Source organism: Anguilla rostrata, chromosome 4, assembly GCF_018555375.3.
Source record: "Anguilla rostrata isolate EN2019 chromosome 4, ASM1855537v3, whole genome shotgun sequence".
In the NCBI taxonomy this organism is placed as follows: Eukaryota; Metazoa; Chordata; class Actinopteri; order Anguilliformes; family Anguillidae; genus Anguilla; species Anguilla rostrata.
In genome coordinates, this window is record NC_057936.1 from 56686552 (window position 1) to 56974909 (window position 288358).

Sequence of the window (288358 nt, forward strand, 5' to 3'; positions counted from 1 at the left end):
CATTTTAATTTCCATTTGCCATACTCACAGGTAACTTGAGTTATACCTTGAGTTCCTTCAAAATGTTGTAAAATGGAGGGAAGAGTACAACCATGGGGACATACTTTCTGTGGCATAATGTGAGGAGCGATTCTGTTTGACAGTAATTCATCAATGACTAAGAAACGAAGAATCATCGAACTACAAAAAAAAAAAAACAACATGAAATGATGTGGGAGATCTATACATGGTACTTACAGTACAGGAAGCTATAAACAGTCAAACTGTTTCTTTGACATTAAAAAAAGGTTATGTACCAAGACATTAATGGTTTCCATTAAGTCACCCTAAATGTCACAATTTCAGTTTTGAAGGTCATATGATTTCTGAAGTATGTGAAATAAATTATATTCAAAATCTATTCCATTCGCCAAGATGAGTACATGCCTAACTATGACACACCTCACATTTTTATGTATATAATGCTATGTGCACAAAAGCACACAGATTTTATTTTTTAAAATGTTGCAGTCTGAAGATTCAAATGCCTCTTATCCATCTAGCACAATCTGATATCCAAAACTGTACATTTACCATTGTCCATAGACAGGTATTTTTAACATCAGCTCTTAACCCGTGATCTGTGGTCTCATCAAAAACCATTAAAAAATGGTCAAACTAGAATAAATATATGTTACTGATTAAGGGGGGTATTCTTGATTTGAATTATGTGTTTTTGTCTTCAGAATCAAACATATCTATTTATTTTGTTTAGAGAACATCACTTATTATTAATTAAATATTAAGATACTGCTGCTTTACAGGAATGAATTCACACATTTAGTCCCCAGCTCTGACATGAATGGTGGATCCTATATTTTTATTTTAGAATGTATTAAAATTTTGACGTGGCCATGAACATCACGGTCCCACATGTTGACCCCGACCCTGGTAGTGATCTGTCTGGAGCTTAGCAGGGAGAGATTACCATAATATCAGCTTCTGTTTATTGACCACTATATACCACATCTTTTACTACTCCACTTGTGAGAATAGTAAAATATGAAATGCAGCATCTATCATAAGAAGACATAACCAAAAATAGCCAAAAGGGAATGATGTTATACATTTGATTAAGCGGTTGACTGATTGGTATAAAACCTTATCTGTACTGGATGGAGGTTTGGAGATGAAAAAGCATTTTCTGACCATTATCACCTGTGACTGAGTGATCAATGAAAGATATAAGGCGGTAAGCTCTTTGATTAGGCTGCTTTGTTTTCACTGCCCTTCTTCCTATAAAAAAGAAAACTTGGACAAGATTCTGTCACAAGCATTACTTATTTATTAGTTTCACATTTATCTCCAAAGAGACTGATGCTTCAGCTCTGCATATGACATTTTCAAAGTGCTCCTTCATTCTGACAGTTCCTTTAGTATCACTCAAGTGATCTGGTTTTCAGTCTCTCCATATTGTCGTCCATTTTAAACTTTTATAACGCCGCGAGTGAAACTGAATTCCCTTATTTGGCAAGGTGGGGATAAGAGAGTGCACTCAAAGCAGAAACGGTATTGTAGTAACAGGAAAACCTGGGGATATAATTTGTATGGGGGAGTTTCTACCAGGCCACAGAATCTCTCCCAGCACAGGAAGAAGGAAATAGCGTGAGCAGCACCCTTATTAATCTTGCCGTACAGTTATTTACGTACGTAGTTCAGATCAAGGATTTTTATAAATCCTTTATTGTAGCAAAGAAGATACTCTCTCAAAGCTAACCACGAATGCAAAGTAATCTTGCTGGGTCATGAGGCACAGCATCAGTGAGGGAACATTGAAAGGTGAGCAGCCTGCAGACACAGTGGCCCCTGACTGCCTGGCTTCAACTTAAACTGCTAGCAAAGAGAATGTGTGAATTGTGTAATACAAAAACTTGAAAAGGCCCAATTGCTTTTGCTGCATCTGGGTTCAGTCCTTGTTAGGTTGATTGGTCCGTCCCCATCTCTGAGTACTTACATGTGAACGTGGTAATTATAATTTAGCAAACTAAACATTTGCTCATTATGAAGCTCAGAAGAAAATATCCACCAAGTCAAGCAAACCCCACCGCCCACACAACGCAATTAATTCCAGTCATAAAGTATGCTGATGGGGGATAATGACCACAAGTTACTGCACAACAGGTCTTCACATGAGTGTGCAGGTGGAGGGATGAATTTCAGGCAATAAAACCATAATTATGATATATACTATTTAAGAAATCATGGTTTATAGAGCATTTTTGAAGAGCATACCACAAAATGTTTGATTTATATACTTATTAAAATATATTGCATCCCATAAAATGAATGACATGCAACTAATCTACATATTTTCATATTGTGAAAACATGTATTGAACAAAATAATATTAAAAAACACTCGAGGACATTTGGGATCAAATCAATGGAAACAGATCACAGCAGGAAAAAGAGTAGTTAATTTTTATGAATCTGGGTAAAATGTGCTTTAATATGTTGCTCAAAGATTTGAAACTGCATTAGAGGACACTGGGGAGGTGAAAAAGATAATAATCAATTGTGCAAAACAATAGTTATGGGAAGGGTTCCGTCAAGCCTTTTCTCAGATGAGATCCTGTTGTGACATGTGAACTGAAGCTGAATAATCCGATGACACTGAACCGAATGGTGGTGTACTGCAGTTTCCATTGCAATGCATATGACATGGACATATTTCAGATGTCTTCAGGATCTATGGATGACTTGACCCTTGTATCTGCCTTTTGAAATGTCCCGTCCAAGACTCTGTACCTGGTGTACCCACTGCCTTTTCAATCTACCTAAATCTACCTATCTAGGCCCCTTTCCTGCCGGTGCAAGGCTGTGATCTCATAAACACTCCTTTTCCCTTATTTTTTGCAGCCTGCTCCAGGAACATCACTGGGTCACTTTGTTTTCTTTTGTTCTTATTCATTGTTTTGCTCTCGGTAAACAGGGAGCAGACATCTTCTTCCAGGTAACAGCTAATGATTAAGCCTGTTTTTTTAAAAATTTATTTTCTAGAGTATCAGATTTTTTTGTTATAGTTTATCATAAGATTTGTTTTCCTGCTCTTTTATAATTTTCAGTATTTTTGACAATTTGATTGTTAAATATTTAAATTTATTTGCACATAACTCAGTAGTTCTGGTGCCATTCTCATTTTGTTTGGTTATTTGTATGTCTCTTGAGTGTTTAGTGCAGTCCAAGAGATTTTGGTAGCTGGACTTCTTTTCCTGATTTGGATGCTTGTTTTACTTCAAAGTTAAACCCCATATTACACACCTTGCCCCACTACAGACTGTCGTCCTTTTGTAAATTCAAGTTGGGCCCACATACAGTACACTATATGACCGAAAGTATCTGGACACCCCTTAGTCTCAGGCTAGTTTTGGCTAGGCCCCTTTGCTCCAGTCTTAATGCGATGACATTTTAGACGATTCTGGACCCCAAGCTTTGGCAATAGTTTGGAGAAGGCCCTTTCCTGTTTCAGTATGACAATGCTCAGAGGCACATAGCGACATCCATATAGAATTGGTATTGTCGAGACTGGTGTGAAAGAACTTGACTGGCCAGCATAGAGTCCTGACCTCAACCTCATCCAACACCATTGGGATCAATTGGAAAGCCAAAGAAGTTGTTATAGCAGCAAAGGGTGGACCAACTCCATATTAATGCTCATCATTTTGGATGAGATGTTGGAGGTCAGGTGTTCATATACTTATGACCATGTAGTGTAAGTGCCTGATAAAAAATTTGGACTTTTCAGCTTTTAGCTGTACTAAAAAAATAAATTGACCTCGAAGTAATAAAAATCATGTGAGGCACTCAGGAACACGAAAGATGAGCTGTGTTGGATGAGACGTTTTGGAGAGCACCATACGAATGTGAAAGCCAATTTGCATTAAGTGTTGAGGGGAAGCCTCAATCCACGCTTGACTGGTGAAAGGGAAGAGGCCCAGGCTGCATGAAACGGAGCCACTTCTTTGCCCAGCAAACTGCACTCGGGCTTTGCTTTAGGGGAGAGAGCGCCATACTGATATGCCACATTAAACGAGGGATTTCCAGAACCGGATGGAAATGACCTTCCTTCAACCTAGAACCAAAACGAAATCCTCCACTGTAAAGACTTAAAAAAAAAAAAGATGAAAGGTACAGTGGAGCTATCAGACTCTACCTTTTGGAAATCCAAAATGAGTTTTCCTTTCTTTTTTAGATAAGGGTATAAAAAAGGAGTAATTCTCACTGCTCTGTAAAATGGCAACTTTTGATTGCCTCACTATTGCTTGCCTCCCAGTCATAGTGTAAATGATTCCACACACGACATTCTACAGTTCAATCATCAACTGCCATTTATTAGTATCAAACCACTGCTACAAAATTACATCAAACAGGATGAAAATGTACTTGCATACGTGCTATACACAATGTAAGCTTTAAAGTAATTCAAATACATGAATTTCAATTTCTTTTTTCAACAAATATCAATATATATATCAATGCCACTTAAAGCCATATATGTCATTCCAGTGATCTAGAGCCTATAAATATACAACTATATCCCTGGTGGCTAAAGGACCTCCATACACATTTGAGTAAAGATAACCATTTCAAATTTCTCATCACAAATTTGTCTGAATAATGCTTTGAATAACCAAATGATAAAACTTCCCATAAATATGACTTAGGTTAGGTGTACCATCCATTCCACATCATCACTAACTTATAAAAGGTTAAAAAATGATATACTATTAGCATATATACAGAAAAAAAAAAAAAAACAGAAGATGAAATACAGTACTCGATTCTTTTGAAATATTCTGTGGAATTTGATGATAACAAGAGCATGTATCACTGTAACATGTTCATCCTGCACTGTCCTGGGTTTCCTTGAAAATGTAATTTGTTTGCACAAAATTAAAATGCTTGCTTTTTGATTATAAAGTAATATTTCAATGCTTGGTTTTACAGCGAGTCAAAACTGTCATGTAATTCAATGTGTAAACCATCAAAACATAACTAGAAAGAGTGGTGGTATCTACTTTAAACAGTTGATCTTTGTAACGGTCCTTTATATGTTAATTTTAAAAGAGTTTGTTTTAAAAAACTAACCCCTGCTCACAAGACACTCAAACATTTCTTGCATTGTAACTCAGTCATCAGCTTCTCAGAGAGTCGGGGATTAGATACCTCAGTTAAAATGTTGAATTATCTAGAACTCTGCATCATTGCCTAGCAAACTTATTTTCCAGCTCACTGAAAATAATGGGAAACAGGTTGACAAATACTTCATGGAAAGCTTTTTAAGCCACACATTCTTATTTTCCGGCAGCTATTGTATTATCGAGAGGGGTATTACCTTTATAACATAATCAACGACTGAATAAATTTTGTCAAGAAACTCATGAAACACAACTTCAGTATTTTGGAAACTGAGGACACATGATGCGGACCAGAGAGTGGCTTAGACTGATGCATACAGTGTTGGATGAGAGAAAAAAAAGTTAATACAGTATACCACTTCTGTACTCTGTATTAATGTACATACAGATGTTGGGGACTGTAGTGGCAAGGCTTAAAAGGAAAAGTTTTATCATAGGTTGCAAATGTAAAGAGGTTGAATGCAGGTGCTCCCCAATTATTTGTAATGGTGAGTTAAGTGTGTTGCGTTTAGACTAGGAAAGGAAAAAGGCTGGCAGCACCTGACCAAATCCTGCACTAAAATCTGACAAAAAGGCACAGAAAGGATTTCATTAACTGCAGGGTCAGAAAAGTCATCTCACCCCAGAACCCTCCTTTTGACTCTTTGAGAAATACTTCTTTAAGGGCCCAGGAAAGGAAGTGAAACACAAGCCTGACAGTACTTTAATCATCGTGACACACTCTGACGTGCCTCCTCCCCCCATTCTGTCCTGAAAGGCGACGCATCTCACCCACAGTAACAAAGCTGTGCTCGGTGTGTTCAGCTCTACGAAACCACCAGGCAGCCATGACACAAATGTCTGTTTTTATATGCCAATTAATTTATACCAGATGCTTAAAATGAAGTGCCTGCTTCCTGAAAATAACGAAGCCAAAAAGACATGGCAGCACACCAAGTAATTTTATATTACAGACAGTGCACATACTAAACAATGCGCTGTTTGTGCAAAGTACACCTAAACCTCTTTTGTTCTTTGTTCTTCTTTCTTTTTTTTTACCAGCACATTGCCATTATAGGTCATGTCATGTGGTTATACATGGTTATCTTAAGTGAAATTGTAATGTACTTTTATCGTTTTGTGCCACCTAAGAGGTATATGAAGAGCTATATTACACAATAGCCATGCACTGTACTGCTCTACTTCTGTGATTAGTCTGATTTTAATATTTGTCTTAGGTCTGAGATATTTATGTGATGTAACTGAATGCACATATAGATTAAATAAGACCATGATGCAATAATATATAACACAACAAAATGACAATCGTATATGTGATACTGGAAGAAAGGTAATGGTTTATATCTTGACCTCAAATATCCACAGTGGTAGTGTTGACTAACTAAAGGTATTATTTTATTTTTATTGAGTGATGTATATCTCACACAAATGTGATAATTTCTGGGAAAATATTAAAAGATGTGATAAAAGACATTCACACTGGTTAAAAAAAAAAAAACAACTTCAAACAAACCAAGTGAAGTTTTATATGTTGGATAGCTTTACATGCTGTGCATTGTTGTAAAACATTATTAAACATTTTAAGATCTGGATTTATTATTTTAGTATCTACAACATTTGTGATATGCAAGGAACTGGCAAAAGAGGTGCTTTTGGACATTTATAACCCTTATATAAATTACCCTTAAGTGTAGTAATGGCCTTATCTATAGCTGGAATAATTGTTTTTTTGTTTTTTAATGAGGCTTGGATATGGTATTTAACTTCTTAATTAAATACACTAAAGGCACATTAAATACAGTACTTGTTCCCCATATGGACTGATTGACTGCTCTTTATTAATTATTCAAAACAATGCTTTATATTTATTATAGAAAACACGCAACTTTGAAAGTGAGTAATCATTGTGACTCCAGGTGGGTGCTTTGATGCTACTTCCTGTATTACAATAGAAGAAGAAAAAAAAGGACAGGAAATGTCAGGTCTTTGCCTGTCCACAAATAAACAAATATTTAAACATCCTATTATCTAAAATTTGAAGGTTATAAACTTGACATTCAGCAAGCACAGAGACACGTGACACTATTTCCTTGGGGGATAACCACTGCATAAATGTGAAAAGGCCCATTTCTGACAAAAAGAAGAGAAAGAAAAAAAAATGAATATGACTTCCATTCGCTTCAAGAAAGGCCACAACCCACTCACATCTTCAAAAGCGCATATCAAAATCTCATGGTTTAAATCCTATCTTTTAGGGCATGTGCTCTCCTCCACTCAATTTTCTCTTTTTGCGTTTGTTCCCTCAATCCAACAGTGCTGAACAAGACAGGCTGCCAATCCACGGCTTTCCAGATTGTTTCACAATTATACTATTACTACAACTTATTCATTTCTATTACTTTTATCATACACCTCTCACTTGGCCTTGTCCATTTTTTATTTATTTATTTCAAACCTTCTTAAAATGGTGCTTGCTTCTCAGCTACTTGCATATAGGAATGCAATGTGTTTGGCAGCACACTGGTGTCCGAAGTGCACATTGTCTTAGAGCTCAGGACCTATTAGGACAGATCAACTGGCATGCTAATGGTTGGTGGGGGGGGTGAGGGGGGGTCATTGAAACGTACCTTTTTTTAAAACCAGATGTCACTGCTTTGTGAATATATTGATTATAGGGCAATAGAAAGTATTGAAACAATTAAATGGCAGACGAAGAGCCAGAGAGAGTGTAAAAGGTAACCACAGATAGCAACATAGCTTAATAAGTAACAATGAGGTATTTATGTTGAGTACTATGTGCAACTAATTGGCTGTTTCCTCGCATAAATAATAAAAGAAAGCGTTTTTCAGTAAAGGAGTGGGGAGAGAAAAAAATATTTTTGTAGTGAGAAAAAGGTACTGGTGTAGATTTTATAAACACACACTTCAAAATTTATTTCAAATAAATATATGTAAACACTCCAACAAACTGAGCAGTGGATATTTGATTACACTCACCTCAGATATAAGGTTCAGCAAAGTATTTTATCCATAGTTTTTATAATTAACTTGAGTAAGAACATTTTAGCACATAAACTGTGAGGAGTGGAGCAACTCCTGGTATTCTAGCTTTGCCTTTCATTAATTACGGTATCGTAATATAACGGGGTGGTTTAAATGAGTCAGTTATCCAATTTTCACAGCTGCTGCTGTGCCACATTATTAGTTACTTTTTACACAGTCTACAGCCTTCTTTACTTTCGATAGCTGCTAAATACAAAATTGTGTGAATTCAGGAATACCAACTAATGTTCTTTTAAGATCTTACCCTAGACATTATTTACTTTCCTACCGCTTCAGCATATATCCGTCCTGTTCAGTTAAAACAAATAGAACGATAGATATGCAAACCACTGTGAACCAATGTGCCACATTCTGCCACCAGTGTACCCCAATTGCTGTTCCCTAAAATCAGTGTAAGATTAAATATACTGTATAATAGAGTCAAACACATTTGTGAAAATTAGAAACTATGCAAGGAGGGTTTTTAGTAAAGTGTTCACATTAATATACAGGTTAATTCAGCATGCACTACGTTCATGAATTCCAGCACATGGTAGTACACAATGGGTGTACTAAGGCAGAATAAATACTGAATTTACCCATATACAGTAAGATTTGTACCCTATAATGGGTACAAATAAAATAACTCCCCAAATACTCACTCTCATCACTGATTTATATATTAGTATAATAACATTATTCACCCTTGGGAAAATCAGGAAAATCTTTAGATTGGAAACTTTCTTTTAATCTTAACCTTTGACAAGGATAAACAACACTTAAGAGTACCTAAGGAACTAGCAAGATTGTAAACAATAGTATTTCTTTCAAGTTGTTGTAATGACACATATTTGGATCCATGTTCAAAATGTTTCATCAAAACCAAAGATACCAAAGATATAACTTTTTTTCTGCCCCATCTTTGAAGTAAAATAATGACACCAATTTTATGGTGCTGAACTTTATAATCCATCAGACAAATTGATATTAACAAGTCACATACAAAAATCCATTATATTTTTCTTGCACCATAGCAAATTCACATGAAACACAAATTGAACCAACACTACAATAATGACAAATACTTGTGCTTTCAGTCTAAGGATAGGTTTGCTGCCACTGTTTTAATTCAATAACATGAGTGTTCTGGGGTTGGCAAACATAATCCCTTGGTTCTTTTGTTGGGCACTAGGAGATTCACAGAAGCCAAATGAATAAATGGAACACATTAAAGTCTCTTTTTCCCTAAACCAGCCATGTAAAATGTCAATTTTACAATTAAAATATAATTTTTGTTTATTTTTACTCTGAGTTTTTCATTGACTGGAATTGACTTGGAAAATTTTGGATGGAATACCTAATTTCACTTTCCATAACAGTAGCAAGGATTTTTAAAATAATACTTATAACGAGACAGCTGGTGGAAATATCTCACTTGTGTAAGAGAAATAAAACATTGGAAATTAGATATAAATGTTAGTACAATATTCCAAATGTAAAACATAAAGTCCAAAACAACATATATTGAACAGACAGCAAAACATATAAACTGTGTTAGCATGTAATTAAACAACTGTAAATCCTTACAAATATTTAAGTCCTGTGGACCATATTTGCATTGGTGTTTCATAGTTTTAGGAACTGAAGTTGTACTAAATAAACAGAGATTATGGTCGGTGCCTCCATCAAAATCCATGCAAGCTTGTAAGATAAAATAAAAAAAATGTAAAGAAACAACCATGTAACATATGGTACTGTATATCCTGTATTCTATAATGTGCGTCTCCCGCTGTTCCCTCCCAGTTTCTTTTCCACCTCATGATTATTTTCCTTTCCTGAAATCACCATAATTCCCTTTTAAAAATAGTTAAACTGGTTTCCGTTGGGTTACACAAATAAAACGGACATTGAATATGCACAAAGGTATTTCCCACACCCTGATTAGCCATAATCTGTGAGTCAAAATTCACCCGTTTGGCCAATGATCTTATTGATACTTAGCTTCAAATGGATTACGAGCCTTTCAGCAAAGATTTCCCTGCTACACAATGGCTTCATTCACTCTGAGGAACCATGGAGAAGTTGCAGTGAAGGATGTCATATGCACACTTGAGCAAAATTCTTAGAGAAAATTCTTCATGGCTTTACATCAGGGGTGTTCAATCTAATCAGAAAAGGGCCGATGCAGGTGCAGGTTTTTGTTTTAGCCCAGCGTTACGACACCTGACTCAACTAATTAACTAATCATGGTCTTCAATCAAGACCTTGATAAGTAGAATCAGGTGTGTCAGTGCTGGGCTATAAGAAAAGCCTACACCCACTCTGGCCCTATTCGGATAAGATTGGACACCCCTGCTTTACATAATTATTTTTAAAACCGTAAAGAAAAGGTAAAAGGGATTTCCAGCAGTTTACATGATTTTGGGCACTTTTGGAGAAAAGTACAACGGTGTTGAACAAGAGGTTAAATAATAAATAAAAAAAAAGTTCTGTTAATGTATGTTAATGCCTAACCGAATTACAGTGGTTTTGAAGTGATGGAGGCACTAATTTGGTTAATTGAGTCCATAAAAGTTTGCTTATATTTATAACCACACTTTATATTTCTCAAACATCATAGTTGGAAATGCAAAAGAATTTCAGAGCATTTGATATGACAGTGCATTTGCAATAAAATTTCAGCTTTATAAATCCGCAGGTGTTTCCAAATTAGTATCATTTTACATCTGTACTGGCTATATTAATTCTGAAATGACGTATGACCAGTGGAAAATGTAAAAAATGACTTTAAAAAATGCATAGCACTAAATCCTGACTTTGATTAAGCAAATTGATTATTCCATCCTTAACTCCAACAGCAAGGAGTCAACACTGTAGTAATTATCTGGAATAATAGCACATTCCAACATATACCTCAAAGGTCAAAAGGCAGGCAGTAATTACACCTTTAAAAATAATGCCCTCGAGCTGGGCTTAAATATAAGAGAAAGGAGTATCTCATTATGAATGGCATGATGTTAAACGTGATGATCTTTCAAAATGCAAAAGTCTTATTGTTAAAAAAAATATCAGAATGACTTGATCTTTAACAGAGATAAGGGCTTATCGGGTCTGGGAAATATCTGTTTTACTTTGCAGTGTCTCTCAGACTATATTGTTTTATTATCTGCCTTCATTTATATTGTCAATCATTTTGTTTCCTTCACAGATTTTCAACCATCTCACTGAGCTGTTCCATTGCTGAAGGTTATTCAGTAGGATCGAAACGAATATTATTTTTGCTTCAAGGACTTTTAACACTGACTACAACATTCTTATGCAAATTATGTACTTGTATAATGCGAGATTTCACATACCTTGGGCATTACTTTTTATGCCATCTATGCAAACAAAAATCAAAATGCCAATGAATGCATCCTAAACCCCAGGAAATAATTTTGGAGCATTTGTGTGCGTTTAAAAGCGCACAATGTGTACTAATTTTCCAAGTGGATAATAAAACAAACAAACAAACAAATGAAACTAAATACAAAACAAATTAAATTAAATTAAATTTCAAGTATTTACATAATGAGAAATCCCACAAAAAAATAACCATCCCCGCATAAGTAATGCTGATTATATCCCACGCTGTTTTTAACAAACTGTACCAGATTGTATCCAGAAGTCAAAATGTCAAAGGACCGATAAATGCTTTTAAGGGTTTTTTACAGTCATTGTGTATGGCCATCCTCAGCTAGTATACACTGATGAAGGAGAGAAGCAGGACCAGGTACTGGCAGGATGACAGGACATCTGCATTTCCTGTACTTCCATATGGTGCTGTGTTGGGAGCTGCAAGAAACAAGAAAAGCACTTATTAATCTTAAAATGATGAAACATTCATGCATTACCTCAATATCCGCCATTTATTCGGGGATGCGGTTCATCAAAATCTTCACACAATTTAGTGTTTTTGCCCGGAAGGAAAAAAAAGTTAATACAAAAACATACACAGCCAGATTAAACAGCAAAAAGTTCATTCAGTTTCATTATATACTTTTCTCTACATATGTATTTGTAATTGAAGTGGATACATGTCACAGTTTAAATTTCAAGGACCCAACTCCCCCCACTTTAAAACGTACATACTGGTCATCGGAAACCCAGCTGCCTCAGCCATGCAAAAAACGTCCCAGTATACACTGGCCTTGTTACCGAACACCACCAACTAGAGTTCAATCAGATCCGAACAGAACCTGAACCCAACACTGTGGTGAAGGGCTCCAATGCAGGTGCGTGCAGAAACATTACATTACGTTTATTTAAACATAAACATTCATCCTGAGAAAGAAATGAATGCCACAATGTACGCCAGACTCAGCTGCAACGGGGGGGAATCATGCATTAATAAAAAGCCTCTCATCCGGCTTGCTACAGTGCTCCTGCTAAAAAGTAGTAAATAATAAACTCAAAACCAAATTACATAGTCTTCAGCATGGATTTATAAATCTATATATATATATATATATATATATATATATATATGCACACACACAAACCAATAGAATAACTGGAAAGGAAAATAACAGCTAATTTCAATCAGCTGTAAAACAGACAGAAGATAGATCACCAGTTTAAATCCAGGGCAACGACGGACAACAGGGGCACTGTATATTATTTTTCCTTCTTATGTTTTGTTCTAACATGTATTTAATATATACAAGCACATCCTCAGGAGACTTGCACTTGGGTCACCAAAATGGGGATGATGACCCTCAGGGTAGTTCCAGAGGTTCTAATTAGACCTTCAAGGTGTACTTTATTATATGGTTTTCATGTAAAATAGCACAATTTAACACATTTACCTTTAATTTTCAACCCTCTTCCCTTGGATGCTCCCTTTTACCTGAACAGATGGTACGCCTGAATAACTCTTTTGTAAAGTATGCAGAAATTTCTGGGACTGATAAATCTTGTATATCTTGTCTATATAAATGTATTGTTAAATATTAATTTGGCATGTCAAATGGGTCTATTCAGACGGCTTTTTCTTTGGTTTTGACACAGAAACACCACAGACAACATGTTAGAAATATAATAAATGATATATGTGACTAAATAGCTAGATAAAAAATAGACTGAACAGATTTAGAGAAATTATACTATATTATATATATTTTGCAGAATACTTTTTTTTAAATTATTATTTGGAATATGCTTCTTTGCATGCATTAATTATTTTTATGTGTGTTTTGACACTGAAACATCATGCATGAATAAAACGCTTATTGTAGTATGTGTCCCAAGCCCTTTTTTCATTATATTGGTTGTACTCTTAATAACAGCTGCACAACTGATGACACGTGTACTTTTCCAAAAGCTCCATCACAAAAAACACAAGCAAATTTGTTGTTGCTCTCTACATTTAAGGGCTATTTTGCCTGTGATTTATTATGACTCCCATCTTTGCTGTGAACAATAACATAAATGCTCCCTCTGGAAAGTTGAAAATGGTGAAAAAGTAAGCTTTGACAGTGTTTTTTGACTCGTCAGTTGGAAATCAAATGGAAGGGAAAAAAGAAAAGTGGAGAAAAGAAAGGAGATATTTCATAGCGTGATGGTGTATGAAAATGCAGGGGCAGGATCTGAGAGAGAACAGAGAGCCGCAGACCACATCCTCCCTCATTTTGCTTCCATCCAGAGCAGCGGATAATGACACAGTGCTGCTGTTCTGGGGGAGTGGAGATGGTAACCATGGAGACAGTTCAAATCCTGTACGGTCCTTTTGCTAGAATCTGAGGACATACTGTGTAATAACTGCAACAAAATAATCCAGGCTATAAGATGCCTCGGTATTATGTGCCAAATAATTCCTCTTTCTTTAACTGAAAGATAAAAATGACTGAAAGTTAAGGGAAAGGGAACATTCTCCTCCCCTGTTGAGTAGTATGAAATCAGCAGTATAAATACCAGATCTACATCTTGAAAAATCAGCTGTTTGTTCTAAGTGTACCAACAAGATGATTTCAGCCTATACTAGAGGTAATTAAGAAATGAGCTTATATTGCCTAGTTCTTTATAGCACTTCATTTTGAGCTGGTTTAATGTCCCACTGCGTCTTTTCCAAATTAGCCTGTGTACTTGTGACTGTGTAGGCTGTAACTTGCCATTTTAATTAACTCCAGCAGCAGAAATTGACTGAGACATGATTGCTTAGGTTTTAACATGACAGAAAACTGGGAGCAGGGATATTACCGTAGTATAAGATGCAAATTTAGGTCCTAATATGGTTGTTCATTACATCACAAACCTTAATAATTTCTATACAAACTGATTTTAAATATATTATTAATAAATAACTACAGCACATTGTGTTTTAGTTCAGCATATACTGTCGGTAAAAGTAATGATAAAACATTTTAAAACACTACAAAATAATGATAACCAGTGCAATCTCATAATTTCAGTCTCTCTCTCTCTCTCTCTCTCCCTCCCTCCCTCCCTCACCACAACCTCTTTTCTTGTAAAGTTCTCTAGATCAGTGGTGTCCAACCTTATCTGAAAATGGGTGGTGTTGTAATGTTGTGATAAATCAAAAAACCTGCACCCACACCAGCCCTTCTTGGATGAGACCAGACTCCCCTGCTCTAGATATATACCACTGCTGACGATAGTGAGGCACTCAAAGGCAAAGCCCATGTGTCTGTTGTGACTGTGAAATTAAAGTCAATTGCCAAGTTTGAAAAGAATAAATTCACACTTATGGCAGGCAGCATAGTTAATGTCTTAATCAAGGGACCAGCACAGTGACTATGACTCTCTCCCTTTGACCAAATACTCTGTGCCTGGCCATAATTTAAAATTAATTTTCTGCAAAAAAACAAAAACAAAAGAAAAACATGCAATTATCTTTCCAACAGCCTTGATATATTGCATTAAGTACTCCATATGCATTTATCTGAACACTCACATATGTATGTCTAAACGAAATACATATGCATGAAGGCTCATCTGCAAAACCAGCAGCTCCAAATGTTCTCACCTCTCATGTGCGAAAAATGCAAGTGCAAAAGTTTAGAAAATTCTCATTTTTTACATTTTCAGACACTTAAGTACACATGGAGATGCATTGTCAGTCACCATATGTTCAATGTGGGGATAGTGAGGATTGAACAAAATTTCTTTATGTTCTGAATACAGCAACATCAGCTAACATCCTTGTGTAACTTTTGGCACTCTGAATACCGAACAGAAGTATATCAACAGTTAAAACTTCTCGCTTATCCAACATATAAAATAGATTTATTTAAATTAATCTGGTAAGATATTAATCATCAGTTAAATTGCTGAGTTTGTTGACAGTGCAGAGCAACTTATTGGATCAACCTTTATCAAAATGTACAAATCACAACCAGATTTAAAAGATATAATTTAATAAGTCACAACAAATTATTCAACATCTAGTCTAACAATGAAGGTCATCTACCTTAAAACAGACATAACCTGTCAGTCATGACCCAAGTTTGGATTGTGGGAGATGAAGTCATTATGAGTTGCCGTGGATTTACATTATACACAGCATTCCGGCAGTGCTCTCGCTGGAAGAATTTCATTTCCAAAGGAGAGAGAGAGAGGGGACCCACGTATTTCCTATTGCACTCTGCCAAAGTGCTTATAATAATTGCCCTTGACGCTCTTGTTTAGGGCAGCAGTGCACAAACTATGGGTCACCCAGCCAACCTTAGGCCATGGGGGATAAGCTATTTATTAAGTCACGGTATCATGTAATTTACAGCAATGTTACAATAGAATCACACCTGAATGAAAACGATGTTAGTAGCCTATTTGTTATCGTTATTTGGTGTTTGTACAAATAAATGCTAAATAGGAAAAATAAAGCTAGGTAAACATATTTTTATTGTTTCTACTTGACAGTGTATTTCATACGATAACGTAAATGTTGTTGGAAGCCGGGCTGAGCACTATGATATTATCATTAAAATGTGCATGGTTTTAGCCTCTATATAAAGACACCAAACGTGAACATGTTAAGATGTAATCCTTCTTGAACATGGTAATTCAGCTCTACAAACATGGAAATGTACTTGCACTTCTAACAAAATAGGTGATTTATTAATACAAATAATTGTTAAATCCAGCTAGTCGTAATCTGTGTATCAAAGGTGATAATCTAAAAACTAGATATCCAACAACAATGGCCACCAATGACTGTATTTTATGGAACAGAAAGAAAAAAAAAAAACATTTCCTTGATGAACTAACTGACCATTTTGTCAAAAAAAGTCTCCACATTCAAATGTATCACATTTATTGTGAGAGCCATTAGCCTGAATATTTATGAATATTCCTGATGAGAATTCAAGATATTCTCAAATTCAGCAGTCTGCTTTCTTTACACTTTGCTTTATATCCTCCTCAGGTGTTTTGGCATTGATTGCACATGCTATTGATGTTATTTCTTTCGGAAAACTTTCAAAGTTGCCAAGAAACAAACTTATTATAAAACTAACAGATAATATAGCAATGCATTCCCGTGTCCTCGTTAAAAAGCTACTTCTAAACACAATGACTCATACTTTTTAATCTACACAGAACGTAACAAAACTGGAGACCAATACAGATAAAACTGGATTAAGCACACAAAACACTGGAATTGTTCCTATGGTTTTCCCAGTGTTCAGACCTGTTGCTCCAGATAGGTATTGGAGGGTTTTTGAGAGCTGTTTTTGTTCCAGATTTTGTGTCCGGAACATACAATCCGCTGTCAGTATGGCTTCCCCTAACCCACAGGGGACGTTCCTCGCTTGCCTTGAGCGACGAGTTCAACGTCCTTGACCATCAATCAGTGGCCTCCTGTTCCCTAGCTGCCTGCAGAGACGTCGAGACGTAATACACATCTCCGAGCAAAAGCAACATCTTAGCATGCTGGCTTGATCCCAGCAAGCCTGTGGAACCACTCAGTGCTAAATCATTCCAATCAAATATAAAGCTCTCCATGGGTAATACAAGGCCTGCTAAATCTCACATCAGTTACTCCCCCCCCCCCCCCCCACACCTCCTTGTTACCACATAAAAGAGACTACTCTTGAACTGAATGAATGGTGTGATTTGTTACAATTGTATGTTAAACTAAGGACCTTAAAACCTGCATTAAGGCATTTGGTTACTCTCTTTATATTTGATAGGAAAACTACAGGCAGAAGTAATGCACAATTGTGGCCTGCTGCCTTGAGTGAAAATATACGGTACACGTTCCGCATGCACATGGTAGAAATTTGTTAGAAGAAGGGTTCGGTTCAACAGCCTGTAACATTCATCCCTGGCAGGCTGAAATCAGTTATGGCTGTATTGCTCACTTACTGTGGACAAGTAAAGCCTGTCCCAGTGTGCATTGAGTGAGAGGCAGGGATACGCTCTGGACAGGTCAACAGTCTATCACAGGGCACACACACCTTTCACTCACACACTCGTACCTATGGGCAATATAGAGACTCAAATTAGCCTACCTGCATGTTTTTAGACTGTGGGCAGAAACTAGAGTACCGGGAGTTGTTTATGTTCTTCCACAAAAAAGTTATTAATAGAACTTTAAATCTTTAAATCAGTACCAAATCAAAAGCAGATTAAGTGCTTGTTTTGTCTCATTGGTTTAACATAGAAAAACTTACAAGGATGTTATCAATGCACCAGCTCCACTGTTATAATCGAGCCAGGATGTTTTAAAATCATCAGAACACCAGTGCAGTTCATAACCTTTGCAAAAGTTTTAGCTTACAAACGAGTTCGGTAGCTACCGACGTAAATGTCGAATGTACAGGCTTAATTGGACCAGTGTATTCATAACTAAATTGGTTCTGAACAGAATCCAATTCGGAATAAATTAATTGAAATCTTGAATTCAATTGGAATGAGAGAGAGCAACAGTGTGCAGTGGTGTATCTACATTTCTTTTGATTGGTGGGCGAACATGAATAGTATATTTTCTCGGCTATTATTAAAAGTTTAGGCAGTACAGCCACATTGGGCTGAATGAAATTTTGCATTTTTGTTATGGGCTGGGAAGATGGGGTGGGAACTGGGGTGCATTTTATTACCTTTGCTCTTACATTTATCCAGTGGTGGTTGTTGTGCTGAAAATTGGTGTGGCCAAAAACTTTCCTTTAAACTGATTATTAGTTTCAACCTGTTCTCATTAATTTTCCTTAATGAACAAGCATGCTAGTGATCTGACTAATCAATTGGCAAGTAATGCACAGCTTCTTCACATCGTGTTTGGGAGATTAAATTATAAATTCAATCTAGAAAAATCAATTTTAATGACTATAGCCCTATTCGCACGGGACTAGTATTACCTGGGGACCTCATGTGATTTAGAAATGACCCCCCCATGTCTGTGTTTCGTGCGGTGCATTCGCACGAGATAAGCAAAGTCTGTATTTTACTTGAATTTACTGACATTATCCCCCCGGATATGACTGAAAATGTCAAGGCTCTGCTCTGCGTAACAGTAAAATACAACCCCAAATCACCGAGATGCTGATTCGCACGGGACTAATATTATCACATGACCTCTGTGTTTGGAGAAATATGGTAGGTAATTTGCGGTGGAATTTTTACTTTACAAATTACGGACTTGGCAGATTCGCACGGGATTAAGATCACAGATGACCTCCGTGATTATTACACGTTACTAGAGGTCCCCAGGTAATACTAGTCCCGTGCGAATAGGGCTTAAGTACACTTAATGAAAAAAGATGCATCTCTCTGTTTACTACCACATTAGCTTTCAGTATAACCAGCAATATCAAAAACCTGCACTTCAAGATTGTTTAGAAATCTGAAAATTGCAGATCTTTAACATGAATATTCTATGAGTGTGAGTGCGCAGAAGGAAGGCGTTTACATGCATCCACAAATAGTGTTTATAAAATCTGCACAGTTTTGCAATAGAAATAAAAATAATTATATTGCTCACTAAATGGCCTAACTGAGGAGAGCTGGCTATAGCTGATGATATTTTTTGTTAATTGCTGCATTGATAATCAAGGAAAATGACAGTAATTGGTTTAAGGGGAAGTTTTTGCCTCTACCAATTTTAAATACCGCTGCTGCATATATTCCAAATATGGTTGTAATCAAAATTAGTTAAATTTTTGCTGAATAAAACATTTGAAAAAAAAATGTAATCAGCTTTTTTTAAGTGCATAAGAACTATAAAACTATAAAATGGTACCCCTTTTTTAACTAATTAAAAGAGGGAGGCAAATAACATACAGGAAACACAGAAAGTCTTTCTAGCCTGGCACAGTTCTGGAGAGTTCCAATGACAATGTAAACCAGGACCACAATTTTAAAATACACAGGTCCTTCTTAGTTATATACTCAAAGTTAAAAACACAAAAACTGTAACCATTAGGCTGAAAGTCCATTTGGTGTGGCAAAAATGCACATTTCATACTAGATCTAGAAAAGGAGAGGACCTAGCTCTACTTGATGAGACATAGTTGCATTTCCACAGCTGTGGCAATGCTGGGCAAGCTGGCCATTGCTGGTGGTTCTTGCTTCACGGCGCCTCAATCCCATGCTTTTTGCCTTTCTAATTCCCTCAGTGCTTATCACTCATCTTTCACTTGTAGTATGATAATAACACCAAGAGGAGATTTTTTATTGGAGGGACTAAGAGTAAAGTTGGCATCTCCAAGGCTTAACAGTGGACATGAAAATGAACCAGCAAGTTCTTTGGTGTGAAACTTTAGGCACAAACTTGCTCAAGCTTTGGTTTGACCTGGCTGGTCTGATTGAAAATGCGGCCACTTATGGTTACATGTCAATAAACCCAAATGCCATGTCACAAGTGTAATCTTGTCTTGATCCACTGATTTTCTAGCCGGCATCACTTGCTGGCTCTAGAGGGTTCAGGCTTGGTCTCTCCTACTGTTCCTTTTCCCATTTAAAGCATCATTGTAATTGCATCATACTAAAAATGTTTTATTAAAAAGCATCAAAGAAATAAATGGAATTGAATTGAACTGAAATGAAATAAAACTGCCAATGATACACTATAGTTGACTGTAGTTAATGTCTGTATGAAATAAGATTTCCATAGATTTCTTATAATGCTAAACCTGCCCTGTGCCAAAACCCCCATACCTCCAGGTATGATGGACTTCTGCCATTTTCTTCACAGCCTACCTCAAACTAAAGTTGAACACTCCCCTTTGAAGCCATTAAAAAAAACAAAAAAAACAATGGATTCTAAGAGAATATACAATTCTTATTTAGTTATAACACCAGAGCGTCCTCCCTGCCACTTGGGAAGAACTGTGGTATAGGAAGAAGGGAAAAAACTGTTTGTATGGTAACAGTGCTTTCTTTTTTCTTCTTTTGTTGCTAAAAGAGAAACTTTGAAATGAATTGCATTTCCATAACAAGGCAACCTCATCACCACCTTTTATTTTGAACTGTATCAAAACAACTTTCTGCCTTTCAAAGTGTTCTTGATTGTAAATTGCATTTTGAGGGATACTTATGGTAGTCCAAAAGTGCAAAATGAAATAACAAACCATTAAAAAAAAAAACAACAAACCAGAAATAAAAATCAAAACAACACAGAAAACAAAATGCAACACGCCCAGAAATCAAAGCATCAAAGATTTAAAACCCAACTGTTATTGGAAAAGGTAGTTATATAATTTTTACAATGATTCATCATTATCATGATTGCATTGCTGATTGGATGCATATTTTGTCAATCTAGGTGTTAAGGAAGTAGTTATCAAGCATGTAAAACTAAATGTGCTTTAAAGGTCCAGGAAGCTGAAATTGGTGAATTCTTTGCTGATGTGTTTTTTTTTTCCTTCGCAAAAAAGTGGCCCAGAAATATTTTTAAATGACAAAAAAATAATAAAATAAAATAAAATAAAATAAAACAAAATAAAATAAAATAAAATAAACATAGAAAAACCTGTGCAGAATTGAACAAGTTTATTACAATTTAATGGTTATAACTGGGGTAAAAACTCAAAAGAAAACAATCAATTGTCACTAGGGAATATAACCATAATTTGAATCAATTTTCCTGGACCTTTAAAGAATGAAGACAAATAAGCTAAAAGATAAAGTATTGTCCATATTGTGGAAACATTTCCATGCCTTGCTGGACATTTGCGGTTCATGCGGCACATGCTCAATTTTTTAAAAGACTCCAAGCAGAAGAATAATGAAGTAAAAAAAAAAAAAACCATCCAACTGTCAGAATGCAGCTATCTTGAAGCTAAGTTTACATTGCTAAAGATAACATTTGTATCTTAATTATGAATTTTTCTTCTTCTTTCTTTCCCAAAGTAGACTGAACTCAAAGGTACAGAAACAAAAGAAAAGTCAGGTAAGCTGGTTTAGGTTTTCACATGTGTCAGTGCCTAACGTCTATCTGAATGTCTGTTGAAGTTGCAAAATTCATTGATTAGTGTAGTTTTCAGGCACCTACAGAATGGTAGTTTAAAACAACGATGAGGGCAAACCCTTCCTTGGGCCACAGACCCTCAAACCACATCTACTGACTTAAAAAAAAAAAATGACAGACTTCAACAAAGACCTGGATGACAGACCCTGTGTGCTCCTATATCCCAATGGCTCAGAAGTTACCTGTGCCCCTGGGACAGAAGCCTTTCATACTGCAAGACTACAAAGGAACAATAGGAGCAAAAGCCAAATGCCAGAATTACATTTTTCTGCAGTAAGAAGGACTTTGAAGAAGGTTGGTCTGACATTATTACGGCACCTTCTAATAGTTATTATTAACCCTCCTGTTCTGTTCATTTTTTAGGTACAGCAAAAATGTTCCCAGGTCAATCCCCATACAGGGGGGGGGTTGCAAATACATGAAATGAACCATTTTCATTTAAAATGTTGATTACACTAATTAAGGCCAGTAGAAGAAGTGTCATACTGAAAAAATAATTTTAAGTATTTTTCCTAGATTTTCAAACTTTAAAAAGGGTCAATTTGACCCGCAACATAACAGGAGGGTTAAGAAATGCTCAGAAACATCTAAGTATGTCTGGTTTTGTGCTTAGCACATCAAGATCTTGGTTCAGAATCTGACACCAGAGTCTGTGATTGTGTATATACAGTTGCATTCAATCACACTGACAGATTTGTGAGTGTACAATCTTGTAAAATATATATGTAATGTTTGGAATATATGTGGGTTTTCAGAAATACAGCCAGTAAAGAGGTATATACACATATCAACCTCATATCAATATTAAAATAGAGTTTAAGGAAGATGTGATTTATACTGTTGTGTTACTACTTTCAGCCATTTAGGCCTCAGCATGAAAGTACACTGATACAAAGAGGGAGAAAAAATGTAAGTAACCATGTTTTTTCCCTTATATATCCGTTGTTTTGGAACCGACAAATCCGGATATACCACATTTAGCTCACACAAGTCAGTCACCCAGAGTGCTTTCTGTCCATCCAGATAGTTTTCTAGATGTCCACTGCAGTTCACCCTCATACAATGGACCTCAACAGGACCAATGTTAGTGGTGCTTGAAGTGTCAAACACTTACATTTAAAAAACACAACGGCAGCGTATCTTTCTAAATACACTACATGGCCAAAAGCATGTGTACACCTAACATCCAACATTTCGACCAAAATTATGTTCATTAATATGGAGTTGGTCCACCGTTTGCAGCTATAACAACATACACTCTTCTGGGAAGGCTTTATACTTGATGTTGGAGCATTTCTGAAGGGATTTGCTTCCATTCAGCCAGAAAAGCTTTAGTGAGGTCAGGCACTGATTGGGTGATTGTGCCAGGCTTGCAGTTTTCTTTCCAATTGATCCCATAGGTGTTGGATGGGGATGAGGTCAGGGCTCTGTGCAGGCCAGTCAAGTTCTTCCTCACCGATCTCGACAAAACCATTTCTATATGGACCTCACAATGTGCCTGGGGGCATTGTCATGCTGAACAGGGAAGGGCCTTCCCTAAACCGTTGCCACAAAGTTGGAAGCAAATAATTGTTTAGAATGTCAATGCATTAAAATTTGCCTTCACTGGAACTAAGGGGCCTAGACTAAACCATGAAAAACAGCCCCCGACCAATGGGAGTCCAGATACTTCTGGTTATATAGTTTATACTTTACTCACAGACTCAGCAGAACTTGTTGTGCACGGTTTCATCAAAAACTACTTTCTACTAAAGTATGCCAACTGCGTATATCCATGCAAAGTCTCAAGCAAAGCATGCCAGTATTCTGGGCGCAGTGTCAACATTGTTTTAAAACATTATTTCAACATTGTTTTAACAGTGTTGACACTGTGCCCCAGAATACTGGCATGCTCTGGTTTAGACTTGCGGATGCGCGGATATACACAGTTGGCATACTTCGATGAAACCATCTGTGGATTTTCACGAGTGACATTATATCTGGAAAGATACGTTGCTGCTGAGTTTTTCAAATATAAATTTGTGCCGTTTTGAATGGAACAAATGTTGGACCTGTTGAGGTCTGTTGTACCAGGGTGAGCTGCAGTGGATATCTAGAAAACTTATCAAATCTCAGAGATAGTCTCTGGATGGGTAGAAAGCACTCCGGGTAACTGGAAATACATTTTTTATGTATAAAACTTTATGTTATTTTAGGCTGAACTGCCCCCAAGATTTCTTGAGCCTACTTTCTGGAACGGACCCCTGGGGCCATGTATCATGAAGCAGTATTACTGGGTTAGCTGGATAACTGCACTGAAGTAATTTCTTTTTGTACTTCAGTCCATGTTCCTGATTTGGGAGGGTTCCGGGTTTTACTCAGTACAGTTATCCATCATCATTCCTTATTTATACAGGGGATACACTTGAGACCGCAGTGTATCTAGCTAACTCAGTAATCCTGCTTCTTGATACAGGCCTCTGGTCCATGCAGCTCTGTCATTATAATGTTTCTAGCATCAGCCATTGAGGAATATGTTTCTCTCCTGAACAACCCTTCTTCCTTCAAGTGCGATTTTAGGGTACACATGCTTATTTTAATATCTTACAAAGCTGACAGCATATCTAGGATCACTTCATATGAATGTCCCTGATTGAAATAAACACAAATTTATGCAATTAGTGGGTTTGTTTAAATGTTCAGGCTCATTTCCCTTTCTTAACGAAATGTGAAAAGAAGGTAAACACATGTCACTCAACCAGATTGACACAATGTGTGTCCAATTGGTGATGATGAATCATTGTTAATAAATGAACAACAAAATGGCACCAAAAATGACTAAATAGGAACATCTCTCAAAAAAAACTCATAAAAAGGCATTTCATAAAAAGATGTCAGCTCTTAGAACACTACATTTTGTTAACCCACTTTTGCAATCCAATGGGGAGTTATGATTGTATATAATCCGTAGTGAGGGACCCTTAATTATACTAAATATTTTTATTTAAATTACAAACACGCAAAATGGCAAAAAGAAATTAGGACAATTTTACAAGTCTCTGAGGACTGAAACCCCTAATTAATAGTTCCTTCCATTGGATTCTGTCACAAATATTTGTTTTCCACCACACATACTCAACAAGATTTTATACTTAAAAGTCCTTATCACCCCCATTGGCCATCATTATACAGTGGATTAGACACCGATATCTAAAAATAACAATTCTAACAGACCAAGGGGGAAATGGGGGTTAATTAAATTTATTATCAAAAAACATCTCCTCATTTTTATTGATGTTCATTGGAATGTACTACAAGCTTAACAGCTGCTTTTCAACATAAAATATGCTATTGATAAAAAAATAGGAGGTCAAACCAGAGTTCATGGTCCCCCCTTCTTCCTTTAATAAGCAAGGCATCAACAATTCAACAGTTGAATTTGCACTGACTGCACTCCATCAGAAATACCAGCGAAGACATGCAAATTAAAGGATGGCAATACAAATGCGATGCAATCTAAGTGCAAGTGCCAGTCCCAGAGTAAATTTAAAGTTTATAGGATATTTCTTTTTTCTTGATATAAACTAATACTCTAAAGTGCCCTAAGCAATCCCAGGGTCACGGTCATTCAGAACATTCTGAATACCAGAAACAGACATTTGCGAGGCAGTGTGTCTATAATTAAAGTACATTTTACATTCAGTTGCACTCTGCTCATTTCTCTTGATTGTCCAGTGCAGACAGTTTTTTTTTCTTTTACAAAAATAACTACCCCTAAAAGTCATATAAGATTTGGATGAACACTTATTATAACTCTAATGTTTCCTTTGAAGTTTGCCTTTTAATACATTGCTTCTCAGGCTTGTTTTTGTGCCGCATGGTACTATTTTGCATGACTGGCATCAGGTTAGATGCTGCTAGTGATTTATAGGTTGTGTTTGGTGCATTCATCTCATCAGTTAGCAAAGGTGGTGTGATGCACAAATAAAATTGGACATTTTGTTAGTTATCATGGAAAAATGAATGACAGTTGCCATTTCAATTGTCTAATTCCTATGGTCATAAGCATGTTCAGCTAATTCAATGTCTCATAAATGTTTGCCCTGCAATTCAGCTGTAAAGCGCATGATTACAATATATTCAATATGGGTACACACCATACATGTTTACATTGATTATGGCAGCCGTACTCTGGTTCTGGTTGTTACCCCTGCAGGGTGTCAACACTGCACATGAAATATTCCTTATTTTACAGAGAAAACACCTATTATTTAATAATAATCAATTCACTGCTGTCGTGCTTTATAATGACTTGGGTGCCTCAACATGTTTATGTGTTTTAAGAGGAGAAGACAAACAGTGTGTTATGTGCCAGACACAATAACAGCTACATATTTTTAGCATGCAGTGTTGGCAACGTGTTGTTGTAGGACTGGGAATTGAAAATGTTTACCTCTGACCCCATTTCTTCGGTTGTTAAGAAACCATATGGACTCATGCAATTTTTTTAGCAAGTTCTGTGTAATACAATGCTGACATATTAATTAAAACATATTTTACTCAACAGAATTCTAGTAGTTACACAACTCTGACAGGAGTTACGTGCTTGTTGAATAAACATACTCCAGACATCACAGTTGTCCTGAATTATTAGTTTGTCCCTGAAGTCCATATTCCGTCCAAAACTCTGAAATTGCAACATCTAAACAGCTCTCTTACTTCCTTGGCTTAGGGTTCCCCAAGACGGTGGCTTTTAACCATCCAGCAGGGTTCTATATTTGTCCTCCTCCCCTTTACATGCAAACTCCCAGGTCAGTCATCTCCCATGGTTTGTCGTACCATTTCTATGCTGATGACACTTTGCTTTTCCTTTCTTTCCCGACATTTGATACTCAAACCTCACTCACTGGCCCCGCCTGAATGACATCTCAAGGCGGATGGCAGACTGTCATGTTTAGCTCAATCTGGCTGAAAGTGAGGTGCTCTCCATTCCCACCAAGTCCTCATTACAGCAAGACCTTTCTCTCTGTCTATGCCTGGGATACTCAAATCCGGTCCTGGAGGCCAGTAGTACTGCTGGTTTTTCTTTTCTACCTGATCATTAATTGATTGATGAATGCCGCTGATTAGCCAGTGATTTAACTCACTTGGTGTCCCAGGTTTAAATCAGTCCTGATTATAGGGGAAGAATGAGAACCAGCAGTACTACTGGCCTCGAGGGCCAGTTTTGAGTATCCCTGTTCTATATGCTACAGGAGAGCTCACACAGAGCTCTTCTACTGCAAGAAGCCAAGAGGTAATCCTACTCTTTCCATGTAGCGACAGTGACCGGAGTGTGCAGATTCTATGCAACATTCAAAGGACACACCCCTTCCTCACTGCCTACACTGCACAGCTCCTACTCCATTCCCTGGTGCTCTTATATCTGGACTATTACAATTCTCTTCTCACCCATCTTCCTGCCTGTACTTCTACAGTTTTTCTAAACTGCTTCTAAACTCCTGCAGTTAATACAGAATGCAGCCACACATCTGCGATCTTCCCAAGCATGCTTGTGTCATACCCCTCCTCCTCTCACTTCACTGACCACTTTTTACAGCTCACATAGAAAGTTTAAAATCTTGATACTAGCCTAAGGAACAACAATGGGAACAAAAGGATACAGCACAAGGCCACTGGCCACCCCACCCTGCGTGCTCACTTCTCTCAATCACAATGGCCATTTGTACTGTCCCCCCAAGTGATGGAATTAACTTCCCATTGTGGTCAGGACAATAGAATCTCTGGCAATTTTTCATTGCAGGCTGAAGATGAACTTCTTCCGACTGCATTTTTGTTCCCCTCCCATCCGCACCCCATTGCGCTCACAACTAAAAAAAAAAAAACAACAACTATTACTTAGGTTATGGTATTATAATGGTTTTGTTTTCAACTTGCTATGTATGTATTCTGCATGTAGGTATCATACACTAGTACTGTAGTCATGTTGTATCTTCACTCACTGATCTGGGAATGTTGTTATCTGGCTCCAGCACTATTGGTCAAATTAATCAGGCAAATGCGTTTATACTTCTCTGATATGGTAAATTACTCACTAAGTGTAACTATATGTGAGTCTGCTAGATTCATTTCATGTAATGTAATATAAGGCACCACCATTTAAAAAAGGTTGTTACTGGCCAGGATTACTGTCTGAAATTTGACTTCAAAATCCACTCAATTCAAATATAGGATCACTGACTTGTAATGCAGAGGACCAAGCATGTTACAGTATCACAAACCACCACCATGCTATATTTGTCAGCACAGTATCTCAGTACATCAGAATCAGTACCTTCTTGTAGATGTGATGTGAATTATACCATGCAGCTTCAAGAGATGGGTCTCACATTGGATAAGGATTTTGAGCACAGATGTTTTTTTTTCTTTCTTTCTCTCGCAAAAAACTGGCATTGCAACAATATTTCAGGAAGCATGATTCAAAGCCCTATTTTAAGTGATAATGTAAAGAGGGCTGAAAAGAGTCAGTATGCACAGAGAAAAAAAAAGCCTTTGAATGCTATCACCTCCAAATCCACTCTGTCCTTTGTGAGGCTTATCCCTTCAGACACACTGACACTATCTGTGTGTGACTTACACTGCTGCATAAATACCACATCCCTGCCGGTGACACATGCACTTTACCTTGATATCAGTGTTGTCAAGCCTCGTGGCTGCAGGGCAGGAAGTGCTTTAGACGCTCAGCTTTCTTTTTTTTCCCAGGGTTTGAAAGTTTTGGGGTCAGAATGACTCTATTTGTGCTGGAAAATGGAGCTGTCGAAACAGAGGATGTTCACAGATGGCAGCCCGTGAGCTTGTTCCCCTGAAGCTCTTCAGTAGCTGACATCGGTTTATTCATAGACACTCAATCCCTTGCTTAATAAATGAGGTTCAGCAAATTCAAAGTAAAAGTCCATTAGGTTCCAAGAACCAGCTAATTCATTTAGTTATTTTCCCTCACGTTTTTAATAGGAAAGATTGTGGAGCTGATTTCCATGTGTGACCACAATGATAGTATAGATAAAGGCAAGAGAGACATAATCTTGTTACCAGCACAACACCATTGCTCTAATTTCTTTGCTTTCACGGTAAATTTGCAAAGAATGCAATCATAATAAACACAATAAAGAGGCTACACTGTATTTCCATATGTATAAAGTAACATTAGAAAGGGTTTGTGAAGCTTTTGTTTAACAACTGCAAGTTTAATGATGCTGAGGTAAATTACCTAAGATACAAAGTTCTATTTAGCTATTCTATTTAGAAGTTCTATTGAATGCAATTCTGGTTGACCGCAAATGACATTAGCCTCAATGCCATTAGATAAGTCTTTTTCAGTGTATGAGGCCACATCTTAATATTGTCAACTATACATCTGTAGCAGGTTATATATATCAGAACTGATGTTTCTGAAATTCAGCTGTGCATTTATATTCTCCCTCAAAAATCTATCTTCCTTCCTCTAAAAATGGCCACCCAGCAAGTGGCTAATGATAAAAGCTTCCATAGGCAGTTTCAGTCTTTCCTGTTTAAGGTTCAATATTATAACAGAAACCAATTATAGTTAGTTCTTCTGTTCACATGAATGTATACTTAAGACTTAGAGACAGCGGGAAAGCCTTTAATGTTGTGAGAATAAAGTAAGCTGTAATCTGATTTTTTTCACTTTGCTTTGCACAATTACGGCTATAAATGATCTTCCTCTGTACAGTTACCTTTGTCTGCCACAAAATAAACCCAGTATACTTATGGCTGTCAATGTTTGGAATTCAAAGTTGGATGGGAAATAAATTTTAAAAAAAGTATTAATGAACACTATTTTCACTGTCAAAAATAAAAGGGATAACTGCAGGAAAAAAATATGAATTAAAAAATTAATGTTTCCATATTATATATTTTCAACAAAAATATTATGTTATAATCATCAGCAATAAGAGTAAATTAAACTGTTGTACACATCAACACACATTCCATGTGCATTCAAACTGAAGTGATAACAAAAATACAAATATTTAACACCGGAGGTCCTTTTCAATTGGCACAGCCATGATTACAAGCTTTTGTGACAAAGGTGGGAAGAGTTCTCTGAGGTCTTCATGGGCAATAAAAAACTTGCTCCTCTCAATGATTTTGCCATTGGCAACTTAGTCTCACAAGTATTTCCAGATCTTCAGAGTTGATTGACTATTCATGATTTTGGAGGGAGTTCAAAAATGTCTTGATGAAAATTGCTTTCCCTTTTCAATTTGATTGAAATCTCTCTCTCTCTCTTTTGCTCCTTCCCTCTCTCTCTCTCTCTCTCTCACACACACACACACACTCATAACCCCATTTTCTTTCTTGTATGCAGAAATTAAATTTATACATGCTATAACAAAGACTGGCTGAGAAGATAGACTTATCAGCAAGTACTGTAGCTCATAGCTATTGATTTGTCCAAGCATACCACGTTCCTTCTCTAAAACTGATTCATGATCACCACCTAAATTTCGGTCAGACAGTATTTAGCTACTTGTACTTTTTAATTAAACAATTTGTCATTTTGAAGTCCAAATTTGTCAGTTTGCAGCTAAGTGGCATGTCTTTATCAGAAAATGACTAAAGTAAAAAATAATTTATCTTTCCTGTCATTTCACACCCCTGTCAGGATAATTTGATGCCATTGTCGAAGTTATGTCTGCAAAAACAGACTCTTACTCTCCTATATGTTTTTTTGCTTGAAACTTAAATACAAAAATCAAATCAATTTAATTGATCATTCAATTGTCCAACCTAGTTTATATTTTGCATTTTCATATTGACAGGTTCATCCTGAGAAAATGTTCACTTCATGGCAGCAAATACACCTCTGTTTGGAAAAGGTAATAATTTTGTGATTCAGTTGACAATATGTTCAGTGAATTCAGAGATGTCTTCACCAAACAAAGGCCATTTTTTCATCCCCGTAGACTGTAAGGTCAGACAAGCTTCAAGCATATTGAATGTCAATAAATGTTATAGGAATTATATAAATGCTATATAATACAAAGAAATCGCATAATCTTGAAAGCTCACCCAAATTACCTGCATGCAATTGCACACATTATGAACAGATGACAAAATAACATCAATTCATGGCCCTACATAAAAAAATCAAGAACATGAACCATCCCTTTAATGCTACTGTTGAAATAATAATGGAAATCCAAATAGAAAAACAATCAGACTTTTATACATACAATAATCACAGAGGACACCTAACAATAATATACGCTTTAGACGTTTTTTTGTATGAAGTCTGTATGTATGATTTGCTCCTTTAAATCAAATGATGGTTCATTGTGACTTTATAGCAGATTGTGGCAGGAGTAGCTGATTTTCCTTTATTTTTCCCACTCATAAAAAGAGTTTTGCCTCAGCAGTCCTTAAGCTCAGCTATTCTTCTCTGAATCCACATCAATCACTGAAATGTCAAGAAACAAAGCAAAGGACAGACTATCAAAATCTAATCTCAAGGCAGACATGTACAACCCATAAAAATAAACCACCTTCGTTTCAAATATAGTTCAGAATTTCCTCCAAAACTCCAGTTTCATGCTGACAGCCTGATTTCTTTATTAATATTCTTCCATTTCATTTAAGATAGAAAGCAGCACAGGTTTGGAAGCATATATGTAGAGGGGTTTACCATCCATTAATTATATCAAAAACTCCATAAGATGCCCTTTTTCATTAACTGGTAGTTTTAAGACAGTAACTACAACAACAACAATAACAATCAACATCATCATCATCAACAAACAGAGAATCATAAATATGCATTTATGATTTAAAAATTCCACAGAAATGTACATTTATGGTTTTAAAAGCCCACAGGACCTTGGGGCATATGCTTTAGGATCTTTATGAGCTCTTGCCAAAGACATTGCTCTTCAGCTTGACCTCCTTGATCACTACCACACATTGAGAAAGCACATAAAAGCCACCACAGGTTCCATAGGAAACCTTACATGCCTGGGCATCGTCACTGAAATATCAAAAGGGCTAATGATTGCATGTGTCTCCCAGGGCTCTTCTTTAAATGCAGCTTAAGTGAAAAGCAAGAATGAATCGAGTAACATAAAGTGGAAGGTACATAAAACAATTATGCCAGAGACATGCTGTATAGGGTCTGCAGATTCAATAATATTTGCATGTGTGCATGTTATGTGTATGCATGTGATGGAGAAACATAATGAACTTTCATAACAAAATGAGACTGAGATAGCAGATGTAGTTGTTTGAGTGAAGGTTCATTGAACAGATTGGAATTCACAAGAAGCATTTAAACACATGAGATTTTGTGGCAGGGGTTGATTTGGAGGAGGGTTTGGCCAGAACAGCGATGGATACAGAGTGGGATAAGGATTCAGGCTTCTCTGAAAAATTATGCCTTTAATGCCGAGAACTCTCTGGCCAGTTTGAATGCCTTAGTTTTTTTTCACTAAATTGAAAACACAATTTTTTTATGGAATATCTCGGCTGATGTATTTTTAGCCTTCAATTACAGGTCTTCAAACAAAAAGTCAGGTAATGGTTATACTTGAGACTGATGTGGATAAAGTGCATTGGGAACAGCTGAGGGATTAAGGGTATATATTGTATTGGAGGGACCAGAGCTTTGGATAATTGGGGTGCTAGAAAACAAAAACTGTCAAGCTTTATGACATTGCCCTCAGAGTACAGAGTATAGAATTCTGTTGATGGACAGTGAAAACCAAAGGCCTCCAGCTTGACAATGCCGGAAAAAAAAGCACCACATCATCAAGCAACAGGGAACAAAAAATTCTGGTAACATATAAATAGAAAACTTTCCAATACCATAAAATCAAAATAAATATGTAAACATAAACATTGACCACATGATATATTCTGCCATATATGTATATATGTTTATGCATACATGCATCCATCACAATTCAAGTGATCTGCAAAATGACATCACTGAGACATGCAGTATTTCAACAAATAAGGATGGATAATATGTTTAAACTGAAAAAGCTTCTATTCCATTGTATTGTTTGGTCTGATTCATAGACAGACTAGACCTTCAATTCAAGGTCTTTTCATTGAGAATCCAGTCACCTGAAAGCCGATCACACGTATAATGCCTCATAGGATGAACAAGATTAATAGTTGAACAAGATGTGATGAAGAGTCTAGATATTACAGGATTTATAGTGAAAGGGGAAGATCATTATTATAAAATGGGATCATAATTATAATAATTGACACCTAATAATAAAATCAGCATATTATTTTTTAACTAAATACATGTATATTAAGAGCACTAGTTCTGCAAAGGTTGAAAAATCGAATAAAATTTGAAATTTGTGTTGGGTCACCACGAGCCACCAGAACGGCTTCAATGCACCTTGGCATAAATTCGACAAGTCTCTGGAACTCTACTGGAGGGATGGAACACCATTCTTACAAAATATATTCTCTCATTTGGTGTTTTAATGATGGTGGTGGAGAGTGCTGTCTAACATGTCAGTCCGAAATCCCAAAATAGGTGTTCAATTGGGTTGAGATCTGGTGAATGCAAAGTCTATAGCATATGATTCACATCATTTTCTTACTCATCAAACCATTCAGTAACCCCTTGTGCCCTGTGGATGGGGGCACTGTCGTCCTGGAAGAGACGACTCCCATCAGTATAGAACTATTTCATCATAGGATAAAGGCGATCACTCAGAATAACTTTGATTTTATTTGCAGTGACCCTTCCCTCTAAGGAAAGTGGACCCAAACCATGCCAGGAAAAGGCCCCCCACAGCCTAACACAACAAAGCATAACAGGTCAAGCACTGAGGCCTGTACCGTGTGCCAGTGCCTATGGTATTCTCCACCACTGAACTCTCAAATGTGCGTTCGTCTTTGTAATGAGGGATTTATGCACTGCAACCCTACTGCCCCTCTTTATGTAGTTGTCAACCGACTACTGTTCTTGCTGACACAGTCTGATCACATCCTGCATTCTCAGTCACCTGAGGAAGAGTAGCTCTTCTGTTTTTCATTAAATATCACACTAATGCACAAGCATCACGGTCATTGAATGTGCGTTTTCGACCACAATTTCCGACCCTATTTACTGATGTCTTTCCCATGCATCAAAATGCAGATGTCACTGTTCCTATTGAAACACTAGCCAGTTGAGCAGTGTTTGTAACTGAAGCTCCTCCCATCCGTGCTCCAATAACGAAGCCTCTTTCAAAGTCACTTGGATTGTTTCTTCTTGCCATCTTGATCCAAAATCAAGGTCAACTGGGCTCAGTATTTTTATACATCCCACAGAACATGATAAGATATTAATTGTTCGACTGTATCATGCAGTACACCTGTATGGAAGCATCTGCCTTTGTTATGTCCACTCATTTATTCTGTTTTTTCCTTTAATTTATCTCCCATCAGTATGTATGTGTGTATATTTGTGTCCATCCATCCATAACAATCCTATGACAGATTTAGAGTTTAGGAGCTGACCATGCGAATGTGAGATTGCTCCTCAGTGTACATCTCATGCCTGGTGCATGGGAATTGACAGCTTTGCAATTATTTATGCTTGGATTCAGTTGTTTTACTGAAAATGGATAGACCAGACATACACTACATGGCCAAAAGTATGTGGACACCCGACATACAACATCTCATCCAAAATTATGGGCATTAATATGGAGGTGGTACCCCCTTTGCTGCTATAACAACCTCCACTTTTCTGGGAAGTCTACATGCTTGATTTTGGAGCATTGCTGCAGGGATTTGCTTCCATTCAGCCAGAAAAGCATTAGTGAGGTTGGGCACTGATTAGGTGATTAGGCCTGGCACACAGCTGGCTTTCCAACTGATCCCAAAGGTGTTAGATGGGGTTGAAGTCAGGGCTCTGTGCAGGCCAGTCAAGGTCTTCCACACTGTTCTCAACAAAACCATTTCTGTATGGACCTCTCAGTGTGCCCAGGGGCACTGTCAGGCTGAAACCGGAAAGGGTACTAAGATTTTCCTTCATTGGAACTAAGGGTCCTAGCCCAAACCATGCAAAACAGCACCAGGGTGTCCTGACACTTTTGGTCATAACTTGACTTTACCAAGGACAACAGGCTGCAGTGGACCAAGTCATATAGTGTGTGGATATATACGGTCAGTTCCATAATGTTTGAGATGTGAAGTGTGAATGTCTGTGTCTGGCCCTCTGATAGACTGGCAACCTGTCCAGGGTGTATTCCTGCTGCCCAATGCACGTTGGGATAGGCTCCAGCACCCCCCCCCCCCCCCCAGGATAAGCGAGTATAGATAATTAAAATTTGACATTCAAGTGAAGTGATGTGCCATGTCCCAGCTGTAAGGATGTTTTTGATTATAAATTACCCCAACTCTAATCTTAATGATGTACTACTACTTTGCAAAAGCATTTTTTTCTTAGGCCTACCACGGGTGCTGACAAAATGATAAAAAATAATAATAATAAAATGAAAGTTTATGAAATGAAATGTACTATTATTGACAGGAGTCTCAGATATCAGGCTGAAAAGCAGCACAGGGATGATGGTGAATTAAAAAGAAACCCATCTGAAACAGGACAGAATGACAATGAACTGCTATTCGCATGATTGTAAAAATAGCAGAGATTCACATCTTGCAATATTATTGTATTTTCTTCTTTTCTCTCAGCATGTCAGCAACTGTGTATTTTATTTTATTTTTTAAAGGGGAAGGAACTTTTAAGGCATCATGAATTTTTTGTTTGTTTGAGCCATTTTGATCATGTCTTAGATGATGAGTCCAGGGACCTGAAAAGACCAGACAAGCAGAATAAGGAAAGTACTGTTTGAGATGGCATAAGTGGTACAAACACGATAAAAGCATTAACAGGATCAAGTACACAATGAGAGGTAGTGAGGGATAGATAGACGGTGAGTGTACTCTTTGCATAAGATGAGAGGAATGGGGGAGAGGACCCTGCCCACATTAATTAGACTCACTTTAACTCAGGAATAACCACAGTGATGGATCTGAGGGGGAGGCACGGACGCATTCATTTGAACCTTTTTTTTTTTTTTGGTTTTTTGATGGTTTGCTAAGCATTTGCCTTGGTTTAGGGAGCTCGGGAATAGGTGGGTGGGGGTGCACTAGCTTATATTTAATGGCCACCGCACAAGAGGAGGGCCAGAGTGGGAGAGATAATCAGACTGAGTGTGCATGTGGGAGAGCACAGATAATAGATGGAGTGGGAGAGCCAAAGAATGGGTCTGCACAGAATGATGATCCCGTGGCAAGCCCATTTGTACCAGTGGCTGACATTTCAGCAAGTGGAGAAAGTCTCCAGGCAGAAAATGAATCTTCACAGGGATCATGAATAAGAGATTTCGGCGCATGAAATATGTATTAGCATATGTACATCTAATGTAGGCAACTGGTTGGTGTTTTGGGCAGGCGTCAGTTTCTATTCATTCTTTGGATATAATTTTTTTTTAAATTCAGCATTGTTTTGATTTTTTTCTTTTTCTGTTTCCAGGTCCATCTAGTTCAACGGTTATTGTCCCAGTAACAGGATTTTACATTTTACAAAACCTGTTACAGGGAAAACATTTTATATTTTATTATTTAACTATTCTAAAACATTGTCTTTTGCAATCTCAGTAGTACGGCATACCTTATCGTTATTGAGTCATATATACAGCACCTACATGAAAGGACATGGGATTGGTTTTTAACAATTATGGGGTCATATTTTAACATCGTTGTGCAGGCTACCAATACCTCTGGCACCAACAAAATGAGCGCCAATACTCACGCACAAACACACACACACACACACACACACACACACGCACACACGCACACACACACACACACAGAGCCATCATGCATAAAGTACATGCCTGAGCTGCCTAACAGTAAAATCAACTAAATTGGTACGGGCTGTATTTGACTATGCTAACTTCAGTTAAATATAAGTAGTATAGTTGTATAGTATCTGAAATGGTCCAGATGCAGTGAAGCAAAAAGACAATCCGACAGGGCTTATTCAAGAACCTGGCCATTGCTTTTCCTCTGAAATTATTGGCAACAACTTTATTTAATATACATGGCAAGGTAGCTTGCTAAACTCTTTGATATCATACGAGCAATTTCACCAGCTATTGGAAAGGTGGGGTTATAATGTAAACTAGATTGTAAATTGATTACATATTGTCTGAAACAATACATGTTAAGAGAACTTGGTAAGCAATATTTAATTTGGTTTGTAAAAAAAAACAAAAAACAAAAAAAAACACTAGTGTTATTATTATGAAAAAAACCATTGCATATTTAGCTTGCATTAGCTGTGATATTACCTGTGTGAACGGCACATTAGCTAAGATATTAATCTGGGTGAATGGCACATTTAAAAACACTACTGTAGTGAAATATATCTACAATATAATTTAATTGGCTAACAACAATAATTTCATAGGCTACGCCAAGAGAGGTGGCTGCGCAGCACCACAATATACTGCAGGCATGCCTGAGCTAATGCTACTTAAGAAGCTCTGCTATCCTGTCAAAAGGCTAATCAGTGCTTCACGCAGTTGGGAACTCCTGCCTACTTATCTAATCAAGGGCGAACAAACTGGAGGTCATCCAGAAATTATTTGTAATCTTGGCCAGTCACATTTTTATTTAATTATTTATTTTTCCATACTGTGTTCATACAAGATAATTTACTGGTGATCTCCTAGGTTTGATGCATCACAGTTTTGTAGGCCAGGACAGAAGAATGTCCCTGGTGTCTGGACTACCAATACACACACATATATATAAATATATATACCCCTGTGACTACAGGGCTCAATTTAAAGAACACTGAAGTAAACTGTCACATAGTTGGTCATTGTCAATTACAGACTTTACATTTGGCTAATTGATATTAGCTAAGATTCAAAGTCTGCAATTAACCAGTTTTTTTTAATGGTTTGACAGCTCTAATGATTTTGTTAAACTCAAATTTTGTACTGTTGATGTCAGTAGAGCAGTAGCTCGTTCATCTTAGATTGCTAGGGGAATTCCATGACTCTTGGCATCACACCAGCTCCTTCCACCACTTAACCATAAGTATCCCAACTGAATTTCCCACTCCCATTGGCATGAATAACATGAAAGCCAGCAGCAGAAGTTATATTATACTCTCACTACCCCTTCTAATCAGTGAACTGTTTTGAATTATTATGCAATTTTAAATATTTTCATGTATTGCAATATTCTTAAAATAAGTCTTCAGTACCATTATTTTAATTCATTGCATCATCCATCATAATGCACTATATAATCATAATTAAATAACTGTTCTGCGCCTGTAACAAGGCGTTGCTATCATTTTGCTGCCAATTTATACAGTATTGAGTATATATCCTGTCCATAGACTCAACAACTGCCTTTTTGCCACATTCTCTCAATTCTAATGATTCATAAAAACATACTGTACACCATGGAGATGGGATATTGACTCCTGAAATATTTCAGCGTATATATTCAGTTTCAGTTATATATTCAAAGGACTAGAGTCAAGAAATGCTTTTTAAATTAGTGATAAATACATACGCATTATTCACAATAACAACATGCAAAACTGAATCAATTTATTCACTCATACACACTTGACCATTAACCACAGAAGTACACCATAAACCATTCCTCTAGTGTGTTGCAGACAATAGTAGTTCACTGGGGCAAATGCAAGCAACAGTGGCCTATTTATGCCTGCAAAAGGATCTGGAGGTCAAGTATGATATATGGTATGCCATCTGCTTATCAGACTCTGTCAGAGGATTCTTTGCCTTTAATGTAGAGCAAAATGAAGGTCAGGCTGTATCACATACCTCTGCTTACAGAAGCCCCCCTAACTCTTGATCTCGCCATTGAAATGGTGAGCAAGCCTTTAATGCTGCCTAAAAGTATTATACTCAAGATAGGCCATTAAGCTCCATTCAGTACATGATGGCAAAATAGATGTGGTTTGGGTTCAAGTAGGTTTGTGATTACTAAAAAAAAACAAAAAAACATTGATATAAATATACCCAAAAGGCTGACATCCATTTTTATGGGTTCATTTTTGGGTTCATGCTGTTCATGCCCTGTCAATATCTGGGTTGGGATACAGTTTGTATTTGGACAGTGGATTTTAAATGAAATCATGAATATGGGGTAATTTTTAATTTGTGGGTGTTTACATCCATATCATGTGAACCATGTAAAAATTAGAAATTACAGCCCTTTTTATCCACAGTCCCCCCACCCCCCTTTAGCAAAAGGATAATGGGCTGCTCAGCTGTTTCTTGGTCATCTATGAGTCATTATATCATATTGCATGAAATATGATTCTAGGTTTTGCATTTGCACTTGTCTCTTAACAGGTGGATCAAAGAATACCAGTAAAGCTGGCCATCATTAGGCTGAAAAATCAAAATAAAGTTGATCAAAGACATAGAGACATTTGCTACATTGGTAAGAAGCAAGGATGCACTTCAGCGCTCAGCAATAGCAAACAACCTGGTAGGCCATGGAAGACCACTATAGTGGATGACCCAAGAACGCTTTGAACTGTAAAGAAAAGCCTCTTTTCAACTCTCAAATAGATGCAGAACTCTCTCCAGGAAGTAGTCATAGATGGATCACCAGCATAACTGCAGAGGGTTCATCACATGATGCAAACTACAGGTACGCCTGAAGAACAGAATGACTAGGTGATAGTCTTATTGACAGATGAGATTAGTATTAACCAGTAAGAAAGTGATGCAAAGAGGAAAGTGTGGAGAATAAAAGTAACTGTTCATGACCCACAGCATACCACCTCACCCATCAAACATAGTGAGGTAGTGTTATGGATTGAGCATGAATGGCTGCCACTGGAACTGGCTCATTTGTCTTTACTGATTCTAGCAGCAAGTGTACAGAAACATCTTATCTGCTCAGATCCAACCACACGCCTCCAAATTCATTGGATGGCGCTTCATCTTGCAGCAGGACAAACATTCTGCTAAAGCAAGGAGTTTTCAGGGCCAAAATAGTACACTGTTCTTGATCTTGACTGGCCTAGTCAATCGCCTATCCTGAATCCAACTGAACATCCATTTCAGTTTCTGAAGACAAGACTGAAGGCAAAAAGCCCCCGAAACAACCAAAAACTTAAGATGGCTACAGCACAGGCTGGGCAGAGCATCACCTAGGAAGATACTCAGTTTCTGGAGATATCTACAGGTTTCAGACTTCAGGCAGTCATCGCATGCAGAGAATTTTTGAAACCAAGTAATAAATAGGATCACTTAAATGATAATTTGCACAAATACTCTTTGTCACCTAAAATGAGGAACTATGTATAAAAGGGCTGTAATTCCAACATAGATCACCTGATATGGATGTAAATACCCTCAATAGTCTGTACTTCACAGTCTGTACTTTAACATTATATTCATTGTTTATTTTCAAATCCAATGTGCAGGAGCATAGATACAAAACAACAAAAAATGTGTCTGTCCAAATAATTTCCTTTATTTACTTAATTTTCTTTATTTCTTTGTTATGTATCTTAAGACGTAAATATGTCCGGGCTATTCCAGTAAGCCAGGATCATAATCTCATTACGGTATGTACGTATTGAGAACCAAAGGGGGACAAATGAATTAGCCCTTGACATTTACAGGTGTCATCATCACCTTACATCTTTGGACAAGCTGTCAAAAATGCTGAGCAGCAGAAATGTTAATTTCATGTATCTAGGTTACAACTTTTGACATACATAAAATAATCATTATATGACCATACACACAGAAGAACATGCAATACAAGCATTAGCAGCTGCAGCAGAATGTTTTTTTAAATTACAATTTAATGATACAATATTTTACTTACTATACATAGTTTTACAAATTTTGTGAATGCATGCCTCTTCATATGTCTGACTAAGTTTGAAAGCATACAGGTTGCATACAAATGGTATTTAGTGAACGGAGGCATATATTTTCTGTTGCTAAAACTGGTGTAAAAATATAACTTTTGTGAAATCCACTTAAAGGTTTATTGTCACTAAAATATTGTTGTACATCTTTTTCATGTATCATAACTCAAGTGTTCTCCTTAAATTAAATTCTATATATGAATCAAATAGTAAATAGCTTAGCCTTTAAATGATACTAGCTCATGCAAGCTGGCTTCAGTTTTCTGCCAATGTTCTTCTGGACCTTATGCAATCATTTGCATTGTCATTTATCATGTTCAAAGAAGCAGACAGACAGAAATATTGTTTATGGTGTCAGATGTGCAAATCTAATGATGGTGATACTACTACTACTACTACTACTATTACTACTGCTACAACTACTACTGCTGCTGCTACTACTACTACTACTAATAATAATAATTTTGTGTATGTGTGTGTGTGTGCATACGTGAATGTGTGCATGCGCGTGTGTGTACATGCAAGAAAGTGTGTATACAAGGTTAAATTGCTTTTTAAAAACAAGGTCCAATTTGCCTGAATATTCAAACTGATCATGTGCTTCTGAAGTTGAGCAGAAATGTTTAAAAACAATAAAAAAGTATATCTTCATATTATTGTTGTTTCAAACCCAAATCAAGCATGTTGTTTTGTTGTGATCTCAATATTGAATTTTACCACAGGGGGAAAATAAAGCACTGCTTAAAAATAATGAATGCAGAAAACAAATAAAACTTTAAGTTTTAAGATATAAGATTATTATGTTGAAAGGGAATCCATTAGGCACTTTCTAGTCATTCAAAACAGATTTAATCATAAAATAAATGGCATTAAGTGCTCTTACAATAAAACTGGCATAAAACTGCATAAAGCTTTCTAACTGAATATGTTATGACTAACAAATAAAGGAAGAAAATATTTTAGTGGAAATATTGCATCATCTACAAGAGGATATTTGGCTAAAATGGCATATATATATCATATAAGTTGGTGATCATAAACCGCTAGCCTACAGTGCTATATATATTGAATTGAAAGTTTTTTTTTTTTTTAATGACTAAGCAAACTCCATTATCATCAACATCCTCACCTAGAGCAGTAATTATCTTAATTCCATCCACAAATTAAGCCAACAGGCAAAGTGGTTGCCTGAGCTTCACTGTCATTCCATTAAAATTTCTGATCTTTGAGTCAACCTGCCATGGTTTCCACAGCATAACTAATGGGTGCACCAAAGTGGTTTTGCAAAGCATATTTCACTTGAGTGCTCCATTCTAATTAGCAAAAAATGTGTATTGATCGTTCAAATGTGGCACTGATTTAGAGTCAGCAATAGCTATCTTTTTGAAGGGTTTCTAATTCATGGAGCCCTCCTCCACACGCACGAATGCACGCACACACACGCATGCACACACACACACACAGGCCAATGACTAATAGGATTTTTTGAGGGACAAGTAAAAAGTAAAAACAGACATTTTAAAACAAATTTAGGTTCACTTTTATGCATTCATATATATTCATTCATGATTTATTCATATTTTATTTCTTCAGCAAGATTTGGTGAACATTCATTTTGGTTTCAAGCCACATTTTGAGAAGTGCTAACAATAGTGATTGATGTTAATAGCATGCAATTATGTATGCTATGTCTGATTTCATACTTGTCCTGCTGACTGCTCAGTCTGTAACTCTGAAGTTGGTATCACTGATGTTCTGCTGCATATACATGGTTGGATATACAGTATAATGTTTTGGTTAAATGAGAGAAAACAGGAGTCAGAATATTCAACATCAAGACATGGGCTCAGGACCCGCAAAATTACAGAACAGTCTAATCTTAAATGGAATCTTGAATGGAAATATCCATTTCCTGAGGAGGGAATATTCAATATAGGGGCTGCTCGGTGGTTAAGGTACCATGCTGTGGTGCAAGGATGGGTCCCATGGTCTCAGATCCAGACCTTGCTAGTGCTGATTGTGGCAGATAGCTCCACGGGACGATGCAAAATTGGCAAGGGCATCGCCCGGGGTATAGGATGGTTCAATCGGTTAGGGATTCCATTGCTTTTCTAATGACTCCCACTGGTCGATCAATTGCCCACAGACAGAATGTCAAAGCTGCATATGAAAGGTCTTCCTCTGACTCCACCTTATGTTAGCTCTGCTGAGTGAGAGAAAGTGAGACGTAGTGAGAAGAAACTGACACCATGTGTTTCAGAGGAGGACAAGTGATTGTGTACGTTCTCCCGTGTTCTCCCAGCAGGGGTGAGGAGTGCTGAGGGGTTAATGTGGCTGTGGGTGCAGATTGCTGGACATTCCAAATTAGGGTGGATATTGGACAAAAGAAGAAATAAAAGAAGAAAAATATCCAATATTATAAATATCATAAACTAATATGAATGAAAAACTTGATGATCATGGACTGAATTTATTTATATTTTCATTAAAAAAATTAATTTTCTAATTTCCTGTGACTATCTTATGTCTGATTAGGGCTCAAGGACAATTGAGTCTGGCCCTTCATATCTCTCCTGTCATATCCCCTGTCATATATTTCATGTCTTTGGGGTGGCATGGCATTGTTTAATTAGTAGTATAGTTTAATTAGTAAAGTATAATAAAATAAGTCTACATTCTATAATTCTTGAACAAAACCAAAATACACTGAAACATATAGTACCTTCCTACTGCAAGAAAAAGGACAATTTCATTATCTTGAATAAATATTGGAAGCTGAGCTAGTCAATGTCACTAGTCATTTCATCATTTGTCAAATAAAAAAATAACCTCTTTCTAAAGAACTCACTTGCTATATAGCACAATATGCGTAGTCATATGCTTGTGACCAATATGCTTGGTAGTATGAATTTGAAAGCACAAAAGACTTGTACTTCACTCAAACTAGTCAAAAAACCGGCACTTGCTGCACTTTTATTAATTCTGAACAAGGGAGTTCAAAAACCCAATGCAATATTTCAGAAATACCACTGACCAAAATGACCTGTTCCAAATCAATTTAATATACCGAGTCAGAAAAAAAGTTTTTTTTCAATTTAATGTTGGCTTTGTAATTATTGGCCAAGAACATGTTCAGCTCATAAATCAGCGGCCCTTCATTTATTTTGAAAGTCCTATAGAATGATTCGGAACATTTTGAGATCTTTATATTTGGAAGTAAAAACATGTACCCAGCTGTTTTCCATGTCATACCTGTGCACAGTGTATCACTTTTAATAATACAGATTGTATTACCCACCCCCAATCTGGGAAGAAATTTGAAGTTAAACAATACAAAACATGCAATACTGACAATGCACTTTCCTTTCTACTTTGTCCCTGTGAACACGGCTATGTGAGGTCTCTAAAGACACACATAAACACAAAAGTTAGAAGGGAAGGTTTGAATTTGAGCACAGGCAATGGAATCACTAAAAGGTTAATAAAAGCATCCTTCACCATGTTTTTACCAAACAGATGAACACACATGCACATCTAAAGCAGTCTAAAAGCCTGGGTTCTTGATTCCAACAGTGGAAGTACTGTTTTCCAGGCATGGTTTAGACTACACTCAGAAGGCACAGTCAGTCCTAATCACTACTTAATGATTCTGTGGCCTCATTCCAATCGCTTATTTTGCTCCTTGCATCCTTTACTCACTTCCTTAACTCCACCCAATGAAGGATGCAAAGAAAGGATATGAAGATGGAGGAAACAAGGAAATATGTATTAGGCAAATGGAATGTCCTTTCTCTTTCAAGCATCAGTTTGAAGCCACGTGAATTACAGACGGGATCGATCATTCCAAAAATATACTTCTTGAAAGGATGTACTCGTGTACCCTTGCTCAAGCACCCTCTGGAAGACTCGTAGCTCCTTGTTCCCAGCTCCTTCAAGGAACATTTAATGGGTTTGCATGGTCTTAAAGATGGCGGACCTCGATTGATTTACAGGTCAGGCAAGGACCGAGGATACAAGGATGGATAAAAAGTAACTGGAACGAGGCCTGAGTGATTCATTGCATGCTGCACCATATCTTTCCTGATGGGAGAAGCATCTTCCAGTATGTCAGTGACCCTATCCGCAGAGCATGTGAGGTCACCCAATGGTTTGACAAGCATGACAACAATGTTCTCCATAGGCCACGGCCATGGCAGTCACCACATCTGGATCCAATCAAGCACTTGATTTTCATCTCCATCAACAAGACATTCATTGATTGGCTTTATTGTGGACTGCTGGTGCATCCCTTCTGCAGAATTTACTACAATTTTAAGTTAGATGCTACTATGGGTGCTAGAGAGGGATAGTGATTATAGCATTGCACATTATGTGAACATAATTAAAGCATTTACTGAACTAATGCTTGTTTGAAATGGTCTTCTTCATCTCAATTTGCCTTTCAATTAGATCATTATATATTCTCTGGCAACCTAATTATTAAGTCTCCCCATTGGCCCTTCCTGCCTAGATAACCAAAATGTATGTACTTCAGCCAAAAACTAAACAACAATTTTCACTGGAACAATTGGGAATGCAAATCAGATATCTGATGCAACACAGCCATTGGGACTGAATAAAGGTTGTCAGACCAGCTTTGATTTTGAACCTTGAAAGAAATACTGTACTGTACCACAAAAGTGCTGTTATCTTAATAACCAGTTTTTTGGTGCCTTTCTTTCAATAATTTCCCAAAGCTTAACATTCAACAGATGAAATCATGTCACCAACTCCGCCTAATTAACTTGCTGATTAATTAGGTTATGCAGTGTTCATGCCATAGTAAAATTGCTCAAGCATATCATGGTCAGTCAGGAATGATCAATTAAGCACACTAATGAAAAATAAAACATATCAATAAAAAAAATAACAACATGAATATTTGACTTTATCTTAACAACACATACATGCATTATAAGAGTTCTCAGTCTTTTAACAAATGATCTATTTAAGAGCGCTGACTGTATGTACTGGGAATTCCAGTTATCAGGAATCATTAAAAATTCCATAGCAAGGAGCTGTACTCTCGGCATTGTAAAATTAACCATAACGACAAATTTGAACATTACAAAACAAAAAAAGTGGGATGTCGAGTTAGTGTATCTTATTGATTGATACTGCACCGTTGCCCTCGACCGTGAAATTGTCATTTGTTCTGCAAGCATTTTACCAAATAAAATAAAGGGTTGCACACTGTTAGGGAGCTGATTTCTACTTGCACTTTGATGGAACCCCCACTGCTAATTGTATTCATTTGAAATAAACAGGTAAGGGATGCAGGAGAGGACATGCTCATACAGAGCCATGTATTGATGTAATGGAACACTGGACAGATTGAAAATCCTATGAAGCAGGATGGAGTTTTTTTTTTTTTTTTTTTTTCGCTCAGTCTCAGTCTCCACGTTTCCTTGTGTGTGTGTGAAAGCTTAAGCAGAACAATGTAACCAGTCGGGCAGTTACATTTCCTGATTTGTAGATTTGTACAGTACAGCTGAGATGCAGCATAACAGTGAAAGAAAGAAAAAAAAATGAGCAAAACTATTTATTGGCGACGGAGGCTGCTTCCCTGAGAAGAGAAATTGCAAGGGAGCCACTGAACAGAGCAAACAGAATTACAATAGCCGCGTATCAATATTCCGCCCTTCATGCAGATTGCACTTAGCATAGACGGAATGACAGAGCCAGAGAGAAGCTGTCAGCGTTTAGAAAGCACTGGTCTCAGAGCCACAAATGACAGTCACGCCAATGACATAACACTGCTCTGTGGGAGGGTGCTGGTGGTGATGCGCGTGATGAAACGGCTGCCAACATTGAATAAAACTCAAAAAGAAGAGGTAAACAAACAAAAACGACACAGAAAGCTGTACACCAGCAGGCATCCCAGCCAGTCAAGAGGAAAGAATTGGAATGGTAGAGAGATTTTCAGGTTAGTGTACAGAGGACCCCAAGATGCTGGTTTGCGTACAGCACAATACCATATACTGACCTGGGCTTGAAACAGGACTAGTTGTGGTAGGTTCAATAATTGCTACAGGGGAAAAAAGGGGAAGGAAAAAGAAGAGGACATTCATGTATTATTAACATAATGGAGACGCAAAAGAAAATTTAACATGCAAAGACAGAAGACGGGGAATGAGAACATAAATACAGTATTGTGTCTGGCGGCTATCCTGTTATATCTTGGGGGAAAAAAAATGTTTTGCTTTATTTGCTTTCATTATATGTATCTTTTTTATGGTTTTGTTTTGTGCTATGACTCTAAAAAGAGTAAAGGAAAACCGTCTAGGATGCACTGTAGAATTTAGTTCAGATGTTCTGAAACTCCTGAGGACCCAATCTATTATAAAATTAAGGCTATGGAAAATATGTGTCGCAGGTCTTCAATTTTTTCTCTTAAGTTATTTTAATACATTGCAGGTTTGTCTCATTGAGAATGATGGTTTGCACACCTGGCTGTAGACCACGGGTGCTGAGGACGCACTAATGCCAAAATAAAAAAAATAAAAAAAAATAAATAAATAAAAAAAATAAATAAAAATAAAATAAATAAATAAATAAATAAATAAATAAAAACTCCACAACACTGTGCTTGCAACTTATTGACTGAAGTGACTTACATTTTGAACATTTTTGCCCATCGTCATTTTACTCAATAAGTTGCAAGCTCATCAAGTGCCTTGTCTTTGAACTTTTAATTTCTCACAAACAATATAGTTTCAGCAACTCGGTGTATGCAATTTTTCTGCCCTGATTTATATCTTTATTTCTAGGGAAATATTTCTATTTATTCAGTATGTCTCAAATAAATCCACCAGTCATTTAAAATATTCTAAAATGTAACCTTTTTCTGCAGGAATAACTTGCCATGTAGCGCATTCTTAAAATGAATGCATCAGTTGGTCTTACTGATTCAAATCCTCTGATGTCCAGATAGAACATTTATTTTTCATGGTATCCAATAAACAGCATATGCAGTGTGTCTCCAGGACTTGGTTTGAGAACTCTTGACTTAAGGCTTCATATAAAAAAATAATAAATATAAATTATATATTTTCAAAAGCTTGATGTTTTGCATATGTTGTAGTAACATATCACCAAGCTTCATTTATCAACACATGCTGTGAAACCTTTCTTTCAAAATTCTTTTCAGTACTTATAATGATTATTTTTAGGCTCCCTTTGGCATTGTGATTTACTTCTTAATTTATTTATTAGCTATTTTGTACATTACATTGATTGGTAGTAGTCATACTGCATGTACTTCATTTAAACTATTTTTGGTTCACTTTACTGTGCTTTAGACTCTCCCACTCATTGTACACAAATCATTACAAGTGCTGATAATTCTCCACAGGAGTTGTTTTTTGTTGTTAGTCCAGTGTTCCTTTTCAAGATACCGAATTGCAATTCATTATGTATTGACAGTGGGCCACATTGCACATTGATTAATCATACGGTACTGCTCCATTGCATAGCTTTACTTTCATCTGATTGAGTTAGGATCTAAGTGTTCATTTTGCTGTTTGTACTGTTTGTACCTGCAAGTTCATGTGACACTGCACAGCAGGTAAGCCACTGAAAGATATGCCCAAATAATCACCTGACTTCAACATATTAATGACCTGACATAAGACAGGGCTTAATGGCTTTTACCCAGTTATCTTCTGGTTTTCACCCGGCTCAATTTCATGCAAATCACAAGTTTTCAATAATCAGGATTAGAGATGACCAGAATTCTCTCTGTTCTATAGTGAAAAAATGAAGCTCTCCTCAATTAGCACACATGGCTACGTTTTAACCCCCACAGGCTGCCCGTTAATCAAATTAAAATAATTTAAGTTGAATTGTAGATATCATGCAAATTTTTTAATTTCCTTATGCCTTTTTAGGGTCAGGCCTACAAAGGGAAATGTTTTAAGAAATCAAAATGATAGATCCAGAAGCCTCATGACTTTTATCCTTCCGATGGAAAAGTATATATCTCACTGATGCTATACCCTATGAATTATTTTCAAACTAAAATAAGCCTACAGAAGTATTTTGAAATGGAAAATTTCAGCACATGAATTTTGCAAATCATTGAGGTTTCCATCAAGCGATCCATCTTCCCCCACAAGAACAAGAGCAAAATCTCTTCTGAAACAGGAATATGTCTATTTAAAGGGCAAGTTTGGTCAAATTCTATAATTAGACATGTTTTGTACAATAGCCTACATAATAGCATGACTGAGAGAACAGCTATACAGCATTTTATGTAACTCAATGAAAGCTGCTAATTATGTTTGTTTGGAAACTCCTTAGGTGATTTTCAAAGGCACAAGAAGTCCATTTGGAAATGTACTTCATACAGGTAAATACAGTATATGTGTTATTTTCCATGACAAAATAATGTTAAGAAATATTGCTCCATTAACTTTTGTAAATGCGTCAGACTTATGACTGCTGGACTTAAGCCCTCCAATACCAGTCTCTTATCTGTGAATAAAAATATGTACAAATACATTTAATACATTTAAATGTATTTGTACATATTCTCTTATCTGTGAATAAAAATATGTACAAATACATTTAGTAAATTTCACAACGCATACAAATTCTACATTTTGACCACATTTCTCATTCGCGGGATGTTGTTCTATGGAGTAAATCTAAAATATTAACTTGGAGTTGGAGACCACAAGCCAGATATACCTCTTAGCAACTACATGCTATTAATATCAGAGCAGTGAATAAAAGCCAATAGACCAAACACATTTCACTGGGTTAGTAGTTGAAACAAGAAAATAAACACAATTATAAACATGAAATATCTAATTAAACACACAAAAAATCCCTTTGACCCTGTTTGTATATTTTTACTGCAAACTTTGTAAACTCCACATTCTCCAAAAATATGCACTGAAACCAGAGAAAAAGTAGCAAATAAAAAATGTGATGTGAACGGAATACCAAATGGTAGAAATGATATTTTCTGTAGAAATTAATGTAATTAAACACCTTTAAAATTATAAGCGTGCCGATATGAATATTAATGGATCACGAAGAACCCTATTATTGCTAATGGTCCTTCAGTTTTCTTCCCGTAAAAGAGAGCCTGAAGTTATTTTTTCCCCCCCTGCGAATCAGTACTACCTGCTTTAAAATGCCACTTTGAGGAATGCTATATTTCTAACTAACTTTGAATCTCACATGCCCATGCTCACGCACCTCCCCTCTTTTGGTTTAGGGCATACAGCAAAATCTGAGTCATATTGTATTTTATAATTTTATAATTGTCCTCTGCCCCTACTTGTGAAACAGAGTGCATTATGTACTCAGAAATGTAATTTTGTATTGTAATATCATGTCATTTTTCCTCTTCATATAGAAAAGACCACACAAAATGATTGACTTCAAAATGTATATTTGCATTCATTCAACTTGATCAAAATAACCAATGCATGTGCAGTTAACAAGCTACTGTCTGTGAAAATGAGCTTTATTATGTTGCATGAGTGACAATGCTAGATGAACTATTGGCATACATCAATACTGGAATAAAAATGTTAATTTGCACTACATTGAATATAGAATGTCTTTCACAGAATGGATGTCAAAATGAGAAATTTTTGGTCATGTAACAGAATGGGTTTTAATTGACTTGACTAGTAATGCAATATGAGGTTGGGATACAGAGATTATCTTACCACTCTCTCTCTCTCTCTCTCTCTCTCTCACACACACACACACACACGTATATAATGTGTGCGTGTGTGTGTGTGTGTGTACATGTGGCTGACATAATTTGTTATTCTCCTCTGTTGCATTGCATGCTTTTCTTTCCCTTCCCATTATCCCCTAGGCTTCCATAAAGCTGATTCATCCAAAAGTCTTCATTTGCATTTCAGCAACACTTCCTACAACAAATGCAGCTCGACGGGGAGCATGCTGTCAACGGATCGCTTCACAGCTCTCGCAATCAAAAATCCAAAGGACAAAAAGCAAAAAAAAACAAAAAAAAAAACACATATCCACATCCAAGACAGTCCTTGCTGGAAGTTATAAATAGCACACGTATGTTCATCTGGTCGTGAACATCTAAAAGATTGTATTATGCTCAGAAGCAGGGTGAAGCAGAAGCCTTTCTAATTTCTCTCATCAGAAATGCAAAGAAATACAAAAATAATAAGAAACAGAGCCCTCAGAGGGTTCACTACATGCCTGGTCAAACTAGAAAGTGTGTCATGTTATCGCAATGTTATATCGTTGGAGGTTGTTTTTACTATATGTGACGAAACAATTACATATTCTGAGCCTGGGTAAATGCTTTTTGAAAAATGCTCCTTGGTTTTGTCAGTAACAGATTAACATCATAATCGTTGGTGACAGTATCACTGGTAGCATATCCTGCATGGTGAGAACAATGCAATAAACCCATTTTTTAAATTCAGGAATGTATACTGTTTGTCTTCAAATGTCATGTGAATACTGTTTTACAGCTGGTACTCTTAGTATCTTTAGTTGTTCATAGATCTACGCACCAAGACACAGGGACGGTCACAGAGAGGCAGCCGAGACACAGTGTCAGATGGCGAGACATGAGGAGATGACATGTACAACACAGCTGTTTGATAAGCATGACAAACGAACAAATCACTCATTAGCCATCGACCAGCGAAGCTTTAGCTGTTGAGGATGCATCCGCACAGAGCAAAGAAACGGCTACTCTCAGCTGTCAGCATGTCTCCTTTCATTTCATTTCGGTGTAGTGCAAAGATGTGCACTGAGGTATGGTCAACATAACAATGAGACAGAAAAGTGTGGCTGTCTTCGGTTGGAAGGGAAATTCAGAGGTGCTGGGATGAAACTGTATGGCTTTGTCACACAGTTAGTTCAAAGTTAATCTATGTTTGTGAGCTCTGACTTCAGATTTTCAAACAAGTCATTGGACAGACACAGAACGGACCACAACATGCGAGACAACCCAAAATAGTCATTTTGCATTGAGTATCTGAGAACAAGATACAACACAAGTGCTTGTCATGCCAAAGTTTTATATTGCCTGAGAGAACAGTAAACAGGTCCAGTTAAATGTAGTTCATGATGCTGCAGAGCTTTTTCTTAAACAAACAATAATTTATCAACCGCTAGTCATCTGTCATATAATGACTCAGCATTTACAATGGTGCACAGACATTTAATGAACTTCAGCTGAGAAGAACCACTGGAAAAACACACAGGCACACACATGCATACACACACACACACACACACACATACACACACAAAATGATTTCCCTAGTATTTCACAGAATAGCGCAGTAAATTCTAAGGAGCTGAAATGCAGCTAATCCTCATAAGACGAGTTTAAGTAAACAGTGCCCTTGGAAAAAACAAGACTGTTTTTCACTTCAAGAGATGATAAACACAGGCTTATTTTCCATCCTAAAACCAATTATTATAAACTCTGACTCAAGCATACAGATCGTAGTGATATTATGTAGTATTTTATTCATTTCTAGAGGTGAAGCAAAGTAAACAATTCATAATACACATCACACAACAGCATTTACTTACATAAGTAATATGTAAAATTCCTCATATGGAGTTGTAATGAGTACATTTGACAACTATAACAAATATAACACATCAACATATCAGTAAAACCAATTTCTGGTGACACATAGTTGCTTGCATATATATATATATATATATATATATATATATCATGTGCATTGACTGGTATTAAAATAACAATTCCAACTCATCCACAATAATTGTTGTTTCTGTCATTTGTTATTTGTGCAAGTTCTTGAGTGTCTGTTCTGCAGAAATTGCTTGCCATTTGTCATTTAAGAACACCATAATTTATTCAATTTTCACTAGCATTCTTCTCAAAATAAGAGTCCACATCTCTTTTGGATCAGAGCATCTTCTAATAGGTATTAAAATGAATTGGGGGTATTGTAGTCACACAATAATTCAAGTGCATTAAAACCCTGCTTTTGAAAATTCTTTGATGTTGTTCTTTGTGCGTTTAATAGCAGGGGAGTCCAGCTGTCCCTGCATGTTGTATGTTATTAAGTAGTACAGCGTTAAGACACTATTACTACACAATTTTCTATTATCAAGTCCTTAAAAACATCTCATAAATGTGTCAAAATATCCAGTATGTTGGGGTATGTAGCTAATATGAACTGAAGTTCAATCATATATAAAACAATTTGCATTATTCTATTAATGGAAACTAAGATTCTATAGACACTGCTGCTGGAACACACCACTAATCCACTGAGAAAAAATAAATAAATCACTGACTCACATTGAAGCAGGAAGAGACACACACACAGACACACACACACGTGTGCACGTATACACACGCACACACACACACACACACATACACACACCATACCACCAATGTAGTTCTTTCATTCTTTAAATGCAGCTAGCATTAGCATTTGTTCCTAGACCTGAAGATTCAGGTGGTCCTATGTGTTTTACCTGTCCATCTCAGTGAAAGATGAAGACCAGAAACTTGTGGATAACCACAGCACTCTCCTGCTCCAAAGTTTATACATGCCTTTTAAGAATCCAAAGGACCATCAATCCATCAAAATGACCTCCATGTAATGTATACTTATAATAAATGCACAACAAAATACAACTATGGTGACAACGCATACTCACTTGGTCACAAATAACTGACAAGTCAAACCATTACCATTCCATAAAAAGCTGCATTGCTTAAAAATAAATACACTATCACCATGGAGACGAGTCAGCATTGAATTAATATCCTTGTTACTTACGGATCAGTGGCAGACTAGCGTTGGCCTTTCCTAATTCGTTGGCTGCCACGCATGTGTAGTTACCATAGCCGTCCTCTGTCATGTTGGTCATGGAGAGAACTGATCTGGAACTGAGGTTCTTGATATCAATTCCTTGACCCTTAGTAAGCCTGAAGTGAAACAAAAATAAAGCATGCTGTTTTTAGAATTTTGGTATTTTTTTCCATATGTGTGCCAGTCACCAATTTTCTGTATGTATGTATGCACACAGAAAATTAGGTCAACTGTTGACTTTATGTATGTGCAGAGCATGTGTGAGGGTGTGTATATGTACGTGCGTCTGTGCATGCAAGTGCGTTTGGCCATGTGCACCACGTATGTGCACAAGTGTGCAAGGGATACATAATACACAAAAGCACCTCTCACTTTAACACGATGCAGTTATCCATTTAAATAGTGGATAACATTTGTAATACCTTTCAATTAACGGATGGATACAGCGCACATAGTACACCAATCTATAGAATGAATTCAAAATACAGGGGCCTCACATTTAAAGAACGGATGCCTCGCAGCGAAACCTTACTTAAACAAAGCATATAATACATGTACACGACCCTGAAAAGTCAAATGGAGACAAAAGGGAAGGTACTTCTACCTGCTACATAGTAGGATTAAACTTTTATTTGAAGCCCAAGAACATGATGTAAATTTTGGTTTTGGGATGACCAAAACAAATTTCATACTGCTTTGTTGGAGTTAAATATTTATTTAAACAGGTTTTTGAACAATATTCATCGTCTGGAACAACAACATCCATCACATTTCTGCATTCCGCTGATAAAGCCTGTCTATAGGACAACATTCGCAATAAGCAGATTAAACAAAATCTGTCATTTTGTCTGCAAAGGAATGGCTATTTTTTTGTAAGACAATTTTACATACTGTATAGGGAGACCCACTATAAGTTCCTGATCAGTAATGTGAATTATTTCTATAGTTTGCATATTCTGTTTATGGTGAGTTATAAAACTGCAAATGGTTTCTCTCACCCCATGAAAAGAGGCTCTAAATTTATGTCTACAGCTTGACATCAGTCTAAAAAACCCTCTTTATGTAGCTGTCTTGGTCCATGAAGTTGCAAGTTGGTGGCCAAAAAAAATCCAGTATACTCCAAAACACAGGGAATAAGGCAATTCAGACAATATGAAATTACATACCTTTCCAATAAAGTTAGAATTTTATAAAGTGATTTCTGCTGTGATGCAGAAATGCGAACTTTGTAAAATGTCAGAGGCTGACATTAGTTTGAAGTCACGGTGTGCCCGACCACCATTAAACATACATTTTCCTTTTTCCACTAAAACAATAAGTCAGCAGCCATGGATGCTTTCTAAAGATGTTGAGTGAGTTCTCCCTCTATGTGACTAAGTGAGGTATTCTTTGTTGATATCGTGATATCAGTGATTCTCCACACACTGTGACTTAAACTGAAAGACAGTGACTCCCTTCTGTGATAGATTTGTAGGGTGGCTGGATAAATGAAGAATGTAGATAACCCATGTTGTGGGAGATATTTCACTGTGAATTTTCTTCTATATTTTACTGTAATTCTGTATACAGTAGAATCTCAGTGATATGAACTCTTCAGGAATGCTTGTGCTTTGAGAATGTTCGTGAACTTTTAACTCTGAAAATTAAAAGGCTCTAATAATTTTAATAATTTGTTTATTTATCCATCCATCCATCCATTATCTATACCCGCTTATCCTGGTCAGGGTCGCAGGGGGTGCTGGAGCCTATCCCAGTGTGCATTGGGCAAGAGGCAGGAATACACCCGGGACAGGCCACCAATCTATCGCAGGGCACACACACCATTCACTCACACACTCATACCTATGGGCAATTTAGAGTCTCCAATTAGCCTACCTGCATGTCTTTGGACTGTGGGAGGAAACCGGAGTACCCGGAGGAAACCCACGCAAACACGGGGAACACATGCACACTCCACACAGTTTGTCTGCCCATCAGTAGAACATGTTTTTCATTCTACCAGAAAATTCTCAGCTCACTTCTCAGCTTTTTTGGGTATAAGCACACACCCAGAAATACTGGATATTTCTGGCATTTTGTGTATACCTGAGACCTGTGACAACAAATCTGAACTTGACCTGGACCTGAATAGCAATTTAAAATTCTGCACCTGAGCCCGCTCAGGTATTTGGAATCCAGATTCTGGTAGCCTGATGAAGATGTCTAGCGCACACACTTTCATGCAGACAGGGATGCTTTTTAAGATCATAATACCTACGTTTACTGAGTATGAGTCATCACCCAATGGTTTTGGGAGTAATAATATATAACATATAGCATGGCCTTCTCAGTGTGAGTCAGGTTAATATCTGAACTCAACTCTGTATTCGTGAAATATTCCGGAATGACAACTGAGATGCCTGAGACAGCATTTTCCACATCCATCTACTAAGTTAGAGTTGATTTTATCATGGAGCAGTGATGTTGTAATCTTTCTGCAGAATTGCAGATGTTGGTAGAAAGATTACATGTTCATGCTGTACAGGCGGTAATGGCCAGATGTGGTGGCCCAACACTATCTATATGTATTTTATGCCAACAGCACAGGTCAAGCAAACTATCACTAAGATATTTTGATGACGAAAATTAATGTATTCATATATTCTTTCATTAATTGTTTTGCACTCACCTAGGAGTATTTCAACGGTGGTTGGCTGTGTACTAATTTTCCATTCAAAACATTTTTATTTCTAATACACAGTACCAGGGTGTACTCTCTCATGTGCACATGTTTTTATGTTTTTCAGGAAAGGAGTAGGACTGAAGATAATACAGCCATTGTAGCTCACAGCATGTCCCAAAAAACATGAAAGGTTGACAGTGGCAAAAGTGTGGAGGGAAGAGACATAGAAAATGTCAATGCTATTTCACTGGGAAGACTGGGAGACCCAGTAATTGAAGCTAAATGTCATATAACAACTCTAAGTCAAAGAAAGGTAACATATATTTCAAAAAACATTATTCACTGGAAGAGAAGAAGAAACAATTGCACAACTCAAAGCCTTTGATGCTTGAATATTATAGCAAATAAGAAAAAACTATTTGCATTTGTGTATGTCTGCCTACTGTTAGGTATGAAAACAGTTTTTCCTTATCTGCTTGAATATTATAGCAGACATCACATACTGTAATAGTTATTATTCCACCTGAAATAAACACCGCTAATTAAGGGAAGTCAGACTGACACATCACATTGTAAAATTCGATTATATTCTACACATTTAAATGAGTAAATGATGCAGATAGGGCTTACTAACAAAGCAGTGATAACAATGAATTGTTTCCCCCCGGTGACACCAGCAAAGCATGCAAACCCAGCTCTTCATGGGTAGCCTCTACACTGCCAGTTATCACAATTGCCTTTTAAACAATAAAATAACGAGACATAGAACAATGATGCTAGTAGGAATAGGATCAAATGTTTATGTAATACCTGGCTGTATAAATGGCATGTTCTAAATCACTGCAATTTACAGTACACAGTAAGTTGTACTGTAAGTTGTAAAACAGTATACAGTGAGTAAGTAAGTTAGGCCACCAGTTTGTCTCCCCTAGTTTTCTTGAATGGTACTTCAGTCTTCCACTAGCTAGTGGTTACAACAGCCTCTTCGTCAAGACCCTTCTCAAACAATTATCCCATTTGCATCACCTCAGTAATTTAAGTTGATAAAGTAATTGGCACTAATTAAGCACAGACGATGATTGACAGTGATGTTTATAAGGGACTCTCATATGTTAAATTCAGTCTGATTACTTACCACCGTGGACATGCTGTGGTATTTTTAAATGTTGTACAGGGGCATGCAGGGGCATGGGAAAATGCCAAATTAAAAATGACAGCAGTTATATAGCATTTAACTTGCTCAAAAACATTAAATAAAATAAAAAATCATGATTAAGCTAATTTACATGGTCTTTAATCAAGACCTGAAGTAGAATCAGGTGTCTCAGGCTAAAATAAAATAAAAAAATAAAAAAACATGCTTTATATGGATTCATTTTTCTTTTTACTGCAGTGACAGTCAGTCTTGGTCCCAGGAAGTCACAGATTCTGTTGGTTTTTGTTTTAAAAAAAAATTAAGATCAGTAGCTGATTCAGACCCAAGAAACAAGGTGACCTGATTTAACTGTGTAATCAACAGCTTTAACTAATCAATTGCTGTGCTACTGAAGTAACAATGGAAGCCAGCAGACCCTGCAGATCTCCAGGACCAGTGAGGAGTGAGGATCACTAGGTCAAAGACATGCTTTTCACAGGATTTACACTTCCTCCATGTGTTTCTTTCTGACTTTCCCCATAACAGATAAACAAATTCTGTTTTTTAAACATAAAACTCAATTGTACGATTATTCACTTGACTGTGCCATTAGAGTGTCTATGGGGCCCCCTGGAGGACAACCATTGAAATTCAAGTTTTAATCCCTACTGGTCACATGGTAAACTGGTGGCCCTACTTATAAGGCAATACAACTCAGTAATATTAATTCAATAAAAATGTGAAAGTTTTCCATATTTTTATATTTTTATTCTTACCTTGCATTTTAATTAAATGTTTGTGTAACTCCTTCAACCTGGTAAGAACATTCTTAGAATGTAAGGCAATCAGTGTAGATTCAAGTGCTGGTCCTTGAATTTAAATACCAAATTACTGCCATTAACCATAATTTACCCACTCCTAAAGAGCGCAATTTGAATCATCAGTTCATATAGCGCTAATTGTAATTATAGGGTGCATTCGTTTTTTTTCTTTTTTTATTGTTAAGGTGGCACATCACTATGTTTCTAGTGTGTTTACTTGAATTCACGACCTGGCTCAAGTGAGTGTACATATAAAAAGTTTGCTTTCCATTTTACTTTAAGAAATTAGAAAATGTATGACACCTGTGTAACATATTATTTGTACACCTTTATGTGTATTTTGTATGGAAAATGTCTTTCCCAAGGCAATAAAAAAAAAAAAAATCTTTTTAAGCACAATGTATGATGCTTAAAATAATTTGTCTATATGCTTTACGCAAGTGTAGACTACTGTACAGTAAATGATTATTATGAGGACTTCAAAACGGTCTCTTTATGACCACAGCTTTATAACTATTATCACATTCAAACTGTGCAAGATACAGTGGCTGTCACATTTAACATCACATTAAATCTATACATGCTTGAAGACAGGTAAAGTTACACCCAAACAAAGTTATTTAGAACGAACAGAATGTCTAATATTGGTCTACTTGATATGCTATTGCCTCCAAGGCATCTCTTTGAAGTGCCATGCTATTTTCCTTTCAAGACTGGCTTGAAAGTGATAAACTTTAAATTTAGAAATGAATAATGTAATTAGAAATCATTCAGAACACTATTGTTGCAAACCTTAAGGGTATCGTTTGATGGCACCATGGAATTAAAGCTGTGCCAGCATTTTTTACTGGGGAAAACTGCCAGATGTTTTGATGTATTTTGGACAGTACTATTATTTATTTAATCACTCAGAAAAATGTCCTGGGATCAACTCCCCAAAATCATTCTCATTGTAATGAGAATGATTTTGAACACGGTGGGATTAGTTCATGTTAAAACATGGGCAAAGGTCATCAGACAAAACCAGGTAAACTTGCACATTTGCTTGCATTAAAGTACACTTTCAAGAATTACAACATTCATTAACATTTAACTTACTGTAATCACTGTATATAAAAAGCATATAATTCTTGATCAAGCTTGGCTCTCTTTGCCCTACTGGAGAGTATAACAGAAGAACCTTCCAGATCTTTATTTTCTGATTATTTCTGGGAATTATCCAACATATGAACAAAACAAAAAAATTCTGTGTGTGTTCATAGGAGGTCTTGGTTTTGCTTTTCAAACATGGACATTTCTAACTGGCAAATGATGCTGAAAATGTCAGTGTCACACTCCTCAAACCAATGAGCACTAGCTTGTACTCCGCGGACAAGAAATTGGCACATTAACACCCTCTCTGCAGGTAAGAAACACTTTATCATGTGGGGAAGATTATTGCCTTGTTAAAGTACCTTTAATAAATGCCTTTTAACAGTGCAAGCGAAGGGAAATACACCCCCCGCAGTTAAGAGAACCACCTGAGCCCTTCACCATTAAAACACTGTTGTACGTCCAGTCGTTTTATTCACTACCTGCGTGTTCCATAAGAAATCTGACCTGCATATGTAGCAAAGGCATATATTATTCATGAACTCCCACAAATTTTTGGAGCCGAAGAGGGGTAACGTGGTGCGGTCTGTAGGGCAGCTAACACTCGCCAGTGCGCACATGTGCCCACATGAGCAGCGGTTTGATTCCCACCCTGGCACCTTCTCAGCGATGGTTCATCCATCACCCAAGTTGAAGCCCAAACGTGATGCCATGGGCTATAATTAACCAACTAATACCCTGCAACACATACTGTATCTGTAACAAGGGAGATGGGGTGGAGACTATGTGCTACCATTATAATATGTGGCCAAATTTAGTTTTCTCAGAATAAATGAGTTGCAGACCCTTTTTTCTTCACTGTCCTCCATAAATTTATGCAGATCGAGTGCTTTGAATGACTTCCTTGTGTAGCTGATGGGTCTGAGTCTGCTATACATAGTATATTTATTACAAGGACGGATTGCATCATACATTATTACTAATAATAAAACTGTAACCCATGTTAAATTGCATGGTCTCTATGTATAGACAAGCCTCTGGGAAGAAGCAAAAACATTTGTGTTCTTACAGTGTCATCTAAAATTATTTATGCACTTGATTAACAAAAAAGGCTATAAATACTAATACTAGTATTATTGTACTTATAAATTCTACTTCAATAACGATTTGATGGAATCAACCAAAACAACAATTTTTCAAATGACAAATTCATTTCCAACATAAATCTGTGTCTTGCATACTCACACCACTGTTTTAGAGCAATTGTTTTAGTATAAAAGAACATCATTTCATTTTTTTGAGTGCTCATTGCCTGTATTGCTTATTTTACATAGCCTTCCTCACACACCTGGAAGGTACTGTATATTAAGAGGGCCCATGACATTGCTTGTATAAAGCACATGCCATGCTTTACACCACATATCACAGCTTACTAGCACAAGTAAATATTAAAACACATTTTTCAAAAGAGAAGTGAGTTCCCAGTTGAGTTCTTCCTGACACATGCTACAAGATGGGGCTGTGATATCTCAGACAACCAGGTAATCCTAATACCGCAGCTTTTAATGCATACGCATTTATATGTTTTTCAACTGTTTTAGCCACTTCTTATCTCACAATTTGGAACACCCAGCTGTATTTGTAGGCATATTGCTGCAAATGTCACCACAGACCTCAGTTTGAGTGCACAAACAGGCATGGGTCTCCAGCTTCTACTGACTACCCAGCCCATTGGCTGAGCTGCACTGAATGAGTGCAATTCATGTTTAGACTCCCCAGTAGACAGGATGGAGCTTTTCTGTGGCACTACTGAAGAGTCAGACTCAGCATCATGGATTAAAGCAAATTTATAGTAAGGCAATGCATGATCATTGGCACTGGCGATTATCACATTTGATGGTCGGTTACCGCTTTTAGTTTATACAATAGTAGAGCGACAGATGATTTGTAGTCATCACTATCATCATTATGCCCATGGCTGAGACTTAAATTGCATTGAACTTTGACTCTATTGCTGGCTCAGTTGGTGTGACAATATTATAAGTGAACGTTCATATCTCCTGTAATTATCTTTAGCGAAGCATGACATCATCAACTAGCCTAACCTTTCAATAAATAAAATGGAAGATCACACATTTGTTGAGAGTTTAATAAACAAACTTACAATGTTTCGTGCCTGTATGCTGCCAACAAGAAAGATGTCAATAATGACTCCACTTTGGCGATGAGTTCTTAACGGTTACATGTTTATACATTTTATGAGCGACAACATTCGATATCAGAGTCAAGCGATAATGGAACACTGGTAACAATGCTGCAATATCCATCGGCCAAATATACGGTGCCTAACCGGCCTTTATACAGTGAGGCTGCACTGAGAGCCGGTGCTTTATAGGGAAAATAATGCTTAAAATTTTGACCAGTCCAAAGCAATGACAGTTCCCTGTTTGCATTTTTGTAGATTTCTAACTGTTCAAAACCAAATAAACCTACCATTTTACATCTTGAAACTGAGCTGCAGTATTCTGATAGATCTGTTAGACTGGGTTCATGATGGTACTCAGATTGATACAAAATTAAGAAGGGCACAGCAATCAGAAATACACCTCCACACACTTCAAGTTTCAAATGCCAGATTCATGATTTAATGACTTTCCCCAGTCTGCTTCTTGCTGATTTGTACACAGTTGTTTTACAGACTCAAACTTTGCTGCAACGTCATTGCGTCTGCGAAAACACAGTAAACAGTAAATCAAAAAGGACTTACTTTTTATCGCCTTTGTACCACTCGAATACCGGTGTGGGTACAGCTGCTGCCTCGCATCTCAGCAGAGCGGTCCGGCCCCGGCCCACTCCAGCAGACTTTATTTCACGTATTTCTGGCGCAACTGTCACGGCACAAAAAGTAACAAGAACATTTTTAAGCACATGAAATACGAATGCAATTCTGCAAGTAAAACTATTATACTGGCCAGGAGAAATCCGCTTCACGGTTTTCATTCATAACACACATTGCTGGGCACAGATTGCGACTTTTGTGCAAATCTCATGCCATTCCACAGTGTGCGGTTGGAGAGCTATCCCAATGTTTAGAAAAAAAGGAAATGAAGCACAGTCATAAATTGCTTAACGGAAGTTCAAAGACTAAATGGCGCGGGCAGCTTCTGAACATTTTCAATGAGAAGCAAAGCCTTTCAAGCTCTGAAGCAGTGTGTGAATCTCTTTCCCATTTATAAAGGAAGTTATAAAGCCCAGGCCATTTCTGTGTCAGTGGGGGTCTTTTGTATATACACTGTTTACAGTTTGAAAGGAAATAAATAACATGACAAAAATAGCCTATCAACACAGAACTAAACAGGACATTAGAATATTAAATATGCTATATGAACTCAATATGGTTTGTGTTAATGCCATGAAGTCATTTTGTGAAATGGTCGAAATTAATAGCTGTGTGAAATGGAGATTGATCTGGATTTCAACTTTTAAACATTTTGCAATTATGAATTCATTTCACATGAAGCAGACAATCCAAGTAGATGCTTTTATAATTTTGAATTTACCAAACACACATGCCATGTTTGTGTATAATTTCAAATTGGTACATGCCTCATTTTTATACAATAATCTGCTCATACAGTATTTGAAATGTTTTTGTCCCATTGTAATTTATCAATGTAATGTAATTTAATATTCAAGATGTACATGCATGCATGTATTGAATCGCAAACACGTACAGACGGGTGACAAATTAAAGGAAAAAAACAAAGTGTCTTAGTAAGGTGTTGGGCATCCACGAGCTGCCAGAACAGCTTCAGTATGCCTTGACATTCTACAAGTCTCTGGAAGTGTACTGGAGGGATGCAAAACCATTCTTCCAAAAGATATTCCCTCATTAGGTGTTTTGATGATGGTGGTGGAAAGTGCTGTCAAACATGTCGGACCAAAATCCCAAAATAAGTGTTCAGTTGGGTTGAGGTCTGGTGAGTGGAAAGGCCATAGCATATGATTCACATCACTTTCATACTCATCAAACCATTCAGTGACCCCTCGTGCCCTGTGAATGGGGGCATTGTCATCCTTGAAGAAACGACTCCCATCAGGATAGCTAGGAAATTGGGGTGAGTCCACCAGCTAGCAAAATCCCATATGTATTTTTGTCTGCAATTCAACTTGTACAGACAAATATCTGGGGTAAATTCATATTTTAGGTAAATGTGCGGTCATGTGCCTTTGTTGCTGTGAGGTTTGACTGTTGGCCACAGCCTGGAGGTCTTCCGACTACTTCCTTGCAGCCTCCCATCTAGCTACATGGTGGGAGAGACATTTTCTGCAATTGATACACTACATGACCAAAAGTATAAGAGTATATGGGTTTGATTAGTGGGTCCGGCTACTTCAGCCACACCTATTGCTAACACATACATAAAATCAAGCAAACAGCCATGCAGTCTCCATTGACAAACATTACCAGAAGAATTGGCCATACTGATGATCTCAGTGACTTTCAATGTGGTACTGTCATAGGATACCAACTTTCCAACAAGTCACATTTCTACCCTTCTAGCACCGGTCAACCGTAAGTGCCATTATTGCGAAGTGGAAAACATGTAGAAGCAACAGCAGCTCAACTGTGAAGTGGTAGGCCACACAAGCTCACAGAACGAGACCCCATGGATTTTGAACGAGATGTTCAACAAGCACGTATGGGTGTGATGTTCGGGTATCCACATACTTTCGGCCATGTAGTGTACACAAAGCTAGACTATGTAAAGATGCAAAGAAATAAAATAAAATAAATAAATCAATAAAAATAAAAGTGACAATGAATTCATGTGTTTATGAAAATGCATGCTCATGTTGCAGACTTTCGCCATGCTTCCAGGCAGGCTAGAGCAGATTGATACCCACTGGTGTTGTGCTACCATTGGCTAGCGTAGGTCTGTTCCATCACCATTAAGCTAAAGCAAGCTACCTTGTAACATTGCTGCATATGACAGTGAAATGGGAGTTTTTGATATTGGCTACATCAGTCGAGGATTTTGCCATACTTGTGACTGCCTGACTGGTATGAATGCAGCTATTGCTGTATTTATGAAAGAGACATGATTTCAGCAGTCTGCAATATTAGGTTACAAAGCTCCCAACATAGCTCTGTAACAGAGCAAAATATCTAGCTGTTTTGCTGGTGCATGAGCTTCATCATCTTGGGGGTGTGGGAAGGGTTGAGAATGGAGGAGGAGACATTTTTTATTATAAACACAGGAGCGAAGCACAGAAAGAAATCCTCCATAGAATGCCTTTAATCTCAAGTGGCCAAACACAGGAAGAGAACCATCAACTATTTACAGTTAATTATTTTACTACTACTCCTGCTGCTGCTGCTGCTACTACTGAAATATGTTTCATATATGGTGCTGCAATACATATTCTCCCGAGACCTGAACATTCATTTTTGTCCCTTGTAAGAAACATGTCTCTGGTCTTAACCTCAATAATTATGCATTCTACTATACTGAAACCTACACTACAAAGGACATTCAATAAAAATAACATCATATTTTGGAAAATATTTTCACTGCGACATGATTTTGTCATCCAAGACCCTTGTGAAAATACTTTAACTTATTTTATTTTCTGGCAGGTCCCAGGAGGATATACATGTTAACAAGAATAGCCAATAAATAATTAAACATTTTTACACTGACATGAAACCGATTAACATTCATAGACAAGTCCGTGTGACTTAAAAATAATGTTTATGGGAACATTTCCAGGGAACCAAGAATTTACTGGGTAGCGACATCAAAACAAAAAGGGGCTGGGGAAATCGTGGGTGAGAATATGAAAGAAGAATATATAGAAAGTATAGGAAAGAGTATAGGAAAATAATCACCCACTTCAGTTAAAAGTAAAGCCAATGTTCTAATACTGCACTGGAGTGATATGGAGATACATATAAATATAGCAATGCAATTTCACATTTGCAGAACAGAATGTTTCAGTTCTGTTTTTTTTAACAATAACAGCTGACATATTTACTTTAGCCAACATTCAATCAAGATTTGCACGTTTTTTCTTCATTAACAGTCAGTTAACAGGGAAAGACAGACTGACAGAGACTAACATGCAGAGCAGTGATCACTGACATTACCTGTCTTTGTGAATAATAAGAGAGAAAAGAAAAAAGATAAAAATGAACAGTGTTTTGAACAAGCATTTATTTGCAAACCAAAATTAATACAAAATGTCTCCGGGCCCAAATTTTCTGTCCTTAACGAAACTTATTACGAAACTTACGAAACAATTTCCAACTGATAAAAAATTACAATTAAAGTACAATTAAAGTAATAATAGCCACCAAAACCATACAACTATGAATTGATTGATTTATAATGTTACCTGAAGGTTACTTTCCATCCTATGTACAATATTTAGGTCCCTATCCATATCACATATTATATGCCCACAGCATGAGGAACACTTTGGAAGGTCATGTACTGTGGAGATATGGGAAAGGAAGAAATGTAGCAAACTCAACTACATGTGTGGCAAGGCCATTCTCTGGCCATTCATCACTTGGATATGTGCTGTCTTGTATAGTATTGGCAGAGCTTGGCAGGCAGCCTGCTTGGGTCTGAAGCTGACTGTGATGGATTTCCACAGCGCTAACTCCCTATGTCCATCACAGTTATATCTGGAGCCCTTTAACTGGTGCCTTTAATTACCATCGGTATGAATAAGAACCACGATAAAAAAAATGTAAAAAAAAAATGTAAAAAAACCCCCCCTAGTTTGTAGATATTGTGGTTATGTAAAGTACTGGAAAGAAAAGAAAATGCACAGAATTTTCAGCATATTTACATTACATTTATTAAACACTTATCCAGAACTTTACTTTATTCAGTTTATTTTTACAGGGACAGTGAACATTAATAAACATTTCTGTAAATGTGCCAGTTTAGCCAGCATGGCTCATTTTCAAATGTACATTAAAAACAACAAATACAAAATACAAATTCAGACATAATACAACACACAGACATAGAACAACTTACAATGTAAAAGAAACATACAGTAAGTTCATTCACCAGAACAATTTTAGCAATTAGTGCTGGACATAGCAAATAATATTCCAGACTAGTGAGTACAGATTGCAAACAGGTAGGATCTAGCCACAATTTAGAGTGACTAGACTTACTGTTATGCAAGTTCAACCAAACCCTATACTAGATTTAATACTAAATATATTTATTTAATATACAGATATGGCCTTTAGAAACATAAGGAGAGACCAGCCATGCTGTGCCAGGTAATTACCATTCCAACTTCAATGCAACAAGAACAAAGAAAATAAAATAATGTAAAAAGGAACAGTGGGGAAAAAACACATCTAATGAGCCACCACAACACAAAACAAAAAAATTATATTGCTTTCTCTGCTCAAAATGTAACTTGAAATTAAAACTCTAAACTAAAAAAAGAAATGTCACACAAACCTCAGCCAGTGGGGATGGAAGATGGTGACCCAAAATGGATTATGTCAAATTAAAGCACGCGTTGGGGGGTGGCGGGGATGGGGGATGTCAGGTTAATTTAGCCACGGAAGGGTTTATCTAAGATTATACTTTGTAAAAAGTAACTCTAGGTTGCCAAAAGCGAAACTAAGTACCACTGTATTATTATTGTTGTTTTAGCTTGTTTAAGGAGACCAAACATGAATAGTTCAGGAGAGGCTTCAGATTAGATATTGAATACTGCTTCAAAAATGACACATTTCCTGCTTTTGATAATATAGATGAGTATTATGTGTTTTTGTTAGTAATAATTAAGTCCCCCTAGCTCAAAACTCCATTCTTAGCCACAAAATATCCTACCATGTGATTACGGCAGCCGTTCAATGCAAAGTACAATCCTTAAAATATATTTCAAATAACTGCAATGCATGATATTTTTCTTCTATTTTAATAATTTAGACATTTTTTTCTGTGATTTGATACTTCACTATAACACCAATGCACTATTCTTTCTTTATAAATCCATCATTCATCATTTTCAGGCAAAACACATCTTTAGAGATTTGGCTCCATTGTAACCTTCTGAGAACAATGCATGTTGCTTCTCCTCCTGTTGCTTCTACCCTTCAAGGCAAAACAAATAAATGAAATAAATGAATAAAATCCTTGTTGTGCCCCTGTCAGGTGAGGTGTCGGGGACCCAGGCTGAGGTGATTACTGCTCACACTCATGTCAGGGAATTCAGCAATCACGGTTGCACGCGTCCTTCTGCGCATTTGATCCTGCTGTTTACCGCAGTAAATAGATTAGGATGCCAGAGTGGTGCGTATTTGATCATTTACCCAACATAAACAGGAAAGGTTTTCCCTCCCTGTGAATAGCCCAGGCATGTGCATAAATAAGCTGCTTTACTGCAATGCAAAACCCTAGGAAGCACAGCTGTACATTCACCTTATTGGGCCATTTCTGCGTTTGCCTGTGAAAGGTGTTTAGAGAGTTAGTGTGTCAGCTTGGCACAATCTTTTATCCCTTGGAATTTCACTTACAGTGGAGTATTTTAAGTATATGTTTAGAGAGCCTGGAGGTAAGCTGAAAACTTTCACTGTTCAAGCACCAGCGTAGCTCATTGGACTAGCTACGGTAAATACAGGGAACATGTGATATTGTGGGTAGTAAGCATGTACCAAAGACTCTTAATGATTGGGCGTTAGGTTGGATTAATATATAACCCACTGTGGTTTTCAAGTGAAAAAGCAAAACACCACAATAAGACCAATAAATAAAATCTATTGCAGTGATTTAAATTAGAAATAAATGCGATACTGTCACTTGCTACAGTGACAATTTTCATAGAACAGGGCGTGACCCTGAGAAAAATGTCCATGATTTATATCAACCTTCTAAAGAAGACTATGCTTTTGCAATATACTGCTACACTAAGAAAAATGTAGCATTCAATGCTGTGTGTTTGCCTACGTTCATCAACAAGCTGAAGTGTACTATATGTCTTTGAAAATGAGAATCTGGAGCTCCTGTTTAACTGTACAGATGATCAGGCCAGAGATATAAGGGAAAGTTTTTAGAAAGTTTTTGATGGAGAATACAAGAGCATATGCAGGGTACGATGAAACTGCAATAAGTCGTTATTAAAGATATACATTTTTAGAATTTCATCAGAAAATTAGTTTTCTCAGAATGTCCCTATAATGTTATGCATGCATACAGGTGCCAACATTTCCATTGCAGTGAGGTTTTGGTCAGGTTTATTCAGAACAAATTAAGTTCAACAACCCATTAATATTCTGTACTTCTGTAGAGCCCAACTTAGTGAAATACTATAGACACAACAATGGTTTGAAATATTGATATATATATTACTGGTTATGACAATTAATAAATGAATAGGCTAATTGAAAACAATAATCTACATAATATGAGAAATGCTATTTTAAGACCCTTAATCAGAGGAAATGATCATTCTGTAATGGCTAAATATACACTTACCGGCCACCTCATTAGGTACACCTGTTCAACCGCAAACTGCAACCGTTAACGCAAATACCTAATCAGCCAATCACGTGGCAGCAACTCAATGCATTTAGGCACGTAGACATGGTCAAGACGATCTGCCGAACTTCAAACCAAGCATCAGAATGGGGAAGAAAGGTGATTTAAGTGACTTTGAACGTGGCATGGTTGTTGGTGCCAGATGGGCTGGTTTGACTATTTCAGAAACTGCTGATCTACTGGGATTTTGACGCACAACCATCTCTAGGTTTTACAGAGAATCGTCCGAAAAAGAGGAAAATATCCAGTGAGCGGCAGTTCTCTGAGCGAAAATGCTTTGTTGATGGCAGAGGTCAGAGGAGAATGGCCAGTAACTCAAATAACCACTCGTTACAACCGAGGTATGCAGAAGAGCATCTCTGAATGCACACCACATCAAACCTTGAAGCAGATGGGCTGCAGCAGCAGAAGACCACACCGGGTGCCACTCCTGTCACCTAATGAAGTGGCCGGTGAGTGTAGAAGTTAACAGTGCTAACATTTAACAAAGGTTAATTCAAGTTATCGGGTAATGACAAGCTACCCTATATTATGTGGTTAGTTTGGTTCATCAACCTCATAAAATAAAATTTTTTAGAGTAAAACAACAAGGATCAGGGAATTTGCTATTCCAGACCAACACATGCATAGCCAAAACAAGATGAAACAACAGACAGCTATTACAAGTTTTACGCTAGTCTATTGAGTGATGCGCAAAGCAGGCAGTCAACCAATGACTATTTCACCCAGCAATCACAAGCTTGCTGATACTAACATTTGTTTCCTCATATTACTTCTGGCAGACTAGGGCAAAAAAAAAAAAAATCCTGTAACAAAAGCAAACAGAAGGGTTTATACAAGCTAGAATTATCATCAAATACTTACCACGTTAACGAATCGGCACATTAACATGAAAAAAACTATTGTGCTGTATCCTTTTAAAGCACAAGGACAATTCAGCATGCAACAGGGCTAAAAAAAAAAAATCCAATGGGTATTGGTCTTAAAAATACCAAAACACTCCATCTCTGGTTTTGACTGAATCTAGGGAGTATGCTCTGGTTTCTCTGCAGTATCTCTGGAGTGGTAAGTACTCACTCTATCTTTGCTGAAGTGGAGATACGATCAATGGAATCTCAAAAGCTCAAGGATGCATAAAACTAATTGGTGTCTTTGATTCCTCAAGAGCAGTCCAAACTTTTATATTCCCCAAATAGTCAAGCATAGTGGCTGAAGTATTTTAATTAAAGCAAAACAAAAATCCGATCCCACATCACACATTTGAGACTTGTTTACACTGAAAATTGTAAAAAAAACTCTTACCTGCAGAACAAAGTTCTGAATGGGTTGGCACGTATCTGAAAGAGCTCATTATTCAATATAATCCTGTTGGTCCCTTATGGTTTCAGGCTGCTGGCCACCTTGTCCTCCCATAAATTTTATGTTAAAATGCGAGGTATGGCTTTCGGTTACAGGAGCCCTAAATCGTCAAACAACTTCATCATTTGACATCACCATTTATCCAAATCAGTCTCATTATTCAAATCCAGACTAATAAGAAGCCTTTTTTGCTGTTCATAACCCCTCTTCTCCATAGGGTATACCGTACTATAGCCACTTACACGTGGGGCTGAAATATAAAATTGGATTCCTAGCACAAAAGTCTTTATTTTTAGACACTTACAGCTTGGGGGAAATGAGCCCCTTTCTCATTTCTTTTTCAGATGTCTCTCACTGTCCCATACCATCAATATCCACCATCTCAACTTCAAAAAGCAGTCACCACAAAGGATCTGTTTAACTCTGAATCTGCACAAGACAACACTCAGCTGACCTCTCATGAAGGACAGACCGAGACTGGATCAGCTCCTGGCCTTAGTGGATGTGTATCCCAAGTGAATTTGATTCCCCCTGAGGCTCTCTCTCTTTCTCCTCTAAAGGGAATGTTTCTCTCACTGTGGCATATGGCTTCCTCGCCAGGGATGGGTACTTTAGAGGAAGTCTTCTATAGACTAGACTTGGAAATACATGAGGCATTTCACATAAAATTGTATGTTTAGATTTTTTTCTTTACTCTTCTTTGCTGCATTCTTCAAAGTATCACGTGACTGTATTTGCCTCCCTGAACTGCACTAATTTCAGCTGCTAATCGCTTCGCTAATTACAGCATATACAGGTGCAGGCCACGCAGTCCAATATCAATTCCAGATACATAAATTAAAATATGTGAACATTCTAACAATACTCACAATGCTTTGGTGTGTGCTGAATTCAAACTATATTATTGAATAAAAGAAGTACAAGCAATTGTGAGTCAAATTGTCGGACACATTTTGATTGTAACCAGTTTTTGGCAAGTCAGTCCCACCGTCTCTGTTGCTGTTGTTTGTCCTTTCTATTGGGAGGTATATGATCATGTAATCATCATAACAGACTCATGTGTGTTGCACTTCCTAAATTGTCTTTGATGTCTTAGATTTAAACAAACGTTGATTCAACCAAAATTCGTTTTTTTTTCCTAAAACATTTATTTTGGAAGCCTGATATGAAATGATCTGTGGGCTTCATCACTATAATTTATGCCCTGAAATTTCTACATAAATTACCTGGTTCATCCACAAACGTAAACTTACATTACAGACATTTAGCAGATGCTCTTATCTACAGTGACTTTTTATATAGCATTTATATTTTATCCATTTATACAGCTGGATATATACTGAAGCAATGCAGGCTAAGTTCCTTCCTCGAGGGTACAATGGCAGTATACTACCAGGGAATCAAACCTGCAACCTTTAGGTTACAACATCAGCTCCTTACCCATCATACTACACTGCCGCCCTGACAACATGAATTTGTTGTTTGGAATATGGGTAAGCAGTATTTAAAAAAAATAAAGACAAAATCCCTGTCAAGCTAATTTATTATGATTAGAAGCGTACTGTTTTTGGCACTCAAAACATATTCTCTTGATATTCTCTGAAACGAAATATTTGCTGTCACAAAACCTATTTCTTGTAATTTAGGTCTGTCAGGGCTTGTGCAACATTATGTCAACACAGTGAGTCATGCATAGTCCACAAAAAAGATGAGGAAATACAATGATCCTTGTAATTTTCTGGCTGTATAATGATATATTACAATTGTAAATCACTCCCAGAAGATAAAGTTCTAAATGAGCCCTCTATTTTTCCCCATCAAATGTGCACCCTTGAATACATAGCATCAAACTAATTGAATAGGGATGATTGTCAAGTAAATTTCAGGTAGAACAGATTTTCCATGTAAGTAATAATATAATTAAGACATTAATAAAGCCCTTTCTACATTTTATTATTTCATAGCAAAATTCATAGATTCAGTAGTATAAATTTAGTATAAATTGTATTATACATTATTATCATATACATATATGTGTCGTTATTAAATGGTGGATATCACGTTTTGGAAACTCCTCAGTGGTTATAAATCGCTATATATATATATATATATATATATATATATATATATATATACATACATACATACATACAACAATTTATAACCACTGCTATTTGAAAAGGTGGCATGCTTTTTAATTAAAAGATTGATTAATAATCTACCTCTTCAGTCACATTTTAAAATGAGTTTTCTTGGCAATTAAGAACTAGACTCATCAGTCCATGACTTATCAGTTTATAAACAGAATGGCAGTTCAAAATGTTTGCTGTGGTTGTCCTTTCTGTCATCCAGCATCAGGTTTGCAGCCAGGATTTATTAATTCACTAAATTTCTGTTTTAAATTTAAAGCTGTTTGGGACTGAATAAAGCCATATTTCCCAGTAAAGAGATGCAGATTTCTCTAAGAATATAAACCATTTCTCAGCACCCAGGCTCAAGGATAGATGACCAAGGCATTTATTTATCAAACGGACCATGCAATGCCAGTACAGTAATTAAATAGCATTTGAACCACACTCACACCTGTACAATATACCTTTATGATTGCCTGGAGGAAATTCTGAGAATATTAGGAGCTTGGCTTTGTACTCCCCTTGCTATTATGCTAAGTCTGCCTGCAGTTAAATAATAAAAGTCGGATTTTCGGCATTATATCAGTATTAATAGGCACAGTCTTTAATACAATGTTAAAACACGAATGCAGTCTCCAGAAAATGGGTCACAGAAAATGATAACTAATTTCTGAAAGGGACCAAACGATTATTATTTGGCTTGAGCCAGAGACTTAGTTTAATTGGCAATTCAAGGCGACATGACGGTAAATGTAGATTCACTCAATTTGTGTTGCAACATAGTTTCGGGGAGCAATTGTTTAAGCCACCAACCAATATTAGTTTTTGGGATTTACTCTGTTTGGTTTGATATCCATACCCATTAACTGGAGAGTTGATTTTAACTTTGATCTTTCTGAATATAAAGAGGATGGTTAGGAGGATTATACAATTGATAAAATGTGTGTATTTCGATACAATATGAAAGAAACTTTCCCTGAGCACCTCCTTATGACAGGCTAAGCAAAGTCCACTCCATCAATGAAATTAAATATGATGTTCTTAAATCGGGTCATTCTTAATGTCAACTTTACCATCATTAATTCTTCATAAAAAACAAATAATGGATTCATGACCATGCCTTATATCATGTATGCAACATTATGAAGGCTGCCATAGAATATTACATCAATATTTTTGAACACTATATGGCCAAAAGTATGTGGCCACCTGACATCCAACATCTCATCCAAAATTAGGGGCATTAATACGAGTTGCTCCAACCTTTGCTGCTATAACAACCTACACTCTTCTGGGAAGGCTTTATACAAGATTTTGGGAGCATTGCTGCAGGGATTTGCTTCCATTCAGCCAGAAGACCATTAGTGAGGTCAGGCACTGATTGGGCAATTAGGCCTGGCTTGCGGTTGGCTTTCCAATTAATCCAAAAGGTGTTGGATGGGGTTGAGGTTAAGGCTTTGTGTAGGCCAGTCAAGTTCTTCCACACCAATCTCAACAAAACCATTTCCCGAAGGCACTGTCATATTGAAACAGTAAAGGGCCTTGCCAAAACTTTTGCCACAATTTTGGAAGCACAGAATTGCCTAGAATGTCATGGCATTAAGATTTGCCTTCACTGGAACTAAGGAAACTAGCCCAAACCACAAAAAACAGCCCCGGATCAAGGAGTATCAGCATACTTTTGGTCATATAGTGTATGCCATTGCAAGTATGAGTTTTTAGTGCATGCTAAATAAACTGTAGTCACATCTGACATACCAAGTAATGTTAATTGACATAATTTCACCACTTCCAAAGCTCCTGCACTCACAAAGTCATGATGAATGTCATAATTAGACATTCCTAGATGATCTGACACAGACTGATGCAGGCTGCTATAGTGTCATGCACCATTATGCTGAATAATACCTAATGTGGCAGTGTAAATTGTATACATTAATAATACGTTTTTTCTTTTCAAAAACACAATAATTTATAAGTGTAATTTAAGTGAGTCAATAAGCAATACAGTAATCAGAAAATGAATAATGTTATTTGATGCTATGGTCAACACTTGGCACAATACATCAAAAGTAAGAAGCACATGATCAGACATGAATGACTGTCATATCTAAAATTGAGTTTGACAGTTAAATTCAAATGATTTCTGCCAAATATACTTTCCTTGTATTTTCCACTTATTTTGCCAGTTCTCATGCTATTTCCTCTGCAATATTTTCTTATCATCCTTGTTTAAAAGGAATGTTTAATAATGGTTTATAAGGTTAACTTCCAAAACTTTATATACAATTATATTCCATTAATTAGTGCAGAAATATCAATGAATGAATTGGTGTTAACATGACTACAAGTTTTATTTATTTTATTGTTTCATTATTTAAAAATGTTTTCTGCAGTGTCATTACCAAAGTTATATCAATGACAGTAATACATGACAGTAACTCGGGAAAGGTTCATTTCTGAGTTTCTTGGATAAAAAAACACGTTCAGGAGGAAAATATTTCATTTTAAGAGAGAAAATGTCACACAGGTCAGGGCAACCATTTTCACTTTCAATATTTAATTAGTCAAGGGAGTTTAAAGCATATCAGTACTATGGGTCTGATTGCTTCTCACTATTACAAAATACTTTTCTTTTTAAATTATTCATTTAAAATGATTAAAGAGCTTTGATGGTCAATTAATTGTATGCATAAAATTGAGATATTTTTTCCTGAACTTTGCTTGATTTGAACTGCAAACACAAATATGCACATTCTGACCGGAGGAGACTATGAAGTCAGACTAAAAAACGAATTACATGGTGGAATTACATGGTGATCATGCTTTTGTCAGAGCTGGCCCTACGCTGAATTCTGTTTCTTCCCCTGAAATGTTAAAATCTTGTCTCACAACCTCAGGGTATAATAATGGTATTTGTATATACCATGACATTACTGTTCCTCTAATTTATGTATTGCTTGTCTCTCCCTTTAATAGTTCATATGTGCCATATTACACAAATTGCTTGCTGGCAATATATATAACATTTATGATCATGATGATTACTACAACCACCATTAATAGTTCTACAACATTGCATGACACTTTCCCACTTTTCAAGACAATTCGCACCCGGAGTTTTCATATAGAGGACAAACACAGAAATAAAAAAAGTAGTCTTAAATGCAATCTTCATTGAAAAAAATATACATTTAGCTTTATTTTTATAAATTGTGGGGCAAATCATACCGACAGAAATATCGGTACCCTTGAAAAGATGAGCAAAAATCTTGTAAGAATAAAAGGACATCATCACTATGGGGAAACATGGTGGTTTTGGCATCATGCCAAAGAACTTCCTGCAGTGAAATATGGCGGTGGATCTTTGATGTTATGGGGTTGTTTTGCATCAATGAGTCTTGCGATGAGTCACTGTTAAGGTCAAATAAATCATGAAGTCTAGAAAGTACTGAGACATTTTGGCCAAAAGCCTAGTATCCCCCCCACCACAATGCACAATACAGCATGACGCACATCCACTTTAGGAACTTGCTCCCTCAGAAATTCATGTAATTGCTTTGGTCGTATGTACAAAATTAACTTTTTTGGCCAACATTTACCGCGAAAATTGCAAGACATGAAACTGCCAATAAAAAAGAGAGACAAAAGCATGGAATCAGTAACACCCATGACTTCTGTGACAAACACCCAACCATAAATTACTATTCTGGGAGAAATAAAAGATGACCTAGAACCTCCCACACAATGTTCCCATTCCATCCTACCAACAGTCAAGATTTATATCATTACACTATCATGCATCTGGATCATTTCAATCGACAATTGCAGCCACAGATGGAATATGACAGTCAACATTTTGTCATGTGCTGACCATAGTGCTGGATATCATTTTTTGTTGCACCAGAAGATACATCAATTTCCCCATATCTAATGAATTATTTTAAATGCCGCTTCAGACACAAAATGCGATTAGTAGGCACTCCTATTCACTGTTTGCATAATTAGCTGAGCCTTAGTAAATAAGATGGTAATTTAAAGCAGACTGCATGCGCGGCAACATACCCTCGTCAGGCCGCATTTTGTGCTGCGAGTTTTATGTATGTAAATTTGGACCTAACATTTTATAAAATAATGTTATTATGTGTTAAAAACAAGCTGTGTGAGTATGAAGGATAGATTTTTCTCATGTTTTCTCCCTTTCAATGGAGCAGGACTGCCAGAGGCTCTGAAATTACACCTGATTGTGTTTTATGTAGGAGTCATGATATTTGATGGTCATCACAGATCACAGCAGCAATACATAAAGCCCCTGGTATTCCCACCGGTGGTATTGTTAATACGTGAGAATAGATAAAGCTCCCCTAGTTAATGGCGGGCTGTTATTCCTTTAGGAGGCCATGTGTTTTCTTGTCCTATCATCTGGCCGTAAAGGGAGTTCTCAGTTCTGGGAGATGGATCTCAGAGTGGAAATATGGGAAGGCGCTCTGGAGAAGAGGGATAGTACATGATTCCTGACATTGCAGGCTATTACTGTATGCTTCACAGCCCCACTTTCCCCCACCGTATACCTCTCACAGATGTCACAGAGACTCCCTGAGGTGTCAGTGCAAAACTGATGCTTAAAAGGAAGATAGAGAACAAACATATCAGGAGATTGCTACTTACAACTTTAAATAATTTAGGCAGACACCATTTAATATTTAGAAATACACATGAAAAAACCTATTTCAAAACATGGGACTACAAATATTTATTCACACCTTTTTCAGTTCCAAAATATTCTTATTATTCATACCGCATATTTCTTTTCAAGATCACACCGCATACAAAACCAGTGTTGACTTAGCAATTTCAGTTGCATGAAAACTACTCTGAGAGTTTTGAACCACTGTCCTAATAAATCAAAAGGTGAATAGTCATCTGGTTAGGCACCGCGCTGTGGTGCATGGATGGGCCTCACGGTCATGGGTTGAATCCTGACCATGCCAGGAACAACGGTGGCTGGTAGCTCCACAGGGCAATGCACAATTGGCGCCTGGGTTGCCCAGGGTATGGGAGGTTTCAGTGGGATTAAAATCCACATTTCATCACTCTTAGGTGACCCCCACTGGCTGATAAGTACACTCATATGACTGTATGTTAAATTTGCATATTAAAGGTCTTCCTCTGATACCACTCTGATGTGCAAGCTGCGATTTGTAACACGAGAAGAAGCAGCTGTTGGACAAGAAGTGTTTTGGAGGAGAAATGCTGATGTCCCAGCAGGCAGGGTGGTTCACGCATGGAAAGTGGCTGCAGTTGCAGACAACGGGACATTTCAGTTTGGGGTGAGAATATACAGCCCAGAGTTAGGCAGCAAAAAAAAATAAAAATAAAATAAAATAAATGAAATGTGAAGAACTGTTTGCTAACTGTTTGCCCTTGTTTTCATTGCCTGTCAGTTATTACTGTCCCAAAATGATATTCTTTCTTTCCTAGTATTTTCATCCTTCAGAAGGATGACAGATCTTCCCATTCAGTTCTGAGTGCAGCACAAAGGTCATCACAGCCAGAGCACTGGGGCACTGTCAGAGTTGTCTATAGTAAAGTAATCTAGGCAGTCAGATCTTTGGTGTATCTGTTAATTTCCTGATTTTGCATATTTTCTGCATTTACACTCACTTATGAATAGCAATATGGCATAATAAAATAAAACTAGATTCAGCATTAATCTACTCCCAGTGAATACTAAAAGGAAGCTCCTAACCATAATCTCATTACCCACGGCCCTGCAAAGAGATACATAAAAATACCATAAGGACCCAGACAGCTATCTAAGCTTAATTGACTGTGCAAGTATGTATTTCTCTCTCTCACACTCTCTCTCATGCTGTGTGTGTGTGTGTGTGACAACACTGTCACCTAGGCACCCCATGCTCAAAGTGTGTCTACGCTCTGGGGCAACACTGAGGCTCACACAAAGAGGGGCTGATCTTTAGCTTCGACCAAGCGCATTTGCAAAAATGTAAATGATATAAATAAAGCATAACGTGCGCACTGGTGGGCTGGAATAGCCTCAGGCCCCTTAGCAGTTTAAAGCAGAGCTACCAGGGGATGCCACGCAGTATGCACTCTGAATGCTCCAGAGAAAGACGGCTCAATTTGGCAAGGCTTGCATGCCGGCATTGGCAAGTCGCATCACAGTCCTCCATGTTCTAAATGTCCTTAAAGGACAAAGGCCATTCGTACAAGCCACATATTTAATGAATATCGTAGAGATTTCAGGGGGGTGGGTAGTGGGTTAAAACCTGAACCCCTCCTCCTCCCCACACATGCCAGACACATAGCATCTCATTTTGCTGGTAAAATGCATTGCCTTGTGTAATTTGTAATCACAAATATATAGCAATTAAAAAGCTAACTGAAGTTTTTTTTGACACAATATGTATAAGTCATTGTTGAATTTTTAAACAAATAGACACAATACATTTAATCCGTAGAAATTTTGTTTTTCCAGTGGTTTCTTCAAGCCATTTCAATTTAAACTATTGCTGCTTAAACAGCTTAAATGCTTGCTTAGTTCAGATATATACTTCTCAACTGTAGAGGTCATTTGTTAGTAATCTACAGCAATGGTAACCAATCCTGTCCCTGTCATGTACGTTTTCACTCTAACCCTAACAAAGCACACCTCATTCAACAGCTAGAGATCTCATTGAGCCAATAATTACTAGTCAGGTGTGCCAAATAAGGGTTGAAATGAAAACCTACACGATGGTAGATCTTCAGGAACAGGGTTGGTTACCACTTACCATCTACAGTATAAATGGTAATAGACAGATTAAATCCAGGATTTACACTGAGCCAATCAAAATCAGTTTTTTCACTTTCCAGCTTTGTGTGTGTGTGTGTGTATGAACTAGCAGTAACCTTGTCTATATCTGTTCTTCACCAGAACAGACTCGACCCTGGGAAATGCCAGGCCTTGCCCTTGTGATGAACCTTGCAACATAAGAGTCTTAATCCAGTGGAATGGCACTCACCTTTGCAACAAGGCACGCTTCCCTTCACTCCATTACTCACGATGGGAAATTTCAAATAAGGTCAATACATCGTTTGCGGTCAAGACACTGGTTTTACTGAAAAATTTAAAACAGACAGCGTTCACCAGGAAAAAAGGACCAGAGTTTCCTCAGTGTCGGCTCACAGCTGAAAAAAAAAAAAACATAACCGAGGCAAGTGGCCTGGCCAGCATAAAGGACTAAGGATGCTGCACCTGTGGTGAACCAGAGGGACCAATCAGCCTTGAGGGACTATAGGAAGCAACCTCAAGAAAGACTTGTAGACTGTAGGATAATCACTTTCTCAGAGCATAACACAATGGGACTAATTCACAAAATTATTTTTAAATTCTTCTTACTTCTGTTCTTAATAAAATCTCTTTTGAAAAACTAATATGGGATTCAAGAAGCATGCGTAGAACGTCATTCTGAGTTCAGGCATTTCAGAGGATGAATGCCAGTTGTTCATGAATTGGTTGCACGTGCCTGTTCATGTTTATTTGCATTAGGAGACACCCTAATCCCTTCATGGCATGCCAATTTCAGGGTCATGTGCAAGCATCAACAAATCATCACTCTCCACTCTCTGCCCAGTACCTAAAGACGCACTCTCTCCCCAAGGCACAATTGGCCAAGTAATTCAAAACAGCAAATATGCCATTGCTAAGTGTTGGGTTGAGTTGTGCACTTGCGGGTCTTTATATCCGATTGTCAATCATTATCATTAATGAGGAAATAAATTAAATGTCTTTCCAACAATATTATCATAAACCAAAGCTAAGATGAAAACCAGGTTTAAAAAAAACATTATTGTGGACTGGGGTGGCATTAGCTCAGGGTAGCATGGTCGTCTGGTGATTGGAGAGTTGCTGGTTTGATCCCTGGCCTTTGTAGGTGTATCGAAGTGTTCTTGAGCGAGACACCTACTGTAACCCCAATTGCACCTTACTGGTAGGCACATTGCATGGCTGCCGTTCGCCATTGGCGGGTGCGTGAATGGGTGAATGAGAGGCATTCACTGTAATGCGCTCAGTGAAGTAGTTGCTGGGAAATGTGCTGTATAAAATACAAACCAACAGAAATAACATAAGCAGCCTAAATTATAAATTGTGGGTTAGAATCATAAACATCTGGGTTAGATAACACAGAAGGGTAGTGCAATATTTAATAGTCAACAACACTACAATGCCAAGCCTTTTGAGACTGAAATAAATCAATTTGCACTGAACTTAGATGTCACTGCCTGAAAGGCATCCAAAAATCATAAAAAATCAAAGACCCACCAACATATTGCATTGTAGGTTTGATATGCTTTAAGCATCCTTCTTCCAACAACAAGTCCACTGTCAGTGAGCGTTACCAAGAAGTTCGATTTTAGTGTCTGATCTGACCATAAACCCAGTTCCAATCTAAGTTCCACGCAGTTCCACTTAGAAAACTCCAGATATTTTTGTTATTTATTAATTCAATAGAGGCCTTTTTTCTGGGAAATCTTCCAAAAAGCCTCTTGGCATAGAGGTGTCATTTGATGGTGAGTTTGGAAAATTGTTTCCTGAAAATGGAACAAATTAAAAAAATATTTTGCAATAAAGTATTATCAATAATTGTGGCCCTCTGATTTTTCTTTGCCTCCAAACGAAACTCTTCTTTGTTACCATCTCCTGACTTGTGAGCGTCAACAACCCTTTATCTTGTCATGTTTCCACTGTGAGTTCTTTGTCTTTGAGAAGCTATGCTAGCTGGGCTCTACAGTGCTCCCATTTTATGTGCGCTTACTGGAAAAATTATTTGGGATCACAGCTACTAATTTGTATGCATTTGTGTACTCCTAGCTTTTCCAGCTTAGGAGCAAATGTGCTCCTTGGAAAAAAATGTAAGCATAGAGCCCTGATTAGTATAGAAATATTCCTCCCCATTTTTCAGCAGACAACATACAGTACATGCTTTACTCATTTCATACAGACATCTTGGCTCATCTTTATAAATAGTGTGAATAATTCAGTAGTTCAATATGAATGAAATCTGTGTACTGTACCTTATGTAGCCTTATTATATTTTTTTAAATAAAAATAAGAAATAGAGCAAGCAACATGTGAAGCAAGTGTGAAACGTGCATGCCTTTCAATCCAAGCTGTACTAACTTTAACTCTGCTCTCTTTTCCAGCAGTGGTACTTCCCAACCAGCTGTGGAGCTTGTGACAATTAAACAGGGCTGTGATTGAATCTTTGCCTTCCGGGGAGCATATCCTGTCAGGTTTTAAAATGTGATGGGTCTCCGGTTAGCCAGAAAATGGAGCCAGTGTGAAGGCACACAGTGCCCCCTTTCACAACCACTCCTCCTCCATATATTAAATTGAACTTATAATTAATTCAATGGAAGATTAGGATTTTTTTTTTTTAATCCTAGCAGTTTGATCCTGCTGATTCATGGAGCAAGAATACCACTGAAAAGGGCAATTGGAGACAGCAGCTGCTCTCTCATATCTGGCTTCAGTTTCCTCATGTCTTTCTGTTTTTAACTATTTCCTTTATGGCAATAGTTTATTCATCTTTGTCCCAAATCTTGATTGTCTGCATCTTTAGTGGTTTTGACCAGGAGGTCATTTCATACTGCTGTGTTATTTAGTATGAGAAGCATATACTGGGGAATAAACCTGCAAATAAATTCACATTCCAGCTTAAGAGAACCCCATACCACTGTTTTTAATACTGCTAACACAGCAGTGACATGTACATTTCACATTACAATATTCCTGTTTAGATTCCTGTTGAGATGTTCGTACATTTCATGCCATAACAGTCTGCAGTGAAGCATACGGGTGGAATTGTGCAGGGAAAATATAACACCACAAGACCTCTAATGACACATTTGCCTTCTCACGTAAAATAAATTAATAAGTAGGCTTTATTTCTCCCACAGCATTTAAGCTTTGTGGTTGACCTTTTGACGATAGAAGATACACAACGAATGCTAATTATGCTGATCTCACTGGCAAATGTAATTCAGTATAAGGAAAATGTACAGCTCTGTCAGTTTTACCACAAAAACAAATACAATTTTCAAGACATGAGAAAACTCCTTCAGCAAATCTTGATCAACAACAGTATCCACAACTCTTCTTTACATATTTATTTTCAATGGTTTTGACATATGCTAACATGTTCATATAACTAAAACTAAACAATAACAAAGTTGTAACTTCATGCAGAGCTACATGTATTGCTCATATACTGCACACCGAAACATTGACATAACGTGTTAAATTGGATATTTGTATTTACCCCAATTGTGTCAAAGTACATGTATGAGCATACCACCAACATTTCAATAAAGGGGAGTGTGACAGGGGTGGGAAAGCATTTTAACTTATATATAGTTCATTTCATTATAAAAAAAAGCTTGAAATATATATTTTATCTTCTTGTCTTCAAACACAGCAGAACTACTCCTAGGATACTGTCACACGCACCTCTTTCCTGTGACAGTTTGCACTCATGGTTCATTCTGCTTGCATTGCATATACAGTAAGCAGTGATGAAGACCCATAATAACTAGATCAAACAACTAAATATGCTGATGCTTCTTTGAACATTTCAGCAGCGTTTGATATGCAAATAAACAATGTTTATAAATAGTATGGCCTGGGATTTTGTAAAAATAAGTCTGAGTAAAAACTGAAATCTTAACAGAATCTATTTACTTGATGTTCCTGCATGAAACTTTAGCTTGTCTGTGCTTTTACCTCATTCCCATTTCTTCCCCATTGCTAATGCTTATTACACATTTAAAAATCAGGCATTTTTTATAGGAATGGTAATTTACTGAAGGTGGAAGGTCATACTAATAATTCTGCCATCATCCAATGTGAAGGCAAAACCCTATCACCTGAATTGATATCACTGTATCCGTATCCCTATCACACTAAAGTCAAAGTAACTATTACAAAGATGACTCTAAACACATGGTTAATTACACACTTAGACCTTGAATCACAATGGTGGTCCCAGACTATTTTATTTCATGCTTATTCGGATTTTAGACATATTGCATGCGTGTGTGTGTATGTACAAGTTGCACCTTATTTTGGTCATTTCAGCCACAAAGAACGGGTACCCCTTTGCATTAATATCTTGCATACTTTGTAAGTAAGAGTCACTCCTTCCTTGAATAGGAAATCCAGACTGCTTCATGTTTTAATATCTGTGTGGGCATGTGTCCAGCTAGTTAATTATATACAGAGCAACCCAGGATAGAGCACCCATTTCAGATCTGTAGGTCAAATGCTTATGTATCTCATGTGCTTAAGTCCTACATACCGATGATTTAAAAAGCACTTAAGTTCCTCAGGCCATAATCAAGCCATATGTCTTTATACTCCCCCTCAGTGTTTTCAGCTCAATAGGGTACCACTTGACATTATTTCTGAGGGATCACGGTTTTGGGATATTTTGTGAAAAGCGCTCTTTTACAGTATAGAACAAAGGTATACCATAAAAAAATGGTTTATCTGCCTGTGGCTTGAGGGAATGCATGTAATATAGTTAACATATAGTTTGCAAGTTCTTCGATACTATAATTGGGATGCTATGCAATAAGGAAAAGGATATATTCAGTTGAGTTTCCATTGTGCCAGAATGTCCCATCCAAAAAATCTTTCAAACTGGCGCTCTCCGGAACAACATGAGGATAATTGTCTTTGAGTCAAGATGCATACAATACGATGACCTATGACAGATGCTTTTTAACATGAGTGAAAATACACTATACTGAACAAATAAATTCAAAATATAACTTAAAAAACTAGTTTCACTACTACAGATGATGAACTTCAATCAGGGTTTGAGCTCATGCAAATATTACTCAATCCTGCAGCTTTCAGACTTCAGTTGGATTTACAACACACATGTGCACGCAGACATCAATTAATGTGCACTCTCTCTCTCTCTCTCTCTCACACACACACACACACACACACAAACACACAAAATGATCGCTGGTAAAACATTTGGTTTTCTGAGGATTTAAAGCGAAAGCAGTTATAATGATTCTGGTCACAAGACTAAGAATACATTTTGCAGAGTATTCTGTTGACCAGGCAAATCTTTGATACTAATGAAGAATGTAAAACTAAATTGCATCCAAAACTATTTAAAAATCAAAACATGCATAAGCTTAATTTTGTTTTCATTACTTTCTATTGCTTATTTTAATTTGCATTCCTAATCTGCAATTACCCTGTAGGTCAACTGTGCCCTTACCTAAAAGCTGTAATTATTTTTTTTTACAGGGGAAGAAGATTATTTTGGGGTCCTTTAATTGCTCTGTTTACCCATGAAATTGAAGTGTCAGTTGTTTTATCTGTGGTCTTCATGAAGGTCAAAGTAAGAGAGAAAAGTATATACTGAGGATATTACACAGTTAAATGCAAAAGTATTGAGACACTAACACCATTGTTATTTTGGCTCTGTACTCCAGCACATTGGATTTGAAATGAAACAATGAATATGAGTAAACAATGAGCCAATAAAAATGAATTTAAATCTACATCCATATTGGGTGATCCATGTAGGAACTAGCCCTTTTTGTACACAGATCCCCCATTTTAAGGGAGGAAACATAATCTGACAATTGGCTGCTCGGCTGTTTCTTGGCCAGCTGTGTGTCTTTGCACCCTGAGTTAATACATATACAAAAAGTCTAGAGGTCTAAAAGGTCTAAGCATGGAATTTGCATTTGGAGACTGTTGCTGCTGTTTTTCAACATGAGGACCAAATAAGCGTTGGTGCCAGTAGAGCAGGCCATCATTCCAGAAACAGCAAATGGGTTTTGGAAGAATACTTAGGTTTACAGTGCAACTCAATGTTGCATACACACACACACACACACACACACGCAGAGCTGGTTCTTGCAACTTTGCATCAGCATCGATGTTCTTGCAACTTTATGACAGCACTGATGTTCGTGCCAGCATCTCATTTATGTGTACCATAAAGCAAGTTGTCCATCGCTCCGTTGTGTTGACCACTTGGCACAGATGAGTTTTGGTCGCGAACAACACCGCAAAGAACTCCCATAATGCTCCCTGAAACAACTAACAAATGACCGAAGATGTTACATATTACAAGTTGACTTAAAATCTAAAGTAAATGCACACAATTATTTAGGCAAGTTTCATGGCTCAATGTGAACAATATGGCAAAAGATTAATGTTCTGCTGAAAGCAGTGTTGTGGGAAAAACAATATTTTGCAAGATAATATACACCACAGCTTTACCCGTTTGTTTCAACATAGTTATTCTGAGCCAATGGACCAATTTGCCTCTAAGCATTGCTTTTAAAAAAAAAATCGGAAGCAGAAATTCAGCAGTGACACTGTGCCTCTGTAGGGGAAATATTGAACAATATCATAACGTGTCAAAACAATATTGATCATGATAAACTCTCGTTTTAGCGGCTAGACAAATCAATGAACAGAATGCCACTTGAAAATACATAATTTTGCACCCACAGATTACATGAGATGGTTGGCAAGGTGATGGCACTGTCGCCTCAGAGCAAGAAGGTCCTGTGAGTGAATGGTGAGCGAATGGTGTGCGTGTCCTGGAATAGACTGGCAGCCTGTCCAGGGTGTACTCCTGCCTCTCGCCACCTGAATGTCACGCATGTTAACGCAACATAAGCATGAACTGCAGTATCAAGTGTTGCAGCAGTTGCAGTTGCGTCTTTCAGTCTTTCACAACTGTCCCGGATCGCTTCCTTAAGGTGTTCGTTAACTCCACAGGGAACGCGTGTTGAGTATGTACAACAAAACGTCCGTTTTCAGTGCATCGGCTCTTAGTGCAACCTCGTTAGCGTTAGCGTACGTACATAGGGTATGTTTCCGGCCTAAGTCAGCATAAGCACACACTGAGACAGCATTAAAACAGATAAATATGGGCAGATTCTGTACCATATACTACTAAAATCTACCACCGATTCCATAAAGCACCCTGGATTTCAATAATCAGTGGCTTCTTTGGCGAGAACAACCTTAACACACAAGAACAATTAAAAGTCTTAGTTGACATGAACTCATAAAAACATTTAATTGCTGCAGGCGGGATAGAGTACATAAATTGTGCCGTGAAACATTAGGGTATTATAAAATGTCCAGTGTGAATACTGTTTCCGTGTCAGTATTCAATGGAGAGGATGCAGCTTGTTCTGCATAATGGTACGTTCTCATTCCCATACACCGTTCGACATTTTTCCCAAGAGAGTCTAGGTTCCCCACCTACTGTGGAGTCAGCATTCTTAATTAATTTGTTGATTTTGTTAATGTCTCCCTTTATGACATTTTCTCCCCAAACACAAAACTAACCACAACCTACTGGTAGACACATCATAAAATGTAATGAAACTTTAATTTTACAGATGTTTTCTGACGAAAAAGTCTATTCTGTGAGGCACATGGACATCTATGCACATTACAATCACAGTGGATTTACAACACACACACACACACACCCACACACGCACACAAATGCACACACACACACACTATAGTTGTAAATGAAGTATTAAAATAAAATTTGAATTATAGGAAATTATTTGAATTTAACTCATTTTTTTCCGATAAGTGTATTGGTTCTGGTATCAATGAAGGTGTCATAAATTCACCTTTTCCAGAAATCGTTCAAGTAAAACTGAAGAAAATAAGACACAGCCTGTACCAACAATTCACTCCACATCCTGGGTGACAACCATTCACAGAACTTGCAAAGAACAACTAAAAAGTATCTACCAATATTTGTGCTACTATCACTTTTGCAGTCTGTGGTAAAATGCAAAAAACAAAACAAAACAAAAAAAAATAAATCATGCGGAACAACTGTATTTCATGATTGTGATGCTATCATGTGTCACAGAATGGATTCCAGAGAGTCCAGAGAGCCACAGAAGAGTTATAAGATGACCAATGAACCACACATTGACTGACTTGCTGAAGCTTAACTGTGTATGCATATCCAATTCACTAATGTTATGTTAAACACCAAAACAATCAATAATTTTTTTTTAGTGCAGGCCACAATAACTGAACAGGCTACTTTGTAAAAGCGTGTCTCAATCAGAGCATCATCTTTCCCACAGTCCTATGCCCGACAGAAACTAACTGACTAAGACAATTCGAAATGAAGACAGTGCACACGAGAGAATACTAAACTTCAGCAAATAAGCATTAAACATATATATTGAATTTATCGCCTAATCTAGAAATAGAAATAATTTTGGAATGACATGACACCATATAGACAAATTGACTCTATATTGTAGACCAGTCAATGCCATGCAAACATGGAATGGTATCTCCTAAGGAGAGACCACACTGAGAGCAGTGGATGGCAAAGAATGGGGGGGGGAGGGGGTCCAGAAATGTTTACTAATCACCTCATCAGTCAGTTTCAAGTGAAGCTATAGTCTTTCTTGCCTTGATTTGCTGATAATGATTTTGTTTTGCCGAAATTATAGCTGCCAATAGTGAAACTAATTTCATTGCATTTTTTTGCTTTGCTTTGCAGCTCTGTGAAATTAGCACAGACAATTGTGAATTTATCTGAATACCCAAAGAAACCCACTTTCATAATCTCCTTGTTTTCTACAAACATCCCAGAATTCACTCACATATAGAAATGTACAAATGCACATTTGCTGGAAAAAAGGTGAATCCTAGTAAGTTGAATTCCAATTAACAGCATGTGTGAGCTATAAAAAAGGGCAGACAATCAGTACTTAGATATGTAAATTACCAAAGCAACAGTGGTTGCAAGTCAAAGCATATCAATAGTGAGAGATGGACCATTAACAGGGTAGCTGTTAAACACCTCAAAACTATGGCCCTAAAAATAACCACAAAATGTAATCAGTGACCCAGTCTCAACAAATATTGTACATTGTGTGCTTCACAAAGCTGGTTTTTATGGCAGGGCCACCATTCAGAAACCATTTGTATCCAAGGCTAACACACAAACACTCATAACCTGGTGCAGAGCACAAAACATGGACCTCAGAACAATGGTAAAACACAATAGGGTACAAAGATTTATTTACTATTATTTTTATTTTTTTACCCTTTCCTAAATGTGGATGGCTTCATGTTTGGAGAAAGCCAAAGGAAGCTTAAAAATTTAATTGAAGAAATAAACCACAAATAATTACTACTACCTAATTCAGTCCAAACTCTCTTCTTCTTAGGCTGTAAATGGCTGATATTTCTCTGTATCCCCCTGAGGACTCTAATGTGGCTAAGTGATGCGGATGTTTTCTGCCAGCAAAGAAATTACTGGAGGAAAACATCTACATCCAAAATTGCTGACAAACACTTTTAAATATGCACATTTTCATTGGTATAGCAAGTTTTCCTTTCAGTTTACTTTATTTTTTCACACTTTGCTACCAAATTTTAGCATCACTTCTCTTCAGAATGCATTGGAGATAAAGCCAGTTCGATGAACAGTGACGTGGAGTGTTCGCCAAACAACAAATAGCAACCATGAATCCAGAGGATTGGAGAAGCATTCGGGTATACCTAGTGACCAACCCTCTCATAATTAATTACTGTGGATTTGTCTGTGGTGTTTCCTGTGAAAGTGACACGTGAATATGATATGTTGGAGGTTGGCGCTCAAGGGCTTATCGTTGGTGACGAATCTGGCAGACTGTCCCTGAAGTTTTTTCAGAAGGAACACAGGTGGATACATAAACCCTAAACAATTCACGCACGCACTCTCTCTCTCTCTCTCTCTCTCACACGCACCCCACTAACACTCAGGACATCTAGCACTGATGTATAACTTGATTCTTTTGCCAATCAGCTGGCTAAGCCTACTGTTCTCAGTGTGTGGGGCTCCATCTCTGACTAAACTCATCTACACTCACCCAGGCTGGCTGTCAGAAAGACTGCCACAAGTGTCTAGCTGTCTGTCTAGGAGTGATGAGAGCATGGAACCCTGGGGCAGCATGTGCTCACAGTCAGCACCATGCCCAGGCCTGACACATTCAAAGTATTCCTCTTTTACTCCTGTCCTGGGATTAGGGTTATTTTGTTCAAACTATCTTTATGGCAGCACAGCACAGAATGGGGCCGGTGAGAAAGGACAGCGTTCAATCCTTGACTGAATTTAGGCTGACACAAAAAGGCATTGAGTAATGGGATTGCAAATCCTCACCCTTGACAAGGAAGTAAAATTGACATATCCATTCTGTCTGTCCGGGTGTGACAAGCCTTTCTGAGATTCCCCTCTCTGCTATTCTCTGGATTTGGTTTTTAAGTTGGATTCATTGGCTCACATAATGTGTGTCCCTTAGTGGCTGTAAGAACATACAAACGATGAAAGTGTGTTCAGGCCTTGTGGTTGCTCATTTTGAAAGACGCACTACAGTACAGTTCATCTTTTTGACTCCAGTGAGCTGCATGTCTGGCACGATTCACAGGGGAAATCGAGATTTAGAACTTTTCAAACATTTTTACGATTCCTTCGATAACACAGCTTAAGTGAAAGGGATAAATTGTTTTCGCCAAAGCTCATCGCTGCCCTAGGATTTACACTTCATTTAGACACAGCACGCTCATCCATCCCGCTTGAACTAATTATAGTCGACGGAATTTGTATGTCGGAAAGTACATGTCAACATGAAATAGCCTAGGTGAGCCAGAGCATTATCAGAGTGATGATGCTGACTCGAACCTCGTCAATAATGTATATGACAGGATAGCGAAAACAAATTAACACCACTTAATTCAGACAGATTTCCACACTGAAAGTCTGACCTAATAGCACAATTTTACCATAACATGGACAGTTTTGAGAGAGCTTATAGAGGTTATGTTGTTTCTATTCTTTATAACCTATGGCAACATATGATCCCCTTCTTCAATCTGCACTTTTTATACGTAAAAAAGGAAGCATTTCAGAGTAACATTTCACTTGAACTATACGATATAAGGCATACATTACTTTGTCAAACACATTGAATAAAATCTGCTATAACCAATCATGACAGTATATTAAAGCTTGTGAAAATTGTCACAACACTGCCTTAATGTATGCAGTGATCATTTTCTAACTGTTAATTTGTATAATTTATTGCATAAATTATGGCAGTGCTATAATTGTAATAAGCTGTAGTACTCTGTCATGGCTGATTATGGCAGATGTTATATCATGATTAAAGGAACATTATGGAGGCTTTATGGCTTATAATTCAAATAAAGAATTCACAAATTCACAACTTCACAAATGACCAGTGTGATTAACTGTGAGGAGCATTATTGTTTGCCTCCCAGTGTCTATGAAAAAATGTGATTTTTTCCATTTGCACTAGGAGCCACTAATTACAAAACATCACTATGAGGAACATAAAATGACCTGTAATGTAAATCATAGATTTCGACATGAACTATATATATGCTTTAGGTTTTTTAGGTATTTTTGGTTTGATTATTAAGGAAACACACCAATGAATTAATGCACCCACATTTAAAACTATTGATACCAGTTTTTTTCCATATTCTACTTGTGTGTGAAATAAATGTAAAAAAAGTATCCGTGAACAGCCTCAGTATACATGTTACAGTTCTAATGCTCACAAGCTAAAAGACCTGAATGATGGGCATTTGCAGAGATAGGGTTTAGCATATTAAAGGTATCAAAAAGAAAAACAAATGATATACTTGTCAAAGATGAAATAAATGGTATGCGTTGCACATGCTGTGTAGCAAGTGGGGAAGAAAAAAAACTGCCAAGTACTCATCCTCATCATTCCCAAAAAGGTAGCTTTTCTTGTGACCATGGTGAGCAAAGCCAGTATAATTCATTAATGCTTTGAGTGCTCATTACTGCCTTTTCACAGTTTTGAAAGACTCATTACCTGCATAATGGAAGACTCCGTATAACACTGAAAACTTTTCCTCACCGAAAATTAATCATCTCTGCGCAGACAAAAAAGGGAATTCTCCCGTAAAATATTCAGAAACTTCAATCAAGAAGTTATATTAAAAAACTTCTGTCCTGTGGGCAAGGTGCTCGTGGATTAAGCCAGGTTACTAATGAGATGGAAGTGACAAAGTCCTTGTTGGAGGTTCTGCTGTTCTGAAGCCCTGTCAGCATAAAGAAAAGGAAGAGCATTGTACTTACAGTTGACTGTTACTTTGACCGTCTTCGTATCGGGGTAGGAGATGTCATTTTGAGCACTGCATTCGTAGTCCCCAGCTTGATCCCTGTTGATTCCATTGATCATTAAATACTCTCCACTTTCGTACTTCTTGGCTACAAGTAAGGAGAAAAAAAAATAAAAAATCACTGCGGTGGATTTCACAGCTCTCTTTCATCAGTAAATCTCATCTTCTTACCTGTGAGGAAAGTCAAGGGAAGGCAGAATATTTATAGACTTTAATAGCTTTTTTTTTCCGAAGGTACCCAACTGCAGATTTAATTAATGTAAAAAATAAATGAATAAATAAATGTTGCAAGTCAAGAAAAGCGATCATGTTAAAACACATTTTGAAATGCCACCTTCTTCCAAAGGCCTTTTTGCAAGATAAACTCATAATGATATGTTCTTAATGAATAAGATATTGAAAAGGCAGAGTTTAAAATAGTAATATAAAATGTTACATAAGTAATATATAATTCAATAAGCTGATTATATTTCAGACAAGTGAGTAGGATGTTTCATTTGAAGGATATATTTGAGGGCAAATGAAACTCACACCTTTTCTCCCTTCGGATCACAGATCTCTTCAAGAACATAAATGTCCAACAGATTATCACTCAAAAATAAAATGGAACCATCCTATTTAGACATGCTTGAGCTATTCAACAGCCCAAGACATCATCTCACAACACTGTGATTCTGACACATCTTCATGCACAAGATGAGAAGAACGTGCTAATTTGTCACCACACACTGAACACGGCTCAGTCCTTCCTAGTCCACAGCAAATCCCCACCATCTGGCCTACCTGCCAATTCCATCTGACCGCTTGAATTCATCCAAAAAATGTGCAGCTTGACTCATCTTCCCTCCCCATCTCTACTCCGCTAATTAATCTTGACATGCTACGAAACTACAGACAGTATCTATCTACCAGTAAAAAGTAAACCTGCACTTCTGTGCTGTTGGACATGTGTCTGTCCCTCCTCTAAATGGTTCCCTAAATGAGTGCCATGCCTTCTTCAGCCTTGGTCTGACCTTTTCTGACCTGGGCTGCGCACTCATTAATTCCGTCGAGAAGCCTTCCGAAAACTCCCTGTTCCAGACCGCACCTGGTTCGTCTTTTCTGGATCTGCCCAAAGCTGCCAGCTCTACAGAGAGCTGAGTGAACAGCTGTTTTTTATTTGTTTCCTTTTTCTTTTTTCTTTAGCTTGATTGATAGTGGATACTTATTTAGCAGTTCTTATTAAAAAAAAGAAGGATACATAGATCTGGCAGAAGCCAGGACAATGTGTTCTTGTTTTGAGATGATTAATGGTTTACAATAGTAAATGTATAATGTATTGTTTGAACTTGTAAATACATAAGCCATGTCAGACAAGTGCTTACAACTGAATAAACATACAAATATCTGCAGAGAATTGCTTATGTTTCAGTACTAATATAAAGAATGGTTTGAATGTTTAATTATTGCATTACATCAAACTCCAATGGTGCACCTTGATGTCATATACCATTATCATATACCACATACCAAATATTTATAATGATCAAATATTGGTGATAATACACAATCTTGATTCCACTTGAAATAATTATTTATATAACATCAAAATTATTTACATTTCACAATCCCACATATTTTTTTTTGTCCTATTAAAAAGAAAGGATCCTGTCAAATAATTAATATGCTTCATTAACAATGTGGGGTTGCTTGACACTGGACTGACAATTAACATTAATATGACGTGAATAATAATATAAGCAATGCATAAGCCTGTCTTCTTTTCATCTTACTCAGAAAGGAAATGGAAAGCATATAAAAGTAGAAAATCATCCATTCTTAATAAGCAAGAAACTGATTTCAAAGAACTTCATTTTCAATAAAAAAAAAAAAATCATCTCAATGGGATATAATATATTCTAACCCTGTCAACACAACACCAATAATGAATGACTCGTTGCTTAATTTAAACACTTTTTATAAGGAACTCATGCAACAGTGACTGTAAAAGCATTTCACAGATACTGAGTCATACATATTGATTCAACAATCATCTACTCAAATCTTGTCATTATTTAAATGAGGACAATAGTCTATGTTGGTACATATTTTTAAAAACAATCTGAACACCAAAATAAGTACAATGCTTTGAAAGCCATAATTCAGGAAAATCAGGAGCAAAAGTTCACCCCATGCAATGTCTATTTAGTTTTTCATTTCAAAGTTGCCTCACTGTGGAAGGATATTTTCGACTTGCATCTGTTCAATATCACTTTCTTTTCAAAACATTATTAGTAGAACATTAGAAAGGAACATTATTGTAGCTATCGGTTTCTAAATTAGTGTGGCCAGTGGAGCAACATTTATTTGGCTATTAAAAATCATTAATGCCATTGATCATTATCATTAATGTTTACCGCAAATATGCCAAATATCAAAAATGAAATAAATAAAAAAGGCCTCACATAGTAAACAGCGGTATTGCACATCAGCCTTCAGATGCAGAGAAATGAATGCAACACCACCCAGTCTCCAGATCCAAATTAATCTTCAACAATATTGCACTTTGTGGCAGGTATTTATATAAAGCTCCAAAGAAGTACCATGCCACAGCAAATACAGCGTCTGTTCAGGTACACAAAGAATATGCCCATCTATATTTTTGAGTCAGCTAAAATGCTGTCATAAATAATGAGAGCAGTATGCACATGACGTTCCTGATGTGATATATGGTGCACAGGAAGGCCCAGTAGGAAGGTAAAGAGACACAATTTGAACATTTTGCGTTTATTTATTCATTTCTTTTTTTTTTGCTTCCCTCTGAGGAAATGCCAGCTTGCCTCCTCAATCTCTTAAAAGTGTCAAACTTTCCAAAACAGCATTTAACTTTGAGAAACCATTATGCTTTCTGATGGCATCTTCAGTACAGATATATAACAGCAGTGACACTGAATTATGGCAAGGTGGTGGGAGGGTTTTTTTTTAAATAAAAGTACAAAAATATACATTCTCCCAGTAATATAGTTCATCATATCTTGATAATGTGTATTGCTTCAGTTGTGTTTAAAATGTTTTTAATTTCTTTAAAATGATGACAGGCTTGTGACTATGAATTCCAGTGAATTTCACACAAATTGCAAATGAACTATGTAACTGTATCTGTGGTGCCCCTCATGTTAAAGCTGTCACAGATGTGGTGTAATCTCTACCAAGATGCCCAATCTGTCAGCATCAATCACATTTTTCCAGGTATGCTGCAGTGTGTCCTTGTATTATTTGATTAAGTCAGTGGTAACCAACCCTGTTCCTGGGGAGCTATCATCCTGTAGGTTTTCATTACTACCCTAATTCACCACACCTGATTTAACTAATTAGCAGCTGAACAAGATCCCTTGCTGTTGAATGAGGTGAGCTTTGTTAGGCTACAGTGAAAGCCTACAGGTCGGTAGATCTTCAGGAACAGGGTTGGTTACCACTGCTTTGTGGTGTGACACTAGATTAATACTTATATACCTGCAATGATAATCTTTTAAATGGATTCTTACAATGCACAGGTAACAATGAAGCAGGAACAATAACAATAAAAGGCAAAGGGGGGTACTAAAGGAGAGCTTAGTAGGTGCATCCATTGGAAAAGGTGCATTGTTACACCCCCTAGCAGCATTAGCACAGAATGTCTCTGAAATTGACACTCTTCACCCACTAAGGAGGGGATGAAATAGGCCATTAAATTTATGAAGTAAACAAGCCTCTGGCAAAGATTCTAGTCATGCACAGATGCTTAATGTTGATGTAAAATAAAGAAACTGTTTGCATTGACCTTTCCAGGACTACTCAGACTACTGGCAAACACTGAATCATAGTCATTTATAAGTTACCAAGTAAATGCATTTTCCAAAGTTACCATAACTGACGTGCAATTAATATGTTCTTTATATCAAGAAGTGTTCTGCCAGGTGATGGCAAAGCTGTGGAAGGTGCTTTAGAAGCAGCACCCTCAGCCGTCAAGGTAATATCTCATACGTATTAAAGGTACTGCATCAATGATGGACTTTGACTGGATTCCTCCTTTTAAAGTCTCAGGTCTCTGGCTATCATGACACAAAATGTTAATGTTCTGGCCATTTTCAGGAAGAATACATTTTATATGACTTGATTCTGCCAACTTCCAACTTCAGCAATGTAATTAACCCTTTAGCTCCTCATTTTAAATAAAAAGGCAATACGGTCTGGTTTGCATTGCTCTTAAAAAAAAAAAAAAGCTTTATGCCTTTGTGGTAACACACACCAGACAAAAGAGTAAAAGAAATTCTAATAAAAAATTGCTGCAACCAAAATGGCACTTTTTCTGTAGTAGAGCAGTGGGCATATGTGCCAGCCTATGTTGGTGTCTATCTGTCCACATGCCTGCTGTACATGCAATGGAATATCACTACTGCAGTGTGCTACTGTTTGCATTGGAATATCATACAGTAGCAGGGAACAGTGGGTGCTGGCATTATACTATCCTACAGTAAATACTACTGGGGCAGTTCAATACTGAGGAAATCTCATTTCTCATTGAAAGATTATATATTTTAATATAAAATGCGTCAGTTCTGCTTTTGTGAGCCCAGTTTAATAAAGTTCCTGAAAACGTCATATTAAAAACATAAAACAACTTAATGGAAAGAAGTACACAATTAAAGTTTAGAGGTTGATGTGTCAGTGTATTTTATGGTATTGACTTACATTTAATTTGAAAATCTGCTTCAGCTCAAACAGCTACGGAAGTTTTACATTGAGGGAAGATGCAGCAATGTCAAAACATCTCATTCATGGATTTTTGTGCTATTTCTTCAGCTCATTATTTTAATTTAATGCCGGCGTTGAAATGAAATGCCCACCTACATTAGAACAGTGTGGACTGCCATTGTTTGTTACTTCCTAAAGAGCCACTTATTTAAACCCTGCTAATGCTTTCCCCTGCTGTCTCCTTCCTCAATACCTAATTTAAATGCCATACATTTACATTCACTCTATCTGCTAAAGCAAAAATGGTCCAAGTATTGACCAATGATATGCTCTCAAATCAAATTATCAAATAATCATAATCTTCTTCTTCTTCTTCTTCTTCTTCTTCTTCTTCTGCAATGGTGAATATGCTGTGTCCTGCAATAGATTGGTGACCCTGTCCCGGGTGTATTCCTCCCCTAATTCATGCTAGGATAGGCTCCAGCACCCACCATGACCCTGACCTTATTACTTATTATTATTGCAACAACAAGTTAAATAAAAGCCAGGGCTCTGCACTTTGAAGAGACAAGTCTTTCCATACATATATATATATATATAGAAGGACATCACAACAAGGTTCATTTAGTATTCTGTTAGCCTTAGTTTCTGCTAAGTGAAGTCACAGTAAGCAATTTCCCATACTGTTAAGAACAAAATAATATTCCTTCAGGGCTGCCATGCAGAGATAGGATGAGCCTTATTGAAGACTCTTTTAGAGTGGAGTGTGAGCCAGGTTTTCACCAAGTTATTATTTTTTTTGCTCCATAGTCATGCTTGGTGAGTATGTGTGAAACACATTTGTCAAAGTTTTGCAGTAAATGAATGTCATTTTGATATCAATGACTGGGTGTGCAGACAGATTTTTGGAAGTGTGCTTTTACAGATAAAGCAAAGCTCTATATCGACTATGTGAGTAACTATTTAAAATTGTAAACCTTATTTAGCAGATTTGTTCATGTGCATTGATTTTTACAATTCACTATAATGTGTAACATTAATGTGCTCATACTGTGATCTAATTTTATTGTACAAAATTTTGCTTATTTAACATACTGATACAATCCTAAGTAGACATGTGACATATTGTCAATATGTTAATGGATAACATTTAAATGTGAGATCAAATATGAAAAAGGAAGGCCTTCATGGATTATAAGATGACAGAGCTATCATCCTGTTATACCAATGACATTCTTTACCTTTTGAAAACTCAAATTTTGAGATTTATTTCTTCTCCTTTACACAAGGAATTGAAGTAAAACATCTAGAACATCATTGCCATTCTGACTTTAAAAAAAGCACCTGTCTTCACTTATCTTTCTATTTGACTTTCAAAACTGATCAAACTGAATACTTCACCTGAATTGTACACCTACATTCAGCAAAGACCTTTACCAAATGGTCCACTTTGAAAATGTATTGTAATTACAGCAGATGTCAATAGACTTCACAGTCCTAAAAATACCTTGTTGAAATGTGTGCTCTATACCCTTTAATTCTACCAGCTGAACATATAATTACACTCTGAATGAGCTCAATGAGGCTTCTTTGAAAAGAAAGCCAAAGGTTCCAGCTCACTTCCATTAATATACAAAATGTAACAATCAAATATGTGGTATTTTATTCAGGTATTTCAAAGGCAGATTTTATATCTGGAAGCTTCTACCCACAGAGGAAAAAAGCTTTTTAAAACATTTTCTGCTCAGCTGGGACTATGTCCTCATTGGCTGCCATTGGCAAGCAAGTGCATGTGTCTCTGTATTCAAATGTTTTAATGTTACTTTACTGATTTATGTACAACACAAAAGACTCAAAGCCAAAGATGACCTAGCTGTATCTGCACAAAATTTAATGTTTTTCATGCGGCTGTGTTCAAAGAAATTTGTATACGTATGTTTTGTTTTGAATTTGCCAGTCTAATTTAAAGGGCCAATACATCAGTATAAATCCTAACAATCATTTGATGCATTTGATTTGAGAAAAGAACACAATCAGATTTCAGAGTTTATTTCACATTCAGAAACTAATGAACAATTAAACAACCTCAATGTCTCAAGAATTGTAGTGGAGTAGAAATTATAGTTCTGAAAGCAGAAATAATATTTGAGGACATATAATCCAGTCGTATTTGGAAAACTGTGTACATGCTCAGATTTTCCTTCTCTGGTTTATAACTGATCACACATTTAAATTATCTTTAAACTCACACAGTTCTTGTTGACTGCTTTTGCTCAGTTTTGTTCCTTGCTCATATTTTAAAAAAGATTTTAAATTAGGGTAGATGCAATTATTCTCATTACACAGTGTAACACACAGCAGCATTTTTAATATTAACATAATCTATCACTTGGCCTTACTTAACAGCAATCTTGCTGTGTCCCTGGGACATTCTTAGTATGCCCATCAGTATCGAGGCACAAGCACATACTGTGTAGTTCAAATTTTCTTTAATTCTACATACATAATAGGTTTAAAGAGAACTCCATGGGTCTAAAAATGTAATCAACACACTGGGTTTTTACACAACCTTTATATATTTTATAGTTTGTCTCAGGTAAGGCTTTGAATACAATTAGAAGAATACCTCTGTAACAGCTAATTTGATGACGAATGTGTTGGAATGTGTTAGAAAACTGAATATATGACACTTTTTCAGACAGCTGTTGCCTGGACTCGAACAAAGCATCTGACTTGCCAATTAGTAGCATTGACTTTCTTACAATTAAGCAGATATGCTCCAATTTCCAGTTCAATAGCCCTACTGAATAGAATAAATAGAGCACATACAGCCTGTACATTAACATAAACACGATTTTCTGACATGGTATATGCAATGGCTTTGATGTGATACAATGAAGACTGCTTCATCATATTATGTTGATGACATAAAAGTATGGATACTCCTAAGTCCTCTGATTATTTTGTCCAATGAGTTAAAAACACCACAGCAGAGGATGTACAATAAGACATTCAGCCATTTCGATTGTTTTCAGATCCAATGCAGTGCAAGTGCAATGCAGTTTCTGTTTTGCTATCCTTCATTAATATTAATAAAACCCTTGAGAGGTCAAGGTCATTTCAATTGAAACTGTAAAGGTGCAATGGCATGATAAGCACATGCAATGCAGACAAGTGCACACTACAGAAAATACGATGCGTGTACATCACGCTCATCACAACTGTGACAGGGCATGTCTGGGTGGCTTAAGGTGAACGTCATACTCACCTAGTGGGGTTATATGCCTCCAGGAGATTGTGGGGTCTGGCTTCCCGCTGGCCATGCAGATCAGAGAGATATTGCTGCCTTCGTTTACAGTGGTGTCAGACGAAATGTCGTATATCTTAGGAGGAACTGTGGGGAGAAATGCGAGATTTGGGTTATGCTATTTTCCAAACATCGCCGTTTTTTCAGCCACAGTTCAGAAATGCTCTCCACATGAGAGAATCCTCATTCTTGTAAATGGCAAATGGACTGCATTTATATAGCGCTTTTTATCCAAAGCACTTTACAATTGATGTCTCTCATCACCCATTCACACACCAACGGTGAAAGGCTGCCATGCAAGGTACCAATCAGCTCATTGGGAGCAATTAGGGGTTAGGTGTCTTGCTCAGGGACACGTCGACACACCCAGGGCGGGGGATCGAACCGGCAACCCTCCGACTGCCAGACAACCACTCTTACCTCCTGAGCTATGTTGCCCCTGTACTTGAACAAAGATGACTGAATATGTAATTGTTTATAAAATTCATAACATGAATTCAAATAAATAAATAACTAAATGCTTACTTAATAATTTCTCTTTTTCTGTAAGATGTGTGATCCAAACCACCTGTGTATTAGGGGTTACATTTTTAGAAATCTCTGATTTTAGAAATTTGCAGGTCACAACAAATTAATATAACTCTTATTTTGTATACAGTTTGAAAATTAAAGTGTTTGGGAAGTTAATCTTGTTTTTGTTGCACTTGCTAGAAAAAAAAATGTTTAAATTCATTTTAGGTCAAAGTACAGTGCAAATATCGATGTAATTCAGGCCACATAATCATTATCTGTCTTTTAATCCTCTAACTAGTCACAGGGGAACTAGCTGACTTCAACTTTTTCATTTAACCATTATGCCAACACATATGTCTGGTGTGCAGCCAGAAAAACCAATATAAAAAAAAAAGATTTGGATAAAGCTCAGGCCCCAATAATATAGCATACATTTGCTGTAAGGATAAAAAGGCCATTATATAAGCCACTGGCTTTGTCATATGGCAGCTATATTGCATATTGTAACTTTTTCAATCTGTCCTGATCTGAAACTCGTATTACTCAAATCATATTTCAAACAGGTTGAGTATGTCACACTCAATCCTTACTTTCCAAAGCAACAAAGAAATGAAGCAATTACATGCCACATGCAGAATATTTTCTATGTGCCCTGTTGCTGCTGATTCTAAAGCTATGCAACATAAAAAGTGACACCCCAGACAAATAATTGAATTGAAAAAAAAGATTAGCCTCTCTAAAACTATGTCTTTTCAGATATATTTCCCTAATACTCATACCCACAAACAAACAAACAAACAAACAGAAACAAAAGATAAATGTTTTAACAAAACTGCCATGCAGTCCTTCTTTTCACTTTAGTACCTCTACTATTTTTCTTAATGTTTTGAAAAGAGAATAGTGCGTTATTAACACAGGAACATGTATAATGTTTATAGCATGGTTTCAGATATTTCATCCACATAATGCCTTTTGATTCTCAAGGTTTTCATAGCATCAAACCATTTGTATATCCCAATAGTGAAAACCCTCAAGATGATGTTATATGTCAGACAGTAGAATTTTCGACAAAAAAGATTTTCTTTCTTATGGACTGTAATTTGCACATGGTTTGCAAAGCTCCATTTTTATCTAAATAGTGTGTTACTGGGCGAATCAAAATTCTTTCACTTTTAACGTCTTGTATTGTATGAAGTTATATAACACAAACACATGTAAACAAAGATTATGTATTCCACAGCACACTCAAATTCCAAATATCCATTTGCATACATGAAAATGGTAACTATGCAATGAGTAATTAAGCATCAACTGGCAAATTATTCCAGTCTTATTGCAGAAACACAAGACAAGTACAGAGTAAAAAGTGTCCATGTGACAAAATTAAAAGGAAAAAAAAATGTTAAAACTAGTTCAATCATTTGAATGGACTCTAAGAAAAGGATTCCATAACTTATGCATAAATTTGTCCACAGCACATTGTTCCCCTTAATGATGCAAAACACATGAGCAAGTGTTAATTGTGTCCCCTATGGGTATGAGAGAGCTATGCAAGTAATCATAGCACAGCCTGAAAGAGCATAAAACTTGATAATTCACTTATTGTGTGTGAAATCCACATAAAGTTTAAAAATATCGTTTTGCCAGTAAACTGACAGATAATGTCATATATAACATTCAACTAAATATTTGACAAGTCCTATAATGACTTAGTTTACTAATGTTACCCATTACAGTGTATTTTAAAAATTAATGCACATGAACGAATCTGCTAAATAACGTTTACAATTTTCAATAAGCATGCTGCGAAAACGCTTGCTGAAAAATGTGTTTGATTGATCTATTCTTTTTATGGCCAACTACCTGGTGAGAAAACCCAGTGCAAACAACTAGGACAGAGAACATGGGGCAGAGATTATGAGACACTGGCATATCACATATTCAAAAAAATATGTTGAAGAGAGAACATATGTCAAAGAGAATTGTATGCATAAAGATAGATAAATGAAGTCACCTCCATCCAATAGCATGCAAAGGAAAGGTTTAACAGGCAGTGGCATTACAGTGAAATTACAGTGAACCTCGATGTAGGCGACTTCACAATATTTAAAATAATATCTTTACTTCAGATTAAAATAAACTATATATTTAAAAATGTTAACATTCAAAGAAGAACTTCTGAGGCTGTATGAGAAGATTAGTGTATATCTCAGAATTTCCTTTTCTGTGACACTGTATTCAAATGTCCCCACACAGTGATAACTACAATTTCCAGGACTCTTAAACCCTAATTCAACATTGAGGCAAAGCTTGCAGTCATCAGATCATGACTGTCAACCCCAGGGGCTTTTTAAAAGCTGCACCCTTAGACAATGAGGGAGGAAGGAATTTGAGGAGTAGGAGATAAGTGTTGTTTATGTTAGGAATTCACTTTGTTTTGATCACTGTGGGAGGCACAGAACTGGATTCCACCAAAGCTCTTGGATTGTGTTCCTACAGATAATTAAAGGGGCTGAGCCTTCCTAATATTGTTGGGAAAGCATCGTTCTTCTCGGATTCATTGTTGAACTTCTTCTTAAATGTCCTAGTTTTAAGTCTGATGGGATATATTGAGTTGGAGGTGCCAAACTGTAGCAGACATCAACCTTATGGTGCTTGCTGGAATGTAGCAGTCACCAATCCTATGGTGCTTCCTTTTGCACAGTTTTTGTTTTCACACAGTTAGATTATTTCTCCTTGATTTTGTAAACTTGACCTCGTAACTCCCTCTCGTAGTTCAAGATTCCGTCGACTCAGCACTTGATTATAGGGCTATGTGGATCAGCTGTTGATCAGTGTCTAGGAGGCTGGCGGTTAACTGGTCATTGCGAGCTGCTGTCGTGCATTATCTCTCGTCCAATAAGGGAGAGGTGAAACCCTCTCTGCTCCATTAAAAAAGGTAGGAAACGGCATAGCCACGCTGATTTCAGATCCTGCCCTCGTGTCAGCTGCTTTATTTTAGCTGTACCCTCGGATGGGTGACAGACCTACAGAGGATAAGTGATAAAAAAAGTTGGGGAAGCCCAGCTATTTTTAAGGCGTACTATTTTAAAATAAAAATACACATATTCTAGGTCACCTGCAGTTGGGTGACTAGCAGAACTAGCCATGGTTAATCATCGTCTAAGTCTATTACTTGCCTGAATGATTGCCTAGTGCTACAGGGTTTGTTTTATTTCATGAAAGTTGAGTTTTGAAAAACCTCCTCCGATCCACATAACTCATTTTGTTATTTGCTGTTCAACAGAAACGAAAAGAATGTAAATTATAAAGGAAAGGGAGAGAAAGCCAACTCCTAATCGGTTTTCTTGGGAACTGAAGAGGGATTTATGTGGATGAAAGTAGTACAGACTTATTCCTGATCAGCTAGTTTGGGGATAACTGTACTGCCACAAAACAAAGGTGCATGTTTATAGGTATACATTTCACTGCATAGGATTCAAGAACATTTGAGAGACTGCATGCATATGACTGTTCACCTATTAAAACAATCATATTCCACATTTTTACTTTTTACTATATATGGGCATTGTAAAGTTTAGTGGGCTCACTACCTGTTTCTGAAAAAAAAAATAATAATAAAAAATCGGACAACTGGTCCCCTAGTGCTCCAGGCAAGAATGCGAACCTTTCTCCACAAACAAGTTAAGCACTAGACAGTGACACAAAATTGGATTTTAGATTTTGAAGTCTAGATTTTGAATTCTACTTACTAGGACAATGTGTACCCTTTCAAAGCAAGAAAATGGTATTCTCTTCCGATGGAGCACAGCTCAACAGCAGGCTTTACAGTAACAATATTGTACAGGCAAGATGGATAGATGCCAGGCAGACCACTTTTAAAATGTAATTCAAATTACTTTACTACCTTTTGGCTGATTTTCATTCAAAGAATGTGAAATACCAAAGCAATAATGGAACCTTCATTTTAAGCTTTGCAGTGGGACTGGTAGCCAGGGGGTCCCAAAGGATCCAACTCAATTGTTGCAACTGTGAGATAGATTTACCAAGCTCTGGGTATGACCAGGGAGAAGGTGAAGAAAATAATATGGGGTTTGTGCTGAACATTTTACTTGTAGCATTACGTTTGAAAGAGTTGTAATATTGCGTTATTTTTATGTGTTTTGGACAATTGAGCGGAAGGAAATTATTTGACAAGGGAGCACTACCTGACCTACATACAGCCCCAGTAATCTACCCACAGACCCCTTTAAGTCAAAACAGTGGGGGCAGCACAGCATAATTACACATCTGGAATGTAAACAAGGAGGAACATTTCTAAGTGGAGCCCAATGACTTGTTGTAGTGAGGCTACCTTTGAAAGAATGCTGCGTTCATAGCTAAGTTTAACACTCTTACCAACTGGTGGGTTGTATGTATGAAATGATAAATGTGAAGGTCCTCCAATTCAAAAGAGTTGTATAGAAACACTCACGTATTTTTGACATGGGTAAAAACCTTAACATAGCAGATATGTCTGCTATCTTTAATTTTTACTGACATATTCAAATCCAGTCTTATTGACAACCTTGATCCCTGATAAAAAAAGTTGAATAAAATAAACACAAGTAACAAGCTATATTACATGCTGAAAATGGAGACATTACTTTCTGTAATATTTATGCACAATCAGAGCTTTTAACAAGGAACAATTTTATATCCCAAAAAAGACAAGTGGACATGATATACTGGACCTAACTGTATACTGGTAACACTTAAACATTTTTGGATATTTAAGCTTTAAGCCTGCTTTTGTACACAGAAAAAAACATTAAAATGTTGGCCTACTTCTTACTTTGCTTTAATCTCTCTCACTCTGGCTGTTCTATGAAATGGCTTTTTTATTTCAGTAAGTCAAACAGATTGTGATCTTAATGGAAATAAAGTAAGTGTCCCCGTCTTTCATTAGCCTCGCAAGCCATGCTGAATTCTCCTTGCTTGTCTGCCTTTCATTGTTTACTTGTACTTGCTCTCGCTGCTGGCAAATAGCCTCAGTGACTGATAGCAACAAATGGAAAATGCTGAACTTCTCTGCTGACGATGCTCACATTAAAAATAAAACATAACCTGTTAAGCAGCGCAGAACGTCTCAATACGAACACTGTTGCTGGTCACTGAAGATCACAGAGCCATTATATTTTACACAATGATGTGCTAGCACTGGTAAAATAAATCAGTCAAACATAATAATTAGGTTATAAACTAACTGGAGTTTATACAATATAAAAATACAACCGTTTCCAGATCATATATGAAAGAAACAAAATGCCCAGACCAGAAAAAGGAGCTACTGTATGTACAGATGGGTAAAATATATTTAAACTTAGTCCTTTAAACTGTATAGCTGAAGTGCTATATGACAGAATATTGAATATTCATGAGATTCTGCAATGCTTACAGTTGTGAATACATTATTCAGGAATGCTTGAGTAATGTGCAAATTGTATATAAACAACATGAGCGATGAATGCATGCAAGTATGTCATATAGCCATTTTGGATGACAGCACATGGACACTTAACATGATGACAGGGTTTCCATAATTTAGTCAAAAATGTATCATCTACTGCCACAGAATTTGGCCTTATCCAGAATTTTCCCATTGAAATATCCATTTTAGAGCAGTATTTCTACTGTGCCAGCAGACACCAAATATATTAACATACCAGTGATTGTTCAAAAATACAATTACTCCATTAGCACGTTATGCCTTATATGTTTAACTATGGAAAACTGTGACCCAATATTTTCAATTGGCAGTTCCTCAACAGTTTGGCAGCCAGCCCGGGGCCCACGCCAAACACAATCTCACAATGGTGAGCTTATAAGCTATTTATGAATGGAAATAAGCGCAGCTCTATTCATTTCCTTAGGTGTGACTCAAGCAGGGAAACAATGGGTCTGGCTGGACACAGATAGTGACATAATAAATCCATCCACCGTCCACTTGAAAGCACTGAAACAGGAAGTAACAGAGGAATGAAACTTCGACACATGTGAATGGTCCTTTTTTGATAAATGTTTCAGACTCATATTGACTATAACACCGTTTGGAAGAAATGTGCTTATTAGCAAAGTCAGAATTCACCATTTACTATCATTCCTCATGTGCTAAATACACACAATACTTATCAAATTATCCATTAACTCTTAAGATACTACACTAATTAAATGAATATTGAAAGATAATTGGATTTGCAATTGAAATGTTTGGCACAAGAAAACTATAATTATGATCGATTGATGGGGGTGTGCGTCCTCCCCCCCATCAATCGATGGATGCATTATCACAGATCGGTCATGGCCTTATTACATCAAAGTCCAGTCCAGTACCTCTTTTGTCATTTCTCCCATTTAAGTATGCCAATCGATATTTTGAGATGCTTTGATGTATTTAGAAAGCATGCGAACAGGACTTTGTGATTTGCCAATTTTGACTAAATATATAAAGTACCCAGTCTGACAAAACCCCAAACCCTATACCAAGACAGCAAAAAAATAAAAAATAAAAATACATTCACAAACTCAGCCCTTGCCCTATGGTACACACTGATAGCACTCTCGGGAGCACCACAGTCACAGCACATAAGAGTTAAGATTCCATTGTTTGCAAGACAATGGGCAGCCTTGTGCACCTACTAAACCAGATAACAGAGAGGAGAGGGCCTCGTGATGGAACTTTGAAACAGGCCCCCATGGGCCATGGAATGCCTGTGTATCATCTGGAATGTTCTTGTGGATTGACATATCTATTGTTTTCATAAATAAAATAAAATAAAAAACTGTTGTTTTAGAAAACAGATTTAGTTTTTTCAAAAGCAAAATAAGAACAATCATAATATTTGTTCAACTATTAACTAGTTAACTGTTAAAATGTATGTCAACCTTGACACTCCAGGAATGGCAACATCTTTCCTTTTTGAGCTCATCAAACACTTCTCTTTACCATACTTGCTGACTTAAAATTGAAGGTGGTCAAAATGTAGAATCATCATGGACAGTTTTGAGGAGTTTTGAGTATATATTTCATTTATTTCACCATTGCCAAGCACTCAGTATAATACAAACACCTACTGGACTTGAAGTAAAAGTTTTGTTTTCAGTTGAATTCAGCTTCATCCTTGTGGATCCATCGACATGCTGCTAGAATTCAAATCCCCTGCATGCAACTTCAGTGTTAATGTGTCAAACGTGCGCAATGTGAAATTTGAAACAGAAAACGTGCCATTTTAGCTCCAGGACACAAACAGATAACACACAGGATTCAATGCACATGAGAGAGAAATGTGCAAGGCGTGAAAGTAAAGCTGTTCAGAATAGCATTAACACTGTACGCAAGTTTCTGTTCACCTGCCAAGGGACTACAGTTGAAAACAAGCTGCCAATGCTGGCACACTGATGCAGCTGCTTTCATATTTACTTGTGTACATTGTCTCTTCGAACTTCTAACTAAATTAAACACATAAAATATATTGAATAAAATAATGAGTACATGAAACATGAGTTGGCATGATTATACAATTATAACATCATTCTTTAACAGAGATTCTCACGTTTTCCTTAATCCAAAGAAAAAAGTTCATCGAGTCCATTGAGCCTCAGGCATGTCGCCAACCCATATCTTTCAGTACTGACTGCATACAAGAGGCCTTGTAGTTATGATGCCTCAGTCTGCAACACTAATTTTGAATTCACGGGACAGACTACGCTGTAGGATTTGTTGATATTGATAGTTTTCTTCAATAGCAATTTAGAATAGCACAAACCAAATCGCAGCTAAAGCACTGATATATATTTTTTTAGAAGACTGTTTATATTGAATACTTCATTTCTGAACGCTCCGAATGAAAGCACCCAATTTCAGGTATCAATATTCTTCTGTTACCTAGGACAAACAAAACAGGAGAAAATTTGTTGAGTGACAAAATGTGTCAAGCATGAACGATGTGAAATTTGATGCAGGAAACTAAACCTTTTTAGTTCCAGGATACAAACAGACCACATACAGAACTCAATGCGCCTGGCTAAAATGTGTAAGGGATGAAAGTAAAGCCTTCCAGACAAGCATGGGGATTAAATTAACTGGATACAGCCCATGATAAGAGCACATGATGCTTTTCCTTTCAATAACAAAATTGAACTTTCTGGGATTTTTAAACTGCATTTATCTTTCAAATTAATTGCATTGTTTCACTAGACACAGCATCTGACATCCATTGATTGATTTGTTTTGGTATATAAAATTCTTCAAAGTTTAAAACAAACACATGCTAATTAATGCTGCCCTTCATGGGACCAAATAGCGGATGCATCAATATCTAAGCAACACTGCATTCATTTATTGACAATAAAAGCTCTTTTCAAAAGTATGAAATATAAAAACACAACAGAAACACAACAGAAAATAATAACAACAGCAATAACAACCAGCAATGAGCCGGTTTCAATTCTTAAAGCAGGAGGACACTTCATGGATTTTAACGCAGACAAGGTGACAAAAAAGATCACACTTTAAATGAGTGTTTCTCATAAAGGCTTTATAAAGCAAATATAATGCCTTTCTAAGCATGACACAATGGCTTCATAAATCATACATATTGACATGCTATGCTAAGCTCTGATAAACAATGTCACCGGGCTAATGGCCAAACATTATAAGGGTGGCTTATTGTGTAGGACTTATTTAAAGGTCAAACATTTAGTTTTTTTTAATTTTTTTTTTTAAATGTGGTTTTTTAATTATGGTGCCAAAGAGGCTGATTGGGTTTATATTTGCTTAGGCATGTAGCCTCCAAGGAACCTGACCAGACTACCAAAACTCTCCCCAGTTACCATTGAGCTTGAAATCCTGAGAATAATAACAACAAACTGAATGCTGGAGAAATGAAAAAAGAAATATATCTGCATCGCTGCATACAATGTGTCAAACAATAATAATAAAAAAAAAGAACTACTGTAAAAAAGAAAAGAAAAAAAAAAGAACCGGAAATGTCTATTACACATGTTTAAGGCACATGGTAAATGTAAACTCAAGCTTGTTAGTCAAGCTTCTGAACCATGACAATTAGGGCATTACATAAAAACACAGTCATGTGACAGTGATTTCATTCATTTCCTATGCGAGGAATAAACTTTACATAGAGTTGGGAGACAGAGCCAGTTCCTCTTATAACATGGCCACTGGCATATACCTTTTCCCATTATAGTCAGTTGTAAATAGAATGCTCAGAATGTTGAATTGTTTGCGTATTAATTTGGAATGGTGATAAGGCCACCCTGGAACTACTTCATAGCCATGAATTATACCGCAAGTTCTCTCAAGTCAGGGTTTCCCTGCACAGGCGGCCACATCGATCACTTTTTGTGCCGCCTCTACAAAATTCTGGCCAGTGCCGGCATGGAAAAAAAATAAAATAAATTATAAATACAAGTGTTGCGCTCGGTGGATTTCTATCACTTGTAACTGCAATGGCAGCATTACTCCGATGTGGCGCTGTGTCGTAATCAGCACAGTGCACCAGGAAAGGCTCTACTGAGGAAGAACGCCAAGCCACAGCAGCTGAATGCAGCACAGTGTGCATTTTCAGATGTCACTCTGAGCCCGCTGCATTCGGATAGGTAAATCTTGTTTTCTTTTGCACTCATGCACATCCAATATTTTCTAAAAAAGTTTCCTAAATTACATCCTATCTGTTTATTATTTTCAATCTTGCACATACGGCCCGTAGAAACACCAGAAAGAGAGTTCCTGTGGAGGAGTAGATGAAATGACAGAACAGTCATCATCTGATCATTACTGGCTGTTAAAGTATAATTCACCTGCTGTTGACGTCCAAAAGAGTCAAACACAGATGTTCAGCCGAAAGCCAAAAATGTCCAACCGGGAACTTTCCCAAAGCAATAAAACATTGACACTCAAAAAACTTTCTAAAATTGTCTAAAACATATAATTCGCAATACAGTACTAACAAGATGTGGAAAATTTGATCATGTGACCATGCGATCACGATTAATACCTTTGCCTCACTTTGAGCCAGGAAAAACCCTGAGAGTCTTACTGGGGGTTTTCTGCCATGGAATTTATCATAATATCTAGGGCCATATCACCCTAATAAGTAGATCTAAATAATATGCATTTTAAAAGCACACTTCTATACAAAGCCATCAATAGTCATTTTGATTTTCCTCATGCCAAGGAAGAAATCTTCTATATGGGAATGCGATTGCTAAAAAAGTAGTAAATGGCTCATTACACTCTGCCTTTTTAATAATACATCCCAGATACCATGACATCTACCATTCAACACAACGGTATACTATTAATGGCCTATTTATTTAAGCACATGGACTGTCTGTGTTAAGAAAAAAAATATTTAAAAATGCAGTATGTGACAACTGCTGAACTGATATATGTCAAACACAACAGAACAGGAAACTATAAAAATGCACCACTGGTGACAGAAATATATAAAATAATACAACCCACACTATTTTAATATGATTGTACATTTTAAAATGTATAATTTCATATAAAGCTTTAATGAGCTCTTCATTGGAACATCTGCCATGATAACACATAATCTACACATTTCAGTGACGACATTGGTGTAAATGAGAAGTTCCCAACCATATGGCGGTTAATGAGAAAGCACTAAAGCAAATATAATCCGAACATCATATGCATAGAGCCTTGAAAAAAACTGAGCATGCACAATGAAAGGCAGTGATCAGCCATCTTCAGCAACTATTTCTGCCAGTGTAATGATTCTGCAGATTACATCACTTTTTGACAGGTCCAAAAATAGATTAAAGTTTTCCATAATATGCTGTTTGCATTATTCGGAAATAATATGCCACTACAAAGTGCTGCAAATGCATTTTTCGTTCCCTCGGCGTGGTGTGTAAAATGTGCAAGGGAAGGGGCTAGCAGACAGCCGTTCTTCAAAAAAATGAAGCAGGGCCTGTGTTTTCAAGGGGGAATGAGGGTACTGTTGCTCGAGGGGCTACTGTGCCTCGGCTCGACTCAACAGACATTCGCGAACAGCAGGAAAGGTCAACACTAGTGCAGAGCCCACCGCTTTACCTTCTATTGAGCATGCACTGATAGCGCATGCTATTTAATCTCTAATCCTGAAGATCTGCCATTATCCTCTCACTTGGTTGCTACGAGAATTATTTTGAATTTCTCCAAATCCCACTGTAAGCCAGCAATGTAGCAACACAAATGAAGGCAAAATATATTTTGTTAATAAAGCGTACCTTGATTTATTCACATACATAAAACAGGTGCCATTTTAAAATATTATCGCTTGTATTTTTTCCAGGTTTATGCAGTTTCGACCCTTTTATTCAGTGTTCAGTTGTACATTAACAGGAAATATTAATGACACGACAACAGCAGTACTAAGTCAGCATTGTGACCCTGTTTTCCAGCCTCCTTCGAGGCTGCTAGTGTTTTCTTCACGTGCTGATTCGTTAACTGCGGTATGATTGTCATGTTTACCCATTTTACACTAATTTCCCTTCCCTCACACTGCAGGAGCCAGTCAGATGGAGGCACCACAGCTGATCTGGGAGGCATTATCCTCTTCCCAGTCCCAGAATGCATAAATAAACCTCTAATGACGCCACCTTGAATTACAGAAACGCTTACAGCTGCACTATTAAAATGCAGGGGGTCTCCGCATACAGTGTAATACATGGCTTGCCTTTATATAAATTCTGACAGGTTCTCTGGGGCTGACTGCTGCCACCAAATTGCAGGACCCTATTACTTTACACCTACTGCCAGCCCACATTCCAATTACAGACCGGGAGGAATGCGATTTCCTGTCATAATCCAGACAGCCCTGGGCAGAGGGCTCGGGAAGGCAAGGAACAAATTCTTTACAATTCTTTTCTCATTTATCTATAATACAAAATGCAGATGGGCATTGCTGAAGCACATACATGCTTACAGCATCTTAACGGGCTTAGGTAGTTTGCATTATAATAAATACACAAATAAATAAATAAATAAATAAATAAAACAAACAAACAAACAAGTAACTAAATAAATAAATAAATACATAATGGAAAAATAAATAGCATTTGAAAATGGATTTGAGGCTGAAAGGTATCATTTAAGAGGTGGATGTTTTTTTCCTCCAAAGCCCTGTATTATCCAATTAACCATGTCTATTATTTAGCTGCCCTGCCTTTTCACAAATGTGAGGAAGCAATTAAAACTCCATTACAGAAAGACCCTGAAAGCTCCAGACATAACAAGTATTTTTGAAGGAATTTATTGAAGTGACCAGTTGTATATACTTCATTCAGATAACATACACTTCCCATATTTCAATTCAACAGTTACAATCTTGAACTGGCAGACAATTTTGGAAACAAACACATGATTATGGCAACAAATGAATACATTTTTAAATAACATCACCTGTACTCATCCATCAGTGGTGAGGTCAACAATACTGGTGAAGCAGGGATTACATATGGTAAGCACAATGTCATCAGTCTGAATTAATTGTGATCCAATACATTAACTAGAAACCCCTGCAGTATCTCTTTTCACAATATTAACAAAGAAAGTGAATGATGTTTGTGAACTGTTACTGAAGTAATTTAACAAATCAGGTTAAATTACAGAATTTATTGCCCATTTGATTCATCAGGATTCTTTAATGGTGAAAGTTACAGGGGAAACTTTTTACAGGGGTCTTTTATGTGAACTAACCTTTGGTGAAAAGCCAATCACCTTTTTACATACATATACAAAATATACAACCTAAAATTTGATCTTCATCAGCAGATCCCTGATTTATTCACATTTTCTTCAAATTATTTAGATGTTAAATTGGTCTGCATATTTGAACACATAAATTAGCACTGTGCTCATATGACTGAAGCCTGCCATCATTTTACTCTTGGGGATGAAGGACTTGTCAAATACATAGTAATTGCCATTCTATAGTAGAACCATAATGAAAGCAGCAATTAATCATTTTATCTTGTAATACCACCGGCGAGGAGATAAACATTTCAAAATAAAAGTCAACTTGCTTGCAAATTAGGAGGGATTCTTATAACATACAACACGCATATACTTTTCCAATTTAGATTGCGGTTAATTACCTTCTGAAAGCAAGCTTATTCTTCACTTGCGAGTGTACACTGCAGGTATGATAAATGAACGCTGTATAATCTGGTCTGCAGCAAATGGATAAGCTGTTTACCAAGCAGCCATTTGTTTTAGCGAGTATAGGCCGTATGATGTTAGGGTCACGCCACAATATGGATTTTTCTTACAAGCTCTTATAGTAAATTGGAGAGACATGAAAGACAGGGCCACACAGTTACAAGGCAACATCATCAACCTTTCCGAAACAAGCTTTGCAACACATTGCGTCAGACAGTTCCATCAGTTCAAATCACTTTCAGGGATATCCCCACCTCCAAGGGGACCAAAGGAACCACATCAGAGGCAGAGCATAACACAGCGTTACAAAACAGCTTCCGCAGTTGACATTTAATGCACAACCGCTGTATACATATTTTCATGCAACCTTGGCATACAGCCCATTTACGTCTCAGAGATAATGTCAGTCTGCTTCAGAAAGCGGGCAATGCGTGCTATATCTATATAATATATGAGTATTTGTATTATAACCTGTTTCCATACCCTATTTTGTATGACAATATTTCCAGTATTGCGTTGTTTACCAAAACTGGGCAATTTGATAATTTTTTTTCCACAGCAGGCTTGTGTAAACTGTTGGATTTAACTGTGATTATATTTTGTGGGCAACTTACACAAATAATTTAAAATGAGTCAGAACACACATCAATACAAATATCAGCTATTAGCCAGAGAACAGTCTTTGCATATTTATATTCCTTGCTCCACTTTAGATTCGAGAGAGAATGAATATGAGAGCCAGCAGTTCCAGTTGTAATGCTAAGAAACCACAAGAGCAATGATTGCTATTGCATCAGGGTAAATTGCTTATATAATAATATCTGTCAATCTAGCTAACACATATTCACTCCATTGAGACAAAGCTCACTCCTTCAGTAAATATACTCATCACTTTATCTTCTCAGATGTGGGTTTTCTCCTATTTCTCCTCTGATCTACATGAATCAGATGAATCTACAATAGCGGTCTTTTACCTAATCATCCCTAATTATTATCATGTTCATTCAGTCTGATCATTAGGCCTTGTGGATTTAAATTTCCAACCAAAAGAAACATTCCTTTTGCCAATTCACCATTCATTTTCTGTAACCATATTTTTCACTATCAGGTAATGGGCTCCCATAATCAGCTCTCATCGTTAATCTCTGGCGAGTACTGTGCCACACTTTTGTCTCTGAGGAAGGCCCTTCAACAATATGCATGTGCCAGTTCCTTCTGTTTTGACCCACTTCTGCTGGCCGAATGGGAATTTACTGTCTTCTATTTCAGATGGGTTTCTATTTAGATATCAATCATACTCATGATGGATACTTATAACTGGATATGGTATTGGTAATAACTCTCAAACCATATTTCCATGGTCACATTATATCATACAGCGCAAACTGTATCAACATGACCTCCCTGCTGACCATCCACTGTCCAAAACATAAAGCACTTCACTGCATTCATTCCATTGTTCTGTATTTTTTGAATGAAACCCTTTGAATCAAGTGGTCAAAAATACTGGCTTGCTGCTATACTTGCTCTCATTTTAAAGTGACAAAGGTGATAGTCAAGTACTCTGAATTAATCTAATACACGTTGAAAGGTGTGACATTTTCAAACCAAAGAACATGTCCTTCACAAGTGGCCAGGTTGAGTCAAAGCTTCACTGCACTAAGACTGGTACATTCTGCATTTTATCACCCTTTGCAGTTGCAAATGGTTTAAAAGAATGTGCATATGGTATAAAATGATATGCTTTTTCACCACTGTAATTCATATATCCCTTAGCAGAAAAAGCAGCCCACTGCCAGCAGGCTTCCATTTGACTTTATGTTAGTGAATTAGCACTCCAAGAGCCTTTATTTCCATCATTTACAAACAAATTGCCATCCCTCAAAATTCACCCGCTATCTTAGGATATATAGAACAGTGTGGATAACACAACCAACTCGAAGCCAGTCAAGAACAGCAAAATTAATGAATCAGAACATTCAGACCCCCTCAACGTTTTCACTTTCTGCCTGCTCTGCCACTTTGGTAACAGGCTTATATTTTGCCAGTAGTTTCACAGGAGGTGACCATGGAAACACACCAATGTGAGCCAATTAGAGCCAATGTAGTCTGCCACTGAGTTTCACCCAAGTGAAAAAGTAATTGCACCCTTAAACTTAATGACTGGTTGCACCAACTTTCGCAGCGATAACTGCGACCAAATGCTTCCTATAATTTTACAGCAGTCTGTCACATAACTGGGTAGACATTCTGGTTCACTCTTATTTGCAGAACTGTTTTAATGCTAACAAATTGGTAGGTTTTTGAGCATTAACTGCTTTTTTCAGGTTCTGCCACTGCATCTCTATCGGGTTCAAGTCAGGACTTTGACTAAGCCACTCCAAAACTTTAATTTTGTTTCTTATCAGCCATTCAAATGTGGACTTTTGTGTTTTGGATCATTGTCCTGTAGGAAAACCCAATTATGCTTCAGCTTCAGCTCACAGACAGATGACAAATCCTTAAGACTTTTCTGGTACAGAGCAGAATTCTTGGTTCCTTTAGAAATGGCAAATCCTCCAGCTTCTGAGGCAGCAAAGCAACACCACACCATCACACTACCAACATCATGTTTGATTGTTGGTATGATGTTGTTACTGTGAAATGCAGTGTTTGCTTTATGCCAGACATAATAGGACATGTGTTCTCCAAAAAGTTCCACTTTTGACTCATCTGTCCACAGAACATTATCCCAAAAGGCTTTGGGATCCTCCAGGTGCTTTTGCAAATGGAAGACGAACACTGATGTTTCTGTCTTGCTACTCTCCCATGAATCCCATTTTTTCCCAGTCTCATTCTTATGTGGAGTGGAGTCATGCACATTGACCTTAGCTGAGGATAGAGAGGCCTGCAGTTCTTGGGATGTTTATCTGGGACCTTTTGTAATTTCCTGGATGGGTTTTCGTTGCATCCATGGACACATTTTGGCAGGCTAGCCACTCTTGGAAAGATTCACCACTGTTCTGAGTGTTCTCTGGAGATAATGGCTCTCTCTGTGGTGTGGATTGGCGGAGTGCAAAAGCCTTAGAAATGGTGTTGTAACGTTTTCCAGACTGATATATCTCGTCTCTTCTGGAATTTCCTTTGACCATGGCATAGTGCACTTGTAGAAGCTATGTGTTTCCCTCTATCTAATATTCCATTTTGTCTAAAGAACTGAAGCCATTCAGTGTGACAAATATACAATAATGGATGGAATGGAATGGAAATTTGTGAGGGGGCAAATAAGTGCATCCATGTAGTCATAGGGGTTGAGAAGAGGTCAGTGGTGTCAACTGAACTGAACTTTTCTGTTACTCTCCATGTGAATAGTTTCCACAGCAAGTCTTCAAGCCGAAAGACTGGGGAGTTGGAGTTATTGTATAGTCTAGAGCAGGGGATGTCAAACTTTAGAATAGGGAGCCTCTCTCCCATGATCTTAGGAGAACCTTTTCCCTCCCCAACAAATGACAAGGCATGACACAAATAGGAGCCCTTCAGCAAGGAACCAATGATTCTGCATGACTTTCACAGGCAGAGGAAGCAGGAGGTCGAAACACTGGAGATGTCTTGTATGTAGAAATATGAACCATTATGCAGTTTTTAAAAACAAAGTTATAATATAAAACCCCACAAAATAAAACAAGGAAAGTAATGAACTCAAGGCAAGAATTTGACACAGCAAATCAGTGACACACATGTGCAATGATGGAAAATGAATTTGGCCTACATACTGATTTGGGCTTACGACCAAAGGCAATGAAAAATGCTGTACACAACTTGACTCTATGCACAAGGCTAAATGTGAAATTAGGTCAGGCTCTGAACTGATATGCAAAAGTCCTGTTTTGTGAGCATATTATCCAAGTTTGGGCATGACTGGAGGGTTTAACACTGCAGCTGACAGACCAAACTGATTCTTCAATAGTATTACGATACCCTTATTTGAAAAATTAGAAAATACATATATTTTTTTAGTACAGGTTCTTTTTTCAAAGGTGTATCACATCATTTTCTTTTCTGTGCTGTGTACAGCTTCACACATCATTTGCCTATATATTCACAAGAGACAGCATGGTGTTACATTTGATTTTATATTGAATTATTAACTTAAAAAGCATAGTTATTTTTAGAATTTGATTCTAATTCTGAAATGCATATATCTCATTTAGATGTGCCTTTTCTGGCCAGAAAGCGTTGAGATAATGTGGTAGGCTATTGACACTTTATTATGGCTAAAAAGCACATTTGTGATGTCAGTACTTTCATTCACAAAACAATCATTTTGAATGCATGAGTAACTGAGTAATCTTCAAGCTGGTCATCAAAAATGTAGTGTCAGTTTATTTCATGACACGCACATTGATAATAACAAGCATTGATGCACACAGCCTTGAATAATTGCATTGTTTCAGTGTAAAACAATACATTACTGTATGAACACTTTTAAATCAAGGCTCAATGGAGCATTACAAAAGATTTGTGGTGATACCAGGAATGGCAAGCAGAGCATTACAGCAGTAACAATAAAAGATAGGGATGTTTCATGCAATGCGATGGAGTGTGAAAATGCCAAAATTGGCTATAAGTGATGTAACTAGAACAACAACGCAGCTCACTGGGCTGCTGGAGTCGCTGCCAGAGTACAGAAATACAGAAATGTTTCTTCTTGTTTTATGCTCTTCTACAGCGGAAATACAAACCATTACCACAGGACAACACCTACAGCAACACAATTTCTTTCTTTATTTGCTATTTTTCACAGTGTTATTTCAAATGACCAATTATCTAGAAAGGGCACTGTTTCCATAATATTTGAAAATCTGTCAGCATCTGTGAGTCACACACACACACACACACACACACACACACATATAGACGGGTGACAAAGTAAAGGAAAAACCAACATAACGTGTCTTAGTAAGGTGTTGGGCCACCACCATGACCCACCAGAACAGCTTCAATGCACCTTGGCATAGACCAGTGCCTATGGTTTTTGCATCACTAAACCATTGTATTCTACATTATTCTGTGCTTCCCCAACAGTTTGGAGAAGGCCCTTTCCGTTTCAGCATGACAATGCCCATAGACACATAGTGAGGTCCATATAGAAACACTTTCTTTGAGAACGGTGTGGAAGAACTTCACTGGACTGCACAGAGCCCTGACCTCAACCCCATCCAACACCTTTGGGATCAATTCGGAAGCCAACTGCAAGCCAGGCCTAATGACCCAGTCAGTGCCCAACCTCACTAATGATCTTCTGGATGAATGGAAGCAAATCCCTGCAGCAGTGCTCCAACATCTAGTTTAAAGCCTTCCCAGAAGAGTGGAGGTTGTTATAGAAGCAAAGGGGGGACCAACTCCATATTAATGCCCATAATTTTGGAAGAGATGTTGGATGTGCAGCGTCAACATACTTTTGACCATGCAGTCACATACTTTTGGCCATGCAGTGTATATATACATACACACACACACACACACACACACAGAACATTGTTTTCTTGGTGTTGCTGTCTTTGATGGGAACAGCTAAGAAAGAAGGAAATCTTCTAGTACACAGTTAAAATGCTAAAAATGGTATCTGAATGTCCATTGGGTTTAGTGTCACATTAAATTTTTATGCTTACACCCCATTAAGTAGTTTTATTACCCCCTTTACGTAAGGGATCATTACCAAGGCATTTAAAATTATTATTAGGAGATTACTGCAAATAAAACATCAGAATGCAAGCTATTTCAAAGTATTCCTTGTCTAATTAATTGTTTCCAAAGGAAAGTATGCTTAAGTCATGTTTTTCTGCATACCAAAGCACAAACATAGACACACGATTCAGAAACACGTGTGCTTGATGTTTCTGTCAGTGATATTGTCTTCCTTGTCCTTGTCTTCCAATTTTTCAGTGTTTTGACCTCCACTTCATTGTTCCATTCGGAAAATATGTCATGTTATGGCTACTTACTTGAGGCCACAAAGTCTTCAAATCCTGTTGTGCCCCACTTGAAAGTAGAAAAATGCCTGGAGTTTCAAGATTGAAAAATATTACACATCATATGAGAGATGAACCTTCACTTTTCATATGAGGGATGAACACAGTTTACAAATGGATTTTCTTTCGAGTTTGTTTTTCCACAGTATCAGAATATAGTCACCCACTCTGTAGTTTACAATAAACATATCCTGATTATATGTATATATATTTTTAAATCCTTACAGAAAGATCATAATAGCATCAAACAAACTATTGGCAGTTAAAGTCCAGCCTTCTCCATTAGGCCTCCAATTTGTCAATATGTGTATACTGTATATTTTTTTCATGGTCAGAATTCCAACTTGTACAGGAAAATGATGCTGGGTTTCAAAGATAACCATAGGGGCAAGAGAAAGCCTTTCTATTATAGTGCACCAAATCTACAACATGTTATCCATTAGGGCACTAGCACCCATTTTCAGTAAACTTGCTTGATGAAGCTGAAAGTGTGTTAAAGAAAAATCCTTTGAAAGCCTTTAAAGCTCTGTATAGATCTTCCTATTTTTTGCGGTCTGACATTATCTTCTCTAAAATACAGAAAACCAAAACCCAGAAGCTGCATTGATTTCCATTATTGAAAATGGAAGACAGAGGGGCACTAAACATGGGAAATATTCTTCTTTCATGCTAGTTTCCTCATTCCATTAATTTCTAGAATTAAATATAAAACATATTTTTCAGAATTCCTTAATGCTCAATAGCCAAGGATAGCTATAACATGTGCATCTTCTAATATTTTCCTGAATGTCACTGGCTAAAGAACCAATAATAACTGAACAAAACCAAAATGTATGCATTTAAAAAGGCATTATTATTTGCGTGCATGTGTAAGCACAATGCATTATACTTTCCAAGCACTCCACATTCAAATCTGAAAAGTGCATTGAACAATTCAATTTGGCTCTGATTGGGTCCAGAATTCAGGAGGTGTCTTCATTTGAATGTCAGACTGGACAGAATTCAGGAGGTGTCTGCATTTGAATGCCAGATTGGAAAGAATCCAGGAGGTGTCTGCATTTGAATGTCAGATAGGATTCTGCTAAATGAGCAATACTTCACCTTATGCCCAAGGGCTATCTCTGAAATGCCTCATGTCTGAGATCATTTTGTTTCAGGCAAGAATGATTTGGCGAATATGTCTCATATCAGTGAAAGGGTTATATACAGTATATATACTGAAGACTGCTCTACCCTGTGCAAATCATAAAGCAATTAAAGCAATGGACAAAAAAACAATGTTGGAGTGGCTTATCTCTGCCTTTTATAATCAACAAGTAAAAATCTGGTTAGGAAAATCCTTAATAATAGAATTCGAGATTTTGGGACTTCTGTGAGACATTCTGAATGGTGTTTGATATTCTTGATATTCATTTGATATTCTTGACCAATCAGAGTGAAGCTGCGGACTATTTCTAGAGAGATAATTATGAATGCTATTCAAGGAGTTAAAATACTTGTTAAAGAAAAAGAGCAGTGATCTGAAGTCATCATGAATAATCTGAACAATCTGCAGTTTGTTTATTCGATATACATCTGTAATTACTTTTGTAATTTGCTCCAGATAAGAGCCTCTAATAACAAAAGAGTACTTACTAATATTAATTTAATAATAATTATGAATGATGCACTGCTGCCTTTTTCTTTTTTTGCAAATGTAGTCTTATGTAATCATATGCACTAACATTGTAACAGTGTTGAAAAAAAAAAAACTGTATTTATTAAGAAGTCAAAAGTAATGAGAAAATGAAAATTGAATCCCCACTGCTTTAAATATGATTAGCTGCTATGGCTTAGTTTTGTAGTGAGACCCAATCATGATCCTGGAATATATGCAGCGAACACAAACAGTCTTATGAAATGTGAAAAACATCAGTATGAGTAATGTCAACAAGCTTTAAGAACAACAAGAATTTAAAAACCAAATTGCACAATATTTGAATATATATATAAATCTATGCTCATTGCTGAAATCTCCACGAGCAAACAAGCACCCTCCTCTGAAGCACGCGATGCCAATCGATGCTTCTTTTAACACCACGGTTCGCAAGTCAAGCTCATGCAATTCACACACGATGATACTTAGGACTCTGTTTTCCTGAATCAATGCCACACGGTGCATGGGCGCAGTCAATGGCGCGGTGCGAGGTGCACCGGGTGTTGCTTGTGATTGTCGGTATTTTAAGGACCAGAGGCGAGCAGTGCACTGCGGAAAGCACAGTGGCGCATCTGAAGACTGGTTTGGATTGTACTGAAAATATTATCAGTGGGTGTGGTGCAGCTACATTTGTTAATAGCCAATCAAATGACCTCTTTTCGTTTCCCTTTTAAGAGCCATGCATGTTACACGGGGCATGCAGAAAATGTCCGTAGCCTACCGCGGCGATGGAAGATGAGGATAAAGATACACTAATCGAATGTTTCTCACAGGACGTTCGTTTGCGGGAGGTGGGCTGTCAATTTTTTTTCAAAAATTGGGTGCAAACGAATCTCATAAATAAGAGATACTTGTTCGAATTTTCTGCCTAAATATTTATTATCAGTCAGTTTTAATTTCCCATTAAACCTGCAGCTAAATAGCTTAAATGGTCTGTAACCATGAAATAATGAAAACAGCATCTCAAAGTTTTATTAAACAAAGTAAAAATATTTTGGAAATTACCTAACCGCTCGGGTGCGTCAAAATATACAGTATGGCGAAACTGCCATTTTGGTGGGTGCGACAACTCGCAAAACGGCATGCACTGGCCAGAAAACAGAGCCCTCAATTTGCGGCTACTGGACAACTGGTCAACCAGCAGGGGTCACTGGTGTGCAGGGAGACTCTGTCGTCAACCCTGTCATCGACTAAAATCCTCCCTTCTCTGGGTGCCAATACACTGCGTGTTGCCCCGCGAGGCAGCCGGCCACAGTCACTGGCACACTTCAGACAAAATACCCAACTGTGAGGCCCATCCATACACTAGAACAGTGTCTTTCTTATCAAGGCACATGCGTGTTGTGAGGATAATAAGCATTTAGCTGCCAAGCGCAAATGATGTTAATCCCAGAGTCTTAGTTGCTCTCCAGAATTTGACACAATTCCTTGTACATCTCAGCGCATGTGTGCTGAAATTATACCACGGTTTACCATCTTAATTTGGGCAGTGTGCCAAGCCTTATGAGTGGGGCCACCAGTTATGTTCACTCTATCGTGTGAGCCGCATGGTTTCAAATATATTTCTGCTGTTATCCTCTAGGTTCTGTAGTCACTCAAACTGTTCAGACAAGTGACTCATTATACAACTCTGCTAATTGTGATATTTTTGTAAAACAATTATTTGACCTAACATGGGGAGAGAGAATGGAAGCAAAGTGAGCGTGGATGGAGCATCAAATGTACACACTGCAAAAACCATGTCTTTGAGGGAGAATGTTTCCAACTGGTGCAATGCACTCAAACAGATTAAAATTATTTTGCACAACTTGCAATCTGACAATAAATCACACAACAGACAGACAATTAAACAGCAAACAAACATCAATTCAAGGTCTGATAAACACTGAGGGGCAATCGTCTGTCAGGAGGGGAAAGGACTGCCTTCAGAAACAGCTGGATGTCATTCAAGATTTAGCAAATGCATTCTAATGTGCAAATGAAACATTTTTAAAGTGGATAATCCTAAAGTTGCTTGCATTTTAAACAAGCATGCCATAAATGGCAGGGGATTTCCGTCAGCTAGATAACGTCAACAGAAGTATGTGCCGCAAACCACTGCTTGGCATCAAATGCAAAGAACTGGTCAAATACATCTGTGGTCTCACACAAAACAACAAATGCGGATGGCAATTATGTTTTACATATTTTATGTGTTCATCAGGGAAAATCGATCACAACTGATTTAAAAGTTTTCCTTGCTGATACACTGTGCCTTACTGCTGTGAAATGCCTTAACGCATTACAACCCTGATCATGTCAAAAAATGTCATATTTCCATAAACCAGCTCAATTTCTCCAGGCTGTCAAGATTTTGATTGTAAACAAGTGTGAAGACTCAATGTGAAAACCCTACCACAGAATTCCAAGTTTGGACAAGAAGTATAGATTCAAGTTGGACAAATTATACCTAAAATGCTCAAGAACATAGCACCCAAATGTCACTGGGTGAATTCTGGGATACAGCAAAGGACATATTTCCAAATCTTACTCAAAGGCCAAACAATACTTGTCTGTTGTAACCATGCATCACTTTTTTGATGTCTCTTCATATGGACATTTTCACGAAGCATCAACACTCATTGATGACCATGAACAAATTTAATAACAGTTTAGAACCTTGAATTTATATTTTAATTGTGTATAATACGACATTCTTTGTTATTAATACTTTACATTTAACCATTTCTATACACATTAAATGTTTTAACTGCTTTAAACAAAAAACTATCAGTCCATGTACTGCATTTCAGAAAAACTGCCACATGTCCACAGTCCTAGGTAATCAGACTAAATTTAACAAGGGAGTGTCAATAATCATCTGAGCTTAATTAGTGGTAATTACTTTATCAAGGTAGATGATTGAGGTGGTGCAATCAGGATAATTTTTTGGCGCATGGCCTGACAAAAAATTCAATTGAACCCTTGTTAGCAGAGTGCTGAATTACATGTGAGGAAACAACTGAAGACAAGTTGGTGACACAGATAATTGTTCCAGCAAGCAACATTTGTGATCATTAAACAGTTTTCAGATTATCACCACTGAGTATTGTATTTTAGGTAGGGAATAAACTAGAAACTTTCAATGAAAAACAATCCTCTAGTGCACAGATTTTAGACTCTTGGAGTGCTGCGATGTCTGCTAATTTTCAGGGTGGTTCAAAACCAGTGATTGATATTAATTGTTGATTGACTTAATAATCCACACACTTTCCACTCAAGCCCAAGTCTCAAATATCTTCACTGACAAAGTTGGTGCCGATAAATGGTTACTGCTTTAACAAAGTTGTATATTTTTTTAAGTTAAGTCAGTCCTCCATATAATCATTACACAGATTTTACTCCAACTGTTACTGAATCCTGGCAGCTGCTCAGATCAAAACAACTGCCTGTACGTCACCTGCAGCCCAAGGCAAAATATTTCCTGAAACAACAGTCTCCACCCATATCTTATTTTCCTTATTTTATTAATATTTTTATCAATAACCTCTTCTCGATTATAATCATGGTGGCAGCAAACATCCCCTAAGTGTTAGTGCTGACAAGGGCAACGGAGCTTCTTTCACAGATGAAAAAGTAGTTGAACAGGTCAAACACAGCTAGCACCACTGATGGTCGCAGGCTAAGCCAAAGGCAGATTCCTGTCATACAGTTTAACAAAACATGTTTAATATGGAAAATGAGAAACAGTAAATGGTAGCAAAAATAATTACATTTTAAACTAGGTTCTCCCACTATACCCAGGGAAGTAGAATGGGGGAACCTAAAGTCTACAGACCATGTGGATGAGCAAGATCAGTTCATCGTATGACTTTTGCCTTTGGAGCTAAGAAACACTGTTGATCGGTCAGCTCATCTCAATAGCGACCCCTCTGGTCAATCAGGCACATAACAGAGGCAGCTGCGGAATGTGTAGTTCTGCAGCATAATGCTCTTCAGCTGGTGGACCACAGGGTGAAGTGGTACCTGACTGTACTTGATTATGAAAGTTAAGCTGTGAAGGGTGCGTAGTTAAATTAAGCCTGATTAACTGCAAATATGGTGGGCATATCAGATTCTATCCCTAGTTACTCATGTATGCCAAGAACAAACGATTTTGCAGGCGCATATTATAATTTTCACACAATATGACTTATGATATGTGTATCTGTGTAATTCTTCACCAAGATTAATATACTGCAACTACCAACATTTTGAAAGCCACATGCGCAGAGTTATGCGCTAACAAAAGAATGATGATATTACTCAGTTGTGCAGAAATACCAGTAATACTAGCAATAGTATTAGTGCTAAGCAGAAGAGATGCAAAATACAGAACACAGCACTTTATTTCGGTACTGATTTTACTTTTACAAGGAAAGGGATTTAGATTTAGAAAGCCCCGGTGGAAAACCTGGGAGAAACAGTGACTAGCTCTGGCTCTGAACCCTTGGAACATGTCCATGTAGAGGGATTCAGCTTTACATCGTGTCACCATCTGTCGCATCGCCTTATGACACAGCTGAGTGGAGCATCAGAGGTCAATACAGCATGATTATGTTTAATGGGACACACTGTTGGAGGCAGATGTTAACTACGTTGTACCACTTGAGGCCGACCTGATGTTTGGTTCATACGCATTGTTTTCTCTTGTATGCAATCACTTTGAAGAAATATTTTTTGTTATTGATAAGGATTTTTCACAAAATGTAAATGACAGACCTTGAGGGGCAATGAAAAGGACTTATTACACATTCAATGTGTAAGCGCACAATAACTGAGTGACCGTTAAAATTATGATCTGGAAAACAACCAATTTCATCTGATCTTGCTTCAAAAACCTTTGACACTTAATTTTGCATGAAGCTGATAATGTTGTAAGTTATAATTTCTTTAATCTTTGTCCATTATCATTATTTCTCAGTTTCACATGCAAACTTAGAAGTGACAAAACCCTATATAGTATAATGTATGTACTAAATAGTGCTGATTTTAACAGCTTGTTCTGAAACAATGTGAGATATATTGTACTGCATTGTACTGTGTACCATAATGCATTCAGAAATAATGAGAACAAGATAAACAAGGGTAAATTATTTTATATTGCAAGGGGGGTTATTGATATGCAATTAAACAGCAACTTTTAAAAATAAAGATATCACCTTTCATTTTTGGTGACAAACTGTTTTGGAAAGGTGGGTTCATTATTAACGGCATGACTCACAGTCCAACGTAGGCTTCTCTAGAGAATGAGCCAAGTTCTGTTCTTCAGTCTGTTCCCTTCTCTGGTGATTCACCCACAACAATGATAACTGGTACTGTCCTCCAAACAAAGAGGGATTTCAGAGGTTGGATGGGTGATTATTCTCAGAAAAAAAAGAATGTGTGTGGGCTGGCCTGAACAGATCGCAGCAAAGCGAGCTCACTCATTCTCTGATAATCCCCAGCATTGATTAGATGCCAGATAAGGACTGACCCAAGGAGCCAAATGTTGGACAGGCAATATAGCATCATACATTATAAACCTATTGTGTGCTTCTTAGAAAAGTGTAATGAAAACAAGCAACATTGGCAACCATTGGGGCGGGCAGGTTCTACCTGTGCATGTGCCAACTGGCCTGGGCTCCCCTACAGCAGGGCTGCCCAGTCTAAGATGGTAGATCTCCAGGAACAAGATTGGGCAGCCCTGTCCTACAGTACCTTCAAGGACTCCCAGTGGTGAATAGGCATAAAAATAAACTCCAGTAAAACTATATACTATAACTATAAACTATATAAACTCTCACTTCCCTTTTCTATATTTTGCACTGTAAAAGAGGGGTGCAGTAATTCTTTTATAAAATAACTACACATCATGTGATTTGTTCAAACAATGTACACGATAATTGCAAAGCGCATCAATTTGCAACCAATGTCCAACTTAAAAGCTTTTTAAATGTGTCTTATTTCCTAGACCTGTACTTTCCCTGTCGGGGAGGCAATAAAAACCCTTAAACTAAAAAAACCATAGCTGAGTAATTGAATGTGATGCATCTGACGATTACGGGTGGAAAACTCTTAACGAGTCGGAAATAGTTCTGCGTGTTGCGTCCTTTCATTTATTTTCTGAACCGTGCAGGAGAATTTCACAGAGGAGGTTTCTGGGCGCCGTCCTGCTGCTCCTGCCTGTCTGCATTAAGTGTGATATATGGGACCGTGGGGCAGGCGGAGGCTCCTGTGATATTCTTCTATGCCTAATTAGGAATGATGGGTCTTTGAGATGGGTAGCCATCTTACAAAAGAGTGATAATTTTGTAACATATTTTTTTGCTGCCCAGGCTCGCCATCGCTCACAGTGCTACATATTTAATGCGCGGACGGACATGCGGGTCTCTGAGAGCGTGGCCTGAAAAACCCGGCAGAAGATACTGTGAATCTGTGCTGTGGAGCTATCCAAGCTAAACAGTATTGGAGGGGAAGAAAATGAGGCCTGCAACGTACGTGCTGCAGAGCTGCTTGAAGGCATAATATACTGTGAATTATGAAAATTGTTCTGACTAATTGGGCAACACCTACATTTCTGCTAATATCTCCTTCAGTGTTTGCATCTAGCTCGAGGATAGTCCAGATCCTATGTAGTTCAGTCATAAATTAACACAAGTTAAGCATAGTTTTGCAAAAACATACCTACATTGTCTGTGTCCTCCAAATAGCCACCAAGCAACAACAGTAAAAAATTGCATATAGCACTTAAAGGCAATACAGACAAAAATTGAAATGATTCTGAGTATATATTCAGAGCAGAGCATTAATAAATTCTGTACATTATTCAGATTGTATTTTTACACTCACTAGGTCAGGAGCTTCTTGCTCAAGAGCAATCTAGCCAAAATAGGATTAACAAATTAAAGTACAGCCTTTTTCATATACAGTATTTGCAGCAGTACAGAACAGACCTTAAGCCTCAGCCGGACCTTCCCAAAGTGTTATATCAGTGTTGTAGCCACATAATTCTGAACCATATTCAAAAATGTTTAGAGTAGACAGAATTCAAACTGCTGGTAAAGCATTATGGCTTTATCAAACCCACAATAGCAATTGCATGCTTTTAACAACAAAAATGCCCCTAACAAACAAGCTTTATTCAAAATGTTGACATATTTTCACTGGATGGTAAAAACATGCCTTGAACTACCTTGATACATTGCAAGAGGTAGTTCCTATGCACTTTGCACTCAAATGTTTTGCACACTAATAATGGAACAAGGGTTGGTCCTGTGTCCCAACAGATTCATTAACTGGATGCTCATCATACTGACATTTAGAATGGTATTAAAATATTACAACAAGAACATATTCAAATGTAATTCCATTATATGGCCACTGGTGAACACAATTTTTAAATTGGCCCCTTCGCTCTCAGTAGAGGCTGGGGGGGGGGGGGGAAGAATTATGCAAACTATTTGTTCATTCATATGAGCCACACAGCTTGTTAGGTAATACAAAAACATAATTTTTCTTTCCTTGGTGAGTGGACAAACCTTTTTTGTCTGCTATTATTGACTATCTAGCTTTGTAGTAGGAAAAAATAAATCTTAGCCAGGGTCATCAAAAAAACCAAATGCATTGACTCAGCTTGTTCCTACTCATATGTCAAGTGCACATGATGCATTTCAATCAGCTAAGCAATACACTGCAAAGTGTTTTGTATAAAAAAATAACTTTCTATCATTACCCATAAACACAGTCAATTTGCATAAGTCAATTTGCCAGTATAACCTGTATACAAAGAGATAGGCAACTTATGAGCACTCTTGCTTTCTACGGTACCAGGATGGACGACCATATATTTTTACGATTCAAAGGCTGTTAACCCAAAACTCATTTTATTTTCCAGAACTTATCAATGTTTGTGGTGGAACAGATTAGTTTACAAAAGATAAGTCTATCCAATACAGCTGTTAGGTTTTGCCCTTTGCATTGTGCCATTTCAAGATCAGGCTAAGCATTACAATCTAGTTTGCAATGTCTTCAAAACAAAGCTATTCGGAGGTTGTACTGTTAGAGATATTTACAATGGTGACTGGAATTTACAAGTTGTTTATTCCCTGATTTGGTAAATGATGCAAAAAAAAGTGCACAAGACTGACATTCTTTACTTCAACCAAGGAACACTACTCTATTTATAAAGAGAAATGTAAAGCCTCTGAAGTGCAGTATCAAGTATAAACATGGAACTGCTGAAATTATAAAGCTGCACCCTTATACATAGCTAAACTTCGAAATCAAAGCAAATGTTATCTCTTTTTTAAAAAATTGCAAAAAACTTACACTCAAACTTGCCTCTGCATTTAGAGCCATTTCATGGCAAAGTATATAAACAAATGATTCCCCTGAGCCTATACAAGGAAATGATGAAATATGTGCTTTGATTTTAGCAACAGTGCATATTTTATTTTGTCCACTTTGCATGTCTAAATATAAAGATTCTGTTTTTGACCCCAATTTGAAAGTATTTATTGTATTTAATATACAATCCACTCAATTAAGATTTGACATTGAAAATTAAATAATTACTTAGATTGTATTTATGACATGAGGTGAAATGGGAACAGTACTGCTCTCAACCACTTGGCAATAGCCGCCAGAATTATGACACCACTAAAAGTATAATCATATTGTTAATTTTGGCCAGCAACTCAACAGCACTTAAGAGAAAACAGACACCAATTAAATTGGGAAAACAGTTGAAAAGTCCCAATTTGGAATTATATTTTGCCAAATGATGCTGTCACAATCTAACTGGCTAATTAAAATTCTTAATTTCCCCATGAAAATAAGTATAATGAAGCATTTGGTGTGGAAAGTTTATCACCAAACTGGGGGCTAGGCAGTATAAAAAGTACAGGTACATATTAAAGTGGAGTATAAAAGTATCCTTATTCAACAACAAGGATGCATGTACAACTGCAAATGTTAACAAGACCATATGATTCTCAAATCTTCATTTTTGGTATTTTTAGTTCTTCTATTTACAATTAGAACTTTTGTTTATTAATGGAAAATGTTAAGAGAAAAATCTGGGCAATGGTAGCAATCAAGCCCAAAATTTTTTTTAATTTTTTTTTTAAGTTTGAGACACAACATACCATACCTCACCTGAAAACTGCTCACAAAATATGATGGAGAACTTGCTGTAATGGATCACTTTCTCTGACAGTCATGAGACTATGGAAAATGAGGCAGTCAGATGTGCCCTTTAAGCCAAGGCGGCCCTCTGAGCTGCAATGCATGAGTGGTAAAGCTTCTCAAATTAAATAATTTTCGCAGTCTCACGGGTACCACTTCATGGTAATAAACCTTAAGGAGAAAAGCGCAGATGCAAAACTATAATTTGTTGAGGTGGCATAGGGTGCCTAAGGAAGATAAATGTCACACTGGGATTAAAGGATTTTGAAAGGGCAAGGAGACCTTATAGGCATTTCCGTGTGTGTGTGTGTGTGTGTGTGTGTGTTATAATGCACCTCCACTTGTATTATATTAATATAAACGGAATAATCTACTAAACATATTACTGCAATTATATTAGGCTGTAATGTTGGTGGTCTATGTAAAAAAATAAATATGAGAGCAATCAATGTAAATGGTGTTCATTTATCTGCATAAACCAGAGAGTGATAACAAAACAAATTAACTGCTGAAATATCTCCGGTGATAACATTTCATCCATTCACAGTTCAATTTGCAGGCTGAAAATGTATCTCAGTGATAGAGCAAAGTAGAAAAATACAATACTTGCATTTCACTGGATGTCATTATTTATTAGTTGATGTATGCAAATTATTGTTCTCTGTATTTGAGATGTACCAAAGGTCATGCCATCATATATCAATTGTGGATGTCATGAGAATAGGTTGGGATTTGTTTGATTTGCATTGATGATATCACACAACAAGGTGCATTTTCTACTGCCCAAGATGATGTGATTTTAGTTCCTTACATTCCCCCAAGAACCCACATCACTGACACCTAAACTGAATTAAAATGATTATTTGAGACTTCTTCCTCTTATTTTGATGCAGATGTCTGATCAGAGATAAGCTTAACCTTTTTTTAGACTGACCAAAAGCAGAACAACTTCATATACTGTACTAGTTGCAAGTTGTAAATATTTGTAGTTATTTGTTTTATTACTTTATTATATTATTACACAGTTATATATTACCTATATATCAATATGTATGGATTGTATTTTATTTATTATACTTTATTGTACTTTATTATATTTAGTTGTAAACCTCAATACTATTTTAATACTTTAAGTACAGATATTGGAAGCACGCACACACACACACACACACACACACACAGTACCAATGGCATGCACTATGCAATTGCAATGATGGACACTCAACTATGTCTAAAAAGTCAACTGAGCAAATTTAACAACACCTGATCCTTAGAGTCAGATCCATACTATATATCATATATGATGGGAACAATAATTTTCAAATGAGTTATGAGTTCATTTAGGTCAGAATAGCACACACCGCATCCATATTGCATGCTTCATAATAAAAGCTGCTAAATATTTGTTTTCTATAATACAGGTCTCCTTACAAGCTGGTGATATGAATAAAACTGAAAGTAAAAAAAAATAAAAAATGACAGAAAGAAATATTTCACAAAATTCAAAGAGAGTGAAAAAAAACATTGCTTGCAAAGTCAAAGTCGCATTCACAGAGCAATGGATCATGGCAAGCAATAATTCATAATGAAATTGTTTGACAAAGCCTTCCAGCAAAACAAAAATAAATAAATAAATAAATAAATAAATAAATAAATAAATAAATAAATAAAACCGTTGGCATAAAGCTGAGTAGGTGGCAAAGCATGTTTTGTAGACCCACTTACAGAAAGACATGAACAAGTGGCTGCCATTGTAATGCACAATTTTCTTCACCACCCTGAACAGCTTGTCACCGATTTGACCATAGACATTTATCAAGTGAAATGAATCTTCTCCAGATCATAAGTCATCTTATGATGCGTCTGGAACCCTCTCCACTCACACACCAGTCTGGATGTATCCTTGTATGAGTCAGAATATTGAAACTTTGAATATGTATGCTTTTGTTGCAACCTTTTTTTACCCTACATGCTACATTCCACAAATGCCAAGACAAAACAGAGGCAAGGTAAAAGGCAAAACTGTAGCAACAAGAAATGTCATTTTCAACTTTTTTATTTTGCTTAAAATATTGGCTCATCGCATTCAGCAATGATGTGAAGATAAATTCCCTTCCCTAAATTTTGATACCATATATGGACATGTGCAATGAGTTCCAATGGCAAATTACAATATTAACAGGTAAAGTATCTTTTCCAGACAGCTTATGTATTCAAAAAATATTACAGGTAAAATAATAGGAGAGAGAGAGAGAGAGAGAGAGAGAATGGTATTTGCACGATGCATTTGCATGAAGGTCACTACCTAGAATTGAAGCACAATATGAGGAGGTATTCATGCATTTAGCAACATTCTTTTTCAGCCACTGGCCAATTACCTTCACAACAAACAATGATAATGTGGTCTACCTTGCCAATTAGTGCTGGCAATGCCTGTCAAAGCAACTTTTTCAGTTTCCAACAGGATGATACCAAGAAAATATAGTTATTGAGATTGCTTATACAAATATGAGTTGAGATTCAATCTGAAATACTGTGTCTTCTGAGGGCCTCTAAGCATTGCAACACTGATAGATATTGCTGGTGTTAGTGCTGTTTTCACCCATTAGCTTTGGTTATCTCACATGTAGCTGGTGCAAGCAGCCCAAGGCGTACAACAGAGAAAGGAGAAAAGCATTGGATATTACTTGAGCCCAGACTGAAGGTGTGGGATGTAAATAATGTACATATAATACATCTACATATTACGTCAAAATGTTATGTGCTAGTAGACCTTAGCATTTTGCGAGCAGAGCAACAGACATTAGAGTGCCACCTTACTACATGTTGAAATCTTGCTATGCTGACATAGTAGTAGTAGGCTGGTGTTTATGTAGGTCAGCTTCTGTCTCTGTGTGCTGGGGGAGAGGTGGGGGGGGGGGTGTATTCCTGTATTGAACACTGCCATTGAGGCAATGGCTATGAATACAGTTTCACACTAGTAAATCTGAACTGCAGTTTTTAGTATTACAATGTGCATATAAATAAAACCCCCAGTCAAACTAGTTCTGTATAGTAGTATTACATTAGTCCATTTCATATTTTTGTATTCTGAGAAACATTTGTTTCTTTTGTTAGTATTCTGCCAAACTTCTGACTTAGAGAGAAGGTACAGAATGATTTTGGATTGTCAATGATACAGCTGTTTCTGGGGTTTTTTCAGGTAATATCTAGCATCCTGCATGTCTCCAATGTGCTTTTTTATTCTTGAATGCAAAAAAAGGTAGAACTGCATGGTCTTCTTGGAAGTCTATGCAACACAAAACTATGTCCTTGTAAAAAAAAGCACTTCAACAAAGTTAGTGTTTTATACCACAACATTTGATTGAATGTGTAAAGAGTATCAACCATCAAACGGGGGGACAAAAAAAAAAACTATTAACAGAGGGCTCAAATGCATGATTAATCTGACAAATTACCATGGTTAATACACTGATGTTTACTATTTAGAGTGTTATTACACTGAGGATGTTGTGCCTGAAACAAACAAAAACAAACAAACAAATTAAAGAATACATAAAACTGAGAACATGCACTTGTGATAAGGCTTTATCTTTAAGAATTTTTCAAACTTCTCCCTGTGCTGGGCCAGCACATATTCAAATTCATTAAGACATCTCTGTAAACAGGATGTGAGTCTTTGAAGGTTTTATTAGGCCAAAACCAACCCCGGATCATCTATATATAAAAAAATAAAAAAATAAAAAACATACCTCAAACCTCTATTTAGTATGAAAAATACTAGAGTTTTTAAACAACTCAGTGCCTTAATTCAACCGACATCCTTAAAAAGTTCCATTAAGGATTTTTATCAAACCATAATCCTGAATCTCAATTTTTCTAATACTGTCAACAGACTGCAGCTCCGTACTGCATCAACAGTATACAAGTGCCTCTTGAAGCTGACAATGAGATTCTACTGGACAGACTCCAGGGCCATATTGGACTTCCTTGAACGGCACGCATCTTTTCAAAAATCATATTTACGCAGTAAGTCAAAGCTTGTCAAACTAAATTAAGAATTTTCTGATTTGTTTTTCCACAGGTATCATATAAAAAGGAAATGTAGGTTCTATATACCCCACCCTCCAAAAAAACAAAAAAAGAGAATTTGTCTGATGTTTCTTTGAATCTTCTTTAATTTGTGTCAAATGCGCCTGTGAAAGACCTTGGTGTTTTCTTTGGCCCTGGCTCACTGTTGATTGCCATATGAAGAACATTAAGCATTTTTTTTCTTTGCGGAATATTTGCAGAATATATGTCAAGGCTATATTACTGCAATGCACTGCTATCTGGCCGCTCTAATACTTCATGAAAGAACCTTTAACTGGTTCAAAATTCAGCTGCTTGTTTACTAGAACAAAGAAAATATTACCCCAGTGGTAGCATCATTGCACTGGCTACCAATTAAGTATAGTGTTGACGCTATAAGGTTCTGTTTAAAATGTGACATGGACTAGCTTATTTGTCAGAAATGCTTCAACCTTACAAGCCAACATGGTCGCTTTGTTCTCTAGATTATCTAGTTGTCCCAAGATTTTCAAAGAATTTTACAGGTAGTACAGATTTTTCTTATCGAGAACTGGAAGAACCTTCCAAAGCATGCAAGGGAATCAGACAGTCTCAAAATTTAGGTCTAGATTAAAAACATACTTCTACTGTGAAACATCAGTTATAATCTAGACACAGCGCTGGAGAAGCGACCAGGCAGTCTATCATGGAGTGACAAACATTACTTACAGTCAGCTCTCAACAGCTGTGACCCCATTTGCACAGGTAGGCTCTTGGGGATGGGTAGGTTTCTTGCCTTTCTCATTCCTGCGTGGGTTCTCTGTCTCTGTCCTAGTAGTTACGCTGGCAAAGGAAACTCCTGATGGGGATTTAGACTGCCCAGTCTCCTCACTTTATCTTTGTCTTATAGCCCTTCCCTATCTCCTTATTCTATGTTCCCCACTCCCACCAATGGACCAGAGCCCCATTTCCACAGCCACTCCTCAGTGTGCTATCTGCCCACCACCTGTCCACCTCAATGGCAGGGCTTTACTCAATGACTAAATGCAATGTCCTGTTGACAGCACTATGCTATTTGAAAGTTATTGCAAGTTGTTTAACTTATTGACCCAGCTGGGCGAATATGCTTTTTCTTCATGTCTCACCGTGTATAATGTGCAATATAACTTGTTTAGCTTAGTAATGGCTCATAGCAAAATATCTGTCTCACGAGTGCAGCTACCGCACCACAGGGAAATATACATATTCCTGCCTGCACATCAGAATTACCTGAGGGGAATAACAACAGCAGGATCCCATGCACGGCTCAGTGTTAGGAGACATGATGAGAGCTTTGGACATAACAAATGGGTCAAATATATTCATCGGATTGAGCTTCAGCACCTGGAACGTTGTTTAAAATACTTTACATCAAATCATGATCGCTGTGGGCCGGGCCGCAATTTCAGCTCTAATTGGCCAAACAGTATTAACCTTTATCCTGCACAGTAAGTGCTTGGTAAATCAATTTACCCTGAATGAAAGACCTTGCCCTACAACATGTCCTGAAAGCTAAAGAAAACAATGCCTGACAATGAGCACTGATAAGCTCACACTCAGTGAGACAAGCTGAAATATATTTAGTTTCTTCTCATTTTATCCGCATTTGGCTAAACTATGTATAATTGCAGATACTTTCTGGCAGGGCCGCAGATTGTAATAATTAGACACCAGTAATCACAGACAATTGCAATTCACTAAGTCAAAATTAGGAACTTATAAAAAGAACATTTTGGGCCAATGAGCGCAAAGCCTTTGACATAATGTTTGGTTAAACATGCTTGAAATGTTTAGTCTTAAATTGGTCTTCAAAGTATGAAAATACTATGGAAGATCACTAGGGATGTTGGTGGCTCACCCTAGTCTGTTCAATTTTCTGATGGGTCCCCAGGACTGATATCAAATCAGGACCATGCCAGTGCCGTATGTGAACGACAGCCCCATGGGGCAATGCACAATTGGTTTTAAGATCACCTAGGGAGGGTTTCAGTGTCTCATGCCTCACTAGCAACTCCAGTTGGTTGATTGGGCCCCCACAGGTCAGCACATTTGAAAACACTGCAGATGAAATAGCTGTGCAAGTCTAACTTGAAAACTGCTGCATCACAATAAGCAGTGCCAACTACGTGCTTTGGAAGACAGCACATGCTTATCTGCACTCTCTCTAAGCAGTACTAAGCAGCTTATTACTCTGTAGGTTGGAGTAACTGTGCACTGATATATACAGTTAGATGCAAAAAGCATTGGGGCATTGACACACTTTTAGTTGTTTTTGCTCTGTAATGCTTTTGAAATTAAATAACGAATATGATATTACATTGTAATTAAATAGAGGTTAAACTGTCAACTTTCATTTTTGGATATTTGCATCCATATCAGGTGATTTAAGAAATGCATCCTTTTTTTAAATATAGCAAACAGAAGGCCTACAGTTGATTATAGGCATGGGATTTTCCTTTGGAATCTGTTGCTGTTTGGAATCTGTCTCTCAACATGAAGACCAAAGAAGTGAAAACACCAGTACATCAGGCCATCGCCGGGTGGAAAAATCCGAATAAACTGATCAGAGGCATAGCCAAAACATTTGAAACATTGTTAAGAAGCAAGGATGCCCTGGTGTGCCCCGCAATAGCAAAAAAATTCAAAAATAAAAATTAATGAACATGATATATCTATATTATGAAATCAAAATAAACAACTTTATAAATACGTATTAATGTAGCAACTGCTCATTTTTCCCCCATGAACTGAATGGTTACAAGCTACTGAAGCAGGTAACTAACAGCCTACAAAAGTGACATGAATCCCAATGTTAATAACACAGTTTGAGAATAACTTTAGGTTAATAGTAAATATACTGTGAATTAGCAACTGATAATATGGGTATAATGATTTCTATGTGTAAAAATATACTGTAATTTCTTCTGAGATAATTGAATATTGTATGGAAATGGTATAGTCCGAATAATGTGAAGTATATAAGCAGGTCATTTGCTGTCAGTAGAGTGTCTGGCAGTAGGTGGGTGTAATTGCATGGTTACAATTGATGTGTGAAGTCTTTTGTTTTGTATATGTATACGTATACAAATGTCTGTATAATAGCTGGGGGCACTTTTGTAAATAAAACACCCCGCTTGGGTTCTACAAGTTTGAGTCTCATTGCCAAAGTTCACTGTAAAATCCACCAACCGATCATCCTTGTAACAGTTGTGTAACATTATGGATTCTTTGCATGTCAAATGTGATATATAGACTTCTGCAGATTTAAAGTGTTTAATGCTTTAATATCCTTTATACCTTAATATATGTACCTTATGCTTGTCTTACTGTATGTACTCCATTTGTTTCTTTACATGTGCCTGCTTTTGTGGAGCTTATGCCTGCTTACAAGCTCTGTGTGCCAGTTTTTTAATGCGATTTAATGTTATATTGTGGCTTCCTGTCTGGTCTGTGCTGTTGTCAAAGTGTTAACATCAAGCTACCCAGGGACAGCAGATGGAAATTAGCCATTTGGCTAAATGTGGCCCATTCACATCAGTGAACAGTAACACTGATCAGTGTGCATTGTCCCTGCCAAATAAATAAAATGAAAAAAAAAAAAATAAAATACATTCTCACTGACCTTCTAAAATTGTAATAGCACTGAATTGAATACACAAAAGCTCTGTGACCATACCACATGTTCCACAGAAGGTGCACATACCTTTTACTGTTAAGTGAATTTGCTTGGACCGTGGATTGCGTTCACTTTGTACAGAACAGGTGTATTGGCCATCGTCAGTAACATCCACCTTCTGTATTTGCAGGCTGTACTCGTGTTTGTCTCCGACTCCTGACACAATGGACACTCGAGGGTCCACCGACCACTTATCATCCCCGGCAAAAATGATGCTTGAACGGTTCAACCACGCTCCTTTCGAGAAACCATCCAACAGATAACACCTGGAAGAAGAAAGAATAGAATTTCATGTTACATTACATTACATTACATTACAGGCATTTGGTAGACGCTCTTATCCAGAGCGACGTACAACAAAGTGTATAACCATAACCAGGAACAAGTATGACGAAAACCCTAGAGAGAAGTACCGGTCCAAGTGCAGTGAACAACCGCATATTTCAACTTGGACCCTGAAGGTTAAACTGATTAACACTAACACAAACGAGAACAGCAACAATGCAGTTTATGCAAAAATACAAGCAGTAGTTAAGACAGGTGCATTAACTAAGTCACCTACGAAACAGCTACCTAGTTACAACCCTAAGCTTACAGTCATTTAACAGATTACAGGGAGGTAGGGAGGGATGGGGAGAGGTGCAGCCTGAACAGGTGAGTCTTCAGTCGTCGCTTGAAGTGGGTCAGTGTCTCAGCTGTTCTGACCTCCACGGGGAGGTCATTCCACCATTGTGGGGCCAGAACAGACAGGAGGCGTGTTCGGGAAGCACAGGTGCGAAGAGGGGGAGGTGCCAGGCGTCCTGAGGTAGCAGAACGGAGGGATCTGGCTGGCATGTAGGGTTTGAATATCTTGTGGAGGTGTGTAATACTTGCACTTAAAAAAAAAAAAAAAAAACATTATTGGATGAATTTCATAACATCCATTAAAGAAGTCTTGATTTTATTAAAATGATTTTAAAATTTGGCTTTGGAAATATAGTACCTAAAACTGCAACTGTTGCCAGGCAATGCTATAAATAAACACAATGACTGACTATAAATCTTTTCATGTCTTGACAATTTAGAGATAACATTAACAACAGACTCAGAAACAAAAGGCATAGAAGGAATAGAAATATTATTCTATTGTGATCGGGTGGAAGATATCCAATGAGATGTTATCAAATGTATCCATTGCTTTTCTAATTCGGGTGACGTGTCAATCTAACATACACAATGCGGATCGATATGTGCCTCAGCCAAGCACAATCCACGGTTGGAAGTAACTGTGGTATAAATATACAGTATGTAATCCATAATCTATTGCTTGATACATTCCTTTCCAGCAGTAATGTGCCACCACAAACTTATTGGTTTTTATCAAGCTTTTTTATACATTATAGAAGATGAAGTGCCCTGAAACACATAACTTAACATAAGAAATCTGACTAAACTATATTGTAAAAAAAAATATATATATATATATATGTGTGTGTGTGTAAGTACATTGGGGAACTTATTTATTCATAAGCTTCACTTCAGATCCCTGTGCAGATCCCTGAAGCATTTTATACAGCCACTAAATAAAATAAAGAAAACAATGCAGTGACACCTATGCAATGGTACAACCCGGAAGTTTGAGACCACCCAAACTTGGTAAGATCAAGCCAAGTCCTGCTGCTGGGGCCTCTCATTCACTGGCACAAATGCCTCTTTGAAACAATGCATTGATTCTAAACATTCATACTATTGCTAGAACTGCCGTTGTGCTTATAAAATATGGACAGGTTCAGAACAATCATTATCTTAAACACGAGAGAATCCTTCTATAATCCCCTTGCTACCATTGTTAATATCTGCAGGTATCTGTCGGTAGAAGCCAAAGAGTGTTTAACAGCTTTTCCAACCCAAGCTGGATTGTTTCCATCTGTAAAACTCAAGAATTCTAGAACAGAAAAAGCTGCAAGTAATAACAAAGCAAGACCACCCCCCACCCCCCAAAAAAAAAGTAAATAATGAGAAGGGAAAAACTGCAGTCCAGTCATTGTCTAATAATCGTGACTACATTCTTCATGGTGCCAGCTCAAGCAATGCTGCCACATAGGAAATCAGTTCGGCAGCATCTGCCAAGCACTGTTCTCTTGGGCCAACAAAATTGCTATCAGACATACAGAGTACAAAGGCCTAGGTAATGTTCATTGTTTCAGTGGACACACTTGGCTTTAGGCACAATATGAGCTCCCTTATCAATCAAGAAAATGGACAATTACTGGGTGCTTACAGAGTGAAGTACCAGTTATACAAACCGCAACATAGTGGAAGAATCCTACAGTATTACAACAGTGTTTCACATAACTCCACAGAGGATGGGAGAGTATATTGTATACATAACATTTGTAGTGATAGTTACTGCAGGAACTCTTTCCTCCAAAAAAGCAGGAAAATAAAAGTAGCTTTATTTTGTACACTGAGATTGAAATAACTACTCGAAATTGCCATGAGGTTAGGGTCAGTGTTCAGTTATAAGTATAAGTTACTGTAAAGATTTAAAATCTGTATCCATAGCTAATGAAGATGTCTTCTCTGCTTTGCTTCAATTTATAAACATTGAGAAGGGCTTGCATGTCAGTGGAAAAGAGGAAGTTCATCTTTGTAGTGCTGATCCTTTCTAGAGAGCTCCCCAGTACGTCCATCCAAAAATAATCACTATGTTGAGTTTTTCTTTTGAATCCGTACAGCAAAGTGTCCAATGTTAACTCTGGAATGTGGGGCCAAATGGTTTCTGTTAAGACTTGAATGAATACTGTTAGTGTTGAATGAACACTGGATATTTTACTGTGTGGTCTTCTTAATAGACACACATGGAATATGATGCTTCTTTTTGTACCACTGGGAATAGAATTAATTATTTTACTCCCTGCAATACTTGTAATCCATTTCTAAATTTGCATGTGATGTATTAATTTTACATTCATATTTATTTTTTTTCTATTTTTTTCATTCACATATTTTTCATTTTTCAAAATGTCTTCTAACTTGTAATATATATATATATATATATATATATATATATATATACAAAGATATAATATATTTTTTATATTGTCTCACATGATTCACTTATTTTATTCAATTCAGATATAATGTGTAAGTCTTAAACAAAAAAAGTGTGAGCTTGTTGAGCACCTTATTATGAATCAAAAATGATTAAATGCCACCGTTAATTACAGTATGACAGTCATTAAGCAAAGCAGGCTCTAATCCTTTTATCCAAACTCATTTAGGCACTACATGAGTGAACCATAATTATAGCGGGAGCATGGGTTTGACCCAGATTTGTATTTTCTTTTGAAATTGTCTATTCAGTTGAATGGCTCATACAAAGCAAATATGTTTCCAGGCATGGGTATTTGAAATATTTTATCCCACAAACATGGTTTAGAGTTACTCTCACTCATCCACTATAAGCTGATTTTAACATTTGGCTAAGACAATATGCACACTTTTGAAAGGTTCCCTCTTGAGACAAAGATTAATATATTAGGCAATGGCTTGAACTTGTACCAGAAATTCCAGCTAATGGGCTTAAAGTATTCCACCATCAAAAGGGACACTTTACCTCAGCAGCATTGCTGTTAGACATTTGCCTAAGACAGAACTTCAGAGTAACAGAGCTAATTTCATGATAGAATATGGAATTATAAATCAAATATGTCATTATTCATAATATGTAGATCAAGTATAATTAATTTGAGCTGTTTATAATGAGGAAATTTAATTATATTTTTTAAACACCGTATCATTACAAGGCCAAAGTTGTATTGTTTTGATGAGTCTGCGGCTCGGTTATGCACAATGTGTGTTTTACATCTTTCATTGGATCTACTCGACGTTAATTGAGTGCGTCTACTGCATCAGAGAGTCAACATAATTTGAAGGTCAAATGATGAGTCAATTGCGGGATTTCGCAGTGTAGAAGAGCAGCAGCCCGCTCGGAGTGAAGACGGAACGAAGAACAGATGCATTCAGATTATAAATTGAACGTGTATTAAAATTCAGATTGAGAAGAAATCCTATACTGTAGGAGATTAAGGGCAAATGAGATTTGCATATACTTGACACTACATTAAGACCCTTGATAAATTAAAACCCTCAGTAGAGGATACATACATTTTTAATATATGTAAAATCTTTTGAAATGTGTGACGTTATTTCACAGAAACAAACCGAGAAACTACATAGTAAAATATTCAGTGTTAAATCAACTCTTACAGAGCTTAAATAAGTCCATTATGACCAAAGTAGACTCATGTAAACTCTGTCAGAGTTGAATTAGCACTGGACATTTTACTGTGTATATATCATCATAGATATTTTGAGAGCAAACTGTCCTGAAATATAAAATAATTATGCTCCGTAACACGTTCCCTAGTAAAACTGAACAGTGCTCGTATACTTTTAAAATACAGTGCAGAACATGACCGGCACTACACAGCACAATGTCGCTGAACATTTGAATAACTGAGTAACACTAAAAAATGGACTGTACTACATGGAATACACACTGTACATAAATACATTTTCACAAAAAAATATTAATACCAAAAAATGTATGTATGGGATTTTAATTACTCCAAATAATTATATTACAATGTTGCTGATACTTAACACTACATCCAGACTCATCATCCGGCTTTACTTATGTTTTTGTAATGAACTGAAGCATGACACTCTTGACTTACATATTCCTTTTCATTATCTCTGAGATTGCAAATGAAGTGATGATGTGAAGTACTTAAAGAGCACAAAATGAAATTAAATGTGTTCCACAAAATAAAAATGCAAAACACCACAGTGGTGAGTGGATACCTCTGTACCCATGAGCCTGTCATCCTGTGTTCAAAAATAACCTTTGAATTCATTAATTTGTTTTTTAAAAAACCCCCATGGCTACATTAAAGTTTTTTAATCTAACACTTTCTTCATTGAACTATTTGCCCAATATGCAATGTCTAGAAATTCTAGGAAGTTTGTAATGATGCAATCCTCCGTAAACCTGGTAATGCCAGTATCAATCGGCAGCTAGAAAATGGAATTGAGCATGCTCCTGATGGACTAGAACAGCAGTGCTTGCCATTGAATTGAGAGTACAGGACACTATAATCACTGTTACAGTATTTAACGCCATTTTCCTTCAGTGTTATTTAACTGCAAAATCTAGAATCAGCGACAAATGCCTCATGATTTATATGCCCCAGATTGTTCTTTATTCTTTAAGACCATTTGAGTCCAAGTGCCATCATGAGCCTTTTTTATCTGAAAACAAAAGTGCAAACCTGCCTGAATGTAAGTGGATTTTCTGTTTTTGTCTTCAAATGGAATATTTTTCACTTCTGCCCACTTTGATAGTTTTTTGCATTTTAAATCATCCAGACCACCTTTCAAATGTAGACTCTTTTTTTTTTAGTGAGTAAGGAGGCTTGAGACTGTGCCTGGTGGCCTTCGAAACACAATGCAGACACAGCCAGAATGCTGGACAAATCCTGGTTCAAATAACAATACCACCAAAAATGAGCATTCTGCATTGTTTTTCTAAGCTAAGCCTGGGCAGGTTTCCAAAAAATCCATTTGGAGACTCCAAAAGGACACCTGGTAACCTAATGCTATTATGGGTTATTAGCGGTGTAAAATTCCATATACTTTATACTATATGCTAAGGGAAGAAGTAGCGGTTTCCCCCTCCCCGTCCCTGTGATTTTCACTGTCCTCCTCAGAAATATTCACTCAGATGAATGATTTCTTCCAAGACCGTCAAATGCCAAGTATTCTGTTTAGACTTTAGACATTGCAAAATACATTTTTGTTGTAAAACAACCTTTGTAGGTATAAAGTCTCAAGAACATTCAGACTCATGGCTAATGTTTTCAGCTGAAAAAGATGTGGTTTCTTCATGTAGAAACAATGCGTGTCCTTACATGCAAGCCAAACTACCGATACACTGTAATTTCATTAGAAATGTAATTTCATTATCTAAAATGCTTATCAGTCGTCACTATAATAACATTCCACTGGCTGGCAGTGTACTGGGTGGAAGTTATGAGCCTTTGTGGGTCCAATTGGCTATATTTGCGGACTGCTTGGCCGGTACTGGTCAGAGAGGCTAATACGTGGGCTTGTTTTGTTCCAGAGAATCTATACTGATTCAGCTGAAATCAATAATTCAATGTAAATATTTTATTTCAACAAATGCCTTTCAAACATAATTCCATCTAAAAGGGTACCCAACCATGATTACATAGTGATGCACAGAATGTCCACAACAGACAATACACACATAAATAAATAAACAAATAAATAAATAATACCCTGCTGCTTATAAGCACATAAAACAGACTACTGGCAATGTGTTTCAACACTAGGTTCTGTGTAATTAGTTATTTTATTTTTGAGTTGCATATCATATATTGGAGTGCGTAGGTGGATGTGCTGTTTTTTGTTTTATTTTATTTTTTGCAATGAAACAGAGCACTCAAATATTTTTCTTCCTGCATGTTTTTTTTTTATTTCTTATTTTTTTGAGTGAATCTTGCATTTCACTACAATACACTATTTCAGACATTTTATGAAACACTTATCCTGAGCAGGGTCGCGGGTGGTGCTGGATCCTATACCAGCGTGCATTGGGTGAAAGGCAGGAATACACCCTGGACATGCTGCCAATCTATCGCAGGGCACACGCACCATTCACTCACTATTCACACACACTCGTACCTATGAGCAATTTAGAGTCTTCAATTAGCCTACCTGCAAGTCTTTGGACTGTGGGAGGAAACCGGAATATCAGGAGGAAACCCACACGAACACGAGGAGAACATGCGAACTCCACACAGAAAGGCCCCGAGCCCAGATTCAAACCCACAACCTTCTTGCTGTGAGGCAACAGCGCTTCCAATGCCTAATATAGGCTAATACCTCAAAAAGTAACACAGTCTATAAACAAGTTGTGTCACTACAAACTATGGTTAAAAAGGGGGGAAAATGCAGTTATATTTCCTATAGTTTGTTGGCTGTCTTGGCAACATCATTTGCCAGAAGAGGCTTTTATGAGGTTCCATAAATGGATGGCTCTTTTTCTTCCAGACAGACATGTTAGCATCTCAAAATTATCAGTTTCCTATGGCCTTCATGCTCTGGCATTAATGGGAAAGAAAGTGGCTGTTCTGATTTGGCATAATAAAACTAAACCCCCTGTTTCAATTATTTATTTAAATGATTAAACTGTCCTCTTTATTAATTGCACCGCAGGTACACTACTCTGTGTAGTCAGAAACTTAATTCACAACTGCAGCGAGTTAGAAACAGAGTTTTCCATTTGCATCTTCACTGCATAAATTGGGCCCTGAGTTTCCATATTTCACAAAAAAAGCCAATATGGCTGCAAAAACCTACTGGTATATGCTATTTTTCAATAAATACTTAATTGAACCTACAATGAGAATCTGTTCTTTTGCTAGGTTTAGAACAACAATCATTTTTTTTATGCCATCATTCTGCTATGTACTGTATTTTGCACAGCTACATATGCTCTTGATTGCTCTTGATAGTTCATACCCTACAGGAAAGAATATATGTACATTTGCTGATGAAGCTGTAGAGCAGGGTTTCCACGTGCAAAAATGTTCACCCTTCAAATCGACAGTGAGTCCTAACCTTCACTGTCAATTTTGTTCAGTCAATGTGTATTTTTTTGCTATAGTGTTTATATTCACAGTCAGAAATGATTTGTAAATTAAAGGTACTGTACAAACATATGGAATAGCTCACTGTGTGTGTGTGTGTATAGATATATATATATATATATATATATATAGATATACAATTATCATTATTATTTTTTGTGTACATTTTATTTGTGTTCTGCTTTACAATTCCAATAATGTCCTGGATATATCTGACCCAAGCAAACAGTTTCACAGCAGACAGAGCATAACGGTCAAAAGGTCAATTATCATTTTTGCTGCTTTTTTAATTAAACTATTCTCATATTTTTCATTGTCACTAGTTTAAATAGGACAGTTCAATAACAAGCTGCCTCATGAAAATATTTTGCACATTACACTTTTTGCATGCTGCACCAAAATTTATGCTAAACTCCCCAGCGTCCACAGATAAGCCACATGTAAATATTTGATAACACTACACAAAAAAGTTGGACCCACATAGTCTATTGCTACATTTTTTTTGTTTTGTTTTGTGAAATTTCTTGTTTCCCTTTAGCACCCAAAATGGAACCAATTCAACACCCATTACTGGCCTACCAAAATACTGTTCGTGTTTGTTTGTTATTGTGTGTGTGTGTGTGTGTGTGTGTGTGTGTGTTTCTTCAACAACAGAAAACAGAAACAGTAAGGTGGAGGACATGACGCCTAACAGTGGAGGTGTGGAACACAAGGAACATAATCTCCCGGTAATCCTGTCTGCTGAGGCATGCGGGCGATATCAGCAGCCTCACAGCCATAATCCACACAGTAAACAGAACAAACTGGAATCAAACCTGCAATCTTTGTTGGGGGTGGGGGGGGGGGGATTTTTTTTTAACCTTATGAGTATCCTATAGCTCCATTGGTACTGATGAGCCATGAAGAAACCAATAAAAGATTATTAAAAATAAGGGGGGAAAAACTGCAAAATTATTTTGCTTGATTGTTGTTCTGAGTCTTCCTCTGAAATATGACCAGCAGAAACGTTTCTGTTAGTGCATTTCTAAATCATAAACAAAGCTGGGGAATAGTCACGTGGGGTTCAAATCACATTGCCAACGACCTCTTAGCTTCCATTTCCTATCCTCTTGAGTAACAGTTTATGGTAAGAAACAATTGTATTGAAAAAGTTCCCCTTGCTGTTTGTTTCAGATGAATGGTAGTTACCTAGAGAAATGTCTTAAAATGGCAAGTCATTCAAGAAAACATTTTGAATCATATCCACTCTATGAGACCACAGAGCACACTGCAGATTTCACAGCTGTAACATACAAATACCCCTGAGAAGGTATTTCAGTTGGGTTCAGACTTATTGGAGTACAATGACTGGACTTTTGTGTTGTAAAGCAACGCGATTTACGCCAATCAATTTTGAATTGCTGTTAGTGACCTCATTTAAGCCCTTTGCGCAAGCCCCCTAGTGGCCAGGATGCCAGCGTCCTGAGATTGCTCAACTTAGACATTCAGTGCTCCTGCAACCAACCATGAATGGAAAAAACATCAGCACATTTGTATTTGGGGTGTGGCTGATAGCTGTAAATGTATGGGCATTGTTAGTGTACCCTGGGCAGTGTTAGTGCAGTCAGGGCTTAATTATTATTTTTTCTCCATTTTTGATTTGAGGGAGATTATGCACAACATTTTGGGGGATTTCAAAGGTTTTGGTGGGGGGTGGTTGAGTGAGGGATGGGTGGTGGCAGAAGAATTATTGCCATTTTAATTTATGCTGAAATCTGAAAGTAAACAAATAGCCAAACCCTTTCCTTTTCTTCATGAGTTGCTTCAGGAAAACTAGTCCAAAATAACTAAACTAATTTTGCTGAACAAAAAAACAAAACATCAATACAAGTATCGAACATTTGAGCATTCGATTGAACAAATAACATTCCAGATTAATTTTACGGGTTAGTGCTATTGGCTTGTGCTAGCTACATCTCACAGAATTGCGATCAAAGGCTAACAACAAACTAGCATTTGCTTTGTGTAAATTTGATTACAATGAATTTAAAACAGTGAACAAACTATAATTTACGATGTGATGTGAAACTATGATGTGAGAAATGTATTGTCACGCCTAGATACACATACTGCTGTCTGTTTTCTAAAGATCCATTTTGCTGTCCCTTACCAAAGTATGTAACCTGCGGTGGCTGTTGGGTGACTGGCTTTGGTGTTTGTGAAAATAACATAGAATGTTTCTCGCATTTTACAAAAGCAGCTGGCACACTTACACACAAACTAATTTACTTGGAAATGACCTGTGCAGCCTAAAGAAAAGCGTGCAATTGTATATTCAATTGTACAATTAGGCTATCATTGATTGTACAATTAGGCTATTATTGAAAACCAAATTTCATACAAAATATATACACATGTATACGGGTTTCATAAAATATATGCAGAATTCACGCAACCCTTTGCTGAGTTTTTAGCCCCTGTAGTGGCCTGTTTTGTTGATATTCATACCACTTACAATAAAATTGAGTGTCCTTCAAGAAGTTGCACTCTTTTTTAATGTGGACATTTCACATACTGTAATGTAAGCTTTCATAAGTGGCTCAGTCATGTGTTATGTTTGATGTACCGTGAAGCTAGAACATTGGCAACATTTTTCTGATGGTGGAATATTATTTTATTGTAATCTTATTGTTCATAATGTAGGCTCTTAATATCTCCCTGGGCTTTACTTGTCACTTATGGCATGGGAAAATAGCCATTCAAATTAATGTGCTCGGTGAACGTAAAATTTCTCTAGAGTGATCATAAATAGCAACATTTGTGCAATGTTGTCCCATCCAGATGTAACAAAATATTACATAGTGCAGAGTACAGAAAAACATACAAGAGTGAATAATTACATATTTAGGCATGTGTACTACAGAGTGTCACAATGTTTTTCCATTATTTTTAAGTGTGATATCGATGTTTCATCTTAAACCACTATACGGGGCTAATTTATATGCTTTATAATAGACAAAAACATTTTTTTTCTGTATTTTTTCCAAGCTAATTATATCTGCGGTACTTTATTACTACCAAAATTATGAATATAAATCAATATAAGTTGTGTGTCAGTGTCTTGCTTTGTTTAAGCCATTTTTCAAGTCTCTGTGATGCTCACATCTGGAGTTATAAAGCCTTAATCTATGCGAAGGGGTTAAGCATAGATCAAATCACACATGAAAGTTTCTTTCATCAAGTGAGTTGAAATGGCTTCAAAGAAAGTTGAAGAACTTCAAAGCTGGAGCTAGGTGGCAATATTTTTTTACTGTATTATACAGTTCTATTTATTATGCACACAGAGATCCCTTTCATAAATCAGAAGACTATTGCCATAACAACCAACGGACCCCTCATCTCCTCTTAGCTTATGTCAACTCTGCTGAGATTCACTGTGTAAATGTCACAAATAAAAGCAGCCACTAGATCCATAATACTGTATCAAGTGCAGCATACCATTATCTGTAAAGGACACTCCTTGGAAATGCAGATACAACACCATGCTAGCAGCAATAGCACCCTGTTAACACACGTCTTTCAAAATGGCTGAAACCAAGGAGCAGTGGTACCATATCCAGTCAAACTGAGGCACGGGCCCTCTCAGATTTTTGAGCTCTCTCACATATACAAGCTTATTTTTTTGGATTCGTCATTTGTAATATTCATGATGACATGATGAAAAATGTGGCAAAAAAAAAACACTTTCAATCTATATAGCATACAGATACACATTGTAACATGAGAAATTTAGGGTGCTGTGCAGGGTAGGATAAATGGGCTCACTGAAGGGGTGGACACTAGTACACAGAAAACAATGTGCTCAGTTATTTAAAAAAAAAACAAAAAAAAAAACTATGCAGCCTGACAAATTAGTACAAAACAACAACAATGTCACTTAATTTCATCTGCGATAATAAAAGCTTCATTTGAATACTAGTTTCCAAAACCAGATGCTTGAAAAGCAGAAGAGGCAGCAAAAAGAAAAGCAATGAGAATCCCTGAAGCAATGCAATGGGTTTCAATGTTTTGTAGCCTAATTCCAAAAATGCATTCATGCAGCCATGCATAATCAAAACCGTCATAGTCTCAACTGTAGATAGTTCAAGGTTGGATGGACTTTAAAGTGCTCCACATCACAAGTGCCTCCCTAAAATTATTTGGGTAAGTTTAATTGAAAGTGGGGTTTTAAAATCTCCCAGCCCGACCTAATGTGGTCCAAATGGTTGTGTATACTGAGTATCCAAAGCGCTTTTCTCTGCACTACTGACTCGGCAAGATACTCTGATCTTGCCATATTGTACCTAGAGTTGTATCATTCAGTATTCCAGCTTGTGTTAATTTTATGTGATTGCAATGAATATTTGTATCATGCATGGGTGGCTTCTTGCTGAACGATTGCCTTTTTTCCAGTTTGGTGTGTGAATATTCATTGTGAAAATGCAATTGAATTGCCCAGTTCCTGCCAGTGGATAGTGCTATGGTCTGTAACTTCAAATGGCAGGAGTGGAGTGCTCATTAAGATTTTTAAATGCATAGGAGACAGTCTGAAATTTACACATGAAAAGGGAACATTTGTATAACAATGTTTTATATTTGGAAATCCGCTGATATTGTTTTCATAGTTTTTTGTGAGTATCCAAGTTCATTTTCCCTGGGTGTTCAATGTGCTCAAAGGTCTGCAAATTCTTATTTCTCAACATTGTTATTCCCTGGATGCTTTGGGCCTTCCTCCATATTTAAGAAGTAGTAGCCAATACCCAAGTCCAGTCTCAGAGATAGTATGCAGTGGGGGATGCAGTCTCCCTGATGTGACCTTAAACCCGGGCCCAGATTGCGATAAGGTCAGCGAATATCAGATCAAATGATCTGTCACAAAGAGTAAACGTGCAGAGTAACTGTTTCAGTGTCATGGCCAAATTTCCAATCAGATTCTATCAATCTGGTGATCTTCTCATTCCATGCCCTAATTGGCTTATACAAATCTTTGAGTCTATACATCGCGGCACCGATTGGTAAGAGTTTCGGCACAAAAATGGCTGACAAGGACCATCCACCCGAAAGCTAAGCATTTAAACTTGCAGTACAGTCGATATCCTTGTTTGGTCCCCATAGTCACTGGATTAGCACAATCACCTGGCTAATCATACAAATAATGGTTAACTGTGATTTTTAAGTAAGTGATATAACAACATTTGTATATGTACATGCTACTTTCCACAGGTTAAAAAAGACAACAAACACTAAAAATATGCTAGTGCGACAAATCTGTATCTCTAATAACCACACTTGGATGCAATAAGTGACTATGGGAGAAACATTTCTGTCGAACATCATGAATTGCCAATTGACTTATGACAATACAAACATCAACACAGATAACTGTCTAACCCCGATCAAAGAATACTGACCTTGGGCTGATGGACAACTAAAATACAAGTGAGAAAATTATTTTAAAATGGCTGGTAACCCTACTTATAACCCATAAGCTAAACTAGACAGTAAGCTTTTAATAAACTGGTAAAAGACAGAAGAATGTAGCTCTGACCTTTTCTCTGCATTTTTAATAATCTTATAACCTCATGCTGCCATTGGAACACAGTCCCCACTTAACCGGCCTATTAGCAAGGTCTGTATACACTATTAAGATGTGGCCCCAGTTGCTATCAAAGACATATTTAAACTGGAAAAAAAACAGATGTAAGCTCCTTCTAGATGTAAGCCCCTTGTCCCTGACTGATGGTTTAAAATGAGTCTAATTGGATGTGTTCACACATTAAAAGGGATAGGAGTCAAGAGCAGAGGATTGAATGATTAATCTACCTGTTGTGTGAAAGTGAGGCTGCGATATGGCTGTTTCCAGTTCCACATGGATGCGTGTCTCCGGACCTTTCCGTGAAAGGGAGTGTGGAGGAAATGGCCTGAGATGATTGCAGTTTAGCCCCTTGCAGCGGCCCAGGGAGGGTAGGCAGATAGTGGGACCGGCCTGTCTTTGGTGTTGATAGACTCCAGACAGCGGCTGGGCACAGTAGTGCATCATAAGACCCGGGAGGCCATTATTTAAGCTTCGTTTGAGTTCACCTGGGCTGCAATTTGCAAATAGAAATACTGAAATATTTCATTATTTGCTTTCATACTTGGTTGGCTTTGAATATATTTTTATGAACAGACACCACAGTTTTTTGGGTATTTTCCATTTTGAATGTACAAGACATTCACAGACAACAGCATATTATGCTAACATAGACAAGAATAGGCCTTACATTGCATTTTCAACCTGAAAAAAATGCAACTTAGGTAACCTGTTTCTCTCAGTCATCAAAACGTGATTATTACAGTAATTAGTGTTAAAATATTGACAAATCTGAGTCTGAGTTTAAGGTTTTATACATGCATATGTATATATATATTTAGTTAAATATGTTAGACGTCAGTGCACTCGTTTTGCCTTGTTTGAACAAGTCAATGTAACTATATGGCTGAATGACACATGAAAATAGAATTAAGGAGAACATCTATAGAATCATGTAATGCCTATAATTTAAAATGATTTGTTTAAGCTGAACACCAACAAAAGGAAGAAACCTCAGCCTTAGGTTCTTCTGGAATGTTTAATGCTAAACTTAATAGAAATCGGCGTTGGCTATGGGCAGGGGTGGGCTCAGCCCACCCAAACATGCGTCTTGCCCACCCAATCAAAAGTTAAGGAAAAAAAATGTATAATTTTTTTTTTTTTTGTTCGGCCAATGTAAAAATAGAACAGAAAATACCAGTAGCGTTTCTAATTTCTGATTGGGCGGGCAGCCTACAGCCCGCCTCCAAAGTCACCTACTGCCCACCCCCTGTTCTCGTCGTGAAACAGCTAGTTTCTCTGATGCAGTGTACTGCCGGTTGATTTAATTAGCGGTATTAATGTATGCATAACATGCAATTCCTCGCACCCCCCACCCCCGGGTTGACCGCACTGGGTGACACCAACCCTACTGACGACACTGGGCCCAAGTTGCCCACCTATTATTTCTACCAGCCCACCCTAATATAGCAGGCTAAAACTGGCCTTGATAGAAATAATAAAAAATCATAAAACAGCAAGGATTTGTGATTGGATTAATTCAGGAAACAGAACACTTTGGCTGACACCGATAAATCAGTACAGTTTGAGATAAAAAAACCTTGGACAATTCTGGAAACACAAACAGGATTTCAGCTTTAACAAAATTGACCTTGATCAAGTTGTTAATTAAATAATAACAAATAAAAGCTCAGTTATGCAATTAGACATTGGAAAGCAACACACAGATGCATGCCAAAAAAACATTGTCCTTTAAATACATTGTAGAAATCATGGATGCAGTGCTAATTAGTCATTAATATGTGCAACAGATCATTATAATGAAAATCAATTATTTTTAAAGCTCTTGTTCCCAATTATGTTAGCTTTGGCTAATAATAAGCCAACGAGGAGACGGCATTTTGTAAATCCATGCAATGTTAGCCTGAGTTTCCCACATCAGTCTGTTCTTTAACCACATAAAACAAAAGGGACAATATGAATTTATTATTTGTTTCTAAAAACTAGAACCAGAACATGCCAAAAGACTTAGTCAGTAACATATCATTATTTTCTAATGAATTCACACCCTGTGCTACGTTTTGAGCAGGCTGAAGACCGCAATTATAGAACCAAGATTTACCTCGTTTCACTCAAGCCTGCTTGACCCAGGTTACAAAAATCCCACTGAAGTATGAGTCCGAACCAATTATTTTTCTGCATCGACTACCTCCAATTCTGGGAACTAGGCAGGAGAGCAGCTGAACTTTTACTTACAGAGATGTACAGCGAGCTAAGTTGGCCGTCATATTGTTTTGTAAAGTTTTATGAACTAGATAAATATTGTGGGTTTTCGAATTTATGAAAACTTCCTCGCTAGTTTTTCCCCCTTGTTAGTTATGTTTTTGGGAAACATATTGAGCAGTCACTTCAGGTTCATTTTTGCAGGCATTGATAACACTGCTTCCTAGATCTATATACAGTAAATGTTTACAATAGTACTGTATGACCACAACTAAAGCTTTATAGGACATGTTTTACAGAGCAGTAGACTGGAGAAAACCCTTTAACTGCACTGACAATTTAGCATGAAAATCATTTGCCTTGCCATGACTATTATGCTATTATGCATTTCCTCCCATTTCACTCTTTATTTAAACCTTTCTGAGGCATAGCACAGCATCATTAAAATTCCAAGTGTTTGCTTGCCTCTCTCATTGCTTTCCAAATTCCTATAAAATCCCCCCAGAAAGTTTTTTTTTTTCTCACATAGTATTCCAAGTACATTTGGGGACCGCTATAATGACCTCTTATCCCGTATATCTTCACATAATATAATCCTTTTGTCAGTATTGTTACTCCCACCTACCCCTATTTTTAGAATTTTATGCTCGGCAAGACATTGGCAAGCAAGTTGAAAACAAGGCAGGAAAAAAGGGAAATGTCTGTCAGCAGAATGTGTTCTCTAGGATCTAACTGCTTTCAACTGAAATATATTTCCCAAATGAACAATGTTGCATTGCCACATGTCTTTCAAGCACTTTGCGGACAAATGTGCACAGCAAAATTTATTCACTGAAAAAAAATTAAATAAGTGAATGTCATATCTATCTACATAAATTCTATCTTACGTGGGGGGGGGGGGGGTTGTTCATTCCTTTCATTTAATATGAATCCTTAGAATTGGCAGGCAGCACAATATTCTCACTTAAGCCAATCTTAACACCAATGCACAGAGCAGGGTTTGTCCCGTGAAGATGGCTTTGGAATCATGTGATTTCAATAAGTGATTTTATTGATGGAACACTACTCCGTTTGAGATTGTCTTAATCACTGGGGACCGTACAGCCAGAAATTAGCAATGCTAAAATGTAATTAAAGTGATTAGAATGATTAATACATTAAAATGCAGGGACAGCCTGACAGAACATCCCAAGAGTGATGTACAATACTATGCTGAGGGAGCTCTTCCATGTCCGTCATGCTGGGATTCCAATAGAGGCCGGCAAGAGCAAGGAATTTACTTTCTTGATGAAAACCAACAGGAGGGACAATTCCGTTGAGAGAAACTGTGATGGGGGAAAAAGCAATATGAAAATAATAGAATGCTCCTTATGGAAGACATGGAAAGTGGAAACGGCAGGCCTTGTTGAAAGCCTTCCTCCACATGTGGACGGAGTGTGGCACAGTGGGTAAGGAACTGCACTCGTAACCGAAAGGTCGCAGGTTCGAATCCCGGGTAAGGACACTGCCGTTGTACCCTTGAGCAAGGTACTTAACCTGCATTGCTTCAGTATATATATCCAGCTGTATAAATGGATACAATGTAAAGAGCTAAGTAAAAGTTGTGTAAGTCGCTCTGGATAAGAGCGTCTGCTAAATGCCTGTAATGTAATAATGTAATGTCTAGGTTCTGCTCAGAACAGAAGCAATGCAAACTTCTGGAAATATGTCGAAGCACATCAGCGAGTTTTGTCTGTACTATAACTACCAGTATGCAAATCGTCAGCAGCATTGCTCTACTCTACATGCTTTCCCTGATGAAAGACAGTGGAGGGACATACCGTCCAAACAATTTATTTATTGGTACGTTTCACAATGGATATTCCCAAAAAAATAAATAAAAATTAGACTACAGGACATCCCTATCCCCCTGGTCAATGTAAGCTGGAGGATTTACGCAGGCCATTTTTCAAGGTATGAAAACAATCAGAAGATACAAGAATGGCACCTGCATTCTTTTCATATAATAAATACATGAAGCACACATAGGAAGCTTAGGTTTGACTGTTGTTACTTAATTCTCACACATAAGAGAAATGCCTGGACACCCTGTATAACGCTTAGGGAAAACACTGAAATGGGTTAGTCAGGAAGGAATTACCTTTCTTCTAATATCACAACCATTTTCTGAAAATATTAATGTTTCATGATAAGTCAGGTGCACATCTAAACAGGTCAGTCTGCATTTCCTGTCACTGTGCAGCTTTAGACAGAGCCAAGATTGACTGAAGAGGAATTCTACTGATAGTGGCAAATTTGCCTGAAAATCCATAAAAATGGCACCCGGAATGAGGAAAAATGTGACGCAATAAAACGCTAAGCAAATTCCCAGCAGGTTTAAGGTTAATTGCATTTCCGCTCACCAAGCAGTGGTTCGAGTGTGTGTCCGCAGCATTTTAATTTTTTTTTTTTTCAGTGTAAGGGTCATGGCATTTTACATCTTTCCAAGATTTGATTTATTTTCAGCTCAAAATGGAATGACAGCTGGTGAGAATTCATTTGATGTTTTAAAATGTCCTTCCTCATTAGCATTCTCAGTTCAGCTAAGCTATTTTTTGTTCTAAGTATAATGTATAGTTGTTTTTATCTATTTTCAGAGTTTCAGAGCTACTATACTAAAATATACAAAACACTGTGTTTTCTCTGAATTCCTCAGAATTGTCTTTACCTGTTAAGGTATTACTGAGAAGTGATGTTTCAGTTATAAATCACATGATAACCAAGAAGTCGTACACTGGTTTGTATCAGTGGAACTAGTAGTGCCCCCACTTCTCTCTGTAAACACGCTCCCTTGTTCCTCAGGGACAGATACTCCAGTCCAGCATTGGTAGTCATGGCAACACACCTAATGACTCTGTGTGCTCTGCAAAAAGGCATTGGGAGTCAAGTGCTGCATAATGTGTTTCAATGTACACTACTGTGGAGAACAGTGGCTAATGTGGCCACAGAAAGTGAGGGAATGCCCAGCTTAGACAACCGATTGGCCCCAATGGACCCTTTAACATGCTATTTGTAATCATTGAAGAAAAAAATCTAAAATATTGATGCCATCAGGTTTATAAAATGTATCAGGCATACCAAACAACCAAAGCCACATTTATGTCAAGACATAAATACAGCTTTGGGTATTTATTTCTTAACACCGAAATATAATAATAAACATACAATCAGAAGCACAAGGAGAGAAGAGGCCATACATTCAGTTACAATATACTTTACAATATTTTTGAATGGCACAAATAAATATTTGAATTTCCATTTTTACTGAGTGTATACAAATGGTTTAGAGACTTTTCAAAAATGAAGAAAGAGTGATGTGTTCAGACTAATGTTCAAATAAAAATGAATTGAAGAATAGGCACCTACAATATGCAGGGATTACTTTAAATTACCATTACAATGATCGTAAATACATCTTTGCACCGCTTAATACTGCATGTTCACTGGAAAGAGCTCTTTGCTCCAACAGCAAATGTGTAATACAGTAGCACAAGGGAAGTAGCAGATTATAAAAAATGAATACTCTTACCTCGCACACAACTTTTCCATACAACTGCTCCATGTCCTACTGTCTTATGAAATGTACCTTGTGCACTCTGTGCACCGTATGTGAAAAATGTGTTGTCTTGGAAACAAATAAGACACTACAATTTTCTATATACTGCATACCTCTATAAATATCCATATGCCACCTAAAGTAACAAAGCAGAAACATACATGCAGTCAATGCTGTACTCACACCAAGGCTTTAATACTGTTTTAACCCTTTTCAACTATTGTAGGTAGTGCACTGATAGGTAGAATGCATTATTTCTATGGCTAGCTAGTTATAAAGTTAAAGATATTCTCTATTAAAGCAGTTCACAATCTCTGCTTGCAAGGCTTATTATTACAACACGCTTCTGTATTCATATTATTTGTGGGAGGGATCTAGTATGACATCAGGGGCTAAAGTTATGCATTAGTAAATACAGTGAGGGAATGCTTACTATTCAATGTGATTCATTTAAGTTCTGGGCAACATATTGGAAATCCAATTTACATCCCAGTCAATTCCTTTTCCTTACAAAACCACGTTACTGTGTGTCTCAGGTAGCCTAAACTGCTACTGCTGGAATAATAAACCTTGCAAAAATGAAAGTGGAACTGAAGAAGTGTCCTTATTTAATTATTTGTTTTCAATTTTTTTGAAATGATCAGAAGCTACATCTAGAACCTTCCTTTAGAAAAATAGTATGAAAACTGGATACCACTTCATACTGAATAGAAGACCTTCGTGGTGCCACTTCCTGTACCACAGAAAAATAGCTTGGTGCCAAAGTTGAGGGTTAAAGACACTAAAGAGAAAGCAGACTTGAAAACAAACACAATGAAATACAATATAATGAAAAAAGACTGTGGCAGGGCAAATAAAACACACTTCAGTGTTGTGCTACTGGAAGCCCAAACCCAGCGCCAAGGTTTCGCCTGAACACTGCCGAGAAGACTGGGTTTATATTTAACATTTGAAAAGGCTTGTTCTGTGTCATTGGCCAGGCTGGCTTCCTGAGTTGAATGCCATTATTCGCTTACTGAAAAATACCCTGGAGACAAGTGGTCATTAAAATAACTTCCTGTGAAGCTGTAGATTGCACCTTTTAACTGTCCCCTATGCCCAATATTAACTTAGTAGGGAAATCATAGGTAAACAAAATCGATCAACTGCAATAAAAATAAGCAATAAAGAATAAAACTTAGCGTTTGAATTCAGGAAATTACAGAGTCAACATAAAAATTATGTTTTACTTATTAGATGGCAGGAAAGCATAACTGTGGTGCAACTGTATTCATCTAACTTTACATTCAATAACTACTAGTGGTACATTACAAAAAAAGCATTGAAATGAAATCTTTAAACATTAAACATTCATCAAAATATTTAAAAAACAGACATGAGAACCTAAATCGCGTGCAAATATCATAAAAAGCATACATTTCTAGATATAAAAACAGCCTCTCTTGTAAACATAAGCATAAAATTAGTGAGGAATCCCAAATAACACATTTTTGTGACTGACAGCTGAGTGCTTGTGAAAATTATGAATCACAGTAACAGGGCTTCTTGTTATGTTATTAGCAAATACAATTTAAAGTACAATGTATTGGCCAAAAAGATTCAGTTGATTCAGTTTTAAATTATCCATTTAAAAACTGATGGGTAATGAATAATAATTAAAATAATAATAATAATAATAATAAATTCATTGAAATGCATACTTTTTGTGCATGTGGATTGGAACCTGTATGTGCATTTTCCCCTCTCTGCCCTTTGTCTGTCCAATTGTTTGTGCCAATATTTGCTACAACTAAAAGCAAATAAAATGCTAGAACAATGTTTTATTCGAAAAGTATGCTTTTTTAAGAGTTATTTTTTCAAATAGAAAACAACATGGCGCAAATAAAACCAGACCACAACACATATTGTGAAATTAGACAAACTCTGTGGTGATAGACGTCTTCTATATATACTGTATGTTGTCATGGTTACATATGAAGATTATTTTAGGTTTGAAATTGCTGAAACAAGTGTGAAAAAAGTATTGAGACAGATCAAGTTTTAGGAGAAAATCAAGTTTTGTCATGCAATTCTGTAATTCAGTCCTGTAATTAAACCAATTCATTTCAATTTCATTTGTACAGTATTGCACTTTTTACCAAGGCAGTCACCACTGCACAGCCATTAAGGAAGTTATTACGTTTGCTAAGGCATTATTGGGAACGTTTTCCTTTACTAAAGAAGATAAGCTGTCATATGAAGTACCCAAGAGTACAGCTAATGCAGGAGCATCTTACAGGGAGAGGCTGTTCAATATACTATATATTGTTCAATATACATAGTGGTGACAGTAGCAACATATTGGCAATCTTGTCTTTGTTGCTGCAGCTCTTTAAAAAATAATAAATAAAATAATAACTTCCAAATGTGTGATTCACTCCAGTGCTTGGCTTTATTGGATTTGTACAGGAGATATAAAACTACCTATAATGAGGTTAGCATAATTTTCCAGATAAAAATTGGTTGTTTACTTAGGACATTATTTATCGTCACACATTTACATAGACAAAATTTGCATGTTCATTTGAATGGGTAAATTCAAGGGCAGTTTGGGCCACTGGTGCTTCTACTGGTCATATTGCCACATTTCTGACATTGGGCCATCAGACCATGCTTATTGTTACAGCATGATTTGGTTTAAATATGGATAAATATGATAATGCTCATTCATTTTGTGATGATCATAAACACATTTACAAAAATGGCCATACTTATCATAATGCTGAGACAAATCTGCAAAGCAGAAAACTATTACTTTTATCATATAGTATTCAAGTGCAGTCATAGAACAACATTAAAATGACCATACTTTATTTTTTTTCTGGTTTCTGCAGCAGTTATTTGGGTAATACCTTGCTGAATCTATATTAAAAAATAAAATAAAATAAAAAAATATTTAAATAAAAATGGATTCTTGAGATGCAGGGATTCTATGGGCACTGTTTATAATTCACCCAGATGGTTTTTATGGGCACAGCTGAAACTTAATCTCTCTACTGTTATTGCAACTGCAATAATATCTGTCCAACGACTACTACATAAGATGTCACAAACAATCTTTATGTTTTAATAGTCTCCAATTACCATAATTGCATGGCATGTTGAAACTGCACATTAAAGAATCCATTAAAGATTCCATTAAATAACCTAGTGCATTCCAAAGCATTTAAAATTGATCTTTATTCTCTTTAGTAAAAAAATCAAGTAATTTAACATTTTCAGCCAAAGCAACTTATAAAAGTGCATTTCAAATGGTAAGCAAATGTAAATCTTAGGACAACAGCCTCCTAGTTTTATTGGTACGGACCTACCTTGCTATTTAGGCACCGCCATATGCAAATACAAATTTGTAAGCCAGCAAGCATGAATACGAATTTTTCTTGAAATGTATTGCAGATTGAATAAAAACACAAAACAACCATACATGTTTATGCTGCTGGGAATCAAATCAGTGAGGGTTCCTAAACCCCATTATGGGATGAATGCTGTGTGCTTTCAATAACCTACTCCCGTGCACCAATAAAAACAGCTTTGCTCTCACTGTAAAATGCTATTATTCATGATCTAATTTTCTTGCATTACCTCCAGGAATTCTTACCATTTTCATAATAAATGTTTTAAAAACAGTAGGAATTTCTGAAGAGCTAGATCATTATAAACGAGGATAAAAAATTTAAAAAAACTTTAGATGACTTTAAATCATTGTCATTGCAGTTTTATACTTCATGCCAAGGACTCATTCAGTTCTAAAGCAGAAATATCCTGAACAGTATTCAGCACAAATCAATTATTCCTGGCTTTATTTTGTAAATGTAATAGTTTCCGTTTCATTCATTTACTTATGAATTACACCATTAATCCTGATGCCATTGAGTGAGAACAATATGATCAGTAGAACACAGTGACAATCCTTATCATGTACCTGAAACAAGTACACTAGTGATGGAAGAGGTCCCAGGCAATACAATAGGAACTGGTTCCTGATACACATTTGAAGTAAGTATTATATACTGTAAATTGTATTGCATGATGAATTTAAGAGTTGGTCAGCTCTTTCATGTTGAGCTCACTTGGCTCCTTGTCTATATTGTCATAAAGTACAACTGCACCTGAAACTTATATAAATAATATAAATATAAATGGTCAAGGGCACCACAATACTGTGCATTATTTTTCCAGGTTTTATTTTTCTACATGAAAAAAAATAAAACCTGCAACAACTTGTAAAGATCAATATGCATTGAAAGATTGACAGAAGGCCAGATCATAATATTTCAGTTGACTACAACAGATGTTAGCAGGCTGTTGCACATCAACACTGCAGTGGCTCACCAGTGGCAGGACCATTCACCGATTCCTTTACCTTTTCTTAGCAGCTGAATCTCATCTCCACTGCATCCCCTGGACTGTCCACTTGTCAACTTTGCACCACTGTAGTGCTGATTTGCCACAAAGTCAGACTTATCTCATAACAAGTAATATTCTATTAAATACTACCGGAATGGATGATTTAAATACAACTCGGCATAGTTCAATTAATTACAAGGAAATTAATTGAAATTAAAATTTGAAATCTGAACTTGAATGACTGCCTACATGAAATTAAACCCCAATAAGGCACTTAATATTCAATGATTCTTTCATTAAGCTATCATATATAGCATTCATCCAATTAATATCATGTAGTTGCCACAGCGAATTCACATACTTTGGTACCTCAAATTGTCATATTTTACCCAAACAGAATTCAGATTTGGACATCATTTCTTGATTAATTGAAGGATGGGAAAAAACAATGGCAGACAAAAATGGTCAATGATTAAAATATATTCAGCAAATCCCAGCAGTTAACTTGTAGAGAACATCTCTTTATTTCCTTAAGCAGTACATTATTCATAGAAATCATCCAACCATTTATGTGAGATATTTGTCTCTTGGTAGTGTTAGCTGAAACCACCTGGGTTCTTCTCAGAGGTGTTCAATATTTCACAGGGCTTCCAGAGATAGTATGAAGTTCCTGCAAATCACATCTCAGCAGAAAGGCCTTCAATTCCCCACCAGGACACACTCCCAAGAGGAAAACAGCTTGTACAGAATGTAGGTCATCCTAGAGTTTTGTGACTACTGAACTTCACATTCTTTCCCCTGATAGCCTTTTTGTCTTGTACACCTGTTATGTCTAATAATGTGTGCTCTGTGAATGTGTGATCTGTTTTGCCATTTTCAGGCAAAACAGATGTTTCAATTTTTTAATCATTGGTAGTTTTAATTGGTATTTATATTTTCTATCATCTAGTAACATAACAATGTACACAAATATGAAACATAATTGTTTGGAACATCCAGTTACACTTTACTTAATGAATGCAAAATCAATCTGATAAATTGAAGTGTTATTCCTTATTATTATTATTATACTATGTACAACAGAGAGTTGTGATTTATTGTTTTTAATTAACTTAAAATAGCTGTCCACCAATTATGGCAAGATATTTAGGAGGTACAGACTCACATATCTTCCAATCCGTAATTCTGCATTCATTACAAAAGTTATTTTTAGCTGCGGCTGCAGCTCTATAGCCCTGTCTGTCGGTCGGCCGGTTGGTTGATTGGTCCACAAAAGTGTCCCACCCCGTAGCGGCCACAGTTTTCGCCCCAGGAGGCTGAAATTTGGTATGGAGGTTGGTCATGACCGAAGGTAGAGCTGAGTAACTTTCAGGCCAATTGACCAAGAGGGGGTGTGGCGATGGGTGTGGCCTATCACAAAAAGGCGCATAACTCCCGAATGGATTCACAGATCCTCAAGATTTTGTGGAAAGGTTGGTCATGAGCCAAAGAAGAGGTCACCTGTTTGTGTGAGGGTGTGTGCGTGGATGCATGCACACATGGATGCATGCGTGTGTGTGGTCGCAGCTATTGTGGATTTGCGCTTGTTTGTTTTCCTTACTAGCTTTCATTCATGCTTTGTCAATATGCAACTGCCTTTTATGCCATAACAACTAATTCTTTTCTATATTATATATAGAAAATTGACATTACATAAATTTATATTGATAACTTGTAGATATTTAATGTGATAGCCACTTCTAGCTGGGCACTTTACAGTTACATGGCCAGTTTGCTGTTCCGTGGCAATATCAGAGTAACTTAATCAAATTACTGTTCATATTAGTCAAATTATCTTTATACTATTTATTAACTGCTCTCTATTTAATTAAGTATACATTATGTGTGTTGAGAATTACATTAAACCATGGTTGAACAGCGCAGAACGACAAAAAAGAAAAAAGATGACAATAAAAGGAAGAAATTAAGCCAAAAAAAACAAAATTCTTCTGGGAGGACTTTTCTGTCAAGAGCCCTAATGAAAGGCAAAGTAAGAGCTGATACATATTTGTTGTAAAATCATTGTGCGCGCACGCTATTGCAAAAACCTGCCTCACTGATGGTTTGTGATTGCACTGCTAATGCGGCCCGTGCCATTTGCACAGACAGTGAGGCTCGTCGCACAGCCAAGAAGCAGGCAGAACCAGGGCCTCGGTAATGATTGATGACACGCCTCCACTGGCTCGGACTTCCCTGCTGACTAACGTTCACAGCCCCACACTTTCCGCTGCTAATTGGGCAACCCTGCAAGCTCCCTGACAGAGCCTATGAAGCTCATATGAACAGCCATTCAGAACAGGCTATTTGCAGTGATTAAGAATGCCCGCAGGCTATTGTGCTTGTTGGGGCCTTCGCTGGTACAGCACATCATGTCCTTCCCAGAAACTAGGGTGGGCGCCCCTCGCCTAAAACAAGCCTAACATGCAAATATTTGAACCTGGACACCTCTTGCATAAATTACAGAACTCTAGCACTGTTATTTGAGGTGTTACTGCCATACTTGAAAAATATTTTATATCCCTACCAGGTGTAGACTAGGAACTCCTGTACCTACACATCTACTTTGTTTGCCAAATTTAAGATGAAAGGATAATACACCGACTGGTTGATAGCATGTACAAAAGACACATTTAGTAAACACAATTGGCATAATTTTACACTACTCTTGAAATTGTGTCAACTAAGAACCATCATATCTCTCTCCCTCAGACTCTTCCTCCCTCCAAATCTGCATAACTTAGCCTATTTTTTTCTGGCATCACCTGTGGACAGTCTTAACATTTTGAAACTGTGTTAAACATTTATTATGACCCTCAACCCTCATCTATAAGGGGAAAATCATTATCTGGAAAATACATCTGTGATTAATGATAAGAAAAATGTCCCTGAATGGCTGAAAGAACATAAAGCCCAAATTAACATTAATGGGAGATCACACCCACAAATCACACATAATCATTACATCATTATATGCACCTAGGACATACAATGTAGAAATCACTTGATCTTAAAGGAATAAAATGTAATTCTTTGATGGGTACATATACTGTATAATGGCAAGCATTTTGAATGAAGTTTTTCAAAACATGTCTGTTGAATTTAGATAATAATAGAATAGAATAATTAGATGATAATAATTAGTTTGGTATGATGAGCGTCAAACTATACATTTGCTCAGCTATTAAGAGATTTGACATTTTGAGGACTAAAGTTATATTACAAGTAAAATGAAAAACGCAGCAAAAATAAGGAATGACACTTTAAAATAAACCTCAGCTGTCCATGGCTCTTTTTTCAATCTCAATAACTGTTCTGCTTGGGCAGGACCTTCATTCAGCCAGATACTGGGGCCTTTCCTGTTGCAATGTCATCTTATACAGCTCATTTTGCTCATGAAGTGCACGGTCTACTTTAACCTCCACCCCCCATCCCACTTTCAAAATGTAAATGAACAGAAAATGAATGGAAACGAGAAGGCTGGTTTTTTTTCCTTCAAGTTTTTATCATTTAGAATGTGATGGGTTGCACCCAGCGCATTTCAAAACATGACATTTCCAAACAGTCGTGCTGTATCTGTATCATCCATGCGACTCATTTATCAAGAGAGGAATCTGCTCGTTACTCTGCTCATTTTCACCGACGGCGCAGAACAAATGCAGGCCAACTTGAAATTGGGAGATGTTTGTGACGGAATTCCAATCGTTTTTTCCCTGTGTTGCTTAACAATATAAAACTTATACGAGAAAGATAAATTGGGTTTCAGGCTCTTAGACACATTTGATTTGAATGATCCACGACCCTTGACACATTGGGTTGGAAATAAAAAGAAATGCCAACCAACGTTAGGCAAATTACTCAGCTTTGTAACTGAAGTCAAATTACAGTCATTTGGAGAAAACAAAAAGATCCAAAACAAAAGCAATTGTGTTAACAGACAAAACTGACTTTCTGAGACATTCATCTACAACATTGTCATAGCCTGGATTTGTACCATGTACAGGAACTCATCAAAAATATCTTTTATGTAAAATATTCCGTTTTCTCAAGTAAAATTATTAACCCCAGTTAGTAAGCTAGTCACTATATACAATTTCTCAAAAGTTACTTTAGCTGCAGAGTTGAAAAGGGGAAGGATAATAGTAAGTTATTGGTAAATAAGTGACTATCTCTGATTCTGCTTCAACTTGCAGGTAGCTGGCCAGGTAGGGTGGAACATTTTTTATTTGTTTACTCAAAATATATTTGCCTGACAAAAAAGTATTTCAAAGAGATTTTTAAAGAAACAAATGAACCTAATTAAATAGCAATTAGTAGTCAGTGAAAGCTTCAATTGAACAGCACAAACGTTTTTTCAAAGAAAGCAGGCAGCCTGGCCTCCTCCCGCAATCTTTCACTTCATTCAGCCAGGGGAAAACAGAGAGGACCACAGACAGAGATGGGATCACAACACAGAAAGCACCATGGCTGGGACCCCCCCCCCCCCCCCCCAGCCACAAGGGGGTCCTGCACGGGTTTTAGAGTCAAACACCCAGCGGACTTCGCCACAGTCTCACCTTATATAAGCTACTTATTATGTTCTGAATTTTATTTACTGATCCTAAGTATATGTAATTCAAATACAAACACATTTTTCAGCATTGTATTTGGAAGGATTTCAGCTATAAATTAAATCTAATTTCAAATAGAAATGCTCATTCTTATTTCACAGTCAATTTCACCAAAGCCTCAGCCGATACCCATTACATTACATTAACATTTGTTTGCCAATAGACAACCGTACAAATTGATAATTTGCATAATTTTAATGCAACATAGATAATCACTTCTCCAAACCAGTATTTATTTTTTCAATCATTGCCTTCCTGACTGCATGCACAGTCTTTTGCAGTCCATTGTACCTGGGCCTATTCTCATGTCCTTCCTTCCCTTCACTCAATCTTTTGTATTTCCTTTAAGTAATTCCTAATGCTGAAGATCTCCACAGCCTTAAGATTGTATAATTGGGTGCTGTCACTTATTCACTGACAGAGGGAACAGTGTAAGGAGATTCAGTGTGTCGCACTTCCAAGAGAGCCTCACCAGAATACAAATTGGGAAAGCTGCCCCTACAACCGGTTTAAAATACATTCTAGACCTTCAAACAAAAGCACTTTTTCCTCCAAAGCAGAGACAAGAAGCCATCCATATTTTTGCTATTGATGGGTTGTTTCTAAAATAGTTAAGCAATTTTATGCAATAAATTGTATTTATTTCATACCCTTCCACGCATGTTTATTAATAATGTGTGACACTATAGACAGTGCACTTTTGTTCTAGGGCTGTTGTCATGAACCATAATTAGGAGGATGCAATTTTTTTATTTTTGAGATGGAAAAATGGATTAGGAGCCTTATGCTTTGCCAGGCAATTATACCTGGTCATACATTTAAATGCACTGGGATGTATTGGAAATTTTGTTTATTTTGCCTCTGTACGCTGCACATTGCATTTGAAATAAAACACTGAATATGAGGTAGAATACTGTCAGACTGTCAGCTTTAATTTCAGGGTATTTATATCCATATCAGGTGATCCGTATAGGAATTACAGCCCTTTTAGTCTCCCCCATTTTACGGGAGCAGAAGTAGCTGGATAATTGGCTGCTTCTTGGCCAGCTGTGTGTCTCTGCATCATCGGTTCAAGCACAGGAAAGCTAACAAAAGGTCTTGAGTGGATTCTAGGTGTGGAATTTGCATTTGCAGTATGTTACGACAGTCTGTCAACATAAGGACCAATTTCCAAATACGTATCAATGCTAGGAAAGGGAGCCGATATGAGCCTGAAAAATCAGAAAGAATCAATGAGAGTCATACCCAAAACATTAGGTGTCAACATCAACTGTTTGATACACTGTTAGGAAGCCAGAATGTACTGATGAGCTCAGTAATAGCAAAAGACTAGTTATACCACAGAAGACCATTGTAGTGGGTGACTGAAGAATACTTTCAATTGTGAAGAAAAACCCTATTTCAACTGGCAAACAGATCGGTCATAGAATGCAAAGTATATGCAACCAAGCACTAAATGCATTATGATGACTTTATTTCAGATTAGGTTAATTTGTCCAAATACTTTTGTCCCACTGAAATGGGGGATGTGAATGTGGGATGCATAAAAAGAGCTGTAATTGACCCTTAGTTAAACCTCACCCAAGTCCCAGCTCTTCTTAGTTACTGTTGCTAATTCCATCAAGCTTTTGTTTTTGAAAGCAAGTTTCCCTAGAAAACCCATTGAGGGGAGTTCAGTTGTACTTGTAAACGTTTTATCAAATTGAACACTGGCTACCCACTTGTTAATCAAGCAACTCTTGGGTATGTTACAGTGCACTGCACATTCATTTCATGGTAACCTAGTCACAGTAGGCTACTTTTCTCCCAATACTAGTCACGTTAACTAGGCTGGCCAAATGTTAATGACCTAGCCAAAGTTGCCAGATCCCTCTTTAATTCTCCTATCATTGAGTCAAAATCTCATATGTGAAGCTGTTTTTACAGACATGAATCTGGCAACAATCCATTGTTGATGATAAAATTTATATTTGTAATGGGAACTAAAAATTAAATAAACGTCCATGTTAGCTAGCGAACAATGGTAAATATAAGCATAAGTTAACCCCAGCTGTTAATCACCACTTTTGGAGACAGGGATCTCTTATTCAGATGTCAACAGCATGCACTCCAGTATACAGTCATGGGTTACAGTGATGATAAAACGTATAAGAAAAATATTAGCGCAAAATGTATGCTCTCAGCATAAACGAGAGAAGCCTTACCTGCTGTCAGTTGAAATGTGTGGCACAACAGGGCTGTTCATGTACTGCTTGGTAAATACCTAACTGCCGAACTGCCGCACAATTTCACTAAACACCATACTTATTATTTACCTAATCTATATGACATGGAAAATTGATTTGCCAATCTTTGTAATCTCTTTACAGATAGGCTACAACTCATTGTAGTTGCAATTATTTTGAAACGAAAGCTTATTGGAGTCTGTGCTGGTTATAAATAATTGCTATGCACAGGAGCACTCTGATTGGTTGTTCCTATACAGATCATGTAAAAATAATGTAAATATCCTCAAATTAAAGCTGATAGTCTGCACTTCTTCCTCATATTCATTGTTTTATTCCAAATCCAATGTGCTGGAGCAAAAATACTTTTGTCACCAATACTTTTGTATTTTACTGCAGATAACCATATTTTAAAGAGTGGGCTATTATAAAATATTGCTTTTACATTTATTAGGTGTCAGCAGTGCTCTCTGATTAATATAAAAATTATTGCCCATGTACATTTAAAGTATATCATTAGGATTGTTGGTGCACACTGCTGTCTTGTAATTAAGCCTGTATAATAGAATGTGGACATAAACCAATACCTCCACTGGGTACGATAAAACTCCAAACTGTCTAAACGTATTCTCTAAAGTTCCATGTATATTTTAGCAGTGGAATGCCTTCACTATTAGAATTATAAAGTGGATATGTGTTTAATTGGCAATTTGAGAGCATCCAATTACAGTCATTTCTAAAAGCAAGATGGTTATGGCAGTGCATGGAAGGAATAGGTTTTGGCTATGGTTGGTTAAATTTCCCAAAAGTCTTTTGAGACCATGTAATGGCATTTTGAGACCAATTGGCAAAACACTTTCATCCTTTATGCCACAACTGTTTATATTTTCCTCAAGACACGGTTTTTGAATCTTTTAAAAACATGTTGCCTTATGATGTCGAAAGCCAAATCAGCTTACCTGAAATGATTCACATATTAAACCCTTTTGCATCAGCCCCCTAGTGGCCAGTATGCTGGCATCCTGAGATTGCTCAACTAAGACATTCAGTGCTCCTGCAACCAAACTATGAATGGAACAAACAACAAACTCTCTGTTCTAGTTTTATTAGTAGACAATACATGACAACTAAATCAAATCCGGTGTTTGGAAGTGCCCCCATTGTCATGTGTCACCATAGTTCATCCATTTAATAAGCAACCCCCTCCCAGTTCCATCTGCAACTAGAATGGCACATTGGACAATAACATCTATCTGGGAATTCATAAAAATATTCTTTCACCACCAAAACAAAATGATTCTGTCATAACAACAAGATAAAGGCAACAATAACCTGAAGTCATTCCAATACAGCAGTGAAAAATGCCGCTCACTGAATAGTGTAATAAACAAGATAAATTATTGTATAATTATACCATACCATTCTACTATTATTATCTGCAACTAAATACAGAATAAATATACAATCTTACCAAGACTCAGTGTAATTATTTTCAGTTTGTTCTGGTTAGATTAATAACTCTTTAATCCAGTAGAGAACAGTATATGCTTTCCAACAGTGTATGGTATGTCACATTTGAAATTTATAACAACAATTGAGAGTACTGCACAACATTAATTGTTGCTTCAGCACAATGCTGTGCAGTCAACGGTAATGTTACACAGTAATATGCAAGCCATTTTTGAGGCATAATTGTTTTTTCTTTAGGCTTTTGAAAGAGTTTTCAAATTTTGCCTACTCATCAGCATGGGTGAAGCAAATTCTCACCATGCTCACATGGATTTGGGGAGTGGGCCAGAAGTTTAGGAGGAAGCATTAAGTCTAGTGAGGATTCATATGAACAATAAATATACTTTCAATATCTATATTCCCATCTAACATGCAGAAGTTACAGAATTTCTTTCTTTTTGTCTCATCTTGTCACTTGTAAGCTTTTCAGTGTCACTGGGAGATAGAGACCAGTGTCTCTTCTTGTATATCAAATCCCATTGAACAAACAGTCATTCAGAAAGGTGTCATATACTGTAGACAAAGAGTACACCCTTGGAGATGGGATGATGCTGGCAGAAAAAAAATGCCAACCATAAGCTAACTGTGGTTTTTGATTTACCTCAAATCCTAACTGGTTTGTGTGGTCACACCTGAAACAGCCTCTGAAGACTGCGTACTGTCCAAGGAGCAACACATTTGCTACAGAGATACAGAACATATCTACAAATGTGGATTCACTGGAAATTAACAGTGCACCATTCACAGGCATAGTTAATCATTTTGCCGACAAATTAGACCAACTGTATTCAACCTTTTAGGCAACTGATAGATATTTGAATTCTCCACAGTGCAACATTATTAAAAAGGTGTGGTAAGAGTGAAAATAGAGGAGTCGTACAGTCATTCAATTAAAAATAATCACATGTTAAATGCCAAATCTACTGCATGATTATGGCCTATTAAAGGTGGTCACTACCAGCTATGAGGAGTAGCACAGACATGACCCTTGAGCCCTTGTGTGTCTATAGAGAGATTGATACGGCCAGAACTCCAAGCCCACCATCTAATCTAATTGTATCAAACACTGTTAATTACACTTTGAAGTAGGCTTTTATTATTTCTTTACTGTACATATTGGTACATTGAATGAAAGTTTTTTCTTTAATATGCCTTTTTCATTTTTTCATCTCCTGTTGATAATTACATTGTCTGAAAGCATTTTCATTTTCAGTGAGACTGGGTTCCGTACTTGCTGATGTTTTTTCAGGTGAGTTGTTATGTCCATGTCATACAGACTTCCATAAGAATACAGCCTGTACTTACACTTCCAATTATCTCACTGAATTTCTGCTTTCCCCTTCATGTAATTTCTCCATTCTGAAATTACTGTGTTCTGTGTTCTTATTTTATTTTTGGAATCAGACATGATACTTTAGTCTGTTTGAGAGGAAGACTGCTGTAACTGATTCCATTTGCAATTCACTCTGCTTTGCTTGTATATTTTTATAATATCTACTCAGGCACACAGATCTCAAATACAAATTTAAAAAGTAAGTATAATACATTTTGAGGCTGGATGGAATTATTTATGCTTTAAACATCATTTCGCATCGATTTTTCTACACCTATTATTAATGTAAAGGCCAGCTCACACCATAGTTCTGACCTATAAATGCAAACCTAATTACACCCGTAATCTTATTAAGGACTGAGCTCCAAGGCATATCATTTAAAACATGTTTAGCATTAACAAAGATTATTCAATTTTTTCTCCCCTTATTTTGAAAAATAGTTACCACAACAGGAGCGTAATTCCCATTACAAACCGTGTAATGCTTAGGCTATATTAAGCATATATTCATTTTCTAATACATTTTTATTCAAGGGGATTATTTTATGTTTGGAATGAATAGAATTAGGCAGCATGGCAAACAAATCTAATCTGCTTCTTTATTTCATATATGTTGCTATTGTTTTCTGCAATAATTTAACTTAATATTTAAATTTTAGTCAAATACCAGTCTTACTTTAAAAACATCATTGCCATAGCTGAAATAACTCACTTTTTTCAAAGGCTGCTAGTGCTATTTAATTCCCACAACTAATTATATTCCATATTCAGTATCTATAAAAAATAAATAAATAAATAAATAAATAAATAAATAAATAAATAAATAAACTGTTTCTTACTAGCATCTAAAATTGTCCTGCCTGTATGTTGCAAAATAATTTTGCTAATTGACAGCTAATCAAGGATAAACATCATTAGGTAAGTGATGAGCTAGCTACAGAACACAGCTCCATTATACCATATAACTATGATAAGAGTTTTAGTCATTCAACTTGCTAGCCAACCAATGACAAAAGCTTCGGAGATGTTGAATATCTAGATGAACAATTCACTTGCAAGACAGCTAGCCCTTGCTATCCCATCAGATATATATATATATATATATATATATATATATGTTTGGGACATATCAATGTTGCGTAAATGAAAGTATTGCCGTTTAGTATGTTGTCGCACATACTTTGTTTTATATATATATATAATTAAGACAATTAAGACACTGCAGAAGGATTCCATGCATCCTCATGTTTCATATTTTTCCATTTTTACAGACAACATGGGTTCCATCTTCCTTCCATTATATTTGATTTAATACAAACAACTCACAAAAGAAAATAAACAATTTATCTAGAGTACTGACAAAAATACTACAGCCACTTCACCGTACAACCAAATCACCACATTGTTTATTTTAATTCCTCCAACTTGTTTTGTGAATTCTCATGTAGTGCAGAATACAAAAATAGGTGTACTCAAATGAGAGAAAGGTGGGGCAGTACTTTTAATCACTTTTTATTTACAGGCATTCTGAACCAGATCTGCAATAATAAACTAGGGTATAAAGAATGTGCTGGTGTTGTTGTGATGGGATATGATCTTCCTTGAGATATCAATCTCTAAGTGTCATCATATCTAGTATATCACAGATTTTTTTTTATCCTCTTACAGCTTAGGGAGTGTATTGCCGAGAAAAAGAATGTGTTTTGAGAAGAGAACGAGTGCTAGAGTTCACGCTCTTGAACTGCCGGATAACATTGGCCATTCTAAACTGCAGAGTGGGAGAGGATGGAAGAAAAACTGCTGAGAAAAACAATATGTCACCATTTATTTTTCCTTATCCCCTTATATCCACAATGATCACTGACAAAAGTAATATGGAATAGAAAACTATCATTTCCGCATTGTATTTTTCTACATTGCCGTATGGGGATTCACATTTTGTTGGTTATTTTTTCATCATCAGATTTCAAAGCAAAACAAATTACATCTGTAAGTGTCATTTTCAGCTGCCTTCCCTTCCCCATTTCATGAAGAATCTGAACTGTGATATACGAGAATATATATATATATATATATATATATATATATATATATATATATATATATATATATTACATTTAGGTTCGTTTTTACTGGATATGCTCTGTAATGTCTCTTTCACCTGGACATACAAGTTTACAAGTTTAGGTTAGCCAAACTCTGCCAACATGCTTAAAAGTTAGAAGTAAAAGGCGCAAAAAATCAGATGCACAACCTTTCATTTAATGTAAAACAGGGTATTTAGGTCATCTTGTATTGGCATTTGCCAATAATATAGATCGGAAAGAAACAGGAAGACAATACACAATTTCATAATTTTACTGGGCTATTTTGTCTTTGGAGTTCTTTACTGCAAAAACGATCAAAGTATGCATGAAAAACGTCCATTATCTTTGAAAACACCACAGGTTTTCTGAATGTTTTTGGCCATTAGAACTTTCAGTGAACTACAGCTATATGTTAAAGCAAGTGAAGCAAAATCATAAATGTCTTAATATTGCACCCAAAGGATGCTGCAATCCTTCATTATCTTGAAGCACGTACAGTACCCCCCCCCAAAAAAAAAAAAAAAAAAAAAAAAACACCCCCACCCCACCTTTGAATGAAAAGGGGCACATATTCTCACTAGAACAGTGCCTTCTCTTTAACTTTATTTATTTTTTTATTTATCTATTCATTCATTTAAATTTTAATTTCAGGGCAAGAATGAGAATGTGTAAATCCAAAGCTCAAAGTGTCAGCGTGGTGAGAGTCAACATCCCAGAAAGATTCAATTAATCCAAATTAGCTTTGGGCACACTGCATACAGAGTATTGAGTCAAATGAATGACGTTATTTGCCAATGGGGTAGGTGTTAAATAATGGGACCTATGCACTGAAATGGCACAGCACTTTTAAAGATATCATGTGACATACTGCTGGCACACAGCAACAGAAGTGATGAAATGGCATGCCGGAGCTGGAAAGAAAGGGTGATTTGGGTGATTGTGAGATTCTGCATTAACTATGAACGAGTGTTAGACCTCTGCATGGTGGTTTTCCAGCTGAGATCAGCTGGAGACTGATTGCTTCCAATTGTTAACACCTGATGACTGTGCTACCCTCATTTCTATCATCCTCTCTGAAATAATGAGTATGGGTAATGCTGGTGAATTATGAAAAGTAGCAATAGCTCCCATCTGGCCCTGGCATTCTGAGAATAAACCATTTTTTAAATTTTTTAATTTATTATTTTTTTTTTTTTTACACATAATTACCTAGAAAATTATGCCCAGAGTATCTTAATATTTTTCACTGTCAAATCAAATGGAATAAAACAACGACTGGATGCAAAGCACTGGCTGACATTTCTGCATGATGGCTTCTGCTTAGACTGTTTTAATGAATGCGCATGGACGTGCTACAGCACATTTCAAGCAGAGCTGGGGAATGTCTGTTGCCTTAATGTATACTGTAGGTCATGATATTTAAACAAAATCAAGCATCTAGCCACATAATCATAAAAGCAATGTCATCCATGCACACATTTCAACATTAAAAATACTTTAATGAAAGAACAGCATGTGACTTTGAAAATGTAGTTGAAGTAAACAATGTTAGGCTTGATATTTCTTTTGATTTCATTAGCTTACATTTTATAAGTAATCAACAGCAACTTTCAAGACTAATAACAATTCATCAGGGGGTCCCAGCAGCAAAGCTATTGTCCTTATTAGAAATATGCATACTTCTGCATTTAAACATTTTTCCTTAATGCACTCTTTCCCAAATAAGCCTGAGACTGAGAGTTTAATAATAATTTCAGCCTGACCAAATCTGAATGGATCTTGTAAGTAACTGCTGGGGTAGTATAAATAAAACACTGTACTAAACTGTTTCTGGGTGTAATTAGAATGTAGATAGTACCACACATAGATATGCTGGTTTTGTCCACCCAAAAACGTATACAAGTACAAAATGGCAGCTTTGCATAACACTTTATAGCTGGTAGTATGAATAAAAATTATATTTACTGTTTAGATTGCAACTATGGTTCATTGCTTCACAAACTGTTTTCAAAATATTGGTTTATTGGATTGTGAGCTCACTGTTTCTTGCAGCTGAATGTTTTTTGTGTAAAATGGAATGGGAGAGCTGCATACTGTTTTCATTTATGGCCTCCTTTCCAAGATCTAATTGGCACTTAAGAATATATACCGCCCTAAATCACTGTTTCATTTACATTTGTGTGCTCCTTATGTGTGTAACTTGGGCATCTGCCACTTTGGTTATGAAGACCCTCACTTAGAGACACTCAGAGTAGCTAATGTCTGTCAGATTATTTACTTTTTGCAATGTACTGTGCCGCCATTACCATTAGTACAACATAATGAAACAGCTGCTGCAAATATTCCCCCAAAACGAGACAGCACATGCCAATTAAGTGACATTGGACAGCACCTGTTATCAGGTTTATCCTGACCATTCTGCAACAAATATATGTAAATGAATGCCTTATTGTTGAGAGGATGTGGCCTATTCTAAGTGATTCACCTCATATTTATCTCTTTTTTGGTTTTACAGTTAATGCATTCAGCACAATCAATTTTGTATTTATGAGTCCCCTTAGTGTTATTTCTACTGCATGCTTGGGTTATGCTTTCCCAAAGAACACTATGCCATCTGCCACAGCGAAGGCCTTCAGGCTTTGTGTCACTCTGGTCTTTTTGAGATGTTAGTTGTAATTCACCAGCTGAAACACAGAATGCACATGAAAGGTTTGAAACAGCAAAGCCTGACGGCATACGTGTTTTCCCTTTACATATGTCTCGGGTTTAGGTATATTGTACAAACGATTAATTTATAAATAAATAAAAATTACAAAAATAAATATATAACATCCCCTAAAAAAATAACTTTTCAGGTGCAGCCTTTTTTCACTTGAGAAGTAACATTTCTCTACAGCAGATTTCTTCTCTGGAAATAAAAAGAAAATCCACAGAACATATTTTCAAAGTTGTAGGCACACCATAAACCACACAGCTACAGGGTAGAGTCAAATGCCCAAATACAATGATTTACTGGTGACCCTTAACTCAAAATCCAATTCTTACATTACTACAGTAGTCAACTGACATTTTCTTCTAAGCAGCAGCATGGCAAAGCTCTCAAACAGTGAAAGATAAAATATAACTTTATTTGTAGACCAGTGGTGGCTGGTGGGTGTAGAAACGAGAGGGGGCGGGGGGCAGCAATAAGGGATCATGGCCCCCCAGGAAAATTTTTGTGAAAAAACTCACAACTAACATAACCCCCAAAAGTTGATAAAAAATGACTCAGAATACAGTTCCACGTTTTACAACTGTATTTTTTGTTATCTTGTATCATGTTTGTTGGTTTTATTTAGCTTTTATTCTTATCCACAAATGTTAAGCACTGTGAGTTACATTTTATGTATGAAACAAATGAACAAATAAAGTATATTATTAGGCCTAAATTTTCAGCACCACAAGCAGCATATTAAAAAATGTACTGGTGTGAAGAAGCAAAGCTCAATATAGTTGTCTGTATCATTGTTAGAGCTTGTTTTGCTACGAGTTGGCAATTTGCATTCCTATTCATTACTGAACTCATAAAGATAAAAGTGCCTTTCAGGATCTTGTCGGTCTCTAAAAAAGTTTCTTTCGAAATGCCTTCTTAAAACGATGGCTAGTTCATCGACAAGTTGTCATGGTTTTGGGTAGCCTGAGCATTCTGCTCTATTCCTTTCCACCCCTGCTTCTCTAATTAGAGTTTGTCACATCGTTTGGGTTAATGGTCTGTACGCATGCAGAATTCATTCTGCCTGCAGACCCCTTCCGCACTGATTGGTTAAGAGCTCGGCAGGCATGTTGATTGCGTTAGCTGCGGCACCTGTCTAACGTTTCTTAAGGTGTGGGTTCACAGAAAGACGGTGCTTTAATGTCATTTGCACAAAAGAGCCGGTATTGGTAACCAAACAGTGCTTTTCAGCGCTTCGTACCTTATATAAAGTTCACGTCCAAGAATTATGCCCATAGGCGTTAATAATCTCTTGCGTGAAAATTATATGAGGGAGGTATCTGGTTTAGCACGTCTGTGACTCCTTTAGTCAGGTTTGTCACGGGGTAGAGAGTTAGGAGGAGATCAGTTCTGCGAGTTGTGCAGTTTGTCCTCTCTCTCGCTGAGCTACGGAGGTTTTTGAGTGCAGTGCCCAGAGGTTGGGTCTCCATCAGCTCGCTCCGTTGGGCTATTTATTTTATTTTCGTTCTGAGTTTTGGAGAACCTATCTACTCCTCCCCCTTGGTTCGGAGTCCTCCTTTTGAGGTTCCCTTATTTAGTTGGGATATTCCTGTGGAGTAGTCGTTTCTGTTAGTTTCTTTACCCTTCCTCAATCTCGGAAGAGATTTTGTGGCGTACTCAGCTTTTAGTGGGACTCTAAGATCCCGATTTGGTTGTGCTTGGTCTCCGTCCCCCAACCCTTACACAAATGCCTTGCATTAATTTCTGCGGCTGGTGTAGAGTGTGATTTCACCATTTAACTTAAGCATACAGTCTCTGCTGCCCCGGTAACAAGACTGGCTAAATGGTTCACTCACTTTGTGAAACCAAAAATCCCAAGTTTATCCTGAGTCTAGCTAATGCAGCTAACTTGTTATTTAATGTTAGATAACGATAGCTAGCTAGTGTGAAATACGTTCATTCGCCAAGCTTCTCCAGGAATGAATAACAAAAATAACTGACTCGCCTTACTATCCTCAATTTTAAAACAACAATTTAAAAAATCTACATTTTACATGATCTGGCTAGTTTGGCACAGCTATCTCTTTATAGCTTTTCTCTCTGCTATAGCTAATATTAGATGACTTCAGTAGCGTTACAGTTTTTCTCCTCCAAATAAATAACAAACATAACTTACAACCTTTCCTTCTCACCCCACCAACCTCAATCTTAAAAACTACAATTTAAAAAATCAAGAAATTTGCACAACTATTTTTTTACTTTTTATCACAAGCTTCTCTCTCTCTGTACCTTTCACGAAATCTCTATACACTCTACAACTGAGCATGACGGCCCTCACTATTTTTCTTTGTCACAAACTGAAGTTCTCAGTAACACTAAATCCACCTCATCTCTACAATGTCCTGTGCCAATTTTGAACACACAATATCCTGCAAAGCATATGCTGTCAGCTGAGGCTTCTTTTCACACTGCAGTTCACCGGTGGGTAGGGCTGTCTTTCCATCACAGGAGTACACTTCATGTGCAGCAGACACAGGCAGACTACAGGCACCCAACTGGATAGCTGATCTTGCGTATTAGGAAGGGTACAGTTCCATCAACTGAACACATCTGTTGGCTCCCTGGGGATCCGCTGGCAGCACAAGCTCACACACATTTGACATCAGATTCAAGGACACGTCACTATACTGACCCAGTGCCTTAGCAGAACTAGCCACTTGGCAGACCCAAAACAGCCAAGCTATCATTTTTAAATGTAACTACTAACTAAAACACATAAAGAACAAAACTTTATAATGCATTCTTATATATATATATATATATATATATATATATCAGACAAGAAGACCAATTTATTCATTTTACCAAAACCTTGTTGGAATACAGCAGACAGTTTCTGTGGTTTTATAAGCTATGAAAAAGTTTGAGGTCTGGGATTTAACACATTAATATTTAATCGTAATATTCAGATTTTTTGTTCATACAAAATTTCCAGTGGTGACCTTCAAGAGATGACCCTTGCATTAGGTTAAGGTGTTTTATCCAGACCCATTTAATGATTTTTATACGGTAAAAGTGAAAATGCATTCAGGTGATACATTTTGTTAAAATGCTTACACAGAATGCTAAGCCATGATTATGAGCTATGGGAGTTTGTTTCAGCTTTAAAATAAATTTTGCAGTCCTCCTCATTTCATGAAACTTTGACATCACATTTAAAAAAAAAATTATGATAGGGAAGTGTCCAGATATGAATTATGTTATACTACATTTTGCCATCAAAGACAATCTGTCATATTTGCTAAGCATGACTATAGAATTAGATTCCTACAGCCCTGCTTCTAAAGGATTCTATAACCACAACTTCTAAATAGTGACAGGTGCAGCCTGTCACCCCTGTCGCAAAAGGTCCCAGTGCCCCATAAACCTGTACCCCTCTTTCCTACACCAGGTTTGTGGCCATGTGTTAAACCTCCAAATAAAACTTCCCTCTGTTTGTGCATGGTAACATAACTATAACTTTGAGGTGCAGGATGCTCATCTTGGCATCATCTCAGAGTAAATCAAGAGCAATATGAATCAAATGTATTTGCCTTATCCACATGTTCAATGAAAAGATGTGGTCATGTGATTGTCTGAGGGCTGCCAAGTGTCACAGACAAAGTGAGTTTCAAATCAGTGTACAAAATCTCAGGCCATCAAAAATCTAATTAAATAAAAAATGTAGTTAATAAAGAATGAGCGAGCCACTGCAGCTGAATTAGGAATATCAGAAGCCCACTGGATCTAAAATGAGAAGCTTAATTACTATCTGTTTCTGAAATAAATGTATTAACACAAGTACTAAATGACTTGATGTGTGTGTGTGTGTGTGCGTCATGGTTTTGTGGAGGCAGTGCTTACACTCCTCATGAATGTAGCAGGCAAATGGGGACTGGTATCACATGCCAGAACTGTAATAAAGCTTATGAAATAAATAAATAAAATAATGGAGTGCCAGCTACATTGTCACCGGCGAACACGCATGGAATGCAGATAGTTAAAGCAAGCATATAATGAAACGTATGTTATAATTACATTAAGATAACTTTCAGAAAATGCTGAAGTGGACCCTCAATGCGAAGCCTACAGTCATGGATCTTTGGAAAATGGTCATGCAAACCAGATTATTTACAGTGTTTATTTACATTGCAATATTTTATTCACAAATTCTAATTTATATGCAAAATGATATTTCTCAAGCTGTAAAAACAGATTTTGACATTAAATGCATCATCCCAGGAAAAACAATGAAATAGTGTTGCCATTTTGTAATAACTGCTTTAATGAGGCAAATCAAATGTCAGAATGTGTGTGTGTGTCTGTGTGAGTGAGAGAGAATGTTTTATATATTTACGCATGTGGACGTACGGTAGATGTCTCATCATTATGCATGGTGAGTGGAGGTCTGGTAACTTTTCAGCAAAATGTTAAAGCTAAATGTTAAGCAAAACTTAAGCAAAATGTTTAGTTATGACGTGGTTTGACTTCAATTACAATCTGGTTCCCTGTCTTCAATTGTCATTTATGAAATCGGCTCTTGCTGCCATACAATTTTCAAAGACGCAAATGTGGTCATATAAGTTCCATGACTTTTTAAAGATTTCAAGGCAGGAGCCCTGGTTATGCAATGTCCTTAACCCATCATGACTTTCCTTAAGTTTTAGACGAAAACATCTAGAAATTGCGTTATAGAATTCTGAAGTACATGCAAGGCACAATGAATGTAGACCAGGATGAAACACACATTTGCGGTTTTGAAATTCAGATAACATGACAGTGATGCATGACTTAGCAGTGTCATCCATACTTGGGCTTCTAGAATAGACGTCGATGGGAATCGCAAACCTCTCACATTTACTCATAATATTGAAACACATGAATATTGGAAAGGCTACTTTGTAGTGTATGACTAAAACTCCATGTAGTAGGCTAGGTCAGCATTATTCCGTAGCCCAGTCATGCCTCAATTTTCACTCACATAAACCAGGGTATGTGCAGACATGTTATGGGAAATTCGACATTTCTCTCAGTGTCAGAATATTTGCACATTTCCCATGATATTTGCAAATTTACCATCTGGTTAGATGACGTAGACATTTCCCAGACTCACTTATCCACAAGACCTTTTTCCAGAACTTTGCAGGCTCTTTTAGGTGCATCTTAGCAAACTGTAACCTAGCCATCCTGTTTCTGTGGCAAATTAGTGGGTTGCAACGTTCAGTGTAGTTTCTGTATTTCTGTTCAGGAAGTCTTTGTGGACGGTAGTCACTGATAGGACTTCCTTGGCTCGTTGTGAGTTCTGAACTCACCAGTGCTCTCCTTAGTAAAGTTTGGCATATGTCTGACCGTTTCGTATTATTTTTCAGCCTCCTAACGGTTTCCTTGACTTTCATTGGCACAACTCCTGTAGTCCTCATGTTGACAAACACCAACAACAGATTCCAAAGGCGATCAAAATGCAAGACTCAAAGTAGATACTGAAATCTCACTTATACCCACACTAAGGAAGCAACTGAACACACACCTGACCAATCAGAAACACCTGTGATGCCATTTGTCTCAAACATTCTGATGACCTAAAATGGGGGAACTGTTTATAAAAAAATTAATTTATACAAGGTGAACACAAACTGCATATAATACAAGCTGAGTGTTAATTTTTTGATTACATATACGTACATAGTTAGTTTCATAATGCATTTGCAAAATGATAAATTACCACTGCAAATCAAGCAGTCACTCATCTCTTTGATGCATGACAGCACTGTTTCCACCAGGAAAAAACATGCCTCTGCTCCACGATACTGATTCACTCCACTGCTTCTTCCTCCACTTATTAATAATTACCAACGTGGTCCCTCCAATTACTGAACTTGCCTAAACATTACCATCCGACTGCAGCACTCACATTCATTATGCAGATGATAGACACATTCAAGACTTGCTTACACTGGCTCAAAATATAAAAATAAAAAGCTCTTTGCCAAGGAATACAGAGCAAAAAATATAAAAATAAATTATAATAATTATGACAGCACTTCTTTTATAGTTTCTCTGGAGAAAAAAAGAGAAACACATTAAACATCTGCAAGGCAAAACAGGCAAACCTTCAGGGAAAGGGCTAAAGTTAAAAGTAAAAAAAAATGCACATTTTGAAAGAGCAAACCTGCAGAACTGACATAAAAGCTTGGTGTTCCGTCATTGATAAAATATATTTTATACTTCAGGGGCAGACAAACAAATGTCTGCATGCAAATTTCTTGTAGTAGACTCTGAGACTTGAACATTTTAAAGAAAATAAACTGAACTCAAGTACAGTAGTGCTGAGCGATTACTGTTTTTTTTTTTAATTTTTTTTTTTAGTTGGATTCCATTTTGATTTGATTTTGGAAATTAAACATTTTTTTAAATTAATAAATGTATTAATTTGAATATGAATGTAAAACATATTTTTGAATATTTTTTATTGAAGTGTTAAACACTAACTTTAAAAAAAGAGCTTTATTTTCAAAGGCTACAATGCTGTGACTGCATATAACGGTAAATGGTAAATGGACTGCATTTATATAGCGCTTTTATCCAAAGCGCTTTACAATTGATGCCTCTCATTCGCCAGAGCAGTTGGGGGTTAGGTGTCTTGCTCAAGGACACTTCGACACGCCCAGGGCAGGGTTTGAACTGGCAACCCTCCGACTGCCAGACAATTGGTCTTACCTCCTGAGCTATGCCGCCCCATCACGGCAAATCACTTACATAAATTATCACTGATCATTAAAAAGAATGTCTAGTGTGTATATTTCTTTCTTTTTTTTCATTGACTTTATCATTTATCTCCCTTTTCATACACTATTGGCTCTAGAAGTAAAGAGATTTTCTTGTTGGCTGGTGAATGTTACCAGCCTACTGTTTTCAGTGTTCCTCGCAAGACACGTTAGCAAGTTAACTATCAACGCTGACAAAGTCATTAGACCAATTTCAAGACAGATATAACATTCTGCCAAGTAAAAAATACCAGTTACCTTAGATTTTCTCTTCAGAAAATGAAATGAATGTTCAATTTAATTCATATCGGGTGAATGGCTTGGCCAGTCAAGAATTTGCCAATTTTTGGCTTTGAAAAACTAGTTTGTTGCTTTAGCAGTATGTTATGGATCATTGGAAGGCTTCTCGTTGAACTTGACCAGAAGAAAACGCTTCTGCACACACACAATTCATTCTGCTTCTGCTATCAGCAGTTACATCATCAATGAAGACAAGTGAGCCAGTACCTGTGGCAGCCATACATGCCCAAACCATAACAACCCCACCATCATGTTTCACAGATGAAAGGGGGGGAATGCTTTGGACCTTGGGCAGTTCCTTTCGACCTCCACACTTTTTTGCTCTTGTCATCACTCTGATGCAAGTGAATCTTAGTCTCATCTGTCCATAAGACCTATTTCCAGAACTCTGCTGGCTCTTTCAGGTATTTCTTGGCAAACTGTAACCTGGCCATCCTGTTTTTGTGTATAACTAGTGGTTTCCAGCATGCAACGTAGCCTCTGTAGTTCTGTTCCTGAAGTCACTGACATCCACGCCTGCCACCCGAACAGTGTTTCTACTGTCAGATAGGTGTTTGGCATTTTTTTCTTCATTATGGTGAAAATTCTCATCAACTGTAGAGGTCTTCCCTGACCTACCAGGCCCTTTGTGATTGAGTTTAGTTTCATTGGTACAACTCTGGTCCTCATGTTGACAAACACCTTCAAAGGCAAGCAAAAGCCTAGAATCAAGACTAAATACTGAAATCTCTCATACCTGCACTAAGGGAGCAAGTGAATATACCTACCTGACTAATCAGAAAAACTTGTAAAGTCTTTTGTCGCAAATATCGGTGCTCTGAAATGGCGAGCTATTTATACAAAGTGCTGTTAATTCTATGTGGTGAAAACAGTGTGTATAAAAATACCCCTCAATAAAAGCTGAGATTCTGCACACGTGAAGTGTTTAATTACAGATCTCAAACTGTAGAGAGCACAGACAAATCCAGATGTATAGACACACACAAAACCTAAATGCCACAAGGATACAACACATTATGGGAAAGGATCACATTTACACAAATCTTAGAGCCACCCCGAGCTCACAACACAATTACAATCCTATAGATTGGTTTAAATTCTAAGCTTGCCACGGGCAAGTACAATAGCGATTTTCTGTCATACCTAGCAAAATGTCCCTGCCCTCTCTCTTTAACTGATTTTATAGTGCCAGCACATTTCAAGAAAACACATAATGAAACTCAGATTTATATTCACCCATCCTCCAATTTATTCTGTGAAAAAACGATTTTGGTGTTTTTGAGAAAAGGAAGAATGTATCTGAAGTGTTTAGGTCATTAAACATTGACCTTCATGATAAGACATTGTTAGTGTGTTTGGCTCCTTTACTATTCAAAAATCACTTTTACAACTATTTCAACTTGCATGTTTGCATGCATACACTACAAACACTTTAAAGCATTACTAATAATAATAATAATAATAACAATAATAATAATAGCTGCAGACAAGTGGTTGAATAAAAGAAAATATACTTGGAACGGTAACTACTCCTTATATTGTCATATCTTTTTTCAAGATAAAATTTCTAAAGAAGTAGTCTAGAGTAGTCTGGAATTTGGAAGTTTGCTTTACAACCAGCAACAAGCTAAGCTATATGTGCTAGCTAACCACTTGGTTAGCTAGCACATATAGCTAACCAAGCATTTTGTCCTTGTCTACATGCATACAAATACATGGTAGGATGTTAATGTAGAACCAGTTTCAACAGTTTTAAATGAAACAGGCCCCAATGAGTGCCAAACACTCAAAATAACTTAAATATATTAAAAAGTATATATTTTTTTTAATTTCAAGGTAGCATCGATATATTTCATCAGTCTGTCAATAAGATCATAGTTAATCTATCAATAGCCTAAGTGATATTACGGACATGCTATTCCTGCAAAATAGGATACCATTTTTCACCATGGCTGGTGGGGCAGCACTGAGCGGATAGGAAAGGGCCTCATGATAGAATTTTGAAACGAGCCCCCATGGGCCACGAAACCTCTGTGTCGAATAATCAGAATAGTTAACTGTTTTCATCTAGTGTGACTGGTGATTTAACGCTGGGTCTTGAAGTATATTCATTAGTTAGCTGCATTTCCTGCAATTAAACTAGTTCTGATGATGTCATGTTGGCTACTCAACATTAGCTGATTATTATGATTTTCAAATGTGATTTAAACAATTCTTGCCGGCAAAACTTAAGATTGACACTTAATAACTAAGGCAAAGAGCTTGCAAACTAGCCTGCCATTTATTTACCATTATTATTATTATCCATTCATCCATTGTCTATACCCACTTATCCTGAACAGGGTCGCGGGGGGTGCTGGAGCCTATCCCAGCATGCACTGGGCGAGAGGCAAGGAATACAGTACAGGCCGCCAATCTATCGCGGGGTACACACACCATTTATTTACCATTCACTCACACACTCATACATATGGACAATTTAGAGTCTCCATTTAGCCTAACTGCATGTCTTTGGACTGTGGGAGGAAACTAGAGTACCCAGAGGAAACCCACACAGACACGGGGAGAACATAGAAACTCCACACAGAAAGGCCCCAAGCTGAGATTCCATCCCCACGACCTTCTTACTGTGAGATAACAGTGATACCCACTGCACCACCGTGCCGCCCGTTATTATTATTATTATTATTATTATTATTATTATTAGACAAGCAGCCAATGAATTGATGTGAAAATTGTACTCTTAATTAACACTTATTCCCTGTACTGAGGTTGGGCGTAATGTCACTGCCTGAAATTGATTGTTTTTTATTTTTTTGATAGACTCAATTTATAGGTGTTCCTTCTTTTGCTTCAATACACACTGCATTTCCAATATAGTTTTCCAATTTTCTTTGAAGTGATTTGCTCACCAGATTTATTCATCTGCAAATGATTTCTTTAAGTCATTAATCATCTCTGAATAATATAGTCCCTGGAAAATATAATAGTAAAGCCTGACTAACAACCATTAAAGACAGAAATCATACCCTTGGCCCTCTGATAAGGGCCATCTCATTATTGTTATTATTAATTTGTTTTCAGAAGTTCTGCTTCTGTGGAGCTTGAACTGAATTGCATCAAAGGTTGCCTGCATGATCTGTTCATTTCAGATTATGTCATAGATACAGCACATCGCCTATTAGGCGCCTCTTCTTATTTCTTAAAACATTTGGTCCAACATTAACTCGGTTTTTAAAACATTCACCAGTGGATGATATGTGGAAATATATAAAATACAGATTCAATTTAAAGTTTTGTATGCTGAAGTTTTTTAGTTTTTTTTTTTCCAAGTGGATTATGTCCTACCAGACTGTTTTGTTAAATTATTGATTCAGCATTTTATATTCATGGTGATTGCTGCTAAACTATTTTAAAATAGATTTCATAATAATATGGACAAAGCGGATGAAATGTTCAGTGTGCCTAGTTTATATATTAATCGGCATGGACTTGCATGTGCCTTCTTATTAAAGCCCCAATTTCAGGCATTGCAAATTGTATTTATGCATGCATGACAGAAAGGTCTGCCAGTAACTGGGGTTTAAGAACACGCTGAGCAGGCAGGAAGTCTCGTCTGTTAGATGTGATTATACAATGGCATTGACAATTATTATTAAACACGAGGAGAGGCTCACTCATTGATTAAAGGCTACACAAGAGAGGAGACAGAAATCAATCTGGAGAAGCCTCTCCAGATGCTAGCTGCTGAGTGATGGGAAAAGATCTCTGCCAAAATGTATCTGAGGCAATAAAAACAAGCAATAGCTTTGATTAATATTAAATCATGAGCGGCTGCAGCCATTAAACATGTCTGCACATGTGCAAAATGTCTATAATCACATAAACATTTAAAAATGTATTTTCATAAACAGCGCGACTAAACCTAATTAGCTGAGGAACAAAGTCAAACATGAAATATTTCCTGTTTTTTCGTGAATCTGAATGCATAATATTGATACCCACATTTTTTCTGAACTACAGCCTTGTTGATATACAGTGACGCTACCATTTATTTATTAGTCAAAATGAAAAAGGTTGAACGAATCCAGCCCTTATTCTCTACTAAAGGGGCAGTTCACCCAAAATAAAATGAAGCTATATTTCCACTTACTCAGAATCCTATTGATCCATCCAGATAGTTTTGCTGAGATTTAATTCGTTTTCTACATTGACCCTGATACAATGGACCTCAACGGGAAAACATTTGTGGCACTCAAAGCACCAAAAATGTATATTAGGAAAAAGTGAATAGCAATGTCTCTTTTCAAATATCCCCTTTGAATGTCCCCTAGTGGCCAGGAGCTGGCATCATGAGATTGCTCAACTCAGACAGTCATTGCTCCTGTAACCATTCTACCAGTGTAATCAACAAACTGTGTTGTAGAATTATTCGTACACAATACGCTACAATGTGGGAAAATACAGAATTTCTGAGTGCCACCATTGTTACTCAGGTCGTCCATTTAACAAGCAGCCCCTCTCCGCAGTCTCATCTGCAACTACACCACCTAAGCATGTCGCACTGAACAATATAAACTCATTTGCAACGTCTGTATACCTTCTGAAATAACTGTGCGTAAAACCACAGATGGTGTTCACACAGCTATGGTCCTTTTTAGTTCATTCCGGTTTAACTGACAATTATTTTGACCAGTAGGTGACAGTATAAGCTATCCAATGATGCAATGGAGATAGAATGCAACATGGACAGACACAAGACAATGCCCATTCATGTGTTAAGTGAAGCTAAACGTGCATCGCAAGGTAATTATCAGTGTATTTTTCCAAACAGCTGTATTGATAATTTATTAGGTACACCTATCTAGTACCAGGACCCCCCTTTGCCTCCAGTATAGCCAAAATTATTTGTGGCATGTATGCAACAAGGTGTTGGAAATATTCCTTAGGGATTTTGATCCATGCTGACTTGATAGCATCATGCAGTTCCTGAAGATTTTTCGGCAATACATGTTGTAAACCTCCCAATCCTCCTCTTTCCAAAGGTGCTCTATTGGATTGAGATCTTGGGAATGTGCAGGACAGTGGAGTAAATTGAAGTCATGAATATCCATTGGAAAAAGTGTAGACTGTGGTCATAAAGGGATACAGATGGTCAACAACAATGCTTAGGCATGCTGTGGCATTCAAATGATGCACAGTTGGTATTAAGGGGCCTAATGTGTGCCAAGAAAACATTTCCTACACCATTACACCAGCAGCAGCAGCCTGCACCATTAACACAAGGCAGGACAGATCCATGGATTCATGCCGTTTTATGCCTAATTCTGACCCTACTATATGCATGTTGCAGCAAAAATTGAGATTTGTAAGGCCAACTGTCATTTATTTCAGTTGTCTAGTTTTCTTGTGCGTGCTGCTGCTGCTGCTGCTGCTCTGGCTGCTGGTGCTGCTGCGTGCTGCTGCTGCTGTTGCTGCTGCTGTCTGGGCTGCTGTGTCTGGCTGCTGCTGCTCTGGGTCTGGTGCTGCCTGGCTCTGCTGCTGGCTGTGCTGCTGCTGCGCTCTGGGCTGTGGCTGCTGCTTCTTCTGCTCTGAGCTGTGGCTGTGTTGCTATCTGGATGGTTCTGTGCTAGGGCTGTGCTGCTGTCTGCTCTGAGCTGTGGCTGATGTTGCTATTCTGGGCCATGGTTCCTGCTGCTCAGGGCTGTGGCTGCTGCTGCTGCTCAGGGCTGTGGCTGCTGCTGCTGCTCTGGGCTGTGGCTGCTGCTGCTCTGGGCTGTGGCTGCTGCTGCTGCTCTGGGCTGTGGCTGCTGCTTCTTCTGCTCTGGCTGTGGCTGCTGCTGCTCTGGTTCTAGGCTGTGGTTCCTTATGAGACACGGGTATCCTGGCAACCGAGATACTTCTGTCCCCAACGGTGCTACAGGCAATTATGCACTACCCTGTGTGGCTGCCAGTCACAGCTGGCACTGGCATGGTCTGAAGTCACAGCACTTTCAGAGTATGTCAGATGTCTGTTGTTTTTGTTTTCAAGTTTGGAAGTCCATGTGGGAGCCACAGTACCTCCACCCCACCCCAAGCTCTCAACAGGGAATAGTTAACAGAACTCGGAGTTAGCTAAAAAGTCCTTTTAAAATAAGGTGTCACACAAATTAAGGGTAATGCGGGAAGTTTCCGCAAAGGCTGTTTAATTATTGGCATCCAAATAACTGCTATATTAATTTATAAAGTACAATTGTGTTGTTTGTTGACTGTGATTTTGTTGACAAAAATAAAGTCTGTCTGCGAGTGAAAAAAAAAAAAAGTTCAAGTTGATTGCATTTCCTTATGTTCATTTTTCAAGTGAAGATATTTTATAAAATGCACAACATTATTTGTGGTAATTTAATTACAATTTTTTTTTTTTGTCTAAACATTTATATTCAGGAACTGACCCATTCCCAGATTGCTGAAGTTATCAGTCTTGTTTAAAAACACATTATTGTAATTTTGTAATTAAGTAAATCAAATTTGAATGCACGGAGGAACCCTTATCTCTCATTGATCCGTAAAATACACTCTTCTGTCGATATGTGGATAAAACTAAATGACGTTAGATTAATATGACCTTGTCTTTAAGTCAAAATCTCTGGTGGACATTATTTATTGATTTATTTTGGATTTGTAATTGTGCTGTATAGTTACACTGCATGCCATCCTTCCACTTTAAAATTGCAAAGGTCCCCGGATTTATCTTAAGCCACAATAAACACTTCTTTGCATCAATAAATGAGAGCAGTTACAAAGCATATGCTGTATATTTATTGGACTTTGTTGAAAATAATGCATTTGGACACACAATGTACACATTGACTCTTATATTGTACAAAACACCACTATAATATAGTATATTGCTGGCATATATAACAGCAAGCTAGGACTGCCTTCTGGATCAGAGAGGCTGGGACATGATATAGTTTGGGATTTTTTTTACTCGTCAAGATTTTGGGACATACAGTGCCAATCCTATGCAGGTATAATCCTGCTTGTGAAAAAAAGAAGCACTTGCTGTAAACATCCTGTTGATTCACACTCTACCAACATAGGAAACATCCAATTATAAGCTCTGTCAAGGCTTGTTTGTCCCTATGTAATAAAATAAGGCTGATGATAATTGTGCCGTGCAAGACAAGTGCTGACAAGCCTCCCTACAGTGATTGTTGCAAGAAAAAAATAAAATAAAATAACGCTAGGACGTGATTGCGTCAAAGCTCAGGTCTACGCCCACAGTGACTCATTGATGGTCGCTGGTTAATTTCATTTTGCAACAACTTGTCAAATTAATAATGGAGGTGCAGGGGACATATAATGGTATTCAGCTGAGTGCCAATCAAACCAATATAGTACAGGGACACAGAGTATTCAATCCACATCTTTTATAGCTGTGAAATTTAAACAGCTACAGTGCCAGTCGGAATATTTTGGTGATGTTTCTGGGGGCTACAAGGCACAAGTCAGCAAGTCAACATGGTATTATAAACATGTGTAGGTAGAGGGCACTATTGTATGCAAGCTCCAGGTCAATCTGTAGTTTGCTTAATCTGTGTATGCAAGAGGCTCCCTTAAATAAAACTGCATTACAGTGATTATGGATCATACAGAGTGAAAGTGAAAAGGTTACATTAATTACATCACAATCACACAATATGCAGATGACCCCTAAGAGCAGTTATTACATAAGACCCGACTGAGTGATTGATATAATAAGACAAAGCAAAGCAAATAATGTTATGTGCAAAATTAGCTGGTCTTGCGTCAATTCATTAACAAGTTATATTTTATTTATGGTTCATATCACCAGCAAGAGGTATTAAGGTTATGTCATTAAGGAATAAATAAACTATACTTAATATGCATGGCTTTATTTAAAACACAAACATTCTGTTCTGTATAAAAATATTGACATGAAGCCATCAATTAATTCAGACCTGGATCAAATGCATACGTGTTGTGCATTTGGATTATCAAAAATATATATAAATATACTTCATGTTTGTGGGGAAGTATGTATTATATGCATACAGTGTAGGCTGTTACAGAATATTAATTGCAATCACATTCACCAAATTCAATGCTGGTATCAAATATCCAAAAACAGAACAAAAAGGTGCAACTTCATGTTTAAGGCACAGAGAAAAATGTAATTCTGTGGTGTAGTAAGTCCTTAAAAAGGGTTTTTTTTTTCCTATGGACAAACATTTGACCTAAGAATTGCTCCATATGGGGAAGAAGATAAGAGAACTCATTCCGGCTTACACTGATATGAACCAGGAATCTTTATCTCAAAAGCAAGAGTAAAGCACTTTAAAAATCAGTTTTTAAGTCTTGTAAGCCTTTAGTTAAGAGATTTCCTTGATAAGAGAGAACACAAGGCTATCACATATTTTTGAGAGAGACTCGGAGCTGTGTCAGTCCTAAAGGGAAATGACGACAAATAAACATTAAAAAGTCAAGTTTTGCTTTGGTGTTTAGGGACACCCCCCCCACACCCCCTTTCCCTCTTTCCTGCTGCATTGATTCTGGAATGCTGTCACTCAATGCAAATATCCCTTTTCTACTTCGTGGTGCTTTAATTACAGATTAGTGGAGAAGACATCAAAAACCCAGCTCATAAAAATTCACACAGAACTTTCCAGAAAGGGCTTCAGCCTTGGAGGCTTTGGGACGAGTCAATATTCCAGAGTACAGTACATCTAAGGATTTTGGTTAAATAATAAGCATTTTTTATTGGAAAAAAAAGTGAGTCACTAAAGCCAAGGCAGTTTCCTGAAAAACAACTCCATTAAGTGAAAAGGACAGAGTGTATCTTCAAGATGCTAGCTTTACTATTACCTACCTAAGGTTATTAGTACTATGGTGCTATGGGTGTAAAAGTTGCCATTTGGTCATATACTGTAATGCACTTACAACTTTTGAATGTTTAATTTTGAACATGGCAAGCTAATGCACATGATTACAGATGCTTACAACTTTTTTAAACCAAATTTAGACTGCAAAATTACATTTATAGGCCTGCCTGATTACTGAAGTGTCTTCTGTCCATTTGGGGGGCACACAGTAGTCCATATGTTCTCTAAAACATAAGCAATCAGCCAGTACTTTTTCCACTCAGCACTCTACCAGCTGAAGACCACACATCTTGTGCTGCTGCCTCTACATTAACCTGAGCTGCTATTGTGTAATGATGCAGGGGATATCCTGATGACTGAGTACCTTTCTCCATGACTAATACTGCAATTACGCATCGCCGCATATGACTCCTGGGCACAGTCAGCAATCTGGCACCCAAATTTAGTTTTTTTTTTTTTGTGTTTAACACTATTCATTAATGATACATTTCTTACTACTGATAATGATAATTTCCATATACTGTACTGTATACTATGCACAAGAAATTACAAATCCCGTATAGTCTCAAATCTAACGGGTAAATGTATTTTCTGTTTCAAATTTTCTTCCAATGTTCAAAGCCATTTTAATTGCTACAAGTTGTTTGTTTTCAGATTCTCACTTCAAATCAACACTTTGCATCTGCATTGAAATGTGAGAGAGAAAGACCACTGTTTTGATCAGTAGTTACTGCTGCAAACCTAAGCATGAAAATGAGCACTAGTCTAAGTCATTGTTTACTGAAGTTAAGTATGATAGTGATCATTTCATCTAATTTTTCCCACCCTTGACTCACAATATGTCCAAAAAAATGGGAGGACAGTGTATAAACATCACTGGTGATATTCACTGTACTGATTACCTAACTTCATGGAATGCAAGGGGATATAGGAATAGGGATTTAGCTGTATAAAATGAAAAGCTATTATTTTGCAATTCTATGCTGGTATTGTAATGCGATTGAAAGTAAGGTATGACAAAGTGAAAGTAGAAAAATCACGGCTGACCAGATGCTAAGTTCTATCAATGGAATTTGTGTTACAATGTACACCTGAGGACCATGTCAAATCTGAACATTTTATCTTATACTGTGCATCCAAGTCATGTTGTCTTGACATCACTGAATATTTATGATTTTAATAAAATAATCACCACAAAGTGTGCCCACTATTTCCCCATTATTATACGGCAATTGAGGTTTAAATAATGGCAGTGAGCTAGCCAATATGTCAGAATTATAGCTGAATGAATGTGAATGGTTAAACGGAAATAAGAAATCCAGTCGCAATATCAGGCAACCACACAATCAGCAATTGAGGCCCCACCCCAAGATGAACTGCCTTACTGTGGAAAACCCCGCAAAAAGGGGGTGAAAAAAAGCGACGTGTTCCATCCGAAGTGTCAGATTCTGAAGTGAAGCAAAGGTGTGAATTCCCACCTCACAATATTCATGAGTTGTTAAAAAAAAAAAAAAAAAAAAAAACTTTACCATTATTTGATATTCATTCAGAGAATTTTTTGCATGGCATGGCCATTACAATAAGAATAAAAGATACAAAGCTGGTTCCTTTTCACTTATACCTAACAAAAGACATTTAATTTATAAAAAGTCATATTACCACATGATAAATAATTACATAAAAGCTTATGATGTTTCATCTTTAATTAAACTGGCAAGGTAAAGTGTTTTGCATGGAGTGCCATTAATATCCTGACCCCGGATGCACAGAGTAACTAACAATATGTGTATATTTATGCGCTCTTTCCAATTCCTTATGTACATTATCTTCCACAAGAATCACAAGGATTGCTTTGGTCTCAGTCACACTCCACACCTCCCTGCCTTATGTATAATGACTTCCTGGTCTTGATCTTTACATGGCCACTGGTGCTGCTGATAATGCAGACTCCTCTGCTTCAGAATATACAGGGACTTTATTCAAGGAGTCTATTTACAGGGCTATTGATCTCACTCAATATAGTATGATAACAGTAACTGGCCTGGGATCCTTTACACATGTAATTATACAGGAGCACAGTGTGCTCAGACTAGAATCAAAATGGGGGAAAAAAAATAAACTACATATGGACTGTGAAGTAGCATTCCTTATTTCCCTTATTTCTACTTGCCAGCAAGCATTCATATGTTCTGTAAAAGAGAATGTAAACATTTTTTGATCATGCCCATACATTTACATACATTAATTTGGGATGGTTGCAGGTTTGGAAATACTTTACTTTTGTTTAACACCTGATTATAGTTGCGGCTACTGAAAAATAAGCATAATGCACAACAGAAGGATTTATGTGTTGCTCACAGATTGTTCACACCAGTTTGGGTTAGGATTGCATTGTCATATTTTTTAATTTTTTCTATGGTTATAGCCAAAGTTTAAACGCTAGTAGTACAGCCTGTTATTGTTATTTGACTTTGAAATGGACGTCCATTCAGATTTAATTAAATCCAACTGTTTTACATGTAGCCATTAGTCGGACTGACTAGGGTTTGCACATTTAGTTAAGTACCGAAACTGTATTGCAGGTAATGCAACTGAGATTTTCAGCTAATCCACTAAGGCTTCTACTTAGTGCCTTGCGATTAGTCCATTGTAAGTTAAACATTTTAGTTTTTACCATTAACGTCCATTTGTAAAAGCCATTTTCAATATTTGTGCAAATTCCTGTTTTCTTGTCCAATTCCACAATTGAGATTTTGTTTATTTTTTTCACTGAATGTACCACTGACAGTATCAAAGCACCAGTGCACAATTTATACAAAATTTACACAAAACTTCAAATCTTATTCTATTGCATTGCATTTTAGCAATGCAGTTTTAAGAGTGATGCATTGAATTAATTTGTCTCACATCAGAGTTATGTTAAACCAGCTATTGCAATTCCATCTGTAAGCAGTAACACACAGGAATAAAACTAAATACCTAAACTGTATGCCTAATATGTATGCATTGGTGCTGCTACATCTGCTCAATAGCTCAATGATTATTATTCAGGGCCAAGAACCAATGGTGCGAAGGCACCAATGTAATTTTTAGAATTTTTCACCATTATTATTGTTTCTAACATGGGAGTCTATAACTCATAGAACTGCTCAGTGGATTTTTGTGAAATGTTGCACATTGATCGAGGACAGGCCAATCAATGTGTTTTTCTCCATGACCCTTAGGTCATGCTGATTTGAATGCACCCACCCCTGTGAAATATCAGGGTGCATCAGACAAGATTGAGAAGCAGACTGCAATTTCAGTGCAACTCACTGCGATTTTCAGATCTGTCTGGTCTGCGTTTTGTTCCCTTTCCACCCACCTGCTCAGACCAGGTCTGCGATGTAAATTGCAGTCTTGCATAGGCATGATTTTGGGGCTTTCCCAAGCAATGCGCACATGATCACAGCCTATTCAAAAGTGAGTCAATGGTTTTCGTGAATCATATGCTGTCCAATTTACCTTTGATAAAAAGCCCACAAGCAGGAAGAATGCATACTTTGTATTCATATTGCATTGTCTTTTTTAAATTAAAATTTGAATCCCTGTATTAATTTAATAGTTTTTAATAGTTTGTGGCTGTTCTTATACTGAACTGTGGTCACGGGTGCTGTATTCCATTCTTTTTCTTACACCCATCTGTAATGATAAGAATGACAGTAAAAACAACTTAAACTTGAAAAATCTTTAACAATTTATTATTTTTGAACAATCATTTAATTTTAATCATTTTAATTAAATGAATGTGTGCACCATGATGCACCAAGAACAACATTCATGTGAATATTTCCAAAAAAAAAAGTATCTTCATGAAAGGCTTAACAATTGACTAATTAGGCTGGTTGAAACTACATATGAATCAGTATCAGGTCTAATATAAAAGTGGCGATGATTAAGTGATTTGTGCATTATGCTCCAGCAAATTAAGGAAGCTATTTGCCGAGATGATTGACAAATTGCTCAGGAGAAGGATTAGCCTGTTCTGTAAGACAGAAAAAGCTCTGGTATTTCTTTGGTCATGCAACTTTTTGGATTAATATTCTTTATTTCAATTTGCAGGCATAGTGGAGCATATAAGGGTACATTTGAAAAAGAAGCCATTGCACTTTTATTAGCGCTTCAACATTTTGAAGTATACCTTGGTTCCAGCTCAACCCCCATTATGGTCTACACAGACCATAATCCCCTTGTTTCTCTCCAATGCATGTCCAATTCAAACCACTATCTCAGGCATTGGTCGTTAATTGTACAAGGTTTCAATTAGGAGATAATGCATAGGAAAGTGTTTTTGTTGACGTTCTCTTGCGCTGCCATCCTTGAAAAGAAAACCTGCCCCAGACCAGGTCGTAACATAAACAAACAAATTTGAAGGTAAGGTGCCAAATAGGAAGTGAGTCATATATCAGCAATGCTTTGTTGTATTGATGCCAAATCTGAATCTGAACTGGGAAACCAGCTGGAATTGGTTGGATGAGGTGCTGTAGTGCTTGGTCCCTTCATTGCTGCTTGCAGATATATTTATGATGATGATGATTGATGATGATTATTATTATTATTATTATTATTACATTTTAGATTAAATAATTATATTACTGAAACATATTTTGGGGAATTCAAATATGTAAATGTGATCAGTTAATCAATTAAATTGGATTAAATTGATTGAAACTGATTGAAACCAGCATATCAGCAGCCTGGTTTTACACGGTCATGTTCAGTTGGTGCACTTAATCATTGTTCACTTGATCAAATGGATCACACAGGAAATTACATTGTGTGCCTATGCCTTTACATGTGTTTCCAAAGATGTATATTTTGATCTTACCAAAGAAAAATGTAAGCACAGTTATTGAATAAATTTTATTGCACACATTCCATGAATGATGCTCAATGTTTTGACACATATGTCATTTTAATTAAGAAAGTATATCAGTAGCGAATATGAAGTTGTTTCTTTTTTGTATACATGACATTATAGTATTAAACGTTAGAAAACTGAAAAGGAATTATTTATGGCAATTTCATTTTTCTTATGGGTGTCTGGTTCATTTTGATACATTGTCAACAGCATTATGTTTCATTGTGACTGCACATATGCCATACATATTGATATGACTCTCGACAGCATTATGTCAAATGGATTTGGAAAGCTAACAAAACAATCTGAGTGTCAATTTAAACATTGGATGGAGTAAACACTGAACTTAAAGTAAATAATTGTGCAATGTTTTTGTTTCATTTGGAAGAATGACACAATTCACAGTTATGTGATGGTAAGTTTCCCTTCTGGGACTCTAGGACTGGATACGCAGTTTTGCACCCCTGGTTCCAGATGTTCCTCCTTTGCTCAGACACAGTACCTCCACCTTAGCTGACCTGTAACCACAATGGTTGCATTTTGCTTTCTCTTCAGCAGACAAGCTAGTGTTGCAATACTGACCTCTGGAAATTGTGACTTTCCAGATAGACACATTTAAAGTGCACAGTCAAGAGACAATGCATTTATGACTACTTTTCCGAATGGGAAGATACATTTCCCTTCAACATTAGCTTTGGGGTGTGTTAATATTCCTGCCCAAAAAAGGTGTTTAAACTGGGAATACTTTCTTATTTAGCTGACGTTGTCAATTTTATTACAAAGTAAACAAAGAGTTTTAAATTCCAGCCCCTAGACCTACTCCTGGAAATAGTGGAATTCCTGGAAACCCTGACTGAAATTTAGGGAGATACAAATCAGAGGCATGAATGAAATTCATAATGAGTCAAGTCAACATATCTATACTCTTTTCTACTATCTGTCCAAAGGTATGCAATATGGAGAATAGATCACTAAATATGGGTACAAGAGTGTTTTGACAGAGATACTAATCCCATTAATCCTCCAGTGGCAACAGAATGCAGGAGGACTGCACCAATTAATCAGCAGTGACAGAATGAGGTGTGGCTCCGGATCCTTTTGGCTAAAAGAAAGCAGGTTCCCTCCCTCCAATGTCTGGATCCTGATAGCTCCCCGGTGTCAGACAAGGACAGGTGACAGGACACACTGCTCCCTGCGATCTCCACTCGGGTCCCAAAAATGAAAGACAAAAAACCTACCAGATTCCCAAATAAAGAAACACCCACTTCCTTTTGAGTTACCAAGTCAAATGTCACAACAGCCTATTTTCAAAACAAAATATAGGTTTGTGCAATTTGAGTGAAATCTAAACCAAAAAAATAAATAACAGACTAGAGCTAAACAGAAAACAAGACCGCTTAGTTATTACATTCAAGCCAGTGATTTATTATTTCAAGCCAGCCATTTCCCAATGCAAAACAAACTTAATACAGTTCATGAGACAAAGACTTAAATGTAAATGTTCCCCAAATAATTAAAAATAGGTTACAATCCCATATGTCTGTTTAACCAGCAATAAGCATATAGAGTACACAGCATATAACATGCAGAATAGGCCTATATATGGGTTTCTTCTCTTGAGTACAGAATTGATAAAAAGATGCTAAAACACATCTGAAAAGAAATGGTTTTCATCTTGACAACTATGAGGCAGAGGAGACAGACAGAAAATATAAATGTAATATAATTTGGAACTCAGAGAATTTAGACATCCAAAAGAATGTCCTCTGAGAATGCGTTTTGGGTTCTGACTGAAATAGCACAAAGTATTTAGTTCAATCACTTATCTGAAACATTTGCTTTAATATGAACAGGCAAGTGATGGAGTCCAAGACATTTTATCCTGCAAAATGAAAGCTAAAAATACTAAAAATATATGTCCAACACAATCAGGACTGCATAATAGTGAGGTGTAAACGTTTTTTTTCAGTCTGCATACGTGACTCTCACAGAGATCACAAAGTTGAGGATCTGCCCTCCTGAGATTACCGTGAGACATATTATGTTGGTTTTGAGCTACATTTGACCTCCAGGGCTGAAGGTAGTGGCAAATGTGTCAGTTTAATACACTTATCCATAGACTGGCCAAGCGGAAACCTCCAAAGGCCCTTGCCAAAGCATCGAATCCCATCATTCTCATTTTAAATTAAAATACCATAATAGTTGCACTGATATTGCATTAGAATTATTGCAGATGCAAAGTGAATGTGAGGCAATTGCATGGAACAGCTGGTATTTATATGATACTGCTACAGTCAGGCATTATTCCGGCTGTCAAGCAGTTTAGATGCCATTGTGAGGAACAGGCACCCGTGCCAGCATGGATGTCATCCTTTCTGCACCAGAGTATATTCACTGATGAAGTGGAAAGCCATAACAAATATCAACTCTTCCGGCAAAAATGTATGAAATACAGTTCAAGAGGGTACTCTTGCATCTGCAATACAAGATAGTGACACTTCATATTTCCTTCAAAGATTATGCATAACTTTTACATTGTAAATACCAGATTTGCTGATGCACAGCATTGCTGTCAACAGTTGTACCACTTAAAACATGTATCACATGTAGCACTTTTGAACTAGCTTTGTAATTGCACATGTATAATGGTTGTAGTAGTACTGTCTGAATAAGCCTGTCCAATAGTTAACCCTATTTAACTTTTATAAACCAAAAAACAAGCATAGAGTAGGATGCACCCTCCATATGTACAATTGTGAATTTGCAGTTAAAGTCAAGATACTTCATTACAGTGGCATTGCAATCCATTATGCAACACCATACTTTAGGATTCACTTTTGTAAGTCAAGTCAAATACCCAAGAACAAGAGAACAAGCAATGTACTCTTACGTGTCTTCAAAAGCCCCACTGTTCAGAACTGGAGCATACTATTTGTAAAGACACTATAGAGTGTGCTGCCAAATAAATAAAATTTGTACTGACAACAAATCACTCTCAAGAAAATGCAGTAGAAATGCACTTAATTTCCAAAGGTATGTGGACACCAGTACATCACACCCATATGTATTTGTTGAACATCTCATTCCAAAACCATGGGCATTAATATGGAGTTGGACCCCCCCCCCCCCCCTTTGCTGCTGTAACAGCCTCCACTTTTTCTGGGAAGGCTTTCAAGTAGATTTTGGAACATGGCTGCGGGGATTTTCTTCCATTCAGCCACAAGAGCATAAGTGAGGTTTGGCACTGATGTTGGGCATAAGGCCTGGCTGGCAACTGGCATTCCAATTCATCCCAAAGGTGTTTGATGGGTAGAGGGTCAGTGCTCTGCGCAGGCCAGTCAAGTTCTTCCACACCAAACTCGGCAAACCATTTGTTTATGGACCTTGCTTTGTGCACAGGGCATTGTCATGCTGAAACAAGAAACAGCCTTCCCCAAACTCATGCCAGAAAGTAGGAAGTGCACAATTCTCTAGAATGTCACTGTATGCTGTAACATTAAGATTTTCCTTCACTGGAATTAACCACTGGACAACAGAGAGTAGTCAACGTGTGGAATAGCCTGCCAGGTCACGTCATAGAGGGAGAAAGACTAGGCTTAATATGGTGTTAGATACTATCTGGTCTGTAGGTAATCAGAGCACTAGGTACAATTTGCTCAGGAAGATTGGTGAGCATTGTTGGGCTGAATGGCCTGTTCTCATACAGTAATTATGTAATGTTATGTTATGTTATGTTATGTTATGCTACATATTGTCATGTTATGTTAACCATGAGCCTAAACCATGAAAAACAGTCCAGACCATTATAACTCATCCGCCAAACTTCACCACTATTTGGTCCAGTACAGTTGGCACGATGCATTCCGCCAAACCAAGATTCGGCTTCACGACACGCCAACCAACGCTTGCCATTGCGCATGGTGCTCTTAGGCTTGTGTATATTTGCTCGGCTCTGGAAACCGACTTCATGAGTTTGCTAGCTAGAAAGTTTGATCCATCGGTTTTCAAGATTCAATAAATCTAAAATCATATTACCCTGCAAAAGCTTGTTCAAAGGATAATGTTTGTGAGGCTTGCTAGTTAATAGGATCTCACGCCATGATCAATGAACCATAGTACATTATGTAGTGTCACTAATCAGGGGAGCTAAAAAAAACTGGGTCTCTCATGGGCATTCCAGAGAGATGTATAGCCTACTGTCTACAACATCACAATACGCAGACAAAGCACACAGCTGATGAACAGAGCCGAAAGGAATCTAGCTACTGTGCACTGTTAACACAAACTCCCTAGCCTGCAATTTGTGACCTTTTCAGAAAACTACAGGTATGAATCATTTTAATTGAGGGAAAGCACAGGTTCTTCAAAGCCTGTAGTGAAACAAAATAACAATTCAAAAGTGTTTTCATAGCTTAAAGCAATGTACATTTTGTAACAGACACAACAATTGGGCTTTCAAGCCTTTAAACTGATTTGTCTACTCTCTGTCTAAACCAGGATTGTCTAAACACAATTCCCTGTGTCTGTATGATCATCACAAAGTAACAGAAAAAAAATAAGGTGACAGTCTATTTCCTTGTGGTCAAAGTCAAGTCAAAGTGCACAATTTGAACAAGGGCTGGGCGATATGATGATCATATATTGATGATGATTGACAGCTATTACGAGGGGAGCTGGATATCATGATTTGTAGACAGTCAACGTATACTTCACAAACATTTGCTTCCACCAACAGGCACTACTCCTTCATGAACATAGTGCTGCATAACAGAATGCACAGTGGAGAGCCAAAAATGCATTTCTTTGAATAACCTGTTCAAGCTAAACAATTATTTATATTGGCCCACTAAAATGTGTAAGCCAGTTGTTAATATCTTATTCCAAATAATGTTTTCTTTTTTCTTTTATTTCTAAAAATTTGGCTTTCAAACGGGGCTGAGCATCTCCAAATTCAACCCCAACTTTGAATGGCCAATTCCCTGCGAATCTAGCCACATTCATGCTGCAAACCCCACTTTCAATTCAGAAGAGTATAGACAACTACGGTTATCCTCTGAAACATGTGGTGTCACCAGCTGCTTCTTTTCACACCGCAAACTAGCTGCCCAGAGTGGAGTCGGAGGAAGACCTTTCATATGCAGCTTGCGTCCACGGGTACCCGATCAACCAGCAGGGGTTACTAGTCACTAGATGGCGATGACCCTGAATCCTGAACTGACTGAATCCACCCATACCCTAAGTCAGTGTTTCTCAAACCTGGTCCTGGGGACCCACTGCCCTGCATGTTTTAGATGTCTCCCTGCTCCAACACACCTGATTCAAATGAATGGGTCGTTATCAGGCTTCTGCAGAGCTTGATGGGTGTGTTGAAGCAGGGAAACATCTAAAAAAAAAAAAGAAACACTGCCCTAAGTGATGCAACTGCCAACTGCACATCACCATATGGAGCTACTGGCCACAGCTAGCAGTCACATGGCCAAAATCATGATGCCTTAACCGGATGAGCCACCAAGCAGATAAAATAATGTTAATAGAAAGAATTTTAACAATAAAAAGGAAATCAATGTTATGTACCCTGCAATGTATACACTATTCCTGTTCAGTTTAAAAAGCCTATAGCTCATGTGAGCATTTACTTAATCATTCATTCTAGTTAGCCCAAGCACTGAAAGTTCCATTACCCAGAATAATAACATGGATATAAATGATATGATGAAATGTAAATACATGGAGAAAGTATACAGTGTTTCATTACATTCTGAGGTCAATTAAGGACACATTTTGTGCAGTATCACCCCATTAACGAATTGACTGAATTGTTTGAATTTTGAAAGCTGTGCCATTTAGCAGCATGCACTTAAGAACATTATTATTATTCGTATTATTATTATTATTATTATTGTAGTTTACATAGGCCTAATTAATTCATTAAAAATGTAAAACTTACTTTCTTGCTTAACTGTGAAAATTTGTAATGCTTAACTAATTCACATTAAGATTTCATTTTCCAGTTGAATGAGGACATTGAATGATGATTTGGGAGTGGTTCTTCATGGCATCCAACCAGATCTTCCTGTCACCTGGTAAACCTAATCAAGGTGATTTTTCTATAAGTTATGTAGCATGGGGTGTCATAGGTTATGTAACAATTTATTACCACTATAGCATTATTCATTATTCAGTCACCCTCTGTATGCATACCACACATAAACGAGAATTATCATTAAATACTCTGTTGTACATATGTAAGCATCACCCTCCTTCAACTTGAAAGTAATTTGTTTTTAGCAATAAAATGACCCCATTAAAAAAGAAAAAGCTTTTAGATCATTAAACAAGATTATAATGAAGATGATGCAGATGTTAACAATTCCTTTTGCCTTCCATTAGCCATCTAATTGATTCTGACCTGTTGCAGAGCATAAATCTGCTGGATTGGAGATAACAAATCCACAGCAATGGCACATCACAGACTTGGAGAAAAGTGTGAAAAAAAAATTAACACAGGGCAGGGTGGCTGTTCATATCAGGATCTTCGTAATCGACATGGCAGGTGTGAATAATTGCAGACCTCTGGAGTCATCAAAATTGGAGGTTTATGTTTCATCTTCACACACTGGCAAATACATTATATTGTTGTTTGCCGTCAACTTTATTTTTTGGCTTTTATTTTGAAACAATGACAGATTTGAAAGACAAAGGTTTTGTACCAGGACCAAGGTGGCACATATTTTGGTTATAGTCTACAAATCATCTTCTCAAGGCTTTAAACTGTATAACTTTAACCTCAAAAGCACTGCCGAAGGAAATGCCAGGGAAAATGAGAAATGACATTCATTTCATGGTAAATGCTGCACTCCATTTATCAATCTTTATTTATAAAATTGCAGTGCACTCCAGAGAAACCAACATTTTGACAACTGTGTGCCCTGCACAAGGCACAGAGGTACTAAAGAGCTGGTTTCACTGTGATTGATTTTCTTCCCCTAAATAATAAATAAATTAATAAATTGAAATATGTAAGATTAACCTTCTTCAGCCACGCAGTTGGAAACAAAGATTGTCATCTGATGCAATGTTGTGCGAACTACAGCAGCAAATAGATTTCCAGTAGAGAACTGGGAATACAACTTCAATGCTTAATTGAATGACACCACAAAAGAAAATGTCCATTCAAGCGAGAAGTCTGATCAAAACAAGTCTGGAAGTCCAGTAATTACTTATAATAACAAACTAACAAGCTAAAATGATGCCCCTAAGGCTTTATGCCCATACTAAAGGACTGGATTGAAACTGTGACCATAACAGTACACTGAACATAACATGGGGTGGTGTCCCTTCTAAGTGTATTTGCATATCAAGATGCTTTAGCTATATCATAGGTCTCAGGTCAGGCTTAAACCCAAGGAACTGCCAATGACAAAACTATCTGCAACACTGATACAACACGACCAAGGCTGATACCAAGGAACTTTCGAGGCATCATATGAAACATAAGGGTGTGTGACACAACCGCCTTCAGGCATACAAGCAATATGGCAAATATGTTCCTCATCACTGTTGCTAAGGTAATTTCGAGGAGCCCCATAAACTATCAATGACACAATAAAACAGAACTCATCACTGCAACCAGCAGGATGAAAATGAGAACCCGAGGAAATGCAGCCCTTTTTAAAGCCCCCTCACTTAACCACACTACATAGTCGCTATATATTCAAATGATCAACCCCAGTACTCACCATTTCCTCTCTGCCAATTACTGTAGAACCACCCTATGTATATGTGAATGTCTTAAAACTGTTTTTAGTTTTCTTTTCACAGATCCTTTCAGCATCGCAATATATTTCACGTTAACACAATTAACAAGCCATTTCCTGTTGTGACGATTCGTTTTTTGTTGTTTTTTTTTTCATGATATACAGTACATCATTGATACATACCTAGATGCAATTGCTGTTCCTATAAATTTATAAATAAAATTGAATGTTTGGAGGCTGACAGTTCAGTAAAATAAAATACATCTGGCCATTGAATATATACCCATATAAATATGATTAAACCGAATGAAGAGGTCCTTAAAATCCCAATTTCTACTGAAAAAAGCACTAGTTCTAGCAGTCTATTTTAAGAGTCTACAATCTGACCGTGCCCCCGCCAAGAGTAAGGAGAAAAACCTTCCTTTTTTGCATGCACTGTTTATCCTCGTGAGCTTTAAATCAATATTTAAACACCGAAATATCACGCAAAAGTATATAACTTGCAAAGACACGAAAAAAACAGAATAGAACGTTTCTTCATGATGTCTATTTTTTACTATCAATTGCCCGAACAAAATTGAAATACGCCAACTTCTTAGAAGACAACTTTATTCGCCATTTACCAAATATGCTCTTCGCTTGGAGACCAGAAATCTACCTTGTAGACTACAATTAAATCTGTAACTAGCTAAACTGCAGGCCTATATATCTTACCACCTCAAAACCCCGGAAATTTCTATATCGATGACGAACGTAGCCATCAGAAGAAAACAAAACTGCCACTAAAACAGATGCACTACTTCAGTATACGTTTTGCATACCTACTCGTTTGAGAGAAGGCTGACACCTAAAGCGATATTTCGTCTTTGAAAAGCCTCTCAATTTCAATACATTACACAACTTGCATACGCAGCTTTTAAAACCGAGATACAGTGGGGTAGAGAAGCCTAAAGTACAGCGAAAGTATTCAGCTGGCTGTCAGAATGAAGCGTTGGACTGGACCGCTTATTTGTGCGTTCAGAAGATGACCCAGTTAAGAGTAGCTAGCATAGAGAGAGTGGGGGAAGATATTAAAACGTAACATGTTTTGACGAGAATACCGTTATCATACATAATCTCTTTCATATGTTAGCCTTGGACCAGCGCTTCAAACAACATCTTTTGAATAGGCATACTTGCGTATGTGATGTATCGGCTACTTTTTCGCGTCAGAACGAAGACGACGTTAACGTTAACTAGTTAGCTATGTAGTTTGGTTTGTTTTTCCTACCTGAGAAGAGCGGTGTCCCCTTGTCTGCTTACCACATTTTCCATTCCCAGCCAGGGATAGTCCACAGTTTGTCCAGCAGGCAAACAGGACGGCAGAAAGCAGAAGAGACTGAGAATTATAGCGGTAAACCACTGACCGGAGACAGACGCATCCTGCACCGCAATCATTGTGTCCATCACAGCTACAATACTTCCCTCGCTGTCGACAACAAACACCTTCAGCGAAGCTCTTATTCCAGCTCTTGCCTCCCTGAATACCTCAATAAATGGCGTTCCAGAGAGTTTTCCAGGTTTGTTTTGTCAGAACGGCACTGTATGAAGAACTCTACTCTCCAGTGGCTTGCACACCATCTAGTGAGGAAATGTGATGTAAAATGAGAGCAGACCGAGCAGCAGACAACCCCCAGGCTCTGATCCTGTTGCCATGCGGCCGTTTCCCAGGCAACCTGTTCCCAGTAGCTGGTGTTGGAGCCGTTGAAGCTGGTAGGCATTGATACAACAATACAACACAAGAGCAATTAAAAATATCGATTAAAGAGTGATCCTAACCCAGAGCTACGGACCAGGCAACATGGCTGAGATAATGACAAATATTAACTCTATTTGTGCCGGACAGGTGTAAGCTCATAACTGCTCACAAAAAAAGAGAACTGATTTCAAAACCAAAATGGATTATTAGACCTTATCCATCTAAACTAAAACAGAGTTTGAACTGATTAATGGTAACGAGAGCATGGATGACTTGAGTGTCAGTGTTATGCTTGGTATACACTAGGCTATTTAATAGCAAATTATTATACACAAATTCAGCTCTCAGAAGAAAGTTATAAAGTGATGGTGGGTGTAATGAGTGTGGCTCAGATCACTTTAAAAATACATAAACTACCTACTTCTGAATTCAAAATTTTAGATAGAATTTTGGTCGCTATCGATTGGCTCTGTATTTAATGTAATATATGAAATATTTGCAAATTTTCCTGCTTGAAAAAATAATTATGTCTAACAACTGAAAATGAGTAGTAGGCTACTACCCGTGATTAGGCCTACATTTAAAAAGCCATCGAATGTCCACTTATAGATAAGGAATTCCCAATACCGCTAATTTCATTGATATGGGACATTATATGGGCTGAATGTGTGAGCATGAGATTACTCCTTCATTCAGGAGTCTCTGACATCATACACACTTATGAATGTTTCAGAACTACATTAGCTGCTTACACAGCTTGACAAAGTGTTAGCAGTGGCAAAGTCTGAATCCAGCAAATACATTGGAGTTTAAAGTGGCGTAATGTGTGTGATATACGCTCACACCCATGGTGTGAAGAAAAATGCGTACTGACTGCATAGGTACTGATACACTAGAAATGGTATTTCAAACCACTTTTTTAACCAAGGTGTACAAAATCCAGTGGTATGGTGGCTGACCTGTTTTAAGCCAAAAAGCTTTTAGTCAGTTTGCATTTATGTATATACCTTATGCTTCGCTCTCTCTTAACAATTAATGTGCTCATGTCATGAGTGAGTCTGGCCTGCGCATGCAATCTCAATGGTGAATAAATGGTATGTCCCACCATAGGGGTGTTCAAAACTGTAGTATCATTTTGCTTTATACAGGTATAGGGAAACGCATTTGGATATTTACTATTATATTTACTCTTATAATTACTTAGTGTCTATGTAAATATTTTACAACCCCTTTAAAGTTTTGTTTTTATTTCCTTTAGTAAGTAAGTGTTCAAGTCTCAATTAGGGGGACAGACCCAACATCCCTCCCTCCCCCCATTTCACCCCCTGCTTATGCAGTACAACTCCAAATCTCATCTACAGTGTTTTGAAAGCATTCTAAATCTGACAAAATAATTTTGAAATCCTATCTTCATAGCTTTAGGGCATTTAAATGTACCTGTATTTGTGCTGCTTATCAGCCTAGTGCCTTTCCACCACAATATAACATATACACAACAGAGCTTCACAAAAGTGTGTACTCTGCAACTTTGTGCGGCATGAGGTCACAGCTTTTTCCTTGGGGCCCATTGTATTACATAAACATGCTTAGCACATGAGTCGGCACAGTGGTAACCCTGGCGATGGCATACTTTTCCCAAAGATGAGAACAATAAATGGAATGAAATTAGATTGTGATAACTAAAGTTATGTAATGACACAAACAATGCAAATAGATCCTGTGAAAAGGCTTGTCAATGATTTAACAGAATATGTCTGTACCAATGTGTATATATATATATATATATATATATATATATATATATATATATATATATATATATATATATATATATATATTGTTATGGTGCAGGAAGCTGAACTGGCCAAATAACAAAACAACTGAAATAACATTAAAACTGCAGTGGACACCCACACACACACACACACACACAAGTGTGCGCGCACACACACACAGTGTTTCCACTCATGAGAACTCATAAGATCATTAAAATGCTTCATGGTTGAATAATGCAGTAAAAGAGTAAAGAGAAAAATCTAAAACAAAAGCAAGAATCAAGGGAAATGAATTCAAGCCTTCAGAGATTGGAATTTATACATATTCAGCATTAACTTCAATGGCACCAAGCAAACTTACCTCCCCCCACTGAAATATTAGAAAATGTCAGCCCTGAGTGTATTCTGATTACTGACAACTGAGTGCTCCAAAGAAGACACTTTGGGCTCAGTGCTGAGCCTTGACAGATGAAGGTGTTTCATCTACATCACTGGAAAATCATGAACAAGAAAACCTGAAAGGCCTTTCTTGAAGTCATTACAAGATGCAGGTTACTTCAAGAGGTGCAACACTGCAGGTTAGAAAGCTATACGTAATATTTTTTCTGATTGCTTCTATAATTGCACCTTCAAAACATTACACAGTAAAATTTGAAGTGTTAATTCAACTCTAACAGTTTTAATTCAACTCTTAACAGATAACATGTGGTCCCACATTCCATGTAAACATATGTTTATGCATTAACTGCAGTGAAACTATATTTGTAAAAAAGGTTTATTGGATCACCTAGATATGAATTGTGGACATATGTAAGTTCATTGTAATTTGTGAATTAACCAGTGCCATGGCTGTTTAAAATGAAAGGAAAAGATTACATATAAAAAATAGAACTTTATTCATCTCTAAACCCACTAGCTATTCTGTAAATTAATGAATACATAACAGAAAACGTCTAGAAGCACTTTAATGAGGCATATTTTTCTGCTCTCTTTGTAGACAAGAGGACATGCCATTTAGAGAAATATATTTTTGTACCATTTAAGGCTTATTTTATATAAGTTATTTTTTGTTTCCTTGCAGATGTTATCTTTACTGGGATATAAGCAATAGGACACACTTTATAAGCTCTTACCAGCAGAAATTACAAATAAGATGAAACAATGTTCTCATAATCCTTACCAGAACAAACATTTGAATAAAACAAAATACATCAATTAATTCATTAAATTTTATATTTGGAGCTGAGGATTCAATCGCACATTCTCTTTGAATCATTAGTAAAATAGATTGTTTTAAGAGGAACACAGGACTGATTAATTTCTATAAAAAGTGTTTGTGTTTGATTGCTATATGTACTTAAGAATAGTCGTATATTTAAACTTTTTCTCTTCAACTGGCTATTTGCAACCAAAGCTACTGTATGTTACTCTGGATAAGTGTCTGCAAAGTGAATGTAATGTAAGTATCCCTATAGGCAAACTGCATTATAGACAATGCCATCAGTGGTGGAGAACACTAACTGCTCATGCATCTAATTATTATCATGCTCATGCATCTGCTCGTGCATTAATTATTATCCATATATATGCCCATCTGAGAAAAACTGAAATACTGCTTCTCTATTCCATCCAGGACATTATTTAAGGTAACTACAAAGCTATTTTATATAGTTATTTACAAGTTCGTGTTACAAGTTTTTGTATTGAATTGTATTTCTAAGGTATTTAGAAAAATATCAGTCTCCTCTTAGCCCAATGTTTTCCAGCTGATTATGATAAAAGATTGTCTAAGTTCCATAATACCTTTTTTCAAATAGGTAGCTTACTGATTGTGGAGCACACCACAGTAGCTCTGCCAGCTGGTCATGTTACTCCGTTTAATTTGCATTACTGAGCTTTTCTGGGGGCACAGTCGGGGTGTGAAATAATTTCAAAGCCACTGAACAGATGATGACACCACACTTTTTCACAGATCATGACTTCCATTTGACAGTGCCGATTTACAGTATGCAGTGTGGTGCCAAAATTAATATCAGCTGCTTAAAGTGCAACATTTAGTTGTACTCCTGTATAATCTGTTGCAGTTCTACATTCATAATTACAGAAATGCATGTAGAGGCCTATAGCATCGGCTGCCCTGGGTTAAACATAAAAGTGTTTCAATTTCACAATATGTTTTGGTTACCAGTGAAATGTACACACTAAATTGTACTCATTTTCGGTATCTGATTGTGGATGACTTTAAACTTAAAAATAGCATATATTGATATAAATGTAGTTTTAGTAGAAAAGAATAAATGATGCAACAGAATCAATTATGCCCAAGTATGAATGGATGTGTCACATATAATGTGATATGTACTATTATAATTGGCAATTGATTGCCTGCCAGTTCAGTTCAGTTACCCTGTTTTATAGTTCTAGTGGGGGGGGGCACACTACTATCCAAAACCACAGCTATCCAAAAGAAACATCTTCGCTTGTCTCATATTTTCAACAAAAAAGCACCTGGATGATCCCCAAGCCTTCTGGGACAATGTTTTATGGACAGATGAGTCCACCGTGGACCGTTTTGGATGACATGGATCCCATTATGTCTGGCGTAAAGCAAATACAGCATTTCACAGAAACAAAATTCAGGGGCTACATTGGGTTCATTTTGCAGATCTGCACCAGATGCAGAAGTATACCTGGCCTGTGTCAGATCTAGATTAATTTTGCTATTTTGGGACATTTAACATCTAGTATAAAGCCTTCCGAGAACAATGGAGGCTGTTGTAGCAGTGAATGGGGGACCAAGTCCATATTAATGCCCATGATTTTGGAGTGAGATTTTGGACAAACAGGTGTCTGGACATGTAGAGTACTTTAGTATTGATGGTATGCATGTACCCTTCAAATATTACCATTTGTCATGTGTCTGCTGTGTGTTGCCACAAAGTTATGACTTTATTTAAGTGATCTGAACAATGGTTAAGGTAAAACATGTTATTTGTATGTGCAAAATAGAGTTACACTACTTGTATTCATTCTGTGATCTTGAAAATCTCATAATCGTTTTTTATCTATTCAGGACATTCTCAAAATTCTGTCTTGCCTATTTTTTTCCCCAGAAGCAGAAACATTTTACACTTGGAATCTTTCACAATTGTGATTGCTGATTTTTTACAACAAAAAATGCAGCAATGCGGTGATTTCAGTCATTTTATTCATACAACTTATATGTGGTTTACTTCCAACTTTCCAATCATTAAATTGGATTTGGTGTGATAAGAGTCCAAAATCTGTGTTTGTCCAAAAGCTGTATTTACATTTCATTGTCATATTCAAGGAAATATGCTACATTCAATAGCATGGGCTTCAATGAACTTACAATGAATGGTTGGACAAAAAAATGTAGAAACTAATTTCCCTGCACTGCAGATATGCACTTATTTAGTTTAGAGTTAAAACATCCTATCCATAACACAGACAGAGGTGCTTACATTTAATTAAACATTCACTTTTGTGTAATGTTTGTTGGCCATTTGGAGTGAACCCAGCACACACAAAATGACTGCAGTTAATTTAAACTTTTTAAAGGAATTGCAGGAAAAGATAAGGCAGAAAACATGATGAATGAATGAAGCATTCAGCTGGTGTCTCCGTTATCGTCCTTTAGTATAGACTGAATGAAAAAAAAAAGACAAGAATTAATCGCCGTTGGATACAGTGTTTTTACGTTTTGTCACTCTGCTCTTTCTGGAATAGATAGAAATATACACTACATGGCCAAAAGTATGTGGACACCTGCCATCCAACATCTCATCCAAAATCGTGGGCATTAATATGAAGCTGGTTCACCCTTTGCTGCTATAACAACCTCTATACTTCTGGGAAGGCTTTATACTAGATGTTGGCACACTGCTGCATGAATTTGCTTCCATTCAGCCAAAAGAGCATTAGTGAGGTTGGGCACCGATTGGGCGATTAGGCCTGGCTTGCAGTTGGCTTTCCAATTGATTCCAAAGTTGTTGGATAGGGTGGAGGTCAGGGCTCTGCGCAGGCCAGTCAAGTTCTTCCACACCATTCTTGACAAATCCATTTCTATATGGACTTAATTGTGTGCCCGGGGGCATTGTCATGCTGAAACAGGACAGGGCCTTCCCCAAACCTTTCCAGAACTCCAGAGGCACCTGTTTTCGTGGCTAACTAGTGGTTTGCATCTTGCAGTGTAGGCTCTGTAGTTCTGTTCATAAAGTCCTCTGCGAACATTAGTCACTGAAACATTTACGCCTGCCTCCTGAAGGGTGTTTCTGATCTGTTGGTCAGGTGTTTGGGGCTTTTTCTTAATTTTTGAATTTTCCACCTCAGACTCATCAAGGAACAGCTGAACCCTTTGGGCTTGAATTAGCTTACATCATTTATGGAAACACTAGGTAATATTTAGAACCATGCAATGATACAGAAAACTACCTCTTTGGTGCATGGAAGTGAAGCAGCATATACAGTGCTGTGAAAAAGTTTGCCCCCTTCCCGATTTCCTTATTTTGCTATGAAAAAGTATTTGTAAGTATAGTGTAAGTAGTTGATAGATCATGTGTGTATATTATAGAGTGCAGATAATATATTGCTACAGTCTCTAAAGGATATTAATGAATTTTCAACTCATAACTCCAGATGCTTTGCGCTAATACACCTTGATGGACAGTAGGCTGATGGTAGAGTTAGGGCTGATCAATTTAATTTCCTGTCTGTTAAGACTTTTAGCAAACACAAACATTTCATTTAAAATGTAGTTGTGATTAATTCACTTAATCTTTAAACTGGGAGGTTTAATTAATACTTAGTATTATCATGCATGTAAACTTCAATGGAAGTTACTGGATGAAATTCAACACATCATCCTAAAACAAGTATCAGATCAAATAGTAAAGTAGTGTAATTTATTAAAATACTCTTTAATAAGAACTGACAATTTGCACTATTTGCTTACAAATCTGTGGAGGACAGAGCTAAACATTGCTGAAGTGCAAGTGCAGCTTTGAAACTATTTATTAGCATTATCTACTGTAATTTTGTATATTTCCTTGTTAAATGACCTGTTAAAGTAAGCCCAGATGCCAATTTTTTTTGTTTGTGTGTGGAACTTGTGATTACAGGTTTGAAGGCTTCGTTTGTTGATCAAAGAGATAGCTGTTAGACTGCAGCAGGTGAGCGGTTCTCTTGTCGCTCCACAGCACAATCCTGAACTGTATGCGTGCTGTGATTGGTTGGAATAATGTGGGAATTAACAAAAGGATGTCTTAAAATATCTTAAAATCTGATTGGCTTGGCTAGACTGTGAAAAATAAGCTTAATTGTGATTTCTTTGCTGCTTTTGTTTGTGGATCTGCTGCATTTATTTGTAGATCAGTTACATTTATTTATTTATTTCTGAGACAATCATACCCCCATAATATTGCAGTTACATACCGTATATGTTGCAACACAACTTGTACAGTAGCGGCCACAATCAAGTTTATTCACATTCTAGTTTTTTTATTCATTCATATTATTATATTAAATAAACTGAAATTAGTTGGCTAGCATTAACTAAAAAACATATCATAGGAGGCCATGTCCCCAAACCCCTTAGAGTCCCCTCACCCACACAACCATAGGCACAACTTAGCTATACCAAAATCAGCGTCTGACAAGCCCATTACAGCTGCAGTTCACCTGTGAAATGCCATTTGTTTTGAAATGGCATTGGCATTGAGGTTCAAAAATTGTTGTTTTATATTGGAGAGCTGACCAACACAAACAAACACTGATCTCAAGGTAATGTACTGAATGGTGTAATTCTACAGGCCTATTCTACAAAACATAAGAGCTCCTGCAGCCCTGCAAATCCTTGATAAATCTTCCCCTTCGAGATCAAATTATAATGAAAGAAACATTCTCCGATTTCTGCTGTGATAACTGCTACCTGCTTGCTCCCCAAGCTGTTTCCACCATTTCCCTGCCATTTGTATTGTTTCTGTAGGTATGGCCCCAGCCTTATTACCCTTAGCTTATACATTTAGTCCTGCATAAGCAGAGAAAGAACTTGTGTCAAACTGCATGTGGATATGAAACACCAGGGTTCAAAATGATCCTCAAGCTATAAAGGTGTGAAAGCTATACGGAAAAAAAACATACCCAGACTCAAATAACAAGAATCACTTAACATCATGTATCCAAGCTATTGTAGGTCCCACGGCTTGTATCCCTCATTTGAATGGAAATATTGTTCTTCAGTGAATAATCTTGTAATCTCCATTTTGTTCCATTCAATCAGGTAGGACTTCTAGAGGCACTGCTCACCAGGGTCATCAGATTGCTTACTCATGTTCATATTCAGAAAGGTGAAATGTTTCTCGCTGATTGGAAACAGAAAAAGGAATGGCATTGTAACTAAGCTGGAACCACAGCACATGCACAGGCACACATGCACGCATGCATGCACACACAAGCACATGCACACATACATGCACACGCACAACACACACACACACAGTGGCCAGGTACACATGCTCATTAATGTAAATAGCCTTCTCTTTCAAATAGCCAATAATGTGACTGCAACTAAATATGTAACGCATGCATGCAAGTTGAATTACTCTGTGTGATACAGGCCCTAACAGAAAGGGCACAAATGGTCAAATGACAAAGTGTTTTTAGCACTAGTGTGCAGAAGGGCATCTCTGGACACACAGCACTTTGAACCTTGAAGCACGTGCTACAGCGGAAGAGCACACCGTGTTCCCCACCAGTGAACTAAGATCAGGAAGATGAGGTTTCAGTGGGCATGTGATCTCTAAAGCTGGGCGATTGAAGACTGGTAAATGTTGCCTGGTCTAAGGAATTTTTATTTCTGCTGAGATGGTAGGAACAGAATTTGGTATAAGCAGCATGAATCTTTCCTGTCTGGTGTCAATGGTGCAGCCTGCTGCTGGTGGTGTAATGGTGTGGGGAATGTTTTCTTGGCACACATTCGGCTCCTTAATACCAACTGTGCATCATTTGAAACAGCATACCTAAGCATTTATGTACATCCCTGTGTGATGCTATCGAATCAGCATGGATCAAAATCTTTCCTTCACCTTGTTGAGTCCATGCCGCAAATTATTCAGGCTGTTCTGGGAGCAAAATGTGGTACTGTGTGTGTGTGTGTGTGTTTGCGATTTTCATCCAACTGAAAATTAGGCCATGTTGAAAATATTGAAAGTATTTCTGTGCATTCTAGGGTTGTGTGACATTTACAAGGAGCCCATGGAGCAAGGCAGTTGATATTTAATAACATGTATAGTGGGCAGACAGTTTTTGTGTGGAAATGTTAAAGTGAAATGTGTTGTTTTGCATTACTTTTACATATATTTAAAATATTTTTTACATTTATATTGTTAAAGTGTACATCATTTTCTGTCTAGATTGTGACTGGAAATGTAATACAGAATTATGTATGAAGGATTTTTTGCATAAAATTTCAAATAGAAAACAGAAATAAATAAAGTTAGTGCTGATAAATGTTAAAAAGGCTGGTATTCTACATTTTATTTCTTATTTGTATTCAAAAGGGATGTGTTAAAAAAAAAGCTTCAGGCCAAACAGATCCTCAAGGGCACTCTGTGCCCTCCAACTGCTTAATTTTCTTCATAAGTATTTTAATGTTTTTCCATTTCCAGTATCACATAAAATGCAGTTGTTGGCCCAGGAGCAAGACACTCTCCAGTGTGGAAAGGGGATAAACAGTGGTATGAGCATCTGGCACATTTTTGTGAGTTCAGAGAGGGCTGGGGAATCCTCCTTTTCTAGACTAACTTGTGTGCAATACAATAGATGGATTGAACATGAAATATAGATTGCACACAAAAAATGTACTTAAATATATTTTAAAATAAAGAAGTTGTTGCACTTTTGGTTCTTCTGCATTGATGTTAGCCTTCCATGTCAATTTGCTATCAATGGTGCACACTTATTTTCACTCCACCACAGCATCAATGTGGATGGCATTCACTGTCACAGGAAAAAAAATCATTCATTTAGTGCATTAATACAATATTTTGAGTACAGTGGATTGAAGGGGTGTTAATGAGTTCATTGAATGGTGTTAAAAGTGCCAGCATTTTGCTCTACCTTTCCTTACTGAAACACTTGTCCTTGAGTAACTCTTTAACCAAATCTAGAGTGGGTTTTTTCTTCTAAGAGAGGAAAAACTCCCCGTAATTGTGTTAAGAATGTTTTGAGTGCAGATTTATCTCTCCTGATCTAATCTCATGAATTTAGTTACCTCATTATTAAAATGCACACCATCACATTGCATTTGGAAAAAAAAAAAAAAAAACTCTCGAGAACCGTAAGTCCGAATGACAGCAAACTCAGGTTGTCAATGGATGTACTTAGTTTTGTGTAGAAAAAGTAGGATCTTGGTTGAAAAGTTAAAGTAATATTTTGAAAGGGTCCCGAGACCCAAGTTGGGAACTACTGCCATATAATATGGTCTAAAATTTGAATGTAACTCCATTTAAACCATAATTTTTGGTGAAGAATTTTCCAGTAGGACCAATAAGGTCCACCCATATTATTCACCATTTTTGGCATTGCAGTTGAACTCTGAATTTGGCATTGCTGCCCATGCAGCTATATTTTCTTTCCTTTTTTGTCATGGTACAAATCAGATCATTTTCTGTGTACCAATCGTGAAATAACTTATCTTGTCTCTATAACCTATTTTATTGTGGGTTATAGGGCCAACTATGACATCCTCCTGAACTGTAATCAGTGAGCTGTTGGGATAGTGGCTGACGCAGTCATTTGTTAAACATTAAGGGTGAAAGGACACATGCTTGCCGTACCCCCCTGTTGATGTTAATAGAGAACTGTCCTGAGTTAACACAGACATGCTGTTCCCTGCCAGTGAGTTAGTTATTTACCCATTGGATGAGTGTTCTATTTACATCCATATTCACAAGCTTCCTCATATATTATAATTATTGTATAAAATAATAAATGTATTATTACTTGAAGTTGTTTTAAAACCTTGATTAGCGAGAGGCCATTAGCAACTTTCATACTGCACCTAAACACACAGCCTGGGAGACGATTTGCGCATTTGTGCATAAAACCTAGTGACCTGGAAAGTAATAGGCGGCTTCGCTGTCAGAATGGTTAACAAAAGCATGCCTGTCTGTACCAATCCAAGATATTACCACCACTACCTACAGCATGCGATCACGACAGTGAATGTCTTTCTTTTCTATTTTAATCAGTTTCCCTGGATTATAAACAGATAACAGATGTTGAAATGTCTGCCAAAGAAAACACTCTTGTCAGTTCTATTATGCTTTTTGAAAACATAGCAGTAAGACTCAAGAGAAGTCCAACTGCCCTGAAAAGAGTCACAATAGACAAGGAAGCGTTTTATTACTTTCACACATATACTCCTGTTTCACTGAAAACCATTCTCTTTTCAATTGTGAGTCTAAATGGGGTAATTTGTTTCAATAGGAGAGAATACGGGCTCTTTGAATAATGTGCAGGGGTGGCTTTATCTGTACAGTTAACTCAAAGATTATGTTTGCAGAACCACCTTTTTAAATAAATTATATACATTTTCACTTTTGAAAATGCATACAAAAACATTCTGTACCAGCCTCACCGATAGAAAAATAAATTTTAAAAAAGCATGTCAGAATGACAGAAATTGTACCTGCAAAAACCTATATGTAGGTATCAATTTATGGATGAAACTAATGATTTAGGGATATATAAGGGTGGCAGCTAGGAGATCTTCAGATGGGGTACTATATACTGGTCGAAATATAGACCCCCCCCCCCCCCACCCCCATAAAAAAAGAAAAAAAGTCCAGTTAAAAATTGCATTAGGACATTTGTTTTGTTTATTTTATTACTGGCCATGACCTTTCCTCCTCCACAAGCAGATTATTGACCATGGTAGACTGAGGTAAAGTTCTCTCAAATAGTGTTCACATATTACATTTTGTAAATTGAGCTTGTTATAACATGCTGTCCAGTCCTAGCTTCTACCTTCCTTTCAAGAGGCACACTGATGTCTTGTGGGGGTCATTAAGAAACCTTGAGATAGTGAATGTGAGATTACATTGAAATATCGTCTAATTTGTTCAATAATATATTACCAAAGAACTAATACCTGTATATAAAAGTTTAAATGTTAACCTAATCATACAAATTTGAGTGGGCAGCAGTTATAATTAAACCTCCTAATTGGCTGTAGAATTTATGGCAGTTTAAACGTTATTGTGTACCCCTGGCTAGAGTCAATAAAAGTCAGAGTGTAAATGAAACAGGGCACTGTAACAATCAAATGAAAAATGGAAACCCATCCCAAAAGTGAAACACTTGAAAAAAGAAGTCCCCCTGCTCCTCTTAAAACAAAGCCTTCAAAAAAAATTTAGGTCAACATGGTGGTGACCATTAAGTGTATGTGGCGATCTCAGAACCACGGAGTGGCTTGAGACTGAGGGGCAATAAGTCCCCTCTTCTTTATTGTCTCTAGTCTCCCTTTTGTACACTGACTGCAGTTCATTCCCAGAAGGTGTGGGCAGATAAATGAAAGGTTGTCAGTCATTACCATAATGCAGCTATATTAGGTAATAAAAGACAGGAATCTAGAAGCTGGTCCAAAACATGAAATCATTGGAAAATACAAAAAAAAAAAAAAAAAAATGTCTGTTAAGTTCTACAGCAATGTAAGAAGTGGTGTGGGAGAACAATCCCAATGACAAATAGTATCTGGAGGGTTACCGATGTGTTAGCAGGTATCATTAAATCACCACTTAGATGGAGGAAAGCTATATTTCACTGTGCCTCTTTAAGAGAGCATCCCAGCTGGTCAATATCAGGGAGGATGATGGAAAACAAACCTTTGCCCTAACACTTTCAACAGCCACCATGATTACCAATGAACTATCATAATCTGCTAAGTATGACATATATTTCTTAACACATAATTTAATTTAGTTAAATGCAAATATGTGTTTGATGGAGGGCACACACATTACCCATTCTTTCATCCATATTTTACTGAATCAAAAAGGTAACAAAAAAAAATTATATTTTGCTGTGGAATCATATTTCTCCTGAATACAATGTTTTTACAACTGAAATGAAAACATAGTTCAGTTGAATGCTATTACTGCTCATTGTTACTTTATGTTAAATAATTTGATGCAGATATATTTTCATCTGTTCCGCAGATAACATTATGTCACAGGCGTGCATCACAAGTTTGCTCATTCATTTTAGTTAACTAAATTGTTTTGAAGTTAGAAGTAAATAATGAGCTGTTTCATAGTGTAGCAGATGTTTCCATGCTTTCAGAAATAACTGTAAATGAGGTCAGGAGAGCCAGATGTTACTTTACAGTAATGGGCATACTTTCTCATAAATTCTGTGTTCATTAAAATAACAAAGCTCTAGCTTCTCAGACTTTAGGAGTTCTCGTAAGTAGTGTACTCTTCACGACATGTATGTATATATGCATAGGGCTGTGGAAGCATATTTGGCCCCTTCCTGATTTTCTCTATTATTGCTTATTTGTCTCACTGAATGGTTTCAGATCTTTAGACAAAATACTTTTGCTACTTTTGTAAATGTAGTGTATAAACCATGTACCATGATACATTCCCAGCAAAACTGTAACTTGTCAGTTATAGAAACTGTGTCACTGAACTTTGCTTTCTATTTTAAATGAGATTAACCATATGGAAAAGGTGATATATTGAATTGATAGTATAATGTTCTATGACTGATGGTATGTACTGCTTCACTGACAGAATTCTAATAAGGGTAGAGAATGAAACATCCATCCATCCATCCATTATCTATACCCGCTTATCCTGAGTAGGGTCGCGGGGGTGCTGGAACCTATCCCAGCATGCATTGGGCGAGAGGCAGGAATACACCCTGGACAGGCCGCCAATCTATTGCAGGGCACACACACATTCATACCTATGGGCAATTTAGAGTCTCCAATTAGCCTACCTGCATGTTTGTGGATTGTGGGAGGAAACCGGAGTGCCCGGAGGAAACCCACACAGACATGGGGAGAACATGCAGACTCCACACAGAAAGGCCCCGAGCCGAGATTCAATTTCTATACCATTTTAATGTGAGTTGTCAGCACTTACTCACTACCCCTGTGAGATATAATTCTTGAAACAAGGAGTCAAGAGTCTCTGTGATGGGTGCCAATTATGCAGAACATCTTATACCTACCGGATCTAATGCTAATATTATAATAGCTTGTATGGAAATGTGGGAAAACACTATTTGTCTCATTAGCATCTATAAAAGCCCCAGTAAATATGGCCCAGGAATGGAGACACATTTTTTCAAGGAATTGATTAGTCAATGGGTGGAATATGGTTCATTCCGTTAACCTGAACATAAACTGCCCTGGACCTGGTTAGCCTTGCAGCATGGCGATATATCCCAGGGATAGTTTAGGTTAACTCACTAACCCTTTAATCTTGTTTCATAGTACACCCCCTACTCAACTCAGCTTCAGGCGTTGGTCCTCTCTCACCTTGACTACAGCAATTCTGTCTTCACTGCCCTCCCTGCTTCTGGCAACAGACCTCTGCAGCTCATCCATACCGCTACAGCTACAAGGTCCAAAAACACTTTCACATCACCCTCCTCTTCTCTGCCCTTCACTGGCTACTCATAACCCCTCGCATCAAAATTTAATATCTTGGTGCTTGTCTAGGGGACCAAGGTGGCTTCCCCTTCATACCGTCACAAGTTCATACACAACACCCCAACCCCTCTGTTCTGCACCTCCCCTTCTCTAAGCCTGCACTTACCAGTCGTGTCCGTTGTCTGTTCCGGCCCCTCGATGGTGGAATATGCATCCTACAACAGACCAGCATTCTGTGTTCTTGTTTCTATAATGTAGCTTAATGCTCATTCGGGTAAAGTCCCCGAGAGAAGCAAAGAACAAAACTAACTACTTTACAGGCAAAGCACAGGCAGTATCAATTTTTTGTCTCTTCATCTTGTGTAATGTTCTGTCATTTATAAAGGCTCTTTTGGGGAAGGAGGGTACTCTTCCTCCCTCGTGTTCATGTACTCTGATGTTATTATATGTTCAAATAGGATATAGCTGCAGAACAAGGAACAAGGGCTCGCCCCAACCCTCAGAAATATTAATCACGCCATGCAGAACAGCCACTCGGTGTTTAGACAGAATGCAGCTGCAGGGTGGAAAATGGGGTCTCTAAACTACAGCCAAGTTCACATCCTTAGACAGAGTGACGCTTCTTATTTGATATGTAGTCACGGGATTGGAATGAACATTCAACAAAATACCAGCACTTTTGTAAAGCAAGACTACATTTTCAGCAGTGAACACAATCTTAGAGATGCACTTCATTCTCGATAGAATGTGATAATGCATAATAATGAAATAAAGATACATAATTAACAAAGAATACAAATGTATAATTTACCAGTCTCTCGGGCAGTTTTGCTCTTGTTTCAGTAGCTCAGTTTAATGTTCAATAGGGTGGTTGTCAATCAAGCCTGCACTTTTGGCTCTTGGAGTTTCTCTTGGTCATGCTTTCATCCTCCTGTCTCTGATGTTCATAATTACTTCATTTTATTCCCTGATATTTGCACTTCTGTTTGCATTATAATGTGCTCTGTATAAGCATCTGCTAAATGCCAATGATACAATGTAAATTAATATAAATGTGATGAGCATACAGCTGAAGTTACGGTTTCATAGACCTGCTGGGTAAGATCTGCATGCATATTCACTTTTATTGCTAAAGTTTGGAATCTCGGTGGAAGAATATGTATTTCATCACATCTGTACCAACTTTATTTGGTTCTGAACCAACATAATTTTGTTCTGAACCAACACTATTTGTTGTTGAGAAACTGAGAATGCATAAAGATGGATGAGAACTCTATTAATAGCAAACAAAATCTTAACCTAAATATACTTTTACATAAGTCTACACTAGGGTTGTGAACAATGAACGTATTAAAACAACTGCAGGTTTAGGGGCTGGTTTCAGGTGGAACTACCTGAAAATCTACCTAATGCATGTACCCGAGCTCTGATGTTTCATTAGTCTGCTATCCATGTCCTTACAACATATTGCCAATTACAATGTGCACATAATCAGGACTTTCCATTTGAATGTCAGTCCGAAGGTATGCACAATTATTTTTCCATGCTTATTTTTTCCTTATTTTCCCAAACACTGCACTACAGCTCAGAATAACAAATTAAATTCCTACTGTAGTAAATCATGAGAATAAAGTGCTCCAATCTCAAAATGATATGAAATGCAAAATGCAAAGATAAAGCGACTGTCTAAGGTGCTAATTGGAAAAAAAATACTGTGAAGACAAACTGCTATGACGTCTTGACAAATCAGTCCGTATATCAGGTGCCTTCAGAAATATATACTGTAGAACCTTAAAGATATGAAATGGTAGGAAATGGGAGCCATTCAAAACACAAATTAATTTTTTAATGATTTGTTGTCATGGTTACTTATATTACTATACTTACTATTTTTAAACAGTAAGCTCTCTTTTATTAGACATCAATCTTTTTTCAGTTGAATAACCCCTAATGAAACAAGCTTTTATGTGGGATTTCAGAAGAACCTTATTTTTATTTTGCAGTACTTTCTGAGAGTTGCAGATTCGTTAAAAGAAAGCAGCATAATAATATTTTGCCTGTAGTTGACGACTGTCAACAAAAAATAAAATGAGATTTAAAAAATACTACCCATCTTGCAACTCAAATGAAGTTTTAAAATAATAAATAATATATATGTTGATTACAGAGAAAACATAATTTTATAATTGCCTATGTCACTTCCAGTTTCATAAACCTGTTCTGGTCAGTCTAGAACTCTGAAGTTCATATATCTGAGGTTCTACTGTTCTACTGAGGTTCTATTTTTACTGCACATTGCGAAAGCATTCACCAAGACAAAATGTCGTGTTACTATCTGGAATGAAAATAGATTTAATTGGGGTTTCTCTCCTTTTGATTAACACCACATGCACAACACCTTGAAGGTGCAAATTATATTTTAGGGTGAAACAAAAGTTAATTAGACATAAGTGTGTCCTGAAATGTTTGGCTGGACCGCAACAGCGGGGCCAGCCCTATAAACGCGAATGTCTGTGACTGGGTGACTGAGCGAGTGATGAAGTTACACCGCGCATGTCTGTGACTGAGTAACTGACTGATGAAGTTACACCATTGGTCGGCCGGTTCAGTCCAGCCATATACTAGGTTTTGACCTGGTCTTGTTGCCCATTCTTCTAGATGAAATTTCTCAAGCTCTCTCGAGTTGGATGGACGCCATTAGTTAACAGAAACCTCTTGCCATAGATACTCAGTTGGATTTAGGTTTGGACTTTGACTGGGCCATTCTAGGACACCCAGCTTCTTGTTTTAAAACCACTCTAGTCTAGCCTTGACTATGTGTTTTGGATCATTGGTGAATCTCCAAAGCATGTTTTCCTCTGGGATTTTCTGTCAATTTGACCTCAATCCTGACAAGTTTCCCTGTCCCTGCCAATGAAAAACAACCCCTGCATCACCATGGAGATAAAGTTCTGAGAAAGATGAGCTGTGTTAGCTCTACGCCATATATAGCACTTTGCATTTAAGCCAAACAACTAAATTTAGTATCATCCGGCCACAGAAATTTTTGCCACATCTTTGCTTGGTCTTCCAATGCCTTTTGGCAAAATCCAAACAGGAACTGATGCAAAGTATTTGCAGAAATGGCTTTCTCTATGCCACTCTTCCATATAGCCCAGTATTGTGGAGCACCCAGATAATAGTTGACATATGGACCATTTCTCCCATCCTGGCCATGTAACTCTATAGTGTCTTCAGAGTTACCACTGGCCTCTTGGTGGCTTCTCTGACTACAGTTACCTTGCTCAATTGCTGAGTTTCAGTGGACGGCATGCTCTATGTGTTGTGGTTGTGCCGTGTTCTTTCTTTTATAACAGATGTAACATCTCCTACTTTCATATTTTTTATTTCAAGTTGGGGAGGTAACCACTGAAAACGTCAGAGCTTCAAGCCAAGACTCCATGCCAAAACATGGAAAAAAAAATAATTTAAAGTGCTATGGCTGATCATAACACTAAAGAGAGAATTCGTAGGGTTTTTCAGAACTCCATTTTGCCATTTATATGGCAGGGAAGGGATGATGAGGTGATGATATTTAAAAGTGGGTTAGTTCAGCAGATTATTTGGCCTATTAGGGCAGTCATGGTGTGACTGAATAGCAACTGTTTGCCTTCTTCCCTCAAATAATCCACCAGGATGGGATGTGACATTTATTTTCTGAGAACAGACTGGTACATTGTCAGCATTGTGCTTTAAATAACAATAGATGTCCCGAGGTACATTACTTTTTTTACATTTTTTTTAGGCGAGATGCGTGTCACAGTATGCAGAGCAGCCAACCGTCAAACCATGATTCCCCCCACAGGGGCTGGGGTTGAACCCCACTGTGGTATTTTGTCTGCTGTAAGCCCCTTCGCTAAGGGTTACTCTCAATACGTTCTACCTGTCTGAATAAAAAAAAAATAAAAGAGTGTGAACTTATATATTGAATACCCTGGATTACCCTGCTGCATTTCAGACAGTAAGTAAAGTTATCTTTAATGACCACTGAACTTGCTAAATCATGTCATTTGCATTCTTTACTAGAATGCCTTCTTATTATAAGCAGATAATACACCCACCACTGGAGAGTAAAGGGAAGAAAACAACACTTAGAAGAACAGGGGTATTCTATGTCTGGATAAAATGACTGAATGAATAAATGAGAAGTCAGATAAGCAGCACACAGATGTGAACACAGCAATGAGAATTTTAATGTGAATTCAAGTGCTAATGAGAAGCCCACAGAGGGAGAGCAGCAACAGAGTAGCAACACGGTTGTGAGAATGAGGAAGTGAAATACTGAAGACAACACATTGAGTTGGGCCAGCAAAGAGAGAACAATCAGGCTGAGCAACAGCAATCAGGGTGAGAAACATCCAAAGCCTCGACAGGTCTTCTGAAGAACATGCTGCTGAAAAGGTAATAGCTTTCGAATGACAGGAAAGGTATGTAGAGAGTCCAGTATTTTGCCAAAAACAGGCAAGCTGGAAGCAATAAACACCAAAAATATGAGATGTCAGCAGAAAAGGAAAGAACGAACAGGGAGGGATAAGGGGTCACACATTGAATGGCTGACTTCAAGATAGTGGGCATTCAACCAGGAGGTGCTCACATGACTAACTGAAATCCAAAAGGATTTCCTCACAAAGCCAGGGAAAGGGAAAGGAACGAACAAAAAACTGCAGCATCTGCATAGAGGTGATAGGAGAAGCTATGGGCACTAAGAGGGCCTAGTGAGCCAATGTGGAAAGAGAGCGGAAGTGGAACCCAAACTAATCCTAAATCCTTTATTTGAACAATTTTAGCGAAGCCCATGAACACGACCACATTTCAGAGCAGGCGCTGTGGACATCAGAGACACGCTAGGGAACGTTATCAGCCTGTGTAAACAGCGCCGTCGACAGGAAGTTGAGAAATGAAGTGCTGAAAAACACTTTCTCTTAGCTGCGTAATCTGCTACCAGCATCCATGCTACATCGGTTCATACCTTTGGAAATTTGGCACACTTGCCAATTTATCAGTTTGGGGTCTGATAAGAAGCAGACAAGATATTTTCAGTTCCATTTTATCTTGTTCCAGTCCAAGTGAACAGTAAGCCTACTGTGTATCACATTATACTATTATACTATGTGCTTGAATTTCATTGTGTTTTTTCTTAATTTTTAAAAAATATGCCACAATTCTGAATCCAGTTGTCTCCTGCTAAATAGAGTTCATTTTAGCACCACACACTGATTAGTGTACAAACCCATTTGGGCAAATGAATGGAAAAAGTTGCACATTTATTATGCTTTATGTTTGTATTCTACTTCTTGAGTTTCACTGTTTGATATTCATAAGTGAAATCAGCTCTTAACATGTGGCCAAACTCCGCTGTAACCAAATGAGTTACTAATTAAGTTCATTTTTCTTTCACTGGTGAAATAATAAAGGCAATCATACTGTATTTCCAACATACATTTATAGAAAACCATTCTTATTTCATAATTGCAATTTAAAGCAATATGATGTATCATTCTCTGCATTATATATAAAAAGATAGAGCTTGTTAGCTAGCCATCAGATCATGCATTCTTTTATTTTTTTTAAAACACATAACATGAGAACCGAGCATATTTAAGAAAGAATGATGTCCCTATTGACATCTCTGAGGACCTGCTTCAAATGCTGACTAATGTTTTTTGCATCTGTGCTGTATTTCATGTGGCCTTATTATATGCACTTATGTACCATTGCTTTGGAAGGGTCACTGGACAAGAGGATCTGCGACAAATGAATGAATGTTCATTGTCTTAACTGCTGCATTTCTGTAATGTGATGGATCCTCTCTGGAGTCCATTATGGCATCCATAAACTGTCCACGATTAAACCAAAGATGTGCTGAGACACATTATGAATATGTCCCTTTCTGAAACATGACACAGATGAAGTGCACTGAGCTCAACCTGCTGATTGACATGCAAACAATCAAATTCTGAGAAAAAGCATTTTTCAATTATTCTTCAAGGCAAAGATAGCCTGTGATGTTTACAGATCTTGGCTGAAAAGCTGTCATTTGCCTGGGTGATGTAATCCCTGCTAAAAGGACAGTAATTGTGAAGGGGAGACAGACTGTTAGTTGGGTTTAAATGGAAACAACTTAAATGGGTTATCCATAATAACAGTTTCATCAAGATTAACTGAGTCACAATGCTGTCCTTTTTTGTAGGGGAGGGGGAATGTTGAAAATAATAGTAATACAAAATGGCCTTTCAGTGTAAGATGAGAAGGCTGCTGAATAGAAGAACAAAAACAAACCATTGTACATAATGCCAGTTAATATTGCCTTTCTGATCTGGGCAGGAATTGCCAAAAATGACCTAAGAGTCTGAAATGCACTTGGTTTTGTGGGTTTAAGTACACAAAACAATGACTTGTAATTTCCTAATTCTTCATTATGAACACTCATTCTAATATTTATTCAACCAGACATCACATCAAGAGGAATATTACAGCCAGCTGTTCACAAGTAAAGTCTGACTAGCATTGTGTCCATGTAATCAGGTTCTCACCTACTTTATCTTCAGTTTTTTTTAAAGGCAAAATAGAATATTGCATGCTCTTTTATTTTGAGGGACTTACAATGGAAAAATTGGCACAGTAAATGTTTTGAATGCTTTGTTTAGCAGGTGCTTGGCTATATACAAACACCATTTATCAACTCCAGTATTTTCAGTTTTCTTTGCTTTCTCTCAATTGTGTTCCTTAACAATAGTGCATGACAAGGCAATGGGGTATTAGGGTACACATCTGTGCCTCACAGTAGTGATACGACACAGATATCACAGTAGCAATTGACCTTTGCTATTACTGGAATGAATCTGAGAATAAGTTTAATAAATACAAAAAAAAAACAAAAAACATTTTGACATATCTAGTGAAAACAGTTTATGTGTTTGTATATGATGGAGACAGTATCTCTGCGATGGGCTTCAGTGAGATTTTATCCGTGTTTAAAAAGAATGGTACCTTAAGCACTACCATATTCTTTAATGCAACAAACATTTGCCTGGCAAATTAATGAAAATGTATACAGAAAATATATTGGTAAAACTAAAACAAATGTAACCACTGGAAATAAAAAGTTCTACTAGTTAAACTTGCACCATAAAACAAGATGAGAACAGAACAGGGTATTCATTTTAAATTTGATCATAGGGAACCAAACACGGTATTAATTTTAGATTTGATGGAAAAGGAAGATGTGCAAACAATGTTGCCATTCTTATTGCTACTGGGAAATGTTTATATCTCTGCAAACAACGCTGGCATTCAAATTGCCTTTATTGTGGACAATCAAATTACTGATGAGCACTACGTGAAATTTTATGGGAAATAAACTGCCATTCATTATGATCGTGAATTAATCACACACACATACACACACTCGCGCATGCACGCACGCACGCACACACACACACACACACACACACTAGGAGGATTGGCTCCACACACAGTAATTGTCCTCTGGCGCACGTGCTAACAAAAATGCATATAATCAGGTAAAATGCAATGTGTTTATCCCTCAACAAATCCCCTTGCAAATAATTAAAGGACAGATATTTATCTTTCTTTAGTGCTCTGAGCTGAGGAGAAACACAAACACCATATAAATAAATTGCATTATTATTATTACAGTTTTATTTCAGCATTACATTCTTCTAGTTTGATGCAATATACTCTACTCCAGGGAAAGAGGCTCTGCTTTCCTGGGTATGACAAGGGCATGTTGCGGAAAAAAAACAACAAAAAAAAAAACATGTTTAAAATTCAAATATCAATATTTCATGAGTGCAACACAGAGACTTCTAGAATTTCCTATAATCCCCTAAAGAACAAAAGGAATAATATGTTATTTAATTGATGTGTTGTTTTGATGTAAGACACTCCAACAAAATGCCAAGCTCAGTCCAGTTGTGCACTCAGGAAACATCAAAATGGATGTATTTATTAGATAAAATAGTCAGTATTGCACAGCATATTTCAACTGCATCTCATATTCAAATGTCTGTGATTTAAATATTTAAATAGCAGGGAAACATCACATCCAGATGATTAACTTTGAATATAACATATACAATTTCCTTATGCCTACTTCACTGCATATGGTTAAGTACTGTAAGTAGAAGAATTCTCTAACTGGGATCCTAATGGTTATAGCATAATGGAATGTCAAAACAGTTCCATTTGATGAATGCACCTCAATCAGACACCATCACATAAAGACAGTATCTCACAAAAATCACTGATGTTACATCAGACCCATTATATTCCATACCTCATGAAGTCTCTTTCTCTGCCCATATATGCATATGCACGTGGCTTGCAGCAAGCCAGACTACATGCATTCTGAGCTAGACCATGCACTGTTGATCCAAACAAGACAGTTGCAGTGGCATTCAGTTGGTAGAATCTTGTAAATATAGAAAGGGTCTTCCAGGTAGTGGCTGAACAAATAGTACCTTTGGCCACACAAGAACGCTGCCCAAGCGTCTATATACTATACAGTGTGGATTGTCCGGTTTTTGGGCAGAGGTGGACCAAATACTTCAGACTTACACCAATTAATCTTTCTGCCTGCGATTGTTACCCTGTGTTGACTCCCAGTAGCCCTAGCAGGTCACAGGAGACACATTTTATTATTTTGTTGTCACTCACTGTCGATGGCAGAACAGACACAGGTCAATAGACTCATAAAGGTGGAATAGGGACGGCGCCTTACAGTTGCTGGGTTTTGATGCAGTGCCAAATAAGGAGAGACAAGTCCTGAAAATCCACATATCACTTAGCTGATGTTATGGCCAAAGGAAAAGTCCACTTTAGATTGACATAATCCATAGGCTTGGATAAGATTCACATTAGTCACATTTTCAATACCCATATCCAGGCCCCATACAGGAGAGTATCTGGCCCTTGAGGCTTGGACCAGCAAGTGCATATCGTTGTCTGTGTACAATATGTTAGACAGTCAGTAAATTGCAGTTATTGCTTCCTAATAGAGAAATTATGTGATATTACCTGTTATAATTGACCTTTACCTTTTCCCTAATTTGCCTTTAGTTCGATATATTGAATGAAATCTACAGATCCTTTGTTTTTTGCTTTTTTATATATATTTAAAAAAAAAACAAATAAACAAACAAAAATGTCTGTGACATATCCCTGCGTGGGACACAGGGAGATGCAATAAATCAGATTTTCACTGGTGTATTTCTTGGTGAAATGCAGAAATAGCATATGAGCAATGAGAGAAAGAATACAAGGAAGCAGTTTAAAGGTAAATAAATAAATAAATAGAATTAGGATTCACCCTCACGGGTGGATCCTGGTTAATAAACTAAAACAAACAGAAACTTTTCAGCCTGGCATTTTCTCAAAAGGTCTCTCTGGCTCTCAGCATGGGAGACTCTCAGACTCAGACAACATCTGTGAAAAGAAGCTCACATTTAAGCCTTTGAGTGCACTAGGTAATGCCACCAGATGTATGTGTCTACTTAACAGTAGCCATGTCTCCAAATTTCCCTGATTCCCTATCTCAAACCAAGACCTGCTACACGACACTCCTCCACCACCAGAATGCGACTGGACCACATTTGGCCTGGCCAACACCACCCCTATCAGGGAGAGGAAGCCTGCACAAGTGTTAGTGAACCCCTGTCAACGGACCACTGGAACTGAAGGAGGGCACAGGAGGACAAAGGACTTCCCCAGGAGGTAGTAGTGGAGAGTCAGCAACCACCCATTTAATGGCCAGGCACTTCAATGGTGCTGTACCAATTCTCCCTGGGGCTGAGCTTGCAGCTAATGCACAGTACCAGTCACTTAACTCCCTCTGAGGCATTGATCTGTAGGAGAAAAGGTAGAGAGAAATCAGGACTAATTAACAAACAACCTATAACAAAAGCACACTTTTATCCTGCCTGACACTGCTCCTTCTACCGGACTGGATCAGGGTCTCCCTTTCAAGTGATGAAAGTCAGGAGACTGGCAAGATCAGACAAGTCTGAAATACCCCAGTGATAATAGTTAGCCAATGACTAAGAACGGCATGGATTGCTTTTTGTCCAAAGTTATGGACAACCAGAGTTGGCTATGGTTATATCATCCAGAGGTCTGCTCTGTCCCTACCCTGGGAAGACCCGAGATACCATACCTCGCTCTACCTAAATGCACACTTTGAATTGCTATGAGCTCTGCCATTCACAATGTCTTCAGGGTAACTGACAACTGCTACATATGCGTCTGCCAGTTATGACAGTGGATGGCAAAGTCATCCAAATAGGCAGCAGCATAAGAAGAATGCAGTCTGAACAGCCTGTCCATCAGCCACTAGAGTAGTGGAGTAGCAGGAGACCCATGCAAACTGAAAGGAAGGGTGGCAAATTGGTGTACAGAATTTATTGGACAATGCCAATTTTTCCGTGGACCCTAAGAGAGAGAAAAACCATGTAGAAGACGGACTCCATATCCAGGCAGGACAGTACCCACACAGAACGAGTTAAAAAGCCTTTATACAATGTCCAGAACTTGCACCTGCTTCCTTCTCTTTCCGAAAGAAAAGACTAAGATCCCCAAACCTCCTCTTCAGTTTTTCCTCGGCTACATCTGCTGACCACACATGTTTTGTTTGGCTCCCTGCAACAGCTTTTAAGCTTCCTGTTGCACCCCTTATATGTGCCACTCGTCTTAAGAAAGGTTTAGGTGATCAGGACAATAGGAGACAGGTGCGTGTGGATGTCTCCCTTGTGCTGCATGTGAAGGACCTCTCCTTGGCCCTGCACCAGCTTCCTCAGGCACCTATGGCTCTCTCCGTGGAGCTGACACTAGAGAATATTTCACAGAGAAAATACCTGTCTCCAATAATCTGGCCTAATGGCCACGCAATGGCAGGCTTGCGTCTCTGTGGGGCACCGATTGTAGGTTGGGATGATATTATTTTTATATATTGTCAATACATATTGTCAGGTGAAGTGAGGATTAAGTGAAATATTTATTTTCCAAATCCAGCAGTTTTAACAGCTAGCACCCTTGTTTAATGTTCGGCTCTCTGAATACCAAACACAAAACACCTCACCTATCCACCATGCGAAATATATTTATTTGATTAAATGAATCAAAATGTGCAACTCACAACCAGATTAAAATTAAGATTTTTAAATTACAACAAATATTCACATATAATCTAAAGACAAGGATCAACTACTTTAAAAGAATAACAAAAAAATTGTTGCAGACATGGACAAATTCACAGTCACACAAGAAGTGAATGAAAGAAAATAACCAAACCACGGCATGTTTGTCTCAAAGTAATCCAAAGATGTGCAAAAACTGAAATTCAAATACCAAAAGACAGCAGGGTATTCCAAAAGACCAGAGATGACATGTAGAATGCCAGACCTAGATGTAGGACTCAGATGCAGACTGCCAACAGTTACAAACTGACCTATTGCCAAGTTGCCTGAAAAATCTTCTATAAGAAAGCCGGATATTTTATCTTGAATGTGAGGATGTATATATGTTGAGTGCGCTTAGCAGTTATTCAATATTCTCTGATGCACTTATGTCATCTAAATAAAACATACAGTGAAAATGCTATTAATATAAACAGAAAAAACAGTCGCAGAAACACTAAGTAAAATCAATATGATGCAAGGTGGTTAAACCACCATCACCATGTAAGACACATCAATACACATACTTCTCTTTTAGTTATTCACGTTCCAAGGCAGTTAACAATAGTGGCTACTGAGCTGGAAACAAAGGAGGCCGAAACCTTGTTAAACAAATATTTTTATTGAACCTGTGTCCTTTTGATGTCCTTCCTTAACAATCAATTTGCCTTATCAGATGACAAATCAATAACAGTGACTGTACAGTAGATGAGTATTCACAATTTTATTTTGTAATGCCATTTTTATGCAGTTTGACTACATTGAATGTCACATGTTTTAAAGATTATTTGAATTTGGGGACAAATGTAATATTAGTTTTCCTTGACCTATACATTCAAGACATATGTGACTTCAAACACATTTTCAGTTAATCAGATTTGTTGAAATTCATCATGAAAAAGTGCTAAAGTTTTAACCAAACTAAAGATGATTTCCTTGCACTCAAATCTAATGCAATAAACATTTAATAAAGGGATTTTGTTTAAGTGTGTCCTTTGCAATTGATTAAATTAATTTTACTAAATTGAATCCCATCTTCAGTCTCTAATGTCACACTAAAGAACGAATAAAATGAGACACAGTTAAGCAAAGGCTTTGGGATTACTTGCCAGTGGGTTATTCAGATAATTTCCATGCTTGTTAATTAAGCTAAATAAATTCCTACTGTTTGAGACCTTTGAGATTCATTTAAAGATAAAAAATGTGAATCCTTATGTCAAGCTCATGGATTTCTACTGGAATTAAGAAATACTATTGTAGCCTACTTTTACAAATGCCTGCAAACCTTACCATGTTAATTCCATCTGCATTTTAATTGACAAAACTTTCATCTCACAAAATGTTCTCGTAAAATGAATTTTGTGTAATCTGGAAAATACAATTATTTAATATTGTATTTGTGGATTTTGTTGTTTTCCTGTATTATCTGGAATATTCATGTTTGTGTTTTAAGATTCAAAATTATGAAGTTTCTGTCATTATTGGAGTAATGCATAGCTCTCCTCATAATTGCTAGATGTGAAATGCAGCTCATTACAATCACCTGCTCTTATGTTTTGTGTCTATTGTGAGGCAACAGGCTATTTTTACAGAACCTTTATCACCAGCATTGTGGTTGAAAATAGATGATAAATATTATGCACAGCATGGAACTGTATAAACTGCCTCAAATATAATGGCAAAAGCACGGTTCAAGAAGGCATTGACATAAAAATAATGTAGGGAAATGCTGCCTGTGTACATATGTGAGTGAAGTGTCTGCTTGCTCCACAGTTTATCTGGGAAATGACAGCTTCAAGAGAAAAAATCAAACCACCAATCAGAATCATGCTGAGTTCTCATTAAAGGCATTTTCCTCTTAATGTCATATATATGTACACAGTGCATTGAGCTCCATAATGTTTGGGGCAAAGATACGTTTCTTGATTTGGCTCTGTAAACCACAATTTGTAATAAAACAATTCACATGTGGTCATGGAAACATCATTAAGAAGAAAGAGAGCACTGGTGAGCTCAGAAAGGATGGACAGATGACAGTTTGCTAAGAAGCCCGCAGTCTTCTGGAAAAAGGTCTTGTGGATAAATGAGACCCGGGTTCACTAGTATCAGAGTAATGGCAAGAGCAAAATGTGGAGGCCAAAAGGAATTGCTCAATATCCAAAGCACTCCCCCTCATCTGTGAAGCATGGTGGTGGGGGGTTTGGGGATGTTTGGCTGCAAGAGATACTGGCTCACTTGTATTCATTGATGATGCACTCGCTGATAGCAGCAGCAGAATGAATTCTGAAGTATAGAGAAGCATCTTATCTGCTCAGGTTAAACCATATGCTTCCAAATTCATTGTATGCTCTGCAGAGGTCTTCCTTGGTTCACCAGGCTGGTGATAAAGCTGAGAATGTGCAATTTAACCACATGTTTTATTACAAATATAAAAATGTACAGAGTACAAATCTGAAGCAAAATAAACATTAAAAAATTGTTTAATATCACCTTAATATCACCATATATATATATATATATATATATATATATATATATATTCCATTTGGGATTCCTGATTGTGTGACTATAAATCTCAGTATTAATATACTTTTAAAGATATTGTTGTTCTTCTGTGCTTGGGAATCAATAATTGCGCAAATGAACATCTTGGAAAATTTAAACTGGTGAGTGTACTCTTTCTGAATTATTCAACAGGGGAAGATCAATCCTTGTTAAAAGCTTGTAGCATGGGTGAAAGGACGGCAATACCTATAATTTTATATGCCCTACAAAAGACACAAGAACTCCATTATGATACAGTTCAACAGCTTCCACTTGGCTGAGTGAGGCCTAATGTAATACATTTTTCACACAGTGCTGTGCTGTCCGACATCAAGTGCACATTTATATTACAGATGTGCCAAGCAACATCATATTTCGTATGAACTGTGGTGTCGGATATATATACACCTAGGACTGCAATTTATTCTTTCTATTTCTTGCACCACACATATATTCTACCAGCATAGGGCGAAACTTACACTATTCATGACTCAGAAATGATTTGTACTCCCAGAGAGGCTTCCTGCACTGAACACATGGTAAAAAGATCAGTTAGAAAGCTTCTTGATTTGTAATACTGAACAGCAGATCCCCTGCACAAGGGAGCATCTATTATATTTTTCTTCAACTGGGAAGTTAGAAATAAAAAAGGATGGGGAAGTACTTTTGGGTATTATGGGTGAGGTAGTCTGATATCACAGATAGCTTTCTTAAACTATGACAAAGGCATATTTCATCTCTGAACAAACACTTAACAACTTGGAGGTTTGATGTGCAGTGTATGCTGGCCTTAGCATCAGTTGAGAATGGTGCCCACCCAGTCCAGAGTTAAATCCTGACCTTGGTAGTGTTCACAGCTGCTGGAAATACCATCAGCTGATGCACACACAGAATTGTGGCTCCAAAAAAAAAAAAAGATTATTGAGACCACATGTGGTGCCTTATAAAATGCCAGTTGACTAAAATGCCAGTTAACTAACGTGATAGGGTGGTATGTCACAAAGCAAACTTGTGACGGACAACCACAAAATTAAGCAGCCATCATTTTGTCTGTGCTTGGTAATTTAAGTAGAAAATGATTACAACATTTGTTTACTTGAGATCCTGCTTAATTAAATTCACGCCTAAGAAAAGTAATGAAGGGGAAATCACCTATCTTCAACAGTCACAGAGCAATTAAAATCTTTAAAGTGCATGTCATCAAAATGTCAGCCTTGACTTTCTGTGTTAAATGTGGAAAACCATGTATTTAAGAATTGCTTTGCCAATGATCTTCAGGTGTATGCACCAGTGGCAGAGCCATATCTTTCACATAATACTTGCAGAAAACTGAAAATCAAATATGAATCAAAATAGTTTCCTCCCCAGGGGAACTACTGGAAGGTTCTGGCTTGTCTGTACTCTCTTTGGTTCTTCATGCAGAGTTGTAGAATCAGCCACAGGCAAAGTAACAGTTCCAGTTGAATTCCTTTGATTTTATGAGAAGGCACAATCATAAAAGAGTCTGATTTTCAGTTCACATGATTTTGTCGCTTCCAGGCTTCTGAATGTGTTTTTCATTATTCTGCCCAATTGGTGCTTGTGATTGAGCCCCTCCCCAGTATAGAACGACCAATAATCTGCAAACGTAGCCGTGTTAACGCTCCAACCCCCCACTGCTGATTCAGAAGTGTAGACATCCATCGTTCTCCTGAAAAACATGTGGGGTCACCAGCTGTTTCTTTCAACCCTGCACACTACAACTAAGCTCGCACAGAGTGGACTTGGAGGAAGTCCTTTTGCATGTGGTTTTTTGCTCGGTCAACTTGTGGCGGTTGCTAGACGACAATGAACGCGGATCCGTAACTGAACGAACCCTCCCATATCCTGGGTGACACAATTGACACTTGTGCGTCACCATAATGGAGCTACCAGCCAGTCGACACTGGCTTGATCTGGATTCAATCCGAGGCTGTGAGGCTCATCAGTGCACTGAATAAGCCATCCAGCAGCCTGGTGGTCGTACTGGTTTTAGTTATCTGATGTCCTGATCTTGATATCCATGTGTTTAGTACCCTTTCAGAATCAAATTTTTGTATTTTTCAAAATTTATGTAGTCATTTATTTATTTATTTATTTATTTATCTGCAGTGCATCATATTGTACACGCATAGGAACAACATTGGGTGTGGACAAAATAAAATCTGTTGTTTCACTTGGAGCAAAAAATGCTCTTTTTTTCCCGACCAGAACGAAATCGTATTGTTGGACCTTGGATTCAGCATTCAAATGGACTCTGAGATTAAAGAGTGCTTGAATCTTATGTGTCTGCACTCTATGAGTAATGAGCCTGGTCAGTCTTTTGGTCAGTCTGGATGCTTAAATATGGACATCCAGACTAACACCAAAAAGACACATACTACACAGGGCAAGGTTTTCTTCCGAGGATGGGTCCGTAGGACATTTATCTGCGTTTGACTACACATCAGAGTCGAAAATTCCCACGGTCTCCAAAATGTGTGTACGCATGGGTCAAAATCCCAAATCCACAGGGGGAACTGGCGTACGCATCTATTTTGTGCATACATGCCATTTGTAAATGAGGCCCCAGGTAACAGCTTGCACTACTTCAGTCATAAAACAGGTGTACATTAAGTAATACTAGCAAGGAGCGCTTTTTAAACAGTTGAATGAAGAGTGATATCAGAGAACACTTCTGCTGCTGACAGTAATCACACTGACTTGGTTACCTGCAAACCACCATACACAAAGCAATGCACCATTAATTACAAAGCAGCTAGCCAGCAAACAAACTAGAAATTAGCCAGATATCCTTGTTAAACATGCCATGCGCAGATCAGGCATACCCATAAGGGAAATACAGTGAGCTCGAAAATGACATATTTTTGACATATTAAGACATTTTTTTCCTGGTTTCGCTCTGTACTTCTCATTTTTAGATTTGTAATCAAGCAATTCACATGTGGTCAAAGTTCACATTCCCGGCTTTTATTTAAGGGCATTTTTGCACATTTTTCTTTCACCACACATATTTATAGGGCTTTCTATGCGTAGGCCACCATTTCAGAGCACCATGATGTTTTGTACAAATGGCTTCACAGGTGTTTCTGATTAGTCAAGTGCGCTCAATTAGTACAAGTATAAGAGAGCTTTCAGTATCCTGCAGAGTTCTGGAAAAAGGTATTGTGGACAAATGGCACTTTGATACAAGATTCACTTGTATCAGAGTAATGGCAAGAACAAAGTATTGAGGCCAAAAGGAACTGCCCAAGATCTACAGCACTTGGGCTGGGGAGGGCAGCTATGCATAGAAACTGAATAAAATATCTTTAAATGAAGGTGAGAATGTGCACTTTTACCACACGTGAATTGTTTGATTACCAGTCTAAAATTGCAGAGTACATAGCCAAATCAAGAACAAAAATGTCTTTGTCCCAAATATTATGAAGCTCACTGTAAAAGAGATCAATTCCAGACTGCAACAACTATATCAGCTCCACAAATAAATTAAAAAATGAAACTGTTCAGCATACAACCAGACCTAAGACTTACTGTGTGTAAAGCACCACGCAAGAACAGGCTTAAAATTGCTTTAAACTGGCCATGTATTAAACATTCGTAGCTAGCAGCAACACAGAAAATGCCAGTGTAAAAGCAACTCTGATAATGGTCTTATCAAACTCTGAGTTGAATTAAAATTGAAGATTTTACTTTGAAGTCAATTGCCTCAAAAAACTTAAAACATGTTAAAACTGAGTGAAAATCAGTTCTTATTTAAGTTTAGCCGATGCATTCGTCCACCCTTGCAAATTTAAATTTAGCCAACCAGCTTTTATCAAAGTTATGCTGACACACAAAGGTTGCTGTGACATGCAATTTTTCTGTTCTGAATAAACAAAATTTCCCAAGTATTACATTTTTCCTTTGACAAGGTAATCTGTATGAAAATGAGTCCAGAACGAGTCCACTGTTGCACAGTAGTAAAAGCTGATCCCTGTCCCTGTGAGTTGTGACTGAGAGTATAGAAATTACATGAAAATTACATGAATGCATTAATGAATTGCATTGAAATAAATGTGCATGCATCATGCTTTCACTTTGAAATTATAAATGTTTTTTTTTTTTAACATTCAGAAGTATCCAGTGTACCAAACTTAAATTTTATTGGGACAACACAGGAATACACCTAGAACCAACAGTCTTGCAGTACTTGTCAAATGAATGGTAACAGAATGATCAGATTACAAATATATTAATAATTTCTAATAATACTAATAATAAAAAAAAGGCTCATGAAGATACTGCAAACAGAATCTCTTGGACACTAATTAGTAAGCAGTTGCTCATGGTGATAGATGTGAAGGTCCCAAGTATTCACAGAAAATAGTTCTAGGACATGAATACAAGATTAACTGCTCACAATATACAGCTAGAAAACCAGTGTTGTGGGAGAATAATGTACACCTGTGGGGAGTGGATGACACAGCTGGTCCCTAAATGTATTATTACCCCGTGTTACCCTCTCATGCTGACAAGAGAGATTCAGCGCACCACTGCAAGGGGAAAACAAGATACCACTTGAATCTTCTCATCCATCAGCTACAGAGAAATGAAAATAGTGTAGGGGCAACCCACATCCTCTGCAGGGGAATGCTGTAGTCCAACCAAGTTAACCTGGTGAATATGGACCTGCATAGAGGTCTGCTACCCAAATCAAGCCCAAAAGGACCCATCGCTGTATGTTGGTTTTGGGACAGATCAGGCATACTCAAAAAATCACACTTAATAAACCTCATATTCACACCATTGTTCTTGCATGAACATCCAAGAAGTTCATATGCATATTGAAAATGATTGAAAATATGCATGTTAGTTTAAATTTGGAATATGTATAAGCACAGATATGTTTGTCAATTATTATCCATGTTTTTATGTTTTGTCTACCAACTGTAATATAGCACAGTGTTTACATTACAACATCTAGCCCCCTCTCATTTTCCCCCAGAAGTCTAATCCAAATATCTTGACTCACACAGAGAAGATCAGTTTTTGAAATTTCCTGAATATTCAGTTTGTATTTTATATAGAGGGCCACACCACCTTTTTTATTGGATCTATATTTTCTAATCAACTTGTAGCCTGCTATGCTTTACTCATCTCCATCTCCAACACTAGGCCAAGAATCTGTGAACTGACTATGTCGTAACTCTCGCTTGACATTACAGCCTCAAGATCTGTAATTTTCTTTTTTACGCTTCTAGCATTTAAACTGAGAAATTTAATGGAGTGTCCCTCGACTGTAGGGATTATTGTTAGCCTCAGGATGAATAGAGCTATTTAACATAAATGCTCCCTCATCCAATGCTGTCCTGTCCATTCACTATCATTCTGGCAAACGTACATTATGGATATTATTAGATTAAAAAAAAGCTCCACAGTGAACCCCGGTCTTCCCTGACACAACCACTTGTACTCTCAATTAAACAGCTAAAATGGTTATATAGCAAATTTGAACTCATTCAATAAGTTAGCTGACCTACTATTGGGTCTATTGCACAAACAGACACAAATATGCATTTTGAGTCTCAACAAATATCTAACTTGAGATTCAGACAATTCTAGATGAATTTGCTTAATCAGAGAGTATCAAATCCCATTAGCATAAACTGAAAATGTCTTGCTGAAATGCACACTGTGTCTACATTGTAAAGCTCCATTTTCCCTCCCTACTGGAACATTTACAGCTGGTTACAGGCTTCCCAGCTAATGATACCACTATTTAAACCATATATATTTTAATTAAGTCAAATAATGTCACAAACATTATTGTCTAAAAATGACCTTAAATCGTCACAAGCATTATTTTCTTGAAAAAAAAGTTGCTTTTCCCCCCACAATTACAGTTTGTCAGACAGAGAAGGATGTGCGCCTTACATTTTCTGTGGATGGTGTGTAACTAATCATGCCCTAACAACAACAATTTGGTGCATTAATGTTCCTGTTAGATAAATGCATAGGTGACTTTTATGCGTCGCTCATTAATTTTGATGGTAAGCAACAATTGTCATTGCTTGCTAATGTAAATGATATGGACTATTTCAGATGGTAATCCATAAAATGGCTCCCACGTAATAGCAAAATATAAATACATACAATTATTGGGCAGAAATACAAGGGGAATGGGGGCTGATGGGGGGCTTGTGAATATTGAGGGTATGCAGCAACCCCCCCCCCCCCCCACAAAGTGTATTATGGTTACGGCCTTGATGGGAAGTGCTTAGCAGAGATATAGTGGTTATGCTGTTTTAACAGAATATGGAAGTCCTTGGTGCATGTAGCGCATAATCGCAGACCCTTTTAAAGGTCACTTACCCATGCCTCTTTGCTGTTTCAGCAATCTCTATTTTACCTACCTCCGCTGGCTGCCACCTTGCCTGAGGGGTGGAATCTCATGATGCGCATGGTTGCCACCAGACATGTGCTCTCCTTTGAATACAGGCTGGGCAGAGCTCCCTGAAGCCAGAGTCTATGCCAAAACCTGTTCATTATATCCTTGTCTCATTACGCAATCCCACTGAAATACTGTGAGTTTTCTCTGAAGTGTAATAGAATTTAAATGCACACTGAGAAAGAAACACACAGGCAATTAAACACCCTAATAACAAAGACAATTCAGTTAAAATGTCTAAATCCATTCATTTACTTGATTATATCCGGATGTGTACCTCACATTATATTAAGGGAAATATATTTTCGAACATATTTTGTAATATGAATCAAAGCATATTTTACATTCTTATTTCACCAATAGGTCCTAGTTTAGTCTTGAAATCGTTTGCATGTGTAGCTAAATGCTGATGATATGATCTAAACAACTTTCTGTTTTTAAAAAAAAACAGAGAGAGACAAGTTAAATGTCATGTCCCCATGTTATTGAAAAAAACAAACACTTTTTGCATATCAGCATAATGTACAGTATAAGGATCAGTTGAAGGGCAAGGGCATCACTTTTACAAAATGATACAGTCACATAAAATGTAGCATGATAATAATAAAAGTGCTGCTAGTGTAAAATAGGTAACGGCTACATTTTCAGTTCGCAACATATACAAGTTGATGGTTAACTGCATAAAGTCCATTAGAAAGACAATTCTAAAGTATATCTTAGAAGACAATGCACAACTGCTCTGTGTGATGTTTTTAACAGGTGGCTTACCAGTTTACTAATCAAGTAAACTCTGTTCCAAACATTTTAATCCAAATACCAGATGTTTCAGTTATCTTCTTATGACAATTATTGTGATTCTATATATTTACTGTGGCCTGACCAGATGTACATTTTATTCCTGTAATTCAAAACTGAAAATCATTTTCAAATGGTAGATGTTATGTGCACTAATTTCAAAATAATATTGCAAAAGGGAAAGTGATTAAAAAAAAATAAAAAAACATTTAACATATATTGTGTCAAATGCAGTTACTATATTTTAATAATGACTGTTGTTTTACCCAAGGGTTTGTAAAAACCTCGTGGGCACATGATCTCAAATATAAGTGTATAAGTTTCACATTGTCACATCATGTAACCCACATTAATTCACCATGAATTCTCAATTTCAACACTTCGCCACATGAAGCATTTGCCCCGAAGGGACGCATAGTATCATACTGACACTCACTCATCTTGTTGGTTCTCTACACATTGCATCTGGTTTCAGGTCAGCATATTGCCCAATAAAAAATAAAAATAAAAAACAATGAATGCTGTTGCCTAGGATCATGGAATTAATTTATTGATTTCTACATCATGTGAGACTTGGAACCAGTGTTGGGAAATAAGGGATTGCATGCAATCCAGAATACATAATCATGAAAAGTAAGAAACTGTAATCAGTCCCAGATTATTATTATTTTTTTAATTGCATAATCTGACAGCAGTTTTGATTACAGTTTGGATTAGATCCAGTTTCATTAGCCAAGTACATGCCCTCTTGAATGATGGGCATCTTTGGTAAAGATGAGCAAAAATATGTGTCTATGAAAAAAATGACATTGTAGTTTATCAGCTTGATTTTGCACTCAAAGAGTGAGAGAAGCTATCATTTGAAAAAAAAAAGGTTAAATTGATCAAAGAAAAATGCAAAAAATCTAAAATACTGCGCTCAGACTTTAACTGGGTGTGTAAATGCCAAAAGAAGCAATGAATCGACGATAAAAAGAAGGATCTGCACACCAAAGGATGCCTCAAACATGCTTGAAGCGTTACCTTTTTAATAAAAGATGATAAACAACATTCTTCAAAGAAAATAAAACTTCATCAACAATTTTTTTCTTCTCAAAAACGTGTCACGATTATTGACACAAAAATGTGTATGAACAAAATCTAATCAATGTATATAGGCATTTATTTTTATTGCTGTTTTTTGAAGTTCATCTGAGTCTTTCTCCCATCTTTTTAGAACATATAACTATGCTAATTATATTTTAGTCATACCATTTGGAGTACTGAATTACGTTTTTCGAGTAAATCGCCTGACACTACTTGGAATCATGAACCCAATCCATTGGCCCAGTAAATGGTTGTACTACAATGTGCTAAATTCAGTAGCAAAATTCATTTATTATTATTTTTACTGCCAATGAAAAAAACAATTATGTTAATAAATTCAGCACAATAGTATTTGATATAGAATTGAGCTTCCCATTTGTTTTTGTAGATGGTCTCCAGCTATGCAAATATTGAGGTGCCTCTCATTTGTATCGAGAAAGAGCTGTGGCGGGACCATCAGATACACCCCTGTGCTCATGAAGAGGGGTGTGTTCATGAGGATCAGCAAAAAGCAGGCAAGGCTGGGTGCCAGAGACTGATCCCTGCCCAATCAGATGGGATCTGCACAGTAGCTGAGCCTCATGAATATGCCAAAGGTTTAAGTGTACCAGAGGCACTGTGTGATGGAGGTTTAAATGTACCACGAGCAAAAGGTTGTCCTGCCAAAAGGATGGCAGCAGGCTCCATTTATTTATTTTCACTTGGCTGCATTAAGCTTCCATACTTTTAAGAGCCTTTATGCTGCTTTACATTTTGCTGCATTTGCACATTTTCTACAGCACTGGGGTCTGATAGAGCCAGTGAGATCAGGGCTAGTATGCATATGACATTTGAATGCTGCAGCCACCTAATTCATGCTTTGTTTTGATCATCTCACATTGAATGAGATGACTCATCTAGCATGTAATTTAAATGTAAATTTATTTTTAAAACTATGAACTTTCCAGTGAAATTCTCCGGTCTCCTGTTTTATACATTTTATTATGACTCATACGACCAAACAAACTGTGGACAGGACTTGGTGATGAATCACTTTATTACCTATGCTGCACATGTGGTACTTATGTATAAAATATCTTCATTACAAATCTCATTTACTCTTTAGATTACAGAATTGTACACCAGGAGTTTAGGATAAATAGTATCTGAAATGAACTAAAGTTGATATGTTAATATGTATAACACCTATTATTGTTATTTTAGCCTATTATGTATTATGTAAACTTCAATAACAATTCATTGCACATTAAGAAAGTAACTGTTTCCCTACACTGTTTTACAATTCTAAGTATATTTCACATTACGTAAAGGAAAGTGTCAAGATACCATAGCCATCTCCTGGTTACTCAAAATAACCTGTATACAGTGCCCTCCTAAAGTATGGTAAAAGCAGAGCTAAATTAGCTATTTTTATGATATAGTTTAGGTATTTGGATTTGAGATTAAAAGATGAATATGAGACAAAGGTATAATCAGCTTTTTTCAGGGTATTTACATGCATATATGTATATTATAATTTTGCAGAAACAGCTATTTTTGTGCTGAGTCCCCTAATTTCCAGCTGTGTAAAATTAAGTCAACGGATGGGTTGTCAGGTGTTAACTGTTGTTCCGGTGTTTCCTTTTTGCGTGGATTGTTCACACATAAGAGTGTTTTGGTTTCAGACTTTATCTTCATCTGCAGAGATTGCATTTTGAGTCAGAGGCATACACCATCATCAAGACCAGAGAACTAACTAGAGTTGAAAAACAACTAATCTGCAAACTGAGAGGAGAGAAGAATGCATTAAGAAGGATACCACAGAAACTTGGTATGTGAACTACAGCAGTGAAAAAAGTATTGAAAAAGAGAGAAACCACTAGTGGACTCAGAATTAAACACCGTACAGTGTGGCCAAGTTGATAACCTGCAAATCCTAACAGGTGTGAAGAAAAACCCTAAAACAACAGTCAGTGACATCACCAGCAGTCTCTAGCGCACAATGATGAAAATATCACAAGCTACCGTACGCAGAAGACTCAAAGAATCAAAAAGGCCAGAAGGGTTATGAAACATAGTTTTATGGACAGATGAGACTAAAATAAACCTTTACCAATGTGATAGAAATCCACAGGTATTGATAAAGGAAGAAAGAGCCTATGATCCAAAGCCCACCACCTCGTCTGCGAAATATGGCAGTGGTGGTCTTCAGAGGAGTGTCATGGTTTGGTCATGTATGGCTACTTTAGGAACAGGCTCACTCATCTTTATTGATGATAACAGATTTTGTCTGGCTGTGTACAGATACATTTATTTGACCTCATCGGTCTGTGCTTCATACTGCAGCAAGACATTAACCCCAAAGACGCAACTAAGCAGTGTCTTTGGGATTATTGTCATTAATGCAAAAAAGTTTTGGACTGGTCAAGCCAGTCACCTGATTTAAATCCAATTGAGCATGCATTTCACTTGCTGAAGAGGAGACTGAAGACAAACCCCTTATAAGAAAGATCAACTAGCACATTGTTTGAGTCATGTCATGTCTTTCAGGTAGATCATTCATACTTATCATTTTAAATGAATTCAGGAGGGCAAACAGCACTTCTGTTTCAGTTTTCCATTAAGTGTAGTGTTAATGTCACCTTTGTGCGTGGTTGTTGCATTTTTAATATTACTTTCTGCTACAGTATTGAGATGACTGCCAGTCTCTGTTAGAGTGCATTCATTATGACTTATTATGACAGATGTGGAGGCAACAGGCTGTGTTTCTAACAAAATTATTCATCTAACATAATTCCTCTTCCATGCCGAGTTAAAAGCGGATGCAACAGAGAAGGTCAGTAAGACTAACACAGCATATTTATACCTAATAATTTGAAAACAAAATGCGAACATTTAATTTTCCACAAAATTTAAGCCACAAAACTTTGATGATGCATGTTTGATGTTTGAAAGGATATTATCCAGGCATACTCTATTTGAGTAATAATTAATTGGACTCATTTTGCAGTGTCTCCTCTAATAAAAAAATAAAAAATTTAATAATAATAATAATAATAATAATAATTATTATTATTATTATAATAATACTAATGATACTAATAATACTATATTTAACCTTTGTGTCAGTTTTCTTGAACCATGATAGACATTTGAGCTTACCAAGCACTCAGGTTGCTGTCAGCAATGTATATCGTACATCATCTATACTGCTGACAAGGTGATGAGATACCTTTAAAAAGCATCAAGCACTTTCAGCTCTAAGCTGAAAATGAAACTTATCCTGAAATATCAGGTTTCAGTCTAACTTATTTGAATATGACAAATAATTGTGCCCGAGGTACTTTCCTATGATTAAGCATTTTATGGAAATGTATCTGTTTGCTTAAAATGAACTCAATATGCTCTGCCTAATAAAATTGACTGAACTAGCTTTAAAATATGAAGATGAACTAGAACTACATGAATGGAGCCATTGAGGGAAGAACTTTAAAAGAAGCTTTACAGATTTTAAAATTTCAAGCGCTAATTGGAGGCATCAGCTTCAACACAAAACAGATTCATATACATTATTTTTTCCATGAACACCTTGTGTTATTTGAAAAAAAGAGAAAATGTTAATTGATGATTTGATGATTCATCAGCCAACTTTTGTTTCAAGATGAGTTATGAATATACAAATCCTTCAGGTTACTTCAAAATCATTACAAATTGAGGCTCCCACATCTTTTTTAAAGGACAACAGGTCTACATATAACGGCCATAATCTTTACCCGAATGATATACGGTGTTGCTGAATGGAGATTCTTTTTGGGACACTGCTCAACTGTAGTGGTATCAAGCCAAGTACAAAGTGTTCATTTCGCTGATCTACCATTTCATGGGAAAGCAATGCATTTATTTTTATTGACACTGATTATTCATCTGTGATTAATCAGAAATTCATGTGTTCTTGCTGACAAAGTACCCTTTTAGCTTTTAGTCCATATATTTTGTTTTCCATCAGACATAGAACGACCAGATATTTGACATGGGAAAAAAAATTCAATTATTTTGAAAATGGTTTTCACATTTATTGAAATTGAAAATTGACAATTGTGTGTATAAATGCATGATTTTATGTACAATTAATCTTAAAACCCAAAGGTGACCTTTAGTATATGTCAGACAGTGACAAATAGGGTGATTAAAGGTAACCTTTTTTAAAACAGTACACTTTGATTGTAAAGTGTGCATTTCTTACCTACTTCTGTCGGCCCACAAGCACCAGAACCATTCCACACAGGTAATGTTTGCAGTTTGTACAATAAATGAATAAATAAATAAATGGAAAGAATAATAATGGGATTGTTTTTTCTTTAGGTAATTTAAAGGGAATGTTTTTAGTTAAACAATAAGAATGAATCCATACCGTTATTATTATTTTATTTCTCCCAATCTGTGCGTGTGCGTGTTCGCATGTGCATGTGTGTGTGCACTGTATTTGTGAAAAGGACATTATCTGCTGCACTTGCCTCTAAGAAGGAATGCATGAATAAATAAATAAATAAATAAATAACAGCCCACCAATTCACTGTCATCTTATTAAGATGTGCAGGAGTCAAGCACTGAATTTGAATAATTTTACCCAAAAACATTTGTTGGAATCGTTGAATACAAATGAATCAGTATTGCTTGGGAGATCATAATGAGGTTATAAGACAGATTTCAAACAACTTTGCTCATTTGGCAAAGCATTGCCATGTCAGACTGCTATTACTGTAGCAATATGGCTTACCATTCTCTAAACTGATCTGCTAATAACTGTCCAATTTAGTTAACAAGGGCAGAAAAACAATTAACTGTGCACTCAATATGTATCAGACTTTTCAAAAGTTAGAATCACACATCTAACAATTAAATAAATACATTTTTTTTCTTTTCCCTCTTTTTTCCCTCTGTCTGGCAAGGAAGACACACATATTGTAGATCAAGTGGGGTGGGTCCAGGGCTGGAGGAGTCTAGTCTGGCTATGGGGCTGGGTTTTTTGGTGTCCGTTTTGATGTGTTGAAAGGACTGCAGCGTACAGATGTGGGGTACCATACCTGTAAAATGCTACTTAGCACAGAGGAGGTGATTTCAGGGGGAGTGTGGGCAGTAATTACATTTGTGATCTTTGGAGAAAAACATTCTGGTTGTGAGAATATTTTGGCAGTATGAGACTATTCCAATCCCGATTTAACCAAGCTTCATCATTTACTAGAGGAGTAGAGGTGAACCTCGAATAACTGTTCTCAGCTCTGTCCCACCACAGAGAATAATATTCTTACAGAAGGATGCAATGTTAATCCATCAGTAATCAGTCTGGATTGCAGAGAGACTGGTAAAGCTCTAGAACGTGATGATTTCCCATGCTATATATAGTACACAACCTCCCAGTGCAAGCATTCCATGTATCAACAATCTACTGGATAGAATTAAGAAGGCCTACTACAGTCCATCCCCAGACTTCTGTAAAAGGTATTGATTGGTCCACAAACTAAAGCATGAAAAACTCACTGCACTTGAAACATGTTTTTAAAGTTTATCCCCTGCAGCAATGAAAGTCACGGGGGGACCTTGAAGTTTCCATCCGTAATTCAGCAGTGTTTTTGGAGTATGTCTGGCCACTTAGGCATAGATTTAGACAAATTGCCAATTGTCAATTATCCCCAAGAGGGATATCACAGTTTTCATGGTAAGATCAGAGGTTCCTGTTTTTTTTTTTTGGTTTCTTGTCCCTAACTCTTTTCCTTTACCTTGTATAGTTCTTGTATGTTTGCAAATGTAGCATAAATCCAATATGCATCATGCACAATGACAGATACTTGTCTGCATATTTTTTTGTTGACACTCATCTTCTGCTATGGTACGCCTCAAAAACATGCTTGGTGATTTATTCCTCAACACTGTATGTCTGGTTGTTGGTTTTAAACACACTGTTCAATGATGTGGGCTGTAAAGTGACTGACCTTCAATTCTGAGGTTCAGGGTCGAGACCAGCTCGTGTTTGTTAACTTGAAACTATGAATCTTTTGATTTAATTAGTTGTTAATGCGTGAAATTAATTTTGTAGATGTAACATTTTGGCACTTCATGTTTGCGCACTTTAGTCACTGCTTGTCGGTACAACTACCTACACAGATTAACAAATTATATTGCTAATTTTACCAATCTGAACTACATTTTCACTGTGGGAGAACAGAGGTGACTCTGGAGAGAAGATCTGCGATTGCATTATTCATGAAAGGTGTGTAACAACGCATTATGTAATGCGTTGTTACAATGATCTCACATTTTAGTTTGGTTAGACAACTCACTATTTGAAATAAGCAATATTTATTTATGTTCAATTCAATTCACTTGCATGGGTCATGGTGCAGGTTTGCAAATAACAAAACAGCTTGCTGGAAGTAAATAGAAGTGTTTACGAAACTGCTCGAGCAACAGAATCCAAACCTTTGTGTCTTTAAACTTTGGTAGATTAAAAATGTAGGAAATTTGTAGCAAACACAAATAGAGTTGAGCATTTCCTGGAAATGAACATGCATGGAAACTAATGTAACAAAATAAGATAAACAACTTGAAAAAGTGGGACTCAGTGGGACCTTTTAGTGTGAAGAGGCAGGTATTTTAAAAGTGGTTTGAGAACCAGGAGTGTCACTCATTTGATGATTCGTTTTCATTGGCAGCAACCTTTTACTTCCATTTTCCACGACTCAATAAAGCCAGCTAATTAGACTTTATTGAGATATGGTGCCAGATTATGCCAGCGAGTGTGTGCGTGTGCGTATAAACAGTCTGAGTGCATTTGATTTAGTCCAACCCATTGACTCATCTGGCTCATACACTATAAAATGTTCAGCTCTATGGTCATAGATTTTTTTCGACCCCACTCTGTCCAGCAGAACCTTCAGTGTAAATTGATTGATTGATTTAAGTTTATTTTTTGTTTTTTTAATGGCATTCAAAGTTCAAATAATAAAATGTAAACATTGTACAGTGGGAACAAAAAGTCTGAGGAGAAAAACTGATTGCTCTCATTATTTATGAAGGACTAACAGAATTATTATTCTCAGTTAATACTTCTTACTCAAGAATGCATTATTTTTTAAATAATATAAGTAACAAAAAAATGTTTAGGTATTTATTAAAGGGAAACCATTGCTAGGACTTGGTGTGTCTCCCTTTCGCCTTGATTACTGCATTCACTCTGCTTGCCATTGATTCCACCAGCTTTTGTAACAACTCATCTTCTGTTTCATTCCAGAACTTTCTCAACAATCTCCATAGACAATCTGTTAATGCCACTTGATATTTGGCCTTTTCTCTGCGTGACAAAGAAAGGGACACAGACTCCTGGTTGTAGTCAACTAATGACTAAGTGCAAGCTTGCGATGGCTGTGTAATAAGGCTCAGTCTGTGCAGTCTTTGTATTCCAAAAAGAACATTTCCCTTGGTACAAATGTTTTATTGCCTAGATTTATTAAACATTATTGAACACTGTAAGCAAACACACCAAAAGTCTAAAATGTTTTTACTACTATTTGGGTGTGAAAGTCATTAATGCAGTGACCGGCTGGCTGTTCACGGGGTCAAGTCAGTTCCAGTCCTGAAGAGTTCTGCCAATCCATTCAGAGAGAAGAGTTATTATGTACCTTTTGTTCTCCAGAGTAAATATTATATATGTAAATGGAATCCATGGATCAGACATTCGTCATTTGTCCTATTACTATTTTACATTAAACATTTTGTCATAAACTGCTACTGACCCTGCATCCTTTTGCATTGGCTATTGAAAATTATCTCCTGAATTTAAATTAGTAAACCGAGCTTACTTAACACAATTCTCACTTGCTATAGCCAAATTTCTTTAGTACCTGTAGAACTCATTACAGTTCATAAGCACCTGGCATACAAGTTGCACAATATTAAGCTGATATGATTTCAGTGTGCACATGTCAAGTTTCTACAATAGTCATACCAAGTCCATGACTAACTTATAAAGGCTATTATCTGGCTATATAATTTTGTGTATTTTATATTTTGTGGTAGCACTCTGAGAAATCAATCTGTCAGGAGATAGCATTCTTCAGTAAAATTCACCAAGGAGGCTTTTACCTTAAGACCACAAAGTTAATCTTGCATCTCCTTATAAGTAATACAGCTTCCCAGCTGACAGCTGCAACTGTCAAAACTGCAATTTTCATTGAAGGCTTGCCATACAAGGTCATCTGTGTGACCTTCTGGCCCAGGAAAATAGATTATGCACCATGCTATAACTAGACACTCCTTGGTCTAGGGCTGTTTTTCATGGTTTGGGCTAGGAACCTTAGTTCCAGTGACAGAAAATCTTAATGCGATAGCACAAGATGATTTTGTGCTCCCCGATAGTTTAGAGAAGGCCCTTTGCTGTTTTAGCATTGCAATGCCCCAGGGCACACAGCGAGGTCCATATAGAAATGGTTTTGTCAAGAATGGTGTGGAAGAACTAGACTGCCCTGCGCAGAGCCCTGACCTCAACCTTTGGGATCAATTGGAAAGCCAACTAAGAGACAGCCCTAATTGCCCAATCAGTGCACAACCTTCTTCTGGCTACATGGAAGCAAATCCCCGCAGCAATGCTCCAACCTCCAATATAAAGCCTTCCCAGAGTAGAGATTGTTACAGCAGCAAAGGGTGGGCCAACTCCATATTAATTTGCCTGAATGCTCCTAGGGACTACATTCTTTATTACATTAATGTATGGTATGCAATGTTTTAATTTTTAAGAACAGAAGAGGGGTAGCATTCTTCTGCTAGCAGTTGTCACCTATAGACAGCCCATTATTATGCTGGCCCTTGTATGTCCCATTATTCTGAAAACCAGTGTAGTAAGAAATATTTTAATTAAATATTGCATGCAGCTTGTCTGATTATTGATTAACTTATGAAATGTTTTTAGCTACAAACATGTTTAAAAACAAGGCTGATGCAACAAGCCAATTCTACCATATGAATAAAATTAGTGCACTTTCACTTCACTGTAAATCAATAAATGTGACAGTTATACCCATGACTGTCTAGTATTTGCTCAAAACCAAATAAAAAATAATGTCTTTCAGTGAAAATTTCCTCGAATGTGAGACTGAACTGAAGGCAATGACAAGCGATGACACAAAACAGGACAGCAGATGGGTACCATCTTAGTTATCGAAGCGGGCTTGTAACCTCAATGTTGTAGGTTCAGACCCCCAGGCAATGTTTCGGGGCACCCTTCAGCAAAGTACTCACCCAGAAAGTATTCAGTAAAATTTCCAGCTGTGTAAATGGGATAACTTAAGCTGTATCGCTGGATGGGTCTGTCTACTAGGAAAATAAATAATGTAACAGAGTGTAATCATGCACACTGTAAATCGTGCAGGGCAGCTTCAACATCTGAAGAGACATATGCTCTCTGGAATTGCTGAGAGTGTGGAAATATCTGTGCTTTTGCAATTTAAGAATTTGTAGCACACACTCAACATTGATTGATGTTGAACATTGAAAATTTTCATTCCCATTTTTCCTCCAAAAAAGTTATTTTTCAATTAAAAATTTACAGGTAATGCCGCTACAAATTGAACTGTAAGACAAACACCTTGATTGGCGTATGAATAAAGTTCAATTTCTCTGTACTTAAAGCCTTTATTTCAGGGCAGGCTTATCAATTCAATATTTTCAATCATATCAGATGCATAGAGAACACAGAAATGTAGTTGGTGATAATGGATCTGCAGTATTATGGGCAATGCAACATACAGTAATAGTTACATTATCTCATGTCATTTTGTATAATTGTGCATAGACATAATACAACAACAACTATAGGACTGCTCATGTTAATACTGCACACTTTATGAAACGGGGTCACTGCATCCACGTGAAGCATTTTTGACTAATGCTACCCCTCTCATTTCAGTTGTACAGCCTCTGCATGAATCTCTAAGAAAAGTAGCCTAATATTAACAGAAGGTTGCACCAGCGTTCAGTTAAAATGTACAACTTTGAATAGTGTAATTTCAAAAGACTGATCTGTGAGTATTTATACATTAAAACATCCTATCATTGAAAATGTATGGGGTGAGGGTAAAAGTGGGCAAAACTAACCCAAATCTCTGAAAGGAAATAATATTTTTATTGCTGCAGGTATCTGTGTGGAGGGATTTCCCATTTTTATAAGTGCACATTTTGCACTGTTGTTGTTGTAAAACAAGCTTGAATTTCTCTATCATTTCCAGCTGTTGACGCACAGCCAAACCTCTGTGGGACAGTATCGAAAAGAACGGACATGTCAGTGTGAAATGAAATGCTCTCGAGCTCTATAGGGGGCACTCAGCAATGTATGCACTGAACTGAACAAGAAGAGCTAAAAGAAATGAAAACCAAGTGAACTGGAATTTGCTATAACCTGTGTGAAGATATTGGAGCAGTGTAGCAGTAAATAGATGATAAAATCTGTGGCGCCCCAATGCCAGTGGGTCCAAATCTAAGCATGTTCTATGTGCATTTTCTGCCTGCTGGCTGAACCTTCATTTATCCAGTGCTGTCAGTCGTTGGGATTGATTTTTTGGGAGGTGCTTAAATAGACTAGGGATGCAAATGAGCCGCCTCTGAGCTGTCAGTGCAGCTGAGGCTATGCTGGAAAAAGGATAGAAGAATAACATTAAAAACTGGCACCTTGTGAGCCTTCTATGCAGAATATAAGATTATTTTCAAAGTTATTTTGGAGTTATATGAGGAGATGATGGTCGTGTACAGTTGAGAAACTATTGAAACTCAAAGTTTATGTTTATTTTACTTTTTGTGACTCACAATCACTTTAAGAAAATTACTAATAATAAACTAGCATTGAATTTCCACTTTTATAGTAGCAGACCCTTTCAACAGGGGCCAGAACCAGTGATAGAATAGGCATATTCTTAAGACATGTCATCAATTTATATATATATATATATTATATATATATATATATATTTTTTTTTTTTCCAGGACTGCAATTGAACAACAGTATTTTTGAACAACTGGGAGAATTTCTGGGTGAACAAAGACTTAAGTTTCTATGTGCAACAGACAAGCATTAGACAAGGACAATTCTTATACAGGCAGAATTTCTTAGAGGCATTTTGCAGAAGTAAATTGGCCAAAAAAATGCATGTGGGATTAAGAGGCTCAAAGCTATCCAAAGTGGCTTCAGCATCTCAGGGACAACCAGGTGAGAAAAGGGCAGCTGCCTGGTAGAACTGGGATGGAATGCTATTTAAATGAAAAGTGGATGATGGATCTAAAAATGTTGGGAGGCTAATATTTCAAGTGCAGCAAGTGTTTTAGATTATACATAACATGGTCACTATTTATGTAGACCCACTGCTACTGTTAAATGAATTTAATAGAATTTTGTGCGCAATATATTGCACAGGGTCAAGCAGCGATCGTTGTATTTTCTAGAATAGTTTGAAGAAAAGCAATTCATTTATTTGACCAAAAAATTCAGTGCATTTTTTATTGCGAGACCAAGAGAGTACTAGTTTAATCACAATAGCTTTCTTTGAGAGACGTTATTGTTGTGGTTTATTTGTTTTTGTTTTGCAGGGTAGGTTGGTCTATGACTTCACTCCATTTTACAGTGCATCAAAGAAGACTCTGCTTCAGTAACCCATACAATATTATAAAAAGACAGGTTTTCTATATTGATACATTCAAACATTTTAGATCTCAGTTTCATTCACATTAATCTTTCATATTTTAATATAATGACATTGAGTGACTTGGCAACATGCGCACATCTTAATTACTGAGAGGTGACTGGGTACAGTTGAGAAGAGTGTACCTGTTGAATGTGAAGCCTGGGGACATGAAGGAAGTTAAACACAGGACCTCATACGGACCCCACTTTTCCAAAAACAAACAAACAAAACAAAAAAAACATCACTGTGTCTCATCTAGATCCTTGGGGCAGCTAGTCAGTTCTCTCTCTCCTGCTTTTTGAGGTGTTCTAAGCCATCCATTTCATTTTACTGTACCTTCACCAAATTAAATCTGACAGTAAACCAAATTCCTGTCGTGAAACTGACAAAGATTTTAAAGGTCAAACTGACATTTTAATGCATGAACATGATACAGCTTCATAAGGGTGATTAACATTTATTATGAACAGAGCTGATCAACATGGAATCTACTGTGAAGTTTCCAGGTGAGCAGTGCTATTTTCCCTCTTTGAAACAAAACAGAAGCTGTACCACTCTTGCTGTTCTGGATGATGTCTTGTGATATCGTTCCATGCAAGCTTGGATACATTTGGGACTTTTCACTGGGCTCTACCCCCTTGCTGCCATGCTTCCTCCAAGATCATTCCACAAATAGAACTCAAATCTGACGTGAAGACTGGTTAAGAAGTAAATTCTTGTCTCGCAAAAAATCCATTGTAACATGAGCAGCATAGAAAGTGAATTATCCTCCTGAAATATGATCATGTCAGGATGAGCCTGCAGTAAGGGCAACAAGTGAGGTCCCAGGACGTCACCAATTTATCACTGTGAAGTCAGGCTAACTTCAATCACAATAAGTGGAGCTCTGTAGTGACTAGACACTCCTGCCAAATCAACGATCAGATGATGTAGTGCTTATGAAGCAATCAGATATTTGAGAATATCATAACCAGTCACGAATGGCAAGCAAATCAAATAGGCACCAAATATGTTTAACCCAGAATTCAATATTCAAGATGATTCATTTGCATTGCCTGGGTTTTACAGAAATCTTCTGCGACACAGTGCGCATTAGACTATGATCCGGCATGATAACAGGTTGTACTGGCCCCCAGATGAGCCACAAAGTCATAATATAAAGTGAGCTCCAGTGCTCCATTTTACGGTGGCATGATTATTAGTGAAAGGCATTACCGGGATAAGACGTATGATAGGTGTGGTTGTAGATGAGAGAGAATAGAGCCGCACAGCTGTCATAGCCAAACAGCTGGAGGTTAATGTCAGTGAGGGTTATCAGGAGGCTGGTAATGAAATTGAAGTATGCACTTGGAGAGACGCGTGTGTGTATCATGCGGGGGAGCGAGACTGGGAAGAGAATATAAATAGGAAATCAATGGGAAAAGCTAAACACCCTCACAACCCCATGTAGCTTATTTTGTATCCCAAACAACCCACACTAACAAAGCAAGCACAGATTTACACTATTCATTTACATATTGATTTCCCCAGCCGTATGTTAACCATTATATCATTTCATGTACATGTCAATGTCATAAAATGTACACCTAGTAAAATAATGCAGGCAGAGAGTAAGCCCCGATGAAGTGGCCTAGATAAGGATGTTTGTTAAAATGAAATAATCATATATGCTTTCCATCTTGGCTAGTTGACTCACTGGCTATGGTCCACTCAATAACATCCAATATGGACATCCAGAAGGATGGCTAGAGTTATTGCAGATGGCCATTCCTTAATTTACCATTTGAGTCCCAATTAAAAATAAAATAAAATAAATAAAAATACAACTACGGGTACCTTCATGCTGTTTGTTGATCTGCCAGTTTAGAGAGAGGCTGCTACTATCCCAAGGTTCATATTTATTCCTTAAGAATTGTTCAGCACACCTGTGAAGCAAATGATATCCTGAATATATTCAATATTATTTTGAAGCCAAGTGGTGGAAGTGTCTGTTCGTCACACAACATGGGAATTTTGTAATTTAATGAACAACACATTGGTTTTCCTTAGAGAGCAAGACTTTCAACAGTCCAATTCCAACAGAAGGCATTGCAGCAAACAAGTTCTTGATTCAATCAATCAATGGATCTTTAGCACTCATTTAAAAAATAAAAATACATGCTAACACGTACCTTTTTAAACTGAAAACATGTCAGATTTTAAATAACAATCCAATTAAACAAATAGCTCTTGAAAGTGACAAAATAAGGAGACATTTTATTTGCTTCATCATTAGTACCAACCAGTACTGCTGCTTTACCCACGCTGTGAATTTCCCTAGCAACCCCTGAAACTCAAATGTGACGTGTAGTTTCAAGCACTTTCCACATCTAGCATATTGAGTCCAATTATACACAGGGATCTCTAAAAGTAGGAAGCACACTATCAACTTATAAATCACAAATGAGGGTTAGCAAGTAATAATACTTAAGGTTAGGAGACCATCTATGAATTAAACTCAGACTTCATTGAATTTAATTTGCAAGTAATTTAAACTGTCATAAATCATTTAGGTCTATGGGAAACACAGGGGCAATAGTCCAATGGTATGTGCATTAAGCAGATGGTTTGCATTCAGTCTAATTCACATCCCCATGCATATTATGTCAGGAGGTCTGTGGCTAGAATATATGGCTGGAATCACTGAAAATGTTTATTACCCCAGATGCATGATCACATATTGTCCACATTGGCCAATTAATTTCTCATCATGTTCATTTTGCAGACAATTTGGTGGTAGTTTAGGAAACTGGAAAAATGGCTCATGCCCAACTGATGTCATTGCATCACATTTACTGTATGCCACGCTTGACATTGGACAACATCATACACAGGCATATTTCCCAGCACCTTTGTCATATCAGAAAAGAAGACAATGCTTGGCTCACTGCCAAAGAAAGTTAGAAATTATTGCGCACTAATGGCTATTTCTATAGGCTATTATAAAGTTTAAAAAGTGAGTGAACATGAAGCTGATATGTTTGTTGAACTAAATGTTTATAAAGCACAAGCCATACCCAAATTCTATACTGAGTTATTATAATATATTTTTTCATATATGTTTGGCTGAGGAGAACCCATGCAGGACCATAATAATTAATTGCCAGTGCACGCTGTTCAAGATGACCGTTCTCTGATTGGCTGGGCAAGAATGACACTAGGGTGGGCAATATGAATATGAGACAGACAATCTGCTTTTATTTCATGGTATTTATTTACATATGTTTTGCCGTTTTACAGAAACAGCTGTTTTGAGCTGAAGTCGGAAGATGTGGAGTGTTAATTGTTGCTCAGGTGTGTCCATTTTCATGGAGTGTCCACATATAAAAGAGCAGTGGGTGTCTAGTCTTCGTTTTAGCCTTGGAGATTGTGGAGATTGAATTTGGAGTCAGAGGCATAGACCATAATGAAGCCCAGAGAACCAACTATTGCTGAAAAAACTAATAATCTGTAAACTGAGAGAACAGTAGAATTAATTCTCACTGATAGCACGGAAACTGAGTGTACCAAGTAAAGCAGTTTAGAAAGTCTTCAGGACACAGAAATAAACAGCGTACAAGCTGGCTATGGAAGACTACTACAGTTGATAACTTGCAAATCCTAAGAGCTGTGAAGAAAAACCCTAAAACAACAGTCGGTGACATCATCAGCACTCTCTAGAGGGCAGAGGAGAAAATATGACAAGCCACTGTACACAGAAGACAGAGAGAGAAGAATTATAGAGGCTAAACTGCAAAAACTTGCAAACATCCCAGCAGAAAGAATCAAAAGGCCATATTAAATTAATCAAATAATACGAGACGAGCCAGGAGAGTTGCGGAACAAAGTTTTATGGAGAGATGAGACCGAAATCTTTATCAAAGCGATGGAAAGTTGAAAGTGTGCACAAAGGAAGGAACATACCACCTCATCTGTGCCATATGGAGGCTTGTCAGGCCTTGACTATGTATGGCTGCTTCTGGAATATTCTCACTTGTGTTTAGGGGAGACTGGGGTTGCTTGGCACAAGGTTTGGTTGGCACAGCTACTTTCTGGTCATTTTAAGGTCGCAGACATAAACATGTAACATCAAAATGTGTGTTTTCTTGACCTGTAGGACCTGTTTTGTAGTATCAAAAGTCAATGCATTATGTACAGCTGCAGTGAATGCAGCGCATATTTTTCTTCCGCACATGCATGGATCACTAACTCTCAGCCCAAAGAGCATTTGTGCTTCTGAGAACCGGTACACTATTCGTATATTAATTATGTATATGTTGTCCTTGTCTGCTTTGCCTGGATCTGTGCTGTCTTTTAGACATTTTTCTTTTGGTCATTTTACTCATTCTTACCTCCATAGTCTCTCATTACGTGATGAAGTTATCATCACTGTCACATTTATACAACACATTACCATTCCATTAAACAGAGCAGTTCATATTTCTCTTCCACTATTGTTTGTCTCTTTGCCCTTCTCCAGTGGTTGGTAAGGTCACAGTATCTTTAGGTTCACAGGTTCCTTATATTTGCATGTACGGCCTGCTAGTGCCCTCCTCACAGGTTTCATCGAAAAGAGATCTCAAGGGGTTAGCAAGGAACAGCTTTGGGGGGAAGCGGGAGGTCAAGTGGTGGTGGTGCAATTCACTGTCAGACACACCATATTATCAGGTCTGGGTGTTAAAGTGTAAAACAGGGTCTAAACGTGTGAATTGCTCTGGTTTGCCTTTGCTCTGTTGCCCTTATTCACTTGCAGCTCTGCTGTTACAGACATAGTGGTTGAGCCCAGCCTCAGCGGTCGCCATGGTTTTTTCTGCCTATCTCTAAGCCTGGCAGCCTGCCTTTAAGGGAAAAAGCCCAAAGATGCCACCCACAATCCATTGTTTATTCATTATGATTTATTACTTGAACAGCTGGGTTTTATATCATTAACACCTAGAGACTCAACATGATGGGTATATTTAAACAACACAAATATTGATTTTGAAAACAAACAACTGCATGTCGTGCCAAAGATTATAATTATAACACATGATTTGAAATGTTTGTGCAACCTAATTTCATTTTTAAAACAGCATTATAATGTGTGTGTGTGTGCATGTGTGCGTGTGCACGTTTGTGTGTATGTGCATTAAACACTTAAACCTTTGGGAATGGGCAACCAAGAATACATTTAAAAGTAATGCACAAAATCACTGTTGATTCATTGAATTTTAACACTTGTATATTGTGCCTTAATTATTATCACTCTGTACGTACATAGAAAAGCTGTATTTCATTGTGCATTTCCCACACTCTAAAACATTTAACCCACATATTTGCAGTTCAGTTTAGTTTTCTGGGGTTACCCAGCATTATTTTCTCTTGCCTCTATTGACACATGGTCTGTAGCAGTAATGGTTTATCCATCAACTTACTGTTGTTTATTTAATCCGATAGCAGAAGATAGGTGCTTTTAAATAATAATGAATGATTATTAGTTGCATTTATATAGCACCTTTCATATTCTCCAAGGTAAGTTAGGGGTAAGTTAATCTCCTCCAATATCACCAATGTAGCTCCCAGCATCCCTTTCCCCTGACTTACTGTGCCTGACAGTGGGTGTGAGAAGCACTGTGAAGGTTTAAACACTTTTAATTCCATCTTGCCACAGTTTTTCATTTCTGGGGTGAGTTTGATGAATTATCATTTTCTCTTCCACTGACCTAAGAAAATACTTTCAATAGAGAAGACAGGTCTAGCCATTGTGATGAGACTTGCAGTCCAGCACAAATGAACATACCAATCGGCTACTCCGTGCACCTATACCAGGTGGCCCCCTGTTCCATTTCATGCCAAATGTGCTCTATTAGAGATCTGGGGACTATTGAGGTCATTGGAGTGATCTGAAGTCACCTTCATGTTTGTGGAGCCTGCTTGACATGATGTGTGCTTTGTGACATGGCATATTATCCTGCTGGAAGTATCCATTTGGAAAAGAATAGACTGTAATCATAAAATGGATGCACATAATCAGATGTTTAGGTGTGCGGTGACTTTCAAATGATGCACAATTGGTATTAAGGGGCCTAATGTATGCCAGTAAAACATTCCTCGAACCATTACACTGCCACCATTAATCTGCACCACTGACACAAGGCAGGACGGATCAATGGATTCATACTGTTTATGCCAAATTCTGTCCTTACCATCCTTATGGTGCGGCAGAAATTGAGATTTCTCCAATCAGGCAATTTTTTCCCCCCAATCTTCACGTCTCATGTTCCTGTTCTTAGCAGAAGGGGAACCTGGCATAGTCTTCTGTTGCTGTAGCCCATCAATGTTCAATGTGTTGTGTATTCAGAGATGCCCTTCTGCTGAGATGAGCACTACTGTTAACAGCTGTTATTTGAGCATTTGTGGCCTTTCTGTTGGATTGAACAAGTCTGCCCATTCTCCTCTGACCTCTCTCATTAACAAGGTGTTTTCTGGCACAGAAATTCTGCTCACTGGATGTTCTTTTTTTTCTTCTTCTTTTTTTTAGTTTATTGCACCATTCTCTGTGAACTCTAGAGACTGCAGTGCTTGGAAATTCCAGGAGGGCAGTTGCTTCCGAGATGCTGGAACCATCACTTCTAGCACCAACATACCATGATCAAAGTCTTTTAGATCATGTGTCATACCCACTTTAATTTTTGGTCGAACAAAAAATTAGATCTCTTCACCATGTCTACATGCCTCATATATGTATTTACAGCCACATGATTCGCTGTCTGAAGTAGCAGACATTAATGAGTAGGTGTGCCTTCTAAAAGCGGCCAGTGAGTGTATATCTAATAGGCTATGTAGCTCGACTGATATGCAGAATTTAACCTCTTCTATAAATTCAGAACACAGACTCTCCTCTAAATCATGAACTGCTGTTAGGCAGCAGTGTCATTCTCAAAATCCAGGGAGTGAGTCGAATCTACAGGGTGGGTCTATGTGACCATATCCACACACAAAACATGTTTTCATTGGTTCATGTACCTACATTTCCAATGGGTAGATGTATTATTTGTGGGCCTGTAGAATTCATGATTATGTAATCAGGCAGGAAAAAGAATAATAAGAAGGAAAAAACACAATCTCTTACATTTGGGGCTTTATTGTGTGGACATGTTAAGTTGTTTGTGAATTCTGTCTGCTGAATTGGGGTCAGATGGTACAGAAATTAATGTTTTTAAGGGCTGAGAGTCTGTGGTGATTGTGGTTATTTCTGTGGGAAATGCTGAAAAGTGCCGAACTCCCGGTGCTATATAGGTATGGGGCATGATGCCCCACCAAGCCATAAATGTATGCCACTTCAACATGCAGATCGATATTTGCTGTGCTGCTGTTTTTTCCTGAATGTGTGACCCTGCCCCACTCATGGTGATTGACAGGAAGTCACATGAAATAAGAAGGGAATTCTGGAATAAAAATGCCTTTCCGAAACAAGTCATTCGGAAAAGTGTCATTACAAAATGATAAAAGCCATTTGGAAATACCACGTTATTATGAAATTAAATATAATCATGCTATTGCGAAATGGATATGTCATGAGATGTGAATTATTGTTTCAAAATACACTACATTACATTAGATGTATATGGAATTAAGGAAGGGGTTACACTGAACACAGACAAAGGTTTTAAGAGGAAGATCCTGCCAAATCCTGAACAAGCATTGTAAAATCACAAACATTCCCTTGGCCCGCCTTCTGGAACCCAAATTCCCTTTGCCAACATTTTCTGTTGCTTCCTCTATGCATCAGTTACTTCCTGCAAATTAGCACATGAGTGCATTGGCTCCCCTTGACCCTCTGTAGAGGGATTTCACTGTGGTTTTAGTCACACTTTGTGACAGTTGGTGGTTGTCAGTGCTGTCCCATCTTATCCACAAGACCTCTATGACTATGTGTATGGTTTGCCCAGATAGAGGGCATGAATTGCACATTCTGCACAAGGTCCGTGCCACTGCATGCCCCCGAGTGGCTCTGCGCTTATAGCTGAGGAGATGTGTCACCCATTAAGCAGGGTCATGCTGTGGTTCCACTCCCCTCAAGCAAGGACACACTGCATGTGCTGTCTGCCAGGGTGAGACCACCAGCGTGTAGTGATAGAGCCTGCCTCCTATCACACACAGGCACACACACGAGCAAGCGCACACACACGTACACACACACACACACATGCACGCAGTCTAGTGAAGATTGATGAATGTAACTGCAGGTTTTCACAGTTTCAAGGGTGTGACTTTGCACCAATATAGTATGTGAATGGTGACATTGATGGGTCAGTTCAAGCCAAAATCATGCCCTTCTCCACACCCGTGGGCACACACACACACACACACACACACACACGTGTCAAACAAGTTCTGTCAAAGTAACAGAAATTCCAGGAAACATTCCAGATTCCATTGTGAAACGTGTGACGTTGGTAAATGGTAAACCAATATATTTGGTTTTATTTGTTTGACATTTTTTTAGTGGGTGCTTGAAACATGTGCTAAAGTACCTTGCATGGTAATGATTGTGTAATTAACCATTATTACTTCAGGCCTTACATTGGAATATTAGAGCCTTAAAAGCATGCGACTCAAAAGACTAAATTCGGATCCAATACTGGACTAACTGATGATATGAAACACTCATTATTTTCTGTTTCTGTTAAAATAGTCAGATAGTATTACACCTTTATAGAGGATATATGTCAAATAGTCAAACTGTTGTGTATTATCATCTGATCTGATTCATTCTACTGCATAAGTATTTGATGTATAGAATCACTATTCATAAAATAAAAAATAATACCTTAAATGAATTGTGAAGGTTAGAGAGTCTTTGAGAGGAAAAGTGTTTGATTTGAATTGAGAAATATAAACTCATCTAGAGTAATTCATTATTCATTCTAAGAAAAACCAATCATGTGATTTGATTATGTTTTGATGGAAGGCTAAGATTTTTTTTTTTCGAATGTTAAGTGATTTGAATGTACCTGGTAAGGCAATGGCCAGCTTTGGTGGGGGGTCACCATTAGCATGTTTTTAATTCAACTGTTTTGAAGCCGAACCAAAGCCAGATTGTTTATTGATTAAAAAATAAATAAATAAAAAATATTAGGTGAATATTTATTATAAAAACAAGAATTTATCCCTGTAAATGCTTTGGTCCTCAGAGTAATTAATAAGAAGGTAAAGATTAGATTTAGTTTCCCTCTGCAGAATTTTCATTCTTGTTGCTCACTGTCCCCTAACCTCATTACTGAAACGTGGTTATCATATGCGATCACACATTCTACTTAAAATGCAAATATTGATTTACATACTATACCTGTGTCAAGAACATTCCTCTTTGAACCCACCTTAAAATAATTTACACTTTAAAACACTGTAATTCCAGCATCCTTTATTTCATTCCTTATGTTTGACAATGACCAATTGACAATGACGGAGATTATGACTGCAGATTTCCCACTAATGTCACTTTCTGACATTTGAATCTGTAAATTTCAAGGAGATTTAATATTAAATATTTATAAAAATAATTTTAAAAACTATATTTAAAATTAAATATAAAATTAGTTCATTATTGCAAAGTACCTTTGAAACCAACCAATGTATGTTTAAAAAGCTGTAAAAATATGTAAATATATAATTCAATAAAAGTGTAGGTTTTCAAATGCCAATTCATTTTTAATTACTTTTATTTTTTATACATCTTATATATTTTTGTTGTCATTTCTATATAGAAATATAAAATATATCAAGTGTCTAGGCTCATTTTTTATAAATAGGCTGTATTATGTCTAATTTTGTTCAATACACTTACTCACACACAATAACACAATAACACATACACACACACACACACACATGCACACACAGACACATACATGCTTCTTTTGCACTGATGACTAAGTTATTTTTTTTTACAACATAATGTTTATGACCTTGGGTGATAAACAATACTTTAAACCATGTTTAGCCATGGACTATGGTGGCCATGAAGGCCAGGACAACTTAATAGCATTTCACAAGACAAAATAACACATCTGAAAACACAATTACAACACAAAAAACACAATAATCACTCAGAAACACAACATTTGACAAAAGTAACAAATACAAAAACACAACATCACAGAACACATTAACAGCTAAGAAAATACAACATTTCATGAAACACACTAACAACTTTGAGATGACAACAGCAAAAAGCAAAACAATGCAACATTTGTCACAACAAATCAACAAATGTTAAAACATAACAACAAGAACAGCAACAAATCGCAAAACGTTTCACATAAACGGGACAGGGCAGCTACCGGCCATCTTGTTCCTGAATGGACAGAAATGTCGTCTATCTGTGCGACTGGAAATGGAATCAGAGTTGCATGATGAGACACATTTGTATCTAGCTAAAGTATTGTGAGTAGCTGTATTGTATTGTGAGTATTGTTGTGCATCTTTGAAAATTGTTTTCAATGTGGGGAATTTTGATATGTGTGCATGGTGTACGTAACATATTGCTTTGTTTTTATGTGCAGAGTAGTTTACACATCTTAAAATGTTAGACATTTTTTTCATTTAATTGCTGATGATATTTCCAAGACACAGATCTAAAGTCTGAAAGGTGGACAATGTTACTTTTGTCAGCATCCTTCTATAAGAGATGAGTTCTGAATATTACCGGTTCCCAAGGCACCAAGGTGATATGCTGACACGGACTGCTGACACACATCACTGCCTTTGTGTGATATAATTTTTATTCATCACTGCAGGTACTGTTGTCTTATTTATGTATGTGTGTTTCTTTGTAGTGCACTTCACTACAACAACTTGCGAGGCTAATATGGCCAATTGCTTGACAGACTGTCCTGACAACAGTTCAACAGTTCAGACTGTCCCGAAAGAGTTCATTCATTGTAGATGCCCATTGTCGATTGGATCCATTGAGCCTTGAAAAAGATCTCAACTAGTTATCCATATTTATATATGTGACTTCACCCAGTTGATTATCTCATTCTGAATTTTACATCTACTCTTTAATCAGACTCTCCAAATTCTGGCTGCTGCTAAGTAAGTAGATGTTTATTTAGTGACCTTTATGTCTCTATTTGAGTGGCCACTGAATAGTTTTCTTGGCAATAATTGAAGAGAGCAAGCAGCAAATTTCATTAAATGTATGCCTTCCAGTGAAATGATTTGCTTTAAGATCCATGAAATAATGCTGGAAGTGTGAATTAGATGTTTTTCTGGCATCTGTGCAGAATAGTCATAATTTGATGATGTCAGAGATGCAATTTGGTCAAGCTGTTCTTGTATACAATTGTATGAAGAGATGAAACACCTACCTCAGGATGCCAAGCCCCTATTTTCCTCCAAGCTGCAGTAAAATGTTCATGCAGTACACAGAACACAAGAGAAATTGAGTTTTCTCCAGATTCTAGGTGCATATAAGGATGACATTTTCCTTTTGTTTCCTTTTTCTTTTGCTTCTTCATATATTTATGTATTTTATAGGTGAGGGTACTCTGTTGGATGGCTGTTGAATGTTTCAGAAATTTGATTTACGGACTTCTCAAAATAATTTCTCAAAATAATGTGATCGTATACTGAATATACAAGTCTTTTGGATTTGAGCATAAATCCAAGGATAAACTGGAATCTAAATGTCCCTTAGAAACAAAACATGGTACCTCCAATGGAAGGAGTATTTACCATTATGGTTCTTTTACAAACAAAACTTCTGAAGACAATTCTTTTGATATAGTAAATTAGATTTTTGGCCCAGAAATATCATTCTCACCATAATTATGCTTACACATGGGAACACATTGCAATATATAAATACATTAATTTCAGAGTTAATTGTTGATCTGTTTAAATGTGTTTTTCATCTTATTTATATCTGGAGAACTACTTATTGACAATCCAGTCCACTAAATAAAATCTTCAAGGTATACTGTATATGAAATAGTCAATATCTGTTACATTCAAATCAATTAGATATGTTAGTAGTTCCGTTGGTTTACTATGGAAATGATTAGATTAGTTCAGTGGGGCGTTTCAAAGTACAAATGGACTGGAATTGAGGTGTGTGTGTGTGTGTGTGTGTGTGCGTGTGTGTGTGAGTGAGTGAGAGAAAGAGGCAGAGAGAGAGGAGAGAGGGTGAGAGCTTTAAATATAGATTGCCCACATCTGGATCAACAATTTTGCAGACAAAAGACAAGATCAGTTGCAATTAAGGGCAATTATGTGTAATTAAGATTTAATGGTTCATTTTATGCTGCTGAATGCATTATATTTTATGATGTACTCACATTGCTTATATGGTTACAAATTGTTTTCATTTGTTACAATTCCTAGTTGAAGGGAAATGACATTGATCTGTTTTAATCCTAGCAAAGCCTCTGCCAGCCCCTTATGATATTCAGAAGATATACGTAGACTTGTTTTTGATTCTTCACAATCCACCAATCTGGTCATGGAGATTACAGATATGAGAAACCCCTGGGATTATGTTGTGGAATGGATTAGACTGTTTGTTTCCAAATCTCATAAATTCTCAAGTGCAAACACATGTGTAAATAACACTGTCATTTGTACACTCCTCAATACTCATCTTCCTACTAGCATGTACATTTCCCAAGGACTTTGGATGTGGTACTGTCCAATATTTGCCCATCCGAAGTGATGTCTCTTTCACAAAACTATCAATGTGCTTAAATGCAGACTGCACAAACATTCAAATAAACATTCTGTAAAAATTGAGATATTTGGCATCAACAACTACTTAAACAGTGCTTCCAATGATCTAGTACTGTCTGTATAATAATTAAAATGAATAGTTAGGTTAGATATATTTAGTTACTATATATATTTGAGGCAAAGGCAAGAGACCTAGTGTGTGACACAAAACCATCTATCGCACCATAGCAGAATGAAAATAATTCTGTGATGAACAAATCTGCAATTCCCTTGTTTAACTGACTACCAGCCACATTAGTCAATAGGCAGACTGGCTCTCGACAACAGCCTAGTAAGAACCCACTCCACACCATGCATGACATAATTCTCGAGAACCTGCCAGAACAAGACCTCTCGAGCCCCAAGCTACTTTGTCAGAGAGACTCAGTTGAGGCAGTGAGTGTGGCTTGAGTATAGACCTTCGCACACCAAGGCAGTTTTTCTGTCGTTTTTGAAAGTTATGAAAATAATTTTAACCCCTATCTCCTCTATGATTATATGCACACTAAATGAAAAATTGTATGGTTTGATAAATCTATTTTTGCATTTTATTTGGATGTGTGATGTTTGTGGTGTGGTGATATTCCTTTCAATATTCATATTTTCTGCTTCTTATTTGAATTAAGCTTTGAAAATGGTGTCTACTAGCTGCTTCATTCTCTGTAACTACAAAAATTTAACCTTGTACCAACCAACCTCATAATGTGCATCAACCACATCGAGCCGTGAGTATGTTCACAATATTGCACAGCCTCTCGTGCTTTATTGTCTGATTAGATATTCATCTAGAAATCCCTACACTATTGAAATAACATTTTAAAAGTCTTCTGGAGAAAAGTAGGTACGCTTTTGTACGAAATATGTGTTTTGAGAGTTTTGTATTATGTATTTTGTAAAATATATTTTGTTTAATGATACCCTTCAAATGGTACATAAATGGAGAGTGAGGGGATGAGTCACTGATGTGTAACTCGTAAGTTTCTGGGGAACAGGCCTTTGAGTCATACATGAGATTCAAAAGATTGAATAGCTGAGTCAGCTGCTAATATGAATGGCTCTTTGAGTCACAAACATAATTCTAGTGATTGAATGAGGCACTGAGTGAGTTTCAGTGAAATGAATAAGACTTGCTGTGTGGGTGGGGATGCAAGCACTTGATTGAATTTGCATACAACTGCAGACGACTAGTTTTGTTTTGAATACCGCTGCAACATTAACATTGTCGAACTTTTTAATGTGCGGTTTTAGAGGTTTTTCATTGTTTTGTATGGCTTCAGAGGCTAGGGAGGTTATATTATAACAAAGAGGATGTTTAAATGTGTAATATTTGGCACGGTCTGCTGCGCTGGAGACATCAGTGATATGTGAACAATTATTTGAAATTGGATTTATTAAAAATGAGTTTCGTGAAAAAAAAAAGGTTCATAACTATCAGCTACAGAAATTTAATGGCAATTCCTTTGTTGGCAGATTTGACTGATTTATACTTTTACACTGATGCCAGGCAATCCATTTAATATGAAAACATATCCGTGACAAAATCAAATGGAAAAGCAAGAACGGAAATCAAATGCATTGGCTTTAATTAAGTTTGCAATTTCATTTCCCAGTGGTGTACACATAATGTATACCATTGTTGCCTACCTGTTAATTTACTCCAAACGGCAGTGCAACTGTAGCCTGGCACTAAAGCAGTAATCATTCTTGCTCTTATCAATTAGCCCACCAACACCATTGTTATTTTAACAAATCGATGAGCAATTCCTTGTTATTTTTTATGAATAGCTTTCTACGGTATGCCTTTAATTGCCTATGGTACTACCGTGACTAAATGCATAATGACACACTGAATTGGCCCTTTAGTCTGGCTCTCTGTGCAATTCAGTTAAATTTTCTTTCCTGTCTGCCATTCCTTGAGCACCTTTGCAATATCTCCCTGAATGTATTCAAATTCCATTCAGGCTGAAAGGTTTTGATAATATTCTTTTGCATGAGAAAGAATTGCCAAGAATAAGAACATTTGCTCGCATGAATGGCCAAATTGACAGGGTCTCTTTGTTTTCTCACATTCATTCTTAACAAGAGGGGAAGGGACTTTTCATTTGTACGTACTTGAATCACACCTTACTTACTTCACTTGGCTGGAGAACATATTCATTAATAACAGATTTTTTTTTCTCCATTTAATAATATAAACTTGATGACCTTCCATAAACTTGACGGAATTGTTCCTACACTAACTAATGCCTTTTCCCTTCTTAGAAAATTAGAATCGTTATCAGAGGGAAAGAAATAACTCACGAGTCAAACAAGTGTGGTGCTTTTAAAATCGTCTCGGCTTTTCCTGGAAACTGAAAGAAGCAGTACTTAATCATCTTGCCAGGATGATTTAGCCCGACTAATAAAAAGCAGAAGAAATGCAAAGCGCAACACGAAACACCCAGTGCAAAAGTGACACAACCCGAAATCACACATGAAAATGCATTGTTTGGCTTGCCACATACTTTAGACACAGGCACTCAAAGCTGGCTCAGAATGGGAGGGAACCGGCCCTAGAAACATATTTTCATGGCTCATTCATTCTCTTTATCACCTCATTAGAGTCATCTGCGGGGATGGGGGAGAGGTCTTGTCACCCAGAGACAAAGAGACTGATCCACACTCTATCTTTTCATCAGCTGCTGTCTCCTCACCTCCATGATGCATGTGCCACATATAGTGCCTGAGCAGCTGCACTGTCTTGATGGCAACGTTTGATCAGGTGACATGACAGATTCACAAGGTGCTGCTTTTTCGCTGAGAGGCCTCGCTATAAAAAGATTTCTTCAATGATTTCTGATTAGGACGAGGAGGACAAAAGTTATGAAGTGCGAACTCACAATTCTGTCTTTGCGATTTCTTCTCTGTACGTCTTACAATGCCATGTGCATGCTTGAGCGTGCACACATGTTTTTAGAACATGCATTAGAATCCAATTAGAGCCGCAATCTGTATTTAGCTTGGTGGAGATCATTTATTCATCATCTGAATGCACAGCATGAATTCTTGAAAATTAATGGCAAGAAGCTATTTTCAATAATGGAGTTAAATAATTGATTTGCTGAAATTGCTTATATCTTCTTGGAAGACCTATACTGTCAAAATCTGCTCTCTATCTTCCAATACCCCGATGCTGTTTGGGATCGAGGGCAATATATTTAGTGGTGTTTAACAGGGCGGCTGTATTTCTCAGTTCAGTAGAGCATGACTCTTGGCATTGGAGGAACATTATGAACGACATTATGCTGTAATTTTGCGATGACATTTAACGTCAAAGGTACAGCGTTTTCATGTCACTGGCACTAAAACCTAAAAGTTGCAGTTATACCACGACAAACAACAACTACCTCACCTCCTCGGCTGTGACTTCCCACATGCATCTCCGAGAAATGCAAAAATAGAGCAGAAATTAACACTACATACAATATGTACTATATGGAAAGCTTCAGTGAGAGAATATAATGATGACTGCAAGGTGAAGGTTCCTTCTGCACAGTATGCTGTGAACATACAGAATCAATCTGATTTTGATCTATTTAAGAATTTGAGATCGTGGATAAAACATCAACTAGCACACTGTAATAATCCCTCAGCCTTCTAGATTCCACTTCACTACATGCTCACACGCTGCTTTCTTTCATGATACAATGGCTATCCATCTGTGAATTAATTTAATTTCTATTCATTTTCTCTGAGTTGTTTCCATTCTTATATCATACATTACTATACATGCTAACATGCTATTGAGAATGAAAAAATCTAATGGTACAATCCTGGGCATTTAAAATACCATTTTGGGTCCATTTTCGATCAAATACCAGGGTTATATCTTATGGATCACTGTGAAACATGTCATTTCAGATGTTAAGGACTTATTTGTTTGTTTTTAAATATAATTTCAAAGTAATTATAGCCAATTTGTTTATTTAAAATGCAGTTGTGTCGTTATGACACAACTGCATTTCATTTCTATTTTCAGTGTTAAAACACTGTATACATGTGTATACTGTACGCATGTGTTTCTTTCTCTACTGTGTTCTGTCTCCCTCTCTTTCTCTGCCTTTTTTTTTTTACTGCATTTTAAAGTTCATTTATTTACCCTTATTTTTAAAACTGAAATTTTTCTATTTGATTATGTCATGTTATGAATCACGTAATAAACCCCATTGGGTTAATTTTACTTCACCTGCACATTCTGTTTGTAGTTCTAAGCTATTTATATGCATTTTTTCTTTCCTTTCCTTTTCATTTTATACATCTTATGTGCAAATAAATCAATCAAATCAAATAGTAATAGGTCTATACAGTACCATCTCAGAAAATAATTCAGCTCTTTCCAACACTGTCTTTTTTAATGTATTCTTTAGCCCATTTTTTTTTTTGTGAAGTGGCTTTGTACAGATCTCAGATTTTGTAAGTGATAACCCTACAACTATAAACAGAAAGACACACGCAAACATGTGAACAAACATACACAGGCACGCACACACACAAACACACACACACACAGGCATACCATCCTGTGCAAAGAGTGCATTTTCAGGCATTTATATTTGGGACTATTAAAATAAACCTCCCATAACCAGAGCAAATTGCAGTAATCTGCGAAACGCCTAATGATTTCTTAAGTGTGAAGAGAGAGGCAACAGGTTAATTGCATCGGATTTCATGCATTGAATACAAATGGGATTTTGATCTATGCAGATAAGTCATTGACTCTCAGGAATGTCGTTTGCTCTCTGACATTTTAATAAGTCACTGACTATCATTTTAACGGTTTGTCTTTCCTTTGATTCTGCTCCCTCTACTCATACCCTTACCCACTTCTGAAAATTCCATTCTGATTCTTGATTACAACAATCATAAGCTATAAGCTTCATTTATTTTGGAGGGTCGTATTGTTGCAAATGATATTTCAAATTGAACATGTGCTACTGTAGTCCACAAAAGCTGTTTATTGTTCTTTAAAAATAATAATAAAAAATAAAAAATAAAAAAACACATAAAAAATGTAGTGTATAAACATGTGAATTTTCAACTTTGACTAATCACTTTCAAACATCAATCATCTTTATAACAGTGAACACTGGCAATTATATGATAAAATATTGAAATAGCACAATTTTTGTGGAATTCAATCTGATCCATGCATTGTCAAATAAGATCAATATAAAATGTATGCAATTCATAAACTCATAGCAGAGCTGAAAATGGAGTGAAAATGTACATTTATAAATTTCACTTTGATCACAATGCTTGATAAAAAGCTAACCACCCAAGTGATTGCTGCTGTTCATTAATGAGAAAGGACCATGTGGCTGCCAGACTGAAGGTGTGAAATGGGAGTGGTAAATAAAATGCAGGCTGTTTTTGTTGTTTGCAGAAGCAAAGAAATACCAATGTGTCAAAAAAAAAAAAAATTGTGAGGGGGCTGCAGGGTAGCCCACTTGGAAAAGCCTGCGTCTTGGAACCTTTGACTCTGTAGTCAGCAAGGAACCTGTGTGTGCTACTGACCAGATCAACAGCTACGTCTAACTGCATTTCAGATGGCTGCATCAGTTTGCTAGCATACTGGACGCTGGCAAGAATGTCGTACCACACCACTGGGCAAATGGAAAAGCGGTACGAGCCCACCTCCTCTCCCAAAGACTGAGCTTCAATCCTGATGTTTACATCAGTGGCCATGTCCCATACCTCCAAGAGTGCTTCCCGTACCTCTGCTGTTTGATAGCGTAGATCCACTACACTTTTAATTTTGCTCTCCCCCCCTGGTTTCTGCCCAGGCCTTCACACTAATCTCCACATGTTTTTTTCAGGATTTCCCATCTTTTAGTACTTGCTGAGGAAAAGCAATAGATCTTTCGGAGGTATCCAAAGTAACTAATTGCATCTGGGGAGGCTTTGGCTGCGTCGGCTACAGCTAAATTCAATGTGTGTGCACCACGTGGCACAAAAAAGATCTGAGGATTCTCTTCTAAAAGCCTGGTCTGTACACCCTTGTGTTTCCCTCCGTTGTTGTAAGATTGACCTCTGCAGTCACCGAATGGAAGATTGAGTTAATCTAACTTTTTGAGTATGAGGTTTGCCAGAATTGTATCAGTGGTTTCTTCTGCCACAAGGAAACAAATGAAGTGTTCCTTGATCTCTGGCGTGTCATTGACGATGACTGTTCAAATGATTAGAGACATTTGCTCTTGGTGACTTGCATCAGGGGTGCAATTTCATATGATTGTGAAGTATTTGGCTGCTTTTTATTTCAGTCATAATTTCTTCTATTACTCCGCTACTCATTGCTGCAATTAGCCATGCCCATGGAAAACTAACATTAGCCACCACGACAAAACTAACAAGCTAGTGTTTGCATTTACCAAGATAGAATTAGCGTCATTAACAAAATAGTAATAAAGAATGTCAACTTTAACATACATCTACTTTGAGGTTGTTGCTCTTCTTTTTTTTCTCTTCCTTTTCTGGGCACCGGATAGGTGCTTAAACTGAACTGACGCCATGTCAATCAAGTGTTACTCTGCTATGAGAGCATGCCACCGTGAGTGTTACGGGCGCAGCCCTGTGTGTTTACTGGCTGAACTGTGTGAATCGCAGAATGCTTTGTGTGTATTAACGTGGGAAGATTTAAGGAGGAATGTTTACACCGACAAATTATGCAAATTCCTCTACAAATGTGCCCACTTTTGGTTATATTCAATTTATGCGGCAGAAATGTCTTATCCCCCATGAATGTTTTCATCATGATTTTCGCCAAGTTCTACAATAACATTCATAATTATTATTATTATTTTTTTAAATACCAGAGTGGGCCCCCTTAACCACGCCAGGGTCATAGGCAGTCGCCTATATGGCCTAATCGACGGGCTGGCACTTCACCTGGGTTGCATTAACTTATCAGCCCTGGTGCTTAAAGGTGTGCTTCTCTCCACAATTCAAGGCCAAGACCAGGAGTACACACTGAGAGAGCAAGTGCTTCAGTTTTGTTTCTCAGAGAACTAAAAGACAAAGAAAGAAACCGGCAACTGAAAAGTTGGCCAGCTGAGACCAGCAGCAAACTGAAAAGCTGTTGCTGGGTTTTACTTTCTTTTGTCTTTGTTATTTTAGTTTGTTGTTTTAGTTTATTGTTTTTGCCCAGAACTCGTGAGGGGGATTTGTGAAGGTGTTTTTGGTTATTCTAATTCGTGTTGGTGTCGGTGTGGTCTCATCCTCTCCATGCGTCAAACAACAGTGTTTCCTGGAACAGCTGCATCTCCCTCCCAGGGGTGTCACACCAGCGTGTGACATCTATTAACATATTGGGTTCCTGTGTATGGATGTGTCACATATCTGGTATATTCTGACTGTGCCACTGCCAACTGTAACTGGCAGCACCACAGGGTGGTATCCAATAGTCTCTACTGGTCCCCAAAGAGGGAAGGTTTCAGTCAGTGGAAATGCCATTAGCTCAGCATGCACCTTGACTGTTCTGGTCAGTTGGCTACCTGCAGTCTGCCTGGACTAGATATGCATTATTTCTCCTCAGCAACAATTACTAACTACTTGGTCGGCTGCAGGGAAAAAAAGGCAGAATCTTTTCTGAGGATTTGTGCAAGTCTGTGCTTTAATGGATAATGTATCACTTATGAGGCATAAAAAAGACATAAGAAAATCCTTTCTTGTGACAAAAGTAATTGCATTTTAAAAAGAACAAAGCCAAGTAATAGTCACCCACACATTTTAAATGTCGACCAATGTTAATACAATTTGTGTGTACCAACCTTTTCATTAATTACCCCCCGAAAAAATTGTCCAGTGAAAAAATGACAAATGTTTCGCTATGCATAACTTAAAATGTTGGTGGGCAAGCAATAAAATGTCATACTGGAATCACACTCACTTTATAACTGTAGTTTTAAAGTTAAGGCAGACAAAACCCTGCAAGACTATTGTAATTTTCATATAAAATGGTGGACAGCAAGGAAAAAAGTTTCACTTTTGAAAATAGGTTTTATGTGTTATGGGTATTATATATGGAGTCAAGCATGCTTTGCATAATATCAGTGATGATAGCATTCCTGATAGTCACATACAGTAGATACAGTACTCTTCTTTCTATTTAATCATTGACCTTGGGCCATTACACATAACAGAGGCACTTCCAGATTAAAATTTCAAAGGTTTCATCCCATTTTTATGTTCAGAGATGTATTGTGTATGTATTGTGCAATAACTTATGACTATGCCTTTCCAAACTTAATACAGTTAGTATGCTGAGATTGAGGGTGGCATTGTACAGTGAAAGGAATGCAAAACCTTAATTAAAATATGAATAATGCTAAATGCTGTAGAAAAGATGAAAAAAGACCGAACACCTTCAATTAAAGAAAGAAAGGATTCCAGTAACAAAAGAATTTAAATTAAACAAGGAAAAGAGACAGGAATAATGGAACATTAATGTGAGACATTCTTTTCTAGATAAGCACTGTGCTCATTCCAGCATTGTGTGATGTACTTTGTCATTCAATACGGAAAGCTGTAACCATGAAGCTAAGAAAATAATTGGTCACTTATATTGTTTTTCAGAAAAAAAAAAAAAAAAAAACTTTCCCCATTGAAATAATTTCAAGATTTTAATAATGGCCCCAGTACGGACATACAATTAAGTATTGCTGTCACCCTCCTGTGTGCACAAGTGAGTTAGTATTTATACACACAGTAACAATAGGACAGGGCAACTGGAAATGTTATTCCACCAATCAATATACATATTGTGATTAAACTCAACTTAAAATAAATGTATTGTGGACAATGTTGTCTTTATGTTGTCCTTTACAAGTCACATTTCCCTCACATTCAATAATAACAGTAGGACATTGACAGCACTAAAGATAGATAGCCTCGACCGAGTACCCGGTTATTTAGCTTAGAATTCTTGTCCACGTGCAGTAGAACAGCATTTTTTGTATGATTTTGCATGCTAATTCCTGACAGTTGGCTCAAGTACCAACAGTCAGAATTAAGAGAGACAGGGAAGTCAATATTTTTGCCTGGACGTTTTATTTATTTTTTGCCTGTAGCTATTACTAGTACTATGAGCTTGTGCTAGCTAAAGGCTTATTTTACATATGTCAGCAAACTGTGCTTTCAGTGAGAAATGTAGTACCTGGCTCTCACACACACACACACACACTGTTGTCTGTGTTATAAAGCTCCATTTTGCTGACACTACTGTTGTGCAGGGGTATTTTATCTCTTGTGCTCCTACATAAAAAGAAATACTTTACCTGATATGTTTGTGAAAAAATGACTCCACGTTAAAAACATAGCAGACACAAGGTAAAGAAAAAATTGTAGCAATATTAAAATACTAGTATAGCACATATACTGTATTAAGACATCAATATGCTACAAATGTGCTAGACTGAAAATTTTTTATTTTGTACAATGTCAACTACTGATGAATGATTTTCATCAAATATAGAAATCAATTTAGCTACCAGCTGCATTATTCAACAACTTGTGACTGAAAGGTTTTTTTCTTTTGTTTGTTTTTTTTTCTGACAATATGCCTCTGACTTGAAACACAGATGGCAAAAAGTTATCTGTCCTCCTTTATTTCTGTCTGGTCACTTCATGGCTGATAACTAGACTTGATGATTTTTCTTATATTCAGCAAGCATTTGTAAACACAGAAACACTTTTGTTCGATGTTGACATAGTGGTTGAGCAAACCATTGTTGCGTTGTCCCCCGCCTTTTTGGGTGAAAACAAATTTGGACAACATATCTGCCTGACAGCTGCCTGAAGTAGAGGGCAGCCTATTGGAAATCCCTCCACAGACAAGACAAGAAGCCTGATAGAAGGAGAGGAATGATCAGAAAAATAAGCCAAATAAATGGAAAGGAAGGCACACTAAATTTAGCCTTGTTTCTTGCCAAGCATTGGATAGTTAGCAATCAGGGTGGCAGACTGTGGATCATGATGATCACATAGTTCTGGATAAAAACTTTCACTTCACTCATTTAATTCAGGGAAACTTTTGTAAATTATGAAACACTTCTATAATTCATTACATTGCATTCATTTAGCAGAAGCTGTTATTCAAAGTGCCTTTGACTTAAAGAGTTATATAGCCGTTAAAGAAACCATAAACTTACTGTATCTACCAGAGATTGGAGACGCCAATAAAGCACTAAATATTTGTTAATTTTGCCAACCTAGAACAGTAACACACTGCGTGAGTAATACACAATAATACAATAAAACAATAAACCAGTCATATGGTAATACTTAGGTCGATGAACGAACAAAGGTTGACTCCTTTGTCTTAGTCTGACCTAGTTTTCATCCAGAAGAGGCTGCTGCTGTATTTGAACAGACATACAATAGTTAAATAGCACAACTAAAAATGGAATAATGCAGCTGTCTTCTGTGACGACCGTGTATTCTGTGCCCCTCGGTTTCCCTCCTGGCGGGGGTGTTTTAATGTAATTTACAGGTGCGTTCGGTAGCGATAATGCTCACCTGATTTGATTGGCAACACCTGGCCTCCCTCTGTTTAAAAGACTGTATGCCACTCTGTGGGGGCTCTCATTTGTCCCTCTTCCACGCAACTGGGCAGCTGTGGTTGTGCACTCTACTCATTTTTTGTCGCTGGTTTTCATTTTGTCCATGCAACACCTGTTTACTGATCTCATACTGCTTTAATAACCTCCCACTAAATAACTCATGAACAATGTAACACAAAGCTTACAATAACTATAACAGTTACTCAAACAAAGCTACAAATTCAACATTAAAATGGCTAATAAGAAATTATAGTTAAAAATAAAATGTGAAGGCTCTACACACACCTCTGTGGTGTTACCCTGCCCTAAAAAAAAGAAAAGAAATGGTGGCCATTGCACATATTTCAGAAACATTTCTCTAGTGGCACAATTCAGTAAGGCTGTAGGTGACATCAAAGATCTACAGCACACTACCGTAAATCACTCTTTAGCAGTTCATTATAATTTGGTGGGAGCAGGACCAAGCCCTTACACTGGAATAGATAACCTTGCACTAATACATAATACAACACAATCTGCCTTGATTTGCACTGTTCAAGAAGCAGAGCGTGAACAAACAGTGCTCCTAGATTTGAAGGTAACAAACTACTGTCGGGTTCCCTTAAAACTGACAGTTATGCAATGTAATATAGATCAGCAATTGCCAGCTCAGTAAAGTATCAAGAATTTTGGGTCCTAAGAGTATTGATATGAGTGAGTGCAACTGTGGCCCATTACATCACTTCAGACAATTTTCAATGGATGACTGAAACCCATTTAATGGGACAAATTAATGGGATAATTTTGCAATGTGTATGTAAAAGTGATGTGAGAGTGGAATACAGAAGTAGCTCAGGTGCTACGCTATGCAACGACCTTTGCTGATCCATGTATGATAAGAATGAATAGCCGATAGACGGGCATCTTGGACAAAGGATTTGCCTGAATATATACATATTTTTAAATTAAACTCATTTTTTTAATTAATACATTTGACAGTATTTTAGGGTTCCAAAACATTTTTTCAAGGAGAAAAATGCATCCCAATTAGTGTGCCCTTAAATAAATTCCAGTTATCACATCTATTTTCAGGAGCAAATGCTCCTATATAGAGGCCTGCATTGTGATATATCAGAGTACCAGACAAAACTACCAGTAGGCATATTGTGAGAAGCTAAAATAACTTTGGGATGAAATACACTTGCCCAAGCAAGGACTTTATTTCACCTGATTTGCACTGAGCCTTTTTTTCGTCTCTGGCATTTCACAAGAACACAGCCAGGCTCATAAAACGCAAGCTGAAAATATAACATTGACCTAAAATCTGAATGAATAAAAAAGGCAAAATGACAAGTGAAGGGCTTGAGTTAACTATTGTGTAAGCTTATTTTATACACAATCTAACACATCAATCTTTCTTTTGGATTCTGTTTTCTTGCGCTGCTTGTGGAATGAAGGCACTGGGTGATCTATGAACTTGTTATGATGTAAGAAAAATACATAAGGCTCTAACTGAAAGGCTCATGGGAAAGGTTTGCTCCACACGGCCTTGTGTCTACAGACCTGCAGGTTTTTGGTATTACGCAGCCTGGCTTTTTAGCACTGTGTTCAAATATGCTCTATAGTTATTGCTTACCCTGCCCCCAGAAATGTGTTAAAATGCACAGCCGGGTCTTGCAGTGCCAAGTTAACTGAAACCTGTCGGAATGAGACATCTAAGCTCGTCTGAGACATTCAGAATCTGTTCATCCTTCAAATGCTGCCTCAAATATTTTTTTAGCAGAATAGATTAAATCACAGTCATACACTTGCTTTATGGGTGATTTTTCCTTAAGAATTAGATAAAATAAAATAAAGCTGTTAAAGGATGATGCTTGGTAATTTCTTTCATAAACAACAATTTTTCGAATGGATATGACCCTTTTCCTATCTCTGTATATACTACAGAATAATACAGTACAGAGGAGCCTTGATGCAGTACAGGAAGCCTTGATTCTTTGCCAGCTAATGTTACAAGCAAAGCCAGAAAACTCCAAGTAACTGCTGTAGGAGATTAACAGGAAAAAAGCCCATGCAATCCAGGAGGGAATTGTATGCATGTGTCAGTAAATTAAATGCATTTGCCTCTCCAATTGTGAGTCTAACAGTTCAAAAATGCATGAGGCTTGGCAAACTGTACTGGAAATGTAGTTACCTGTAGCATAGCTAAATGACTGCCAATGCCATTTAAAAAAAAATCATTTTTAGGACTGCATTTTAAATTAGTTCACCACTTGGCAAGCTTGAGAATAAAAAATTATACTTGGTTTTGCTGTATTGTTAAGATTGAGATGTTGGTGTCAAGACCCAAGTGTTCACACTGATAAGGGTTCCAGTCAAGACAACTTGGATGTGCACATATCTTCCGCTTGGTATATACTGGAGGAAAAGTCTGAATATATTTGTTCTTCAAAACATTTGTTGATGAGAAATAAACCAGCTTGGTTTATTTTGGGGATGGTGGCAGGTCGACTCAGGCAGATCTCGGTGATTAAGCTTGGTGCGAGTTGGGACGCCATGTGCTCAAAGAGATGTGTTTGGTTGGTTAGACAATGCCTTTATGCTCAGAATGAAGTTCAGTTTTTGGTGAGTTTTTATACAATGATACAATTTTTAATCACTGATGCAACAGAACTCCACATTTATTTCCTGGAACCTGGTTGGTGGATTATTTTGGATTAAATCAGGCTCCCCATTTCCTGCTAAAAGGGGGTGTTCCTGCCACAAGCTGGTGGCTAAATGATCAAGCAGTGAGTTTATTGCAGTGTCACAAGAGGAAGGGTACAGAAAATGAATTATACCTTAGTTGACCAGAAAAAGTTAACGGTGAATGTAACTCAGGAAAGGGTCAGTCCTGTAGATAGAGGCCACACCCATTCCTGTGTATGGTTACATCGTTACAATCTTATTTGCTCAACCAAATGCCCCCAAATCCATTGTATTCACCATAGAGGTCTTCCTTGGCTTACCAGGCTCTTTGCGATTTCTGAGCTCACCAGTTCTCTCTTTCTTCATAATAATGTCCCAAACTGTTTATTTTGGTTAGCCTAAGGTTTGGCCTATATCTATTTTCATATTGCTCTCATAATGGCTTCCTTGATTTTCATGGCACAACTAATGTTGAACACCAGTAACAGACTCCAAAAGCAAACAAAAGGCTGGAATCAAAACTAGGCACTAGCTCTCTTATGCCTGCACTAAAGAAGCAATTAAACACACCTGACTAAATAGGAACCACCTGTGGCGCTGTTTGACCCAAACATTATGATGCCCTGAAATGGGGAAACTGTTTCTACAAACTGCTGTAATTTCTACATGGTGAAACCAAAATGCCCTTAAATAATAGCTAAGAATGTGCCCTTTATCCACATGTGAATTGTAATGAATACAAATTTAAAATTGTGGAGTACAGTGCCAAGTCTATGTAGGGGAATCAATGGGGTATATTGGAGGGAGATTGTTCTGCCTAATGTGACCGCATCAGTGCCCAGCACACCACCTTGCAAATGAGTATTACCATGGACTGAATGTCCACACAATTTCACAGGCCAGATTTAATTGATTATCTGAATTGATATGCAGGCCGAATAAAAATTTGTTGGGGGGCCGTATCTGGGCTACAGGCCTTGGGATTGACACGTGCAGTAGGCTGTGCATGTGCGATATCTTGCATTGAAGAAATTGACTGTGTTTAGTGCACTGGATATATATTTTTTTAATGGACTTTGCTCATCAATTGTCAGTTGTGGCTAATATGCCCACACTCTTAAGTTGAATGACGTGTAAGGAACAGAGCTGTTGAATTAAACCCACTTTTGTCTGTCTGGCAGTAGGCATGCTATATATATATATATCAGGCCATTATATGAAAAGTGACAATAACTTATTTGTTTTAGACCTGCTGTTTCATCCTTAAACAACAAGAGGTCAATACAAGACTTTTTGAAGCCCCTTGTTGAGCAATCACGTAATGGTATCTTGATCATCTCAACTAATCATTTATTTAGCATAGGGATGTTCAGTCCTATCTGCCAACAGCATGTGGACTGAATGTGGTTGGATTTGTACTAGTCTAGCATCACAACATCTGATTCAGCTCATGAACAAATAATGGTTTTCAATTCAAATCTTGATTAATTGAATCAGGTGTATTTAGTGCTGAGCAAGGATAACACCAATTCTCAAACTCTTTGGAGATTGACCCCCGTAGGACTTTTACCCTTGTTCCAACAAACTCTTCAATTTGTTCCTAATTACATGATTAGCTTGTTCCTTTAACTGATTAGTACTGATTACAGCAATTAGAGTGCCTATAGTGACTCATTGAGAATAAAGGCTGAAATACCATGACCCTGCAGTCCATTTTTACAGTCCAGTCAATAATTGGAACATTCAAACTATCACCTACCACATAGGTGTTTTGGTATTTTTCCTGATGGTACCAAAATTTCACTTTAAATGCTACACAGATACAAATATAACACAGATTTGCATTTTGTTGTTCAGGTCAATTCCTTGGTTGGTTCTGAGCACCACAAGCTGTGATAATTTCATACCAAAAAAACATAATTGTATGTACTATTTGCTTCGTTGCAAAGTCTGAAAATGGATGCCATTTTGCTCCTTGATATTCCTCCCTTAATTGGGTCTTGGAAGCAGAGTACCTGTACAGAGTGATAAGGCGATATTGGCTGCACTGCTGTGGTAAGCTGTATAAACAGAACAAAGTGAGCCGGTATGAGAATGACCCACAGTGAGTTGCAGGGGTCAGCATCCAGGGATACAACCCGAGGAGATTGCATTTCCAAGAGCTGTCTGGCGGGAATAGGGAGAGTGTTGACAAGTTTAATCAAGCTATGTCCGCCCAGGAAAAAGGCTCTGAAACAGCTGACAAGCGCCATGTTTATGCACAGGTGCGATGCTGGAACGGATAACATGGCTGGGGTTGAAGCCTGCTAAGAAGAGAGTAGAGGTCTTGTTAAAGCAGAAAGAACCTCGGCCTGCTCTCACTTCTGTTCTTGCACTGGGGGAAACGTCTTTCAATCAGTCATAAATGCGAAACGAGTCTGAGCGAATATGCTACAGAAATGGAGATGTGTGTGGGAAAAGGAAAAGAACTGAAGATATGAGAGAACATAAGCCTGTTCCTACATAAGGGCTATTGATTGTCAAACATTATATTATTTGTATAATAGGCTTTCCTTTCATATTTATCAAATTTGTATATTTATAAAATAGTTATTTACATACCTTTATTAAGAATCCACCCCATTATTTAGCTAAACATTCTGACCAACAATGTCAGTAAAATAGTTCAATAGAAAACAGAGAAATATGCTGCTTTCAGAACAAATATTCTCATATTACTATATGTAAAATGTTTTCCCATCCATGAACTTGTATTAAACTCCTAAATAGAGTTCGTCCAGAAAGTAGATAGCAAACATTTAATTATTTTAACCTAAAAGTCTACAAATTTGTATGTGGCTTTGAGTTATCTGAAAAAAACATCATAAGAACCAGCAGAGCTAAAATCACTGAGACGTGCTATTCTCCAAAATGGTCTACTCAAGCAAAAAATTTAGTGCAAATGTGAAACTGGAATGTGGCAGACTAAGATTGAATCTAGTTCCACCGGTGAATGATACTTTGTTGAGTTGTGCATTGGAAACAATAACCATATTTAATTTCCACAACAATTGTCTTATGTACATGCTTTACATCAACATTTTGATTTAATACCGATTACATAACCTGATGTGTGAAAAAAAAAAGCCAGAACTGAACCAAAACATTATTTTATATTATTTTATAGTGGTGATTTGTATTTTTTTCATATTATAAAATGGAATATTTGATTTTTTTTTCACACTGGTATTTTTATAGCGATTTCCATTTTCCATTCCATTCCATTCCAATGTATTTGCATTCTGTAATTGCTCCTGGATATGCCATTATCCATGAGGGTCCTCTGGTGCGAAATCCCTGCAAAGTATTCAAATGTGATGATGCACGCACAGGAACTTTTATGTCAAATGTGGAAGACCAAGTGCCTATCATTTTTATTTCTTGTATACAAACTAACAAAATAGTACACTATGAAGATTAGTACATATGCTACATGACCAAAAGTATCTGGACACCCCTTGGTTTTGGGCTGTTTTTCATGGTTTGGTCTAGGTTCCTTAGTTCTGGTGAAGGGACATCTTAATCAATGACATTCTAGATGATTCTGTGCTTCAAAATTTGTGACAACAGTTTGGGGAAGACCTTTTCCTGTTTCAGCATTACAATGCCCCTGGGCACACAGCCAGGTCCATATAGAAATAGTTTTGTTCAGATTGGTGTGGAAGAACTTGACTGGCCTGCACAGAGCCCTGACCTCAACCCTATTCAACACCTTTGGGTTCACTGGGAAAGCCAACAGCGAACCAGGCCTAATTGCCCAATTAGTTCCCGGACCTCACTAATGCTCTTCTGGAAGAATGGAGGAAAATCCCTGCAGCCGTGCTGAAACATCTAGTATAAGGCCTTCCCACAAGAGTGTAGGTTGTTATAGCAGCAATGGGTAGACAAACTCCGTATTAATACCCATAATTTTGGAGAAAATGTTGGATGCCAGGTGTCCACATACTTTTGGCCATATAGTACAGCATATACTTAGTATCTTGTAGTGCCGGCTAACTCTTCAGGGGAATAAATCAGGCCCAGATGGAATAAATAACAGTTACAATTTTAATCTCTGTTAAAGCAGTCTAATGGAGGCGTGCGCTACTCTTTCAAAAACAAAATGAAAAACTAAAGAATGACAATGTCCTTATCCCCTTGTATCTGTGTAACCACAACCAACCAAGTCCAAAAAAGCCTGGACAACCAAAGAAAATCATATAAATATTGCACTGTGTACACATAGACATACTCAGGGTCAGTTCTAGGCATTGGCAATATAAACAAACATCTAGAACACCATCAATCTGGACAAAACAAATGGAGAAAAGAATGTGTTGCATCTATGATAGTTGGTGCCCACCCACCCCATTGTTAATATGAGTCCATTATTAAAAATGATCTCATATAATTTTTGACTACAAATTAACAGTTTAAGAGATAGACATGGAATGTCTAATGAGTATGGCTAAAAAAAATGTATATGATAGACAAGAATAAATTTCATGTGAATCTTTCAGTAAGAAAAACTGTACAATCTAGAGTGTGTTTATCATTTAAGTAGTGTTTAGGGTCACTGGTAATCGCTTCATTTCTGGCACACCATGTTCCCTGAGGCATTCCTGTTCACATCACATTATCTTGCTGTTGATTTTAACACTTTTACTCAGCCTGTGTGAATTTGAACAATTGGGGCGACCGACCCAAGCATGCTGAAGGTGAGAGTTGATTCAATGACACACCCATAAAGCCATGAAAAACTGCAGGAATAATTTTTCACCATCTATGGTCACCCAAGCACAAATATTCATTATGTAAATTATTTTCTGTAAGCAACTGGTCTTGTAACCTAAAGGTTATAGGTTCGATTCCCAGGTAGGGCACTGTTGTTGTACCCTTGAGCAAGGTACTTAACCTGCATTGATTCAGTATATATCCAGCTCTATAAATGGATGCAATGTAAATGCTATGTAAAAGTTGTAAATGCTACGTAAAAGTCGCTCTGGATAAGAGCGTCTGCTAAATGCCTGTAATGTAATCTGTTAAATAGGATAGATTTCTCCTTATCTTTTTTGAGTGCATGCAGAAATAGTCATTGCAAGCCACAGACGCATGTCACAAGCATTTTCATGTAGGAAATCAGTAAACTGGCTATCATTCTCATCTGCCTGCCTCATTTTAGTTTTGTATCATACTTTTGCTTTTGTGCCTAGCATTGTAGCGCTCCTTAGCTCTACGTGGGCTGTACACAGGTATCAGAAGCCAAGGTTTCAAGGGGTATCTGAGGGGAAGAAAAACTCAGCTTGTGGTCAGGTAAAATTACAAAAGGCCTAAAGTTGTTATATTAAAATGCCACTTTTATGATTTATTTTATTTTAAATATTGTGTATCCTCAGTAGACCTAATATAGCATACACTTTAAAGGAATGTTAGGCATTTTGCTATTTGTAATATTAAAAGTAAACCTAGAAGCTAGCCATCCGTGTCACCTGTGATGAAGCGGCTACATACTAAATTGCTAGAATACTTTTTTTCACTTTTCAACCAAATATAGTCATGTTTTCACCTGAATGCAGGGGTGCAGTGCACAAAAAACATTTGAGGACAAGTCGCCCATCCATCACAGGACACGCACACACTATTCACCCACACACTCTTACCTAGGGGCTATTTCCAATTAACCCAACCTGTATGTCTTTGGACTGAGAGAAGAAACCGGAGTTGGTTTATGTCCACAATATAATTTTTTTTCTTCAATCATTTGTTTCCCCTGTTTTATAATATTATACGTCCAACATCAACAACTCAACCTGAACCACACTAAATATTAAAATAACATATTGTACTAAATGGTGATATTCTTTGTTTTCTGTGTAATCTATTGCTTTACACTTTTTTCCAACAATAAGTTTAGGAAATTGCTAACCCATTGAACAGTTATCAAATGAATTAATTGTGTTGGAAAATTCTACCTAAATGTGATTCACATCTTGATTGAGTCATTAAGGTTGAAAATTGGCCCAGTTACATTTTTGCATGAACGGTTTATATTTTAATGTATGTAATTGACTGGCAAATATTATTTTTTTGTTTTGTTTAACACATGTACAGGCTTATATGAAACTGAATTTAATTTATTTTGGGTTGGATTGCTTTTGACAAGAAATAAGGGCAGTGTTCATGCTTGCATATTCATTAGTTTGATTTGCATGGGCACTGGTTTTCTGAAATATATCAACTATTGACTTGATGTGAGCATGTATCATATTCCTGGCAAATCTATTATATTGGAAGCCATATGCCTTGGTGTGTTGGAAAACAGATTTGTGTGTTCACATGTTTATTGGCTTGACTGACAAATTAATATTGCTGACACATGTATTAATTTGATTGGCATATTTATTGGACTTGTTAACCTTCACAGCACTCCTATTAAGCCAAAACATGTACCAGTAAGCAAGAGCATATGGCAATAAAACATGTTATAAAATACATAAACAAATCACACCAATGCATATGCATAGCACATCAACAGGTTTAAAAAAATCTATTCTTTTTGATTCTGAACCTATCGCATCACATAATTATGTTCCCTGAATTCTGCACATATCCCACAAATCAAAGCATGTACACACTATTTTTGTTTCATGTCTCCTGAGGGAGCCCGCTTTAAAGAATATAACACAGATACTTTCCACTAGTGGTGATCATTTACAGTTTGAATGGCCTCCTCTGACAATGCTGCATGCATGAATAAGGGCTTGTCAGTGCTTTTAAAATGGCAGTTTTGTTCCACTTGCATAACCTTTCCATTCTTTAAATTGACTTCCTCCTTCCGTGCAATGGGACCAGATACTGACCCTCCATTGAACTGTAACCGCCTGATGTCTTCTTTAAATAGTTATAACCACTTTCTTTTGCTATTGTTCATACATTTATTACATTTGTTCACTGGGCTGTGTATTCATGAAGGCTAGGAACATTATATTATACAATATATTATACTGTTTTATTTTTAATATACAACTGAAAATCCTCAGAGTCAAAGCAGTTCAGGGAATACGATTCCATTAACACTGGCATGTATAATTAGTGCATTCTACTATATGTATCAGTCACTGGAAAAGCAGAAACTGGAATTATAAGTGATCACCAAAACTAATAGTTTTAGGTTTCAGTATCTACAGGTAAATGTGCACATGACCTCCATATTGTGCCTTACCAAATCTAAGTACTCCAGAGTTTGAAATAAGCAATCAAATCAGTTGAACACATAGCATTTTGAAAATGTTTATACATTTAATGATACGCATGTAAGTTGTGTAGTTTGTTTCTGGTAAATCAGCAATCAGTAAGAATAATGGAGGTGAGGGGTGAGCTGGATATACCAGCTTTCTTTTGTTTCTTTAAGCTTTGCTTTTTTACAATTTCGTTATGGGTGGGCTTTTTTGTAATGGAAAAATAAGCATCAAGACTCGTCTGGGAAAGCTGACAACTTCCTTTCTGGTCTGTGGTCATTCATTTTCCCCTTTTTAGTCTTAATTTGTATGTTATGTTGGCCAGAAGCTTTTGCCTAATATTCACCTTCTCAAATGATTATCAAACTACAGAAAGGAAGAAAAAACATTTGATACCTACTAGTGGTCCTGTTTTATTCTTAGGGGAGGTGCTCTGAGTCA

General features: G+C 37.2%; 1 protein-coding gene across 3 annotated transcripts; it reads right to left on the reverse strand.

Annotated features, from left to right (window-relative positions):
• Positions 1 to 8072: 8072 nt before the first annotated feature.
• Positions 8073 to 206380, reverse strand: negr1 (neuronal growth regulator 1). 3 transcript variants are annotated; one of them, XM_064333388.1, is made up of 8 exons: positions 205898 to 206380; positions 138006 to 138244; positions 99538 to 99663; positions 91513 to 91644; positions 61991 to 62111; positions 53481 to 53629; positions 46676 to 46717; positions 8073 to 12052 (listed from the first exon to the last, which is right to left on the reverse strand). In XM_064333388.1, exons 1-8 carry the CDS (start codon positions 206071 to 206073, stop codon positions 11955 to 11957), a joined length of 1083 nt encoding a protein of 360 aa, XP_064189458.1. In that variant the 5' UTR covers positions 206074 to 206380; the 3' UTR covers positions 8073 to 11954. The 3 variants fall into 3 exon arrangements, with proteins under 3 accessions (XP_064189458.1, XP_064189459.1, XP_064189460.1); XM_064333390.1 differs by lacking the exon at positions 8073 to 12052 and adding an exon at positions 29634 to 31143; XM_064333389.1 differs by lacking the exon at positions 46676 to 46717 and having other exon boundaries at positions 205898 to 206375.
• Positions 206381 to 288358: the final 81978 nt, after the last annotated feature.

Coding starts and splice junctions, on each gene's coding strand:
- negr1 (XM_064333388.1), bottom strand. CDS start 206,073: ATGGACACAATGATTGCGGTGCAGGATGCGTCTGTCTCCGGTCAGTGG. Junction 53,630..61,990: donor TGGTACAAAGGCGATAAAAA/GTAAGTCCTTTT, acceptor GTTTCACTTCAG/GCTTACTAAGGGTCAAGGAA. Junction 46,718..53,480: donor CGCTAGTCTGCCACTGATCC/GTAAGTAACAAG, acceptor TTTCCCCTGTAG/CAATTATTGAACCTACCACA.